The sequence below is a fragment of the Macrotis lagotis genome, chromosome 1 (assembly GCF_037893015.1).
Source record: "Macrotis lagotis isolate mMagLag1 chromosome 1, bilby.v1.9.chrom.fasta, whole genome shotgun sequence".
Taxonomy (NCBI): Eukaryota; Metazoa; Chordata; class Mammalia; order Peramelemorphia; family Peramelidae; genus Macrotis; species Macrotis lagotis.
The window spans coordinates 853,480,876-853,700,573 of NC_133658.1; the positions used below are offsets into that span (position 1 = coordinate 853,480,876).

Consider the following 219,698-nt stretch of genomic DNA (forward strand, 5'->3'; position numbering starts at 1 on the left):
ACTAAGCAACCTAGCCGCCCCACCTTTTTAAATTTCTTGAAGACAATTCAAAGCACACCTTCTGCAAGAGGTCTTTCTTGATTCACCCAGTAGTTAAAGTCCTTCCCTTTCAAAATACTTTCTATTCAAAATATCTGTAATCTAGTTCTATGTAATTAGTTATTTACATGTTATTTCCTTCACTAGAATGTGAGTTTCTTGAGGACTGATCTATTTTTTGCCTTTTTTTAAAAACAGGAGTTTTTTTTTTTTTTACAATTCTTAACAAATGTTTGTTACATTTGAGGTGCTAGTGTGATATATAATAGGAAGTTGGATATTGAAGCTTGGGGCTCAGGGGAAAGATAAAGACTGCAATATGAATTTGGAAATTACCTCGACAGTCATGATGACAAATGAGATCAGCAAGGAAGAAAGTAGAGAAGAGTTGCAATTCAAGCGATCATAAGCTCCTCATCTGGCTATACAACACACCACATGGAGTATGACTGGAATGAGCTCAACTAAGCTTCTCTAACAAATATTGGTGGATCATATGCGAAAGTTAGTGTTGAAGGACTAAGAGTTCCAGGTTCTGGGATGGTGGAATAAGCAATCCCTTGACCCTGTGACAGTAACAGAAGGAAGAAAATGCATCAAAAAAAGAATTGTCAGGACAGTTAGATGGTGCAACGGATAGAGTACTAGCCCTGAAGTCAGAAGGATTCGAGTTCAAATCTAGTCTCAGATACTTGATATTTACTGTGTAACCTTGGACAAGCCACTTAATCCCACTGTCTCACAAAAAATAAAAGGAAATAAAAAAGTATTGTCCACTGAGCCAGGAAGAACAGCTCCCCCAGCAGACTTCACAGTCACTGTGTGTTTGCCAGACAGAAAGATAGCTTTCACCATCATATTCCATAAGGGATGGGGTATACTCTCCCCTCCCTCCTGGAACCAGTGACAGCGAGTCCAGATGTTTGTCTAGGTAAGCCTGAGTCAGCGTGTTAAGTATCAGATTTAACCTTTCTGCTTTGTTATTGCTTTTTAGTTTTTTTTCCCCTTGACTGCGGTTGACTGAACAGTATTCCTTAGATGGATGTATTCTAGCACTGTGAATTCAAGTGCTCAGAGCTTCAGGCAGAGAAGCCTTATCCAAATTCATTCTTTCTGCCAAAAACTACCCACAGGAAGATGAGCCCAAATCCTTCCTTGACTTTGAAGTCAAGTCAAGTGCACGGTGCAAAGCCAAAGTGAAGGTGGAATGACTGCTTTGTGTCGTTTCCCCTTTAAATGTGTATTAAGTATTCATTTTAATTGAAAAATTAACATAGTTAATTGTATTAAATATCAAACTCCCTGGAGACTATGAAAGTATAAAAGGAGCACTAGGTTATTGTTTGAAGTCTTTCTGTCTGCCCTGTTTATATGTCTATTGCATTTCATTTTTTGTTTTTGCGAGGCAGCGGGGTTGGGTGACTCGCCCGAGGCCGCACGGCTAGGCCATTATGAAGTGTCTGAGGTCCTGCTGGCCCCGGGGCCGGCGCGCCATGCCCAGCACGGCGGCCAGCAAAGCCGAAGCAGCGCCGGGCCTCGGAGCCGGGGCCCCGCCGGCCCTGCCACTGCGGACCCAAGCGTCCCCGAGCGCCGGGGCCTCCCCGCGGCCCCGCCGGAAGAGGCCGCCTCGGGGCGCGCGGAGCAGGCGCGGAAGCGGGAGTCCGCGACGCCGTCAGCGGCACGCTCCGCGTGGAGCCCGGGCGTGCGCAGGCGCAGCTCCGCTGAGGCGGGCCAGGGTGGGGCTGGGCGGAAGTCGATCCTTTCCGGTCGGGGCCGGGCGGAAGTCAACCCCTCCCGGCCGGGGCTGGGCGGAAGTCGCGGGGCTCGCTCGCGCTCCCCCGCCAGCCTTCCGGACTCCGGGGAAGGTGTTGGATGTGACACCGCCGGCTCGGCGCGGAGCGGGTTGGGTGCCGGGGTGTCCCGCCGGCCCTCGCTGGGAAGGCGATGCCGCCGGCTTCAGTCGGAAGCGTTTGGGTGTAACACCGCCAGCCCGCGGGGGGCGGAGGCGGCGGGGACGGCTATGGCGGTGACACCGGGCACGCGCGGAGGCGCCGGGTGACGGCCCGGATGTGGGTGTGACTGTTCCCCGGCGGGCGTGCTCGGGGAGGGGTCGCCGGAGGCCGGACGCCGCGGGCCCGTGGGGCGCCCGGGAGAGCCGCAGGCCGCGGGGATGGGGGCCGGGCTGTGGGAAGCGCTGGGCGCGCTGCCGCCCGAGACGCGCATCTTCTGCGCCGTGCTGGCCTTCTCCTGGACCGTCTACCTGTGGGAGACCTTCCTGGCGCAGCGGCAGGTGAGCGGGGCCGCGGGGCGGAGGCCGGGGCGGCCGGGACGGGCCCTCGCTCCCATCCCCCCACGGACCCGGCGCCCCGCGCCCTCCCCTCCCCCGCCGAGTGCTTAGTGAGTGTCTGCATCAGGCGACTTTGGGGACCGGAGCCCGCCCCTGCCAACGGGCCCTCGGTCACCCCCGGCTCTGCCAGCTTTCGGAGCCGGATCCCATCTGGCTCCACTCCATGCCTTGCCTCTTGGTCACGCGGCTTTATGGCATCATCATCCTCGTTCTCCTTTTGGTGGGGCTTCAGGCTCCCCTTCCGGTATTCTGTGAGGTAGTTTAGCGAGGCCCAAATCTGGCCAGGTTGGTTTTCCCAAGAATGATTCTTTCCCCCAAAACAGCAGCGGCCTTTCGGGAGGGTCAGGAATAGCCGGCCCCTTTTGCTGATGAGAAAACTGAGGACAGGAGATTATCCTTGATGTAAGTCAGAAAGCATCTTAGGAACTGCGTGCTGCCTTGCCTTTATCTCTGGGTCTCTAGAAGCAGGATAATCCTGACCAGGGAGCCGTACTCACTTGATCTTTGACCTTGAACTATTAACTTACTTTCTCTGCCCCTCATTTTCTTCATCTATAGAAGACGGATTGTGTGGTCATTGATTTAGCCTTCTTAGATCTAGTCTATCCGCCCCCCCCCTTTTTTTTTTTTAAGATTTTTCAAGGCAAAGGGGTTAAGTGGCTTGCCCAAGGCCACACAGCTTAGGTAATTATGAAGTGTCTGAGGTCACATTTGAACTCAGGTCCTCCTGACTCCAAGGCCGATGCTCTATCCACTGTGCCACTTAGCCACCCCAGATTTGTAGATATCTTTGTTTTGTTTTGTTTTGTTTTGTTTTTTAGGTTTTTGCAAGGCAAATGGGGTTAAGTGGCTTGCCCAAGGCCACACAGCTAGGTCATTATTAAGTGTCTGAGACCGGATTTGAACGGGCAGTGCTTTATCCACTACGCCACCTAGCCACCCCAGATTTGTAGATATCTTAAAATTTGTTGTGACTCAAAAATCTCAAACTCAGCCAGCCAGTTAGGTAAGGCCCTTCTTGAAGTTTTAGTCTGGACCTCACATGACAGCTGTAGGTGGTTCATCAAGACCTTTCAAAATTTTTCCATTCCGATAGTTGTCTGGAACTTATTCCTTGCTGTCTTGAGTCTTTGAGGAACCAGTCACTTTTTTTATTTTTTGACAAGACAGTCCAGGTTAAGTGAGATGTCTAGGATCACACAGTAAGTGTCAAATGTCTTGAGAGTAGATTTAAAACTCAAGTCCTAGGGTCACTGTTGAGCCAGATTGGACTTTAGATTTCAAAACATGAGAAAATCTTTAAACTTCATGCAAGATAACTTAGCATTTTCTTTGAAGGCTTATAAGTATTTCTGCTTTACTTTTTTGGCATATATCTGCCATGTGTCTTTTATCTTAAAAGGAAAAGAATTAGGTACTAAATATAGTATAGTGGAAAGAGCACTAGAATTTGAATCAGTAGATTTAGATTTAATTCCTATGTGACCTTGGCATGTCATATATCCACTCTATTCCACAGATTTCTCAGCTGTAGAATGGAGATAACAGTTCCCACCTTCCTATGTAAGAAAAAAGGGAGATGCTTGTAAAATATTTGGCACATAGTAGGTGATCTATAAGTGTTTATTCCCTTCCCTCTAGAGCTTAGAGATCATTTAGTCTCCTTGTTTGTTTTGTTGTTGTTGTTTTTCAGATGAGGAAATTAAGGTCCAAAGAAGTTAAATAACTTGCCAAAGATCACTTGAGTAATAAGTGGCAAAGTAAGTGTCCACTGCAGCAGGCCAACAATCTATCTTTACACTGTATTCTCTTGACAGCCTATATTAGTAAGGTTCTTTTTCAGAACCTTGTCTCATATGAGATGGTTTTCTCATCAAATATATTTTTTAAGAATAGGTCTTGTGTACATTTATGAAGTCCATATAGGAGTCTTATTAGTTACTGTACAAATCCAAACTGACTTGCATAACCCTAGTGGCAAGTCTGTTCCCCAGCAATGCAGTGATGTACAGGAGATTGGACCACTCTGGCCTGATAGTACATGTACGAACAATTTTTAAGGATGAAAGATTTTCACCAAAAATCTTATTGTGTGCCACATCCTGAGGTCCTGCAGGCTATGTTTAATTAGTATGTCATTCTAGATATAGGTATGTGTTAATTACATTGTATTTGATTAACTTATATATAATAGTATACATAAAATATATAAAGATACTTAATTATATTAATTACTATAGAATCTTAGATTGAAAGTGTTTCAGAGATATTTTTAGTCTTTTTTAATGATAGACATATTTTTCTTGCTATTAGACATGGGTCTGTGAATGACAACTGATTGAGTTCCTAAAATTTCTCCCTTTTTCACATGGTTCTGGATTTATTCATGTGAATTGAGGCCTATATTAATTCTATAAGATCTTATTTTAATTTGATTGTCCCCAAATGCTTTGTCTCTGTTTGTTTCCAGTGGAATGTAAGCCCCTGCCAGACAGGGACCGTTTTACTTTTTGTCCTACTTACACACACAGATGGACCCTGAGGCTCTCTCCTGCACTCCCTTCTCTCTACACATACTTTTCTTGATGATCACATCAGCTCCCTCGGGATAAGTGATTATGTTGATTTAGCTCTCTCTCAGATTTACAAGTCTCATTTCCTATTTTGCCTGCTTGAGATCTCCATCTGAATAACCCATAAGCATCTCAAAACTCATTTTTGTCTGAAACAGAGCTTATTATCTACAACTACCTTTCCTCCAAATTTTATTTTTGTCCAAATTCTTTTAGGTCCTCAGGTTCCCAGTTCTTGAGTCATTGTTACTCATCATCTGGAGTCATCTTCACTCTTCCTCCCCAGTAGCCCAATTATGTCTCTTCTAGCTCCACAATAATTCTCTGGTCTATTACCTAACCTTGGTCTAATGCCTCATCAGCTCTTACCTGACTGTTTTTAAAGCCAACTAATTGCCTCCTTATGCTAATCTTTTCCCAAGTCTCTTCAGCACATTCTCCATGAAGCTGCCAAATTATATTCATTGTCAAGTCAAACCCTGTTAACTCCTTGCTCAAAAAGCTTCATTGGCTTTAGGTAAAAATATAAACTCCTTCCTTTGGCATTTAAAATTCTTTCTAGACTGATTTCATAATATGTCTCCTCTTTATTCTAACTAAATTAGTCAGTCTGCTTTATATACCACATTGAGCATTCCATCTCTCATCTCTATGCCTGTGTTCATAAGGTTGTTTCTGTTTTCCTGGAATTCTCCTGCTTCACTTTCATCTATGGCTTGTATAGTTTCCTTCCACATTCATTTCAAATGCTACTTATGTACATAAAGCCTTTCTTGATCTATCCAATTCATGTTCGACCCTCCCCCCCAACCCTGTTTATATATTATATTAACATATGACCCTGGTAGAATGTCTTTTTGTAAGACAAATGGGGTTAAGTGGCTTGCCCAAGGCCACACAGATAATTATTAAGTATCTGAGGCTGGATTTGAACTTCGGTTCTCCTGACTCCAGGGCCAGTGCTCTATCCAGTGCACCACCTAGCTGCTCCTGACAGTGCCTTATTTCATTTTGTTCACGGATCCCCAAGGCTTAGCACAGGGTCTTGTGCTTAGTAAGTAATTATCCCCAGTACTTTGCATATATTAGTGCTTAATAAATATTTTTGTGAAATTGTGAATTAACATAATATTTAGAGCACATAATCTAGTCCAATCCAAGTATTTATTCTCAGAAAGAGAAATACTCTAATGCTCTAGTCCCTCTTCTCCTATAAGACAGTTTGAGTTAACATTATAGGACTTGTGTCAGTTAAAAACAAAATCCATGATGTTAAAATTTCTATTCTATTTAATAGAATTATAGTTATTTAACCTTTTCCTAACAGTTTTTGACTGTTCCATCCCAGGATTCTCTTTTATCAATACCTCAATCCTTTCTGAATGAATGAAAAGATTCCACCAAAATACAGTTATAAAGCAAAGATCTCTGTTTTTGGTATTTGATATTGTTCTAGAAGTGTTAACAATAGCAGTGTAATGAGAGAAAAGCTTTTTTTTTTTGCTGCTGGGATGATGATTTACTTAAAAATCAGAATCGGTAACAACACTGGTTGAGACAGCTAATAGCTTTAGCAGTCTCAGGCTAAATAAATCTACACAAATCAAAAGCATTTTTGTATAAGAATAATTAAATTTGAGAAGTATCAGTAGAAAGGGAAATCCCATTTAAAATAACTATAAAATGAGTAAAATATTTGTGAGTTAATCTACCAAAGAACACAAAATGCATGCACAAGTTCAGTGACAAAGTTCTCCTTTGAAGATATAATAACTTGGGGGTGGCTAGGTGGCGCAGTGGATAAAGCACCGGCCCTGGAGTCAGGAGTACCTGGGTCTCAGACACTTAATAATTACCTAGCTGTGTGGCCTTGGGCAAGCCACTTAACCCTATTTGCCTTGCAAAAACCTAAAAAAATAATAATAATAACTTTAATAACTGGAGGAATATTTACTGCTCATTACTGAACTACACTAGTATAAGAAAAATGACACTGCTTCCAAAATTAGTTTATGGTTTTGGTCCTATGGTTATACCAGTCAAATTGTCAAAGAGTTACTTTTCAGAACTTGATAAAATAATAACAAAATTTTTGGAGAACAAAAGACATAGAATATCAAGGAAAATAATAAAAAAAAGTTATGTATGAAGGGCAGATAGCATCTCTAGACTTCAAACTATGATACAAGCAGCAGTCATCAAAACTATTTGATAATTTTTAGTGTAGCACACTAGACACAGACTAATGGAATTCAATAATTGTTCAAAAACCTGATGACATAAATTATTTGGGAAAGATCTCCCTGGTTGATAAAAATTGCTGGAAAACCTAGAAGGTAGTCTGGCAGAAATTTGTACTTAGTCCATCATCTTTTCTCATAATTCACAATAAATTCTGAATGGATGTGTGACCTTAATATTTAATGTCATTCCACAAAAGAATAGCAGATCGTATGCTTTTCACAAGGACTGTTAGTAAAGAGGCCATGAGCTCTGACCATGTTCCTCCTTGCTCAAAAATGTTTTCAACATGCCATACTGTGTTCTCATGTAGACTAGATTAAACAGAAACCATTGATTTTACCTAGTCTTACTGTTAAGATATGACTCTTAGGTTTTTTTCAAGGCAATGGGGTTAAGTGGCTTGCCCAAGGCCTCACAGCTAGGTAATTATTAAGTGTCTGAGGCTGGATTTGAACTCAAGTACTCCTGATTCCAGGGCCGGTTCTCTATCCACTACGCCAACTAGCTACCCCTAAAATAAGATTCTTAAAAAGATTATTTTAAATTAAGCAGGTGAACTGAAATTTGAATGCTTATTAAAATATTTTTGTTACTACATTTATTTCAGAGACGTATCTACAGAACCACTACCCATGTACCAAAAGAATTAGGACAAATCATGGATTCAGAAACATTTGAAAAATCTCGACTTTATCAACTGGACAAAAGTACTTTCAGCTTTTGGTCAGGGTTGTATTCAGAAACCGAAGGCACTGTGAGTATTTTTTTATTACTATTATTACTATTATTACTATTATTATTATTATTATTATTATTATCATTATCATTATCATTATCATTATTTCTGATGGGCTGTTAAGTTAAATGACTTGCCCGAGGTCACACAGTTAGTATCAAGTATCTGAGGTCATATCTGAACTCTGAGGTCCTCCTGACTCCAGGACCAGGGCTCTATCTATTGTGCCACTTAGTTGCCCCCTGTGAGTGTTCTTTTAAGAAAAAACAATATCGAATAATTTTAGCCTAATTAGCACATGTTTGATTTCACATTAATATAGTACAAATGCAAATAGGAGTTTACAGATGATAAAATGATTGTTCAGTGCTAGCTCCTGAGCTATTTTGGCTTGTGTTCCCCCAGGACAGTCAGAAACTCTGCATGAATACAGAAATGATTCACCCTTTTAGTCTGCCTTCACATCCTCTCCATATGTGACTTTTTGAAAAATTTCCTGTAACACCTGAAGTCAGTTTGCTAATGATATCGTCTATAATTATTTTTGGTTACTTTTTTTATTTATACGATTGGTTTCACTATCAACGAAAATTTCCAGGCTCTTCATCCTATGTCCCCTAAAATTGTCACTACAGACAAGCAACCTAGCTAGAGAGATTAGAAATGAGGCTTAACAACAACAGCAAATCTAAATAGTACATCATGAGCAAGGAAAACAGAAATGTGATAGTTCAGTGAAAGAAGAGACCTGGAAAATAAAGTGTTTACACTCTTCCTTTGGAATCAGGGCCTGAGTAAAAGAGAGAAATAGAATGGTAATTGTACAATCATCTGTGAGTTGATCTTGAGAGCCTACAAAATTTAAGAAACCAGGGTGTTAAAGTCCCTTGTGGTGAATTTGGGGAAGATTAGAGCAAGTTGCCATGGGACCTAAGCATTGGGAAAGATTGGTCTTTACTGGATATCTGATGTAGGCTTCTATTCCAATCCTGTGGAAGGGAATAACTCTGTCCCCAAACCATATAGAAATGGAAGAAAAGAGAAAGCATATGGAGATTTATAATGGTGTTTAGGAGCTGTGTGGTGAGCCAAGAATACCTGAGAGCCTACCTGAGTAGGCAGTAGAGATACAGGCTGTGACTTTTCTTAGTATTGTGATAGTTCTTTAGATAAATTTTCAGGAGCAAATTCATTAGTTATGATAATTGAAAAGTATAGTCTGGGAGGATATTGACTGTTGGGTGAAAGAGACATTTTCACCTTGCTTGAACTATGGAAATAGACTTCTCACTCATCTTGCTTCAGATCTTTTCCCTAATCCAAATCCATCTTCCACTTAGCTGCCAAGGGGATGTTTCTTTTTTCTGTTCTTAAAAAATGAATAAATAAAACATTATTTTTATAAAGAAAAGAGACTACAAGTATCGGTAATTTTCATCCAATTTTTTTGGCAGTGTTTTAAGTTTTACATTTTTCTCCCTCTTTCCCTTCCTTTCCCTCTCCCCTCCCCTCCCCTCAAGCAATCTAATATGGGCTGTACATGTATAACCATGCTAAACATAGATCCATACTAATCATGTCATGAAAGAAGAATCAAATCGAAAAGGAAAAAACATTAGAGAGAAAAAAAATAACATACTACCTAAGACAACTTTTAAAAATTGAAGATGGTAAACTTTGGTCTGCATTTAAATTCCACAGTTTCTTCTCTAGATGTGGATGGTATTTTCCATCACAAGTCTTTTGTACAAATGCCTTTGATTATTGTGTTGCTGAAATGAACAAGTCCATCATAATTGATCATCACTCAGTGTTGCTGTTAGGTGTGTATTGTTCTTCTGGTTCTACTCACTTCATGTTTCTAAAGCTTAGGCTTGATCACCAATTCCTCTTTTCCCCCCAACCCAATGGCTATGAGCTGGGGGGGGGGGGGGGAATGGCAGCTCCCTATTGCTTTCAAGGTCAGATATAAAATCAAGTTTGACATTTAAAGGTCAATATAATTTGACCTCTTCTTGCCTTTTCAGCCTTCTTGTATACTTGACAATCTAGTGTTTTTTTTTTGTTTTTTTTTTTTAGGTTTTTGCAAGGCAAACAGGGTTAAGTGGCTTGCCCAAGGCCACACAGCTAGGTAATTATTAAGTGTCTGAGACTGGATTTGAACCCAGGTACTCCTGATTCCAGGGCCAGTGCTCTATCCACTGCACCACCTAGCTGCCCCCTTGACAATCTAGTTTTATGGGCCCACTTGTTGTTCCTCTAGTATCTATGGGCTTTTTCCTGGTCCCCATTCCTGGAATGTTCTGCCTTCTACCTCTGCCTTTTGGTTTCACTGAGAACTTATCTTTTCCCCACCTTTTCTGGTCCCCCTCCAGCTGCCTTCCTTTTTCAGGTCTCCTTCTATCTTCTCTGTATATATCTTGTATGTCTCTAATTACTTTTCTTCTTTTCCTCAAGAGACTATATATTACGAGAGTAGGAACTGTCTTTTTGCCTTTCTTTGTGTCATCAGTATGTACCATAATGCAGAGCACTTAGGACATGGTTAACAAATGCTTGTCGACTGATGTGTAAGGTGATACCCCAACAGTGATTCTCCAGCCCTTTTTAAGGTCTCAGTTGGGAGCCTATTGGACAATTTGCTGTGTGGTTCTCCACAGGATACCAGTCTTTGGGAAGCTTTGTGTCTGCTAGGCAGATATGGCACACAAACAACTACAGTACAGAATAAGATATTAAGTATTTGTCAGAGAAGGGAAAGAATGACAGTGAAGGTTTTCTGGAGGAGGGATTCAATAGGCCTAAGAGAGTGGATAAAGGGAAAGAAGCAAGAGTCTATGTTTAGGGACAGTGAGTGATCCTGGCTGGTACACAGAGGGAAGGAGCATCAGTCGAAAGAGTAGGATGGTGGCAGATTGGGGAGACTATTGAATATCAGAGGTGTGTAGCTCTGGATTCTAGGACTTCAGAGTGCACAGGATCTTGGCAGTCGTCCAGTTTCTACTTCCAGACAGATCACCATTATCACATTCCTTGTAATTGGTCATCTAGATTTTACTCTCCAGAGGGAAGGAATTCACTGTCTCCCAAGGGCTACTCTTCCAATTTGGGAGTTTTAATTGTTTGAAGTTTTTCCTTTTATCAAACCTAGTTTTAGCTCTTTGTGACTTTTATCCTTTACTCCTAGTTCTGTCTTCTGGGGCCAAACTGAGGTTTAAACCTTAATCTTTTCACAGGTCACATTTTCAAATATTTGAAGAAAGTCTTTTAGGGATTTCTTTTATCCAGGATAAATATCTCCATAAGCATGATGATCTTTTCTGTCCATCCTCCTGTGTCATGAATTTGAGACCCTTTGCCATTTAGATTATGATCCTCTGTATGCTCTCTAGTTTAGTGCCCAGAACTGAACACAAAATTTTCTATATGGTTTGAACAGGGCTAAGTACATGGCCCTTATTATTCTTGGAGGCTCTGCCTCTCTTAATGCAGCTCTGAATCACGTGAGCTTTTTTTGTTTCCTGTAGCACACAATTTATTCATTGAACTTATAATCCCTAAAATCCTCTTGTCCAAAATCTTTTGGACAAAAGTTGTAATCGTGATTCTCTCATTTTGTTCACATGAAGCCAATTTTCTATACTCAATCATGAGACTTGTTTCTGTTAAATTTCATTTGATTAGTCAACTGAATTTTCTGGTTTACTAAGAAAATTTAATGTCTTTACTATCATGTAGTGTGTTCCTTCCTTGCTTTGTATTGTTTGAAAATTTGATAAGGCTTAGTCATTTATATAAATTATATATGCTACAGAATCAAGCACAGATCCCAGAGTTATTTTGTTATAAATCTCTTAATGTTATATGAAACTATTAATGAACTCTTCTTTGAGTGGCTAATAATTCCAAAACCATCAAACTGTGCTATCATAGAGCTCACAATAATACTGCATATTTTCTTTCTTTGTTTTTTTGGTTTTTGCAAGGCAATGGGATTAAGTGACTTGCCCAAAGTCACAGAGCTAAGTAATTTTAAGTGTCTGAGTCTGAATTTGAACTCAAGTCCTCCTGACTCCAGGGCTGGTGCTCTGTCCACTGTGCCACCTAGCTGTCCCATTCCTGCATATTTTTTTTTTTGGCAAGGCAAATGGGGTTAAGTGGCTTGCCCAAGGCCACACAGCTAGGTAATTAGTGTCTGAGGTCAGATTTGAACTCAGGTACTCCTGACTCCAGGGCTGGTGCTCTATCTACTGGGCCACCTAGCTGCCCCTCTGTTGCTGCATATTTTCTACAAGAATAGCATGAACTATTTTGCCCCAAACTGGATAAACTATAGTTACAATGTTTCCCTGATCTGCCACTTCAAGAAAAGGAAATAAAGTTTTTCTGGCAATACCATGTTTTTGATGAAGCCATGCTTGTGTGTTGTCTTTACTTCCTTTTCTAGATTGGGACAATTGAGAGCCCCTAAAGATTTTTGAATTAATGAAAGATGTGACCAACTTTATATATTAGGAAAATTAATTTGGTATTAGTAATGATTGGTTGATTAGTTGTTGAAAAGAGTAGGACCTGGAAGAGCTGTATGAGGAAACTGAAGTAGCCTTAACCAGTCAGTGGGCCTCAGGGTCTGTCTTGCCCAGACAGGACTGTAGCAGACAGTGGACCTGTAACTAGGGGACAATGCAAGGAGGGAGAGAGAGAGGAAAAGAGAGCAGGCTATTAGAGAGGTGGAAACAATTGATAATATTTTAGAGCACAGCATTGTCTATACTTTAGATTTTTTTCTCCTAACTACATTGCATTTTACTTGCTTACACTGAAACTTATCTGCTATTTTCTGCCTACTCAGATTACCTTAAAAGGTCTCTGCAGTTTATCCCCATATTTCTGGCTTATGTTACCTGGAATGTCATCACTGATCTTGGTACATTTTTACTGTATAATTCCTTTCCCACAAAGTTTCTGAGGGTACTAAGTAAGCCCATTTATTCTTGGAGATGTCTTTTAATCCCCTCTGCTTTGGGTGTATATCTGAGCCAGTGATTGTCAATCACTTAAAAGCCCCTTAGGGACCATAGGAAGTCATAGTAACTGAATACATTTCCCTCCCACTGCTGTTGCTTATGTGGATCTTCATTCCTCTATGTTCTCTTTGGCAAACCTATTTGTCTTTTCTTTCTCCAATGGCATGGTGTTGAAAAACATTCCTGCTTTTGAAAAGTTTGTGCTTTTGTACATGTGTACACACACACAGAGGTCACACACACACAGAGGTCAACTCCCTTGTTCTCTTCTTCCCCACCCCCCCATCCCCACCATGTACGAACTTTATAACTCAAAGACTTACCTACTCCTGGACAAGAAGCCCTCCCTGAGGTGACTTAGCTACTTAGGTTGTACTTTGGACTTCTCCAGTGCAGCAGCTCTTCTAGAACCTTCTACCCTGTGACTGTGGAAACAGCAACTGTGTCTCAACCAAACATTGATGACCACAGTGCATTGTATGCTGAAGGTGCTTACTCTATAGTTTGTGTTTACTATGTCTCTGGTTATCTTGAGAGGAGGAAATGTTTCATGAGGATATCCATTCTCCATTGCACAGTGCAGGCTACTTGGTACTTGGTTAATAGTAAATGCTTGATTGACTGATCTTCATCAAAGATATTTGCTTTGAGGGGCAGCATAGTGGTGTATAAAGCACCGGCCCTGGAATCAGGAGTACCTGGGTTCAAATCCGGTCTCAAACACTTAATAATTACCTAGCTGTGTGGCCTTGGGCAAGCCACTTAACCCCATTTCCCTTACAAAAAGAAAAACCTAAAAAAAAAAAAAGATATTTGCTTTGGTTTTGTTTTTTGCAAGGAAGCAGGATAAGTGACTTGCCTAGGATTACACAGCTAGGTGATTATTAAGTGTCTGAGTCCTCCTAACTCCAGGGCAGTTGCTCTATCCATTGCTACATCTAGCTGTCCCCATCAAATATATTTTGAAACTAAATATGTTGTCCACTGATTTCATGTTAGTTGTTTGCAAATTTACTCTTGATGAATTCAACAGATAGGATTTTTCTCCTTATGGAAGCCAAGTTATTTCTCCATGAATGGTTTATACTATTGTATGATCGTTTCATATGCTTTTTTGTTGTTGTTCATATTCTTTTGAAAAATATAAGATATGTTTTCTTTTACAGATTATTCTTATTTTTGGAGGAATTCCATATCTCTGGAATCTTTCTGGAGAATTTTGTTTGCGTGCTGGATTTGGGCCGGAGTATGAGGTACTTTTTCTTATGTTTAAAAATGTTTTTTCCCCTTTCTTGATCTACAGAAAGATTAATTTGGTGATTAAATCATTCAATATATGTGTATTATTTAGAGTTAGGACCTTACATGGACTGATAATGGCCTGAGGTACATTTTGCCATGAAACAGCTATTTGAATTATCTCTGAGCCATCTCTGTGCAGGGATGTGGGATATCAGCCCAGAGTGGAATGAGAGGACTTCTTGGAGGAAGGAGGCTTTGGGGAGCAAGCACCTCCCCAACACAACCTTGTTGGGATTCAGGAAGCAAAGAGAAATGAATAGTGACTCAAGAAATGACTTGCTTATGGGATGGCAGTAGTCAAATGTCCTCCCATTTTTCTCCATATTTAAACAGCAGAAGTCTTAGGATCATCAGGTCAAAGACCTAAAACTAGAAAAACCCTCAGTAGTCATCTAAGTCAAACCCATGTATTTTACACTTGAGGAAATTGAGGGCCAGAAAGTTAAAAGCCATTTGCCTGAGGTCACTTAGGCAGTAAGTGATTTTGAAATCAGATCCTTCGGCTCCACATCCAGTGCCCTTTCTACCACATCATGCAGCAATCCCTTTGGAAATCCCATATGGGACAGAGGATGCAGTTTCTTACCAGTCTGTTACTTTCAGACGTTAGAACTCATGAACCACTGTACCTTAGAAATTCAAGGACAGGGAGAACAGAAATGATATTGAAATCATAGTTATAATTCTTCAAGCAAATAATTCTGATTTAATTCTAAGTAAAAGAAATACAGAAATTTGTTCATTTGGCATTTCTGTCCATCAAAGCGATTCATAGGCAATATTGTGTAGGTTCAAATTTGAACACGTCTTCCCTGTACCAGGAGAGAGGACAACAACAGAGGAAGAAAGAGGAGAAACTCCTGAGCTAAGTTATTAGGCATTTCAACAGAGATGAAGAAAAGCACCTTAAACTTTATAGAAATTAGTTACATTGTGCACATATGCTTAAGTATACATAGAGGTGAGAAGATTGTGATCCTATTCATGCTTTTAGCAGAATATAATTTATAATGTCATTATTTTATTTTTGAAAAATAAAGAAATGATCCTGAAGAATCTTGTGGACAAGATTTTAGGTTTTGGTTTTGTTTTTGTTTTTATTCTCCCTAAATATAGATATCTTTGGCCACTTTCTAAGAAAGAAAAAGTAGCAATAATTTAACATATGAAGAAGTTTTGAAATATTTGCTCCCTTGCTAATAAATCCAGGCTTTTAATGAGGGAGGCTATTGACAAGAATGTTTCACATTTCTATTTTAAGTAATAACTGATAGAGGTAACATTTGGGGAAGACTGCATTCTCCTCTCAGCAAGGTCATACTGCAGAAACAAAGACTTTTCAAAGCAAGATGGGATATTGGAAATAAGCAAGGTTCATTGATCTTTTTCTTGGATCACTTTTTTAATCAGTTTAATTACTTTTAACCTCTGTTTTTACTACACTAACTTCATTTTACCTATCTAGTGTTGAGGCATGTGGAAACAGACTTTTTTAGTACTGGAAAATATTTATTTTCAAAAGAAAGCATTCTATTTGTGAAGCAAATGAAACATATCTATATATTTCTACATGTATCTGTGTATATATGTGTGTGTGTGTGTGTGTGTGTGTATACATATGTATAGCTGTATCTCAGGGACCAAAATCAAGATTTAAAAATTTTAGCAAGAATTTATTAATCATATATTATGAATTCTCCAGGTACTTTATACATACTCTCTCATTTGATCCCCACATTTTATCCATGTGAGGTAAGAGTTATTATTATCCTGTTGTCATAGATGAGGTAGTTGAGGTAAACATTAGTGAAATAATTTGCCCAGGGTTACTAGTCTGCAACTGGATATGAAATCAGGTCTTTCTGATTCTAGGCCTTTTGCTTTATTCACTAAATCACTCGAATTCTGTGCTGAGGTTTGCAAAACTTACAGCCCTGTATAAATACTAGCTTTTTGTGGGGAATGTGATATCATAGAAAGTGTCATGATACATAATAGGTTTGCAATTAGAACTAAACCCCCAGCCTAGAACTAAACCCTTCTATAGTTTCAGAAAGAGAATTTTTTCTTCTTGAAAGTTAAATTAATCAACTATATTCTTGCCTTTCTTATTTCTTTTTGTCTCTTACATATTCTTTCCCACTGTGGCCTACTCTTGGCCAGTTTCTTTTTTTCCCTCACTCTCTCGGTATAAACATTCCTCAGACTTCCACCCTCTGTCCTGTCCTTTCTGCCTACTCCTTTCACAGTCTCATCCACTTTGTTTTGCTTTAATTGGCTTTAATGTATTACCTCCTATACCTTTTATCTCCAACCTGATCATAAGCCAAGCCTTGTATAAAATTCTAAAGGACAGAGATGAAGAGGGAGGGCATTCTAGGCATTGGAGAGGCTATTACAATGGTCCAAGAGCAAAGAAATGGAGGCTTGAACAAGAGTGAGAGTCTTATGAGCTAATAGAAAGAGGGGGACTGTTGCAGGAGGTATTATAGAAGTAAAATCAGTTGTACTGGGCAACTGATTGGATTTGGAGGCAGAATGTGGAGGAAAAGATGAGTTTGAGGTTTTAATCTCTGGTAACAAGTAGAACCATATACCTTTTGGTAGAAATAGGAAAGTTGGGAAGAAGTTGCTAGCTTAGCAGAGCATAGGAGTTTGAAGTGACAGTGGGACATAGAGGTAGGAATACATAGCAGACAATTTGAAATGAAAGATTAAAGATTAACACTTGGGAGAATTTAAGGCCACATATTTAGATTTGGACCTCTTCTATATATTTTGAACACATGGGAAAGACGAGAGAATGGAGCCTGGGAGGTACCTCATTTAGATAGTAGCAGGAGGAAGATGAACTAGCAAAAGATACCATGACCAGTCAAAAGAGAATAGAGAAGCAAGAGAGGAGAAATTCCCCAGGAAGAGAAGGAAATCAGAAGAGTTGAATAGCAAAGAAAAGTTAAAGGAGAATAGAGATAGAAAAGAGCATGGGATTTAATAATTGAGAGATCACTGATGACCTTAACATAATGGGGCAAGATAAAAAAGCAAAATGGCCAGTGAGGTGGTAGAGGGGTTAAGAATAGATAATTATTTCCCCCTGGGATTTTATTATTGAAAGGGAAGAGAAATATAGAATGTGGTTGGAAGAGATCACAGGGTCTAAGAAAGTCTTTCTAAGATGGGAACCTGTTTTAGATATCAGCAAGACAGCCAGTGGGCAGGAGAGGCTTCAGTTCGGAAGGAAGAAGAAATGATTGGAGGAAGGAGGGGATAGGCTTGAGGACATATGAGGCAAGACAAGGGAAGGGATAGGGTTGAGGACATAAAATAAGAGTTTAACTTGAGATCAAGGAGAAAAAGACCATCTTGTTTTTTGAGGCTTAGGAGAATTGTGATTTTTTTTTTTTTTTTTTTTTTTTTTTTTTTTTTAGAAATAGTCATTGTCTTTTCTTGTCTTTAGATTACTCAGTCCTTGGTGTTCCTCTTTTTGGCCACACTCTTCAGTGCCCTCACTGGCTTACCTTGGAGTCTTTATAACACATTTGTCATAGAAGAAAAGCATGGTTTCAATCAACAGGTATTGTAGAATTCATTGACACAACTTGTGCTGTGCCAGAGTCTCTACTTTTACTTATACATATATCACTTAACTTAGACATATGTCATTTTTTTCTTCTGTTGCTTGAACAATTTGAGTAAAATGCATAGTAGATACAACAAACACTGAGGTTTTCTATTTCTTTTCTGTAAACACTTTCTACATTAATTATTTCAAGTATTCTCAGATCATGAATTTCAAACCACTTCTTTTAAAAGTATTGTGAGGGACCAAAAAAATAAATGAACTAAATTAGAAAAGGAAGCCTGCCCTCTAGATCTAGTCTCATTTGAGTCTTACCATTGGTTAATGAGCCCAGACTGTTCTCATAACACCATAACAAATAAAGAAATGACTTCAAGAAAGAAGGAGTACTTTTAGACATGAATCCCATGGCCTCTTCCTTCCTAATTTTTATAAAGGGTAGTCATTTCTATATAATTATTCCAGTTATTGATATTTACAAAGTAGAGAAAGGAGGTTACTACCTAGTAGGTTACAGGCCTTATCCTCAGCATAAAGCAGTCTCTCCGCATGCTAATGTTTCATATTCTTTTCAGTACTTATTGTTGACATCATTTAAGATTATTTTTAAAGAAGTGCTATTTGCAGAAGTATTATCTTGTGACCAACATTCTTCCCTAAGCTGACTGTCCCTCAGGCAAGGTAGTTCTTTTCTGGGCCAGAATCCTTTCCAGGTTGGTAGGACCTTTCCTGCTATGGCCTTAGAAACTTAAGGGTACCTCAACAATGCAGTGAGCCATTTGAAGTAGGACTTGAGTGGGAGAGTAATTGACAATATTTTAAACAAATAGTGGTATTCAGCTGGTTATTTAAATTAGCAGCTTTCTGTCATTTCTTTTTTTCAGACCTTAGGGTTCTTCATAAAAGATGCTATCAAGAAATTTGTTGTGACTCAGTGTATTTTATTGCCTGTTACTTCACTTCTGCTTTATATCATTAAAATTGGAGGTGACTACTTTTTCATCTATGCGTGGCTGTTCACATTAGTTGTTTCTTTGGTGAGTAAAGTAACTATTTTAATTTTAATTAGTATGAAAGCTACTCTTTTATTTTGAGAGTAATCTTTAATGTGAAGTGTGGTTAACGTTGTCAAATGCTGTACAGTGGTCACCTGGGAAGAAGGGAATTGAGGAAAAAAACTATTTGGATTTTGTAACCAAGAGATCATTGATCACTTCAGGGAAAGCTCTTTTAGTTGAGTGTTGAAAAGAAAAATCAATTTGGACGGGAATTGAGTGGGGAGGTGACATTTTCAAATAGGAGCAAGAATGATCTTTTCAGGCCTTTTGACTGGCCTTCTGTACCTTGAACCTACAAATAGGCTGAGAAGACAGGAGAATCGGAGGCAAAAGCACGGAAGTAATTGGTTTGTATTTCTATAGCCTTGATATGCAGACATATAACCACACAACTACCCCCTTTCCAACCTTATTTCTCTCTTCTATTCTATGTTTCAGTCAAGCTGACTTATTATTTCCCTGATACACCATGAGTTTCCTCCTTGTAGTTCTTAACCATTCTTCAAGTGACAAGTCAGAAAGCTCCTCCATGAAACCTTCTTTCATGCTATGAAAGAGCATTCTCTATCATAATTTTATACTGCAGTGGGACATCTCTCCTACTCCTACTGTTCTATCATTTTTTATAGAGAATCAAAAAACAGTAGAGCTGTGGGAGTGATCTTAGCCATTCTAATCCTAGGTTTTTACTATTTATAAAAATCAGGAGACTTTAGAGGTGTTCTAGGCCAACCCCTTCATTTAGTAGATGAGGAGCCTGCGACACAGAGGGAAAGTGATATGCCCAAGGTCACATTGCTACTAAGTGTCAGAGCTGGATTATTATTATTATTATTTTTTTAGGTTTTTGCAAGGCAGATGGGGTTAAGTGGCTTGCCCAAGGCCACACAGCTAGGTAATTATAAAGTGTCTGAGGTCGGATTTGAACGCAGGTACTCCTGACTCCAGGACTGGTGCTCCATCCACTATGCCACCTAGCCACCACCCCACCACCCCCAGCTGGATTTTTAAGCCTTGATCTTCTGACTCCTGTAGTTGGGCTGTTTTTCATCATTATTGTGTTCCTCATTTCCTACCAGCTTGTCCTTAGGAATTCTGTTGCCTATTTCCCTGCTGCCCCCTCCCCTTCCAGTGCCTGGCAAAGTGAAGTGTATATGAGTTTTGTGTAAATAAAGAAGGGAGTATAGTACAGAAGCATTTTTTTTCTCTATCTCCTCTCTTTCCCCTTTGTTTTCATCCTTTCCTCTAGACATCTGAGAAGCACATCTCATTCATCAGGCTTAGAAACATCTATAGTATCAGAGAAATAGGAAAGATGTTTCTGTGTGTTGATTTTTCTTGAATGATAAACACAGATCACTCATTGTGAGGCTTTACAGAATCAGTGCATTGCTTAAGGTCAGGTTAAATCTGAAAACAGTAGAGGCCCTGAATTAGTTTGAAGAAGGGATACCTGAAGAGCTGCCAAAACTTTAATTAGAGTACCTAGCTAAAAACAGGCAGTGAGCTTCCCTTGAGTAAGATCCTACAGTGTTCAGTGACATATTGGAAATAGGATCTCCAAAGTCCAGCCTGGCCCTGAATAAGTAGACACAGTGCCCTTCAGTTTCTGTTTGGACTATCATTAGGAGAGCATAGTCAGTTTCTAGATGGGCCACATGTACAGACCTCTAACAGAAAATATTTTAAGATCACTGCTAACTCAACTGGACTCTTGTCCTGGATGGCAGCCTGCTGGTTGGCACCCATGGTGGCTTTTTCCCTCTCTGTTTCAGACTGATTTACCTTAGAGGTCAGCCATGACCATACTCTATTATTCTGTTCTGCCCAATGGTAGCTGCCACTGGATCTTAGCTGTTGAGCCCCTCCCAGATTCCAAGCTCTGATGAAACATAAAGCTGTGGGTCTTGGACTTATACAGATGCCAAATCTTAATTGTCACTTATGAACCCAAGTAAACATAATGGGTTCACCAGTAATATAGTATAGTTCAGCTTGGCTGGATTGTGGCCAGCATCCATATTCCCTCTGGGATGAAGCATAAACTACTTTGCTTGGCATTTAAAACCACCTACAGTCTGACTTCCTCCTTTCATTTTGTGTGTTGTCCCCACCCCCCATACTCATCATTGCAATCCTGTTAGATCTTTAACTGGTTCTTGTTTGATCTCAGCATCCTTTATCTCTTGGAATCCCTAGCTTCCTTCAAGTCCCAGCTTGAAGTCTTCTTCAAACCCAATGACATTTATGACCTGAGGAAGAAGAGCACTAGAAGACAGACCAGCAAGGCACATGGCCAGGAAAAATTCACAGTAGAACTTCCTGGACTCCTGGGAAACTGTTCGAGTATTAAAAAACAAAGAACACATGTCCAGGATCATTAATCACTCCACATTCATATTTTATCAGCTGTATCTTAAAGGCTGCTATCTAATCTACAGCATTTAATTGTGAATGTCATGTATGAACTTGGTAGTTTTACATTGCACATATTTTACTTCCTAAACAAAGTTCTATGGAGTTCAGACCCATAGAGTCTTGCACTAGGAAGAAAATGTGTAACCTAGCACCCTGATGAAATAACTGGCTTTTGGACAGAACCTGTTCTGGCTGTTTGGTCTGTAAGGAGGAGTAACATTATTTAATCATTTGTACTTCTCTGTAGTCAAACTGCAGAGAAGGAAAGCTGGGACAGGTGAAATTTCTTCAATTTAGGTGGAAAGATCTGTGATTCAGAATTGAAGAGATCTAGTTTAACAATCTAATGCATATTTATTAGTTCTTATCTTTGGGAAATCTCTTCAACCCCTTGGGGTCTGAAATCCTCATTTGTAAAGTTGGGGGTTGGACCTGATCTCCAAGATGCCTTGTCATTCTGATAATCTATTAATGAAGAGGGAGCTAATGAAGATGAAAATTAGTTGTTAGTACATTATTCTCCAGGAGTTTACAGTTTAATTCTGGGAGGGCCCATGTATGCAAGTTTCTGTGATACATGCAAAGGAGAAAATGAGCCTTGATCTCCCCCTTGAGTATCAGACCTGCAATGTCAGCTGCCTGGTGGATATACAAATATCTCAAATATATATGTTCAAAATAGAACTCATTTCCTAACTCTTTCTAAAATGTTTCATTCTTTCCAACGTCTCTTTTTCTGTTAAAAGCATTGCCATCCTTTCCATTCATAACTTTCAAATCATCTCTGATCTTTTTCTTCCTTACCACCCCCCTCCCTAGACAGTTGTTGGGTTTTATCTAGTTTTATCTCTGTATTGAACCCCTTTTTTCTGTTAAAACAGCCATCACCCTAGTCCCGGCCTTCATCATCTCTTACTTAGACTATTGTGATAGCCTGCTTAGTTTCCTTGGTTCAATTTTTTCCCTTTCTCAAGTCATGTATATATATCCCGCATATAGCTGCCAAAATATTCTTTCATCCCTACATCTCCATCTTCAATTATTCTCCATTGCCTAGCAGGTAAAGCACTTCTCTCTATGGCAGTTAAGATTTCTCTGGAGTCTGATTCCCTCCTACTTTTCCATCCTGATTGCCTACTCACTCTTTGCCAGATCAACTTTCCAGCCAAACTGAATGACTTTTTCCGAAATTTAGCATTCTATCTCTACTTATTTGCCTTTTCATTCACTACTTCCCCTTGTCTAGAATATAACTTCTCCTTATCTCTTCTCCTTCTGAATCAGTTTCCCTTTGGGCTCAATTCAGGTAGCACCTCTTCTGTGAAAACTTTCTCTTATCATTCCACCTATCCCAGGTCTTAGTGTTTTTCCTCCCTCAGATTCCCTTGTCCTTTGCTCATTTTTGTACCTATGATTATTCTTCCTCTACTTCTACTGAAAGCTCTCTGAAAATGGGAACTATTTTTTTTATCTTTATAATTAGAACACTAGGTAGGTAGGCATTTAAAATTCATTCAGCTAAATTTTATAGCACAAATTATAGTGAAAACTTTTGAGGAGGGAATAATTCTTCCAATTTAAGGTCAAAGAGATCACGTAGTGGAAAAGGTTACTCATGAGGTGGACCTTGGAGAAAGGGTGGGGCTTTACTAGATTAGAATGGGAGGGAAACCATTCCAGGCATGGGGGTGAATTTAGTCAAAGCACAGATGGTAGAGAACTGCTAGAGAACTGGACAGCACTAGAGAATGAGAGAATTGTAGGAAGGGAAATTGAAAGAGATGAAGTTGGAGACAGGTTGTGGGAGCTTATGCTTTATTCAGTAGGCAGTGGGGAGACCTGACAGATTTTGGGAAATGAGTTAAGTGATCAGAGTGGTCTATTAGGAAAAGTCCTTAGACCTTGTGAGAAGGTGTTAGTCATTTTTTTTTGTTTTTTTGCAAGGCAGTGGGGTTAAGTGGCTTGCCCAAGGCCACACAGCTAGGTCATTAGTAAGTGTCTGAGGATGGATTTGAACTCAGGTACTCCTGACTCCAGGGCCGGTGCTCTATCCACTATGCCACCTAGCCACCTAGCCTCCCCCTGTGTTAGTCTGGTCAGAGGGACTTTGGCACTTGTACCAAAATCTAGAACCTTGCTGGGAATGGTCATCCTTCAGAAAATGTCTTAGAGGTCCTTCTCACTTTTACTTTTCAGGTGCTTGTCACTATCTATGCTGACTACATCGCCCCTTTGTTTGATAAATTTATTCCTTTGCCTGAGGGAACCCTCAAAGAAGAAATTGAAGTAATGGCCAAGAGTATTGACTTTCCTCTGACTAAGGTGTATGTTGTGGAAGGTAAGGTTATTTACAGAGGGTATGAAGGTCTTAGCTTTGAATTTTATTTTTAAAATTTTAGGATGTGATTGAAGGACTTTTGCCTTTAGAGTTCAGTTCTAAAATTTGGAATCTTGAATTTTCTAAGAATTGAGAGTGCAGCAGAACTCCAGTATTATTAGGAAGTAAGGATAAGATTTCCATTATGGTAATGAAAAATATAATGCAAATGGAATATGATTTAACCTTCAGTATACTCCAGGTTGTACAGTTAGTAATAATTAGCTATGTTCAAATGATTTTCTTCATTAGGGCCCTGTAAAATAGATGGTAGAAGCATTTTTAATTCTCATTTTACAGATGAGAAATTATGCCCTAAATTGGTATTGACACAATTTCTAGTGTTGACATCAAGATTCAAACCTCTCTTTTGACTCTTTAAGAGACATCTTTCTCCTGTGTCACATTCCCTTAATTCCCCAGCAACAGTAAAATATCTCAGTTGATTCTCAAAATAATCCTCAAAATAATCCTCAAAATAATCCTCAAAGATCAAGAATACAAGTAGTTTTCTTATTATAGAAGGTGAAATTAAGGTCTTGAGAAGTTGAAACTTAACGAAGGCTGGACGATGTCTTCAGATAGACAGCATATTTTGTGCCTGTTTCTGCCCACAAATGGAGAGAGTGGAAAGAGAACAGTGACTGCCCTGGAACCTCAGGGGAGCCTCAAGTCACTGAAGTGAGAGAAGGCCTGAAAGCATGAGGGGGAGTGGGGGATGGCTGTCATAGAAACTTAGTGACTGAGCAAGTCACTGTCCTCTGATCACAGAGGGCCCTGTGAGCCCTCAGACTAGGGTCCAGTAATCTTTGTGCCCAGCCTGGTTCCTCCTGCCCCTTCATATATATGATAACACAACCTAGGTGACCTTCCTATTCTTCATATGTGGCAAACAGTCTACTGCTGTGCCTCCCAAGGTTCGATGGAAGTACCTCCTGCAGGAAGCCTTTGCTGATCCCAGTGGTCAGCTGGTCTTTCCCCCAATATCTCACATCTACTTTGTGTGTAGGGTGGAAGAGTGGGTGTGGGGTGGAGTGATGTGGGTGTCTAACATGTATGCAATATACGTGTTAAGTAGATGATAAGCTCCTTACCTGCACACACACACACACACACACACACACACACACACACACACACACAGTTAAAAGACAAACCAAGTCATACTGTGTCCTTTCTTCTGCTGTCTTGCTGAAAGAATGTGGACTTCACATACATGGTGAACATCATATTACATGCTTTCTACTTGGAGAGGAAAGAGCTGCTGGAGGGAGGGAGAAAATTTGGAACTCAAAAGAATCTTTTTAAAAATAGTCACTTGGAAGAAGAATATAGTCTAATGATTTTGAGAGGAATTGAACTACTCACTTCAGTATTCATTTTTTTTTTTTAGGTTTTTTGCAAGGCAGTGAGGTTAAGTGACTTGCCCAAGGCCACACAGCTAGGTAATTATTAAGTGTCTGAGGTCAAATTTGAACTCAGGTTCTCCTGACTCCAAGGCCAGTGCTCTATCCACTGCGCCACCTAGCTGCCCTAGTATTCATTTTTCAACAAATATCTATTGAATTTTTCTATGTTCAACATTGTGAGAGAAACAAAAATATAGGCCATGATTCCAGTCTTCCAGAGGTTTTCAGTCTAATTGAAAAGAAACTAACATGAAAACATGAATAGTTATTTATTGATATGAAACAATCACAAAACAGTATAAGAAAATATGTAGTTATGTGTTAAATTGTAGGAGAGCTATAGGAATTCAGAAAAGGGGAGTGACAGACATTCCTGGTACAACTGGAATGAAAGCTTCTTGGAGAAGGAAAGCCCTGTCTTGAAAAGTGGGCAGGATTGAATGAGAAGGAAATTCCAGCAGAGAGAACGATACAAGTGAAGTCATGGTGGTAGGAATGAGAGTGGTGCTTTTCAGGATCCAGCCATCCTGCTAGCTGTCATTTTAGAGCTCATTCTCTTTTTTGGGACCTAAATCTCTTGATAAGGCCATCTATAGCAGGTCCTTTTAGGTTCTTAACTCTCTGGAGTCTGGCTTTCAACTGAAGCTACTGCTCTACAAAATGCTAATGATCTCTTCTTGACTAATCTTTAACAGGTCTCCATTGGCTGCAAAGGAGAAAGTGAATCTGGTGACTGCACAACTCCCCTCATTTAAATCCAATTCACTTGCAGGACATGGCATCACCTCCCTGATGTCATGGTACACTTAGAGATTGAAAGATTAACAACAAAAACAATTTTAATATCTTTTCATTTCTCATCCTTCTTGACCTTCCTGTAGCTCCTAATACTAACATTTATTCTCATCTCCCTAAGTCTTCCTGTCACTCCTCTCTACTTCCTCTTATTCTTCCTATCTAATAGCTCCTTTTCTATCTCCTTTGATAGTCCTTCACCCAGGGTGATTCTGTTAACTGTGGATGTCCCCCAGCTCTTTAACCTTAGCCCTTTACTATTTCACTTAGTGAGCTCATCCACTTCCATAGATTCAGCTAGCATTTCTATGTAGATGATTCTCAGATTTGTTTGTCCTGCTCAAACCTTTCTTGGGACTGAATTTAAATATCCATCTCTTAATTCTACTGTCATTTGAACTTCTAGTATTGTCTCTCATAAACATCGTAAGCTCATCATGACCAAAACTGAACTCATTATCTTTCCTCCCAAACTCTCCCCTCTTCCTAACTTACCTCTTGCTGTTGAGTTCCCTAGTTGTCATCTTTGACTCCTTATTCTCTCACCTCCCACATCTAGTCAGTTGCCAAATTATGTCATTTGTTCTCTCTCTCTCTCTCTTTTCTCCTCTGACACTGTCACCCTGGTGCAAGTCCTTATCATCTCAGACCCAGCAGCATTTGCCTGTGTATTTGCCTGTCACAAGACTTGGCCCACTCTACTCCATTTCCATTCAGCTTCCTAGCATCCGATTCTGGTTTGTCATCTCCAATCAGCACTACAGGTGCCATATTTTCTCCTGTTTGATTTATAAAATCCTTTATAACCTGGCCCCTGCCTCCCTTTCCAATATTCTCATACCTGGTGACACTTGATCTCTTGGCTTCTTCCTACCCTCCATCTCTTTGAAGTTTTCATTGGCTTTCCCCCCTTCCTGAATTCTCTCCTTCTTTGTCTCATCTCCTCTCTTCCTTCAAATGTCAGCTAAAGTCTTATCTTCTACAAGAAATGCTAGTCCCTTCCTCTGCTCATATTCTCCAATTTATCCTGTTTATAGCTTTTTTGCACAGAGCTGTTTTTGTAGGATTCCCTCAACTCATATTTTCAGCTCCTATACATCAGGAATTGTCTTTAACTCTCTTTAGCTCCCCAGAACAGTGCCTGCCTGGCATATAGTAGGTGCTTAATAAATTTTAGTTGATTGACATAGTAAATGCCTTGAAATTAGAAAGAACTTTAATGTTTGTTGAATTGTTTTGTTTTCATCTCTTCTTTCACATGGTAAAGGTAAAGGCTTCCAGAAAGTAGCCTAGGGGCACCTGGTCAAACTTGGTCAAAGTAGAATACATCCTGCAATACAGTACTGCAGTCTGTACCTACACTTAGGACTTTAAAGGGCCCATGATTTCATTGGTACAACTACTCTTCCACCACAACCCCATAGTCATTGGTTTCTTGACTTGTGGCCTAGAGAATTCATCATTTCATAGTATCTGGTGGTGAACCTTTCGATTGTTTCGCATCATCCCTAGACAAAGAGAGACAAATCCACCATGATGTTTTGTCTGACTGGTAGAGCCTGGCAGAACCTTGTGTGCTCCTTACCTAGTGTCTGAAAATCCAAAGTCATAGAAAATAGCAATCCAGCCCATTTTTTTGTTGTTCAAGGTGGACCTATGGAGAACTCTAGGTGAGGAACTTGCCATTACGAATGTAGGTTCTTAAAGTGTTGCATGAGAAATTGAGAAGTTAAGTGAGTTGAAGTCTTTCTGACCCCAGACTGGCCCTGTGCCTCCAATTAGGACATGATTCAGGAATTTATAGAGCATTCTGTTCACATGTATGTACAAAGTCTTATTTGATCCTCACAGCAACACAGAGGTTAAGCTCTTCTGCCTTGCTTTTTCCCCCTTCAGGTTCCACCCCTTCTGAACTTGGTGTGCCTAGAACTGTTTTTAAAGGACCTGCTCTTGAAGCCTAGGTATCTTTTTCAAATTTGAGTTAGTCAGTGAGTTTCCTCGGTGTCCACATTGATTCCTTTTTGTCCAAATTTACTTACATTAATATCCCTGGATCATCTTATTCAATACTAATGCTCTGAACATGTATCTATAAGCACCTAAGTCAACTGAAATTTCTTAGATTTTTTTGTCTTCTGTGAATTTGGGGGCATTTGTACTACTCTTACATTGCAGGGTGCTGTGTGGTTCCCAGCTTATCAGTTAAATATAGTTAGGGGTTTTTTTACTTTCTTTTTAAAGCACTTAACATCTCATTTGATCCTCTTTGGATCAATAAGTTGCATTCTTGAACTGGGTGTACTGTAGTGGTCTCTGTACTGTGTCTGTTCCTTCAGGGAAGAGGGGAAAAAAAGTTGGTATTCTAAAAAATGGAATTTGCATTTCACAATTAGGGATCAGAAACCAGATCTATCCAGTGATAAAATCACTGAGAAGGGAAGCAAGAGCATTTGTAAAGAATGGTCCAAAGAGTACCTTCTAAAGTCAACTCCTCACCTGCCTCTCCCTTGCATTGTGACTGACCAAGAGCTAGTGGTATAACTTCTGCTCTTCTGTTTCTTCCTCAGTAAAAGGAGTTTAATAATACTTGTATTAATTCTCTCTCTACTGATATCTTTGATTATCACAGGATCAAATGAGATAACAAATCCTTTGATGGAATTGGTCTATTTCTTTGAGGCCTCTATATGTATGTGTGTATACGTGCATACACACACTACACTAATGCTGTAGACAAACAAAACAGCAGTGTTAACAACTTTCCACATTTTTTTTTTTTAGGTTTTTGCAAGGCAAATGGGGTTAAGTGGCTTGCCCAAGGCCACACAGCTAGGTAATTATTGTCTGAGACCAGATTTGAACCCAGGTCTTCCTGACTCCAGGGCCAGTGCTTTATTCACTGTGCCACCTAGCCACCCCCCAGCAGTGTTACAACTTTGACAATTTCTATTGCTTACAAAGCATGAACCAGTTCAGGCACAGACAAAAAATTTTTTTATGATTTTGGTTTTTTTACAAAAATTAATTTCAAAATATTTGAATATCTGTGGGCAGGGATATTTCAGAACTATAGGATTACCTGAGACCAACAATATTATTTTACTAAATAATTGTAGAGTTGAATCTAACAATTTAATTAAAGACAGTATCTTAAAGATGTTTAATACTACTTAATTATCCCTTCATTGAAGAAGTTTCCCTCTGGCCTCAACCTCTGTTGTATGTAGACAAGGCAGCTAGAGGACTCAGTGGACAAAGTTCTGGTCATGGAGTCAAGAAGACCAGAATTCAGATAGGGCCTCAAATACTAGTTATGTGAGACCATGTTTGCCTTAGTTTCCACAACTGTAAAATGAGTATGTTAAGAGCACCTTTCTTGCAGGATTACTGTAAGGAGCAAATGAGATGAGAGTTGAGAGTTGTAGGGTGCCTTGCAGATCTTAAAGTGATGCTATATAAGCATTGATTCCTCTTTGACTAGATTCCTGGGCTGCCTAGAATGATTGCCGTTTATATAACAACTCAGCACAAGTTGTTTATTGGAATCTGCCTCTGTAGCAGAAATGTAAAATCTGATGTTCAAAAAGATGACCTTTTTCCTAGAATCAAAAATGATCACAAATTTTCTCAAAAGTTGTCTAAATTTTATAAAACTAGAGCTTACCATTCTCAGTAACTTCTGTGTTGCTATTTTGAAACATCTAAATATTAATCAGTATGAGTCAAAGAATATTGATTAAAGTCCTAGTGAAAGGACTTTAAGAACCTGATAGATTAACAATTTATTTATCTATTTATTTGCTTTGGTTTTTGCAAGGCAGTGGGTTAAGTGATTTGACCCAGGTCACATAGCCAAGTAATTATTAAGTGTCTGAGACCATATTTGCACTCAGGTCCTCCTGACTCAAGGGCCAGTGCTCTATCTACCTAGCTGTTCCTAAGAAATAATTTATTGAATCAGAGTGTTAGCTTGGTACAGTGCTAAGAATGCTGCTCCTAGTGATGACAAATCCAGACTATTCTGTTCTGTTCTGACTCTAATACTTCCTGTCTTGGGGCCTCCCTGGGCTTCAGTTTTCCCTCTAGAAAATAGAGATAATGACATGTTCACTGCCTCTCTCAGTAAGCCTAAGGATTGTGCTTTGTATACCTAACACAACCATGTGTCTCCTAAGTTGTCACTTCTAAAGATCATTATTTCATCAGAGTAGGTTCCCTCTACTTATGCAGAACACAGCTTCTCTACTATTCTTTGTGATACACTGTGGTCAGAATATTGCAATTTGGGACTGACCATCCAAGGCTGAGGCCCTCTGCTCCTTGCCAGGTATGGCATTCTGCTCTTAGCCTGTCTGCCCAGTCTTCCAGCTTCCTAGAGCCCATGCTCTGCTGGTGAAGTGTCGAGGACTCAAAGGTCACTGCTATGCCAGTGTAACAAGTCAGCATGAGATCTCAGTGGAAGGTTGTCATTATCATTAATAGCAGTAATGTTACATTTAAAGTATGCAATCTTGTCTCCTGTTTTTAATACCAAGGGAAGCAGCTCTGACTGTGGGATCAGGAAAGCCTGTGAATTCAAGACCTACCTCTGAGAGCTTGTGATCCTGACAAGTTTGATACTCTCACTGACCAGTGACACTTTCTTAACAGGCTAATTTCTGCTTTGATGACATTACAAGGTTTCAGCAAAATAAATTACTGCCAAAGGCATTGTTGTGGTATGTTGACAATCATTTTAGGTAGTTGACTGAGATCTTTTAGGTAGAGTACTAGAAAGGTTTTTTTTAATCCATATGACACTGAGTAGAACCAGGCAGTTTTTGGCCTCAAAAATTTAGTTTCTCTCTCCTTTGAACTCTCTCAATAGGATCAAAGCGCTCCTCCCACAGCAATGCTTACTTTTATGGCTTCTTCAAGAACAAGCGAATAGTTTTGTTTGACACCTTGCTGGAAGAGTACTCAATACTGAACAAAGAACCACCAGAGGAGGGCTCCCCAGAAACACCCAAGAATGAAGAGGGGGAAAGTCCAGAAACAAAGGCCAAAGTGAGAGTGAGTTGAACTTTAGCTCTTTTGTCTTCTACCAAAGTATCTACGGCCACTTCTAGTAGCCCCAAGGGTTCTGAGAGAACATTAGACTATCCCTCTTCCTGCCTACTGCTTATAGAATTGTTTCATCCCACTAGTAATGGAACTAGAGTCTTGCTGGGGGGGGGAGGCAGGAATATGATCATCTCATGACATAGCTACAATCCATTATGGTTGGGTTTCAAATAGAGGGTCTGTATTTTGGAGTGATTTCTTTGTCTTAGAATAAAGAAGTATCATTTTCTGGGATAAGGGAATTCTTTTGTTTTAAATGTTATTTTAATTTTCAGTTACATTCAAAGATGGTTTTCAACATTCATCTTTTTGTAATCTTTTTGAGTTCCATATTTTTCTACCTCGCTTTCTTCTCTCCCTCTTTCCCATGATAATGAGTAATCTGATAAAGGTTATATATGTGCAGTCATGTTTAAAGTATTTCCATATTACTCATTTAGTGAAAGAAGAATCAGAATTAAAGGGGGGGAATCCATGAGAAAAAAGGAAAAAACATAAAACAAGTTTTAAAAAGTGAACATAAAATGCTTTGTTCTGCATTCAGACTCCACAGTTTTTTTGTGGAGGGCATTTTCCCTCACAAATCTTTTAAAATTGTTATTGATTGCTGAACTGCAAAGGGAAGCTAAGTCTATTGTTGTTGATTATCAAACAACATTGCTTTTTATCTATGCAATGTTCTCTTGGTTCTGCTTCCTTCACTCATCATTAGTTCATGCAAGTCTTTCCAGGCTTTTTGAGAGTCCACCAGTGTTAGGGAGTATTATGTGTGCGAATGCTGTGAACCTTCATCACCTGGTGTCCTTGAGCACCAGAGCTTTGTTTTACTAAGTGCCATGGGAGTGGGAGTGAACCATGGATTGTGGAGGATATTTAAGCACTTGTATTTTGGTAAAAAAAACAAAAACAAAAAAAACCTGAGATCTTGGAGATCATGGGGTACAGGGAGAACTTGTCTCTCTTGTCTCCTGCCCCTTCAATGTTCACCTGGGGAAAGGTTAAGAGAGTCTCTGGAAAGGTACTCAACACACCAGCTCATGATTTTTTTTTATTTTTTGAAAGGCAGTGGGGTTAAGTGACTTGCCCAAGGTCACAGTCAGGTATTTATTAAGTGTCAGAGACCAGATCTGAACTCAGGTTCTTATGACTCCAGGGCCGGTGCTCTATCCACTGCACCACCTAGCCACCCTTGGCTCATGAATTCTTATAGAATAATCATCTCCATCACATTCATATAACATAATTTCTTCAGTCATTCCCCAATTGATGGACATCCCCTCATTTTCTAGTTCTTTGACACTGTGAAAAGAGCTGCTATAAATATTTTTGTTCATGAGTCTTTTTTTCCAATAAGGGAATTCTATTTATTTATTCATTTGTTTGTTTATTTATTCTTATTTTTGTGCAAATGATGTTTTTTTATACATTACTAAAATATTCTTGTTTAAGAGTAAACATAATACCCCCTCCCCCAAAAAATATAGACCTGCATGAGTAATAAAGTAAAGAGAAAAAAATTAAAATTAAAATAATCATAATCATCATCATCATAAATGATAGGTACAACCAGGTGGTGCAGTGGATGGAGCACCAGCCGTGGAGACAGGAGTACTCGAGCCCAAATCCGGCCCCAGACACCTAACAATCACCCAGCTGTATGACCCCGGGCAAGCCACCCCAACTGCATTGCCCTGCAAAAAACACAAAACAAAAAAGACCCAAAATAAAATAATAATAATAATAGTAGGGGTGGACAGAGCACCAGCCCTGAAGCCAGGAGCACCTGGGTCCAAATTTGGCCTCAGACACCTAACAATCACCAAGCTGTGCAGCCCCAGGCAAGCCACCCAGTCCCATTTGCCCTGCAAACCCTTCCCCCCAATAATAATGATAATAATGATAATAATAATAATAATAATAATAATAAATGTGCTTCAGTCTGTGTTCAGTACCTCCAGCTCTGTCACAGGTAGATCACATTCTTTATAAGTCCCATCACAAAAACTATTTTCTTATTTTTCCACCATTGCCATTGCTGATCTCAACTCCCTCCATTCGTACTTCCCCACTACCATATACTATATTTTTTCTCTCCTTTCACTCTTTCCCTCTTCTTAAATGTGCTGTAGGGTAGCTGAGTGATGCATCAGACAAATCCCTGACCCTGCCCGAGCCCACATACCACCCCTTAGGTCCAGCATCCACCTGGCCCTATGGTCCTGGACAGGCCATCCAATCCCAGCCCCTTGCAAGAAGTTAAAAAAAAAAGTGGTATATGTGAACATTCTCCCCCCACAGTCCATCCTCTGCTCCGTCCCTCATATCTCCCCCTTCTCCCTGTCCCCCTTCTCTCCTTCTTACTTTAGATGTCTATACTGGCATTCTTCAGGGTAACTTTGGTAGAATCATGTTGTCTCCAAAGAAGAGCTTAGACTTACTTTGGCTGACTGTCATGCAGGCCCCTGCCCTTTCATTACCAACCTGTCTTTCTTTTCTTTCTTTTCTTTCTTTTCTTTTTTTCTTTTTTTTTTTAAGAAAGATTTTATTTATTTTGAGTTTTACAATTTTTCCCCTATTCTTGCTTCCCTCCCACCAGCCCCCACAGAAGGCATTCTGTTAGTCTTTACATCATTTCCATAATATACATTGATCCAAATTGAATGTGATGAGAAAGAAATCATATCCTTAAGGAAGAAAAATGAAGTATAAGAGATAACAAAATTACATAATAAAATGTTTTTCCCCCTAAATTGAAGGTAATAGTCTTTGGTCTTTGTTCAAACTCTACAATTCTTTCTCTGGATACACATAGTATTCACCATCACAGATAGCCCAAAATTGTCCCTGTTTGTTGCACTGTTGGAATGAACAAGTCCTTCAAGGTTGATTATCAACCTGTCTTTCTAACATACTTTGTATTATCTCCCTCTATGCATCGCATTTTCTGTCCTCACTAGCAATTAAGGGAGGTAGAGGAAAAATTGGGAGGAGAAATGAGAGCAATGCTGAAAAATCATGAAAACCAAATCAAAAGCTTGGTGAAAGATATACAAAAAAATACTGAAGAAAATAATATGTTAAAAATCAGTTTAGGCCAAATGGAAAAAAGCAAAACAAAAGGAAAATGGGGAGAACATTGCCTTAAAAAGCAACTGGCCAACTGGAAAAGGAGATTAAAAAAACTCTGAAAAAATAACTCCTTCAAATGCAGACTGCAACTGAAGGAAGTTGATGACTTTTGCAAGAAATCCAGAAGAAAGGGCAGCTAGGTGGTGCAGTGCATAGAGCTCTGGCTCTGGAGTCAGGAGTGCCTGAGTTCATATCTGGCCTCAGACACACAATAATTACCTAGCTGTGTGGCCTTGGACAAGCCACTTAACCCCATTTGCCTTGTACACACCTAAAAAAAAAATCAGGAGGAAATAAAATTCTTCCAAAAAAGCCAAAAATTAGAAGAAAATGTGAAATATCTTATTGGAAAAACAGCTGACCTCAAAAACAGATCCAGAAGAAATAATTTTAAAATTATTGGGGTACCTGAATAACATGACCAGGAAAAGAGCCTAGACTTCATTTTTTTAAGAAATAATACAGCAAAATTGCCCTGAGATCCTAGAAGCAGAGAGTAAAATAGAAATTGAGAGAATTCATTGGTCACCTCCTGAAAGAGATCCCAAAAGAAAAACTTCCAGGAATATTATAGCCTAATTCCAAAAGTCCCAAATCAAAGAAAATTCTAAAAGCTGCCAGAAGCAAACAATTCAACTATCAAGGCTCCACAGTCAGAATCACACAGGATCTGGCAGCATCTACATCAAGGACTCCTAGGGAATGGAATATGATATTTCAAAGGCAAAAGATCTTGGTTTACAACTGAGAATCACTTTCCTTTTGAAACAACCAGAGGTGAACAGAAAGTTTGATCTCCAAGTACAGGACTCTGGTGAACCATAGAGGGGGCAGATGAGAAGGACTAACTATGAGGAACTTAATGATATTGAACTGTTTATATTCCTGCATGGGAAGAAGATATTGATAACTCATATGAACTTTCTCATTCATAAGAGCTGTTAGAAGAAGCATATATAGACAGGGCACAGGAAGGAATGGAATTATAATAGTATAATATAGTAAAAAGATGGAGTTATTGTGTGATAAAGGGAAAGTACTGGGAGGAAGGGAAAGGAAATGAAGAAGAAACTAAGAAATTTTACTTAAGAGTCAAGCAAAAGCTTTTTCAATGGAGTGGAACAGGGGAAGGCAGTGAGCCTTCATTCTCATCAAAAATGGCTCAGAGAGGAAATAACATACATACTGAATAGGCTATAGAAATTTACCTTCCCCTAGAGAAAAATGAGAAGAAAGGGATGGGATAAGGAGGACTGGGGGGAGGGAAGGGGGAAATAGGTAATAGAAGAGAAGGAAGATTGTGGGAGAGGGTACTCAGCTACAACACACCTTTGCTCAGGGCCAGGATGAAAGGAGAGAGGGAATAGAATAAATGAGAGTGAGGAGGAATAGAGTGGAGGGAAATAAGGCTAGTAATAGCAACTGTGGGAAAAATATTGAAGCAACTTCTCTGGTGGACTCATGATAAAGAAGGCAACTCACCCCAGAAACAGAGCCATTGGAATCTGAAAACAGACTGAAGTACATTTTTTCTCTCTGTTTCTCACTATTCTTGAGGTTTCTCATCTTCTTGGGTGGGTGGGGGTTATATTTACTTTTTTTTTTTTTTGCAAGGCAAATGGGGTTAAGTGGCTTGCCCAAGGCCACACAGCTAGGTAATTATTAAGTGTCTGAGACCGGATTTGAACCCAGGTACTCCTGACTCCAAGGCTGGTGCTTTATCCTCTATGCCCCTTATGTTTACTCTTATAACAAAATTATTGTAATGATTATATAAAATAAAAATATATTTTAAAAAGTCTTCAGACAAAGAAATAACACCCCCATCCCCTATTGTGTCTTAGGAATACAAAGGGGAAAAAAGCCAGAGCTTATTTTAAGCGTGGTCTGAACTTGGTGAGGTTTTTGGGGTTATATTCATGCTGTTAATTCCAGGAATAATTCCTAAATATAGATTCATAAACTGATTCATCTTCTTATTTTTTACTCAGAATAAGAAACAAGGCTGTAAAAATGAAGAGGTTCTTGCTGTTCTTGGCCATGAACTGGGACACTGGAAGTTAGGCCATACTGTCAAAAATATCATTATCAGTCAGGTGAGTAAGCATTCTGGTTTGTTGAAAAGACATGCTTTTCATCTCTGAGGTACCACCTCATACCTCTCAGACTTGCCAATATGACCAGAAAGGACAATGATCAATATTGGAAGGGATGGGGGGAAATCTGAGATACTAATATATTGTTAGTGGAGGTGTGAACTCATCCCACCTTTCTGGAGAGTAATTTGGAATTGCATCCAAAGGACAACAAAAATGCACATATCCTTTGATCCAGCAATACCACTACTGGGTCTATACCCTGAAGTGATGATGAAAAAGGTTAAAAACATCAGTTGTACAAAAATATTCATAGCAGCCCTTTTTGTGGTAGCAAAGAATTGGAAATTAAGTGAATGTCCATCATTTGAGGAATGGTTAAATAAACTATATGGTGTATGTATGTGACGGAACACCATTGTTCTATTAGAAAGCAGAAGGGATGGGAATTCAGGATAGCCTGGAAGAATTTGCATGAACTGTTGTTTTTTTTTTATTTTTTTTTGTTCTCATTTTGTACAAATGTTTTTTTTACATTAATAAAATATTCTTGTTTACAAGTAAACAAAATACCCCTCCTCCCCCATGAATATAGATAGACTTGCTTGGGCGAAAAAAGTAAAGGGGAGAGAAAAAAAAATAAAATAAAAAAAATAATAGTTGACAATTGTAGGTATGGCCAGGTGGCGCAATGGACGAAGCACCAGCCCTGGAGCCACGAGCACCCGAGCCCATATCCAGCCTCATAAACTCAACAATCACCCAGCCATGTGACATGCAAGCCACCCGATCCCCACTGCCCTGCAAAAACCAAAAAAAGAAAAGAAAAAAAAGACCCAAAATAAAATGAAATAGTAATAATAGTAGGGGTGGTTGGGTGGCAGACAGAGCATTGGCCCTTGAGCCAGGAGCACCTGGGTCCAAATCCAGCCGCAGACACCCAAAGATCACCCTGCTATGTGGCCCCAGGTGGGCCACCCAGCCCCACTTGCCCTGCACCCTCCCCCAAATAATAATAACAAAAAATGTGCTTGAGTCTTTGTTCCAACACCAACAACTCTGTCATGGGTGGATCACATTCTTTATGATAAGTCCATCACAAAAGTTACTTCCATATTTTTCCACCGCTGCCATTGCTGATCGCAACTCCCTCCTTTCACTCTGACTCTGCTGTAGGGTCGTTGACTGGCTCAGCATACAGATCCCTGGTCCTGGGGCCAAGAGGCCCTGAGCCCCCATACCACCCCTTAGGCCCAGCATCCACCTGGCCCTATGGTCCTGGGCAGGCCTTCCAATCCCAGCCCCTTGCAAGAAGTAAGAAAGAAAATGTGTTATATCTGACCACTCTCCCGCCATGGTCCATCCTCTCCTCCTTCATTCACATCCCCACCCCTTCCCCCTGCTCCCCCCTCCTTCTTACTCCAGATGCCTATACCCCATTGAGTATATTTGCTGTTTCCTCTCCTAGCCATCTCTGATGAGAGCAAAGATTCCCTCATTCCCCCTTGCCTCCCCCCTTCCATATCATTGCAATAGCTCATTGTAATAAAAAAAATCTTATGTGAAATATCTTGGACTATTCCCCTTCTCCTTTTTCTTTCTCCCATTCCATTTCCCTTTTTTTCTATTGACTCCATTTTTACACCGCATTTTATCTTCGAATTCAGCTTTCTCCTGTGCTTCAACTATAAAAGCTCTCTCTACCTGCTCTATTAACTGAGAAGGTTCATATGAGTATTATCAATGTCATTTTTCTATGCAGGAATACATGCAGTTCATCCTCATTAAGTCCCTCATATTTCCCCCCTCTCCTACAATCTCCATGCTTCACCTGAGTCCTGTATCTGAAGATCAAACCTTCTGTTCAGCTCTGACCATTCCAAAAGGAACATTTGAAATTCCCCTGGTTCATTGAAAGTCCATCTTTTTCCCTGGAAGAGGACATTCAGCCTTGCTGGGTAGTTCATTCTTGGCTGCATTCTAAGCTCTTTTGCCTTCCAGTATATTGTCTTCCAAGCCCTACAAGCTTCCAATGTAGTTGCTGCTAAGTCCTGTGTGATCCTGACTGCAGCTCCATGATATTTGAACTGTGTCCTTCTGTCTGCTTGTAATATTTTCTCTTTGACTTGGGAGTTCTGGAACTTTGCTATAATATTCCTAGGGGTTGGTTTTTTGGGATCTCTTTCTCTGGGGGATCAGTGGATTCTCTCCATTTCTATTTTGCCCTCTGCTTCTAGAATATCAGGGCAATTTTCCTGTAGTAATTCTTTGAAAATGATGTCAAGGCTCTTTTCCTGATCATGACTTTCAGGTATTGCAATAATTTTTAAATTATCTTTCCTAAGTCTGTTTTCCATATCAGTTGTTTTTTCAATGAGATATTTCACATTTTCTTCTAATTTTTTTTGTTTTGAAGTAATTGATTCCTGATTTCTGGTAAATTCATCAATCTCCCTGAATTCTATTCTTTGTCTGAAGGATTTGTTCTCCTCAGAGAGTTTTCTTATCTCTTTTTCCATCTGGACAATTTTGCTTTTTAAAGCATTCTTCTCCTCAATAACTTTTTGAACTGTTTTGTCCATTTGACCTAAGCTGGTTTTTATTTTCTTCAGCATTTTTTTGGATTTCCTTGACTAAGCTGCTGACTTCATTTTCATGTTTTTCCTGCATCTCTCTCCTTTCCCAGTTTTTCTTCCAACTCCCTCATTTGATTTTCAAAGTCTTTTTTGAACTCTATCATAGCCTGAGCCCAATTTCTGTTTTTCTTGGAGTCTTTAGATGCAGGAGCTTGTGCTTCCTCATCTTCAGACTGAGTATTTTGATCCTTCTTGGGCTCATTTGCAAAATATTTCTCAATGGTCTTCCTCTTGTTTCTCTGCTTGCTCCTTTTCCCAGCCTGGCCCTGGTTTGGGGGTGCTTCCTGAGCTTTTGGGACACTCCCACAAGGGTCTCAGTGTGTGAGGCTCTGTCCTCCCTCCTGGTCTGTGAATGACCATAAGCGCCCCCCTCTGCCACGGAGCTGAGGTAGGGGGGCCCTGTTGTTCTCTGGGGGGGGCCTAGACTGCGATCAGGTTCTGAATGTGGTCAGAGCCCCAGAGTCCTGTTCCAGAGGCAGAGGACAGAGCTGGGCAGTCTCTCTTCACTCCCCTCCCTCAGCTCAATGGGCTCATGCCCTGGGGGCTCCTGCTTACGGGCTCCGCCTGCTTCTGTTTCAGGCTCTGGGCTGCAGAAAGACCAAGCTGCTCCCTGTGTGCCCCGAGGGCTGGGCTCCTCAGGTCCCCCGCTGTTCCCCCACTTTGTGCCTGGTGCTCCCCAGGGTGCAGCTCAGGAGACTCCCCCGCTGCTGTGAGCTGAGACTATCAGTGCCTTGGGGCTGCCTCCGGGAGGCTGAAGTTCTTTCCCTCTGGGGGGCCACCCTGACCCTGGGGAGCAGAGCCTTTCTGCTCTTTTCTAGGTTACCTTGAGTAGGAGAACTGCCTCACTGGGTCCCTCTGTGGGTTCTGTCTCCCGAAAATTTAGTTACAGTCCTTAGCTTATGAGTTTTATGAGAGAGCACCTAAGAAAGGATCCACTCTTGTTGCCATCTTGGCTCTGCCCCCCTCTGCCACCCAGTAGAAGTAAAATAGATACTTTTGCTTTCTTCATAAACAAAGAATCTTTTCCTGGGGAAGACAACCAGGAATCACTGTTCTACCTTTCCAAATTCCTTTTCAGATTACTAGTATTTAGAAGTCATTGACTTCCAAATATCTTGACAAATGCAGCCAATTAAGGGGAAAGAAAACATTGAGGAAGAAAACCAATTTATGAAGTGGGAATATTTTTTTTAATTTTACCTATTTTTCTCCCAACCTCACTTCCCTTCCCCTACACTCCACAAAAGGCAGTCTGATAGTCTTTACGTTGTTTCCATGCTATGCATTGATCAAAATTGAATGTGTTGCCAGAAAAATCATATCCTTAAGGAAAAATAAAACATGAGATAGCAAAATTGTGTAATACATAAGAATTTTCTTTTTAAATTGAAGTTAATAGCCTTTGGTCTTTGTTTAAACTCCACAATTCTTACTTTGGATACAGATGGTATTTCTCCATTGCAGATACCCTAAAATTGTCCCTGATTAATCCATTGATAGAAATGAGCAAGTCCATGTTACTGTTATGGTTTACAATGTTCTTCTGGTTTTGCTCATCTGATTCAGCATCGGTACATGCAGGTCTTTCCAGGGTTCTCTGAATTTCCATCCTTCCTGGTTTCTAATAGAACAGTAGTGTTCCATAACATACCACAATTTGTTTGAACATCCACTCAATTTCCAATTCTTTGCTACCACAAACCGTGCTATGAATATTTTTGTTACAAGTGATGTTTTTATACTTTTTCATGATCTCCTTAGGGTATAGACCCATTAGTGGTACTGCACATTTTTATTGCCCTTTGGACATAATTCCAAATTGCTCTCCAGAAAGGTTGGATGAATTCACAGCTCCACCAACAATGTGCCCCATATTCCCCATATCCCTTCCAGCATTGATCATTGCCCTTTCTGATCATATTTGCCAATCTGAGAGGTATGAGTGGTACCTCAGAGATAATTTAATGGAAATTCTTTTTTTGGCGACTTCTTCTCCCTGTCTCACCCAGACTGTAGTACAGCAGCTACTAATAATGATCAACAGGAAATTTTTAAAGTTTGTTATTTTTTCTTTTCTTCTGACTGACTGATGGATCCCTCTTTGGATAACTTGATAGTACTGTGCTTCTGGGAACAGATTGGTAGTAGAATTAATGCAGTTACCTACTGACTTTATCCTGCTGTAGTTCAGAACTCCAGCCTCATCCTCCCAAGTGGCAAGAAATTGCACACATGTGTTACCACACCTCACTAGCTCTGGAGTGGGAGGGAATTCTTGCTGGGTTTTGAGTTTTCATCCCAAAGCTGTGGTCACAAGTTTTAGTGTTGGAATGTATTTTAGAGATCAACTAGTTTAGACTTTAGGTTACCTAGTTTAATCTGGGATCTAGGATTTTAAAAAATATTTTTAGAATTGTATTTCAATATTTTTGAATTTCTTTGTAATCCTATGTATTTCATTTTATACTTTTTTTTTTGTTGTTGTTGTTGTTGTTGCAAGGCACTGGGGTTAAGTAGCTTGCCCAAGGCCACACAGCTAAATAATTAAGTGTCTGAGGCTGGTTTCATGTACTCTTTACTCCAGGGCCAGTCCTCTATCCATTGCACCATTTTATACATTAAAAAAAAAAACCCACACTATTCTAAGAAAGGCTCCATAAGTTTCATGGGGGCCATGACACAAGTCTGAGAACCCTCAGTCTAATTCATATCTCTGATTTTATCAATTGTGAAGATAGATGCTTAGAGAGCTTGGCCAAGGATACTTCACTTGGCTAAAGTCACAGACCAGGACTTGAATCCAAGTTAACAAATCCATCATTGTTTTAATACTTTTTTCCTATTCTTTGATAAAAGAAGCACATGTGCTATAAATTTACCATACTTTTTTGTATTACTAAATCATCTTGACATCCAGCAGAAGACCAATACAAGCAAATCTTATTTTGTTGCCTTTCACTTTATTTTTTTATATTTGTTTTATTAAATAGGAGGTTTATGGCAGTCCTAGGTCAAACAAATCCACAGGTGCCATTTTTTCAACATGTGCTTGTATTGTTGTCTCCTTCTCACATTTGGTAATTCTTAAAATATTTCCAACTTTTTCATGATTATTTTATTTGTTATGATCTATGTTCAGTGATCTTTTTGTTTTTAGGGTTTTTTTTGAAAGGCAATGGGCTTAAGTTCCTTGCCCAAGGTCATACAGCTAGGTAATTATTAAGTGTCTGAGTCTGGATTTGAACTCATATACTCCTGACTCCAGGGCTGTTGCTCTATCTACTTTGCCACCTAGCTGCCCCCCAGTGATCTTTAATATTACTGCTGTAATTGTTCTGGAACTTCATGAACTCTGCCTATCAATATAAATCAACAGATGTGTATTGTCTGACTGTTTAAACACCCCCCCCAGTCCCCCATCTTACTCCCTGTCTTTGAGCCTCATTCTCACACAACTATATTCAAATTAGATCAGTTAGTAACTGATGACTCAAGTGAAAGGAAGAGCCAATTGTTGTAGTAAACTTCATTATTGTCTTATTTTAAAGAAATTGCCACAGCTATTCCAGCCTTCAGCCACTAATACTCTGATCAGGCAGCAGTCATCAACATTGAGACAGGACTCTCTACCAGTAAAGATTATTATTCACTAAAAGCTTATTTGATTGTCAGCATTATTTAGCAATGAGATTTTTTTAAAATTTCCTTTTATTTTTTAATTGATATTTTCTCTTATTTTTCCAATTACATGCTATAGTTGTTTTTCATCATTTATTCATTTGGAAATTTATAAGTTACAATTCTACCTTCCTCCCTTCCCTCCCTGCATCCTACTGACGGTAAACAGTCTAATAAAAGTTGTACTGTACATTTGTGTTCAATACATTTACATATTTGTTATTTTCTGTCTGAGGAATTAGGACTAAGAGGAAAGAAAGAAAACCATAGGTTAGGAAGGAAAAACATGAGAAGTTTTAGAAAAGGGAACACAGCATACATTCAGATTCTGTGGTTTTGTTTTGTTTTTTCCTCTGGATATAGATGGCATTGTCACTAACAGATCTCAGGATTGTCCTAGCTCTCTGAACTGCTGAGAGGAGCTTCATCCCTCAATGTTGGTCAACTCATAATGTTAGTTGCCCCCCCCCACAGAAGACTATCTGACAATCTCTACATTGTTTCCATGCCATACATGGATGTAAATTGAATGCTATAAAAGTAAACATAAGAATAAACATAGCCCAAGAAGATGGGAAACCTCAAGAATAGAGAAAAAAAATGTAATTCTTTGTTCAGATTTCAGTGGCTCTGTCTCTGGGGTGAGTTGTTTTCTTTATCATAATTCCACCAGAGAAGTTGCTTCTATATTTTTCCCTCAGTTGCTACTACTAGCTGTATCTCCACTCTTTCTCCCCACTCTCATTTATTCTATTCTCTTTCTCCTTTCATCCTGGCCCTGTCCAAAAGTGTGTTGCATCTCCCTCGATCTTCCCTCTCTTTCATCATCTATTCCTCCTTCCCTCCCCCCATTCCTCCTTCCCTCCCCCCATTCCCCCTCATCCTGTCCCTTTCCTCCCATCTTTCTCCAGCACAAGACAGATTTCCTCACTCTATTAAGTCTGTATGTCATTTCCTGCCTGAGCCATTTCTGATGAGAATGAAGGCTCACTCATTCCCCCTTGACTCCCCCCCCCTCCACTCCATTGAAAAAACTTTTTCTTGACTCTTATGTGAAATCTCTCAGGTTCCTCATCTCCTTTTCCTTCCTCCCAGTACTTTCCCCCTTTGCCAATTGACTCCATCCTTTTATCACATTATATTCCACTCCTTCTTATGTCCTATCTATATATGCTCCTTCTAAAAGCTCTTATAAATGAGAAAGTTCATATGAATTATCAATATCTTCTTCCCATGCAGGAATACAAGCAGTTCAACATCATCAAGTTCCTCATAGTTAGTCCCTCTATGGTTCACCAACGTCCTGTACTTGGAGATCAAACTTTTTGTTCAGCTCTGGTCGTCTAGTTAGGAAAGTTTGAAAGTCCCCTGTTTCATTGAAAGTCCATCTTTTCCCCTGAAAGAAGATGTTCAATTTTGCTGGGTAGTAGATTCTCGGTTGTAAACCACGATCTTTAGCCTTCCAGAATATCATATTCCAATCCCTACGAACCCTAAATGTAGATGCTGCCAGATCCTGTATAATCCTGACTATGGAGCCTCTGTAGTTGAATTGTCTGTTTCTGGCATCTTTTTTTCTCTTTGATTTGGGAGTTTTGGAATATGCCTGGAAGTTTTTCTTTTGGGATCCCTTTCAGGGGGTGACCAGTGAATTCTCTCAATTTCTATTTTACCCTCAACTTCTAGGATTATCAGGGCAATTTTGCTCTATTATTTCTTGAAAAATGAAGTCTAGGCTCTTCTCCTGTTTGTGGCTTTCAGATAGCCCAGTAATTTTTAAATTATTTCTTCTGGATCTGTTTTCTATGTCAGTTATTTTTCCAATGAGATATTTGACATTTTCTTCTAATTTTTGGCTTTTTTGGCAGTTTTATTTCTTCCTGCTTTCTTGCAAAGTCATCATTTTCCTTTAGCTTCATTTTGCATTTGAAGGAGTTATTTTCTTCAGAGAACTTTTTTAATCTCCTTTTCCAGCTGGCCAATTCTACTTTTTAAGACATTCTTCTCATTTGCCTTATGTTTTGCTTTTTTTGTCATCAGGCCTAAACTGGATTTTAACATATTATTTTCTTCAGTATTTTTTTTTGTATTTCACCAAGCTTTTGATTTGGTTTTCATGATTTTTCAGCATCGCTTTCATTTCTCCTCCCAATTTTTCCTCCACCTCCCTTAATTGCTTTTCAAAGTCTTTTTTGAGCTCATCCATAGTCTGAGCCCATTTTCTATTTCTTTTGGAGGTTTTGGATAGGGTAGCTTCGATTTAGTTGTCATCTGAGTATGTGTTTTGATCTTCCATGGGTCTAAAGTAATTTCTATGGTCAGATTCTTCTTTTTCTGTTGTTTACTCATTTCCTCAGCCCAAGACTAATTTACAGCACTTCCAAGACTTAGGGATTTTTTTTGGGTGGGGGGGACACCCCACTGGGACCTTCATTCCTCCCAGGTCTTATGCTCTCTAGCCTGTGCTTTGATATGTAGATGGCCCAGAACTTCCTTCTGCCCTGGGCCTATAAGGAGGGATCCAGCTATCTTAGTGTGGAAGCCCAAACTGCAATATGTGAGTGTAGGCAAATAGCAGAGTCCTATCCCAGGGAGAGCAGAGAAATCTCTGCAGACTTCCCTTACAGTCTCTGGGGGTGCAGGCTGCTTTCTCCCAATTCTGCAGATTCTTTGGCTGTGCTCCTCATTCCACACTCACCCTGGTGGAGCAGACTTCTCTCACTGCCCCTTCAAGCTGTTGCTGGTGATTGCTGGGCTGGGCTGGGCCTTGGCTTTTTTCCAACCCCTGGTCCTGGTGAAACACACCTCTCCTGCAGAACTTCTAAGTTATCTTGACTGGGAAAATGTATCACTCAGTCTTTCTGTGGGTTCTGCCCCTCTAAATTTTGGCTAGAGCCATCCTTTGTTTTTTGGGGGTTTGGGAGGTTGGATTTCTTGGGAAGTGCTGCCCTCACGCCGCCATCTTGGCCCTTCCTCCCATAATCACAATAAGATATTTTTAAATTAAGGTAGGCACAGTGTCTAGGGTAGGTTTTTTTTTTTGACAAGATACTATTGTACACTTAATAGAAAGATTTCAGTCTTGTTAACAAATAACTTTTATACCCACCTGGGAAACCAAAAAGATGCTTGTGAGTCACTTTATTGCAATAATTGCTTTATTGTGGTGGCCTGGGACCAAAGTATGTCTCCGTACCTTGAGCATACTCTCATCCTTGTCTTCATTTTACTAGCTACCACATCTGAAGAAAAAAGCAGCACGTATTAAGCATTGACTCATTGTGTCATTCTGCTGGTTACCTTTTCATAACAAATATTTCTTTTCTACACCATTTTTGCCAGTTTTGCCCTTGATCATAGGAAGATTTTAATCCACATCATTTTTTAAAATTTTTTTTTGCTATCTTGTTTTTGTATCTCTTTCTTCCCTTCCTTTCCCACAAAACCATCTTTTTTGACAAAGAATTAAAAGGAAGGGAAAAAGCAGCTCAGTAAAAACTAACCAAACCATCAATCAAGTTCCCTCCTTCTGCAAAAGGAGAGCTGGGTATATTCACATCTTACCTTTGGAATAATTTTTGATCATTTTTACTATAAAATGTTATCAGATTGTTACTGCCCTTTCAATTATATATATATGTATGTATACTACACATATACATACACATAGACTTTTATATGCATGTAAAAATCACAGGGCCAAACAAAATACCCAAATTCTCTCCCTTTCTCTCTCCCTTCTTCTCTTTCTCCATTTCTGTTTCCTCCTCTTCTCCTTTCTGCTCTCATCTTCTTCCTCCTTCCTATCTCCACTGCTCTCTTATTTTCCCTCCTCTGTCTCTATGTTTATGTATATATATAAAATATATATCATAGACGCAGGACACATATATACATTTTGAATACGATATCATATAGACGTCTTTGTATATTTAGAAAGAAGTAGGTAGTTATTCTGCTAACTTGGAGTCTTAAGGAGAGCTGTCCATGATTGTCCAAGTCAAAGACAAATTTGAACCTGAGTCTTCCTAACTCCAAAACCAATTCTCTCTTCACTCTGCCAAGTTGCCTCTCTGGTTTTTACTGATTCTGCTTCATTTTGCATCAATTTTCTTCTAATATTTCCCTGAATTCTTCTGTTCATTATTCATTACAGTGCTGTAGTATTGCATTATATTAATTTGTACCACAATTTGTTTAGTAATTTCTGTTTACTTTATATTTGGATTCCATTAAAACCTGTGCCATTGGGGCGGCTAGGTGGCACAGTGGATAGAGCACTGGCCCTGGAGTCAGGAGTACTTGAGTTCAAATCCTGCCTCCAACACTTAATAATCTAGCCGTGTGGCCTTGGGCAAGCCACTTAACCCCATTGTCTTGCAAAAACCAAAAAATAAGTAAATAAATAAATAAAACCTGTGCCCATAGGCAGCTTCATCCATTTAGTCACAGAAGGGACCCTAGAGAGAATGTAAGCAGGTCATTTGTTATTGGACAAAAAGGCCATTTTTTTTTTTAGGTTTGGTAATATGGGAGGTAATAGAAGAGCATAATATGAAAGAATTGGTAAATGTTGATGAACTAAGTATACATCAAGTGGGATGATAATTCTCTACAAATGAGCTGAGGGCTCTATCAGACAGAAAGTTATCCAAAAAGGAGAGTTGGATTTTGAAAGAAGCAGCAACAGGGCCTATATATCTTCGGAGGGAACCAACAGGCACCAGGGAAAGATGACACCTGCCATTGAGGCCATGAAGTTACTTTTGGACAAGGGTCAGATTTAAAATTTGATTGATACATGTAACTTGGAAGCCAAAAATAGTTAATATGGTCTTAGGCTGAATAGGAGCTAATTTTTTATAAAAAAAAAAATTTGTATGGATGAGTAAGATGGACAACTGTCAATTGGGGGAAAAACTGTATATATCTTTGATAATGGTCTGATATTCAAGAACTATTATTCTCTTATGGATAAGTAGATTTTTTTGTGATAACATATAATGCCATTCTTAAAATCAGAATATGTGGAAGAATTTAAAAATTAAATCCAGGCTGTTGAATGTTGCCTTTTGCTGAGATCATTCCAACTATAACTCGGTATATCTGTCTCTTTTCATTTTAGATGAATTCTTTTCTTTGTTTTTTCTTATTTGCCATATTAATTGGTCGAAAAGAACTCTTTGTTGCTTTTGGTTTTTATGATACTCGGCCTACTCTGATTGGACTAATGATCATCTTCCAGTTTATTTTTTCACCTTACAATGAGGTAAAGTATGGTCTTTTGAATGTGTTCATATAATTAAGTCCTAGACTTCTAGGGCAGTCTTTGAAATACTATCTCATTCCAAGGAAGGCTTGAAAGATCAATATATCTATAATCAACACTAAGTGATAGGATGGGGAAGGATGAGTTTAGTTTGTCAGGTGCACCAGGGCTCTTTTCATCACAAGTGGAGTGGCTAGGCTGTGAGGATAACAGGTTCCCATTTGAAACCAAGTAGTAACTGGATTCTGTGACCAAACTTAAAAAGACAACAGAATGATATTTAAATTTGAGAAAAGACAAAGCGTACCTAGAGATAATTGGATGGTCAAGGACTCAACTGTAGTAGTCAAGAAGGAAACTTCATAATAACTCCCAAACTCTTGGAAAGGGGACAAGGAAATTTTTAGTGACTAGGAGGAATTTGCAGGTGGGCCCTGAGAGGGCGGTCTAAACAGCTTTTTATCTTCTGGGAATAGAAGGAAATCTATCCCCAAGTAAGATCTCAAATCTTAGGAACTGGAGAGGCAGATTGACTGAAGAAGGTCAACCTAGTATTGTGCATGATCTCAGCAGCCAGCCAACTAACCCAAGTCCATTCCCCTTCAGAGAGATCAGTGACCAGCCATCCAGATGGTGAGGAGCAAGACCAACATTCAGACCCAAGACCCCTGGCTTCAAGCCCATTGTTATTTTCACTATACCAAATGACCTTTAATGAGTAGCTTTTAAATAGAAGCAAATTTCAAACCAATATAAGGCAGATGTTCTCATGGAAATGCTCTTGAAGTTGTTGTGATTGCTTTTTTTTTAGTAGAGGTTGGTTGCTCCCCTCATGGGGAAGGTTTTTTCCCTTAGCAGGGAGTTGGGCAAGATGCCCTTAGAGATCCCCTGCATCTTTGCCAGTGTTCTCTGAGGGTATTCTCTGCTTGAAGAAAACGGCAGGGCTAAAATACTCTGCCTTTGGAAGCAGTGGATAACCAGCAGAAAAGGGAAATCAGTTTAGACAGGTCCTTGTTAGAACCTAACTTGCAAGTCTTGTCTGAATGAATTGGGGGACATTCAATGAATACAAATCCTAATGTAACTGACTTCCCAGGAATTTAGTGGAAAGTCACTAAGAGAAATAACATTGGTAGGGTATAAACTACAGGAAGGACAGGGGTTGGGGGGGTAATACTAAATTTGAGGTTCAATTCAAAAAGCATCTAGAATTTGGGGGTAGACAGGAAAGATGGGGTATCTTTCACCAGATTTTCTCAAGCCTGAACACTTCTAACAACACAGACCCCAGTGTTGTAGTATATGCTTTTCATAGAAGTCTGTCACAAAAGTAAAAAATATATTATGGACAGCCTTTTAGTGATGAGCTCTTTATATTGAACTAGGCTGCTCCTCAGAAGGCATACACACAATTTCTATTTATAGCCTCTCCATCCTGAGGGAACCAGCCAAAACTTAGATTCTGCTGGCATAGCATGCAAGAGCCCAGGATTACATTCATAGTGTGATTGAACAGTATTATGGAACCCCTTATTTAATAATGAATGAAATCATTAAGTTTGACAGCCCAATGATAAGGATAATTTAAAAATGTTCAAAGAGATAAAGAATTTCAAAGTTGGCTAAGTTACAAAAGAGGGGTATTTCAGTAGTCTACATAGATTGGTAGAAACAAGACGTGAATATAGGATTCTTGGGTAACCCAAATGACAGCTAGGTAGTCAAATAATCTTAAAAGAGGTATTTTAGTTAGGTGTGAATACCAGGAAAATAAAAGGAAGGATTTTGTCCTCATTAGAGAATGAACTGGTCTGGGTAGAATCATTATCCAGTTGACTGAAACTTACCCTTTAATAGATTTATAGGCTTAGACCTGGAAGACATATTAAAGACCGTGAAGGCCAATCTTTTCTTCTTAATCCTCACACCCCATTTTATAGGTTTAGAAATTGAGGCACAAAGTGGTTGGATGACTTGCCTAGGGTTATACAATTAGTAACTGAATGAAATGGGATCTCAACCCCAACTCTCAAAGTCCAATGCTGACTATACCAAATTTGACTCTGCTTTTGATGAGAATCTCTAAAATGTATTACTTTTTTTACCTTCTTAAAACAATACACTAATTATGTGACCAGGATATTAATATATCCTGAATGTGTTGCCCTCAGATGTCACTAGATTTTGTGTAGTTATATTTGCCCTAGCACATGATGACCTTAAACTGCTGTATTGAGTTTTTATCTGCTGTTTTTTTTGTCTCCACCCTTTCCATTGGGCTGCCAGTACTTCCTCTTCAGTAGCAGTGAAAAACAGTGAATAAGACCTGCCTTTTGAGCATTCTTGACCTTTTGAATTTTCTATTTCTAGTCTGTGAAAAACCTCATAAATGAACTTGATAGAATTATACTGAAAACATAAGTAGACTCTGAGGGAAGGGGCATTTTCATGAATGGATTGCTTGAATTAGAGATGGCACTATTTGTGACATAATTTGAATGATCAGAGAGATTATTTTACTTATTTTCTGGTTCTCAGCTTTGTTTCAAGGCTACCTACCTTGCTCAGAATTTTATAAACCAATCATTATAGTTACCCAAGTATCATTCATAAAAGACAGGAAGCCAATTAAAAAAACAGTGGGACCCTTTGAATATTGTAGTCCAGAAGGAAGACTTGCTGAAAGACTGAATCAGTTTTTTGATTTTTCCTAGAGATTTTAGGATAATTGTCTACCTCAGCTCTTTTGAAATATAAGCCAGAAGTGTCAAATAGTGGTAAATAAAGGGAATGATAAAACTTTGTCTTTTTTTTCACACATATTCCAGAGCTTATGCATCCTAACGAGCAGTGTTTTGATCCCGATATTTGACATCAATCAGTATAATCATTGTTTAGAGCTGGAATGACTTACTCTATGAAAAAATGCTTATCCTTGATTGAAAAGTAAAATATAACGGAAACAGCCCTGGATTTCAAGTCCAACTTAATTTGGATCCCAACCTTGCTGCTTACTACTTCTGGATATTTTATAGGATTTTCTCTGGAAAATGATAGGGTTAAAGATGTTCTTAAATGTATGGGAATGTCTAGGACCAACTCATTAGTTTATAAAGATGCCCAGTAAAATTCCATATCCTTAACTTCACTGATATTTATTCAGGGTTATTTGCCTCATGCCCTAGCCTCATTTTATCACTTCCTTCATAGTCTCAGCTTCATCAAATCTTGGATGAGAACATAAATACTGCCTTTCAGTAACAATTTCTTTCCTTTCTCTTAGGTACTTTCTTTTTGTCTCACAGTACTGAGCCGAAGATTTGAATTTCAAGCAGATGCATTTGCCAAGAAACTTGGGAAGGCTAAAGACTTATACTCAGCCCTGATCAAACTAAACAAAGACAACTTGGGATTTCCTGTATCTGACTGGTTATTTTCCATGTGGCATTATTCCCATCCTCCACTCCTAGAGAGACTTCAAGCTTTGCAGGACTCCAAACAAGACTGAGATGCCCAGGGTCTGTGCTTGAAGACAAGTTTCTGAAAGTTACTATCCTGGCAGCATGTTCTAGCTCTTAATGTTTTTACCTTCTTTTTTTAAGAAAAAAATTAAGTGCAGGTGGGTGTCCCAACATAAATGCATTTAATATTCCATTTTAAAATTGATTAGAATAATCAATTTTTTAAAAAAGGAAAACACTGGATGAGACTTAACACATTGTATATAAAACTATTTTTACTTTACTTCTGATGAAATAATTTACCCCCATCTTATTTGAACAAGATAAAAGTATTCATTTTCATATATGTAATGGAATCTGCCCAATGGGTACTTTGGGCACATCTTTTGGAGTAGGTATCTCTTCCTCTGAAACCTTTCTACAAGGCTGAGACCATTGTCCCCAAATCATTGTACTCATACCAAATTTGAATCTTTAAATAGTTAAAATTGTTCGTGTTCAGTCTGACCAACCAATCAGTGTTTTAAATCATGAGGAATGTACTCATTACAACTGACATTCTGATGAAATATGATTTTAAATATGCTTTTGACTTCTGCCCCTGTATCCATGCTTAGGTGGGCAATTGTAAGACATTTTTTGTTTTTTGTTGTTTCTTCGGGAATTATTCCACAGTATAAAAGACTTGGTGCCATTTCGGCAAAGCCATGTACTTCCTGTGTAATTACATTAGGGAAATCAAAAGTAATTTTCAAAATTTCCTTTAGCTTTTTTGAATATTTAATCCCTTTCTATCTGTGACTTCAGCCAGGCTTTCAATAATTTTGGGGCAGAAGCAGCCATATTATGCAGGCTTCCATGTCAATACAAAGAACAAAATTTGAAGAGGGGAGGACAGATTTGAATTTTTAGATCTCCACCCCTCCCCATGATGACAAGTTTCTTTTTCCACTTAGGTGAAACCATTTGAAATCAGAATAAAACTATAAAAGTATTGCCTGTTTTGAGAAAACCTCCTTTATTTAGATTCCCAACTAATGCTGTGAATCAAGCCTAGCATCTGCTTTGTAATAGTTGTCAATGGTCAAGTTATTTTCATTTCAAAGCAACCCTTCACTAGAGATTTCTTTTGACATTTTGAAAGAAATATGTATGTGACTGCCTAATAATTATGTACAATGCTTGAGGAAGCCCTAAGATTTTGTGTCTGGAGTCATCTCCTTGGTATATCTGCTTTCTGGATATCTGCTCCAAATGGAAATGAAACCAACCTTCAGATTTCTGTCAGTAAAACTTTGCACAGCTGTGGTTTGGGGTGACTTCTTCACATGAAAACATGATCAAAGTCAGTATCTCTGTTGTAATGCATTATTTATTTCCTTAGGCAGAATATGAGTGGGCAGGTTCTACAGTTTTATTCCTCCAGCCTTCCTTCTCCCTTACCTCTTCCTTCTCATTGAGATGGCCTTCCTTTCCGTGCCTTTAAACTCATATTTGAATCCAGTACAATTCAAACATTAAAAATTGCCAATGGAAAGAAATCTGTATACTCTATCTTTAATTTGATGGAAAGGCAAAGGCTCTATGTTTTATCTACTTCCCAGACTCATTCTCCCTACACCAGAGGAGCTGACTGGTGGCATGTGAAGAAGTGACTGCTGTTGGAGGATGGGCAGAAACCCTCTAGGATTTACACCCTTGAGGCTGTCTCTTGTCTCCTGTTCCCTGGCACAGTCTTGTTCTCTAACTTCTTTTTATTCTGTTCTGACTGTACTATATCAGCTTTGATGCAACTTAAGTGATTGTGAGCCTGACTGCTTTCAACATCAAACCTATTAATTTGTGTCTCCACTCAGAACTACTTCTTTGTGCCCTTCTAGAAGTCAAATTAAACTTTGCTTAGATGTTTTGATCACATTATTTCCACTGCTGTCATACAGTGAGAATTGAATTGGTCAAGACTGGTGAAAGGGAGTCTATCAGGTAGGAGAAGTCTAAGCAGTTTAGGGTTGCAGAGTAGGGAATTAAGATAATTTAATTAATTTTTAAGTGCTTACTGTTTAAACATTTACTAAAGCATTATGGTAACTGCTAGGAACAAAAGATTTTTAAGAAGCTTATTTTCTACTGGACAGATATAAATTACATAGAGACAAATATATTACAAGTTAATGTGCAGTAAAAGCAGAAGAGAAATCCAAAGTAGTCTACGAAGACTTGAGAAGAAAGAGAACACATGCACCTAGGATGGGGAAGGGAGAAATGAGAGGAGGCTTCATGAAAAATGTATTCTGTGAGAGCTAAATCTTGGAGAAATAAAAGCTTTCTAAAAGCAAGAAATGAAGATGAATACAATGGTGGAAAGCCTGCCTAGTAGTAGAAGATGACATGTTAAGTTCAGAGAACAGCTTAAGTCATTGGACTGGGCCATAACGTAGACTATGAAGGCAATTTATGTATTCAACCTTGGAGAGAAGCTAGGTTGGAGTCATATTGGTGGGCCTTAAATATCTAAGGAATTCTTATATACTATTGAAGACAAGACTAAAGGGTTTTGAGTTATTCCCATTTCCCATTAGATAATGGAGGATGGAATATGGATAATGATCGCTGCAACTACTATAGTCTGTTTAGTAGAAAGGTAGAAGGGTAAGAGATGTTTTAGAGATGGAATTGACAGGATTTCACAGGTAAATGGGGAGAAGGAAGGAGTCAAAGAGGACTGAGGTTATGAACTTGGGTGAGAGTTCTGGAGGCATGAGTTCTGTTTCAGACATGCTGAGCTTGGGATACTTACGGGGACATCAGTGGAAATGACCAGCATTTGGAGATGAGGAAGTTGAGTTCACAGGATTGAATTGGGGTTGAATAGGTGTTTGGGGGGCTTTTTAAACGCAGGAGCAATGAGACTACCAAAGGTTAGATGTTGAGCAGGGATTATTAACCTGGAATCTTTTGTTTCTAAGGTTAGATTTCAGGCTGTCCTAGAAGTTGGGTGAAGGAGGACAAAAATACAATTTTGTTTTCACTGAACTCAAACTGAAATTTTACATTTCCTTTCATTAGGAATACACATAACATATTTTGGGGAGGGATTCATAGGTTTCACTAGACTTCCAAAAGGATTAATAGCATAAAAATAGAAACAAGCAAAAAAAGTCCAGGACAGAGCTATAGAGAATGCTAGTCCTTAGGGATTCAAATATGGATGATGATTATGGAGAGGAAATGAAGGAGAGTAGCCAGGTAGATGGGGGAGAACCAGAAAAGAGCAATCCCCCCAAACTAACCAGAAATGAAGATTGTAAGACCAACAAAAATCTTCAGTTTGGCAGACATCACTAGCTATGTTTGAGAAAGCATTTTCATTTGAGTAATAGGGTCATGAGCCAGGTTTTAAAGGGTTCAAGGAGTGTGTGGATGGAGAGGAAGCAATTCTAGGAGTTTGTCACGGAAAAGGAGTAATGCTTCCCTGATTGAAGAGATGGCAGGGTCTAGGGCCTGTTGCATTGCATCCAACTGCTCAGAAGTGATTTAAGTTCCATCGTAGGTATTCTACAAAGAGAATTATTTAGATCCACCTTTTCCAGGACCTTGTGACCACACTGATGTGAAGATACATGGTACACCACCTCCAGAAATTTAGAACTGAATGCTCCTACCTTCAACTGCAACAGTACCCCCATAGCTTCCTTCACATCTGCTCAATCGGCTTTGCACCTGCCTCTGGCCCCTCTGACCAGTCCATCCTCTTTCAATTCATTAAGTACATTGCCACTTACTTGATCTTTATAGTCAACTACTTCAGCATAACCATAATTCCCTTTGGTTAGCTCTGTGCCTTGCCCTTAAGAGTTCTCCATCACCTACCACCTGAGTCTATGCTATGCAGCATGGATGTACATAAAATACTTTTTAAGACTTCAGGGAGCTTCTCTTTAAATTACCTTTCATTAGAAAGAAACTTCACTATCTCTCCATTTAATTGTAAAATCCTTGATGGTAAAGACCCATTTTTCCACCTTTGTATGCCAACTGCCTAACTTGGGACCCTATATTGTAATCACTTCAGAAAGTGTTAAATTGAATAGAAAGTAGGGGGTGGCTAGGTGGTGCAATGGATAGAGCACCAGCACTGGAGTCAGGAGTACCCGAGTTCAAATCTGGCCTCAGACACTTAATAATTACCTACCTGTGTGGCCTTGGGCAAGCCACTTAACCCCATTGCCTTGCAAAAAGCTAAAAAAAAAAAAAAACTGAATAGAAAGTAGTAAAGCTACTCATTCAATTCAAAAAATACTTTTTGCAGATCTCACTTCGTGAGGAAATACAGAATTTAAATAACATCCTCAAGGAGCTAATAGTCTAGTAGGGAGCCGCATTGCAAACAGCTATAATAAACAGTATTGAATGTTCAGGGAGAGTTACCCAAGCTCTGTGATTCCTGAAGAGCAGTTATCAAGGGAGTGGGAATCCAGCAAGACTTGCTAGAGGAGCTAATTGTTGAGTTAGGATCCAAAGATGAGGGAGGAAAGGTATTCCAGAAGGAGGAACATGTTTAATAGGTCCAGAGGATTTGGGGAGCTGTGAAGAAGAGCCAGCCAGGAAGACAGGAGTGATTAGAGGTAGAAGAGCAAGATTGTGCCATTTCTCATGCTTGATATCTAGTAGGAAAGTGTAATTACCAATATAAAAAACTGAAAGGAGCAACTAAGCATAATAGAGCACTTGGCCCTTGAGTTAGGAGGACCTGTGTTCAGATTTGGTCTCCAGTACTTACTAGTTGCTAGGCTCTTAACCCTGATTGTCTCAAAAAAGAAATAAAACAGGAAAAATCAAATTGATTTTTTTTTAAGACCTTAGATCTGGCATTCAGGTGATTGTCAGTGATCTTAGTAATTTTACTGATTTAATGTGGGCAGAAAAACTAGATATTGAGGGTAAGTAGTGAGGAAATAAAGGCATTATTTGTGGGCTACATTTAATGGTTGGAATGTTAGCTTGAAAGGTTAGGATTTAGGGAAGGTGCAACTCAGGATGAAGTCAGTATTTAGGGAAAACTCGAAGGCTGATGAGACAGTAATGACTGTTGGAGCAGGGATGTGGAAGAAGGTGGTAGGGAAATGAGATTAGCTTTAGTATGTAGTCGAACTATCTTGTAATGGGAGGAGAGAAATGATAAGGTTTAAGTATGGAGGAAAGAGGTTGAGAAAACTCACATTAAATGTGTATATCACTTCAACTGAGTATTAGCCCTTATGTCTTTATGTCATTAACTTTGCTCATCTCCCCAGCTTCTTTGTCCATAGCTTCATCCAGGGCAAGGTTAATCTCAACTATTTATTTTATTTGGCTCATGATTAAGAGCTTTGGGTCCAGAGTTGCCCACACCAAGCTAGGCAGTTATACCTAGGCTATTCTTACCTGGTTCACTGACCACCTTGTGCTGCTTTCAGTTCACAAGCATTAAGTGCCTCCAATGTGCCAAGCATCATGTTTGGCAGAGACATAAACACAAAAATTGAATGCTCCTTGCTCTCAAAGGATTTATATTTTACCATGGGAGACAAGCCCATGTTTATAAACCTGGAAGCAAATGCAGATGCATCAAATACAAGATAATTTTTGTCTGGAAGAAAATAAGCAGTTTATGGGATCAGAAAAGGTCTCGGTGGAAAGTGTTGTCTGAGCTGAGCTTTGAATGAAATAGGATTCTAGGTTGTGGAGGATAGAAGAATGCACTATAGGCCTAAGGAATAGCTAGTGCAAAGACTTGGGCATGGAAGATACAATATTGTATGTGAAGAATGCTGAGAAAGCCAGTTTAGTGAGAAAGAGCAAGAAGGTTGAACTAAAGAGTATAGGAAGTAGACTTTTGTATAATAAAGTTGTGAAGATAGATTGGAGCCAGATTTTGAGTAGGCTGAGATTTAAACTCATCTGTGGTCCCAAATCCCCTGTTATTTCCAAAATGCCAGTTTATCTACCTAAAGTTAATTCTCGAATATCAAAGCTGAAAGAGAATCTAGTCCAAATTCCTTATTTCGTAGTCGGAAAACTGCAACTTGGGGAGAAAAGTCATGATTTCCCCAAGATCACAACAGGTGAGTGGCAAAACTGGTTCCTAACATAATATGATTGTAATCTTTTAAAAATCCACTTCTAAGGGAGGAAATACCTTGATAAGAGAACTCACTTGACAGGTAATTAGAGAATTGCCCAGACTAGACTAACAAGACTCCTGAAGAACAGTTCATAGATCGCTGCTCTTCTCTCCATCCTAGCATTGTGACCTCACAGTTTTTTTACTTTCTCTTTCTCTACCTCTGCACACATGTAGATAGTATCACCTCTTTGACTTTGTCCCTGAAATCACAATTCTACCTTCTTTTTCATTCACCCTTCTCCACTTTAACTCTTATGCTAAGACTAATTACAGGGGCGGCTAGGTGCTGCAGTGGATAGAGCACTGGCCCTGGAGTCAGGAGTACCTGAGTTCAAATGTGACCTCAGACACTTAATAATTACCTAGCTGTGTGACCTTGGGCAAGCCACTTAACCCCATTTGCCTTGCAAAAACTGAAAAAAAAAAGACTACGGAATCACAGAATTTCAGAGTTGAAAGAGTTGGAGTCATCTAGTTCAACCTGCCCCTTGAAAAGAATTGTGACAGTCACAATGCTGAGTAGCCATCCTTTGCATGAAGACTTCTATGAATGCTACACAAAGAGACCACTCCTGGTTTTGACCTGCTCTGATGGTTAGAAAGGTTTTTTGGTAGAAGTACATAAAGCTGGGGCGGCTAGGTGGCGTAGTGGATAAAGCACCAGCCCTGAAGTCAGGAGTACCTGGGTTCAAATCCGGTCTCAGGCACTTAATAATGACCTAGCTGTGTGGCCTTGGGCAAGCCACTTAACCCCGTTTGCCTTGCAAAAACAAAAACAACAACAACAAAAAGAAGTACATAAAGCCTAAATAGATCTCTTTGCAGTGATGAGCAGCATTCCATTGCTCCTGATTCAGTCTTCTGGGACCAAACAGAATGAGTGGAATTCCTCTTCTGTATGACTACCTTTCATGAACTTAGGACAGTTATCTTGTCCCCTCTGAGTGTTTTCTTCTCTAGGCTAAAGTCCTTCAACCAGTCCACCAATGATGCAAATTCAAGACCCTTCCACCATTCCAGTTCTGAACTTTGTCAATGTTCTACTTAAAGTGAGGTGCTCGTAAATGAACACAGATGTGGTCTGACAGTACAGGGTCTGTTAGCAAGCCTTACACACTTACTGGGTGCTGACCCCTGTCCTAAATACTGGGGCTACAAAGGCAGTCTCTCTCCAGGAGTTCATCCTCCTCCAGGAAGTAACATGTAAACAGCTATGTACGAATGGTAGACAGTAAATAGATAATCAAAAGAATGGTGCAGGGATGAAGAGGGACTGAGGAAAGCTTCCTGTAGAGGGAGAGATTTTAGCTGGAATCTGAAGGTTAGCTAGGGAAGCTAGAAGACGTATATGGATGACACCCAGTTACAGTGCTTATAGGAGATGGCGTGTCTTATTCGAGGGAGAGTAAGGAATTCAGAGTACTTAAGGGGACATCCAATATAGAAGATTGGACAGGACTTGGAGTGCCAAAGAGAGAAAACTTTATATTTGACCGGGGCGGGGAGTCCTAAATAGTCTCTTGCCCCAGCCACCAGGTCTCTGGTCACCATATTTCCAGAAGATGTTTATCCTCTCACTTAACTGAAAAGACAGGTTCTCTGAATGAAGTGAGGTGTTTTATATCTTCAATCTTCCATCAATGGTTCCTTCCTATATATGTAAAAATATTCTCAATTCTAAAAATGCCTTTCCTCAGAATTGCTTTTATTTGCTATTTTTTCCTCAATTACACGTGAAAACAATTTTTAACATTGAGTTATTTTTTTTAACTTGGGAAAGAAGTACATGCACTGATAAAAAGTGAATTCATAGAACCAAGAGGACACTGTACATAGGAAAAGCAACATTGTGTGATGATCAGCTGGTAAACTTAGCTCTTCTTAGTAATACAATGAAGCAAGACAAATCCAAAAGATTCTTTTTTTTTTTTTTTTGGATTTTGCAAGGCAAATGGGGTTAAGTGGCTTGCCCAAGGCCACACAGCTAGGTAATTATTAAGTGTCTGAGACCAGATTTGAACCCAGGTAGTCCTGACTCCAGGGCAGGTGCTTTATCCACTGCTCCACCTAGCTGCCAATCCAAAAGATTCTTGATGGAAAATGCTATCCACCTCCAGAGAAAGAATAATAGAATCTGAATATAAATTGAAGCAGACTATTTTCATTTTTTTAGTGTTTATTTCCTTTTCTTCTGTTCTTTCACAATATGATTAATATGGAAATATATGTTTGCATATATATAATCTACTTCAGATTGCTTGCTGTTTTAGGGGAGTTGAGGGAGGGAGAAAATTTGGAACTCGAAATTTTATATGAAAAAGTGAATCTTAAAAACTATCTCTACATGTAATTGGAAAAAATAAAATAGTATTTAAAAGAAAATATTTGTTTAAAGATTTTTTTATTCCAGATTCCCTCTGTCTCCCTCCCCTCCCCATCTCATTGAAAAAGAAAGCAATTTGATATAGGTTATACATGCCATTCACTGATAACCTCATGAAAAAGTCGTCTTCTGACAGCTCTTCAACCTCACCAGCTACTTTCTTCCTCCACCTTTATGTCCACCATGTCCAGTGATCTTTTTTCAGTCTTACCTTGTCAACCACTCTACCACATTTGATACTATTGACCACCCCATCTACCAGATTCTCTTTCCTTACTTGGCTTTCAAAATACAGAACCATTGAATTTAAACTTTGGAAAGTATCCTTGTAACCTTCTAGCCCTGTACCCCATTCTTTCGGTTTTCTGATTTCTACTCTCTAATGAAATCTAACTTTTCTTTATGTCCCTATCCCCCAATGTCTTTCTTTCCTTTTCCTGTTTTCTTTAATTCTAATTCCTTTTCCTTTTTTTGTTTTTGTTTTTATAAGGCAATGGGGTTAAGTGACTTGCCCAAGGTCACACAGCTAGGTAGTTTTGTCTGAAGTTAGATTTGAACTCAGCTCCTCCTGACTCCAGGGCCAGTGCTTTACCTATGCCTTTTCTTGAATGTCTTTCTCCCTTTTACCTGCTAAGTTACTCTCTCCAAGTCTCACTTTTCTCACTTGTAAAATAGAAACAAAATAATATGTTTTAGTAGTGACTTATTTTGAATATAGATTAAACTAGGTGATTTCTGAGGTATATTTCAACCCTCAGATTCTGTTATAGTAAGTCCTGATGCAGATGAATCAAGTCAGGACCTCAGAAATATAAATGAGAAATTACTTTTGGCAAAATCACATTAAATTTGGTTAATTAAATTTAACAAAATCAAAATACAATATACTGTAGATAATTTCAATTTGTGATTTTTCTGAGTCATTATATAGCCCACAGGAGTGCATTTGACCCAATGCCTAGCAAATGAAGGTGTGTATAAGTGTTCTGTAAAACTTTTAAGTATAAACCTAGAAATATCAGATACTTGTTTTCCCTTTGGTCCAGACCTGTTATTTCATTGATATTGAAAGGAAAAACCTTCCATCAGTTAGGACCAACACCTGCTCTGTAGTTTATAGAGTGGAAAGTTGCTGAGGGCCCTGAGAGGTAAGTGATTTGACTGGCCAGAATTCTACAGCTAGTATGGGTCAGAGGCCAGACTTGAATATAGGCCTTACTGACCATGAAACCAACTCTATCCACTCCTCCACCATACTGCCTATCCCAATATCTAATGCTAATTTATGTTCCTCTTTTAAAGCCCTTTCCTCCAGAAAGCCTTCCCTGACCTGTTCCTGGAAGGTGCTTTCACCTTTCCTCCATTTCCCAGCTAAAATCCTTCTTTTTAGGAAGCTTCTCCTGATTATTCTTCTGTCTAATACCTCCCTTCGGTAGGTCCTACCCAGTTTATATACTGGTTTACCTGTTGCCTTCTCCATTAGATTATGAGGTGTACAAGTCAAGAAAAAAAGTATTTTTCCTCCTTTCTTAAGCTCTTAACAGAGCAGATTGATCCATAGTAGTTGCTTAATAACTCCTTGCTGACTGATGGATCCCTTGGTCAGTAATGCCTTTGCCCCCTGCTCTCAGCACTCTGTGTACCTAAACCATGTTATTGGGACACACACATACACTCAGATAATGTGATCACACTACAAAACAGAATTTGAGACATCCATGGGCTCCGGGTGGTGGGCAGGTTGTGGAGTTTATTGTACAGAATTACGAATAGGCACAGGGATGTGTCAAAAGATGACTTTGCTTTTCCAGGGGCTTGGGGACTCTCCCAAGCCTTAGCACCATCCTCCTCCCTACCCTCCAATTATAGGCTATGCTGCCATGGTCCTCGGTCCTTAGCCCTCTGCTGTCTCATCCCCGTCTGGGAAGGGGAGCTCTGCATCTGGGCAGCTCTGAGCCAGTATTCCCAGCTCTGGATTGGGAAGGAAGGGGTATCATTAAATATTCACACAGAGCTGGTGGGGGGGGGAGGGGGTGGGAAGCCTGAACTCCTGACCTGAGTGTGGACACTTTGATCCCAGAACGTCAGTGAGGAAGAGCAGGGTGACCAGACTGTCCAGTAAAAGGGACCAATATTAGGAACCCCTCTCCCTCCATCCAATGTGTTCAGAGGATGGAGAGTTGAGAGAAGAATGTGTGAAGGAGATGTGTATCTGGTATAGGAGCACAGGGGAGAAGTCTGAAATCCAAGGTAAGAAATAAGCGCTCAAACCTTTTGATCCTGGGGTCTACCTTATTCTTCTACCCCCATATGACTCTTTCATTTAGAATTTCCCAAGATGTTTGATATAGACCACCAGCCAGTTGAACCCCTCGGTCCTCAACTTTAATCGGTGTTCTCTGGGCCAGGGTTCTGGGTATCCATCAAAGGGGATGGGTTGAGCACTGGGCAAGGAAGGCAGGGCCCACCCCGCTGTTGCTCTGGCCTGACTCAGGGCCCCTTGATGGTTCCTGGTTCTGTGAGGCGAGCAGAAGCATAGGCTGAGGCTCCAAGGCAAGCTGCGGGGTCACAGTAGCCTGGGAGCCCCACAGGGCCAGGCAGGCCTGGTCGACCTCCCTCTCCTGGGGCACCCGGTGATCCACGGTCTCCATCTTTGCCATTGATGGCCTGACCTGGCCGTCCAGGAAGTCCTGAATTTAGGGGGAGGAGGAAGAACATTAGGATCCCATCAAATTCCAATTCAATCTGCTATCCTTTGTCCCCAGATTTCTAAGCATTTTTAGGACATGCCATTGCCCAGAGGGGCAAACTGAGACTGTGAACACCACACAAGAGCAGGACCCTTCCCAGGTTATCTGTTTGGCTAAAAGTTTCTCCAGGATTCAACAGGAGTCTCCTGAAATTTTCGTGGGCTGAAGCAGAGGTGGTCATGAAAGAAAAAACTATCTCCCTATTCCTTTAGACCTTCTCCCAATGGCCGTGTTTCCATTGCATTCTATCTATTCCTACCTAAAGCAGAAAGAGAAGCCCGGCATTCTGTTTCACAATCCTTTGCCTTGGTGATAGGGGAAGGGCAAGTGAGGAAAGGGGTACAACCAATGTTTCTCCTCCCATTGACACTTACCTGGGATTCCTGGAGGCCCTGGCTGTCCAGGATGCCCACGACCTTCATCACCTCGTTCTCCTTTCTCTCCACGTTTCCCTGCCAAGAGAAAAGGAAGCTCTCTGAGCTTGGCTTACTTGCTCAAGGACAGTGTGAAAGAACCAGGAAGGAACAAGGCCAAAATCAGGCCCCACAGGAGAGGTTCAGAACCCAGAGCCTGTTCCCTGATAAGATGATCTCTCTCCCTCCCAAACAAGAAGCCCTAAATGAGCCTGGGAGTGAAATTTGGAATGAGAAAGAAAGGAGAGAAGGAAGCTGGGGAGACAGGGATAGGAGAGGTTATGGGGAGCATAGGGGAGACCTCTATCTAGACACCCCAAAGCCCAAGATTGAACTCAGGACATAGCAGGAACCCTCTCCATCCTTCATGCCACTTCTATTACTATTACCATTACCATTACCATTACCATTACCATTACCATTACCATTACCATTACCATTACCATTACCATTACCATCACCATCACCATCACCATCACTATCACTATCACTATCACTATCACTATCACTATTAATTTACTGTTACTATTACTATTACCATTACCATTACCATTACCATTACCATTACTATTACTATTACTATTACTATTACTAATTTGTTGTCATTGCCTCATTTTTTTGATGGTTGTTCAGGTCAATATGGCCCAAGGACAAGGTGCTATACTATTATTCTTTTTTTCCTGTGTATAATATTTTTATTTTTTCCCAGTTACATGTAAAAGCAATTTTTAATGTTGAATTTTTAAACTTTTAAGTTCCAAATTCTCTCCCTTCTATTTCCCCCTCATTAAGAAGGCAAGCAATTTGATATAACTACATATGTAGTCATACAAAACATTTCCATAATACTCTTGTTGTGAAAGACAACATAAACTCCCTTCAATTAAAAAAACACTCAAGAAAAATAAATTTTTTTTAAAAAGTTTCAATTTGTATTCAGACACCATCAATTCTTTCCCTGCAGAATGGATGACATTTTTCATCATAAATCCTTCAGTTTTCTTGGATCATTGAATTGCTAAGAATAGCTAAGTCATTCATAGCTAATCATCTTACAATATTGCTGTTACTTTGTACACATATGCTATTAGTCTGGGTAATCTTACTGTCACTATTCTTTTTAGTTAGCATATATTAAATTCTCACTATAAAATGTGTGTGTATGTTTGTGTGCACTAGGTGATAGGAATATAGATACAGAAGTGAGACAATTCCTGTTCTCAGGAAGCTTAGAGTCTACTGGGGGATAAAACATGCTCACAGATAGCAAATATAGGTCATAAACATGAATAAACTGGGATTTTGTTTGATAGGCATTAACCCAGGGGGAAATCAGGAAAAACTACTTGAATAGCTCCATTTCTTTAGGCCCTAAGATTTACAAAATGCTTCCTCCACCACAACCATGTGAAATGAAGGAGTAAGGCTTATATTCTTATTTTACAAATGAGGAAACTGACACCCTACAAGGACAAATGGCAGTCTCTAAGGGTACCAAGAAAGTTGTTGACTGATTGACTAACTCCAAGTCCAAGACCTTTTCCAAAACATCTGCCCCTCCCTACCTGTGCCCCTTAGAAACCAGTCCAAGCTTCCAATCTCTTTATTCCAATCTCTTCCAATCTCTTCCTTACTTACCCTTGGGTCCTGTGTTGCCAATCTGTCCCACAGCTCCAATGATACCAGGGATACCTCGGGGGCCTGGGTGTCCGTGTGGACCCTGCTTGCCTGGGTACCCAGGAGGGCCTGGGGGGCCTGGAGGACCCATTCCCCCTATGCCACCAAGAGCCTCTCGCTTGGCACTTACTGCCACCTCGGCCAATTGTTCTGGAAAGCAAGGAGAAAAGAAGGGTGGAGAAGCTGGTGCCTGACATGCCTTGGTGTGGGGGATAACTCCAGATATAGATCGTTGCCCCCATTAGAGAAAAAGCTGAAGTCAAGAGAGGAGCAGAGACTGTCAGACAAGGGACCAATCAGATCCTTCTGAAAGGGGTCCAATAGAACCATTGAGGGGGAAGATGATAGGAATACTGTGGGTTTTTTCTTCTTTTTTCTCCTTTAATGTTTTTCTAAATTACATGTAAAAACAATTTTGAAATTATTTTTTTAAATTTTGAATTCCAAATTTCTCTTTCCCTCCCTTCCCATAGGTTGTTGTTATACATGTGTAGTTATGAAAAGCACATTTCCATGTAAGTCATGCTGTGAAAAATAAAATATAGATCAAAAAATCCAAGAAAAATAAAGAAAAGTATGATACAGTTTTTCTCAAGGGCTTCAAGGCTTGATCATCCCAGAATCAAATAAGAAAATACTTGTAAAGTACTTGACTCATTGACAGACACATTGATAAACACTTGTTCCAGGCCCCCTTTCCCTCTCACTCACCCTGCAACATCTTTAGTACTACATCCACAATGTGCTGGTCACTGGCATCCCGGCCCTGGAAACCAAGAACAGATATATGGAAATGAGCTGCCACTGGTTCTGAGGTCCTCCCCAAACTCAACCTCAAAAACCCAGGTAGCCTTTAAAGCCTAGGCTCCTGGAGATCACCGGAACATCCTGCCCCTCCTGCTTCCAGGCCCAGCCATTGAAAGAGCTCCCTCAACCAGTACCCAAAGGAGACCCCAAAGCATTGTCCCTTCCAGAAGTTCTTTACATCTGATTGATCTGATTGGAGGGCTGCAGGGCAGAACAAAGACCTCTTTGCAAAGCTCCCAGACTAGCCATCTCTTCTTTTTCCCATCAGCTACACTCCTTTGGACTGGACTCCACCATCTTCCCCATCCCTTGTCTTTTCCCTCCTTCCCTTTTTCAGTTTCCTTTTTTGTGTGTTGTTTCTCCCCATTAGATTGTAAATTTCTTTTTTTTTCTTTTTTCTTTTTTTTTAGATTTTTGCAAGGCAAATGGGGTTAAGTGGCTTGCCCAAGGCCACACAACTAGATAATTATTAAGTGTTTGAGACCGGATTTGAACCCAGGTACTCCTGACTCCAGGGCCAGTGCTTTATCCACTGCACCACCTAGCCACCCAGATTATAAATTTCTTGAGGTCAGGGACAGGGAACATCTAGTCATGGATGATTTTCTTTGTCATATTTTTATCATTAGAGTTAGTCCCATACCCTGTTTAATAAATATTTTTGACTTACTGACTTCAATTCTTCAAGCTATAGCTCCAACCCATTCCTGGTGTGGACACTATAAAAGTGGAGATGAGCTGGGACACAATTTCTCTCCCAAGATAGGCTTGTAGAATCTAGACCTGTCTCTGCAGTGATCTCAGAGACACACTCTACTTGGCCTCTTCTATCACTCTTTATGTAAGATCTTAGAAGGAATATTAACTTTGACTTGTTTTTCTTCTATTCCAACCCAAAGCTAAGAGGGGAACTTACCGCTACACCTTGCCTTCCAGGCAGACCCGGAATACCCCTTTCTCCAGTGATTCCCCGAGGCCCTGGGGGTCCTGGGTAACCCTGCACTCCAGGGGCTCCTGCATCCCCTGCAGGACCTGGGAAACCTGTCTCTCCACGGATGCCTTGCTGTGATGGGGAAAAGAGAGTGAGGATTGCAGAGGGGAAGAACAACAAAGTCGGAGTAGGCATCCCTCCACCTCTCATTTCCATCTCCAAGACTTAAGGTAAAGAAGGGGGATCGAGAGAGGGACAGAAAGATGGAAATGAAGGGTTGAGAAAATTGAGAAAACTGAGGTCCAGAGGTGAAGTGATTGCTCAAGGTCATCCTTAACTCTGTTTGTGGCCTTGGGCAGGTCATTTTCCTCTCTAAACCTTAATTTCTCATCTGCAAAGTTACAGGGTTGGACTAGAAGTTCTCCAATGCATCTTTCTAGAGTCAAATTCTATATTTGTATGAGGAGAGAGAGAGTCAGAGGATGAACATGAAGTAAGAGTGTGCTAATAAATGTTTAACAACCAGCTTCCTGAAGAAAAATGTACACATAACATACTTTAATTTGCATATTAACATTTTCTCAAGACTTGACAATCAAGAAAATAATGAGTCAAGCTTAGATTTGAAGTGTTTGCCCATTTCTGATGTATAACTCTCAACAAACATTTAACAGTTGACTCTAGTAAGCCATTCTGAGCTGATTCCAGCACATCCCTATATGCAAACAAAGAATAGTGAGCAGAAGAGGAAAGAAAAGAAGAAAAGAGGGCATAAAAGGAAGAGAAAGAAAAGAGGAAAAGAAAGAAACAGAAAGGGAGGGAAGAGGAGCTAGCAGGTTGGACAGAGAGATGGTCTGATGGGCATGCACTCACCTGTCCCTTAGGGCCTGGTTCTCCAGACTCTCCCTAGAGGGAAACAAAAAACGGGAGTCATGGGGACCCACTCCTGTGGTCATTTTCCCAGCAACCCTTGGTCCATCAAAATCCTTCAGGTTAACCCCAAGACTGAGACCTGGGTGTCTGTCTGCCCTTGGGAGATCTCTCAGGGATCAGCTACAAACTCTGACCCACTCACCTTCTCTCCTTTCTCCCCAGGGAGACCTTCCACACCTGGATCACCCTGCAAAGCAAAGACAGAGCAGTAGGAGAGGCGAGTAGAGAGAATTGGTGCCAGCTCCACCCTACTCCCAGCTCTCCCAATGGCACCATTATTCATGAAGTCTTCTCTCTCTCTCTCTCTCTCTCTTTCTCTCTCTCTCTCTCTGTCTCCTGACCTTTTCTATTCTTGGGAGAGTCCTATTTGAAAAAGACAAGTGAACCAGAGGCCTGCCTTGGGGCTGCATGTACTAAGGTACTTACCTTGTTCCTCCTAGTGTCAGCTGGAAATATTGCAGTGAAAGAAGCAAAGAGAAAACCACCCTTCTAGAGGACCCCTCTGAGTCCCATGCTAGGGGCTGGTAAGCTAGCTTCAATCCCTCTTCCTCTTTACTGTTTACAAAACATTTCCTTCATGACAGCCACATGAGGTGAATGGTTCAAAGTCACATAGGGAAAAATTATAAGTAAAATATGAAACTCTCAGGCCAAGGAAGGATTTTCTCCCATTGTATCATACAGTGTTTGTCAGCTGTCATGCTGGCAAATCGGGTACTCAAGACACCCAAAACAGCTCTTGGGGGGGGGGGGAGAGAAATGACTCTAACAGGTGGTAAGAGAAGATGAGGCAAAGGAAATAGAAATGGACTCTTACTACTCATTAACCATGGAGTCCCTGAGAAAAGGCATAGACTGGATGAGATCTCATCCCCAGCCCTTCTGCTACCCCTGCCTCTCCCCTCCTCTGAGCAGGTACTCACACCACTGCCTCTGGAACCGATTTTCCCTGGGAAGCCCTGTTGGAAAAACAAAGTAGGGAAGAGGGTATTCTTTGATCTCTGTGAATCTCCCCAGTCTCCCCAGCTTGGTACCTTTTCAACATTTTCTGAGACTTCTCCAGTCTGCTTTCTTTGCCCCAATTCCCTCCCTGCCCTATCTCTCCTGGCTTCCCCATTGTGTTCCCAATGGTCTTGAATCCATTTCTTACCTTGTTTCCTTTGATGCCTGGTAGACCTTGGGGTCCTGGGATCCCTGGAGGCCCCTGTTCCCCCTTGGCACCCTGAAGGGAGAAGAAACTCAATTAAGGGAATGGGGGAGTCCCAGAGCAGGAGACCATGAGAAATGAGTTGGAGACCCCCAAAGATCAGGTGTGTTCTCCTTCTTTCCTTCTGTTCCTTCCATCCTGGGCTATGTCCCATGACTGGCTGTTCCCCCTCCCATCCCCATCCTCCAGCTCAGGTAGGATTGACACACTTACAATTCTCCCTTGTAGGCCTGGCTGTCCCACAGGCCCTCTCTCGCCTTGGTCACCCTGAAATGATGGAACAGAGAGAGTCATTAAGGGAATCCGAGAAACCCCTGCACCATCCCTACCTCTCTGGCCCCAATCCTAGGAGCAGATGTGGCTAAAATTGGCAAAGGAAACCTGCCTTTATTCTCATAGCAAATAATAGCTGTTGTCTTTGAAACTTCCTGAATTCTTTCTGTATACTATATCACCTGATCCCCAAGACAACTCAGGGAGGTAAACAGCACATATAACTTTTGTGAGAAAACAAACCCAGAGAGGTTAAATGGTTTGCCAGTGGTCATATAGCCACTAAGTTAGATGAGCCTGGACTTAAACCCAGATCCCAAGAGTCTTGCCAAGGCCTGGTCTGCTGGGGAGCCTCACTTCAACAATCTCCCTTGAGACACACAGCAAACCCTCAAGGAGGAAACCCAGGAATTTTACACACCCTCCCAAGGGGAATTTAACCTCTCCCCTCTTACCTTCAGCCCTGGGATGCCCTGAGGGCCAATTTCTCCTCGAGGTCCAGGCTCACCCTGGGGGACAGAGGTGAGACACAGTTAGTACCCCAGGGACTACAGCCCTACCCACAAATCTGGAAGACCCTCTTCTGCCTGATGATGGAATCCCACCTTATAGAATATTGGAGCTGGAAGCACAAATTCCCTTATTCTGCAGATGAGGAAAATAAGGTATATACAGATTAAGTGACTTGCCCAGGATACACAGCAAGTCAATATTTGAGGCAAGATTAAAACTTAGGTCTTCTTGTCTCCAAGGTCAGCATTCTGTTCATCTCCTCTAGAAAGCCCCTCTGGATTATTAGGTAAGGGCAACATATGCCTGGCCCCCTCCAGCCTGGCTCCATAGCTCTTGGAATGAACTTACTCCAAGTTGTGTTTAACCTACACAATAACACTTTGCCATCTTCTTCTGTTTTTAGGTTGTTCATATGTTGATACATATATATCTATATATAGATATATAAATATAGATATAGATAAAAAATGTTAGAAAGGAACCCAGAAATTATCAAATCTAATCCTGTTTTTAATAGAAGAAAGTGGAAAGGAAGGGATTTATTTGATCTAGGTCCCACAGACCATGCATGGCAGAGCTAAGGCTTTAACACAAGCCTTCTAAGCCCCTGGCCCTGGCCCAGCCCTCCCTGGTCGCTAGCATCCTAAGGGCAAGAAGAGACTGGGAGGGTGTGGGATCTCTTCTGTTCAAGTGAAGCCTCTGCTTTTTGGGGGACAATCACAGGAACATTTTCACTCACCGGCTTCCCGGGGGGACCAGACAATCCTGGAAAGCCCCTCTGACCAGGCTCACCCTATGGAAAAACCAACCAAAAACAGCTCAGCTCCAGACTGACTACTACATGCATACCCCTCTCCATTAATTCCAAAGTATCCCCTTAGAAAAGTTTTGGGTAGCCCCATACCTACAAAGCCCTGCTTGCAAATGGGACAGGTCAGACTCCCACTTTGGAATTCCTCAATCCTCCAAACCTTTCCCTTCCATAGCCAGAATGTCCCCAGTTGGAAATCCTCTCACCTTATCTCCTGGTTCCCCTTTGGTTCCTGGCTGACCTGGCAAACCCTGTAAAAAGAAGAGTATGAATGTCCTATTGATAGCATCTAGAGAAACTCCAGGCCATCCCCAGAAGCCCATATACAACTTTGGTGCAACCATCAGAAAGAGGAGAAGCCAGGAGAGCCAGGTCAGAAGCATAGAATCATAGACTGAGAGATAGAAGAGACCCAAGATGAGGAAACTGAGTCTCAGAGAACTTAATTGCCTTGCAAGAAGTAAGTATCCAAGACTCACTACACTAACCTCTACAATACCAGGAATTCTTAACCTCTTTTGTTCCATGGATCCCTTTTGACAGTCTAATGAAATCTATGGGTTCCTTCGCAGAATAATGGTTTTAAGTGCATAAAATGAAATATATAAGATTATAAAGAAAATTGATTATACTGAAATAAACATGGTTTCCTCCATCTAAGTTTATGGATTCTCTGAAATCTATCTACAAACTTTGTGGACCCTGTGTTAAGAACCTTTGAACTCAACCAATTTTATCATTTTTCTGATAAAAAATGCAGATGTCAGGATAAAGAAATATACCTAAATATGGTAAGTAAGTGACTTACCAATGGAGAAAAGTACCCACAGGAGTAAATAACAGAGACAGACAGAGAGAGAGAGAGAGAGAGAGAGAGAGAGAGAGAGACAGACCCTCCCTAGCTAGGACTTCTGTTAGTGGAATTTAGTCACCATTGAGAAGGCCTGTGATAACCAGGAATAAACCTAAATCTTGTAGCTCAAAACTGCTCATTGGAGAAGGAAAGTTTTTCAGGGTCTATCTCACCCCCACAAAACAGTAATTTCATGGTCAGTCAACTATCTGATCTGGGGGAGAAAGGGAGAGGGAACTGGGAAGATCAGGGGAATCACACTGAGTAAGACCTTAAATGACAGACTGAGATTAGGCTTGATCCTGTGGGTCACAGACCTAAGGAAGTTTTCATTTTTATTTTTTCATTGTTTTCATTTTTTTGGGTAAGGGAATGGAGTTAAGTGACTTGTCCAAGGTCATACAGCTAGATAATTATTGTGTCTGAGCACAGATTTGAACTCAGGTCTTCCTGACTCCAGGGCCAGTGCTTTCTTTCTTTGCACCACCTAGCTAACCTCCTCAGGAAGTTATCAAACCAGGGTCTTGCTAAAGATATATGCTTTAGGATTATTTGGGGGTTGAGTGTAAGATGCACTGGGAAGGAGGTAAGGAAACTAGTTGGGAGGTAGTTATAATAGCAGTCTCCAACTGTAAGAAGAGATTAGATTTGTCCTAGGCCGGCAGAACCAAGAGCTGTAGGGTTGGAGGAAGAGTTAAAGGAGGCTTAGGATATAGTAGATGCAGAAAAAAATTGAGTTGAGTGACTAATGATGGTCCAGCCTCCATCTTAGGACTTCCAGAAACAGGGGGCTCACTCTTTCCTAAGGCAGCTATTTCGACTTGGGCACAGTTCTATTGGTTGGGATGCATTTCTTGAGTCAAAATATACTTTCCTATGACTTTCACCTGTTGTTTCTAATTTGTTTTATTAGAATGGTTGGGAGATTCTTGCTCAGATGCCAGTTGGACTAAACACTTTCTAAGGTCCCTTTCCCCTCAATTTTGAGGATCCCAATTTAGAACAAAAGGATGGTGGAGGTCTTCTAGTCCAATTTCCTCATTTTACTCATTCCAGAAAAGGAAGTGACCCACCCATCCATCACACACGATGCAGGGCATGATTTGATCCTCCAACCCAAACTCAAGGTTCTATCCACCCTTCATGCTTCTGACACTCTCTGTGAACCTATGAGGATATCCTCCTGCTCAAGTGTTTTAGATCTGGGAAGATTTTTGGAGCCCAGAATGTTAGAGTTGGGAGGCAACTTTGAAGAAAGAATGTCAAGTCTGGGAAGGAAACCTTGAATGTAAAAATGACAGAATCTGGAAAGGCTGTAGGAGTCAGAGCTCAATTTGACCCTCCCACCCCCACTTTACAGAGGAAAAACTAAGACCCAGAATAAGCATGATTTGAGGTTTGTGCCAGAATGGGACCCTGGCACTGATACTCACAGCCAGTCCTTGGTGACCTGGGTTTCCGGGCCGTCCAGGCTGTCCAGCGCTCCCCTGTAGGATGGAATAGCCGCAGATATTATTCTGTCTATAGCCCCAGACTGAGGGACCTTCCAGGGTGTCATGGGACTGTTTGATATGAATGACCCTGGGCACCCATCACCCCAGCCTCCTGAAGAGGGGGCTGCACCTCCACCAGTGGCTGACCCAGATGCTGCCACATGGGCCACACCTCCCTTACCTTCACTCCAGGAATTCCAGGCGTCCCATCCTTGCCATCGATACCGGGTAGGCCCTATGGAGAAAGGGAAAGACATCAGAGACCTTTTGGTGGTCCAACCCCTCATTTTACAAGTGGGGAAACTGAGGCATAGTGTGGGGAAGGGACTTGCCCAAAAGCTACACAGAGAAGTAGTGACAAAACTAGAACTAGAATGCAGGTCTTCTGATCCCCTCCCCCCATCTGGCTAAACCTGAGTCAGATTTTTGCCCAGCTCTGAGTCAGGATTCACTTGAATCTGATCTCCCTGCCCTGAAATTAAGCCCAGGTAGGTCCCAGGAAACCAGGACCTCCCCCCAATGAAGTACTTACATTCTCTCCCTTAGGTCCCCCACTTCCTTGGGGGCCTCGAACACCTTGACCACCCTGCAAAACCAAACAGGAAAGTAGAGTCATATTGACCCTTCCTTTCCCCCCAACACACCCCCTGGATACTCCCTGGCTGAAGACTAGGTCTGGGGTCACTGACAACCGTGTGTATGCCTCCGCCCCCAGCATAGCTGGTCAGGGAAATGGATAGCTCGAGGGAGACCCCAATAATCTGCAGAGACTCAGACTCTGGATCTGCTTGAAACATTTCTTTGACTTCCCCTCCCCTCTCCCACTTCTCCAACTTCCTAATCCTGTTAGCTCAGCTATGCTTTGATGGCATCTGGGGAAAGGAATGGGGCATGAGTAGTCCTCGACAGGAGGTTGGTCTGGAGCCGTCCGGTCTGGGCCGCCCCATACTGTCAGCAGGGGAGAAGCCCCTGACCTCTCAAGGTCCATTCCAACCTGAGCCTGGTCCTTCTTTAGTCCAGCTTGGGTCGTACCCAAGGGTCAGGCAGGATCCCTACAGACCACAAGTGTACATGTATGTGCCTACTTATGTAAACAACCTCGAAGGACCCACATTATGCATAGCTCTCCATATAGTATGTGCATTGGGCTCCACATAGAATATATGTATACAGTACATATGTAACCACACATGTGAATGTTATATAAAACATGTATCATGTACATACATTTAATCACAATCCATGTATGTATTATATGTGTAAGTGTGGGTAACCACCCACAGAGAATCCAGGTGTGTATAGAGGTCCTTACAGAATGCATGTATATATTTGTGGACATTATTTATAGAGTGCATGTGTGTGCTCATAGGTAATCACCCACACAGAATTCTCGTGTATGCAGCATTCCATACAGAACATTACCTACACATGAGATTCTAGATCTATAACTGGAAGAGATCTCTGAGGCTACCTAGTCCCAACCCCTCATTTTACAGAGGAGGAAATGGAGGTTCATAAGTGACTTATTTCAGTCCCACAGGTCTTGACAAGGGCAGAATTCCCATTACAGGCATCAGGCTTCAGAGCCTGTGCTCTTTGCACATAGAATGCATGTGCGTACTCCATTATCCACAGGTATCCACACGGAACGTGCACAGGTCCAAACACAGTTGCCCCTGTATACACATAGACACCCATGCAGATGACAGTGACTCCCTTCTTATTCTTTGTCAACACACACACACACACACACACACACACACACACACACACACACACACATTTTCTAGATGAAGATGGAGGAGACCCCAATCCGACTCAGATCTCCCTCCCCGCCTTCATGACTCCAACCCCACCAGTTTGGGTTCTCACTGGGGCAAGGGACACACAAAACCATTGACTTACCACATCTCCCTTCTCCCCAGCTCTGCCTGGTGGTCCCCGGGGACCCTCTTCACCCTAGAGACAGAAAAGAGCAAATAGATTTTTTCAGGAGAAAAGACCCAGAATGGGCAGTACCCACCTCAGTTCACTGTAGCATGAAAAACTTGAGCTTGGAAAAAACTCTCACAGTAAAAAAGAGCTTAGTGTTTGTACCATTGAAGTGGGGACACCCAAACAAAATCTTTCCTAGCCAGAGACAGGAGTGAGAAGGGCCAGGGGACAAAGCCCAAGAAGCCGAGGGGTGGACATAGGAAGGACTTACAGGCTTCCCAGCAGCACCAATGGACCCAAGCATCCCTTTGTAGCCTTGAGGACCCTGGAGAAGGGAGGGAAAGTATCACCACCATAATCTGATTAACATCATCAACATGATTATAAAGACCATTGTGAATAATATCATTATCATGGACATTTGATCCTAGATTTAGACCTGGAAACAAACCTTCATTTTACAGACAAGGACACCAAGGCCTAGCTGTGATACGTTAAGCTATGATACATTGCCCCAAGTTCAAATGAGTGATTGAACTGGGATTTGAATCAGGTCCTGTGCCTTCAATCCTAGCATTCTTTCCATTATCAATTATATGGTATGATGATGGTTATGCATATTACTCTTACTATTGGTGTTATTAGCACCACTGCTAACATTAATGATACCAGCAATATTGTCATTAGTGTTTTTATGAAGATGGTCACAGCCATTATTGGTATTATAGACCTTTATCCTTAGTTTTATCGGGGGGGGGGGGTCCCAGGCTTTCAACCAATGCAAATGTGAGATCCTAACTTGTCTATGATCTAGGGAGTTGGAGAAGGGGCATTTCTTAATGCTTTTTTTTTTGTATCAGAACTTAATAAATGCTTGTTATAACTATTTGTCATTCAGTCATTTTCAGTTACATCCAACTCTTTGTGACCCCATTTGGGCTTTTCTTGGAAAAAATACTGGAGTGGTTTACCATTTCCTTTTCCAGCCCATTTTACAGATGAGGAAACTGAAGCAAATAGGGTTAAGTGACTGATCCAGGGACACCCAGCTAATAAGAGTCTGAGGTCAAATTTGAACTCAGGTCTTTCTGGCTCCAGGTCTGACATTCTATTCATTATACCACCTAACTGGCTCATAATGACTAGATTTGATATAATTATTATTGATAGGATCATCTCTCTGCTTTTTGTCATTGGCACAATTCCCTAAGATTATAGACTTTAGAAGAGTTGAGTTGATTAGCAGCCATGGTAGATTCAAGCCAAAGATTCATGTAGATTCAAGCCAAAAAATAATCCCCAACAGATTATTTTCTGTGATATCATCATTATCATTATCTATAATATTGATACTCTGGCATTTTCTAAATTAGACTGGTGGAGCCTCCAAGCTGAATTGGACCACACCAGACCTGAGATTGGGAGCCTGTGTTCTCAATGGTTAATCACTACGTTAATTTAGTTCAATAAACAGTACTAAGTGCTGGGAATAAAAAAAAAAGAAGCAAAAGATGGTCTCAGGGATTTTTGAGGACTCACCATCTCTCCTTTGGATCCATCCATGCCTGGGTAGCCCCTGATGCCCTGGGGGCCCTGTCAAGACAGAAAGATGCAGAGGATGGGTTCAGCATAAGGGTAGTATTTGCTTCCTCCACACTGCCCTGACCCAGCTCATACATCTTTCTGGTCTCATTTCCCAGAAGAAAGACCAGTCCCTGACCTGGGCACAACCCACCCCTGCTCATTGTGTCAAGTCCCAACCAGGTGGGCACCAATGGGCATTGATGAAAGTGAAACTAGTGAAGTGGAAGTAGTGAAAGTTCCCAAGGGTTGATATCCAGAATCATAGTAAGATATTAAGATTTAGTAATGAAAGAACCTTGGGGAATAATCTAGTTCAACTCCTATTTTATGGGCAGGGAAGCTGAGGCTAAGAGCTGTTAAGTGAGTTGCTTAAGGTCATGCAGCAAATCTATGAATATCAAACACAGGGAAAGAACCTAGGCCTCTTTCCTCCCAGGTAGGCAATGATTCTGTGATCTCTAAGCCAAGAGGGTCCCATAGTACCCCAAGGCAGAAGGAAGAGATAAGTAGGAGAGATACATTACCGGGGGACCAGGAATTCCCTGCTCACCGGAGGCACCCACATCTCCTTTGAGACCCTAGAGGATGGAAGCAGATGTCAGGGCCTGACAACCACAGTCTGTCAGTCCAGCAAAAGAAGAGGAAGAGAAACAGATCTCAGGTCCATTCTCAGAAAACTCAGGAAACAGGAGCGAGAAGGGAAAGAACCTCCCATATGGATCCATGCCCCTCACTGGACTCTCTCCCTCATCTGTAGGTTCCCCTCTCTGCCCTTAGCCTGCAGCTCTCTCCATCAACACACTCTCTTCCCCCCCACCCCCAAAGGGATACAGGCAGGGGATGATGACCTAGAGGAACTCTCCTAAACTTACCGGTTTCCCTTGTCTGCCTGGCTCACCCAGGGGTCCCCGACGACCTGGATGTCCCTAAAGGGAGAGGAAAGAAGTTTGAGCTGAATTCTCTAATGCCAGACCTTAACCACACCCCCCCATCCCCAGGCTTCAGACATGACTGAGTTTTTGTCTCCTCTAATACCCACTGAGTCCCAGGTCCTTAAACCCATCTAAGCCCCTTCCGGACTCACCTTCACCCCCTGCAGCCCCTGTGGCCCCTTCACACCAGCTGGGCAGTTGGTTGGACACTGAAATACAAACACAGGGGAAGGACAGTTAATCAAGGCCAGATCCAAATCCTAGCTGGGCACTTGGTTGGCATGGGGAAGAGGGACCAGTCCATAGGCAAGATACGTAGTCCTGCTCTTCCAAAGCCCCTCACTTTTAGTCCCTATTTAGGGGTATTCTTGGCTCCAGGGCTAGCCTGTCCTTCCCCCTCCTTTTCCTGGACACAACCAGCTACCACCCTCTCAGCACAGCCAGACCTTGGCCTCTTCTGGCCAGTTACTGGTTTCCTGACCTCCATGAGGTCCCATCCCTTCTCTCCCCTACCCCCACTCCCCAAGGAAGGTCCTTAATGACTTGGGCAGTTGAACCAATACTAGAACTTACCAGGAAGTCAGCACTGCCTTCAAGGCCCTGGATGGTCCCAGGACGGCCCTGAAAGAGGAATCACAGGTGAGGTCTCAGAAAGCAGGTGGGTCACAGAGCCAGGAAGAGCTTTCCAGGTTTTGAGACAGGTTGGGTTGCTTATAGCCCCCTCCTCTGTCTCTCAGAGATGACTGTGGGATCCCAGACCAAATATCAGTGAGGAGAGAGCTCACCATGAAGGTGCGCGCTTTCAAGTTACCTGTCTTCTACTCCCAGAAAATGCAGCTATGGGAGAGGATCCCTCCACCCCAGGCTTCTGGGGTTCAGGCCTCCTCAGTCTGAGAAGCCCCAACCTTTCACATTGGTGGGTGCATTTTCTTACAGTGTTCCTGATCAATGGCTCAGTCCCTCCTTGGGACAAGGAGCTGAGAAGTGAACCCCACATTCCATCCTGAAGTTCCAAGGAATCAAATCTGAGCCTAAATAGTTCCCAGACTTGGTTCTAAGGACCTCCACCACCCCTAGAAATCCCTATTTCACCACCAAGATGGTCATACAACTAAAATGGCCACTAACCCGACTCTAGGACATGAAGAGTAGGGAAGGGGGCCAACAGGATTGGAAAACACCCAGCCTCCTCCTATGATGGGCTGTGAGAATACATAGGCAGCTATCACATAATCTATGTTCTCCAGTGCATATTTCTCGGTCCCACCCCTCACCTCCCCGAGGGAAACAGAAGAAGGATGCTCACAGGTTTTCCTGGAGGGCCAGGAGGTCCAGATGGTCCTTCAGGTCCAGGGTCCCCCTGAAAAGAGATATTAGTGCCAAGGAAAATAGAGGTCACTCTGGCAGTCCCAGCCTCAACATTTTTGGAAGAGGAGTTCAGATTTGGCAGCAACTGAGAGAAAGCCAGAGCTACAGGAAGACAACCTTCAGTCTAACTCAAGAAAAGAGTTCCCAAACTGTCACTGGGAGACCTTCCAGGGTCATCTTTAAGAGCCTGTGGCTTTTAAATCACAGAATCACAAGGAATCTCAGAGGTAGGAGGCTCTAGCCAAGTTCAACCCCTGCCTGAGCAAAAATGCTGTTTCTAGAATCTCCAAGCAATAGAGCATACAGGTAATGAGAGGGCCCTCCCCACCTCTCATCATCCAACCTACTCTGACCTCTCTGTAGCCTCTCCCCCTCCACTGTCAATGGTCTGTTCTCTCCTTCACAGGGGAACCCCTCATATATTTGAAGAAAAGTATTGCATTCCCTTCCCAGTCTCCCCCACTCCCTCCTGCCCTCCAACTCCCAGTCTTCTCTTCTCTGGGCTAAATATTCTCAATTTCTTGACATCTCTGGTCTTCCTTTCTATACCAGCAAACATAAGACCCTGGAGATAGGGTAGTGTCTCACCTTGGGGCCAGGGATGCCGATCTCTCCCGGGAGCCCAACTGGTCCTGGAGGTCCCTTGGGGGAGAAAAGCAAGAAGTATCAAAGAGGTGGCCCCATTATTCTAGAGTTTAGAGTATCAGAGTTCTAAGAGGCCTTGATATTATTGATTCCAATCCTTCCATTTTATAGAGAAGGAAACTGAGTCCCAGAGAAGACTAGTGACTTATCCAAGATCACAAGGCAGTGGCAAAGTTGGGGTCACATTCTAGTCCTAAGGACCTGTGTCTTCTCTGCCTGCCCTCCCACAAACCCCCTCCCTCCACAAGGAGGTTCTTTCTACGACCTATCCTGTTATCCTCTAGGACTCATGGAAGGAAGGAAATGTTGTTTATTAAACATCTATGTGCTAAATACTTTGCAAATGTCTCCTCTGACCCTCACAGCAGGTATTATTATTCCTATTTTACAGATGAGGAAACTGAGGCAGTAAAAAGTTAAGTGATTTGCCTAGGGTCACACAGCTAGTGAGTATTTGATGTAGGATTTGAATTAGTCTTCCTGACTTCGGGCCCAGCTTTCCACCCACTGCCCTGTCCAAGTGCTTCATGGGAGAGGGTGCTGGGAATCTAAACTCTCTTTCCTAGTTTGAACTTGTAAATTAATTGTCCCCCTCCCCCCTCTTGTTGTCCAAACCAAATGGAAATGAGTTTTTGGGTTATCTACATCTCTAGTCCTTTTGATCAGGATAGACAACTGAGAATTAGCTCACATTCAACCCATCCTGAACCCGACTTAACTCCTGTTATACCCCCTACACACCCCCACCCAAGTCTGAGACAAGCCTGGAAAGTTTCACCTCTGAGTCTGAACTGAGGTTTGCCCTTTGAATAGACCAAGGAAGGGCAGGTGGGTTAGTTCACTCCTTGGTGCCTAGGGAGGCAGGAAGGGGGCTTTATTTTTTCTCCCTATCATCTGACACAATACGAGGCTCAGGGGAGAGCTGATCAAGCTCATCAATGAAATGTTTGGGGTTTGAAGGTCTTCCTTGCCTTCTAATGATGTCAACAGGGCAAGTCAGTGAAAAGTGTTCTATGGGTAGAGAACTATCAGGCAATGTAAACAATGTTCCTGAATTATCCTCTCTTAACAAGGATGGGAATCCCTGTTGGGACAGGGTTTGTCCCCTCTCCAATCCATCTGTCTACCTGACTCATCCTCTATTCACTCCCACCACCCTATCCCACTCCATAACTCTCTCCCTCCTCTAAAACCATGTTAGATTCTAAAGAACCTCTCTTTCCTTTCTTCGCCATACTATCCAACGAAACATCTACAATCAATGATTTCCCTGCTCCTTCCCTCTCACATTCTGCTCATCCCTCAACAACCTGGCTTCAAATCTCATTTTTATTTATTTATTTATTTGCTTGTTTATTTATTTTTGTTTGTTTGTTTGTTTGTTTTTGCAAGGCAATGGGGTTAAGTGGCTTGCCCAAGGCCACACTGCTAGGTAATTATTAAGTGTCTGAGGCTGGATTTGAACTCAGGTACTCCTGACTCCAGGGCCAGTGCTCTATTCACTGCGCCACCTAGCTGCCCCCAAATCTCATTCTTAACATGAACATAATCTCTGAAAAGTTATAGATGATCTGTTAATTCTTTTAGTTATTAAAAGAAACTTTCAATAAAAAATTATTAAAGAACTGAAACAAAATTACACAATTTTTATGATTAAAAACAGACAACAAAACCAAATTAGGTAGCATATTTGACTCTTGTTGGGGCAGTATACTAAGCCTAAAATTTCAATATTTATGTATCTCTATAATGTTTATTTATCTAATTGCTCATACCCTCTTCTTAAATCCTTATTGTCTTGGCCACCCTGGGGCATTTGACACCATTAACTGACTTCTTCATGGGGCTATTGTCTGTCCTCTGGGTTTTGAGTATACTATCTTCTCCTGACTCTCCTCCTACCTATCAGATCACTCTTTTTCAGTTTCCTTTGCCAATTTATTATTCATGATGGGCCAATGATCATGGCTGTGTTTCAGTGTTCTTCCCTATCCCTCTGCTCTCATGGGTTCAATTACATCTCTATGTATGTATGTATGTATGTATTTACCAGGATCAGTGTACTATCCACTGTACCATCTAGCTGCCCCTATCTGTATGCGAATATCTCCCAGATCTAAGGCTTCATTCCCAGTCTCTTCCCTGAACTCCAGTCCCATATCAACTTGACCTTTCATACTAGATATCCCAGAAGCATCTCAAACTCAACATATCCAAAACAGAACTCATTGTCTTCCTTCCACAAACCCATCTGTCTTCTCAACTTCCCTGTAGTGTACACTTGAGGTACCACCATCCTTTCAATCACTCAGGGATTCCAACTCAGTATTACTCCTCACGCTCACTCACCCCCTCTTCATACCCTCTCTTCTCCACACTCACAGCCACTCTCTTAAGATCAGACCTTCAACATTCCTCCCCTAGTCTGATGAAACAGCCTCCAAATAATTCTCTCTGATTCATCCCTCTCTACTCCAATCCATCCTTCACTCAGCAGGCAAAGTATTTTTTTTTTGTATTTGCAAGGCAATGGGGTTAAGTGACTTGCCCAAGTTCACAGAGCTAGGTAATTACTAAGTGTCTGAGGCTGGATTTGAACTCAGGTTGTCCTGACTCCAGGGCGGGTGCTCTATACATTGTGCTACCTAGCTGCTCCCCAAAGTAATTTTTTTTAAAGCCCAAGTCTGTTAAAACATGTCTGGACCCCAAATTAACAAACTCTGCTGTCTCCTATTGCTTCAAGGTTGAAATATAAACCTCTCTATTTATCACTCAGTGGACAGAGTGCTAGACCTGGAGTTCAAAAAGACCTGAGTTCAAATCCAACCTCCAACACTTACTAGTTATGTGACCCTGGGCAAGTCACTCAATCCTGTTTGCCTCAATTTCTTTCTCTACAAAATGAGACAGAGAAGAAAATAGCAAACCACTCCAGAATCTTTGACAAGAAAACCTCAAATAGGGTCAGGAAGAATCAGATAATGCTCCAACAATAAAAGTTTCTGATAATCTCTTTCCATCTTTCAAGTCTTACTCTTTACTCCTTTATCTTCCTCACACTCTAAGAGAGCTGCTAAGGTCTCCCTTCTCAAAATTACAAAATTATATGTATATATATATATATATATATATATATTTAATATATTCTGAATGTTTGTATATATATATTTTAATGTATTATGAATATATGACTTTTCCATTATGATATAAGCTCCTTGAAGGCAAACTGTTTACTTTTATCCTTTTATCTGGTACATTGTGAGGCTTACAAAGTGTTGTTGATACATTGCAGTCTACTCTATCAGGGATGAAGATTGGAGGGAGGAGAAGAGAGATGGTGGGCTGTGAGCCCTTCAGATCGCTATGGAAGACTTGGCTGGGAGAGGGTAATTGCTTCTGTTCTCCCAGTTCCCCTTCTCTATCCACTTTTCTCAGTCTCCCACATGTTGCCCTTCCCCAAGGACTTACCTGAGGTCCTGCAAAGCCAGGGCCCTATGACCAAAAAAAAGAGAGAAAGACTGGGAACCCCTTCCAACCTCCTTGGTGCCCTCCCGCCTCCCAGAACTCCCTCCCTTCAGAGTCCCCTCTTTGAGAGTCCTCTCCCTTAGAACCACCTCCTCCTTAAGGACTCTCTCTCCCCAGAGTTCCTCCCTAGAGGTCCTTAAAAGGTAGGATGACAAATTCAGGCAACTAAAATACTCACTGGTAGACCTGGGGGGCCAGGGAGGCCAGGCTGACCCTAAAAAATAGAGGTATAGAATATTAGTGGCAAAAGGAATCTGAGACGATGTGCATCCTTAGAGCAGACAGCTACCCCACACCCCAAGACCCACCCAAGCTTCACACATGCCCACACCTCTCTGGACCCCAAATCTTGTGCCCCCTCCCCAGTTTCATAACCCCCTCCTAATCCTGAGCAGGTAGACATTGTTTTGCCTAGCCAAAAGAGAACCAATGACTTCATCTTCCATCTTTGGCATCCCCCAGTGCCTGCTCACCTTGACTCCAGGGGTCCCCTGAGGGCCTGGCTCTCCCTTAGCTCCTGTTAAACCCTAGGGGAAAAAGGCAAATGGTCAGTATTTAATAAGGGCCACACTCAGATCCACACTCTGGGTTTCCTATTTCATGGTGACCCTTTCTTATAAGAAAGGGAAGAAATCTAAGAGGGTATCTAACATTTTGAAGACAGTTGGCCAAGATATAGATAGATAGATAGATGACAGATTGCTAACTAGTAATAGATACACATATTTTATTTTATACACACAGATACACACACACACACACACACACACACATACACACACACAAAAACACTTCATCTCATTTAAGCTTTACAACAACCCTGTGAGGGAGGGCAGGAGTTAATTTCCATTTAACAGGTGAGAAGACGGAGGCTCTCAGAGATGATTTACTTTGCTTGAGGCCTCACAATCAGTTGGTGTCGATGGAGGGATTTGAATTGAATTAGCAAAGTGAAGGTACATAGTAGATGTTTAATAAATGATCACTGACTCTGCTTGGGTTATAGCAGTCTCTCCACTGTGCCAATCCCCTCTAGAGAGTAAACTCTGTATGTCTAATTAGGCTGGATATGTGCCACGGGGGATAGATGAGGAGCCATCCTGCTCTTTTTTAAAGCATGGTTATTGTTTAACAGTCTTCAGTGCTTTGGATTAGTCACTTTTTAGCCTCTACAATTTGGTATTTGTTGAGTTCTGACATTGTTTATTCCTGTGTTACCCACTGCTTGAGATTATTTTTTTATTTTATTTTAGCTATTGCTTTGGGTTTGTTGCTGTTCAGTTAGGCGCAACTCCTCTTGACCCCACGGGCCATAGCACACCAATACTGTCCATGGAGTTTTCTGGACAAAGACACTGGGATGGTTGGCCATTTTCTTCTTGTGGATTAAGGCAAGCCCAGGATCATTCAGCTAGTAAGTGTTTGAGGCTGGATTTGAACTTTCTGTCTCCATTGAGTCACCTAACTGCCATTGGTTTGGGTTTCCCTGTCTTAATTGGCTTGATGTAGTGGAGTTTCAGGACCTAGGTTCAAGTCCTGTTTCTGTCAAGTCTCTAAACCTCTCTGGGCCTAACAAAATAAGAAGGAGATGACCACTTGGGTTCCTTCCAGTTCATTATGAGACTATAGGCTGTTCTATTTAGCACGATGGATAGAGTTCTGGATCTGGAGTCTGGAAGACCTGAGTTCAAGTCTTTAACTTTTCTCTGTCTTAATTTCTTCTTCTATAATAATGGAATCTACTTCCCAGGATTGTTGGAAGACTCAGAGGACATAATGTTTATGAAGTACTTCACAAACCTTAAGAAGATATTTAAGTAAATGCTGGCTATTTTGAAACTAGGACTTGATTGGTGAAAATAAAGAATCTCATGAAGTAGTCTTGCTATTTGAAGTTAAGATTTTCCTGCCTAGGAGAAGTATGCAGCTTGGGATTCAATAAGGAGTGGACTCCCCAGGATTCACACTAATAGGGAGGGAATCTCTTTGTCCAGGAGGTGTAGCTCCTTTCCTGTTCCCTCCTCTCTACGCCTCTCCCATGACATTCTTTGTTCTAAGGCTCCTCTCAGCTCTGAAGTTCTCTTTTCTGGGGTGTCTCCCACCCCTGCCATCCTAGGTCCTAAAGCTTCTCTCATCTCTGACATTCTGTGTTCTAAGAAACCTTGCAGCTCAAAAGCTGAGATTTGGAGATAATGGATTTGGAAATGTCTTAGCACTGTGCAGAAATGTAAGGAACTATTATTTTTATTAATAAATTGAGACATACTAATGTGTGCATTAAAAATGATAGAGTCTTCAACGACTTGCATGGAAATTGCTTGTGGGATATTTTTAATCTCTAAATTCCTCCCTCCCTCCCACGGCCCACCTTCTTGCCCCAGAATAGTCTCCCAATGTTCTCCCTCACTGTTAATCAGCATGTGCTGGAACATCTGCCAGCACCCACAGTATTGGACTGAAGGCAGTGCTCTCTCCATCACCACCCCCCCCCCTTAAATTGTAGCCTAGATTGCCATTGTAGCCTCTCAGACTGGCAAGGGACCATAGCATTTTCACCCACCCTGACAAGTGGTCAGTCATCCAGTTTCTACTTGTGATGGGGGGGTAACTTTCTTCTAGGCCATCCATTCTACTTATGGACGACTCTAATTGTAAGGAAATTTTTCCTGATGTTGAGATTATATTGGTCTCTCTATGATTTCTACCCATAGCTCAGGTTCTCCTCTAAGTAGTGCAAAGGAGATGCCTTTTTAAAGACCTGAAGATGATTATTATGGATGACTTCCCCTTTCCCCCACAACTCTATTCTCTTCCCCAGGCTACACAATCCCAACTTCAACTCATCCTTGCATAGTGTGGTCTACAATCCTTACACCATTTTGGTGGTTCTCTTCTAGGGTTGCTCCTGTTTGACAACATCCCTTCTAAAAAGTGGAGTCAGAATGAACGACTGTATACCAGGAGTGGTCTGCCTCAGGCAGAAGGTCACACAGGTATCTCTCTAGTCCTGACTTCTATAGTTCTCCTAATGTGGCCTAAGGTCTTTGGGCTGCTGTATTGTACTGCCAACTCAGCTGCTACTGACTTGACTGGCTGAATAAGTCCTAGTGGAACCTAGTGGAAGGTTCCTAGTGGAACCACCAAACCTAAAACTCAGCAGGAGATATCTTTTGGATTATCTACACTACTGATTCTCATTTCACCCCAAAATGAGACATGACTACATAGGAGGAGTCAGGGCCCACAGTCCAGGTCCCACTTGCCCACTTGGAGAAAACACACCAAGAGGCAGAGATTTGGAAGACTTGTCTGACTGTCCAGTTCCTACTCCAAACACTGAAGTTTTTCTTGTCAGTACTCACATCAATCCCTGGTTTCCCATCTGGCCCATTTGGTCCCGGTTTCCCTGGGTCACCTTTTTGTCCCTAGTGAACAGACAAAGAAAGAAAAAATGGATTCTGGATATTGTAGGAAGCAAACACCTGGAAACTCCAAGGTCTGAGGTGTCAGGGAAGAATGTACTTACTGGGAATCCAGGTTTTCCAGGGGGTCCCTTGTCACCCTACAAGATAAACACATATGAAATTTCCTGGGTGGGCACCTGGGGGTAACTTGACCTGTTTGTGAAACTAGCATTGAGTGAACCCCAGATGCTTTACAGAGCTAAGGAAGAAGCATATTTTTGAATGTGAATCTTGGTTCTGGCCCTTTTTATCTGGGTGGCTGTGGGCCTCAATTGTCTCATGTATGTAAACTGAAGAGAGTGGGTTAGACCAGATTAACATTTAAGGTATCTTTCAACTCTTAATTTATGATTCTATGAGACAGATCTATCATTCAAATATATTCCAATATCATTCAATATCCAGTATCATTCCATTTTACTATATTCAATATCTATTATTATCAAACAACGCCCCCCCCCCCAGGACCTATCCTCCCAATTACAATGTCTACCTGGGTGGAACCAGAGTAATCACAAAAGAATTGGGTTTTGGCTATGTTTAATACCTATGCTGTTCTGATGTAAGAAGATGATGGATTTGGAAATGAGTTATTCAGGTAGCTTGGTAGCTCTCAAGATGGAGAGAGGAACCTGGGACTTTGAGAGAAAACTGAGTTCTGACAAGAAGTTGAGGTCACTAAGAGGTTGAGAGGCTTCTCTTTTGGATAATTTAATCCAATAAACATGACTACTACACATCACACTGGAGTAGGCACTGGGGATACATGGACCAAAAAGAGGAGGAAAAAAACTTGAATCAGTCTATTCTCAATGACCTTACATCATTGGACATCTGTACTGAGCTGTGTCCTGGGGAAAAGTGAAATCTTTTCAGGGAAAATCTGTGACAGAATCCTGGGAAACTGTTTTATCTTTCAGGTCAGGGAGCTGGTCTCAATACTCTGGGGGTCTAGGATTGGGGGGGGGAGGAGGAAAAGGGTCAGGGGCGAATTATCTGAGGTTGAGCAGAAAAGACCCAGAGAGATAAAAAGGGTTTCTGATCTATAATAATCATTCCCATTTTGCTTAGAGATTTATAAGCTCTTTGCTCAGAAAAAAATAGCTCCTGCAATAATTATTAGCTCCATTTTTTAGGGAAGAAAACTGAGGCTCAGAGAGATGGAGGAGCTTCCTTGCAATCATACAACTCCAGGTCAGCATTTCCACCACTCTCGAGTTCCAGGTTCTTTCTTCTCTCCCAGACCTTCCTAGATCCCAGAAGCCACGAAGACTCTGCCTTCTTCCCAGCCTCCTGGAGGGAGCCAGCTCCTGAATGGGCTTGTGTCCTGCATCCAACTCTATAAATAACTCCCATAACCATTCCCACCAACAGCAACCACAGTGGGAGGGGTGGGAGCGGGGAATGTCTGGGAGCCAGGCCATTTCCCTCTCAGTCAACTGGGGACCATGGAAGCAAGACTGCTCTGTCTTGAACTGAGAGAGGAGTGGGTAGCTTCTTGTCAGCCCCAGAACTGATCCTCTAGCCCCATAGTATGTTGCTGAATACAAGGTCCTCCTGTGGAGGCCAAGGAAGGAGGGTACGTGGCATTCCAGAAGTGACTTTATTGGAAAGGTGGCGTGTGGGGAGGGCATTTGTGAGTTACTCCCCCTTCCTTCCTTCCTCTGCTCCCCCCACCTTAACTGGACACTAGAGCTTTGATGAAATCGTAGAGGGTTGTGGTCCAGCCTGACGCCCTCTTCTGGTGGGCTAACCCCCCCCTTCCATAATCCCCAGGGTCCCCCCAGACAAAGTGCCTCTTTGTCCATCTGCCCCGCCTCCTTGCTGCCCCCTCCTCCTTCAACTCCAGCTCCTGCCCAGTCCCAGGTCTCTACTCACATCAAGGCCATCTGAGCCTGGCACTCCCGGAGGGCCTGGGGGACCAGGGGGCCCCGGTTCTCCTGGCGGACCTCTCTGAAAACAAGCACATATGAAAACTAGTCAACTAACAGTCCGGGAAGGGCAGAGGAAGAGTGAGAGGAGCCTTGAGCCCAAGTCAAGCCAGCTCCCACTGTAAACACCTCAGAAGAGAGGGGATCTGGGCAGTCTGCAAGGATTCCTTCCCAGCCCTTGCTTGGGACTTTGGGGCTGAACAACCCTTGTCAGGTAGGTTATAGTGGGGATTCCTTGAAAGCCTCTGAGGTCCCATCCAACTCTCAGGATCTTTAGCCCAGTGTTTCTGGGTGCCTTTCAAAGTCTTGTATATAGGGGGATGCCAGTAAGAAGGTTAAGATGAATGGATCAAAGAGTGACATGGAAACAAAAGACTGAGGAAGGTTGCAAAGATGAAAATCAACAGGATGATTAGGATGAGTCACAGGAGAGAGATGGTAAGATAAAAAGAGGCTAGCTTAGGATGGACTAGAATCACCAAACATCAGTCCTATAAGGATATCATTCAGTTGAGAGGGATTGAACTTGATGATTCCTCCAGACCTTTCCAGCTCTACCCCATTGTCCATACAAATGACAATGCCGATGGTTCAGGGTCACAAAGGCTGAAGGAGCAAGATCTAAGGTCCGGAGGTCCTGATTTCCAGCCTAGAGTTCTCTGAACCTCCCAGAAGGGACAGGCAAATCATAGAATCACAGACTATCTGAGCTGGAAAGGATTAGGGGGACTATCTAATTCAATCTCCTGATGTTATAGAAGAGGAAACTGAGTCTGACAAGTAAACATCTTGTTAGCAAAGAGTAGAGTTGAACCAAGCTCCAAGTTCAGTCTTTTTTTTCACTCTATTAGGTTGAGGGAAGCCTAGAAGGTCCATCCCAGAGAGGTCTCCCAAATAGGTCTGGATAATTTGCTTTTCTTTTCCCTCTCTTCTGAACCCTCTCTTCCAACAACTTTAGAGTTGTCATTTGTGGCTGTTGTAACCTTAACTTGCTCCCCACAAATAACCACGCAAGATGGACCTTGCCCCCTGGCACCATGTGTCTTCCTAAGGACAGACAGACAGACAGACACACACACACACACACACACACACACACACACACACACACACAGAGAAGTCCAAAGGGCCAGAGTGGATAAAAGGACTCTACTATCCATAACTGATTTGTAATTCCAGAATTCCCCATCTTTCCGCACACCTAACATGCTCTGCTCAGCTTGGGCTTGAAATCCTAGGCTTCCATAGTCTGGAAAAGTAAAAAAAAAACCCATCCCCTTGCTTCCAGGAGGCAATGTAAAAACAACCAACCTGGACATGGAGCTAGAAGACCCAGGTTTAGCTCAATCCAGTACCTGCCATTGACTTTCTATGTGATGTCTCTTTCTCTCTCTGGGCTGCAATGTCCCTCTCTATACAATGAAGACTGTGCACTGGATGACGTCTACGTTCTCTTCCTTTTCTAACTATTAAGTCCCATCCTGAGAGGTCATGTAATAGAATGATTAGAAAGCCAGACTTGGAATCAAGAAGACCTAAATTAGAGTCTCGTCTCTGAGGTATACTGATCCTAGGCAAGCTATCAGTGACTTGTGGATCTTCGTTGGTGAAAGGACTTCCCACACCGGGAATTCATTATACTGATGACATCACAGTTCTGGGTCACCAAAAAGAAGCCCCTTCCAGCTGTCTAATCTTTCCCATGTTACTCCACACACATCTCAGGCAAAGTTTTCAAAGCACTTTCCTCACAACTGCTCTGTGAGGTGAGGATAGGTCATTTTAGCTCCAGTTTTCTGATGGAAAAATTAAGGTTCAAAAAGAAGTGACAATTATGCTTGTTAAGCTCCCCACATTCCAGTCATCCTAAAAACCCCGAGATTGAAATTGGCTGTGACTTCTAAACCGGAGCCTCCAGACTCTAGGAGAGAAGAAGGGAGGGTTCCGGAGCAATCCATGAATGGGGGCTATTGTCCTGGCTGTCCCAGCTCTGCCCAGACACCTTTCTTCCAACCACTACACTGTTTGATTCTGGGGGCCCCAGATCTGGGACTCTTTTCCTGGACAAGCATTCCCCCACCCAGGATTGGGCTTGAATTGTGTGTGTTATATCAAGAAATGGGGATACCTTCACCTTTACCCCCAATCCCCAGCTATGAACTATGAGGCTCTTACTCCAATGAGGTTGTCTGTTCAACTGTGAAACATTTGTGGGTTCTCCATATGCCCCACACCTTCCTAACCATATAGTAGCCCCAATTCTGACTGAGAGTTTCTTGGGGGTAGAGAGAATTCGAATCTGAAACCCATAAGAAAGGGAACAAAGGAAACCCTTTTACTCACAGGTAGAAGGGAGCACCTCATAGCCACAAGATTTGATCTCATCCCAAGGAGAAGAATTTCATATTTTCAGTTCAGCTCTAAACCTAGTCCTGGGGTGCTCCAGGAGGAATGGGGAGGGCCCTAAGGACCCAATGTGGGGAGGATCTTTAAAGGAGAGAATCCCCCTCTTTCTTCCAACTTGCAGCCTGCCCTCCCCAAGCCTCAGGACAGGACTGCAGAGATGATGTGTACAAAAAGACCTTCAGAACAGGGCTCCCCAGGTTGAGGATCCCCCCCACCTTCAAAGTACCCGAAAGCTGAGGGGACACTTACAATCTGAGCCAGGGAGAGGCTGAGCACCTGGAAGAGGACAAACAATCGGAGGCTCCAGACCATCCCAGCCATGGTGGGGGGCTTCGGGTTACCCAAAGCGTTCCAGTCCTGTGTTGCCCTTTACTAAGGGGGCGAAGGCAGTGGTGCTCCGATGGGCTGGGGGAAAGAGGCTCACTCACTCCCCTGAACCAGCCCAGGAGGCGGGGCTGGATCCATGAACTTGGAGCAGGAGGGGATTGGCTGAGGTGGGCTCAGTGTCACCTGAGAAGACCTGGATGAAGGGGCTGCTTGTCTGACTGGCAGGGTGGAGTCTTCCTCTATAGGAGCCTAGAAAGCTGGAGAAGGAAGACAACCTCAGATGGAAGGAAACTAGGCTAAGATTAGCCCTAGTTACTTGCTATACAAGTGACAATAAAACAGAAAGAGCTCCTGGTGCCAACCTGGGAGATCCTGCATTTGAATTCCAACTCAAACGGCATAACCGAATGACCTTGGGCAAGTCACTTATTTAATTTCTTAGAACTTCAGTGTTCTGGGTAAGTCACTTAGTCAGTCAATCAATAGATATTTTAAATGCTTACTATTGCTAAACACCAGTGATACAAAGGAAGACAAAAACAGAATCTCAGTGGGAAAGGCAGCAGGGAAAAATTGTATAGACAAGATATATAAAGTAAATGGGAGGTAATCTCAGAGGGAAGAAGTTGGGAAAACCATGAAAAACCTGTTGAAGAAGGTAGGATTTGAGTTGTCTTGAAAGAGGCCAGGGAAGACAGTTATTGGAGACAAGGAGAACATTGCAAGAACATTCCAATATGGGGAATTCTTGAATCAGGAAATAAAGAGTCCTACGTGAAGAATAAGGCCAGTAGTGTTAGACTATAGAGGACTCAGAAGCTGTTCAAGTGTAAAACTTAAAAGAAAAGAGGGAACCTTGTTGTGAATGGCTTAAAAAGTCAGAGCATTTTATATTTGGAGGTAATAGGGAACCATTGGGGTTTATTGAGGGGAGGAGGTACCGTGGCTTTAGGAAGATCAATTTGACAGCTGAAGGGAGGTTGGATTGGGGTAGAGAGACTTGAAATAGGGAGACCAACCAAAAAACAATTATAATGATCCAGAAATGAAGTACTAGGTTGATAGCAATTCCAGGGGAGAGATTTTTGGAAGCTAGAAACAGCAGAGCCTGACAATTGTCACATATGGGGGGTAGGAGGGTATATGAGAATGTGAAGTGGTGGATGACAATGAGGTTTTGGAATAGTGGTGCCCTTTGAGAGTAGTTAAGAAGAAAAGAAGACTTGATTGGGAAAAGGGATAGAATCATTTGTAAAATCAGGAGACTGGATTTTAGGACTTCTGAGCTCCTTTCCAACTCCATTATCAATGGTCTGTTGACCTAAATTGGGAGAGCAGGCCAGACTGAGGGGTCTGAAAGTCTAGTTTTTTCCTGTTACCTAAACTTGCTGGATAAACTTGGGCTTCTCTCAACCTCAGTTTCCCAACATTGTAAAATAAGATAATCAAATCAGAAGATTTCTTAGTTCCTTCCTCCCACAACCAGAATTGTAGACTGATTGTTTGACTGGGGGTGGGGGCTGGGAGGGGGTTACTACCTGCTCTGAGGTGATGGATTGATGCAGCCTTAATTGCTGTGGGTTTTGGAGGCAGAATGGGCAGAGGGATAGTTGTTTGACTTTGGCTACTGTTCATCCATAGCTGGACCTGAAACCTATCCACCACCTCCACAGCCCCAGACCAGGGCTATCTGAGGTTTCAAAGTAAAGCAGGCAAGGAGTTAGGAGAGTAATTCCTGAGGAAGAGTTCAGGAAGAGTTCTGTCTTATAGAAGCCTGAGATGATAGTAGGTGGTGCAGTAGATAGAATCAGTAAAACCTGAGTTCAAATTCTACATTTGACTCATACTAGCAATAGGCAAGTCATTTTACCTTTCTCTCAGTCTCAGTTTTCTCATTCATAAAATGGGAATAAAAATAGTCTAACCTCCCAGAATTATGAGGATCAAAATGAGAATGCAAGAGTAAAATATTTTGCAAATGTTAGAGCACTATATAAATGTTAGCTATTATTATTAAGTATTTTGAGAATAGGGACAAGCTTCACTTGTATTTGTATCTCCTGTGCCTATCAAGGACTCGACATATAGTAGGCACTTAATAACTGCTTGTGGATATTCATTAACCAGAATTAGGCAGGAGAATAATTTACACAATAACTGAGATAATATAACTGAAAGTAGCATTGGAAGATGGTAGAACTATGCAGTGACTAATTTGGATTCTTCCGTGCCTTGGCTTTAAAACACGGGTTTCCTTCTCTCAGCAGAGAGGTGGTGGTCCACAGGGGTGAAATGAGGTTTATGTTGTCAGATACAGCCACTGTATTGTTTTATTTTGCTTAAATATACTTCCTTCTTATAAAAGATAGCTCTTTTTGAGTGGGTTATTATTGGGAAGAGATAGTGATGTAGACATAAAGCATCAACAAAATGTTGTACAACAGAAAGAACAATAGAATTGGGAATCAGAGAACCTGGGTTCAAATCCCAGTTGTCATTTACACAATTGTCTTCATTGGATTCTACTTTCTGGAGCTCAGTTTCCTTATCTGTAAAATCAGGAGGCTAAATTGTATGACTTTCCAGTTCCTTCGGTTCTTGAGCTACGCATTGTAAACACTAGGGAGCACTAGTGAGTAAAACACGCTGAGCTGTCAATCCTCCTTTGAGCCAGAGACCAGTCTGAGAATACCTAGAAATTCTATTCTTCCCTTCTTTTGCAAAGGTGGAACTTCCTTACCGACTCATACCCTCTCCCTTCTAGGAGGCATGGCTTTCTTTTCAAACTCAGGACCCTAGCTCAGAATGCTTATTTCTTTGTTTCTTTGTTTTCTTTTTTAGATGTCTGCTCCCTACTAGTCCGCCAGTATCAATTTTTTTTTTGCCAGATGTGCAAAATACAACACTGATTTTCTCACTTCCCCACCGCCATCCCCATATTGTAAAACGTGGCTTAAACTCCAAGCCCAACTCATTTGACAAAATGTCTCTTCTGCCAAAGAACTCTCTTGTTCTCATCTACAAAACTTAAAAACAAAAGTTTCCTCAGAACGACAATTCTACTCTCTTGTTCTTGGGAATTTTGAACTGGGGAAGAATTTTCCTCCTGGCATTGTAATATTATTCTTTTCAAGGGGCAACATAACATATATTCTCTCTTGTTTCCAAAAGGATTATAACTTAAAAGAAATCACTCTTCCTACTTCATTTTGAAACACTAGATTATGAAATTCATCACATCAATTTTTTTGGGGGGAGTGATTTATAAAATTTATTGACATATTTTTTATTTATAATCTGGTCCTTTTCAAATTCATACCCACCCTTTTACCATTGGGAAGTTCCCTTTAACACAAAGATATATGCATCCATCCATATATACATATACATATTTCATAAATAAACAGTTCAACAAAACCTGTCAAAATAATTGCATCTGGAAGAATGTACAATTTTTTGCCTCTGTATACTACAATTTCTCTACCAAATGGTGGGAACTATATTTGAGTATTTATTTTCTAGACTAGGGCTAGGATTTTTCAATAGAATATTCAATATTTATTTAAAATGAACATAGATAATTTGGATTTGGATTTTATCACATTTACCCAATTAAGAAACAATTAAGAGATAAAATAAACATTTAGAACTGTTTCTGACCATAATAGAGTAAATATTGCCCCAAGAAAGAATTTTTGTCTATCCCTGATTTTTGTAGTTTGTTGTTGACCTTTGTACTCCCTAAGGTCATTTTTTTCCTTTTACTTGAAATCTCCTCCCTGAGTCCATGCCTTCCTACTTTTCTAGGTGTCAGTTCCCCCAAAGAACTCTAATTCCTCTTCTCCTGGGATAGGATACCTTGTCTTTCAAAACACCAAATCCCTGCAAAGCACATCTATGTTTAGAAATTCAAACCTATATTCTATTCTTTTTATAAAAAAATTTTACATGTAAAGACAATTTTTAGCAAGTTTTTAAAAATTTTGCATTCCAAATTTTTCCCCTCCTGGTACAATCATGTAAAACATCTCCATAATAATCATATTGTGAAAGAAGAAATGGGCCAAAATAAAAAGAACACAGCAAAGTAAAGAGTGTAAAAATAGCATGCTTAGATCTGCATTCAGACTTCTTCAATTCTTTCTCTGGATACAGAGAGCATTTTTTCATCATGAACCTTTGGAATTGTCTTGGATCATTGTATTACTGAGAATAGCTAAATCATTCACAACTGGTCATCACATGGTGTTGTTGGTTCTGGAGTCAATAGAATATAGATTATCTCTCTTTCCCATAGTACTTCCCCATTGTACTATGTACAATGATCTCCTGATTATGCTCATTTCACTTTCTATCAGTTCATGTCTTTCCAAGTTTTTACTACTTATAATTTCTTATAGCACAATAATATTCCATTACAATCATATACCATAAATTGTTAGCTATTCTCCAGTTTATAAGCATTTCCTCAATTTCCAATTTTTTGCCACCACAAAAAGAGCTGCTATAAATATTTTTGTACAAGTGGGTCCTTCTCTTACCTACCCTTTAATTTATTTGGAATACAGATCTAAGATTGGTATCGCTGGATTAAAGAGTATGCAAAATTTGATTGCCATTTGAGCAGAGTTCCAAATTACTCTCCAGCATAGTTAGATCAATTCACAACTCCAATAGCAGTGCACAAGTGTCCCAATTCTCCGACATCCTCTCCAATATTTATTATTTTTCTTTTTTGTCATATTGGCCAATTTGAGAGGTGTGAGGTAGTACCTCAGAGTTGTTTTAATATAATTTTCTCTAATTAATAGTGATTTAGTGCATTTTTTCATATGACTATAGGTAGCTTTGGTTTCTTTTTCTGAAAACTGCCTATTCATAGTCTTTGATCATTTATCATTTGGGGAGTACCTTACATTCTTATAAATTTGACCCAGTTCTCTATATATTTTAGAAATTTGGGGGGCCTTTATCAGAGACAATTGCTATAAAAATTGTTTCCCAATTTTCTGCTTTCCTTCTAATCTTGGTTGCATTGGTTTTGTTTGTGTGAAAACTTTTTAATTTAATATAATCAAAATTATTCATTTTTTATCTTGTAATGCTCTCTATTGCTTGTCTGGTGATTAATTCTTCCCTTGATATTTTGTTCTAAGGACCTTCCCAGTCCAGACATTTTGTGAATCTATGATTCTATTAATGGAAGTTGAACAAAGTGAAAAACAAGTCAAATTCCTGCCACATAATATCTCTCAAGGAAAGAGTACAGGATGTGATACTGGGACCAATCTTATCCCTTCCATCTTGGTTGCCATTGTGAGATATTCATAGAACCCAGAATCTACCACCTCCTTCTTTTGCCATTCTGCTAATATGCTACCAAATTTCATTTCAGAACTGTTTGATGCCAGGTTTTCGAGGCAGGATTTCAATCCAAAAGCAGTTTTGTTATCAGGGAAAAGAAAATTGGTTCTGGAGTCAATAGAATATAGATTATCTCTCTTTCCCATAGGATATTCATCAACCATACTCCTAGCACTGAAATAAGACTTCTTTTTCCCCCCTTGTTCTCATCTACAAAACTTAAAAACAAAAGTTTCTTCAAAGAGACAATTCTACTCCCCTCCACCATTTTCTCATAAACTTTCTTTTTCCTTTTTCATTTTATTGCTAACCTTTGACTTGATTAAGATTCATCATATAGGCTTCTGTATCTTCCCCCTCCCTTCTCTCCTTTCAATTCACCTATAGGCAGGATGTTGTGAGGTTTAGTTTATGATGTTTCAGGCCTGTTTCTCCACCAACACTTTTTTCTTTTTTAGTTTTTGCAAGGCAAATGGGGTTTAAGTGGCTTGCCAAAGGCCACATAGCTAGGTAATTATTAAGTGTCTGAGGTTGGATTTGAACTCAGATACTCCTGACTCCAGGGCCGGTGATCTATCCACTGTGCCACCTAGCTGGCCCCTCAACCACCTAGCCACGCCCTCCACCATCACTTCTAGTTGCCTTCTTTCATCCTTGTCTCTTTGTATACTTTTAGAAAAAATATCTGATGTACTTTTGTTATTTTATTGTTCTCTAGGAACACTGTATTTTTTCCGTTTTTTTAATATAAATATTTTATTTGTTTTCCAATTATATACAATAGTAGTTTCTACCAATTATTTTTTGCAAGGTTTTGAGTTGTACGATTTTTCAATTTTTCCCTCTCCCTCCCTCCCCCAACAGAAGGCAATTTAATAGACTTTACATTTGTTTCCATGATATGCACATATCAAAATTGAATGTGATGAAAGAGAAAAATGTATCCTTAAGGAAGAAAAAACATTAGAGATCGCAAAATTGGTTAATACATAAGATAACTTTTTTAAAAATTGAAGATAATAAACTTTGGTCTTTGTTTAAACTCCATAGTTCTTTCTCTGGATACATATGGTCTTTTCCATCACAGCTCCCCTAAAATTGTGGGAACACTATTTGTTGATCTTTCTTGTATTTCTATGTCTGAGATTTCTGAGATGCAAATAATTTGTTCAGGTCTGATTTTCTTTCTAGAAATACTTCAAATACTTTTTTTCTTCTGAATATCCAACTTTTTTCTTTAATAGTAAGAATTGGGTTTGCAGGGTACAACATATTATTGTACATTGGGTTGTAGCTTTAGCTATTTTGCTCTTCCAAATACATTATTCCATTCTTTTTTTCAGTTTCAGATTGGTGCAAAATGTTTGTATGTAATTAGAATTTCCTTTCCTTTATATTTGAAACTTTTTTCCTTGGTCACTTTCAAAACCTTTTTGTCATTGGAATTGTTTAACCACAATGTCTCTTGGGAATTTTCAGCATAAGGTTTTTATCTGGAAATGATCTGGGGGTTCATTTGATTAGCATTTTGTTTCAGTGTTAAAAAAACTTCTGGGCAGGTGGCAGCTAGGTGACAGTGGATAGAGCACTGGCATTGGAGTCAGGACAAACTGAGTTCAAATCTGGTCTCAGACATTTAATAATTGCCTAGCTGTGTGAACTTGGGCAAGTTATTCTTAACTCCATTGCCTTAAAATAAATAAGAAATTAAAAACTTCTAGGCAGGCAGTTTCTTATCTGTGTCATTGCTTCCATTATGATATTCAAGGTTTGTTTATTTGTTTTTTAACTTATTGTGTTCTTCTAAGAGACTTACTTATGATGTGTCTAGACCTATCTTCCAGATCAGTATGTTTGCTTGGTTTGCATGGATATCATGTTTTATTTGAACATTACTGCTTTCTGAGTTTTTTTCTTCCAGTTTGTTTTTAACTTCAGTAGTCTCTCTTTTGTTTCTTTGGTGAGACTTGCTGAAATTGCTATAATTTTAAGTATATTTCTCATCTTGGAGAGATTGCAGAAGTTGTGAAGATCAGAGAAAATGTCTAGTTTTCCTTATTATGGTTATGTGATCAAGAAGTCTCCATAAACATGCAGTTGGAGCTGTGAAAGAACCTTAGAACTCAGAATGTTAAAGTTGGTAGGGACGTTAGAACACAGAATAGCAAATGGGAGGAAATTTAGAGCCTAGAACGTCAGAGTTGGTAAAGATCTTAGAACACAAAATGTCAGAACATAGAATATAGGAGTCAGAAGAGGCTCACAATATAGAAACATTTAGTTGTGTCATTGTATTCTTAGTACCTAGTGAAGGGGATCCCAATTAATGAACCCCTTCCCCAACTTTCAGATCTGCTCTGAATGTCCTTATCAAAACCAGGAAGTCTACCTATGCCTTAATTACTGACTCTGCCAAATGTGTCCCAGCCCTCTGCTGCCTCTGCTTTTGTCTCCTGGTTGCCAGTTATCAGAGTCCACTGCCCCAGCTTTGTTTGAGGCTCTCCTTGCCCTTTTACCTTTTATGTGAGACTTAATTACCTATTATTAGCACCTGGGGTCGTCTTTGATATTCAAAAAGCCTTCTTAACAAGCACATTTATAACTTAATTATGAGTTCTTCCCCTTCTAACTCCCTTGGTGGTGTCAACTTCTAATATCCAGACCCACTTCAAACAGACATAATTATTTATCTGAGATCATTTTTTTCTCTTCTACTCTGCCTATATAAAGGACAATGTGTCAGATCCCTCTTGCTGGGGTGTCACTCTCAGTCCACCACCCTCAAAGTACCTATTAAAATGTTTACTTGCCTAGGAGAGAGTATGTGCCTTTTGAATTCTTTCTCAGACATCCTACACTGAAGCCCAATATTTTGGGGGTACAAGCCAACTGTGTGTTGACTCAACTTTCTTTCCAAGTTAGCTACAAACTGTTCCTGCTTAGAGAATCACTCTAATTTGTTGACATTAACTCTTCTGATAATCATTTTGCTTGGGGGTCGCTACTTTCATTGAATGCAAATATTTAGCTTGGAGAAGATAAGTCTATGCACCACATATTGCCTCTATCACTCTCACATCCTGTCTGTGTCTTCTCTTTATAATCTCATAGTCTATTAGATACCCATGTTTGCTTTGAGAATACATCCAGGAAGTTTTGTTGAGTTTAGGTAAACAGAAGACAATGTTTGTGATGAGAAGGTCATGAGATGCATGTAGTAGGTGACCATTGCTGTTGTAGTTTCCAACTTCATTCCCTGCCATGTCTGGTAATCTGAACCTTCTCTAGGATTAAAGTCATCCAGAATTACAAACTTGTCCTCTTTTGGCACATTGATGATAAGGGTCTCCAGATCTTCATAAATTTGTCTTTGACTTCATCAGGGTTCAATAAGGTAGGAGAACAGGCACTGATGATGGTGGCATGATGTTTTCCTTCAACGAGCAATCTCTTTATCATAAGCCTGTTGTTTACTCCTTTTTGGTAGGCATTCAAGCTTGTGGACTAGGTAAGTGCTGAGGAAAGACTACTACCTTTTCTATAAGGGCTGCTGAGTCTTTTTCAAGGCTGATTTTGACCTTTGGTGTCCATCACTACCCTGGAACTCCTAAGGAAATATCCATTAAAGCTTATGGTACATGAATGTAAAGGGATATTTTTTTTGTATCATAATAAATGATGAAAAGATCTTTCTTTGTCTTCTCAGCAAGTACCCCAGTGCCTGTACATAGTAGGCTCTTAAATAATTATGACCAGTGAGCAAAGTAATCAGAATTTAAAAAGATTTATATTTTAACAATATGATAGAGATAACTTTGAAATGCTTAGGAATTCTGATCAGTGCAGACACCAGCAAGCACTCTATCTACCTCCTGATAGACAAGATTATTTCAAAATTCAAAAAGGGTTTTATTATTTTAAAAACTGTCAATGCTAGAATTTTTTTTAATAGTTAATCAAAAAGAGGTTTATTTAGATTTAACTTAGTAAGGATATATTTGTAGTACTTAGCCAGGACAGACAAAAACATCCTCATCTCCAAATGGAAATTCATCTTGATAAGAAGCAAGATGTAGTTACATTGGGCATCCATCAAATCTGAAGGGCACTGACGCTGGGTAGTTGGGACCTTTGATGCCAGACCTGAAGTCACCAGGGTGCTGCATCAAGGGATTTGAGCCTCAGCCCATTCCTGGACCCATCAAGTCCTGGCTCTGTCTCCTTATTGAGAAAATCTAGCCTAATCCATATGTGTATGAGGGAAGGGAAACCTGGTAGATGTTGATCCTATCATAGAAGGGAGTATTTACATCAATTAAATAACAGATTCAATGTAAAATTATAGTCCATATTACATTGACTATATTTTCTAAAACAAAATTTGGAGTATATCGAACAAAGAAACTCAGCTTACTTGCCTGTCAAATGAGGGCCTTTCTAGACCTAGATCTATAATCCTGTTATTCATTTTGCAAAGACTAAAAACAAACACATAATTAATTTTTTAAATTGGAAATTAATTGGAAAATATGGGACTTAAGGTCAGTTTATTTGTAATAAAATGTAGTCACAGTTTTCTTTCTAGGACAATTTTCTTTTTTTTCTTTTATTTTCTTTTATTTTTTAAATTTTTATTAAAGATATTATTTGAGTTTTACAATTTTCCCCCACTCTTGCTTCCCTCCCCCCACCCCCACCCCACAGATAGCACTTAGGACAATTTTCTTTACACAAAAAGAAAAAAAAAAGAATCTTGGAGAAGTCCTACCACATAACTGTGTAATTTCTAGGGACTGAATTTTTGAAAACCATTGGCTTACTACCCAGACAATTTGATAATTTTTTTCCACTTAATGTATTTATCTTTATTCTGAACTTAGAAGATTAAAAAGGGCATTTCAGGAGACATATTAAAAAGAAAAAGATTGTCTATGAACATGCAAATTTCTATTATATATATTGCTCGTGATTTAAAAATATACAATAAATTTAATATGTAACTGGCAAAGCTGTTTAACTTGTCTGTCTCTGTCCTATTCTCTTATGCAAATTATTTTGAAAGGTATTTCAATGATCTTTTTTCTTTCTTTTCTTTTTCTATTCTTTTTTTGGAGGACTATTTCCTTTTCATGCTGCCCTTGAGAAAAAAATAAAAAAACCCAATCTTTTGTAACAAATATGCATAGACAAGCAAAACAGATTCCCATTTTCTATCCAAAAATGTATGCCCTTTGCCTCCCTGTCAGAATTCTTCATCACTATCCTTTTGCCCAGACAACTGAAACTAGTTCTGTCAAAAGAGATGCCTGATTAAAGTATTCCAATAGCTTTAAAATTATAAATTATAGGTCAAAACAGATTCCCCTAGGTACGACTTTGAGTGAAGGGAGAAGTCAGAAAGGAGAGTTAATAAAGGGTTATCACTGAGTTTGTTAACATAGGAATTTATTTGCTAAAATTTGGAATAGAGGACTGTATTCACATCTGCCTCTCTTGTTTGGACACTGTAACTTTTGTTACTCTACCACTAGTCTGGCATATACATTTTTTTTTCTTAGGTCTCTTGCAAGGCAAATGGGGTTAAGTGGCTTGCCCAAGGCCACACAGCTAGGTAATTATTAAGTGTCTGAGGCCGAATTTGAACCCAGGCACTCCTGACTCCAGGGCTGGTGCTTTATACACTGCACCACCTAGCCACCCCCTCATTGATTCTTTTTTTTTTTTAAATATTTAATATTTATTCTCATTTTGTACAAATAATGCTTTTTTATACATTAATAAAATATTCTTGTTTAAGAGTAAACAAAATACCCCCTCCCCCCAAAAATAGACTCGCTTGAGTAATAAAGTAAAGGGGAGAGAAAAAAATTAAAATAAAAAAAACAATAGTAATAATTGTAGGTATGGCCAGGTGGCGCAATGGATGGAGCACCAACCCTGGAGCCAGGAGCACCTGAGCCCACATCTAGCCCCATACACCCAACAATCACCCAGCCGTGTGACATGCAAGCCATCCCAACCCCACTGCCCTGCAAAAACCAAAAGAAAAAGAAAAAAAGACCCAAAATAAAATAAAATAGTAATAATAGTAGGGGTGGCTGGGTGACGGACAGAGTATTGGCCCTTGGGCCAGGAGCACCCAGGTCCAAATCTGGCCTCAGACACCCAAAGATCACCCAGCTGTGCGACCCCAGGCAGGCCACCCAGCCCCATTTTCCCTGCAGCCCCCCAAAAAAGTAATAATAATAAAAAATTCTCTTCAGTCTTTGTTCCAACACCAACAACTCTGTCGTGGGGGGGATCACATTCTTTATGACAAGTCCATTGCAAAAGTTACTTCCATATTTTTCCACCATTGCCATTGCTTATTGCAACTCCCTCCTTTCATATTTCTCCACTACCATGTACTATATTTTCTCTCTCCTTTCACTTTGACTCTGCTGCAGGGTATCTGAGCGGCGCAGCAGACATATCCCTGGTCCCCATACCACCCCTTAGGCCCAGCATCCACCTGGCCCCATGGTCCCGGACAGGCCATCCAATCCCAGCCCCTTGCAAGAAGTAAAAAAGAAAATGTGTTATATCTGACCATTCTCCCCCCATGGTCCATCCTCTCCTCCATCACTCACATCCCCCCCCTTCCCCCTGTCACCCCACTCACTCCAGATGTTTATACCCCATTGAGTATATATGCTGTTTCCTCTCCTAGCCACCTCCGACGAGAGCAAAGATTCCCTCATTGCCCCTTGTCTTCCCCCCTTCCATATCATTGCAATAGCTCATTGTAATAAAGCAATGCTAGAATTTTATTTTGCTTGACAAAACTATTATGTGGGTGAATCTAAGTAAGGTTTAGAAATTGGTCTCCATGAGATTCCAGAAGCACCTTGGAGCTTGTATCCCTGTAAGCATTGCTAACAGTTCCAGAGTGCCAGAAACTCTGTGTCATCATAGAGCACAGAGGAGTAAGCCACTCTTGCCTTCCTATCTAATCTCTATTAGGGGTCAGGGTAGAGAAGTGGGGGAACATGCACTGTGTTCACACATACACATATTCAAATGTGCACAAATACATATCCCTTTTCCCATGACCTTAGAGAATTGAGAAGAACTGTGGGAGAAAATTAGAGGGAGACAAACAGTTGAATTTATTTCTTTTTCACTTTTCTGCCTATATAGAGCAAGTGACCTGAGTCTTATTTAGATGGCTGGTGGAGAAGTACCTAGAGGGAGTGTTATATAATTATATTTATAATATAAATACAGCGTGATTTGGGGAAATGAGGGCAACAGAGGTTGGGGGAATCAGAAAAGACTATGTAGAAGGTCATGCTTTATCTAGTCTTGAAAAAAGAAAGGGATATTATGAATAGGATGAGGAGGGAATAAATGAGAGAAGGCAGAGCAAAGGCATGGAGATGGTACATTCTCTCTCATGAAGAGAGAAGGTCAGGGTGACTGAACCATAGCATAGGAAAAGGGAATAAAATGAAGAGATCTGCCGGAGCCAGATTGTGCAGAATTTTAAAAGCCAAAGAGAGAACTTCATATTTGATTCTAGAGGTAGGTGGTTGGTTGGTTGTTGTCCTTCATACTCAAAGAGGATCAAAATGACATCACTATGTTGTGGTCAAGATACAGTGTGTCTGTGACTAATCAGACCAAAAAGCGCTTGGAAGGCTCTGCCACAGGTTGGGCATGAATAGTCCGTGTGTACATTTAGAGTAAAAATGTCTGTAAATTTACATCTCATATTTCTTTTGAGCTACTGAAATTCTGCTTTACTCATAGATGCAGCCATGCTGTGTTGGCAGTCTGCTAGAGCCTCCCATGTCTCAAAATTGATTTCCTAAGTTCTTCAAAGTGACCTTGAAAATGTCCTTTATCGCTTCTTCTGACCTATATACTTGTGTCAGTTTTCTTTAAAAAGTCTTTTAGGTAAATCTAAGTTTGTTATTCTGTTCAAACAATATGATGAACAAGACCATCAGAGTTGCATTCTCTGCAGTAGAGTTTGAATGCTTGGCAGTTGAGCTCAAGAAAGGACTTCAGCGTCTGGTGTCTTACCCTGCCTTATCTGATCTTCAGAATCTTTCCAAGACAATTCAAATCATTTGACTCTGTTTTCTGGCATGACACTGTTATATTCTCCAGGTTTCACAAGCATACAACAATGAGGTCAGCACATCGGCTCTGTAGACCTTTAGTTTGGTAGATAACCTAATACTTCTTTTCTATGTTTTCCTTTAGAGTCTTCTAAATACTGAGCTAGCTCTGGCAATGTGTGCTTTAACCTCATCATCATCTAGGTGGACATCCCTAAAGAGTATACTGCCAAGGTAAGTTAATGATTTATTTATTAATGATTTATTCACAGTCTTCCAATTTCTCTGATCGCTGTAACCAATAATTCCATGTATGGATTTGGTGGTACTGGTTGGTGAAAAATCTGTATTCTTGGTATTAATTGTTAGGTCAAAATCAGTGACTGTTTCCTATCTTTCACTACTGATGACAGTGTCCACATGGATGAGAACACAGGGCCATATAAGTTATCGGTGTGAATGGGGGCAGTCCTGAGAGGAGTCACCAGGGGGGAGCCGTGAGTCAAGAATAGGCTCCTGCACTCTGATGGGCTCTAGGAATGAAGGATAGGGTCAGGACCGATAGGTGGAACCATCACAAGGCAGGAGGGATTTAAGCTTGACATTAGGAACTCAGTGTATGGGCTGATGGAGGGAATAGCTTGCTCCATGGCACCTCCTTCCTCCTGTGGGCTCATGTGCCTTTGGGTGGGGGGATGTAGGCTCTCCTGGTCTCAGTTCTTTTCATCCCTGGGCCCCCAATTCTAGTATGATGGAAACCCTTATGGAAGTAGAGTCCAAAGACCCCTCTGAATCTGAACTCTGCATCGCTATAGAGAGAATTTCTCTCTCTAAATTTCATTTTCTTCTCCTATAAGTGAAATAAAGATTTCCCCAATTCCCTTCCAGCTTCAATCTTCTGAACTCTGGAAAGGTTTCTAGATTTAGAATAATCAAAGGGCCTGGTCTTCAAGCCCTTGCTGTGCTATATACTACCTATGTGACCTTGGTCAATTCACTTCAGCAAGCTGGGATTTAATCCAAAAACTAGGTGGTTAGAGAATCTTGACTGTCCAGATGACATTTAAGGTCTCTTCCTGCTTTAAATCAAAATCAGTGATCTTGTACAAAACCACAAGCAGCCTTTGCAACAGACCTCACTTGACTTTTAAGCCAGTCTTGCCCTTGGTCACTTCATCCCTGCTGCCTATTCATTTCATGAAGTATTGTTTTTTTAATATTTTATTTTTTCTAATTACATGTAAAGATAATTTTTAATATTCAATTTTTGTAATATTTTGAGTCCAAAATTTTTCTTCCTTCCTCTCTTTTCTCCCCCTTCCCAGTCAATCATCAGATTGTACATAGGTTGTACATGACCTGTCATGTCAAATGTATTTTCATTTTAGTCATATTGTGAAAGAAGAATCAAACCAAAAGGAAAAACCACAAAAAAATGAAAATGAAAATAGTATTCTTTTTAAATTTATCATTTATTTATATTCAACTTTCATTTTAAAGAATTGAGTTCTAAATCTGTCCTTTTCTCTTGCCCCTCTACCACTCACTGAGAAAGCAAACAATGTGATAAAAATTAAACATGAAATCATGCAAAACATATTTTCATAATATTCTTATTACCACAAAAAGGAAGAAAAAGAAAGAAAACCAGAAAATTATATTTCAATCTACACTTGGGGTTCATCAGTTCTCTCTCTGGAGGTAGATAATATTTTTCATGTTGAGTCCTTTGGAACTGTCATGGATCAATGTACTGATCACTGCAGCTGTCTTTCATAGTTGACCATTGTTACAAGGATGCTGTTACTGTGTGCAGTGTTCCCCTGGTTCTGATAACTTTACTTTGCAACTGTTAATGTAAGTCTTCCCAGGTTTTCCTGAAACTATACTGGTCAGAATCCCTGATTGATAACTCTCCCCTCAGTTTCCAATTCTTTGCCACCACAAAAGGAGTTACCAAAAGTATTTTTACACATATGAGTTCTTTATCTTTTTCTCTGATCTCTTTGGGATACAGAGCTTATTAGTGAGTCAGAGGGTATGCATAACCCTTTGGGCATCATTCCAAAATGTTCTTCATGGACCATTCTGAGTCACTTTGCTGAACCACTTCAGTTTGGGTCCCAGATATTCAGTTTTCTGTCTGATTTCCTACTTCTCTCTTCCTCTTAGGTCTTTGTGTCTCTGGGCCTTATTTCTAAATCTAATGCCTAATCTTACAATGCCCCAGGCATTTATGCTACTTTCTGACCCATCCAGCCAGGCAACTTCTCCTTGTACTAATTCCCCTGTCTTGTGACTTGGAATCCTGCCCTGAGTCCCTCAGCTCTGACAGACTAACTTTTCCCTTATCTTTCAGCAACTTGAGCCTCTAAGTCACATCCTGTCTGTTCCAGGCAATGCCACTGCCCACAGCCCCATCCCTCCTTTCTCTCTTCCTGTTTCTCTTTTTGTATTGCCTTCCCGCATTAGAATGTCAGTTTTTCAGGACAATGATTGTCTCCTGATATTCCTATTGTCAGCACTTAGCACTATACCTTGTAAGAAGATAGCATTTAATAAATATTCTAGGGTGGCTAGGTGGCACAGTGGATAAAGCACCAGCCCTGGAGTCAGGAGTAGCTGGGTTCAAATCTGGTCTCAGAGACTTAATAATTACCTAGCCATGTGGCCTTGGGCAAGCCACTTAACCCCATTGCCTTGCAAAAACCTAAAAAAAAAAAATAATAAATAAATACTGTATCCATTTTTCTTTTATACCTCTACTTACCTAGATCCTTGACAGCCTCAGACTCAACCCTCCAATGTTACTTTTCTGGTCCATTGGACCTCCTGTCTCTCCACACTCAGAGCTCCTAAACTCCAAGCCTAGCCAGCATTTTCCAAACCTGTCTCATCCAGGTCTTTCTTTTCAGTCTGAACTCCTTGAACCTTGAAACTGGCCCATTTTCAGAATCTGTTTCTTGCTTGAATCACTCTCCCTATTAATAATGATGACCAGGATATTGATGTCCTTTTACTTTGACCTCATTTTTTACCTCACCTGCTCTGTCCGTAGCTTCAAAGTGTTTTTTGATCCTCCTCATGCCATGATTTCTTTTACTATGGAAATAGGCAGCATGGCAGAGAGGAAAGAGTTTTGGAGCCTAAGGCCTGGGTTTAAATTCTGGCTAATTCCTATGAAGTTTGTCCTTCATTCTTGAAGAAGACCTTGGTTTCAGGGAGGTGATGCCATGGCATGCATGTGAATTGAATTTGTGTGAGGGGGGACTGTGCTGTTATAAGTCTCCCTTTCTCTTCCAGAATCATCTGGGTTCAGTTGACCAGATATGAATCAGCATGACTGGAGATAACCCTGGATGCGAGACAATCAGAGTAAGATGACTTACCCAAGGTCATATAACTAGTGAGTGGTAAGTGTCTGAGTTCACCTAACTGCCACAATCCACTAATATACTAACCAATGGCTAATATATAAGAAATGGCCATTAAAGTATTTGCCACCTAGACCTTGACAGAGTTGAGGTTAGTAGAGACTTAGTTTCTTAGTTAGTAGTAGAGACTTTGGTTTCCTCTTTCATAAAATGAGAGAATTGGACATGATACCCTTTGGCTCTAAATCCTGAAGTCTTACATATCCATTTAAAGATAACAGTCTTTTTCTTGCAACAACCTGGTGAAATTGAGAAACAAGTGTTGTTATCTGAACTTTATAGATAAGAAACTTAACCTAGGGGATTTGTCTCGTTTCTCATAGTAATACAATGAGGTCATTCTTAGTGGGAATAATTATTACTGGATATGGCCTTCTGAATTTTAATTCACACCATCCACAATTATAGTTATATAAAATATGGGGCAGCTAAGTGGTGTTGTGGATAGAGCACTGGCTTTGGAGTCAGGAGGATGAGAGTTTGAATCCTGCCTCAGATACTTGCCACTTCCTATTTGTGTGACCTTGGGCAAGTCACTTAATCTTGATTGCCTCATATCCAGAGCCATCTCCAGTCATCCTGATTCATATCTGACCACTGGATCCAGATGGTTCTGGAGGAGAAAGTGAAGCTGGTGATTTAGCACAGCATCTTTCGAATTCAAATCTGATTTATGTGTGTGTCGTGGCATCACCTCCCTGATGTTGGTGGTCTTCAAGACCAAAGAACAAATATCATTATATAAAATATGATTATTAGTTCTAGTCCCTTGGAAATATGCTGCACAAATCTGAATGATGATCACTTCAGGGATTCACTAGTTTCACTAATCCAGACTCCTAATCTGTGGCTCATGTGAATCTCTTAGTTCCAAGGTCCTTTCCCTACTGCCTCTTGCCCATCTAAGATGCTAAACTCCTCAAAGTCCCAAATACCCAGCTGTACCCTGGCCCCAGGCTCCTCCTCTCTAATTTGTTCTGTCTTGACCCAAGCCCTGCCTCTCACTATGGATGAGCATTAGAGCTATGCACCAGGAGGACTCATGAAATCTCTTCCTCAGACATGATTAAAATTAGGATGAAGTGTTTTCTCTGTCTATGAGGCTTAAAGGCTGGGGACTAGACAAGATGACCTCTGTTTTGAATGGATTTTTTTTTTATTTTAAGGCAGTGGGGTTAAGTGATTTGCCCAAGGTCACATAACTAGGCAATTATTAAGTGTCTGAGGCCGGATTTGAACTCAAGTTCAACTGACTCCATCCACTGCACCACTAGCTGCTCCTGATAACCTCTGTTTTCATGAAGTGTTTGTTAGGAAAAGAATTTCCTCAGAGGCTGGGGACTGGATAAGATCTCCTCATGCAGTGTTTGTTAGGAAGATAATTTCTGCCAGACATTTTTGACCTTTAAACAAGATCGTCCCTCTCATATGGGGACTGGGGGTAGTGCAGATCTTATTCCTATCAATGGAATAGAGATTCTGAGCTGTTTAACTCTAGACTAGAGCGTGACAGTTTATGTTGGAAGTGTCACGCTGGGATGAACCTTCCTGGTTGACTTTCTCACTGCATACATTACTGAGACCTGAAGAAGTTCTCCCTCCTCTCTCTGGGGGTGAGAGCCTATTATCATCTCCTCCCTCATCCAATTCTGAAACACTCTTGTTACCTCAATGACAGAGAGGTGGCATGGCACCTCTGGTAAGGAATTAGAAACCTTCTCAATGCAGAAAACCTGTAGTCATACAATGGGAAGCTGGAAGAGTCTAAATAAGGGTTTTAAAAACCCTGACTTACTCCCTCAGGGTGGTGGGTCCGATGGAGGGTGGACAGCATCTTAAGAGCAGGGATGTGATGATGATTCAGAAAGTTTCTGGCAGCAATAGGAGGTCAAAGAAATGCCAGAATCAGGAGGGCCCTTAGAGCATAGAGTAGGAGATCAGGGAGGGGCCTTAGAATATAGAATGCCAAATCTGGGAAGGACCTTAGAACACAGACTGTCAGGGCTGGGAGGGATCTTAGAACACAGGTTGTTTGACCTAGAAGAGACTTCATAACAAAATGTCATAACTGGGAGGAACCTTAGAACACAGACAGAATTGGTAGGGACCCTTGAACACAGAATAAAAGATAGGGAAGTGACTTTAAAATACAGAATGCCATAGCTGGGAGAGATCTCAGGATATAACACACACACACACACACACACACACACAATCAGACATGAAAGAGACTTTTGAACACAGAGATAAGGGCATAGACTATGAAAATTGGAAGGTACTCTATAATGTTAAAACAAAGACTCTTAGCCAGAGACTTTAGCACATAGAAGGTGATACTTAGAAGCCATCTTCACTATAGACTGTGAGAGTTGGAGGGGACCCTAGAACAGAAAACATTAGAACTAGCAAGGACTTTAAACACAAAGAGCCAGATCCAATCCTACATATAGATGGCAAAGTGGATAGAGCACTGGTCTTGGAATCAGGAGTCTGGGAATTTGAATCCAGCCTCAGACACCTACTAGCTGTGTGGCTTTGGGCAAGTTATTTAACCCTGATTGCCTCACATCAGGGCCATCGCCAGTCCTCCTGATTCATATCTGGCCATGGGACCCAGATGGCAATGGAGGAGAAAGTGAGACTGGTGACCCAGCACATGCCCCTCACTCAAATCCAATTCATGTGCTATTGTCATGGCATCACTTCCCTGATGTTGTGGTCTTCTTTGAAAAGGAAGGACAAGGGCGGCTATGTGGCGTAGTGGATAAAGCACTGGCCCTGGAGTCAGGAGTACCTGGGTTCAAATCCGATCTCAGACACTTAATAATTACCTAGCCGTGTGGCCTTGGGCAAGCCACTTAACCCCGTTTGCCTTGCAAAAAATAAAACCAAAAACAAAACAAAAAAACCTAAAAAAAAAACCTAAGAAAAGGAAGGACAAACATTATATTAATCCAACCCTTTCAATTTATAGAAGAGATAAGATTTGCTCAAGATGATAGAGACAATGGAAGATTTAGGGAGCAAAACGTAGATTTCCTGACCTCTAGTCCAGGATGCTTTCCACCAAAACCAGTTGGAGATCTAAAGGCAGGCAACCAGGAAAGTCAAAGAGATCTGGCGGTTTGTACTGGGGCTGGAATACCAGAGAAGTCCTATTATCCTGGGGAGGGCTAGAATTAGGTAAACAGACAGGATACCAGTTTTAGAGGATCTAGAGTACCAGCCAGCAAACTAAAGTGAGGATACAGACACAAAGGGGAATGAAAAAGAGGCCCAATTATTATGGTCAACCTAATTCTTGAAGTAAATTTCTCCTAGGGGTCATTTAGAAAGAGAGTCCAAAGAGGTCTAAAGACCTCAAAAGAGCCTGACCCTCTCTTGGTGAAGTCAGGGTCCCCCAGGTTTGATTGAACCTTATCTATGGACAGGAGTCTTGAGTTGTGATCAACAATTAATCAACAATCTAACAAACAATCAAAAAATCAAAACAAAAAAAAATCAAGTCATTCTGAACTTTTTCATTATTGTCTATACATTTTTTGTTTCTTTTTTTTTTACCTTTTGCAAGGCAATGGGGTTAAGTGACTTGCCTAAGGTCACCCAGCTAAGTAATTATTAAGTGTCTAAGGCTGAATTTGAACTCAGGTCCTCCTGACTCCAGGGCCAGTGCTCTATCCACTGTACTGAAAGATCCCTTAATGGAGAACAAAAAGGCACAGGGCTTCAGGCTCAAAGGGATCAGCAGCGGTTAGATATGCTGACATTGAGCTGCTGATGGACATATATGGGAAGATGTCCAACAGGGTACTGGAAAGGGAACCTGGAAGGAAGGGAAGGTCATGGCTGAAGAAATAGATGTGGGTGTCATCTTTATTGGGGTGAGATGTGAAGATGTGAGATAGGATGAAATTAATGAGAGAGCAAACATTTCCATATATAAAGTAAAAGATAAATAGATATTTGTTAATCTCTATTATGTACAATATTTTAAATTATGTATTAAATTCAGCATTCAAAGCTGATCTGTTTGTCTTTATTTCACTCTGAACTATATTTTATTAAATATTTTATTAATTTATTTTTCTAACTATATGCATTGGTAGTTTTCAACAATCATTTTTTGCAAGGTTTTTGAGTTCCATATTTTTTTCCTTCTCTCTCTTCCTTCTTCCCTCTGATGGAAAGCAATCTAATATAGGCTATACATGTATAACCATGCTAAACACAAATACATATTAATCATGTTGTAAAAGAAAAATCAAACAGTAAAAAAATTAAGTCAGTCTGAACTTTTTTCTGTTATTGTCTGTACATTTTTTTTTGTTTTTTGCTTTTTGCAAGGCAATGGGGTTAAGTGACTTGCCCAAGGCCACCCAGCTGGGTAATTATTAAGTGTCTGAGGCTGAATTTGAACTCAGGTCCTCCTGACTCCAGGGCTGGTGCTCTATCCACTGCACTGTCTGTACATTTCTGAAAATTTTATGACCCTCTTTTATATCCTTTTTTCATGTTTTTTTTTGGTGGGGAGGAGGCAGGGTGAATAATCCTATTGTATAACTTCCCCTTTTGCTCTCCAACAAAAAAAAAGGAAAAAACACAATCCTTGTAAACAAATAAACCTAGTCAACAAAACAAATCCACACACTTATGGCTCTTTTACTTTTAAAATGTTATAAAGTTTGTTCTTATGTGGTTTTCATTTCTCATTATATCTACCCTTCCCCTTTTACTTAAAGTGAAAAATCAAGTTCCACAAACTACCCAACACATCAACCCAATCCAATTCAACAGCATGTGCTCTTCTATACCCATAGTTCCCCATCTCTGCAAAGAAGGGAGGGAAAGGTATTTTTCTTATCAATGAGTTAAGGGGCAGCTAAATGTCTCAGTGGATAGAGCACTGACCCTGAAGTCAGGAGGACCTGAGTTCAAATCTGGCCTCAGACATTTAATAATTACTTAGCTGTGTGTTCTTGGGCAAGCCACTTAACCCCATTGCCTTGCCAGTAAATAAAAGAGTTAAGCTTGGTCATTATAATTATCTTGTACAATACTTCTATTTCATTTATGGTTCTTTCCATGGACATTGTTGTCATTATGCCTATTATTTTCACCTCCTTCACTTTGTATCAGTTCATATAAGGCTTTTCATGCTTCTCTATGGATTCTCCGTATTCATTCATTCTTTCTTTCTTTTTTTTTTTTGCAAGGCAGTGGAATCAAATGACTTGCCCAAAGTCACACAGCTAGGTAATAGTCATTGTTTCTTAAAGAGCACTAACTACATTATAGCTATACACCACAATTTCTGTTACCCATTTCTCAATGATCAGTTATCATATCTTTTCTATTCTGTTGATTTAACTTTTATAAGTTTATCTCATCTATAAAATTAGGAGGGAGGTGTTGAACCAGAAGATTTCTAAACTCTAAATCTTTGGTCTGATTGTGTGATGATTTGTTCCGTGTTGTCAAAGAAGATAGAACTAGGAGTGATGGGTGGAAGTTATAATAAGGGAACCTCACACAAAACAGTCTTTTTCCTCCATTGCCTCCCAAGCCAAATGGGGAAGTTTATTCCCCTTTACTATGGGAGGCACGAGTCACTCAGGTTTCCAATTCCAGAGTCATCCTTGGCTTCTCACTCTTCCAAATCCTATATCTTCAGTGACTTGACGAGTCTGCCCAATTCTCTTCCACATTTTTCACATGTCTTCCTCTGTCCACTCCTCTGGACACCATCCTGTTTACTTTTCACCAAGACTACTGAAATAGCCTCTATATTGAAATATGGCCCATATCCCTCACATAATTATACTAGCAATGATCAAGGAAGAGCACCAGACTGAACTGTGATCATGAAATCCCAAGAAAAACTGTATTGGGTGCTTTTTTTCTAGTCAAGGTTGGCACAGGGAGACAGATAAGAAGCTTAAAGACACTGGTCAAGGGGTTCATCCAGGAAGGACTGTGCAAACACCTTCCATTATGAATCAGACCTGGGAATTAGAGCTTTATACTTGAGTCAGGAAAGGCTAGCTAGGAGTAAGTCTGAAGTTCTTTGACACTGAACCAGGGGAACCCTTCTAAACCTTGGCAACTAGGAGTGAGCCTGCAGCTGTGCTGTTCTGGCTCAGAACTAGGGTTGTGGAAACTTCTGGCGGACCAGGGCTAGGGAGTCTACATCTGTGCACATGGTAGGGGATTTGGACCAAGGGCAGCTATATTGTTTTGTCTCATGGGTCTTAGAGACTTCTAGCACCTGACCCGGGGCTGATTTGCAGCTGTCCACTGGAGTTATGACTAGAAATAAATGTGAAGCTTTGTTTCCAAGGCCCCAAACTGAGGTTGAAAGACTGCAAAACTCAGTCTGGGAAGTCAGTGATTAGATAGCATCCTTGATGAGGATGTGTTGAAAATTTGCAGCTTGCTGATTTGAGCTTCACCTGAGGTCCTTGAAGAACATGATAGAAACCCAGAGGAAGCCGTGAGAGTAAGTATCCTAGATAATATCTCAGATCAGGACCAAACAAAATATAACCATTCCCTCTAGAAGTGTATAGAAATTCATCTTTATACAAATTTTTATTTCAAGAAGGAAGGTTAAGAAATGAGTTCAATGGGGTAGCTAGGTAGCACAGTGGATAGAGCACAGACCCTAGAGTCAGGAGAACTCAGTTCAAATGTTGCCTCACATACTTAATACTTAATTAGCTGTGTGACCCTGGGTTAATCCCTCAACTCCAATGCCTTGCAACGCCCCCCCCCCCAAAAAGAACTGTTTTAAAAAAAGAAAATGATAACAAGAAATATTATGGTTCTTGGGATGCTGAAGAAAGGAATCCAGAAAAAAAATAAAAGTAGATTATGATTCATTTAAATATTGAATACCACAAAGTGGTCAGATCCTTCAAATTTGCACTCCATATTTTCATTGTGCTAGAGTCAATGATCAAATTTATGCAATTATAATTTTGAATGGTACATATTCAAAAACATATTCACTTCATGGACTCATTATTTACATTATCCATTTTAATTGGGGTGCTTGCTTTGGCAGCACATATATTAAAATTGGAAAGAGACAGAGAAGATTAGCATGGCCCTTGAGCAAGTATGGCATGCAAATTCGTGAAGTAGTTTGTGTTGTAATTCTACAATATTGACAAGCAATGACATAATCAAAACCACAATTTGGTCACAAGATCAAACATAATTCCTGGGAGAAATGAAAATAAGGGTTAAAAAAATCATATCAGTTGAAATGAGAGTTCTATAGGAAAGACTTGGAAGGAGATTAAAAATGGAAGGAGATTAAAAACTGAAAATGTGAATCCACCAGACATAATTTCATGAGATAACAAGAAATAGTAGAATCAAAGTGGTATCCTAGAGTATAGATCAGACTACTCATTCCTCTACTCAATAAACTCTAATGATTCTATATTACTTCCAGAATTCAGTACTAACTTCTCTATTTGTGGGAATCTCCACAGCCTGGCCCCAGTCTGCTTTACTAACTTTATTGTACAAGTTCTGCTCTGAAACCATAGCAGATTCAGCTAAACAGACCTCATTACAGTTCCTCCTTTATCTCATTCCCTATGCTGTCTTTATTCTTTTGCATACATATTTGGAAATTTTTCCTTCCTCAGCTCTACCACTTAGAATTTCAAAACTCACTTCAAACACCACCTTCCCCATGAGGCTTTTTTGGAGTCTCCACCCCTTTCTCCCACCCCACCCCCACCCCCACCCCCAGCTGCTCATCCCTTCCCATCAACTCAGTCCATGTCTGACTTTTCATGACCCCATTTGGGCTTTTCTTGGCAAAAATACTGAAAGGGTTTGCCATTTCCTTCTCTAATTCATTTTATAGATGAGAAAACTAAGGTAAACAGGGTCAAGTGACTTGGCCAGAATCAGACAGCTAGTAAGTATCTGAGGCAGGATTGAACTCAGGTCTTCCTGATTCCAGTTCTGGTATTCTATCCACAGCACTACCTACCTAGCTTCCTCAAATCACTTTATATCTGTTTGGTACTTTGTATACACTTGGGCTAACACAAGTCTTCTATAGAAGGTCAGAGATTTTTTCATTTATGGTTTTGTATCTCCTGTGTTTGCCACAGAACAGTTCCTTAAGCAATCAATCAATCATTAAATAAACAATTCCTAAGCTACCATGTACCAGACTCTGGTAAATGCATATTGATTGATAAGGCTTGAAGGAAGGACAAATACCATGATAACCAAAGTCATCCTAAAAAAATGAGGTTCCTTTAGAAGTTAAATGACATCTCCCTCCAAGAGTCATCAAGCAAAAGTTAGATGGCCATATGTCAAAAGGAACAGCAGGGAAGGGATTCTTAATCAGGTGCAGATTGGACAAGGCAGTCTCTGAGATCCCTTCCATGTTACAGATTTTGCGACTCAGTGAGTTATAAGGGATATTAAGCTCAGTCATTGAAGGAAGTTTGGGGGACTAACTAGTTATAGGCAGGCAAGTATTGGTTGGAGTCAGAATGTCTAGTTCCATTTCCTAGTTCCCCTCTTCAACCCTTGACTATTTAATCCAGAGATGACTGAAAGGAAACATCCTGTCTTTGTATTTCTTCAGGGTTGTTATAGGAAAAAACAAAAGTGTCTTTCCTCTATTATTCCCATTTATCCTGTATAGAACTTGTTGTGTGTATATTTGTTTGCATGTTGTCTTCTTAGTTAGGTTGTAAGCTCCTTGAGGGTAGGGACTATCTTTTGCCTCTCTTTGTAATCCCAGGATTGTGTCTAATGATTGTCAAAGAGAAATCTAAAACTGTTCATTGACTGTTCTATTTAGAATAGGTTTTATTTATTCATTTGTTTGTTTGCTTATTTATTCATTTATTTTGCAAGGCTACACAGCTAGGTAATTATGAAGTGTCTGAGATCACATTTGAACTCAGATCCTCCTGACTCCAGGGCCAGTGCTCTACCCACTGCGGCCACCTAGCTGCCCCTAAATTAGGTTATATTTAAAGCAAAGCTATAGTAAGAAAGGTTAGAGTTCCACTATACACAAAAGTTGTCCTGATTACTTTCTCTGTCATGGTCCCAGGTACTTTTTCCCCTCTTCTAAGATGATTAGTTTCCTTTTATACTATACATTGTCTTCCTCCATTAGAATTGTAAACTCCTGGAGGACAGAAGCTGTCTCTTTCTGCTTATAGCTGTGTCTCCAGGGCTTAGCAGAAAGGAAGCGCTAAATATAATTGCTCGTTGACTTGTCTTGATTTTCTTCTACGTGTGAACTAAGCCGCCTTTGGCAGGTGAGGCCCCATCCCTGGTGATGATGTTTTTTGTTCCTCAAGAAGACCCCGACATCAAGGAGATGGTGCCATGATAAGCAAGTGATTGCATTCAGAAGAGGGAGCGCTGGGCCGGGTCACCAGCCTCACTTGCTCCTCTGGAGCTGTCTGGGTCCAGCGGCCAGTTATGAATTTGGATGGCTGGAAATGGTCCTCCGTGTGAGGCAATCAGGGTTAACTGACTTACCCAAGGTGTCTGAGGCTAGATTTGAACTCAGGTCTCCTGGCTCCAGGGCTAGTGTTTTTTTTTAATTCTGCCACCTCCAGCAGAGTTGCAGGCGCAGTTTCAGAGAGGGAAGAACCTTTGGTCCATTCGGGACAATGCCCTTGTTTTGCGGGTGAGGAAACTGAGCGCAGAGACGTTCACGGAACTTGGGGAATGTTTATCGCAGCAGGAGGAGGGAGCAGAGCTGGGGTGTTAACCTGGACCCCTCGGTTCCGAACCGCTGCTCGTCTCTAGGGGACTGTGCTGCCTCTCGTCTGGAACGGTCGTACGAGTGTAGATAGGAAAGGATTTGGCATCTCATGTCGTCCATGCGAGACGACATGGGAGCGCCGCGGCTCCTCCGGGTCTGGAAGGTGGGTCCTACGTTCTCTTTTCCCCGTCTTGCTGATTTCTCGCAGGAGACGTGAGGAAGACGCTGCTCACACCCCGGGCCGCCTTTGCCGCAGCCCAGGCTCTCTAAGGGGGTTCGTGTGCACCGAGGCGTCCCTGCATCTCCGCCTCCAGGCTCGGGCGCAGAAGCGGCTCTCGTCTCTGGCCCGCTAGAGAAGGGGTGGGTGGGGAGGCAGCCAGCAACGACTATGCTGGGCACGTCTGAGGGTGCAGACAGACGGCGGGCCGTCCCTGCCCTCAAGCAGCTTCCGTGCACAGCGGGGTGATTAGTGCCAGCGCTCCCCGAGCGCCCCGGGGCCAACTCTCTAAGACCCTCGTCTCCGCTTGTGCCCTCCTAGCTCCATTCATTCTTTTCCAAAGCCACGGGCGTGGCCTCGCGCTGCCACGCCCCCACGCGGCCCAGACGCGCCGGGGATTGGCTCCTCTGCGACCCGTCCACGCCCACCGCCTGTGACGCGCCGTGACGCGCGGCGGCGGGGCCGGGCGTGGGCGGGACTATTCGAACCTCGGGGCGGGGCTGGAGCACTCGGCCGGGAGCCCGGGCGGCGGGCGCGCAGGCGCGACGCGGAGCGGAGGGCGGGGCGCGAAGTGAGTGGAAGGGGAGGGGGGGAAGGAAGGAGGGAGGAAGAAGAGCCGGAAGTGGGCGGCGGGGGCCGCAGCTGCCAGGGAAACCGGGAGCGGAGCGGCGGCGGCGGCGGCGGCCGGGCTGGCGGGCGCGCGCTGAGGGCGGCAGGCGCGGCGGGAGCCGGCCCGCGGACGCCGACGTTCGCCTCCCCGCCCTGCCGCTCCCCTCGGCCGCCGCGGGGCCACCGGCCTCACCGCCCGGCGGGCGCGCGCGGCCTCCCTTGCCGGCGCCGCCAGGGGGCGCCCGCCCCAGGGGCTCGGGGGCAGCCTCGGGGGCGCCCGCACCCCGCTCCCCCGGCCTCGGGGCGCGCGGGCGGCCGCGGGGAGCTGGTCTCCCCCCCGGGCCGGGGGCGCGCGGCCATGACGGGCAAGTCGGTGAGGGACGTGGACCGCTACCAGGCCGTGCTGGCCAGCCTGCTGCTGGAGGAGGAGAACAAGTTCTGCGCCGACTGCCAGGCCAAAGGTGAGCCGGCCGGCCGGGGGCATGGGCGGACCCGGGCGGGGCGGCCGGCCCGGGCGCTGCCACCTCCGGCAGCGCGGCTGCAGCGGGAGATGGGGGCAGAACTCCAAATAAAGGCGGCCCGTAAGGACAAAAAATGGAGCGGAACAGGAGCAAACGTAAATGATGAATGAGAATTTTGGAGGAAAAACTCGATTTGAGTGGCGGATGGGAATAGAAATGAGGGCGTTTGGTGTAGAAAATGCGCAGCGACTTGGGTGACTTGGCACACGAGGCCGCCAGGGCTTGGGGTGGAGAGTTTTCGGTTCCTCTTCTTGGCTGAATACTTGAAAAACACAGGAGGTGTGGAAAATACCTGAATGAGGTGGGGGGAGGCCGCACTGCTGTCCTGAGTGCATTTCGCTGAAAGTGGGCCCAGGGGCCCCGCAAGACGGGCTGTGCTTATGGACAGCCTTTGCAGCGGATGCAGCAGCTGCATAGAGATGCCTTTCAGTGTGAGCAGAAACCTGGGACCTGGTGTGAGCAGAAACCTGGGACCTGGTGTGAGGAGAAACCTGGGACTTCAATGTGAGGAGAAACCTGGGACCTCAATGTGAGGAGAAACCTGGGACTTCAATGTGAGGAGAAACCTGGGACCTCAATGTGAGCAGAAACCAGGGACCTGGTGTGAGGAGAAACTAGGGACCTGGTGTGAGGAGAAACCAGGGACCTCAATGTGAGCAGAAACCAGGGACCTGGTGTGAGGAGAAACCAGGGACCTCAATGTGAGCAGAAACCAGGGACCTGGTGTGAGGAGAAACCAGGGACCTCAATGTGAGCAGAAACCAGGGACCTGGTGTGAGGAGAAACCAGGGACCTGGTGTGAGGAGAAACCAGGGACCTGGTGTGAGCAGAAACCAGGGACCTCAGTGTGAGGAGAAACCAGGGACCTCAGTGTGAGGAGAAACCAGGGACCTCAGTGTGAGGAGAAACCAGGGACCTGGTGTGAGCAGAAACCAGGGACCTGGTGTGAGGAGAAACCAGGGACCTCAATGTGAGCAGAAACCAGGGACCTGGTGTGAGCAGAAACCAGGGACCTGGTGTGAGCAGAAACCAGGGACCTGGTGTGAGGAGAAACCAGGGACCTCCATGTGAGGAGAAACCTGGGACCTCCATGTGAGCAGAAACCAGGGACCTGGTGTGAGGAGAAACCAGGGACCTGGTGTGAGCAGAAACAAGGGACCTCAATGTGAGCAGAAACCAGGGACCTGGTGTGAGGAGAAACCAGGGACCTCAATGTGAGCAGAAACCAGGGACCTGGTGTGAGGAGAAACCAGGGACCTCAATGTGAGCAGAAACCAGGGACCTGGTGTGAGGAGAAACCAGGGACCTGGTGTGAGCAGAAACCAGGGACCTGGTGTGAGGAGAAACCAGGGACCTGGTGTGAGCAGAAACCAGGGACCTGGTGTGAGGAGAAACCAGGGACCTGGTGTGAGGAGAAACCGGGGACCTGGTGTGAGGAGAAACCGGGGACCTCCATGTGAGGAGAAACCGGGGACCTCCATGTGAGCAGAAACCGGGGACCTCAATGTGAAGAGAAACCGGGGACCTCAATGTGAGGAGAAACCGGGGACCTCAATGTGAGGAGAAACCGGGGACCTCAAGGTGATGAGAAACAAGGGACCTCAGTGTGAGGAGAAACCAGGGACCTGGTGTGAGGAGAAACCAGGGACCTGGTGTGAGGAGAAACCAGGGACCTCAATGTGAGGAGAAACCAGGGACTTGGTGTGAGGAGAAACCAGGGACCTGGTGTGAGGAGAAACCAGGGACCTGGTGTGAGCAGAAACCAGGGACCTGGTGTGAGGAGAAACCGGGGACCTCCATGTGAGGAGAAACCGGGGACCTCCATGTGAGCAGAAACCGGGGACCTCAATGTGAGGAGAAACCGGGGACCTCAATGTGAGGAGAAACCGGGGACCTCAATGTGAGGAGAAACCGGGGACCTCAATGTGAGGAGAAACCGGGGACCTCAATGTGAGGAGAAACCGGGGACCTCAATGTGATGAGAAACAAGGGACCTCAGTGTGAGGAGAAACCAGGGACCTGGTGTGAGGAGAAACCAGGGACCTGGTGTGAGGAGAAACCAGGGACCTCAATGTGAGGAGAAACCAGGGACCTGGTGTGAGGAGAAACCAGGGACCTCCATGTGAGGAGAAACCGGGGACCTCCATGTGAGCAGAAACCGGGGACCTCAATGTGAGGAGAAACCGGGGACCTCAATGTGAGGAGAAACCGGGGACCTCAATGTGAGGAGAAACCGGGGACCTCAATGTGAGGAGAAACCGGGGACCTCAATGTGAGGAGAAACCGGGGACCTCAATGTGAGGAGAAACAAGGGACCTCAGTGTGAGGAGAAACCAGGGACCTGGTGTGAGGAGAAACCAGGGACCTCAATGTGAGGAGAAACCAGGGACTTGGTGTGAGGAGAAACCAGGGACCTGGTGTGAGGAGAAACCAGGGACCTGGTGTGAGCAGAAACCAGGGACCTGGTGTGAGGAGAAACCAGGGACCTCCATGTGAGGAGAAACCGGGGACCTCCATGTGAGCAGAAACCGGGGACCTCAATGTGAGGAGAAACCGGGGACCTCAATGTGAGGAGAAACCGGGGACCTCAATGTGAGGAGAAACCGGGGACCTCAATGTGAGGAGAAACCGGGGACCTCAATGTGAGGAGAAACCGGGGACCTCAATGTGATGAGAAACAAGGGACCTCAGTGTGAGGAGAAACCAGGGACCTGGTGTGAGGAGAAACCAGGGACCTCAATGTGAGGAGAAACCAGGGACCTGGTGTGAGGAGAAACCAGGGACCTCAATGTGAGGAGAAACCAGGGACCTGGTGTGAGGAGAAACCAGGGACCTCAATGTGAGGAGAAACCAGGGACCTGATGTGAGGAGAAACCAGGGACCTCAATGTGAGGAGAAACCAGGGACCTGGTGTGAGGAGAAACCAGGGACCTTGGTGTGAGCAGAAACCAGGCACCTTGGTGTGAGGAGAAACCAGGGACCTGGTGTGAGGAGAAACCAGGGACCTCGGTGTGAGGAGAAACCAGGTACCTCAATGTGAGGAGAAACCAGGGACCTCGGTGTGAGGAGAAACCAGGGACCTCGGTGTGAGGAGAAACCAGGGACCTCGGTGTGAGGAGAAACCAGGTACCTCAATGTGAGGAGAAACCAGGGACCTCGGTGTGAGGAGAAACCAGGGACCTCAATGTGAGGAGAAACCAGGGACCTTGGTGTGAGGAGAAACCAGGGACCTGGTGTGAGGAGAAACCAGGGACCTCAATGTGAGGAGAAACCAGGGACCTCAATGTGAGGAGAAACCAGGGACCTCGGTGTGAGGAGAAACCAGGGACCTCGGTGTGAGGAGAAACCAGGGACCTGGTGTGAGGAGAAACCAGGGACCTGGTGTGAGGAGAAACCAGGGACCTCAATGTGAGCAGAAACCAGGGACCTGGTGTGAGGAGAAACCAGGGACCTCAGTGTGAGGAGAAACCAGGGACCTGGTGTGAGGAGAAACCAGGGACCTCAATGTGAGGAGAAACCAGGGACCTGGTGTGAGGAGAAACCAGGGACCTCAATGCTTTTTTAGCTGGAAAGGAGGGAGGCAGAGGTTGTGTGAAATAAACAGTGCTTTTTGTTTGTGTGTGAATGGGGTGGGGAGAGAGATGGTATTTGTTTTTCTTGCCTCTCATATTAAGAGTAAGAATCATTAAGTCTTGGTGGACTCTGGCTCAGTGGAAAGGAAAGAAACTAGACTTTATTTGAAAAAGTGTTTGGGATTAATTTATTAAAGTGGTGGTTCTTGTTGATGAGTTTCTTCTCTCTGTTAGAATTTCCTTGCAGCTAGGGGGAGGTGTCTTGGCTTTTCTCAGTTCCCTATTCTGAATTCTAAATCCGGTGGGACCACCCACCGGAAGGACTATGGCTGGGATGAAGGAATCACTTCCATGATAAGACTCATTTATCATCATAGCATCACATAGCCAGAGCTGAAAGGGACATCAGGGACCATTTTTTTTTTTAGAAGAAGCAGAGTCCAGGAGCTGCCTGATGAATAGTCCAAGGTCATACTAGTACTCAGCATCAGAGGTGAATCTTGAACCCAGGTCCCCTTGACACTAAAGCTATTGTTCTTAACCACTCTACCCTACTTCCTCCTAGCCCTCTCAAAGCTGGTGACTACCTTGGGCTCACCATCTGGGTCTGTTTCCTCCAAAATGGAGGTACTGGACCAGCTGCTCTCTAAGGGTCTGAATCTTTTGATTCTCTCCTAAGCTGAGGTCAGGTTGTAAAGAGTTTTACCAAGCTTTCCAGATTGATGACACATTACTACTTTACTGAGCTCAGGCTTCAGCCTCAGTGGTGGTGTTTTGCTGTTCCCTGATCAGCTTGGTACCTTTCCCTGGGCTGTTCCCTGGTCTGAGATATTCTCCCCTCTTCCTTCATCTCTTGAGCCCCTTACTCACTTTTCCTGATTTCCGCTCTTGTTAGTTGCCCTTCTTCCTGTCATTGTATATTTTCTAGATCTTCTGTGAACATATTGTATTCCTCTTCACAGAATGTAAGCTCTTTAATGGCAGCAAACGTCTCATTTTTGTTATTGTGTTTCTATGTTTCCTAACACAGTAACAGGAGTGCAGTTTTTTAATAGTTATTGTTGTCTCTAACAAGAGGTCGTCCAGCTTAAGTAATAGTAATGATGATGATGATAGCTAGCATTTATATAGCTATTAACCATGTGACAGGCATTGTGCTACACAAATTTTTGATCTTCATTTCAATGAAATCATTTGATCCTTAATAACCCTGTGAGGTAGGTGCTATTATGATTCCTGTTTTATAGTTGAGGAAACTGAGGCAAATAGAGGTCAAGTGACTTGCCCAGGGTTACACATGTACTGTCCTCTGCACCACCTAACTTGAAGCCTTCCCACAACAGGGAGCTCACTACCTTTACAGACATTCCATTTTTGTACCCCTTTTTGCTAGGTTGAGTGATAACTTTCTCACACTACCTCTGTAGTTGATTTTTGTAGTGGAGAACTAATCTGTCCTCTCCAGATCAGTCCCTTAAATACTGCAAAACAACAATCATTTCCCCCTGTGTCTCTCTCTCTTATGGTACAAGAGCAAGAGTTCTTAAGCTTTTTTTGTGCCATGGATCCCTTTGACAGTTTGAAGCTTATGCATATCTTTTCAGATTATTGTTTGTAAATAATGGAAGGGAGTGCTAAGTTTCAGTTAGAGTCAGTATTTTTTCTTCATCTAAATTCATGGATGCTATGACTTTTATGAACTTCAGGTTAAGAACCCATATGTGAAGTTTTATTCACTGCTCTTATTCTTCTTTAAAAAAAAATAAATCGGGGTGGCTAGGTGGCACAGTGGATAGAGAACCGGCCCTGGAGTCAGGAGTCCCTGAGTTCAAATGCTGCCTCAGACACTTAATAATTACCTAGCTGTGTGGCCTTTGGGCAAGCCACTCAACCCCATTGCCTTGAAAAATCTAAAAAAAAAAAAACCCCATAAAACAATATAAATCTCTCTATAGGTTCTTGTTATAGTAAAGCTACAGATCAGCTCCTGAAACTTTAGTTATTTAATTCTTTGCTGGCTAAAAAAAATTCACTTAATATTGTGGCTCATGAAACCTGTGGTTCCTAGAAAGGGCAGTTTTCATACTTTGGCAGTGCAGGATACAGCTGATATGTACTTTTGAAGGGAAGGAGTTACTGCCAGCTTTGATCAGTTAATAATATTTATTGAATCCTCAATTATCTAACCTGTGAGTTATAGGTTTAGGCCTCCTTTCCATAGTTTTCCCTTTTCCATTTTTGTGTTTCTCTACCACATAGTAGAACAGAGGCAGGAAAAGGATACCTTCATTAGCAGTTTTGGTTACTTATTATGTAGGTCTGGTAAAATGTTTAGTAGAAGTGGAGTTTTATAACTCTTGGACTGAAATAAAGGTGTTTTAGCTAATTTCCTTTGTGATCATAAATAATTAAGAATTTCTTTTTTTTGTAATTAATAGTATTTTTTCCAATTACATGTAAAGATAGTTTTCAGTGGTCATTTTTGTAAAATTTTATACCTTCCTCCCTTCTCTCCCCCCCCTCTTCAAGACAGCAAGCAATCTGATATAGGTTATACAAGCACAGATAATTAAGAATTTCACAGCATCTGGTAAATGATTGGAAATGAGGGCATTTGGACTGGGGTGGGGGGAGTTGAGTAGCCCTTAAACACAAATGGATAGGGAGTTTTTTTTTTGTGTTGCTCTAAAATTTTTCTTCACCATAGATAGATCCCTGTTTCATTTTTGTCCTTTGATTCTGGAATGTTGTCTATTTATATGGCCCCTTAGAAATTTGACCCCAAATACACAAATCACAGAATCAGTGGAATGGAATGATTTGCCCTTCCAGAGTTAGCTGTTTACTTGGGCTTGGGGTGATTTACCACAGGATCCATTAGATTTCCTGCTACTCAATGCTGCTGTAGTTATTCTTCAGTGGGAATGGAACTAGTCCTAAATCCTTGCTAAGACCTAAAGATATTTTCCTCCAAACCCGTAAACCAATGGTCCCTCTTGGGAGTTTATTACAGTAGAAGTAATTTGGGACAGAGGACATATGTTGATCTATGATGGCAGCATGAGTTGGTGGAAATAATACTGGATTTGAATCAGAGGATCTGGATTCTATTCTCTTCCAGCTCTTCTACTTACTACTTGTAAGTTAAAGAGAGAATTGAACTAGATGACCTCTAAGGTCCCTTCTAGCTCTAAATCTATACTCATATTAATCTGAAGGAAATCTAAAATTTGTCCCAGCCATTCCATTTTCTATACTCTTTCCTAAGCTTCTAGTAGTTGATGGAGAATTGGATAGCTGTAATATCAGAGTCTCCTAATGTTAGAAAAGACAGGTTGGTAAGTTAGTCCTTGTTATTAAAAAAGAAGATTAATGCTTATTAGCAATTTAATAACATTGTTCTTTTTGGCATGGACTGGTAAGAAAACCAAAAAAAATATGTAATATTGACCAAACCTTGGTTCTTGGCTATGGATTGAATCCTCAAGATGTTTCATTCATCTTAGTTTTGAAAATGCATTCTCCTCCTCCTCCCTTTCAAAATTAAAGTATTCTCTCTGGTGATAGGGAACCTGGGCTACCATGACTCACCCTATAAATCCTTAGGCTTTGTAGCTAAAACTATTTCCTGTGTATGGTGATTCTAACAGTTCTGCAGATGTGCTTTCTCTGAACCTATGTGACTGATTTCTGGATGTTTCTTTTTCTCCCAAGCTAATTGAAAAATGCTAATGAAAAATATTTTGTCACCTTAATGGCAGATTGCATTAGTGGGTTACTGCTCATCCAAACAACACTTCAGTAAAAAGTGACATTCTCTTTTAAGATCTATTTCTAGAGAAAGACCAACTGGTACAAAGTATGTTCATCCTGGGGACCATGAAGTACACGTTGTAATGGCAGAACATTCTGGTCCCCCGCAGGTCTCCATTTTGACCATGTCCAATATGGATCTAAAAAGTTTGGCATGCTCTGCTCTTAGGATCATGGATTTTAGGGTTGAAAAGGAATCCTTGAGGTTACCGAGTTCAACATCTCATTTTAGAGATTAAATTGAGCCCTAGAGGAGAAATCTTAGCTAGTCTCAGAATTGGAGTTTGAGCTCAGCGCCCCCCTCCCCTTTCAAGTTCAGTACTGTTTCCACTATATCTGCAACCTCATTAAAGAATCATCATCTTTTAGTTGCCCTATCACTGGATATATTTTACATCAAACAAATGCTTGTAAAAATATTTATTAACCATGAAGGGTTCTCTATGTGAAGCATCATGTAAACTGTTATGTTGTTTTTCTGCTTGAGATCAGCTGATGACTTCCTGTTATATATTAACTTACAGCAATAAGCTTCTACACGCAACCATGAAGATTGTAGCTGTATCTGGAGGTGATGAAAATCATTCTTTGACTCCAGATACCACAGAGAGCTTTACTTCCTTCCTGGCTTTCAGCTCCTTCTATGTGCCAGAGACTGCTCATAGTTGCTCAATTTGTGCTGCCCTTTACAGTAATTTTCTGAGGTTTTGCAGCTAATGATTACTTCACTGTAACAATTATGGTTGAAGATGACACAGTTTTACATAAAGTAATTTTATCAGGATTCCCATTAGATGACTGTCTCACTGTCACAGGGCTAAACTTATTCCCTGGGAGATACCCTTGCTTTTTCCTTTTTGCTTGTCCTTTCAGACTTCAGTATGTGGCAAAGTAGATGGTATACTTGAATGTGACCAGACTCGAGCTGGTGTGTTCAACCTGTGGCCCTGAGGGACCATTCTAGCCGGTGGGTTTTATATTTATTGGTTATGGGTTACCTTGTATTCATGAATAGGTATTGAGTTCTGTATGCTGCTCTTGACAGTTTTTGTTGAGTATTGTGGTCCAGGTTGGACCCCCTGGAAGCAAGGTTATTTTATCTTTTTGTGTTATGAGTCCTTTTGGTCCAGAGAAGCCTAGGGAGCTCTTCTCAGATAAAGTTTTTAAATATATAAAGTAGAGTATATAGCATTTAAAAAAAAACCCAGTTATTAAAATGCAGTTATCAAATTAAAAAAAATGAGTTAATGGATCCCTGGCCTAAAGTTAATGGATCCCAGACCTAAGACCTCTTGATTCAGGGTACACTGAGTCATTGATTGAAAGACTGAGAATTGATAATATAAGAATGAAATCCCCAATGGACAGTGGACTTAATTTGTGGTATTTAGGTCTGTACTTCAGGCTTCTTGCTTATAAGAGAGTATGTCACATTTCAGAAATCAAAAACTGGATGCCCTGTAGATGTCTTTTTTTTTTTTAAGGCTTTTGGAAGGCAAACGGGGTTAAGTGGCTTGCCCAAGGCCTCACAGCTAGGTAATTATTAAGTGTCTGAGACCAGATTTGAACCCAGGTACTCCTGACTCCAGGGCTGGTCCTTTATCCACTGCCCCCGCCCCCATATGTCTTAAACTCAATACAAATGTTCAAAACAGAATTCATTATCTTGCTCCCTAAACCCCATCTCCCGCCTCTCAGTCCCTCTGGCTTTCAACCTAGCAGTCACCTGGGTTCCTTACTATCTCTTATTCCCTCAATATCCAAGCTGTTGCCAAGACCTGTTTTCACCTTTGCAGCATCTCTTGAATACTTCCCTTTCTTTCCTCTGATAGTGCTACCACTGTAGTGCAGGTCCTGAATTATTGAAGTAGCCTGAAGGTGGGTCTACCTGCTTCAAATTTCTCCCCACTCCAGTCCATCCTCCATTCAGTCACTAAAGTGATTTTCCTAAAATGCAAGTCAAATCTCCCTCACCCTCAACCCCCCCCCCCCCCACACACACACTTCAGTGGTTCCTATCACCTCCAGGAGCAAATGTCTTTCTAGTGTTCTTACTCCCAGATTCATATTCTGGTGATGCTGGCCTCCTGGCTTTGGGTCAGATTCCATTCCTCATCCTCAGAGCTCCCTGTGTAGAAGGACTCTATGAAATGTCTGTGTGTGTTTGTGTGTGTGTACGTGTACGTGTACTGGACTCTGAACAAACCTATGTTACTATGGCTGAAATCTGAAATGCTCTCCTCCTCTGCTGACTACTGACTGTCCTGGCTTTGTTTAATTTCCAATTAAAATCCCATTTTCTGTAGGAAGTCTTCCCCAACCCTCTTTAAGTCAAATCCCTTTGCTCTGTGAATGCTTTCCTATTTATCCTGTATAAAACTTTCTTGTAAAAGGTTTGTTTACATGCTGTCTCCCTCATTAGATTGTAACTCTTTAAGGGTAAGGACTGTCTTTTCTTTTTGTAACTTCAGCTCTTAGCACAGTGCCTGGTCCATAGTAGTTTCTTAATAAATGTTTATTGTTTGACATTGGAGGCTTTCCTGCTTCTGAAGGGGTAATTAGAATGAACTGACCTTCATGGGTGCTTTATAAACGAGAACTAGGGCACCAATAAGTTCTCTGTGTGGGTATGAAGAAATAACAGTTGTAGATATATAAAAGACACCTACTAAGAATTAAATTATTTTTATCTGCCTTTATTTTTTTATCTGCCTTTTTTTAAAAGCAAAATACCAATCAGTCACTACTTTGGCTCTGTGCAGTGGAGGGGTTAAGACTCATATATGTATATAAAATGCTCTATTTGCAAATTCTGGATTGTACCAGTTCCCCCCAAATCATAGTGTTTACTCTTGACCTTGTTGAAAAGAGGATTAGAGGTGAATCATTTCTGGTTTGTCTTTCAAACAAGACTAGCATTCCATGATCATCCAGGTCATGTCTCCCTGCACTTCTGAGTTATTGACATTCTGATGAGTAGGTGGCAGTACTCTTGGGCCTAGTGACCCATACTTTGTTTTGCCACATGAGTCATTATCATCTGTTTCCATTCTTCTACTTGCAGACCAATTTAAAATTAATGCAGTCATATGATTACAGATTATACTACCCTACTAACTGGTATCTGTTAATTTAATGTATTTCACTTTATGTATTCCATTAGATTGAACTACTGTAGGACAAAGTCTGTTTTATTTGCCTCCTTTTGTATCTGAAACACTTAGGACAGGGCTTACTGCAGAGTAGTTGCTTAAATGTTTATTGGTTGATTAATTACATTGATAAGGTGGCATTTTGTTGTAACCGAGAAGTGGACCAGGTATAGAATGACTTATGGAATTAGGTCAGATTCCATTCCTCATCCTCAGAGCTCCCTATGTAGAAGGACTATGAAACATGGGTGTGTGTGTGTGTGTGTGTGTGTGTGTGTGTGTGTGTGTGTGTACACTGGACTCTGAAGCACATATGAGCTGACATTCTATGACTTTTTTTCCTCTTTAAATCTTCTCTCATTTCTTTTAGGTTTTTGCAAAGCAATGGGGTTAAGTAGCTTGCCCAAGGCCACACAGCTAGGTAATTATTAAGTGTCTGAGGCTGGATTTGAACTCAGGTACTCCTGACTCCAGGGCCGGTGCATTATCCACTGTGCCACCTAGCCGCCCTCTTCTCTCATTTCTTATGGGGAGACAGCTTCTTAGGATATTTGGACAACTCCTTGACTCTTTGGAAATTGAGAATTTTATATTTAACTAAGTCAATTTCAGAGTAGATTCTAAGGGTTTTCTAAAAGTCCAAGTATGTTTCGTTGTCCTCACTCTCTTTCCCTTTTATACCCCCCCCCTTTGCCAACTTCAGTTTTGCCCCCATCTCCCCCCTTCTTTCCTCACTCCCTCTTCCTCTTCACCCCCCCCCCCCCCATCCTCCATGCCCAAGAGTAAAGGGTTTAGGACAAGAAATAAGATCTCACAGGCTCATTGCAGTCAATGGGTACTGCTTTTCATGTTTGTGAAAGACCTTTTCTATTGTTAAGACAATCATTTGCCCTGGGAAGCAACTTAATAGTTGTGGCATAGCTTGTTGATCACAATGTCTCACCAGATAGATCCACACATGCATCATGTCACAGTAACTGGGAGTCTTTTCTCAGAATAGCCGGTATCATGGTAGTTACTTAGAAAGCTAGTCCTCACCCTGTCAATTCTTAGAATCCTGTGAATATGACATAAATATACCCATCTCACTGAAATCTCCAAGAAGGCATGAAACAGCTACACGTTTTGGTCCCCAGTAAGAGGGCCATCAAGACTGCCAGCTGGGAAATGCAGTTGAGTGTGTGGTATGAGCAGAGGAAGTCAGAATCTGTTCAGGGAAATCATCGTGGGCACAAATTTGTTTTTGTACCTTAGCAGGAAATCACAATGTGGACATGCTGTCTTTTCATTGTCCTTTTGATCAAAATATACTCTAGAATCTTAAAACTGAAAAGGGGCTTTGTTAACCTAGTCCAATCCCTTTATTTTAGAAATGGGGAAGATGCAGACTTAGAGTCACCTATGCTGTAACTTGCCCAATGTCACATGATTAATCACTTAGCAGAGCTAGGATTTGTACTCAGGTTTTTCTGCTTCTCTTTTGTTGCTCTTCCACTTCATCTACCAGTCAGTGTTATCTTGTTATCTCTCTTATGACTACAAGTAGATAGATATTAGAAAATACAGCTGAAAGCTGTCTTGATCTAATTTAAAAAATAAAAACACTAAACTGTACTGCCATACTAAATCTTTAATGAACTTTGATTCTGTGGGGCAGGCCTAACGCTCACTTTCAGTATCATTTTGTTTTTCCTTCAGAACATTATGTGGTGTATATTTAACACCTAAGACTATCTTCTTTTCAGTGTCTTTAGGCCACCGGCAGTTGGGTCTTTGCTGCATTTGGTATATTGGTGGAGCCTGGGCAACAAAAGTTAGGGAAGGTCTTTTTACTGCTCCACACTTTTTCTGCCTTATTAGCATAAGAACTTGGACCCTTATTTGTCTGTCACAACTTTGAACACGAAGAAAGGACTTTACTTTTAGTGTCATTTCCTTAAATCAGCTTCTCCTTGGTAGCAGGTAGTTAAGACTTCTGGAGTTTAACTAAGGATGTAATTTTTGTTTTATTTTAGAGCAGAGAAACCTTGCGTCAGAGTTCCCTCCCGTTCCCCCTCTCATCATACAGCTTGTTAGGTACTCTATTTCTGCCAAACAGAAAAGTTCTGTATTTGTGAAGCACATTGTTTTATAGTTGTAATGTACAGCTACCATGTTTGACTCTCTTCCCTTTCCCAAACTTTTTCCCTCCCTCCCCCACTCTTTTGGACCCTGTATTTTCCCACAGGCATCGTGGATGTCCGTCCATTGATGGCTGTACTGCTGATTTCCTCCACAGTGGAGCGCCCAGCGATGAGCCAAGTCCACCCTCGGCTGGGGCCACTCATCAGTGTAAGGTTATCCTGGTGGTTGTCTCCCTAATTGTCCAGACACCCTCTTGTATGTAGCTGAAACTTGTCCTAAGTTCTGATACATTCCCAGCCCCCCTTTTGATGTATTGCTACTTAGTTATTCTATTGTTTGCCTCAAAAATTAACTTTTTAGCAATCTTCAATCAGAACAGTTTTTTGACTAAAGTCATATTTCCTCTCTGCCTACCAACTTTCCTCTCTTGTTCTTTAGTTGGGTTTTAGTTGCACAAGGAGCCACTGACTTAGAGATTGCTCAATTTCACAAGCTTATTTTGAAAGCACTTTTCCATAAATTACCAGTTATATTTAACATAAGAGTTTTAATAAGAAATTTCTTAGTTTCAAAGAAGAGGCTTCCGCGAAAGCCCAGGGTCAGAATGGGAAACTGGTTTGCTGCTGCCTTCTTTTCACCATAGGTAGCCAAGAAAACAAATGTTGTGTCTTTCATTTAATGCTGTACATCTGGACTGGTCAAAATGTGACCTGCAGTATGATTGTTATACAGCCCCCTGTGGGTTTACTCAATGCTTTAGAAAACGAAGCCAAGCTACCACAGAGTTCTCACTAATGTGGCAAATCAAAATATATTGTCCTTTGTTTTAATAAAAACTTTTAAAAGTAAGATTGGACAGCCCCTGCTGTCCATAAAGCTCTGGCTTCATTGCTAAGGCAGAATGGAGAGAGTCCTGCCTTGTTAGGCTAGACCTCACAACTATGGTCAGTGAGCCCTTTTCAACCAGAAGACCTGAGAAAGTGGAACAATTCTACCCCATCCCACCCCACTACACCCCATGATTTTGTTGGTGTTGGTTGAGAGAATGCAAAGTTCCGTGACCCAAAGCTTGCCTCTCTTAGTGGAAGTTTACATATTAAAATCTACCACATTTTCTAGCTTCAATGCTTATATGTTTTGGCAGCAGCCCTACTTAGCCCAGAACTGAAGTGCAGAGGCAATCATTTTCTTTGCTTGCTGTAGGAGTTTTAACTTCATCTTTCCTTCCTCTTTCTTCGATGTGTTTGTACTTGGAATTCTAGAATCTTTCTCTAAATTGAACGATGAAAGGAAACGATCTAAGAGCAGATGTGTGTGTTTATTTTTAATTCTTTAAAAAGCATAATTATAATAACCAATATTCCATATGTGACATAATTAAATCTTATTCTGCACTATGAAGTTTAGGTGATTTCTCCATATGCACACTTTTTTTTTTAACTCTCCAGAGCCATCAGAAACCCTCAGAATAAGAGCTAATGGCAGACATCACAGGTGGGTGACACCTGATTTGAGAAAATAAGAGTTATAAAGTAAAAGACCAAGTGTATTCTCGTTGATGTGGAAAAATACTTCAGAGTGCCTGTTTGGTCTACAGTTTAGTTTTCTCTCTTAGAAGATGGAAATAAGACACAGTAGGTGATTGTGTCTGGTGATTAGAGGAGATCTGATGGGAATTGTAAGTGAAAAGAAGGTCAGCCATGCAACAGTGATGTTGGATAAAGGTCTCTGGCTCAGTGTAGGGGTCCAGCTCAAACTTAGATGATGACTAGATAGAGGAATCCAAAGAGGTATGAGAGAGCCAGAGAGATCTAGCAGATTTTGTCAAAGAGTGATTGCTTTCATGTTTGGGTTAAGTGTTGAAATCAGGAAAGGCTTCTTGGAAAAGTTGACACTTGAGCAGAGACTTGAAAGGAGGATTTCAGCAAGTGGGAGGAGGGCAGTCTATGGATGGAGGAGAAGGACTACTTGTGTGAATTCCAAGAGATTGGTCATAACTGGAATTAGTCTGGAATGTAACCTTCATAAACAGAAGTGTGTAAAAAGTTTAAAAGGTAGGAGAGAGACATTGTGTAGAGGCTTAAATTTGATCCTGTTGCCAGTAGTGAGGCACAGAAGACTTTGTACCTTTAGCCTGTGTATTAAAGAAGAGAATTTCAGGGGCAGCTAGGTGGTGCAGTGGATAGAACACCCTCCCTGGAGTCAGGTGGATCCGAGTTCAAATTTGGCCTTAGACACATAATACTTAACTTAGCTGTATGACTTGGCTGGTCACAATCCCATTGCCTTGCAAAAAAAAAAAGAATTTCAGTAAGTGTATGAAAACCAGGGGTCTGGAAGTTCTGTTAGACTTTGCTGTAGTCCAGTTAAGAGGTAATGAAGGAATAGGGGAGGGGAGGTGGGGAGGAAGAGTGGAGAAAGAAATAGATGCCAGAGAGATGGTTGGAAGTGAAGGTTACTTGAGTAGCTATAGTAACAGGAGGAGTCTCATTAGGTCTTATAATCTGAGTACTGAAGAAGCTTCTGAACAGAACAATGTCTTAAATCAGTATAAGTACAATATAAAAATTTAGTGTACGTGCTGTTTAATTGAAGAAAAAATGAGGGCTAGGTGGTACAGTGGATAGAGCACTGGACCTGGAGTCAGGAGTACCGGAGTTCAAATACGGCCTCAGACACTTAATAATTACCTGGCTGTGTGGCCTTGGGTAAGCCATTGCCTTGCAAAAAAAAAGCGATAGTTAATTATCATCATTTATACTGCCCCCAGTGCTGCCTAAGTGATTTGGGATTCCTGAAGGTCTCCCAGTAAAATTATCTAAAACACTATAAACATTGTTACTTTTAAACTTCTCAGTTGTTTTTAGGTTGTACAGGCCTGACCAAATATTCTTACAAATTCAAAGGGAGCATTCCTCTCCAGTGAACCTCAACCCAAAGAAATAGGGGAGAACCATAACCTTGCACAAACCTTGGCCTTTGTTCCAGGGAGACTTGTATTGCTGTGTGGACAAATTTAACTTCAAATCGATGAATTTTAGTATAACAACTGGAATCTCCTAGTGTGTTGCTGGTTAGGGAACAGCATTTGGTCACAGAGGATCAAGCATTGGCAATAAAGATCAGTCATCAAGATGTTCCCATATTTTTATTTGATCGTAGGATTTTAGAATTGGAAAGGACTTTATATTTCATTGGGGTTAGTTCTAGCTAAAAAAAGTTTTCTTGATTCTTTTTGTTTATATATGTCATTTCAAAAAACATCCCTTTTCCCATCCCTTCCCCAGTGAACCTTTCTTCCTTTAAAAAAAAAAAAAGCTACGTAAACCCAAGGGACATGACCACTGCTACTGACTTGTCCTTGGTCTCCCACCTTGTCTTTGAAAGGAGGAAATTAACTTTCCTCTGTTCTTTGTTATAAATTGTTTATTTTTGTTATTTTAATTTGCATTATTCTAACTTTACTAACAACTCATACTATTTTTTTCTGGTTTCTCAAATTTCTCATTCACCATTTTTTTAGGGTGTAATAACATTCCATCATATTCATGTACCATACTTTGTTTAGTCGTTCTCTAGTTGAAAGCATTCATTTTGTTTCTAGTTCTTTGCTATCACGAAAAGTCCTATTACATTTTTTTCCTTTTTTCCCCCTGCTATTACATTTTGATATATATATATGAGACTTTTCTTTTTTACCTTTGATCTTCTTTGGGTTTGTGACTAGCAATAGAGTGTCTGGGGTCAAAGTATATGGACATTTTAGTCATTATAAAAGCATAATTCTAAATTGTTTTCCAGACTGCTTGAAAAATTTTGTAGTTCCAAAATAGTGTATTAGTGTGCCTGCTTTCCCATTGCCCCTCCAACACTGATAATTTCCATCTTGTGTTATACTTGCCAATTTGCTGGTGAAGGCAAAAAATGTCAGTTGTATCAGTTTGCATTTTTCTTATTAATTACTTGATTCCTTTTTTTATGTTATTAATAGTTTTCATATCTTTGAAGAACTATTTGTTCATATTCATTGACGAGTTATTTATTGAAACAGTAGCCCAAAGTTTTATATATTTTAATTTCTTATATAATTTGACTAGTTATCAGAACTATTTGATTCAATGTCTTTTGTTTTTTGGGCTATTGGCCCCTATGCTCCATCCCCCCTCCCCCCTACACATAGCCCTTAATTTGATTTTCCCTTGTAACAAAGAAAAACATGTAGGCAACATTAACAGCATAGAGCCTGAGCCTAATAATGTATACCACCGGTCACATCTGGAGTACCTGATCTTTTTATAAAGTGGAGGGAATTCACTGGGACTGAAATTTAGTTCTCATTTTATAGACAAAGTGATGAAGAACCAACCACAGTCATATAGGTTGTTAGGAGCAAAACCAGGGTTTCAGCCTAATTTTTTTTAATTCCACTTTCTTTGCTCTTTCAATTTAACTTTTTATGTCTATGATTAGATGATGTTTTTTTTTTAATAGGCTTCTGTCACTTCTAGGAGTCTATTGGAATAGGTCTACCTTCAAGCCATTGCTAGAACACATCCAGCATTGGCTCTTGACTTTTTCATTGCTTTCTTGTGTAACAGTGGACAAGTCACTTCATATTTCTTGTTCTTGTTTTTTTAAAGAAGGAAAAATGGCTTTTCCTTACCTGTGAGTAGTGTTCCAGAAGTATTGTTTTATATTTCATTCTTGTATAAAAAGAGGCCATCCTGATGACAGGTGAGGCCATGGTGAAGTGATTGTTAATGAGTTGTCCCCAGCAGCTTAACTATCTCTTCAGATGTTATCAGAACCCACAAGACAATACTTAGAGGAGGAATTTCCCCAAAATTCTTCATTTATTTCTGTCATCTGTAACTCAGAATATTCCAAGACCATGTACAAGAAGTAGTTATGTATGGAAATGCCAAGAAAAATGTCACTTTCCTGATCCATTCAATAGCGCTATTCTTTTTTTTTGCAAGGCAATGGGGTTAAATGGCTTGCCCAAGGCCACACAGCTAAGTAATTATTAAGTGTTTGAGGCTGGATTTGAACTCAGGTACTCCTGACTCCAGGGCTGGTGCTCCGTCCTCTGTGTCATCTAGCTGCCCCCTCCACTATGCCATCTAGCTGCCCCCTCAATAGAGCTATTCTTGGCTTTTCCATCTGTTCTTCTCATGTTTATCAGTACCAGAAAAAGGAATACATACATGACTACATTAGTTTTTCCAATGAACAATAAGGTTTTTACTTGCTATTCATAATTGAACCCATGCTTGAATTGAATGAGCCCTTATTTGGAATTATGCTAAGAAAGGAACTAAAATATTCATACCCTTTGACCCAGATATCCTTCTTTACACAGATTCTAAGGAGGTCAAAGATAGAAAGATCCCATAATTACCAAAATATTTATGACATTAATTTTGTTGTAGTAAAAAGCAACAAATAAGTTTAGGTGCCCATTGATTGGGGAATGGTCAAATTGTGGTACATAAATGTAATGGAATATTTAGTAAGAAGTAATAAATAAGAAAACTGCTGTAATATCTTTTAGATGACTTTGAGCCCTTTTCCTTTTCTCCCCCTTCATCTGGAATTGTCTTCTTTGTATCCTAATACTAATACATCTGTATGGACCAAAATTGAGTTATCCTTTGGCAAAACTCACGATTGGTGCTCCTTCCTTTTGGCTTTTGTACTAAGGTAAATAATGCCCTTCATTTATTTCCCTTCAATTTGGCCCTTCTTTATTTTCACAGTGTGACTTTGATGATAATTTTCTCTCTCAGGTTAGATTGTCATCCTCTTTGGGGCAGAAGCCAAATGACATATTCATTAATAGACATTTATTAAGTGCTATGTACCAGACACTGTGCTACATACTAGAGATATAAATAGCAAACAAGAAAGACATTCCTTGCTCCTAAGGAGCTTACAGTCTAATGGAGGAAGACATCACTCAAAAGGAAGCTGAAAAGGGTGAGGGAGGAGGACGGAGGTATGAAGTCAGAGGAGTCTCAGAATTGAACATCTCTCTTGCATGCTCAATCCGAGCTGAACTCTTTCCTTAAATGGAGCTTTTGAGAACATGACCCTGCCTTTCTATTAGAGAGGTAAAGATAACATTGGGCTAGAGTATTAAATAGGCTGAGGATATCTTAAGGTCATCCCAATAAAGAACTTTCTGGGGCCTGGTGGAAAAAATTGAGAAGTCCCCTCCAAAAGTAGTTTTTACCCCCATAGCACAATGAGTAATTGTTGATTGTAATTGTCTTCCATTAGCTTACTGAGATGTTATAGTTATTGTTAAATTAAGTAGCTGGAAGATGGGATAGATGGTTATGTCAGTCATTTGAGGACTCTGCTTCCCTGCAGCTTTTATTATTTCTTTAGAGGAGCCACTGCTACCATCTTCGGTGGCATCTCAGACCCTGGATAGCTCCACCATTTCCCAGAAGCTTTTGCAGTCTGGTACTTGCCTCCATCCCTATAGTCTTCTCTTGATAGGCGACTTTCTTTTGGAACCTCCATTTTGATGAGATATGTAAGACTACAGTGTTTATTCCTTCTCTCCTCTCTCAACTCTGCTCTTTACCCATTAGCCTTCACTGTTTCTCCGCAGTCTTCTTGCCTTGAAACATGTCTCAGTCCCTGTGGTCTTCTCACCCTGGAAGATTGCTTCATCCTTCAGACCCCTATTTTAATTGGTGAGATGCTCTTGGGACCTCCATTTTGAGGAGGTGCTCAAGTCATGGAAACTTATTCCTTTTCCTGACTTTGCCTTGCCCCTAAGTGGCTCCCCTCCTCCAGATCTCAGCTTCTCTTCTGCCCCTTTTATGTGCTTGTCTTCCCGCATTAGAATGGAAACTCACAAGGATACAGACTATTTATTTTTGACTTTTGCATGGCAGTGAGGTTAAGTGGCTTGCCCAAGGTCACACACAGCTAAGTAAGTATTAAGTGTCTGAGGTCTAATTTGAACTCAGGTCCTCCTGACTCCAGGGCTGGTGCTCTATCTACTGCGCCACCTAGCTGCTTCCCAGACAATATTTGTATTTCCAGCTCTTAGCAAAGTTTGTGGCTTAAAAGTAAGGGATTAATAAATGCCTGCTGATTTGACTTGATTTTTAAAATTGAACTACTGCCATTAATCCTTAAAACTGTAGTTTCAGCTAATCATTGATGTATGTATTTAGAGACAAGATTAATCAACAATTACTCATTGTGCCGTGGGGGATAAAAACTACTTTTAGAGGGGACTTCTCAGTTTTTTCCACCAGGCCCCTAGTGCTGAGGCAGGAGAAGTAACTTCCCATCCCACTTCATGCCCCTGGTGGAGAATGAAGGATGATTCCTCAGAGTCCTTGGCAGGTTTCAGTGGAGAGAGGGTGGGGAGGGGACAAGGTAGCTAAAACACAGTGGCAAAGCAAGCAGAGTGATATAGGGCTGGCATAGAGGTTTATCATCAGTCAGTAGTAGGAGCTCTGGGAGAGAAAGCAGGGTGGCCCAGGAGAAAGAGTACCAGGCCTGGAGTTCATTCACATCTTGTCTCAGATAATATGACTGTCTGCATGACTCTGGGCAAGTCATATACCCTTTATCAGGCCCAGTGTCCTCAGTAGAATAATAATGATGATTGTCTTTGCCATTTAGAGAAGCATTTCCATTTTGCCCTTCAAAGATACAGTCCCTCTGATATTTACTCAGACTATCTCAGGGGTCAGTTGGACTTCACCCTTATACAAATAACTTGTCAGATTTTCTAGGCTAATCTCAGAGTTCAAAGTATTTGGGCAAAGTAGATCAAACATTTTGTTCGTCTTTTTTTTTTTTTGCCCATTCCTTTTTTTCCTATATAGTTCCCAGTTCCCATCTACATTGAATGTCAAGAGATGTTGTAATGATGATAATATTAACAGCTAACATCTATATAATGCTTATTATGTTTATCTTGTATTGTACTAAGTGCTTTATAATTGTCATTTGATCCTCACTACAACCCTCAGAGGTCAGTGCTGTTTTCATTCTCATCTTACAGATGAGGCAAGTAGAGATTGTGTGACTTGCCCAGGGTCACCTAGCTAGTAAATGACTAAGATCAGATTTGAACTCAGGCCTTCTGGACTCCAACCCCAGGCCTACTAACTCAGAATGGGGATGAGGATCAATTGAGATAGCACTTACATGGTACTTTATACTATACTAACTCACTCTTCTGCACTTGCTCTGAAATCTGTCTTAGCTATTTTTGGGGGCACTCAGGTCTAGTGACTTGTCCTGGTCAGCATTTGTCACATGGAACTCCAGCCTCAGGCTTCTTGCCTTCGAGGCCAGCTCTTTAGCTTATATATGATGATCGTAATACTTCCTACTTCTGATGTGTCTGGCACAAAGCGGATACTATAGAAATGTTCACTGTTGTTTGTTAATCTAGGTAACAAAGGCTTTAGGATGGCAGATCTAATACTGCACTACAGACCAAATTCTTATTACAACTCCCCCTCCCCCCAAATCACCCCATTTTACACATGAGGGTGCTGAAGCCCAGAGACTTACCCAGCCCATGGTAAAAGCCAGGCTTCTTCCTTTGTGTCATGTGGCCTCTGCTTAGGATAGGGACCCAGGCCTGATATATATATAGGCATGAATGAATGAAGAGTCCTGAATTTAGAGTTAGAGAACTTGCTACTTTTGCTCCTCATTTTGCTTCTTATGCAATCAATCAGTAGCAAATCACTTCTTCTTTCTGGACTCTAGTTTTGTCTTTTGATACAAAATAAATTGACAGTTAGAATGAAGTGGGGGAGGGGGAAGGAAGTGTTCTTGGAAGTGTTCTCGGTGTCCATGAATTAGCCACTCTTTCAGTGTCCCTTGCAGCTCAGAATCAGGAAGAGAGAAAAGTGAAATGAAAAAACCTCCAGAGTTTCAAACATGGGACACCTAGTGCATGTTATTTCTTACAGGAATGTTGGGGCACTATACAGATGTTAGGATTTAGAGATTCACTGTCTACCTTGAGGAAGTAGTTTAAAGTTTAAAGAAAATTAAGAAGATTGCCAAATGAGAGAGGCTAGAGAGGAGAGAAAAGCACAACTGTGGAAAGAATTTGGGGCAACATTTATTTTATAGAGGCAGGGAATTTGCAAAGGACGTAAAATGGAGTGGTGAGAAGGCAGGACAGCTAGTTGAGTAGTTTGCCTTTGCTGAAGTTTTTTCTCTGCACAGGTTACCCTTGATGACAGGTTTCCTGACATCGAAACCTCCCTAGGGATACAGTAGCTCAGGGTATGAAGTCATTTGAGGGAACTTAACTTGGACCTTAATTCTTTTCATTGAGACTTGCAAGATGCGGTTCCTATACCTTGAATTTTACCTGGATGTCTCTGACTCTGCTCTTTGCTTGGTTCCATGCCCAACCTGCTCCTGGCACCTCAGCACGCCCACCTCTGAACTAGATCTGTCCTGTGCCAGAGTACTGGGCTTTAAATATATACATTAAAGTGGGTGTTTTCCCCTCAAAAGGGCAAATCTGTACTTAGACTTTGCTTCCTTGAGCAGAAGGAGTAACTTGATGACTAAGAGTTGACCCCAGTCAGCTGTGGTAAACCATGCTGAATTTTTGTTTCAGTTTTCAGCCCTATTGTGCTGTTTGCCTTTAGTCTTGGTTTGTTTGACCTATACCTATGATACATTTAAACTGCTTTTGATACTTCAGTTGTTTATTGCCATTTGGAACCATGCCTGATTTATTAAAGAAGATGAAGAGTTTTAGATTCTGAAGGTTTTGCCAGGGGACTTTGCCCTGGGAGGTGCTCAAGTTCAAATTTTGCCAAGATATGAAAGAGAGGGATGCACTTTCTAGAAACAGATGAGAGGCCAGCTGTTTTTAGCTGGGCTACTGGATCTTTAACCTGATCCTCTTCCTCCTCTGCTCCCTTTTTTTACCCATGGACTTAGCTGGGAGGTAGCATCTGGGCAGAACATACTGGGTATTGAATTTTCTAAGAGCATCATGAGCATCAAGAAAGCACATTGGATAGGAAATTAGGAGACCTGAGTGTGAATCTTGTTCCTGCTACTGGTTTTTGCCATGTGATGTTGGTTCACAGTTCCTTCTCTGTAGCTCACATTTATATGGTGTTTTGTGGTTTACAAAGAACTTTACTCAAATAAGATAATTTAATTTAAAAAATAACCCTAGGAGGAAGCATACATATAAACATTATTATGCCTATTTTGCAAATAGGACAATTGAGACTCAGAGAGGTAGAGTTAACGCAGCTGTTGAATGGAAGGATAGTATTAGATGCTCAGGCCCCTCTCTTTTGGTTCCAATGTTTTTATGATTAAATTGTCATCTGTAAGAGAAGAAGCCTTTCATGGAGAACTATGTTATGTCACCAGCTCCCCTACCTTGGAGTTCAATTTGTAAGATCTTTAAGATTAAATACCCTGAGGGGCAGCTAGGTGGCGCAGTGGATAAAGCACCGACCCTGGAGTCAGGGGTCCCTGGGTTCAAATCCGGTCTCAGACACTTAGTAATTGTCTAGCCGTGTGGCCTTGGACAAGTCACTTAACCCCATTGCCTTGAAAAATTTTAAAAACAAAACAAGACCAAAAAAAAGATTAAATACCCTAAGGAGAGACAGCAGTGGGATTTAAACAAGCCACAAGTCTGATCCCTGACCTTGGAGTTTACAGACTAAGGGGTAGTAATGATTGTCCTTCATTCTTTTTTTTTTTTTAGGGTTTTTTTTTTTTTTTGCAAGGCAAATAGGGTTAAGTGGCTTGCCCAAGGCCACACGGCTAGGTAATTATTAAGTGTCTGAGACCGGATTTGAAAACAGGGACCCCTGACTCCAGGGCTGGTGCTTTATCCACTACGCCACCTAGCTGCCCCCTGATTGAAGATCACAGAGCTAGGACTCTACTCCAGGTGCTTTTACTCCAAAAATCCAGCACTCTTACCACACTGTCCCAAGATGTTTTTTGTTCTGGAAGAAGACCATAACATCAGGGAGGTGATGCTATGATAACCACTTGAATTGGATTTGAGTGAGGTGAGCTGTGCTAAGTCATCAGCCTCATTTTCTCCTCCAGAGCCATCTGGGTCCAGTGGCTAGATATGAATCAGGATGACTGGAGATAACCCTGGATTCAAGGCAGTCAGGGTTAAGTGACATGTCCAAGATCACACAGCTAGTAACTTCCAAGTGAGGCTGCTTTCAAACTCCTGTCCTTCTGACTCGAAGGCCAGTGCTCTATCAATTGCATCACCTAGGGGTAGGCTGAGGATAAGACCTGCCCAAATTTGCCTGCCTGTTGTTAAATCAAGGCAACTGAGCAAATCAGCAGAGTAAAACTAGTTCAAGGTAGCTCCTGTATAGAGCTTTAAATCCCCACTTTTATACCTTTTCCCTTTTTTTTAGTTCCGTCTCATTCCTCCCTCCCTACTGATCAACATTTTTAGCAGTAAACCTTCATTGCATCTACTAAATGCTGCTGCATCTGAAGAAAATTTAGATGATTCCCAGTCAGGGTTTTTCTCAAATTTCACCTGCCACACTTTGAAGTCATTCTTACTGTTCCCATTTGGTACATTCCACACACCCCTATCCCCACAACTCACCAACTTTTAGTTCTAGTTCAAACACAGTTATTGAGCAAAAACTCATATACTAATGGAGAAGAAAGGAACCAGTGGTAGAGAATATCTTGAAAGCTACAGGGCTGACGATTTTTGCCACCAGTTAGTCCACAAGCATTTACTCTTAAGGACTGTTCCTTGAATAACACACTCCATTTTTCTCCTCTTCTATACAAGTGACCTTCCTGGCCTTCCTCTTAAGTTTCAGTAAAAATGCCACCTTGTATGGAAGCCTTGTTCTACCCCTTTGAATTCCAGAACCTTCCCTCTTAGGAATTCCCTCTTGGGTAGAACTTGCTTTGGGTCTATTTACATGTTGACTCTTCCATTCCACTGTAAGCCCCTGGAGGGCAGGCACAGTCTTTGACTCCTTTTGGCATGCTCTGCTGTTGGCACAGTGGAGGTATGTGTTTATTGATTGGCTGATTAAAGGCTTGGTATTTGCCAGGTTGTGTCCTAAGTTTAGAAAGACAAAGAAAAGTTAAGACTCAGGCTGGGCCTTTAGGAGCTCCAGTTTGTTGTTTGTCCTGAACTTCCAGTGGTGATGCCTATATAGCTTGGTTCTAATGGGAGAGGCAGCAGTCAGATAGTGGCAGAGGAAGTGGGAGGTCCTCTCAGCTGAGGGTGGTGGAGAATGAACACGAGTCATCCAACATCCAACGTCAAGCACCCCTGGGTGTGGGATATGTTGTTAGACTCCCAGGATACAGAGCTCCACATGAAACAGTCTGAGGGATAGTAGTGGATGGTAGAGAAAGCTGGGAATGCCCACCAGACCATCTGCACTTTGGAAATATACTTGATCCAAGCAGAAATTGAGATCATGACCTTCCAGGATCACACATGACCTGGAGATCAAGGGGTTCAATTTAGGGAGGCAGCAAGAAGGCTGGTCTTGGAGTCAGGAAGATCTGAGTTCAAATTCAGCCTCAGAAATGTGCTAGATTTGTGACCTTGAACAGGTTGCTTTACTTCTACCTGCCTCAATTTCCTCCTCTATAAAATAGGGATGATAATAGCATCTGCCTTCCAAGGTTGTTGTGAGACTTAGACAATATGTGTAAGGCACTTAGGCGAAGTTGGTGCTTTGTAAAGGCAAGTTAGTATCATTCTTAGTGTCATTAACTCCAACCCACCAGCCTAGTCTCCCTAAATAGGTCATAAGTTGTAGAAAAGTCCTGTGGAATTTAATTTTATAATTTGTGCAATCAATTAACAACATCTTGGGCAGCTAGATGGAGCAATGAATGGATAGGTGGTGGTGAAGTCAGGAGGACCCGAGTTCAAATCCATATCAAGCAAATACTAGTTGTATGACTTTGGACAAGTCACTCAACCTTGATTGCCTCACATCCAGGACTATCTTCAGACGTCCTGATTCATATTTGGCCACTTGTCCCAGATGACTCCAGAGTGATGACTTAAGATGGTCCCATTCAAATCCAATTTACATGCTTGCGATGGCATCACCTCCCTAATGCTATGGTCTTCTTCCAGAACAAAAAACACCTTGGGACAGTGTGGTAAGAGTGCTGGATTTTTGGAGTAAGAGCACCTGGAGTAGAATCCTAGCTCTGTTATTTATTGCCTTCATAATCTTGGCCAAACACCCTTTCAAGTCCTCAGTTTCCTTCTTTGCAAAATGATGGGCTTAGACTATAGATGATCTTTGAGATCTCTTCAGCTCTAAATCTTACTATCCTTTCTGCCTGTTAATGGCTTTGGTGTTTGTAATCAAGGTCATCCTCTTCCCCATACTCCTGAATGCAAAATGTCCTTGTAGTGTCTGCAGGATTGTGGGTTGTAATGATGGGGGTCTCGGCTAGGAGAGACTTGAACTATGGCAGCGTTTCCTCTGTTCCCCATTCCTCCTCCCTCTTAGGATGCTTGGTGAGGCCTAGTCCCATTCAAACACTTGAGTCAGTGTTAGCACTGATCTCTTAGTCCTGGCAGGCACATTCACCCTATTCCAGCTGGGCCTTTGCTGGAGTAATTGCCTGCAGGGAGCCTTCAAACTAAACAATTGTTTGCAATGAGAGAGCTTCACTATTCAGCCCCTAATGAAATAATCTCCTTCCTGCCCCCATGAAAGCAGCCATTTTTTGTTTCCTCCCGCCCCTTTTGAGAAAGACCATGTCCCATCGGCCAATTTTCTGCTTATTCATGAATGCCTTAAGCAGAATCTTTGTAAGAGGAAGTTGACTAGAGCCAAAATACCACAAGCTGACCCAGGGACAAGGAAAGTTAAGAGTACATTCCTTCCTTCCCTCCCCCATCCATGTGCATGATATTTAAATATGGGAACTCCCGATGCATGACTTCCTAGCTGGTAGGTAATACAATGTAAAATCCACAAGAGGAGAAAACTGGTTTTTGGCTTTTTTTTTTTTTTTAGCAGATGCACTGTGTAGGAGACTTATTCAGTATGGAAAATTTATTTAATCTTTCAGTGACTCCCTTTTTCCTTCTGAAGTCTGCTACTGAGGTCTGTTTGTTTAGCCTTATTGTACACACACACACACACACACACACACACACACACACACACACAAATTTCATGTAGCTTACATTCAAGCCAAATTGGACTATGCATCCATGTCTTTCCTCTCTTTCTCCCAGGCTCATAATGGACTCATCATCCTTCTACCCATCTCCTGCTGGAAGAATCTTTTCCTTCAAGGCTTAACTTCAGTTCCATTTCTTCCATTATAGCCTTTCCTTACACTCTTCACCACACAGGTGAAAAAGGATCCCTCTCAGATTTCTCTTGGCACTTTGCCTGACCTTCCTCATTTCCTTATTTCCTACCTATGTATGAATTATTTCCCCTTCCACCTCATTCAATTGTAAGTTTATTGAAGGCAGGGGTGATAATTTTTCATCTTTATATTCTCAGTGCTTTATCATAACACCTTTTGAATAAAAGATGCTTAATTTTTAATTTACAAGCAACAACAAACCTGCTAGGTATTGGGAAGAATATAAAAATGAATAAGTAGTAGGAGAGATATAAGGGAGAATATAATAAATGCTATGAGAGGTGCAAACATTTGTAATTGGCTGAGGGGTTTAAGAGAACTCTCCTTGGAGGGGGTGGCATTTGAAATGGATTTTGAAGTATGGATGGTATTTCAATAGGCACTAGTCATGTCAGTGGGGGTAGGAAGGGAATGCGTTCCAGGTGCTATGTGTTACAGTACTGAGAAAGGAAGACACGGAGCATATTTGGAAAGTGCAAATTATATGGTTTGAATGGGAGACACAACAGATAGATCTTGGAGTATCTTGAATCCCAGACAGAACTTTTAATTGGTAGGCAACAAAAATTGGCTTTTCATATTGCCTGATCTAATCATGCCTTTGGTAGGTTGCCTTCTTTAGAGGATGTGGGGGAAAATACAAATTTAAAGTTCCAGCTCTGGAAAAATCCAGCCCTGAGCTAGTTTACTAGCTTTTCTTTTTGGAAGAAAGTCATTTTCATTTTCATTTTCATTTTGACTCCAGGGCTTTCATCTTTCAAAGCCTTCTCAGTTCACTGATTGCCACCCTAAGGTGCTGATTTCCCCTGATCTTGGGGATGCCATGAATATGGTTGACTACTTGGGTTTAGAGCTCTGCTGTACTCCATTCTCATTACCTTATTTCCTTTTTCCTCTGCCACTACCAGTTAACTTATAGGGCAAAGAAAATCATTCAGATTCAGAAATATTACATTATGGCATCACCATTTGAAATGTATCTTCTCAATCTTAGACGGAATGACATCTAATTTAAGTTGCTCAGGTATAGCCTGGCTTAGCTGCTAGCCCTCTTATGAAAGTGGGTGAATGTGAAAGGGAACACTGTTGTTTCAAAAAGCTGCCCTAGGGTTATCTAGATGGCACAGTGAATAGAATACTGGCCCTGGAGTCAAGAGGATTCGAGTTCAGATGTGGCCTCAGACACTTAATTTCCTAGCTGTGTGGCCTTGGGCAAGTCACTTAACCCCATTGCCTTGCAAAAAGGAAAAAAAAGCAAAACCCTGGTCAAACCCAGTCTGGAGTTTTGTATCCAATTCTCTGTGCCATATTTTAGAAATCATTAAAAAAAATGTCCAAAGGACATGGGGACCATGCCATAGAAGGATTGTCTAAGCATTCTAGAAAGATTTGGGAGGTGGGCTGATTAAGAGAGTGGGACAGGCTTTCTGTACTTGAGGCTTTGGCATATACTTGTATTACTTGGCATATACTTACACATGGAATTATTTTTCTGCTATTTCCCCTTGAAATGCTAACTTCTTTTGAGTCGGGATTATTTCATTCTGTATAGATTGATTCTTCTTGGTGCCTTGCACTGTGACTGGAACTTAGTGGGTCTTTAATTAATGCTAGTTGAATGATGGAAATGTATGGAGAGAAATTGCTGGAAAGAGATTTGAGCTTGATCAACCCATGAGAGCTGTCCAGAAGTGAAAGGTGCAGGGCTCGCCCCAAAGCCCTTCTGAAGTGCTAGTTGACTGAAGGGGGCTGCTAATGGTAATCATCGAGGGGGTACTGGAAGAGTAGTCTCCATCAGCTTGTCCAGCCCAAGGCCCCAAAAGGTTATGTTTGAAGAGAGCATTCTTGCTTGTATCTGGGTTAGAGTAGATAGTCTCCAAATATCCTCTCCAGGTTTTAAGATCATATGGTTCTTTGTGGTTTAGGAGGAACCAAGAATTAAACTGGGAATCTAGGGCTTGCAGTTTTTATCTTGATTGTACTAAATGTTGCTAGTGGACTGTAAGACATGATGACATCTTCACTGTCTGGAAGGATTCCTCTTTCTAAGCTGCACCTGCCCCCCCCCCCCAAGATTGCTAACAAGAGAAACTGAGTAAAATAGTACAAGCCTTATGATAGATCTCAGTAAATACTTCTTGGTTGACTTGGTAATAGTACACATGGCCTTGTTATCAGAAATACCACCTAAGGGGATACTAATTAGCTTTGTCTTTTAGCAGAGAGAGGAGGGAGATAACCTAAGTTATATTATCTCATCTAATAGTAGCTTCTTTTGGACCTGTCATATACAAGGGAAGCTACATTTGTGTTGAACAGTCTTTACTGAAAGTAAATTGCCCCTCCCCCAACCACTAGGCTGGCTTAATGATTTTGTAGTTGTTTAGATTTTATTTTTAATAAATTCTAATTAAATGGCACTGTGAAGGCAGAAACAAGCCAATAATATTAGACATTTAGAATTGAGTGACTTGGTTATCTATTAAATGCTGACCAGACACATAGGAGTCACTGTAAATGAGATGACTCTTAAATGTTTGATGGCTCTTAGGAAAGTTATTGTTTCAAGCCCGGGAAGGAGCTGTGTACAACTTTGATTCCTATCCCTATATACCAAGCTTAAATTAGAAGGTTTTTGTCCCCGAGCATTTCCTGAATCTGTGTCCTGGAACTCTTACTAGTTCTTTTTCAACTTGCTTTCTAGAAGTTTTGTCCAGTCTTTCATTTTTCAATCCTTTTCTAATCCTACCTCTCTCTGTTTGATCATAGTCATTCTGTTCTTTACAATTGTTATGCTCTGTAAGGTTCTCTTTATTTCATAGATCACACTCTGCTTCATTGTACAGTATGACTTGGCTTATACATTTTATTTCTTGAAAACATTAAGTATCATAGTTTCTAAGTTAAGTTTCACAGATTTTCCCCCTAATACCTATGCTTATGGCTGGGTACTATTCCAGGGCTTCCAAAATTAAGTGCTGAGGAGTCAAGGACTGTCTTTTCCTGGAATAGAAACCTGGTTGAAGAATAATGTCTTGCCCATGACTCTATTTCCATCATACACAATTAATAGTTAATATGAGAACAGAAGGAAAACATTTATTTATTCTCTGAGAATAAGTAGGTCCAGTGGGTAGAAGTTATAGGACAGTGGACATACATCAGATCAATATGAAGGAGAAGCTTCCCCATAATTAGTTCTGTACAACTGAAATCAGCTGTCTGCTGAGGTAGTGCAACATTAGTTGGAAGTGGAATTAGTGCAACTGTTGAGTTTATTCCTGTATTCATGGAATTTCACAGAGAACCCTGTAATTGGCAGAATCTCAGAATTGGGAAGGACTATGGTAGCTATTTCATCTAAACCATATATCTGAGTAAGAATCCTACCTGATAAACCAAACCCAGTGAGTGGTCAGTTAGCCTCCAATTTGAAGAACTCTTGAGACTAATGAGATACTAACTAGCACTGAAAGTAGCCCATTCTCTATTTGGACAGCTCTAATTGTCAGAAAGACAAAAGGAAACACAGACAAGTAGAATGACTTTGAAGGTCACATGTTGAATTTATGGAGATTCACAGTTTAAGCCTTGTTTTCACATTCCTCTTTTGGTCTGCTTGTCCATGGAAATGCTCATTTTATTTGGTGTTTGTTAAATTCAGAATAAAGAAAGTTCTTCCTTTTATTTGGTTGACTTTTTCTCTATGCTCCTCTTTTGCCCTTCTCCCCAGGTTCTTCTAGGTCTGTCAGACTTGTCTTCTACATTGAAACAGAAAAGGTTTTTATATATGAATGGGCCTTTCTTGAAGATAACTTATATTCTTTGAGTCTAATGTACTTTTGGCACTGAATTAATTTGCTTTTCTTTCCTAAGGATTCTAAAATCTTAGCTGGTGTTTTGTCTATTGAGTAATTTGGTTCCAATCTCATTTTAATTTCGGTCCAGTCTTGCAAGGTGGATGGAAATAGTGTTCTTGCAGAGTTCTCTGTGAGTGATGGAGTATTGAGCAAGCTTGTCTTTTGACCTCATGGTTCCTTAAAATATTTGCAGAAGTACAAGGTTCTTGTTTACCATTATTTTGGAAAAAGAGAACTGAGTGAACCGGCCTTCCATGCACATGGGAAAATGTCTGCAATCCCACAGACCAGAAATACATGTCCATCTTTCCCAGAAGGCCCTGTTATAGCTATGCAAGCCAGTGCCCCCAGGGGTGTTGAAAGGTTATGGAGATGAAGACATTAAAATACACACCATGTGTGAAGAGAAAGCGGGGGAGGGGAAGGGGAAAGGGAAAGGGGAGAAGGAGAGGAAGAGAGGGAGGGAGGGGGAGAGATGTACACACGCATGCACCTCTTTTTTCCTGCCTTAGGCTTCTGAATGAACTGCATCCTTATGGACCAGTATTTTCAATATGATTTCAATTTTGGTCAGCACCTTCTGGCTCACTGTAAATTGGTTATCTGATTTCTTTTGTTTGTTGCAGCATAAATTCTAAGTGAACATCTATTTGGTAGATTACAAAATTAGTTTTCTTTGCTATCACCATGTGCCTTTCTCTTCTGAAAGTGGTGTTAAGGTGGGGGGGGACAAAGGCTGAAAGAGGGATCATTTCAGTTGTATTTTAGTTAACTAAGATTTTATTGTAGAGAAAGATATCTTCATATAGATATCTATCTGTGTGTGTGTTGTATGTGTGTGTATCCATATCCATGATGATAGAACATAGGATCTGAGCATCCAAAGAACCCTGAGAGATTGGTGTTTTTTAATCCAAAGTTTGGTTCAGATCAGTAAAAAAATTCAATTATGTTTTGGGAATCACTTTGCCTTTGTAGCCTCTGCACTGCATTTGTGGGAATAGGGATTGCAAAACCTCAGAGAAGGGAGTGAGGGGCAGAGACAGTTCTTTTAAGTATGAGCTAAGGAGTGACATTTAAGTTTGGTCACAAGATTAGATGCCTCTTCTCTCTTCTTTGAAGGTGTAGGATATAGTGCACAATATATGTTAGTTAATTTTTCTGTTTTTTTCCTCTTTTTTTATTCTTTGTAAGGCATTAGTCTCTTGGATAGAGTTTAGGGAAATATGTCTGAAAATGTAGGTGATGTAAATCCACAAGGTAAATTATTAAAAATTTATTTAAAAGTAAAAAAAGGACTTAAAATATGGGGACTTTTATTTTAATTACTGTGGAGCAATAAAAATTTGCCATAGTTTATAGCTAAGAAAAACACTAATCATGTCAAACACCTGTTTGTACTGATGAAGCCCAGAGAGGAAAATGGAACTTTCCCAAGGTCATATACTCAGGGTCTGCCTCTTAGTAATCATATGACCTTGAGCAAGTCCCTTTACCCTTTCCGAGCCCTCTCTGGTTCCTAATTTGTAAAATGAGTAAATCAGATAGTTCTACGGTCCCTTCCAGTACTCCTCTGGGATGTCTCAGATTTGCTTATAATAACAACTCATTCAATGATCAGAATTTATTAAAATATTTTTCTTTAGATTCTGCTTCTAGGAGAAATGAGAATATGATTAAAAAGCAAAACTAACTTTGGTATAAGGGGTTAATGCTTGGTACAGCTACTGACACATGGTAAATCTGCCAAATACCTGGTATCAGAAGACTTGAGCTCAAATTCCCTGCCACTTATTGCCTGTGTGACTGTGGTAGGGTGAATAACGTCTCTGGGCCTCATTTTCATCAAATATAAATGGTGTTGGACTAAATGACTTCTAAGCTTAACCCTTAAAGCCCTAAATCTATGATCCCATAATTTTCATTTTAAACATAAGTTACCCCTCTCTCCTGGGGCTGTACATTGTGCATTTTGCCATGTATTATCCAACTGCACCTGTTCTTTTAAGCAGTGAGGGCTGATGAAAAAGATTAATGTCATGGGAAAAACATTGGGCTTAAAGCTGAAAGACTTGGTAGTGGTGGTGGTGGTGGTGGTGGTGGTGGTGGTATTCCAATGCCAGCTTTGCCAGTTACTACAACTGTGACATTGGGCAAGTCATTTTCCTTCTTTGTACCTCTGTGTCCTCATCTATAAAATGGGAGAATGGGACTAAATTCTGTGACCCATCTCTAAATCCTATGGTCCATCAATGCCATGATATTCAAAATGAAGGTTTTAGGATCCTAACAAAACAAAACCTCAGTTATAAAGAAGGATTTAGTTACTTTTGTTTTACTAAGACAAGAAATTGCATGAGTATGCCTAAGAAAGATTTTCACCAACCTCTATTAAAAGGTAGGGACCTTTTGGTTACTTTTATGTTTTTTTTTAAGGTTTTTTTGCAAGGCAATGGGGTTAAGTGGCTTGCCCAAGGCCACACAGCTAGGTAATTATTAAGTGTCCGAGGTCGGATTCGAACTCAGGTACTCCTGACTCCAGGGCCGGTGCTCTATCCACTGCGCCACCTAGCTGTCGTTAACCAAAGCAGTAGTCCCTGAGCACTTTAGTTAGTTGAGGTTTTACTTTAATGCTTTTCTTCCCCAAAGCTAATTTTAGCTTATTTCTGTGAATATTGTACATCTCAACAGTTCTGAGGCAAGTCAGGGGAGAAAGAGATAGAGATAGAGACCATCTCCAATCACATGACTCCCCACAGAAACAACCTCATAGGGGTAGCTAGGTGGCGCAGTGGATAGAGCACCGGCCCTGGAGTCAGGAGGACCTGAGTTCGAATCCGACCTCGGACACTTAATAATTACCTAGCTGTGTGGCCTTGGGCAAGCCACTTAACCCCATTGCCTTGCAATAAACCCTAAAAAACAAAAACCAAACCAAACCAAAAAAAACAGCTTCATAAATGATAGTTATGTTCCCAGTCTAGTCCATCAAGTAACAACTCAAATTTGCACAATGTTTGTCAGTTTGCAAAGTGATTTCCTTAGGACGACTTTGGGAATGTACAGAGTTTATGTCATTTTATTTAATCGTTACAGTGAGCATGTGTAGTTGGGAATATAAATATCTCCATTTTACAGAGGAAGAAACAGGCCCAGAAAGGGGAAGTGAGTTTTCTAGGGTTTCACTATTGTCCCCCCCCCATAGAGAGGAGAAAAAGGAGCAAAAGTTAGTGTTTTATGTATCTGTTTCTTGTATGTTAATAATATTTTAAGAGAGATGATATAAATTTTTTTTTTTAGGTTTTTGCAAGGCAAATGGGGTTAAGTGGATTGCCCAAGGCCACACAGCTAGGTAATTATTAAGTGTCCAAGACCGGATTCGAACCCAGGTACTCCTGACTCCAGGGCTGGTGCTTTATCCACTGTGCCACCTAGCCGCCTCGAGATGATATAAAATTTAAAAAGTCACTTAACCCCATTGCCTTAAATAAATATAATTTTTTTAAAAAGAGATATGATGATGTTTGTGTTTTGTTCTCAAAGAAGATAACATCAGGGAGGTGATGCCATGACAAACACATGAATTGGGATTTTAGTGAGGCAGAGCTATGCTAAGTCACCAGCATCCATTTCTCTTTCAGACCTCAAATTCAATCTCAGACACTTGCTAACTGGGTCACCATGGGTAAGATATTTAACTGCTGTCTCAATTTTCTCATCTTTAAAATGGGGATAATAACTTATGAAAGTTGGTGTGAGGACCAGAAGAGATCATCTCACTAAAACTCAATGCTTGGCTCAGAAGAGGTGCTGAATATAAATACTTCCTTTCTTCTGCTTAATAGTTTATTTATGTGGTTCATTTCTCTTCTTTTGTAAAAGCTTCCCACATCTTGAGGCAGCTGCCTCCTCCTTTGTGCCTTAGTATTTCTAGTTGTCTTTAGGTTGTACTCTCCTTCATTGTGTACCTCCTCTTTGTCTGATTCACCTAATTAAGAAACCTTCTGGCATTTGCAGAATCCACACACTTTTCCTTGGGGCTCAGGAAGTCACCTTACATCCTAAACTTTCTTGGGTTTTGTAAATAAGGTATAGAGAAGGAGGGCACTATAGCTAAGTGAGAACTTGTAAAGAATACATAACAAAAAAGAAAACTGCTTAAAATCCTATGACATAAAATATCCAATATTTTCCATAATACCTTTATCTTTTCTTGTGAACCTTATAAGGCAAACTTCTATCTAATATTCTATCTAATGACTATTTTTTTCCTCAAGAGGAACTAAATTGACTTGTCTTCAAGAATTTTAGTCATTTTACTTCCATATCTCTCTGCTTATTTCCATTATCTCAGAAAAAGGCAGTTGTAAGGAAAAGGGGAAAGTTGATACCTTTGGCATCTAGTAGGATTTCCTAGACTAATATTAGTTTAAAAAGGAACTTGTAGCAAATGTTCTTTGCTTAATGGGGTGTGAGAGGAGAAAGAATCAAAACTCCTTGAGTCTGTTTGAGCATCTCTAGATATACTTAGCCATGACACTCCAGGACAGTGCAATCTGCCCACCTACTTGGCCTAGCCTAGTCACAACCCACCCAATCTGCTCACCTATCTCTTTAGTTGAAGAAAACATAGATATCTGTTCAGAACATGGAATCTAGGGGTTGGAAATGACTTCAAAGGATATTTTGTCCATCCTCTTGCCCATTGCACAAAATACGTCAATTGCATCCCTGAGAAATGGTCAGTTATATGACTGCAAGGCCCCAATTGAAAACCTTTCTGGCTTAAATAAGATAAAAGTCACCTCCAAAGCATGACAAAGCAGTAGCAAAAGACTGTCCTGAAAATAATAGTAATGTTTGATGAATGAATGAATAGCAAACCTTGTGTGTAGGGTACTACCCTAAAGGAATTATAGTTTACCACTGCTCTAAATGGTATAAAGTTATATAGATGAACACGAGGTTGGGGTGGGGAGGTTTTGGTTGGTTTCTCATTGGAGTCATTATTGATATTTCAGGGCTGACTGACATGCCGTTCATGTTTTTGCATCCAGCTTTGCTTTTCATGTTGGGGACAGGAATTGCTAACCATGTGTACTCAAGGATTCAGTGCTTCTGACTTTTTATGTGAAATGTGGTCTTTTGACTGTTTGTGAAACCTAAATTTTACAGCTCCTAAGTGAGAATAGCAGTGTGAAAACAGCACATAGTTCTCCAAGAATTCTCTTTTGCTCTAACCCAGGTGTTGCTTGCCTGTGTACTGTGTGCTCTTTTCTCCTCACAATGCTTGTAATTTGGAGTGTGTGAGCCATTGAGAAAGTTCTTATGGACTTATTTCAAGTAGTTGGGTATTTTGGTAAAGCCATAGATGTGTCTATAAACAGATTTTGAGTATGACTGTTATTTGGTGTCATGAAGGGTATAGGAGACTTTGCAGTGAATGAAACTTGGAATGAAATGGGGCTTTGAATTTCCCTTCTGCCACTTCTTAACTATGAGGATCATGGAGGTCACCTGCTCCTACTCTCATTTTGACAGAGAAATTGCATCTCTGGAGATTTGGGGCCTTGCCCAAAATAACACACAGTAATAAGTAGCAGAGCCTACATTAGAACTTGTCTTCTGATTTCACCTTCTGAGACTCAGTTTCTTAGGGGACAGAGTTGCCCTACATGATCTTAAATCTTGTTTCCAACTCTGACATCTATGGTTCAATACCTTGTGGTTCTATATTAATTATGTTGAGACTTCAGGTAGAATGAGTCCCATCTAGGGGTTGTAAGGAGGACTTGAAGACTCTGCTTTTTGGGGACATCTGATAGACAACCTACCACCTAAAAGTACTATTTCTATAAAGGAGATTCTCATTTATTACAGACTTGAGTTTAAACACTGCAATTAAAAACTGCAAAGTTTCTCTTTTGCTGCTTCAAGCACAAGACCTATTTTTTTGCGGGGAGAGATAGTATCAGACAATGGGCTGTGGAAAATCACTCAGTGTCTCTTCTTTCTTTGGTCCATTTCCTCAATATAATACCATTTTACTATGTACCTATATTACCCTTGTGGAGTGTGGTGAAGTGGGAAATGAACATGTGCATTTCCTATAGTTTCTCTGGCCAAAGTCTACTGTTTTAAATCTTTGTGATTTTTCAGAGAGGAAGTAGCTAGTAATTCAGGGCATTTAAGAGGTATCACTTTAATCCACTGCTGGGGAATGAGGGGAATGACTGTATTACAAGTTTCTGTGTGCAGTCTATGTCTGAGAATCTTAATGTGTTCAAGGAGGATTGTGAATTATATGGCAGCTTCCAATCTAATTTGTTTCTGTAGCTTAGCCAGGCAGGGACACCAACCCAAGTGGAAGGCAGCCTTATTAAGGGTAGCTCTTGTAACATGTTTTTAGACCTTTTTGGGGAAGGATAAAAAAGACTAAATAAAAACCTGAGTTTCATTATGGGCTTTGGTCTACTGTTGCATATCTTTTGTTCAGTCATTTCAGTCATGTCTGACCCTTTGTGACCCCATTTGGAATTTTCTTGGTAAAGGTATTGGAGTGGTTTGCCATTTCCTTCTATAAGCTCATTTTATGGATGAGGAAACTGAGGTAAAATAGAGTTAAGTGATTTACTGAGAGTCACACAGCTAGTAAGAGTTTGAACCTAGATTTTTAACTTGGGAAGATGAATATCCTAACTCCAGACCTAGCTTTCTATCTACTGTGCCACCTAGCTGTCAAAAAATGCCTCTTACTGGTAGGAAAACTGAGATCTGGGTTTTTTTTAACAATTAATTGTAAAGCCCCTTAAGGTGGGAATTTGGTAACCAGGTAGCAGCTATCAGATTCAGAAAGATAGGTTGAATAGACGATGACTTTTACTTTGCTGTCCTTCTCTCTTGGTCTTTGCCTTCTCATTTAATTAAAGGAGTACAGCCTGTGAGTTTGGGTTCTGACATTGTCAAATAATAGGAAAAAGAAAGCCTCTTTAGTGCTCCTCTGGTAGTCTGAGGCAACTAATAAAAGGTATACTCCATTGAACTCTGGTCTTTATTGTAGTGGGAACATGGAAGTTTTATGGTGTTCTTCTCTTTGGAATCCCCTCTCTATGAATGAATAAATAACCAGCCCTTTCCCTGACCCTCTTCCTAGGACCACGATGGGCCTCCTGGAACCTTGGTGTATTCATCTGTATCCGATGTGCAGGAATTCACAGGAACCTCGGTGTGCACATTTCCAGAGTGAAGTCAGTCAACCTAGACCAGTGGACACAAGAGCAGATTCAGGTAATGGACACAGGTTCCAGTTAGCACAGCTACCACAAACATGAAAACTGGTAAACATTCTTTCCCAGGAGGGTGGGTTGCTAAAGATGTTAAGTGAACCCAGAGACCAGAAAGCAGCCCTTCATTTGGGAACACTCCCTGTTGGAGGCAATAAAGAAACTAAGTTGTTATTAGTGTTGTGCTGTCCTAGATAAGATAGGAGATGGTTGTCAAGAATTACAGTGGCCAAAAAGTATGCCATCTGGTGATGAGACTTTCCAAGCTTAGCCAAACTGGTCTTTAGCCAGTGAACCTAGTCTCTTGCTGGTCTCAATTTTCTCTGTAAAATGAGGAACCTGAACTAGATTGTCTCTAAGGTCCCTTCTAGTTCTAAAGACCTCTCTGACTTTCTCCCTAGTCTCTTGGGATAATTTGGGCAACTGCATCAGTGCCAAAGCTAGGGGCTACACCTTATACTTTTTTCTGGCTTTCTCTCCATGGATAAACAATATGTTTTTTGACTGTTAAATACTTATGTAAAGCTTCATATATTTACAAAGACCATTTTCATTAGGCAGTTGCCTGTTTTTTCCCTGCAGACCAGCTGCTTCTCTTCCTGGGAAGTGATCCAGAGTCCTAGAGTGACAGTATACCTTGCTGCTACACTCTAGCCACAGAGCTGGGACTTTAACTATAGACTTCCTTTAAACCCTACTTCCCCAGAGGTGTGTAACAACTGTTTTCCATCTCCTTTTGGTCTGAAGTGTCAGTACCTTAGCACCAAAGAGGTGGTTTTTTCAGGCTAAGTGTTTCTATAGACTATTACTGATATAGAATTCCAGTCTCATCTTTTCCTAGGGACACTACAATGTATAGAGATAGCTGCTTTTTTAACTGGACTCCTCAGTGAGATAGAAACCCTATTAAATGTCATCCCTTCTGAGGAACATTAAGTTTTAGTGTTCTCTTTGAATTGCAGTGCATGCAAGAGATGGGTAATGGGAAAGCCAACCGACTGTATGAGACCTACCTACCTGAAAACTTCCGGCGACCTCAGACAGACCCGTATCCTTTCTGACCTGGAACTCCCTGCACTGTGGAGGCTGGTGATTCAGCATTACTGTATAGGACCAGAAACATTGAATTTGGAACAGCTATATAGGGATCATTCAAGGCAATTAAAACTCGACACAGACCTCCCTCCCTGAAATCAGAAGGTTCACATGTCTACTAAGGGAAGAACTCTATCCAGGTGTTCATGTCTAATCCAAATTATTCTAGTCAGAATTGTAGTGGGTTCAGTGTGAATTCTCCCACATGGAATCATTTCTGACCTTTGATAAATTTATAAGACCATAAAAAGAAAAATTAGTTTGCTAATTTCTATTTCTATCCATACAGTCCAAAATGCTTTTATATGCAATCATTTTAGCTCATCCGTTCCACCCTATCTATGACAAAATTAGAACTTTTGGCTAGTTTACTTGTCTGGGGGGCGGGGTTGGAGGCAGTGGAGAGCACTGAGTATTATAAAACAGAGCATATGCTGTATTTACCACTTGCTCTTAAAGAATACTTTAGATTTTTCCTTCTTCCTTTAGCCAGCAAACCTAGTCTCCTACTGGTCTCAGTATTCTCTTTGTGTGGGGGAGCCATCTACCAACTCAGATTCCACCTCTAGTCTGCCTTGATTTTATAAGTTGGTAGAGCAGAGACAATGCAGTCCCTGTAGCCATCACTCTGAATATGAGTCTCTCTCTCTCACTAACCCAGGAGGCTGTGTTGTACAGACCTAGAGTTCAAAGTTTTTTTGGTGTGAGTGGACCTGCCAGGGGTTGTGCTTCAGTGGCACTGCCTTCAAGAGCTTTTTACATGATAAAGCATCAGACTCAGGCTTTAATGGAGGCAAATTTCAATGGCAGACTATTTACTGTAGCTATTCAAAAGAATCATGGAAAATGAGATGCCAATAGATTTGAATGGATGGTGGGCAAAGGATGGGAAGTTTGTTCCAAGAAGCTGAGCATGAGATACCACAAGGAAATGTGGGGAAACCAGGTAGAGAGAAAGTCTCCTTTGAGAATGAAGAGGGAATGAGAACTTGTTCGGAAAAGGAAAAACAAGAAAGTGACTCATTGATATTGTTTGTTTTTACATCTACTTTTCTCAGTTCTAGTAGTCTTTTTAAACTAGAGTTGACCATCCTTGTTTACTTCAGCCTTAATCAACTGCTTGCAGGGCTGTAGAAGGATTTATCAGAGATAAATATGAGAAGAAGAAGTACATGGACCGAAGCCTGGACATCAATGCATTTAGGGTTAGTTTTATGTCTTTTATGTAAATGAGGTAAACCAAAAAAAGAACCTGGAAATCACCCTGCAAGGGACTTACAAACCACCAGTAAACATCCTTTTAATTATGTCAGAAGGAGGAAGGAAGTGAAGTAGAGAAATGTGGGGCCACTCGATTTTGGTGCAAGGACCAGTGTTCTGGAACTAGAAAGAGACTGAATACTTTAACTTGGTCTATACCAAGGATGATGATTGGGGAAATCCCACTCTCACCCTGGACCCTGGCAAGTACAAATGACTAGATCAAAGAATGATAGACATAAGACAAATTGTTCTTCAAATGAATAAGACAAGTCAACACATACCAGTCTTGTGCCAAAAACTGTGCTGGGGTGAAGTGACCATATTGGACTTGAAGGTCACACCCTTTGGGACAGGAAAGACTAGTGGGTAGAATGCCATTCATGTGCAGTGAGTGCTGTCTTAGTCATTCCTTGGAGGGTCACCCTGTGGCATACATATTGGAAAATACCTGGAGCTGGGTGCTAAACCACTCCCCAAGCACACTCTTGTCCAACTATTATGGAAATATATTTAAACAAGATTTTCTGTAGTAAAGCACTTTGTCTCTCTCTCTCTCTCTCTCTCCCCCCCCTCCCCCTCCCTCCCTGTAAAGCAAGAACCATATGCTCCCAACTGTAGGAGAATTATGCCTTCAGCTCCATGTGGCTGGACTCACTCCTTGAATATAAGCCCTGCCATCTCTTATGACTTTCTCTCTCTCTCTCTCTCTCTCTCTCTCTCTCTCTCTCTCTCTCTCTCTAGCATTCTCACCTAGATATTTGTTATTCAGCCTGTCCTCAAGAAGCTTATTGCCTTTCTAGGAAAAAGTTTAAACTGTGAACTTTGCAGCCTTGTAAAATAAAAGTCCTGGGCTTTCCCAAAAAACAAAACAAAATAAAAAACCTGTGCTAGGGATCTAAAGAAAAGTAAAAAAGCCAGTTTTTACATCAAATTTCATGAGAAAGACAACATATCACCAATTATATACTGACAAGATACATACAGGACAGAGGGAAGGCAGCTGTGAGGGGGATTAGGAAGGGTTTCTTTTAGAAGGCAGGACTTTAGCTGAGAATTGAAGGAGCTGGGAAATATATACGTGAAGGGAGAGAGTTCCAGGTGTGCAGGACAACCAGTGAAAAGGCCCAGTTAGGAGAGGGAAAGTGTTACTCAAAGAATAGCAAGGAGATTCAAGGAAGTTAGGTCCTTAGATCAAGTCAGCATAATAGAGTTAGATAAACTACTAAGAAGGGATGGTAAATAAATGTATTTTGTTCCCCTGTTGCCCTAAGAATGAGCCTGTTATTACAAAAGGCCATTACGCCATGTATGATGATTGCCAAAATTGCCCCTGTGGCAGAGGAGAGTTTTAAAGGGGGATCTGGGACCTATTAGATGATAGTCTTATTTCCAAATCCAGAAAGCTTATCAGATCTGTAATAATCATTCAGGTCACTAAATACTTAAAGCCTATTGGTGAGAAGACAGGATGGTTTCACTAAGGGCAAAATCTACCTCAGTAATCACTTAGGACTTTTTGAGAGGATAAATATGTGCTGATGGGGAAGTACCAGTATTTAACCTTTTTTTAAGCCTTTAACAAAGGTTACATACTTTGAAGACTCTCTTTTAAAAAATTGAGTCTAGGGGCAGCTAGGTGGCGCAGTGGATAAAGCACCGGCCCTGGAGTCAGGAGGACCTGAGTTCAAATTCGCCCTCAGACACTTAATAATTACCTAGCTGTGTGGCCTTGGGCAAGCCATTTAACCCCATTTGCCTTGCAAAAAAAAAAAAAAAAAATTGAGTCTTCCTTGCCCTTTCATTAACCAACTCAGAAACAGGATATCAGACATAGTGATAGAAACTTCTATAGATAAAAAGGGTAAGGTTCTTCAGAGATCAAAACAGGTACCAACATTATCTAACAGTCAGCGCAGTTCAACAGACTAACAGCTCAGTGTATTCAAGGAATTGCATAAGGTGACAAAGATGGAAAAATTAAATAGCTCCTGCTCTCAAAGAGTTCACATCTAATTGGAGGCATACACCCTACTCAAAAATAAATATGATAAAGGGTGGCTTGGTAGCTCAGTGGATAGAGCACTGGCCCTGGAGTCAGGAGGACCTGCGTTCAAATCCGCCCTCAGACAATAATTACCTAGCTGTGTGGCCTTGGGCAAGCCATTTAACCCCATTTGCCTTGCAACCCCCCCCAAAAAAAACCCCTAAAAATAAATGATACAAAAAAAATGTGCTAGCAGGAAAAAAGAGACAGGCAAAATGTTCTGAGAAATTTGAGAAAGGAAAGACCCCTTTCTCTTGAAGGGGAAGAAATGCTTCATAGAGACAGTGGCAGTACATGAGTTCGTATGTGGAGGAAAAAAAGAACTATAACCAGCTATAGAGGAAGAAGGAATGTCGTGGGACCCACTTAACATTCAATCCAATGCAGTTCAAGAAACTGCATATGCAAAAGTGTGAAAAATAGGAAGGAACAGGACAAGAATTGGGGAAGGGAAAGGAAAAGAATTCCTTTTTCCATAAACTGTATAGAGCAGAATCATGAGAGAGAGAGGCAAAGTGGGTTCCTCAGAAATTTCAGGAATTGTAAGTTTTATAGACAAAGGGAGTAAATCTTATTTCATTGGTCTGATGATCTCTTGTGAGGAAACCCAGGCTGCTAATAATGGTCAGCATCTTCTTTGTGGGCATTAAGAGATTTAGTGACATGTCCATTGTGTTCCAACTAGTTCTGATTTCAGTAGTGACACCAACCCCTGTGACAGGTAGTAAAAAGTTAAACCAATGGCAATGTAAGACCCTAGAATCTTACTAGCTTATGTTGAATGAAAAGGATAGTAAAAGCTGAGTTTGCATGGAGGTGATTTTTTTGGGGAAAGAACCCCAAGTATACCCATAGGTTGTTGTATTCAGAGTCATGAGTAATGGCTCTGACAGTCTTTGCGTATTGTTTCCTGACTATATCTACTCATAAGCTATCTCTAAGAAGTTGCTGGGAGTAAAACAGTTGTTCTACCCATTGTGAATCAAAATGCAATTGGGGGCAGCTAGGTGGCGTAGAGGATAAAGCACTGGCCCTGGAGTCAGGAGTACCTGGGTTCAACTCCGGTCTCAGACACTTAATAATTACCTGGCTGTGTGGCCTTGGGCAAGCCACTTAACCCCATTTGCCTTGCAAAAAAACCTAAAAAAAATGCAATTAGGTATGAACTAGATAAATCTGGAAAGGAAAGTAATTAAATAGGACCTTTTAACTTAAATTTTTATCTAACTATATATATATATATATATATATATATATATATATATATATATATATATATATGTGTGTGTGTGTATACATCTGGAATAATGTCCCTTTTTTCTGGTCACTATACAACAGTGTTATGGAACTAAAAGATCACTGACTTTTGAAATCTCAAAGGTCTAGAGTTGAATCTAGGGAGCTCTTCAGTTCACTATCTCTGTGACTCTGAGCAAGTCACTTTCCTTCACTGGGGCTCGGTTTCTCCATCTCTAAAATGAAGGTTAGGTTGGAAGATTTTTAAGTCACTTACAGCTCTAAAAATCATATCCTAAGTCTTTATGAGGGAAAAGGGGAGCAGGGAAGCTAGATGACGCAGTGAACAGAACACTAACTCTGGAGTCAGGAGGACCTGAGTTCAAATCCAGCCTCAGACACTTCATAATTACCTAGCTGTGTGGCCTTGGGCAAGCCACTTAACCCCATTGTCTTGCAAAAAAAAAAAAGAGGGAAAAAAGGGGACAGTTATACAAAGACAGAATAAAAACCTTAATTATCTTTAATCTGAAAAAAATAACAGTAGGCTCAGGTGAAATGTGGTCACAGACTATCCAGAGGTGGCAGAGGTCTCAGAGGCTGTCTAATCCAACCTGTTATCAGAGCACATGTATAAAATCATCCATCATTCTTCTTCATCCAGTCCAGGAAGGTTAGATGGAGGAAGGAGATGCCTTGGAAGAGATCCTACTCTAACACATATGGAGTAGTAACCTTGTTTCCCCAAGAGATGGTGTAGGTGAGAATAGATTTGTTTTTTTTTTTTTAACTCATAGAAGACAAAGCCATTATGATAACTCACATTTTTATGGTTCCTTGAGACTTCCATGGCCTTGCCTTATAATGACTCTTGGAATCAGGCAATAGAAATCTTTCCATCCCATTTTGCACTTGTGAAAAGTGATGCTTCTGAGGGCACAGTATTGATTTAAGTATTGGAGCCAGTATTTGAACTCAAGTCTCTGGACTCCAAGTTGAATTCTCTTTTGACTACACGATGCCACCACTCATTTTAGGTTACTAAGGTAACATCATCTATCTGTGGGTGTGCCTCATGTTTCTGTCATATGAGCTATATTTTGGTGTCTCTGGGGCAAAATGCTTGACAGGATGTGCTGCAGCTCTGAGCTATATAGCATCTGTATAAAATTGTGGGGCCTTGGAGCATCTCTATTAAAACTTGAGTTTTTAATGCTTGAACTTGTCAGACAATGAAGTGGTTCAAATCAGTATGTGTCCTTATGTGTTCTGCTTTGTTAAATCCTTCCCAGAAAGAAAAAGATGACAAATGGAAAAAGAGCAGTGAGCCAGTTCAAGAAAAGAAAGTGGAGCCTGTCATTTTTGAGAAAGTCAAAATGGTGAGTGGGGTGGGAGAGCTTTCTCAGGACCCTTGGCCTCCCTTTTCTGTTCAGTCCTAGGTGGTTCTACTATGTCAGGTGTTTCTTGGAACCAAGTGGGAACTTGAAGCTCCATAAAACAAAAGGCATTCCATGCCTGGCCATGTGACTAGAATGTAACCATCAGTGTTGGGTGAAAATACTTTCCAAACCCTCAGGTACTTGACCAACCCCGCTTCCTTGCACTTTCCATCATCCTTTCCTGACATCTTATTTTCTCATGTTTTCTTCCAAACTTCTCCTTCCTCTCTTGGCTTTTCTGGGCTTAGAAATTAGCTGTCTTGGTTTTCAATGTATCTCCAATGGTACTGGAAAGTCTTTCCATTTTCTTTAGTATGGCCAGACCAACAAAGTTTTGTTACTTTAGCTTTACTTTTGTGGCTATCAGTCTGGTTGCTTGCCTCTTTCTTTTGACAATGTTGAATGTTACTTTTTATTATCTCCTGTCAATATCTCTGAATAATACTAACATTTGCCAAGAGCATTTGTTATTTTTTTAGAATAATAGTAACTTTGATTCAAGATCATTTGTTATTTTTTAGGGAAATATTTATTTTCATATTGCCGTGGTTAGTAAAAGTTAAGGGAGAGATTAGCAGCAACAGTGGCCCTATGAGAGGATAAGCAATAAAGAAAGGTATAGGAGCATGAGAGTTTATCTAGGGAATTATACTCCCCAGGAGCAAGCTGTCCTACCAAAGGAAGACAAGAACATTTGTTATTTTTTTAAGAGTTCTTTGAAAAATCAGCTGGTAGGGCAGCTAGGTGGCATAGTGAATAAAGCACCAGCCCTGGAGTCAGGAGGATCTGAGTTCAAATGTGGCCTCAGACACTTAATAATTACCTAGCTGTGTGATCTTGGGCAAGTCATTTAACCCCATTGCCTTGAAAAACAAACAAAAAAAAGAAAAATAAACTTCATTTCTTTAATAATATTATATTTTTCTGTTTAGCCTCAGAAGAAGGAAGATCTCCAGCTACCTCGAAAAAGCTCCCCCAAAGCAATTGAGCCTGTAATGGACTTGTTGGGACTTGGTAAGGGTTATGCTTTCCAGTTCTTTCCTGGTTTAAAAAGGTCTGCTTTAATTGCTTCTTTGGAGGGCAGCTGGTAACCAAATGCTAGAGTTTTCTGCCACACTTTAACTCATCTCAGGTGTATTCAGTACCTACATTCCCTGTGCTGGTGGGGGGGGGATACAAAGATCAAGATAGCACAGACCCTTTTGTCAAGGAGCTTGCAAAATCCAAGGAAAAATACCACATACACGGGCGGCTAGGTGGCACAGTGGATAGAGCACCGGCCCTGGAGTCAGGAGGACCTGAGTTCAATTTCTGGCCTCAGACACTTAATAATTGCCTAGCTGTGGCCTTGAGCAAGCCACTTAACCCCATTGCCTTGCAAAAACCTAAAAAAAAAAAAAATACCACCTAACAAATAAGAAAAATGAGAAGTGCAAAGATAAACTTCAAGAAAGTGGCATTTAGAAACATGAAGAAGGAGCCCCCACTGATAAATCTTTGACAAGCTCTGTTGCCCTTCCCTATCTTCTTACCCTAGGAGATAGGAGTGGGGTGGGTGTGTTTGTGTGTGTGTGCACGTAAGTATGAATGTTACCCAAGCTAGTCCTCTTCTGAGGATTCAAGGTTTCACTAAAAACAACAATTAACTCCCTTATAGCACCTGGGCTATGGGACAGGCTTATGCTTAACCTCATCTTACTTCACAGACCTATTTGGTGATGACTTTGGGCTTTGTTTAGCTCCACACAGATGCAGATCATAAGCCTTCTGCCCCTTGGGAATTGTTGGGAGAAAAGGAATCACCTGGTGACCAACTCTAATTATTCTGTGTACCTTAGTAACATTAACCCTTGGGTCACAGGTGCACGTTCTTTGTTAGGCCTTTCCAGGTTGGATGATCTAGCAAGGACTTTTGTTCAACTTCAACTTCCAAGAATCCAGAGTCATCTTCCAACAGTGATGAAGCATCACAGGAAAATGTCAATAGGAATGTAGCCTCTGATGTAACATCAAAAATAAGTGGTCAGTGTTAGCATGTGCTTATGTTTTTGTGATTTCTTCTCACTCTTTCCAGATGCTCCTGTGGCCTCCTTCAGCATCACAAGCAGCAAGACCAGTAACACCCTAGAAAAAGATCTAGATCTCTTGGCCTCAGTTCCATCATCTTCTCTCTCGGACTCCAGAAAAGTGAGATTTGGGAATCTGGTTAGGCATGAAGCAAGTGTTAGGAGAGAAGAGTATTTAAAACTTTGTTAAAACATCAAGTCTCTGGATTGACCTTACCTGATCGGTTATCTCTTCTGTGTCCTCTCATCCATCAATGGCTTCTTGATTTTATTTGTCTCTTTTATGGAAAGAATGGGCTTCTCATTAAGTTTGTGTAAAGCTCTAAAGACTGACTGGGTTAGCATTCCTTTTCTGTGATCATCTTCTTGGGGGGGGGGTGAGAAAAACCATCCTGAGTAGTTCATCAAGCCAATGGCTTCAGGTTTATAAATAGTTTTTTAAAAAATTGATTTCATGGGGCAGCTAGGTGGTGCAGTGGATAAAGCACCGGCCCTGGAGTCAGGAGTACCTGGGTTCAAATCCAGTCTCAGACACTTAATAACTACCTAGCTGTGTGGCCTTGGGCAAGTCACTTAACCCCATTTGCCTTGCAAAAACCTAAAAAAAAAATTGACTTTATCTCTGGAAACTTGAGTTTTAAGCTATGAGGTATTATATAGCAAATATCATTGCTGATATTTAGGATGGGAAGGTAGTATTCCTCTCCCCCTGAGTCTCCTCACTCTTCCTTCCCTCTTCGCTCTAAGGTTGTAGGATCCATGCCAACTGCAGGGAATGCCAGTTCTGTGCCTGAAAATCTGAACCTGTTTCCTGAACCAGGGAGCAAAGCAGAAGAATCAGGCAAGAAGCAGCTATCTAAAGACTCCATCCTCTCACTTTATGGATCACAAACTCCTCAGATGCCTGCTCAAGGTATATTTCCTTGGGAAGGGAACTTCTTGAGCATTTTCATTGTTAAGGAATAATTTAGCATTTGGAAGGATACTTTCTGGTGGCACAGACTTAGGTACTTCCGTATATCCTATCTTGTTCTTGTTTGAACCCTTCCTGAGAAGCCACAGTGTCAGAAAGCAGATGGCAATTTAACAGCTGCCATTCTTCTAAAATAGTGCAATAAAAGATAGGGATCAGTCATGGGCCAGAGCCAGCCAGATAGGAGAAAGGAGCTGAGGTGCCGGGTTTGTCTTTAGAAAGGAGGTAACCATTAAAAGATGTAGTCATAAGTCTGGATGGACTGTTAAGGACGGGGCTTTTGACTAGAGTATCCCAGTTTCTTATATTGAGACAGACATTCATTCAGACCAATCTGGGCATTAAAGTCTTTGGGGAAAGATTCATAGCAAGCCTCTTACACTGGGGAGTATTTAGATATCAAGGCAAACTAAAAGTGATATTTTTAGCCAGGCTGGCTCTGCCTCCATGGACATGAGACCCATCAAAGAGTCCTACAGATTAAGATACAGCTTTGTGCTCCTTGAGAACCTTGTTAGTCTCTTTCAGACCTTTTCCCAAGTGTATCCACACATAGGTCTCAATCACTGCCTTCTCATTCCTGCTCCCTAAGAACAGATATTGTCATTTTTCACCTTATATAGTAACTTCTGCACGTTTTTTTGTCTAGACCTCTGATTTCATCTGGGTAGAGGAACTCTCATTATGGAAATATTTTCCATTAGTGTCAGTCAGCAACTTGATCTGTATAACTTGTCTCCTGGGCCCTAAGGGATTTTATCCAAAGGTCTTATAGGCAATATATGGTGGAGATATGTCTTGAATCCTTTTCCATCCTGATTCCAGAGTCAGAGGACCCAAAGTCAGATCTTCTTTCCATTCTTCACCCAGAATGTGCCCATTAGCAAGGCTCTTCCTTTCTCTGGGTCTCTGTTTCTTCATTTGTGAAAAAAAGTGTTGGACTGGTGATCTCTAAGGTCTCTCCCAATTTGTATATTCCCTGGTCCTGACATTTTTACAAACATTGACCAAAGGGGAAGCTAAGTGGCACAGTGGATAGAGTCCTGGCCTTGGAGACAGGAGGACCTGAGTTCAAATCCAGTTTCAGACACTTAATAATTGCCTAGCTATGTGACCTTGGGCAAGTCACTTAACCCTATTACTTTAAATAAATGAAATTTAAAAAAAAACACTAACCAAAGATTGATATAAATAGTGGGGGTTGCTCAGGATGTGAGCCCTGGATAGGGTGCAAGGGAAGAACTTCCTTCATGAGGATGAAAGGTTTCTTGGAGGAGGTGAGTTCTGAGTAGATTTATGAAGTAGAGGAGGAAAAGGTCCCCACAGGAAGGCAGTCCTGAGGGAGCTTAGGAGGAAGCAGCCAGCAGCATTGGTTTTTTGAAAACTAATCATCCCTTTCCTAAGCCTCAGTTCATTTATTTGTAAAATGGGGTTAGTAATTCTTACATTGCTGACCACCTTGTCACTGAGTTAAATGCTATATGTCTAAGTGTCATAGAAAGGAGAACTGGTGTTAACCTGATGTTAGTCATCATTTAAAGGAGCTCAGGGTAATTAGGGCTGGTATCTGGACACCTGAGCCTGAGGAATAGCTCTCATATAATGTCATGAGGGCATGTGTAGTGCCTCAGATCTCACAGGGTTGTTATGGCTGCTGCAATGATCCAAGAACAGTCTTAGAGAAGAGAATCTGTGTCAGGCTGTCTTGAGGATGCTACTGAGAAGACCGAATGGGATTAGCTTGCTTCTAGTCCCACTCCTTAGCTTCCTAATAAATGTGCGTATGCTCTCTTGGCAGCGATGTTCATGGCTCCAGCTCAGATGGCCTACCCTGCAGCCTACCCCAGCTTTCCTGGTGTCCCCCCTACTGGTACCATGATGGGGGGGATGATGCCCCCACCAGTGGGCATGCTGACCCAACCTGCAGCTGCTGGAATGGTGGCCCCTGTAGCCATTCCCCCAGGCTATGTAGGTGGTGTGCAGGCCACGGTGATGGGTGTCCCCAATGGCATGATGGCTGCCCAGCAGGCTGGCTATGTCACAGGCATGGCAGCTATGCCCCAGACAATGTACGGCATCCCACCAGCACAGCAACTGCAATGGAACTTGGCTCAGGTGAGACATGTCTTCTGGGTAGACTGTCACTCCATTGAATTCCTCCTCCTTTTACTGTTCTCTTCCTCTGACTGGAGGAATTCTTTCTAGGCTCTTTTTAGAAGGTTTGCAGACTCATAAGGTAAGTTCTTTGTTCCCTTTCTGCTCTTAATCTAGGATCCTGAGTTAGACAAACCTGGAGGAGGGAGGAGATCAACATCCCTTCAAGTACTGAAAGGCTACCATGGGAAACCATCTGCTTAGCTTCAGACAGGAAGTTGCAGACAGGCAGATCTCAGCTTATATTTAAGGAAAAACTTTTTTTTTACCAGTGAGAACTGTCCAGCAGTGGTCTGGATAGCCTCAGAACTAGAAAGCACTTGAGGTTAGATGAGGCTAGGTAACCACTTGTCAGGGAAATGCAGAGGTGTTTCCTCTTTGGGTCTATTTTGGACTAGGGACCATTTGAGCTCAGTTCCTTCTAACTCTTAAAGAGTTTATGATCTTAAAAGAACAAAATTGGGTATTTAATTTTTTATTAGAAATATAACAGCATTCAAGAAATGTCAGTAGAGTGTTTAGAAAATCAAATATCGATGTAGTCTTTTATATTTAATTCCATTCTGTAATTAATTCTATTCTGTAACTCCCTGAGCCATGTTTCTTTGTCTCTGAGTTAAATTTAGAAGTTCGTGAACCCAAAAGTTCAGTTTCTCTACAAAGCACTTTAATTCAAAGAAAACTATTATCTCTGTGCCTCAAGCTGTCTACTTGTGACAATTAGAAGAAATTATCCTTGAAGAGTGCAGGTGGATGCTTGGGAGTCAGCTCTTTCGTTATCTTTGCAACTGACTGCACTTGAGGAAAATTTGGTCTGTTATCATTGTGGCCATAGCTAGCCATGCAGGTGGACACTCCCAGTGAGTTACAAGATGGAAGGAGGGGTTGTTGCTAGCCCTGAACTCCAGTTTTTTATCCAATCATATTTATTTGCACCTGTGATGCTTCCTGGTTTTTGTTCTGTTGTACTTCCCAAAACTGTATGAAAGCTAATAATTCCTACTTAATGAGATTTTTGACTTACTAAGGAGTTGAGAGACCCATTTTATTGGTAATTGCTAGCCTCACCAATAAATAGGATATACTTGGAACTTTGTGCCTCAGTTCACCTTAATTTGAATTGCAACAGTTTGAAATTAAATCCTGTTTTTTTATAGCAGACATTACTATGTCACAATTTAATTAACCATTCTCTAAAATATATTGGTCATTTCTAATTTCTTGCAACTATAAATACTGTAAAGAATTTTTGAACAGATAAGTCTTTTCTAACAGACCACAAGATGAATTAGGCACAGGAAAGATTGGGTGTATGTATCTTTCTTTTATAATTTCCTGCCTATTTCTGTTGCCTAACACCAATCTTCCCCGATGAAAGGCAAAAATGTTTCTTTTCCACCAAGAATCAGTGCCTTAGATTCCCTTTCTACCAGAGGGCAAAGGCTGTACAGCCAGAGATCTAATGGAAAGGGCACTAGACTTGGGAGACAGAATACTTTGGAGACTCTCCTACTGGCTGTCCTTTTTTTTGACCTTGACTTTCTCTTCTAAAATGAGGGTGTTGGGATAGAAGGTCCTATTTAGTTTTGATATCCTATGATTCTATAAACCTTTGTCTCATCACCTGAATTCAGCCTTTTTCTTCTGTCTGGTTCTGTGCTTTCTTTATGATTTTTTCTTCATTGGTGAAAGTCATTTGAGTAGCCTGCTTTAAGCTTTCAAAGCTAGTTTCTTTTTGGGTTTCTCCTCATGCCCCCAAATAGGTCAGATAGCCAGTTTTTTTCAGTGTCTTAAGTGACAATACCCTAGCCTGGCTCTCAACTTCTCCAGAACTTACTCAGAGAACTCTTCTTGCGGTCCTGTTAATTTTCTCTAGTATGCTCTTTTAAAGGATATTAGGTGTACTCTACCTCCCTTGAAGCATTCTGATTTTTTCCTTCCCCATTGCCTATTCTAAATGGCCTGATGCTAGTCCCTGGTGTACATAGACTCTACAAGTAGACATCTGGCCTACAGCAGCACAAAGTACCGGAAAAGACACAGACTGGGCTGGAGTTGTTGTTCTTCATAATAAAGTACTAGTAACTGTCTTAATTTAAAACCATCTTTGGTTAATGGTTTCAGAGAAGGGACTTACCAAGGAAGTGTCTTCAGATGCTTACATGCTGATCATAGCCAACAAACTCTGACTTTCTGAGTCACAGGCACCTTGGCAGTCATCTTCCCTATAAAACTTGTCATCTTAGGATGTGATGGGATCAATATCTGAAAGACACCCACTGCACTGAAAAAACATTACCCAGTTCAGCTCTGGGCTTGAGTGAGGAGGCTCATTCCCTTTGCTTAGTGTCCCCAAGCTGTTCCCTTAGCCTTTCTGAGCCTTAGCTTCTTTGTCTGTAAAAATCACAGAATCTGAGTTGATCTTAGAGACTGGCAAGACTAAATTACAACTGAATGAAATTTTCTTCTACATCTTAATCAACAAGAGTAATCCAGTCTTTGCTTGAAGACCTCCATGAGCAGAGCACTATTTCTTGAGGCAAACTAGGATAACCTAAATTAACCTCTGGAATCAAGCAGAACAAAAATGCTCTAGCTTTCACAGGAAAGTTCATTATGTACTTGAATATCTTGTTTTCCTCAGGCTAGGCATTCCCAGTTTCTTCATCTACAACAACTCAAGGGCTTCCTAGTTCTGAGGCCAGTCCAGACCATTGCTGGACAAGACCCATTTTCTTCATCTACCTCATGTGGCACAGAAATTCATGCCCTTTACTTTCTAGGTTTCCCTCCTCTGACTCTTCTCCAACATGTCAATGTCCTTCCTAAAACGTAGTGACCAGGACTGAACACTGTCACCTGAAGACTAGTGCAGGTGACAGTTTAAGAACTGACAAACTTCCAATTCATTGAACTAGGTACAATGCCCCTTTTTAATGCACCTTGAGATTGTTTTCTGTTTTTACCTACCATATCACATTGTTGACTTGTAGTTGACCAAAACCAGATCTTCTTCAGATTGCTATCCTGTTGTGCCTGCCTTCTCCATCTTATATTTGGGAAATTGATTTATTTCAACCCAAGTATGAGATTTGCTTTTTTTATTTGATTTCATCTTATTATATTTAGTCCAGTGTTCAGACCTGTTGAAATCTTTTTGAATCCTGATGGGGTGATTAGTTATGCCTCCTAGTTTTGTGTTATCAAATTTCCAGATGTATGCTGTGCCTTTATCCTAGTCATTGATAATATTGTATAGAATAAAGTCAAACAGATCATTTGGTCATTCTTTTGGAGTTCTTTAAAAGCTGTCATCAGATTATTAATAATTCTGTGGGGCATTTAGCCATTTCTAAGTCCACCTAATTGGATTGTCTTCTTTCCCACTTCTTTCTATCTTTTCTATGAAAGGAACACACACAACTTGGTAAAATGCTTTGACAAAATTTAGGTAAGTCATATCCCCATAATTTTTCTGATTTAATTGTCAAAAAAGAAAATAAAGTTAGTTTGATTTGCCCTATTTTTGTTTTTAATTTTTCCTTTTTTAATGAACATTCATCTTTTCTTTTTATCATCTCCCTTACCTCCCCAACCAAAAGAAAGCAAAACTTTTTTAACAAATATGCATAGTCAAGAAATCAAATTCCCCCATTGGCCATGTCCAAGTATTCAAGTCTTATGAATTTTTAATCTATAACTTCACTGTTAGGAGGTGAGTACCATGCTACATCATTGGTCTTCTGGAATCATAGTTGGTCATTGTATTGATGAGAGTTCATAAAGTCTTTCAAAGTTATTTGTCTTTACATTGTTGTCTTTGTATAAGTGATTCTTTTGGTACTGATTACTTCATTTTGCCTCAGTTGTGAGTTTAGTCAAATTTCTATGACCCATTTTTAGTATGCTTTTGTCTGCATTCAGATTCCATAGCCTTCTCTGGATGTGGAGGCATTTTCCATCACAGGCCCTCTAAAGATGTTTATTCTTTGTTCTCAAAAAAGATAATGACATCAGAGAGGTGATGCCATGACATACACATGAGTTGTATTTGCGTGGGGGGGAGGGTTGTGCTAAATCACTTCCTCCTCCAGAGCCATCTGGGTCCAGTGACCAGTTATGGATCAGGACTTGACTGTAAGAGAATACCAAAGTGGAGAGAGTCTTCTGTTTGCAGATGATTATGCCTTCAATGCAGCCTCTGAAACCGAGATGCAACAAAGTATGGATCAGTGCTCTGCTGCTTGTGCTAATTTTGGTCTAGCAATTAACACACAAGAAAACCCAGGTGCACCACACCATTCATATGTGGAACAATCGAGTATAACAAATGGAGAAGTTCTGCATACTGGGAACAGATTCACTTACCTTTGGCAGTATTCTTTCCAAGGAGGCACACATTGACAATGAGGTTGACATAAACATTGCCAGATCTAGTTCAGTACTTGGGAGGCTCCAAAAAAAAAGTAGGGGAGAGAAAAGATATTAGACGGACTACCAAACTGAAGGTCTACAGAGCCTGGACAGTCTACCAGTGCCATGTCAGGAAATGGAATTGCTTTCATTTAAATTGTCTTAGGAAGATTCTGAAGATCACTTGGCAGAAGATAGCAGATACTGATGTCTTTTCTGGAGGTTAAACTACTCAGCATTCCAACATTACAGAAGCATGCAACTACAATGGACTGGTCATGTTGTTAGAATGCCAGAAATATGCTTGCCAAAAAAACTTTTATGGAGAACTCACCCAGGGCAAGTGCTCACAAGGGATCAGAGGAAGCAATATCTGGACACCTTGAAGATCCCAAGAACTTTAGAATTGATTGTGCAACATGGGTAACACTGGCAGAGGACCACCCAGTATGTCATGCCCTCAGCAGAGAGGGTGCTGCACTCTATGAGGAAGGCAGAATTGAAGGAGCTCAAAGAAAAGGTGACATCTGTATGTTTAGAGTACCCAGCACAGGTGTTCACATGGACTATTTATGCCTAACCTGTGGTAGAGCATTCCAAGCTCATATGTGTCTGAGCAGCCACAGTCAGACAACACTGTAAATTATCTCTTAACATAGCTATGTCATTTTGGTCTTCAAAAATGAAGGACAAGAACCAACCAATCATGACCCATTTTTTGATGAAGGTATGCTGGCTCTTTGTGGCCACTAGTAAATGTTCATTGACCATTATTTTAATAACATGTTTTAGAATTTTGCCAGGAATCAAAGCAAAGCTTGTTGGTCATATAGTTTGCAAGCTTTAGTGTGTCTTCCCTCTTTTTTGGAAATTGAGATATTTGCCCTTCAGTCTTTCATACTGTTCCAGATAACTTAACAATCACTACTGTACTACTATATAGTTTGTGTCTAGGTCGTGCCTGAAACTTCTCAACAAAGCCTAGTCCTTTCTTAAAATATCCCTTTAACTGTCTTGGGATATATCAGCCTCCTGTTAGCCACTTTGAAAACAGAGGCAAATGGAAATTTGCTCTCCCAAAGTCTAGAATGCATTTCCCCTCTATCACAAGTTCTAAGTTGATTTGTTCATTTTCCAGTGTCCCATCTTTTCTATCCCAGGACCTTGTTGAGAATCAGTCTCAGAACAGCAGTTTTCTTTGTTGGTTTCTTAGACTTGTTAAAGGAGGAATTATTATTGAAGTAGTTCAGGACATTTTTTTACTCTGCTTTTTGGAAGAGAGAGTATGCTGCAGTGGATGCCTGAATAATTGAAGTCTCCCATCACAAGCCTTTGTGCTAGGCTTGTGGTTTTTCCCAAACTCTCCATTATTTCCTTTTACCCAGGTAGTTACTAGTATGGTCCTGTAAACTGTATCATTTCTGCTTTTGTCTGTTCTTGATCTCAACACACTTCCCACCTTTTCTTCCCTGGATTTCCTTATATAATCTTCTGATCCCATTTTTTTTTTGCCAGTCCTTTGACTATTTCTGTGTCACTGATACCTATGAAGTCAAATTTGTTTCTTTATTAGGGTTTCTACTTCTTGTTATTCTCTGCTTTGCAAAGTATGATTGACTTCTTTCTTGGATGTAGTCTCTTGTGAACTTCTGGATTTCCTCTGCTGTGATTGTTATTATTCTCTTGGTAGATGTACAAAGGTAGTTATCTTCCTGCCTCTTGTATTTAAAAGTCCTTGATTTGTGAGCCTCTAAGCTAGATTTTTAACCAGTCCTTGTTAGGTCCATTCAATTCCATACTAGGAATCTGTCATTCCCATATGAAATGAGAAATCTAAATTCTCCTTTCACATGCCATTCTTCTTAACCACTTCTTTGTTCTCCAAGACTGTTTTTCTCTTCTGAATCCCTTGAAGAAGCGATGAAAACACCATCTGTGTCCCAAGATCTTCCATTTCTTGCCAGAGATTTCCTAATCTTTAAGAATGCTTTCTAGGTCCCTTCCAATAGTTTAATTTTGCATATATAAATCATCAGAAATAATTGTCATTTAGTTGTCATCTATAGTATCTCCTCTATCTAATTTATAGGATTTCTATGATAGTTCACTTTGTTATCAAAACAAGTTTCAGCATTCAAGAATCTCTATAATTTTTGTGGAGGCACTCACCTCACAGTTTGTCCATAAACAAAATGTCTGAATATTGTTGTGGTGCTGTCATCCACGGCCAGATTGGTGGTGACCTGTTGCCTCCTCATTCAACTAAGCATGTCCTCAGATGACAGACATGTCCATCACTGAATCAGTGTTCAGAGCCTTTCCCGTGGGTGTAGGAGCTGCCCCAGTGGGTACTCCATTGGGTACTTCATCATCTTTGAGAACTGCTCATTTCACATGATCATTCCATGGTTCACAAAGTGTTTTTTCATATAACCCTGTGTGGTAAGTAGTATAGTTTCCCCATTATACTGATGAGGATCTGGAATCTTGGTAAGTATAAGTAGTCTTAAAGCCCTGGCTATGCCACTTGTCTCATCCGACAAAATTGGTTTCCTAGCTTCATGCTGTAGTTAAAATTTTTTCCCTTAGATCCAATACCAGAAGCAGATTCCCTTAGCATAAAGCTAGGGACCCCATTCTTTGCATGAATTGACTCATCTGTGGTCCTTACCATCAAGACTTGAAAACTTCCTCCTTCTCTCTTTTCCAGATGACTCAGCAGATGGCTGGAATGAACTTCTATGGCACCAATGGCATGATGAGCTACGGACAGTCGATGGGCGGTGGGAATGGCCAGGCAGCCAATCAGACGCTCAGTACTCAGATGTGGAAATAAAAGTGGAGCCCCTGCATTACCACTTTTTTTCCCCAAAACCTCCCTCCTCTTCCCCTCTCTCTGCTTCCCTCTCTACCTCTTCATGTTTTGTTTGGAAACTGCTCTAGGAGACATACAGGGTTTGGCTTCCCACCCAGCCTGATCACTTTCTCCTCCCCCTCCTAAACCTCACTCCCCACACCACACACCCTGCCCCCAGATTAAACCCTGCTTTCTGCTGGCCATGCCCCACACAGCCCTCAGCACTTTGGGATACAACCCTTCCCTTGGAAGCAGCAGAGTGCACTTGAGCACCACAGGACTATACGTACCCAGAGCCCTTTTCCTTACAGGAGAGAAGGTAGCATCTGCCTCCATAACTTCTGAGAGAGGTCTGTGGTCACTATTGGGTAACCAAGGGAGAGGGTTAGAGGCCCCTCCGTATCACCCATCTGTCTTTTTTTTTTTTAAGGTTGCTTTGGGTGGGGGGTGGGAGGGTGGAATGCTGGGTAGAAAAGGGGATTGTAATCAAACTCCAATCATGGTTCTTGTGAAGGGGGATTAGTTATCAGGCTCAGGCTGAGCCAGAGCCCCTCCAAGGGAGGGAGAGCCAATGGATCATTCTGCTCTTTTGCAAGCATCCTCTGTGGCTGGAGTCCATGTCATGAACCCCAAGTCACTGAGGCCTGGAGGCAGGCCTCATGCTCACATGGAGAGAATGGGAAGCTTGCCCTTCTTATGAATGGCTTTTTATTATTTTCCCATCCAAACTGGGATGGTGGTGGTTAAAAAACAAAATAAAGTTTTAGATTAACAAACTAACAAGAAATAATTTATCAGCAGCTCAAAGATATTGCCAGTTTTTTTCTTAGTTTTAAAAATGTGTTGTCTGCCATCCTAATCAATGCCTCCCCTCCTTCCTCTTCCCTCCTCCTGCAGTCCTGTTTGTTCTGGGCTTGCCCTGGCACTTCTGTTTCTTGCATATGTTATACTGGCATGAGAGAGAGACCCCAGGCAGCTTTCCTGTCAATCACCATTCACCTCACTAGAAAATCAAAACAATTTTGCTTAAGAGATTTCATTTGCGTGAACCAAAATTTTCAGTTGACTTTCTCCTGTGTATATGTAAATTCCTTAATAAATATTGCAGTGAGATGCTGTGCGTTTGATCATGTGTGTGTGTGTGTGTGTGTGTGTGTGTGTGTGTGTGTGTGTCTGAGAGATAAAAAGGTCCTAGAGTAGAGGGCACTCTAGACCAATATAGGCTTTGGACAACTGGCTCCTATGCAGTGCCTGCCTTCTTGGGGAGATATCTCCATTTCCCTTGTATCCAGTGCCTTTAGGATGCTTGAAAGGCTATCTTGACATCCAAAGTTTGGGATAGAAAAGTGAGGTCCCCATGGATTGCAAATCAAATTCAGAACTCTTGGCACACACACTCATGTAAACAACTGGGCCTCACACAATCAGAAAGGAACCACATCAGGAGTACCTGGGGGCTTCAGTTCCCTCCACCCCAATACTAAATCATTGACCAGGCATCAACTGGCTCCTGCTTGGAGCCGTCTCTCAAAAGCCAAGCTGTTAGGGGTCATGGTGGATCCAAAAGAAATTGTATCAGTTGATCCTAACCTTTGTTCTCTTGACCTTGAAGTGGGTATTTTCTGTGGGTAAATTTGGGAGTCCAAAAAGTTGATTAGTTGTGCGCCTTGGGCAACTCACTTCTCCAAGCCTCTGATTGCTTATAACCTGTTTGTCCTTGTTTCCATGAATTGAATCTGAGTGAGGGGGTGCTGTGCTAAGTCACCAACTTCACTTTCTCCTCCAGAGCCATCTGGGTCCAGTGGCCAACCGTGAATCACAACTGAAGATAGCCCTGGATGTGAGGTGATTCAGGGTTAAGTGATTCAAGGTCACACAGCTAATAAGTGTCAAGTCCCATCCTCCTGACTTCAAGGACACTGCTCTATCCACTGTGCCACCTAGCTGTCCCAACCTTATAGTGATGACTACCTGCATGCTACCTTCTGTGAAGGGTCTTGTAAATTATCAAGAATGGTATTAAGGGAAGCCATTTGGGGGAATGGTTTTCCTTAGAAATGTGGGAAGGCTGAAAGTCCAAAAGGCATTGTTCTGTCAGAGGGGCTGAGACATCTTTCTGGGGTTTCAGGAAAGGATCCTACATTTCAATGTAAAACTAGAAGAGACCTTCAAGGCCAGTGAGACCAATTCATTTACAGAAGCATTTTACACTTAAGCCCTTAAGTGATTTGTCAGGGTCATGAAGATAGTATGTCTTGGACTCCAAATCTAGGGCATTCTCCATCCTGCCATCATGAGCTGAAGCCTAGGACCATGGAAAGAGAATTTGGTGTCACAGGCCCTTGATTTGAATCCCAACTACTATTCTTATCCCCTGTCACTTTAGGTAAGGTCTCTGGGCCCCCCTTTTCCTTATCTCTAAAAGGAGAATATTGAACTTCACCTCTAAGGTCCCTTCCAATTTTCAGTCCTAAGACCCTGGATTTCAGAGCTGGAAAGGACCTCAGAAATTACCTCATCCAATACATTCTTTCATAGGAGAAACCAACTCAGAGTGGCACTTTTTGCCTCTTGGGTGAGGCTTCAGAACCACTTTACCTCATCCACAGCTGCTGCATGTTCTCCCTATTTGACAGGACAGTTCCATTCAAAGGAAGTATCCAACAAACCAGTTTTCAGACTTGACTTTAATCATCCATACTTGCTGCCCAAATACTGTACATGCAGGGAGAAGCCGTGAAAAGAATTTTCTCCTCGGGGAAATTGGCAAGAATATTGTACAAAAGAGCATGCACCCCTTCCCGGCCCTCAGCCTGCTGCACACAACCACAAAAATACACGTGTTCAAAAGGACCCCTCCCATACCCCCTCCCCCCCCCCACAGGACACATTACAGACACGGCTCTAAAATGCCTTTTGCTTTTTATCTATTATTACACTTGGTTAGTCCCTACAAGTCCCTCCTCAGCTTTGGGGATTTTTTAAAATTTAGCTCCACACTTTTTCCAGAATTGATCATTTCAACTCTGCTTTTTGTAAATCAACAATTAGTTGAATTCCACTCTGAGAGCAATGTCTCCCAATTATTTTTCAGCCCCAGAGCCCTTGGGGGCTTGAATTAGTGAGGGAACCGAGGAGTACTTGTCCGAGTGTCTGGAATACCCCCGACTTGAAACCAATGTAGGGAAATTTGGGAGCAAATTGAGGCAAATGAACCCATTTTCACATCAATATATTGCCATGTACAATGTCATTTTACATCATTGATGAGAACTTGTTATATCATTCATCTTGAGAACCATCTAAGCTTAGGTTCAGAGGTCAATCAAGGTCACAATTTTTTTTCGGCCACTAATTCCAAGTCATTGAAAGATTGTCAGTTGAAGGGGGCACTCAGTCCATGAGGAATCCTCAAAGAATATGGTTATGAGAATTAACGTACTTTTATTTATAGTATATTTGAGAGGCAGTGTAGCTTGGTGGTTAAAGGTTCAGCTGACTTAAGAGCCAGGGAAACGGGTTTCTAGCTGTGTGAACCTAGGCAAGTCACCACCTTCCAATACCTTCCCACCAGGTATTCCCAACATTGGTGAAGTTCCAGGTCTGGACATATTCTAGAGATTCATCTGAAGACCACAAGGTGATGCTGTAGCCAAAAAAACCCCAACTCATGAACGTCATAGAAGGGCTGCCAAAGCCTTCAGTGAAGAGGGATCCTTGCCTAAACACCCTAGTGAAATTATACATCTATAAAGGATGTTTTCAAGTAACAATTATCACCAGTATGATAATCTTCAGGGAACCCTGTTCACACTCCATAGAACATCACAGTTCTATACAACCTGTTTAGGCAAATGCTAATTTGGTGGGGTTGGGAAGTGTGTCTTGGCAGAGGAGAAAATGATTTTAACAAGAACAATGCAAAACCTTGCTGAGGTGATTGTCAAGGGCTGATCTTTTCCCTTCTTCCTCACCTTCAGGGTGTTTGGAATTGTAGCATTTTTGTGGAAGGTTCCAGGGAAGCAAGAATTGTGGGGAGACCAGCACCAGGATGGTCACTGAACCCTGGCAGGGGCAACATTAGGACACATTAGCACCTTGAGACTTAGTTTAAAGATACCCTTTATCTGTTGTCCTGGTGGGATAAGAAAAGGGGAGAGAAGATAGTTCTCTCAAAAAAAGGGGGTGGAAAATTCAGTGAAAATGTTTGGTTTTCTCCTCAAAACCATATCTGGGCACAGGTGTTATTAGCTGATTTCTCTGGTATATGGTAACCTGGGGTTAGGCTGGACAGCTTCTAATCCTGGGGGGACAGCATCCTCACAGCTTTTCATTCTGTGTAACAGACCCTTCGAGATCTTGTCTTCACTGGGAAGAAAGAACCCTTTCTACTTCATCTACTTTGACATCCCCACCCTGTTTGACAAAGAAACTAATGCCTAGAGAAGGTTGGAAACGTGCTTTGGGTTACACACACACTCTCCCAGAGCCAGTTAGTGGCGATTTGAACCCTTGCCTCTTTATGCTCACCCCAATGCCTCTCCTCTAATTCTAGCTTGGGACTGGTTGTTTCTCAAGGCTGCTGCTACATGAACAGCTCTCCTTGCCTTGTGTTTTACCCTACTAGCATTTTAAATTCCAACTTAGAAAACTTCCACATGATGACATGCTCATTTTTTTTCAGGGGCAAGGAATGGGCTATCATGCCTCCTGCATTTGGAGGTCTTCTGGCGGGGGTGGGGGGGAGACTGAAGCTGAGCTCCTGGGTTTCCCTGATGTGTGTGGCAGTGTGAAGTGCCAGGCTGGGGGGAGGGGACATTATGGGGAGGGGACGGATTTTTCTTTGCTACACAGAAAGATTGAGCCCTTTTAAAGAAAACAAGGCCACCAAGCATCAAAAGTGCTCATGTTCGCGAGGCATCAGGGCGATTCAACAAGAGCAGCTCTCTCCAAAGGGAGCCAAGTTGCTCTCTTTGGCATCGCAAACATCACTCGGAGACTTTCCGTCTCTCTGACAGAGCAACCCTTTCCCAGCAGGACCTGGGCCTTTCAGTCAGCATCCAGGCCTCAGGAAGAAGCCCCTGCGGGAAGTGAAGCAGTTATTATAGAACATCACAGACATATTTTCAGATGCAGCACATGATTCTTCTTTGCAGAATTTTTTTTTTTTTGCTTTTTTCCATTCTCTATGAAATGGAAACATACAGGAATGAAAGGGAAGGGGTGTTGCAGAGAGCGAGAGAGGCCAACATCAGTGGATGTTCCCATCTTCTTTCAGACTACGGAACATTGCTGAGGCACATAGCACTGTCTCCTTCCATATATGCCAAGGAGGGGCAGGAAAAGATCTGGGGACCTTTCCTTCTGGTCCCAGGCCTTAGACAACACTACAAAGGGCTCTTGCATCTGCTTCGTCACCTCCCTCCAAAGTCTGAGAGGCCTGCTGAGTTCTCTGCCCAATGTTGACCCACCGACAGCCACCAGGCATCCATGCCGACGGGCAGTCACTGGTGTTCTCCTTCCCCAGGCGATGCCCTCTTTCCCTCCCTTGATACTAGACATGAACAGGATGACAGACACAATGAAACAGCACAGTTTAAGCTATGCTGCCATCTTTGCTTATAAAATTGTGAGGTATCCTAATAGCCAGAGCCTTGGTGGGAGTGGACCAATGGGTCTTGCCAATCACCGGAATAGTGAGTGGTGAGATGGAGCAGACCCCCGCTTTATGACAGGGCTCCCAGCATTGCTTCTCAGGTATGATTGTGCTACATCTCATTTCCAAAGGAATCTGCTTGGAAGTGATGTGCTGCCTTCAGAACATCGCATCTGCTTCCTCTGGATAGCAAGCACCAAGATTTGCTTGCTGGGATTTTCCTGGAGCATCAGTCAAGTTCATCAGCCCAAGTGAATCCAGGATGAATGAACCAAGTGGTTTCCATTCCATGGAGGGCCCAGTTTCCAGGCCTCATCCCTGGGAAATGCCAGCATTCCCCGGGATGTGGGCCAGATGCCAAGAGATGATTAGTACTTGAGATTCTCCAAGTTGAAATGGAGGGTGGGATGGAGAGGGTAAGGGTCTCAACCACACTCCCAAGGGAAAATCTGCCCTCCTCTCCTTTCCAGGCAAGATCATTTTGTGGAGTTACTTCAAGGGAAGCCTGCTTTCCCCTCAGAAGGGAATTTTCTTCTCCCTTCTCCAAAGTCCTCCCTATTTTTATAGCTATTCCTCTTCACCCTACAAAAGACCCATGGGATCCCGAAAAATCAGAATGGGGTCTCAAGTTTTTGATGGGAGGATGCTGCCTTGACAAAGAAGAAATGGGGCATCAAACTCCTTAGCTAATTAAGATGAACTTAACTTCCGTTGGCCACCCTTGTAAGCAGGCCACCTCTGGTCTTAGCTCTATTGGACCTTAAAATTACCCAGCACTATCTACTGCAGGGTAAAGGGAGCACCCCTTAGGCATGTGCCTGTCCCCCAGCCCTTGTGGGGGTGTTCCTGCCTCCTTCCAGGCCTGGATTCTGACTAAATCTAGACCAAGAGATATCCATGCATAGATCCTGGGATGAGCTCCCTTCTCTTGGGACGACATTGGCCGATCAACTCGCAACCACACCATGAAAGGAGCAGAGGCAATGAAACAATTGGCTCACTTGCCACCCCTTGCCGAAAGAGGCCAGCTTCCTTAAGGAAGACCTTTAGGCCCAGCTGGAGCCCAGCACGCTGAATGTCTGACCCCTAGACACAAAAGTCAGGGGGGTTGTCTCTACCATCGTCACTGGGAAGACTGAGGAAACTGCCCCAGTTGGTACCTGCTACAAAGTTTAGAACTCCCACATTGATGCTACAATATCCACAAGCAATAGATGCCTTTACAGACTATCTACACATCACATAGGTATACACACAGTGTGGAATGACCTCATGTGCAGATGGTTGATATACAAATGGGATTCCAAGAAAAAGGGGTTGTTTCCCTTTCCTCAGAGGATGATCCGTAGGTGAGAAGGTATGCCACCTCTTGGAGGGCCTTTGATCCAGGCAGGGCTGGCTAAAGGCCAGTTTTCAAGTGACAGTGGAGCAAGGCCCCCTCCCAGGCCCCTTCCCAGCCCTCTTGAATAATGGCTCTGAATGTGAACATGGGCTTCTGAGGGCCCTAGCCTGTGACCACACTGTCCTAGGAACCTCAGCTCCGTGTGATCACCCCCTCCTTCCCAGGCCCAGCTCAGCCCCCACCAAGCTGGTCCAGAGACCTCCTCTAGAGCGTTTTTGACTGGTGACCTAGACTTCATTTTAGAAGCAGATGATCTCAAAGTTCCTTTCTAGATATACATCATATGACTTCCATTGACAAGCAACCCACGACCTCTTGGGGAAGTCTGTTCCAATTGAAAGCAACTAATTCATAGCCTTAGAACTAGCAGAAGCATGGCCTGGTAGAGTGGTTAGAGGGGCTGATTCTAAGGCCAAGGTGACTTGGGTATGATCTCTATCCCTCTCTCATTGAAGCCTATCTCCTATCACTTTCACTAGTTCTAGCTCTGTCCTTTGGGATCAAGCAGGATATGGGTCTAATTCTACCTTTCAGAGAGAGCTCCCTTCCCCTAAGTCTTCTCCAAATGAAATTGCTCTAGTTCCTTCTCTCAGTCCTTGGATCTAATTTTGTGCCTCCTCTCCATCCTGGTCACTCTCCTCTTGGGTTCCCCAGGCAACCTGCATCCTTCCTCAAATGTAGACCTGCCCTTATCCATTGCCAGGTTGACACTTCCCAAGGGGTGACTGCCCTGAAGGTAACCATGCCAGAGGTACCCAAAGACCACCAAAGTCATCAACTGGCATCCATACCCCAATTGACCCTGGTGATGACTGACTATGACTATGCCACCCCAAATTGACCACAGGGCCTTGGGAGAATCCAGAAAGGATCATGAGAACTTGGGCCATTTACTTAACCATTTAATACTGACCAGATCTGGGATGACAACTAGCTTTGCAAGAGGACCCTTAATTTATCTTTGACATGGGACAAAAAACCACCATCCAGCCCCTTCCCCAACTCAAGAAACAATGAGTCTCTCAGTTGGTGGGGTGGGGGGAAGATAGCCTCTCCTACTCAGCTGGAGAAGATGACAGGGTATGGGTGATTTTGTCCTTACAGTGAGCTCCCAATTTTTTTTCAGACTGGCAAAGTTCTAGGATTGTCTGGAGCAATCCCTGTTCTCTGTCCTCATCACCTGCAGTTGTGCACTGCATACACACATACAACACGCTTACACTGCCAGCACATCTGGTCAGAGTCAAGTATCACAGACATCAACTATTCCTGATGATTCTCGGGCCTATCCAGGTCAAGGAAAATGATCCTCTTTGGAGGATATTGCTGGGCCCCGCTTTGGGAAAAGTTTGGCCCAAAGTACAAAGCCTTCCTCTGACACTGTCCTCAACTCCATTTTACTGAGTAACATTGTCCCTTCACTTACTGATGAAGATAGACCTGACTTGTCTTCCTGAAACATGAAAGGAAAACTTCCTGGAACAAACCATCAAAACTCCAGACCAAAAGGAAGGTGACCAGCTCCTGTCACCCCTAGTTTGGATGTTGAGAACACATCCCTGGGTCTATCATAGGAGTCTGTCAATCAGAGATATGCTCAGCCTCCAGCCCAGAGAAAGCCTTGCAAGGACTTCTCAAGAGAAGAGAAGGTCCTGGTGGCCAAAGAGAAAATATAGCAAAGACTAGATCCAGGAGGCAGCAGACCACCAAACAGGGATCCTACAAGACCCAGCACAGAGGCAGCTATTCCTAGGATCCAAGCAGAACTGACAGTTACTACATTCAAGTATGTCACTTGTTCCAGACCATCTTTCTGGGGGTAGAGTAAGTTAGGAAGGTGTCTCAGGCTGGATGGTGTCCAAAGGGTACAAGGGCTTCTCAAGGGTACCATGATTTAGCCATATTTTTAACCTCAAGGGGAGGATACATTTCCTCTGCTTTATCCTTCACTCAGAGCCACAAATGCCATCCACCAATTCAGACAGGCCCTTCTTCCTGGGCAAGTTCTGACCAGAATCTGTTATGGAATAGCCGGTGGTCAAGAGACAAGGACTTGGGGAACGACGCATATTGCTTGATAAAGAATTGGTGGTCTTGGTAGTCCCAAGGCTCCAGGGTGAGAATGGAGCTACTTCACTTCCAGGAGAAGAGCTGAAGATCCCCTTCCCTGAGGGGACCCTCAGAGACAAGAGGTACAAATGTGGGAGATGCTCAGGCACAAAAGATGAGGGAATAAGTTAGATGGGGGCCTCCTTGGGCTTTGCTTGATCTTTGGTGGAAACTCTTCCAAACCCAGAGTCTAGTGTCAGAAGCAACCTGAGTCCCCCACAGAGCCTTGGTGAGGTAAAGGGTGACCTCCCCCCATACTGCCATGGTGGGGCACAGGGTGGGGGGTAGTCTTCTGAGGGGCAGCTCCAAATCGGCAGCAGGACGTCCCTTTTCTGATGGGCTCCAGGCCATTCTTGGAGCATCCATCCTCTGACTGCCAGCCAGGGCCCCAGGGGGCCAGTCTCCTCCTGAGTTGAGAGGGCTGGGGTGGGGGAGGCTGAGGTTGCAGCCAGGAAGGATGCTTGACATCTCCTAGCAGCTACTTGGGAATGGAAGATGTCCCACATGCAAGGAGGGTGCAGGATGAATCCAGGACCGTCTAGGAGTCCCAGGAGCTCCTAGCTTCCTAAGTAGGCACTCCAGGCCCCTTTCTCTTCCCTTGGAAGCCTTGCCCCGGGCCCAGGCTACTTCAAGCTACAAAATGCATTGGATGAGGTGCCGGTGCTGAGGAAATATGCTTAAAGAGGGAGGGTGCCCTCCATGGGCTGAGTCTCCTGGGTTGGGGAGAACTCCCCCAGCCAGGCTTGCAGCAAGGGTGAGGTCTGCCTGGGGCAGGCTACATCAGGCGCTACATTCCCCAAATGGGAGGGGAGGGCCAACAGTGCCAAAGAGGGGTCGTTTGGTCAGATCTTTTCCTAGAAGGAAAAGCAGGTAGGAAAACAGCACAGTGGAAGGGAAACTGAGGATTCTCGCATGACAGGCAACAGAGTCGGACAGACAGAAGGATGGTGGGATGTTTACCCTCCTCAGAGACCCTCAGGAAAGACGAGACAAGCACATCTAGCTCCCTGGCCAAGCGAGGACATGAGGGGCTGGATATGCAGGAGATGGCCCCGGTTTCTTTAAGTCTGGACATACACACACACACACACATATATATATATATATATATATATATATATATATATATATATATATACAAGGACTGGATATGTACACACACACACACACACACACACACACAGACACACAGAGAAATGTAAAAAGACACAAGTCGATGGACAGTTATACCAAAACATATACACAGATACATACATGTACATGGATTGTGTATACACATAAATACCAGAAATGTAAACACACACACACATACACACATACACACACACACACACACACACACACACACACACCCGGGAGTCTCCTGCCTGCTGAGATGGCCCAGAGAACACACTCTGCAGGCCAGTAGAGCATGAGGACGTTGTCCTGGGAAGAGATGGCGAGATGCTATATACAGTGAACCACCTGAGTGAGGGTGAGGAGGCTGACCCCCATCCATCCCCACACACACACCTCCCAGCCCACCATTGCTGACCTCGCCTTCCCGAGATCCAGCTCCCCAACTTCCTAGGAACAGGAGGGGCTGGTAGAGCTCTCAAGGGAAGATTGGGAGAGACGCCGTGTGAGGGGCCCCAAGGTGGAGTCGGCCACCGAAGATGTGGGGAAGAGTTTGTACCAGCCAGTGACCACGTTGCTCAAGTCCAGCTCTTCCAACACAATCTGGGCCATTCCCATGAAACACTTGTGGTCCATGCGCCCATAGTCTCCCCACACAATCACCTGCAAGGGGGAAAGGAGGAAGGAGCTGAAAGTTGAGTTGCCCCCCATCTTTTTCATTGGAAATATTCTGGTCTCTTCCCTGAATGTTTTCAAATACATGCAAGTCCTTCCTTTCTTAAAAACCTCTCACTAGGTAGGACAACACTCAAGGGGACCGTTCAGACCTATTTCTTCTCTTCCTGGTCTCAGCCAAACTCTTCAAAAGGGCCATCAATGGCCACCTCCATTTCCTGTTCTCACATTCCCTTCTTTGCCCTTCACCATCTGGCTTCCAACCTCAGCATTCACCTGAAACTGATTTCTCCAAAGTTATCATTGACTCCTTTTCTGGATAATTAATTTATTAATTATGCTAACTAATAATAATTGATGGTCAGTGCTTTCTCTTGATAACCAAAGACAAAACCATGAAGAATCTGAAAGTCTTAATGTACTTTTGGAAAAGTGGGGTGTAAAATCTCTCATTGGTGGACATGTTATTGAGGATCACTGACTTGTCAAGTCCGTTGTCTTCTTTTCAGTCCTCTTCTTTCTCAACCTTCTCCCTTCTGAGTTTATGTTGCTCTGTCTTGGTTCTATTCCTAGCTGCATGAACGCCCCCTTCTCAGACTGCTTCACTGGATTCCCATCTATCCTCTCCTCCATGGCTCTGGCCTGGTTTCTTTTCTTTTTTTTTTTTTTTATCTTTTTATGTCTCACTTTCTGCACTGGGGCCAACACCACTCATCTTGACCTTTGTCTTGTCACTGGACTTTGATGATACTGCAAGAGATTGTGAGGCTGATGACCATGAAGCTCTGCCTCCCTTAAATGCAATTCAAGTTCAAATCAAGACATCATGCTGTGATGTCACTGGTCCTCTTGGAAAACTAAGATGAAGTTCAAACAACTGTCTCCCTTGGTGATTTCACCAGTTTTCACCAATTCAATTATCTTTCTACTGATACCACCCAGATCTAAGTATCTAGTCCTAGCCTCTCTCTCCATGACCAGTTGCACGTTGGATATTTCACACTGGCTATCTCACAGACATCTCAAACTCAACTTTTCCAAAATGGAAGTCATCAGACAATCCCTCAAACCTATTTCTCTGACCAACTTTCATTCCTATTGAGGAACCATTGCCAATTTTCAGTCCTCCAGGTTTGCAGCCTCATTATCTGATCTATTGGCAAGTCTTGTCCCATGGTGGCTACGAGGTGGTGCAGTGAATGGACACTGGAATCAGGAGGACCTGAGTTCAAATTGGACTTCAGATACTTGACACTCACCTGTGTGACCCTGAGAAAGTCACTTAACTCTGACTGCCTCCCAAACAAAAATCTTGTCCTTTCTGCCTCCGTGTCACCTCCTGTCTCTTGTCTCTCCATCTTTTCCCTGACTTGATCTCCATCAGTAACTCTTGCCTAGACTCTTCAATGGGTTTTAAAAATTGTTTCTTTTGCCCCAAGTTTTTCCTCACTCCAATCCATTCTCCACTCAATTGCTAAAGTTATAGATTTTACTATGTTACTTTCTTGCTCAACAAAATCCCAGGTTCCCTAGCATTCCCAGGTTCTAATAGGAAGTTCTTGTTTGGCAGATAAAGGTTTCCATAACCTGGCCTTATTGGCTTGCTTGTGTTCTTTGCATCTCTGTGTCTTTGCCCGGGTGGCAAGGTAAAGAAGGCAAGTATTTTTTTTTAATTTAGGTTTTTGCAAGGCAATGGGGTTAAGTGCCTTGTCCAAGGCCACACAGCCAGATAATTATTAAGTGTCTGAGGTTGGATTTGAACTCAGGGACTCCTGACTCCAAGGCCGGTGTTCTATCCACTGCACCACCTAGCTGCCCAAGATGGCAAGTCTTTCTAGACTCAGTTCAAGTCTGCCCTTTGGCAGGAGGCCTGGGCCAGTCCCCACAACTTCTAGTGCCTCTCCCTCTGGGATCACCTTCCATCTGCTCTATGTATATATCTCATCTATACCTAATTGTTTTCATGATTGTTTTCCCCATTAAAATGTGAGGTCCTGGAGGGTCTTCCTTTACAACCCATACCCTCTACACAGTGCTTTCTTCAATCAAGTTCATTTCCTTCTCTCATTTTACAGAGGAGGAAACTGAGGTAGATGGGGTGAAGTGACTTGCCTAGGGTCACCCAGCTAGGAAGGCTCTGTGGCTGGATTTAAACTCAGGAAGATGAATCTTCTGGACTCCAAGCCCTTGTTTGTTGACAAATCAAACTCGAGGCTATCTCTGCTGTATCTCTCAAATTCATCCTCTTCTCCACTGACATAACCACCATCCAAGCTCATGCTCTTGTCATCTCTCACCTGAGTAATTGCAGGTTTTTGTCTTTATATATCCAATACTTGGTTCATGGATAGGATTACAGGATTTAGGTCTGGAAAGGGTCTTAGCATTGAGTTTTTAACTTGGGGGGTCCATGAACTAGGTTTAAAAAACTTTTTTGATAGCTATATTTCAATATAATTAGTTACATTTGTGATCCTATGGATTTTATTTTATGTATTTTCATAGTCTTCAAAGCCCCAAGGGGTCTAAGGTTTTGGAGATGAGGAAACTAAAGTCACACATGGAATGTAAGTAGAAGACTTGGGATCTACCTGTCACTGTATGTGTTTCTGCCAGGTCCCATGGATGATGAGCAAACTCAGTCCCTTGTGATATGGTCCCACCCTGGGACATTGCAGTTGACCCTCTCCCTGTATTGTCCCCCTTCTTTTTGCCCTATCCTCTCCCTAACCTCACCCACTAGCTTGGAACCCAAGCAGAATCTAGTCACAGGCCAAAGCTTCACTGAACCAAATCAGCTTCCCAGGGCTTCTGGAACTCCTAGAAACCAATTCAGGGGGACCTTTGCCTTCTGCCCCAGGACTTAAACTTCCCTTGATCTCTAATCCCAATGGATTTGAGTCAGTGAACTTTGACTTGCTCAAGAAACCTACCTACCCCAATCCTCCCTTGTCCTCCTCCAGCTCAGTCAATGACTGCCCTTAACCCTAAAAGCCTTTGCCTCCCCCCTCTCCTCCCCATTCCTCCCAGCTCCTCCCTAGATCATCAAGGTGCAAGTCTGGAATTTATATGCGAGGGAAAACAGAATCCATAGACTGGACAATGAAACAGGGAACAGGGTAGAAAGGAAGAGAGCACTGGAGTCAGAGGGACCTAAGTTTGTCAAATCTGGCCTCAGACACTTATTAATTGTATGACCTTGGGCAAGTCACTTAACCCTGATAGCCTTGCATCCAGGGCCATCTCCAGTTGTCCTGATTCATTTCATATCTGGTCACTGGACCCAGATGGTTCTGGTTAAAAAAAGTGAGGTTGGTGACTTAGCACAGCATCCCCCTCACTCAAATCTAATTCAGGTGCTTGTCATAGCACCTGAAGGTCACTGTCCTCAAGGTCACTGTCTTCTTCAAGAAGGAAGTAAAGAGGCAGCTAGGCGGCACAGTGGATAGAGCACCAGCCCTGGAGTTAGGAGGACCTTAGTTCAAATCTGACCTCAGTCACTTAATAATTACCTAGCTGTGTGATTGGGCAAGCCACTTAACCCCACGGCCTACAAAAACAAAAAAGAAGGAAGTACAAACATCAGTACTCTACCTTGTAGCCAGGGGTTCAAAGAAAGGCAGAAGACAGTCCCTGTCCTGAAGGCACTTACATTTTAATGGAGAAGACAAAGTGTAAATAATTAGAGCATTTCCTTATAAACTTGAAAGCTCCATGGAAATGGGAGCCATTAATTACTACTACTACTACCACTACTACCACTACTACTACTACTACTACTACTACTACTACTACTACTACTACTACTACTACCATTATTTAAGTCAAGTCCAATCCACTCCACATATGAAGACTCCCTCTGGTCCCCTCTGGATGGCTCCTATACTTTCTGTCCTACTCTTTGACTAAAGTTGCCCTTGTTTGCTCCAGATGCTCCCCCCACTCCGTGCTGGCAAGCCTGCTCCTGGGCCTCATCTGTAAAATATGACTGTGGGGGCACCCTAGTGCCCAGAGTGCCAGCCTGGAAGGTTCATCTTCCTGAGTTCAAATCTAGTCCCAGACACTTACCAGCTGGGTGACCCGGTGCCAGTCACTCAACCCTGTGCGACTCAGTTTCCTCAAATGACAAACGAGCTAGAGGAGGAAATGGCAAGCCACCCCAGTATCTCCGCCAAGAAAACCCAAGTGGGGTCACAGAGAGCTTTTCACAGCTGAGAAATGACTCAAGACACTCATCTGGTTCCTCGCCCAGCTTCCACCACTGAGCTAGATAGGAAGCTTCCACAGGTTGTCCCAGACTGCAGGAACACTTGCTAGCTAAGCCCCCATCCTACCACCAAGGAAAACACAGATACAAGGACAAAATAACTCACCTGCACACTTAGTTCCCTCACAGTTCATGCCAAATGATCCCAAGTCTGAGACTGAGGATTTCCAGCCCATTCCCAAGACTGCCTTCTTGCCTTAACTCTTTGCTGTCTCTAGGTTCACCAATTAAAAAAAAAAAAGAACATATTTTTTCCTATTGCCCCCAGGGGACCCTGAGCTTGACTTCAGGCCCTCTGGGCTGCCCTGGACCAGACTCAGGGCAGCTGACCCTCACCCACTGACCCATTTTCCTCTGTAGCAATCAATTCTTTACCTTATAAAGCTATTAACACAGTCATTAAGTCTATAGCTATAACATTTATATATTTATATGTTGTTGTTCAGCCATTTTTCAGTTGTATCTGACTCTTCAGGACCCCATTTGGAGTTTTCTTGGCAAGGTACACCGGAATGGTTCACCATTTCCTTCTCCAGCTCATTTTTTTTTTAGATTTTTTTTTCAAGGCAATAGGTTTAAGTGGCTTGCCCAAGGCCCCACAGCTAGGTAATTATTAAGTGTCTGAGAATGGATTTGAACCCAGGTACTTCTGACTCCAAGGCCACTGCGCCACCTAGCTGCCCCTCTCCAGCTCATTTTAAAGATAAGGAAACTGAAACAAACAGGACTACAAGACTCGCCCAGCGTCACCCAGTGTCTGAGGGCAGATTTGCACTCCGGTCTTCCTGACTCTAGGTCATTGTACCTACTCAGTTCAATTTAGTTCAGCTCTATTCAGTTCATTTCATTTCTTATTCTTGGGCAAATCAATAGATTTGTTTCCTTATATTCCAATAGATAGTTTCCTTAACTGTAAAATGAAAAAAAAGTTGAACTAGATGATCTTTAAGGTGGTTTCCAGTTCAAAATCCTAGAATCCCATGAATCCAACACACCTTTATTAAGAGTCCCTGGAGCAGGGGCAGCTAGGTGGCACAGTGGATAAAGCACTGGCCCTGGAGTCAGGAGTACCTGGTTTCAAAATAGGTCTCAGACACTTAATAATGACCTAGCTGTGTGGCCTTGGGCAAGCCACTTAACCCCATTTGCCTTGCAAAAAAAATAAGAGTCCCTGGAGGTAGGCTTTTATGTCATAACATCACCTTCCTATAGATCTATGGATCTTTGATTCACAGGAACCTAGAACCTCTGAATTGGGGGAGGACTCAGAAATCATCTCATCCAATTTGTATCAGAACAAAATTCCTCTCTACAACAAGCAGTTATCCAGTTTTTGCTTAGAGACCTCCACTGAGGGGCATACCCTATTTCCCAAGGCAGCCCACTCCATTTGGGACCAGCTCAAATTGTTAGAATCAAGATTGCCTACCCTCAGTCTGAAAGCAATTTCCCTACCCTGCATCCTAAGTTCTCTGGCCCCATAAAGCCTCCTATGTCCTGCCACCACATACCACCACCAACTTCTCTTTCCTGAGTCCTCCCCAGTAGGAGGGCTGTGACAAGAAAACATTTCCACCAGTTACCTACCTGTGGAGGTCTTCTGTTAGTGAGCCATCTAGCACCTGCCCAGCCACCCTACCCTTTTCCACTCCCCCCTCCCAAGAAAAACTTAGGGCCCCTTCCCACTGAACCCCCGACTTTATTCAGAACCCTCTGCTCCAAAGAAGCTCACCTGCAACACCTTTCCCTGGGGACCCTCATCGAATAGCAAAGCCTGATGATACAGGGGATCACATGTCTTCTTGGCCATTCTTGTCTTCTTTTTGGCCAAGCAGGCCCCATTCTCCAACAGGTAAACCTTGATGTAGGTGGCTGGAGGAAGGAGAGGGTGGTATGTCAAGTATGGAAGGCATGGTGGAAGGCAGGCTAGGACATCATAGATTTCCAGATTCTTCAGATCCCTAGAAGGTTGCCATCTCCACCATTTTTGTATACCTGTTCCTGACAAGTGGTTATCCACCCTCTACCTGAAGACCATCTGTCACAGGGAACCTACTCTTCCCACTCCTTCCCTATTCTTTTGGAAAGTTTCTATCAGTAAGATTTTCTTCCATCCAATCTGAAATCAGTCTCCATGAAATTTCCACTCTTTGACCTCTGGGACAAAATAGAACAAGCCTCATTAACCCTCTGAATACTTCAAGTTGGTGGTCCTGTGTCCTTCTCTCTTCCCAAGGTTAAACCCCCATTTCGTCCAACCAGTGGCAAAATATCAAGTTCTCTACCCTCCAGGCTCCTTACTCTGGACTCTCTCCATCTTATCTGTGTCCTTAAAACACAGCAAGCAGAATTACCCACATTATTGTGTAGCAGAACGGTCCCTGCTCTAGGCCTAGACTCTGGATCTCTCAATATAACCCGAGATTGCACTCTTACTTTCGGCTGCTACCCCATCCTATGACTCAATGAACTTGCAGTCCAGTCCACTGAAATCCTCAGCTCTTTTTGCAGGAAAAGCATCTAATCATCTATTGGGAAAGTTGCTAGTTTTCAGTAGATTTGTAATGGTTTTACCATGATCTTTAATAAGTTTCATTCTTTAGATCCTCTTTGAAGCCAACATTCAATTATTAATGACTCTTGTAGTCTAGTCTGATACCTGCCCACCGTCCAGCCCAGACTCCAGCGTGATCCCCCCACTCCATCCTATGGTAGCCTCACCTGGGAGGGTCTTAGAGCCCAGTTTGGGGGTAAGGCCTCGGGCCTCGATCACTTCCACTTCCAGCTGACCACTCCGGTCCATCATCGCAATATGAACATCCCCTGGACACAAAGGAGGAGAAAAGTGAGGTGCCTTGTGCTGGCCACAGTCACAAAGGGAGCGGGAACTCAGCTCTCATATTTCTTTATTAAGGGAGGTTGATCCCCCCCACTACTCCTGCCAACGGCAGAAAAATCTACCTAACAGATAAATCCAAGGGGTAGAGGCTGAGAAATTTCCTGTGTTACAGTGAATTAAATTATCCAGTTTGTGGAAGGTTTGACACATGCCTCAGTCACTAGAACCTTGACCTTTGATGACTTAGCAAGAACTGTAGCTTCAGAAGGGGGGGACCAGGGTTAGATTTTGGGAAGCACGTCCTAGTGATGTGTATACATGCCACCTACTTATCTTCCACACCCCTATCCCACTCCCACCCCCCCATCTCCCAACATTGGCGAGTTGCTGGGAAACAGGTCTCCAGACCTTCTCTAGATCATGCAGTTGCCTTGTGGACCCCAGCCCTCTTTCCAGTTGCCTTTTCTATGTTGTTCCCCTCTCTTAGAATGAGGGTAGTCTACTTTGCTTGAATCCCTAAGAGTTTAGCACAGGGTCTGACTCTCCCCCACCCCCCTTTCTCTCTCTCTCTCTCTCTCTCTCTCTCTCTCTCTCTCTCTCTCTCTAACACACACACTGGCTCTCTCCCTCCTCCATATCTCTCTTTCTTACATAAGAAGAAGCCTGAGGAAGGAATTGGCCCTTGCCCCACCCCATCACCACAGGAGACTCACCCATCGGGGGTGTTCCCAATGTCTGTCTCCCCACAATCTGGGCTGGCCCCAGGCCATCCAGGAAGTCACTGAATTGGCTCTCAGCCCCCAGTCTGGCAGTGGGGAAGATGAACCTGTGAGCAACAAGATAAAAAGAAACCAAAGGACACAAGATCAAGATTAGGCTGCTCTGGGGATGTGGGGACACGGGGACTGGATGCCGAGGGCTTCCATTCCCTGAGCTTTTAGTTCACTCTCTGCAGAGTGGTGGTGGTGGGGGGAGGAAATGTTGAGCCAGAAGACCTGTGTTCCAGTGCTGCCTCTGCTTGTTACTGTCTATTTGAACTTGACCAGATCAACCCCCTTGTTCTGAGTCTCAGTTTTCAGCACTATAAAATGGGGATAATCTACTGGCAATATCCATCTCTCGGGACTCGTTGAGGACAGGCTTTGTTAATGGTAAGTCTTGCTTGCACAAGACCCTGTACTCAAGGTACCCACCCTCTTGTAGAGTCTTCAGCCTAATGGGAAAGACCAGGTGGGGGACAGGCTAGGCCATGGCCTGCTAGGCCACCTCAGTTTACTGATGGACCCTAGGATGCAAAGCCCTTAGAACAAGGTAAAGTGCTATAGAAATATGAGGTGGCAGGAGGAAGAGGAGAAAGAAGAGTAATTTAAACCTGTCCTCTAGGGATAATAAAACCACTTCTGAAAAGTGCTTTGAAATCATTAGAAGACAGACCATCCGTAATAAGAGAAATATTCCTCCAAGCAGAGTAACAGTGGGGAGAGAATAAAGAGTGGAAGCACAGAGTGAGAAGGAATCTTAGAGGTCATAGAGAACCACCCTCTTATTTTGCAGATGAGGAAACTGAGGCCAGCGAGCTTCCCCGTTAGGCTCCTTGAAGGCAAGGTCTGTCTTTTGTTTCTTTTTAGTTTCCCCAACACTTAGCCCATAGCAGATGTTTAATAAATGCATAATTGATTGATTGATTAGAGACTTGACCAGGATGAAACAGATAGCAAACATCAGAGATAGAATTTCAGCCCTGGTCCTGTGTGTTTAGAACCACTGCTTTTTCCACTATACCACATTGTTGCAGAATCCTAAAACATCAGAGCTGGAAGGGACTTCTTTTCCACTCCCTTCATTTCACAGAGGAGGAAACTGAGGTTCAAAGAGGAAGAGGGGCTTCCCTAAGGCCTCAGCATAAATTAGCATCAGGACTAGAACAAAAGTCTCTTGGCTCCCTGGCAAGGACTTTCTCAGATCTTTGTCATCCTTAAGTTCTGACCCAAATCCCAGACTCCAGGCCTCTATTTTTTGACTCTCACCACTACTCTGTACTTAGTGCTTCTTGAGGGTAGGAGTCTCTTCCCCTACTAACTGTATGGAGGTTAGGGGAGGGAAGGAAGGAGAATCAGAGAACCACAGAATGAATGCCAGGACACCAGAAGACACCTCCCCACTTTACAGATGGAACAACTGAGACTTGAGGGAGAACTTTTTTTTTTAGTTTTTTTGGTTTTTTTTTTTTTTTTTTTTGCAAGGCAATGGGGTTAAGTGGCTTGCCCAAGGCCACACAGCTAGGTAATTATCAAGTGTCTGGGGTTGGATTTGAACTCAGGTACTCCTGACTCCAGGGCAATGCTCTATGCACTGCGCCACCTAGCCACCCCAAGGAAGAACTATCTAATGTCTCTTTCAATCTGATATGCTTTGACTTTTGAGGTGACAACTAAGATTCTTACAAAGGAGGGTCCCCGAGCCCACCCCATACCCAGGTAATATGGGGGAGCAGGCAGGGACGCACGTGCCATCGGAGCTGTTGCTGTTGGTGCTGCCATCAGTGGATTCTCGACTCCCTTGACGGGTGACCCTGCTTCTCATCTCCACAGCAATGCCAGTCTCTGTGCTCCGTCTGATGTTGCTTGGTAGTTTCTTAGTTCCACCTTCTAATACACAGAGAGAGAACTCAAGCATCAGTCACACAAGGGTGGAAGGAGAGAAGACTGGCATGGATTTCCTGGAAGGGAGGGGGGAACCATAATCACTGGGGGGCCCCAGTGATTCCTGATTGCCCCTTTAGACTGAGGAGCTCAGGATCCTTGCAGCTGAGGGGAGAAGGAAGGAAGCCTTCAAAGCCTCCATGGCTTTTCCCTGATCCCTTTTTGGGAGCAAGGAAGGAGGCTACCTGGAGAGGGGAGGACCTTAACCCCCATTTGGGAGGGGACTAGAGTACAACAGGAAAATTCCCTACATACACAGAGATCTACCAATTTAGGACCTCAATCCTTAAATCCATGGGCTTAGACATCCCTCCCCCTGTAAAGATCAAGGAATATCACACATCCCAGAATTTGCCAACACTCATTACCACCTCCTACACCCCACCCCAAGCTTTTGTTCCTTTGACCAAAACTGCCTAATATGAGTTTCTAGAAGTCAAACTCTCAAGAAACAAAAGTGTATGAATAGTCCCACCCCAGTTTCCCCTTTATCCACCCCAATACTACATTTGAGGTCATTAGTGCCAGACCATTACCCCACTGCCACCTGCTATTGACACAAATCCCAATATTTCACCTGAGTCTGAGATCATTTACAGACTGTTCCCCATGCTCTATATCACACTGTTTGCCTGTTGCTCTTATTATCTCAGACCAAAACACTATCCTGTCATCATCTTAGAGCTCAACACTTTGGGACCAACACGCTTCTCTGTGTGGCTATATCATAAAAACCATCACCCTTAGATCAAGTACCTTCTGCCTGACACTATCCCAAACTTATATCCCCAGATTTAAAATTTTTTTTTCCCCAGATCTCTACTTCCTTCTCAACCTGATACCATCATTAAAGCTATTACCCTCCCTCAACCAACTTTCCTTTTTCCTGACTAACACTATTACAGATCCCTGGCTGGGCAATTTAGGGGCAAGTCATTCACTTTTGGAGCAGCTAGGTGCTGCAGTCGATAATTACTGAGTGCAAGTTTGGCCTCAGACACTTGACTGTGTGATACTGGGAAAATCACTTAATCCTGTTTGCTTCAGTTTTGCCATTTGTAAAAATTGCAGACAGAGAAGATTGATTACATGATCTCTAAGATCTCTTTTCGGGTTTAAAATGCTATGTTATTTTATCCAATGCTATCATGGACTCCAAACTACAGAAACACAGAATCTCAAAGTTGGAATAATAACCGGTATTTGTTGAAAATATATAAAAATTTTCAAAGTTCACAAAGCAACTTATTATTTCATCACCTATTTGATACAATAACCTGGGAGAAAGATATTCACATCTCCTTTTACAGATAAATTGAGTCTCAGAAACAGAAAAGTGATTGCCCCGGGTCTCACAACTATCTTGAATGTGAGATGGGATTTAAAACTGGATTTTTTTAAACCCTATGTTAAACTATGTCCAGCCTTCTTTCTACTAGGTCCCATTTAAGATTTCTTAGAAAGGACCTTAGAGGCAACTGAATCAATCCCTTTTCAGGATCCTAAACAAATGATCATCCAATGTCCATTTAAAAACTTTAGTGATGGATAATTTGCTACTTTTTGAGACATTTCATTCCACTTTTGGACAGCTCTGATTTATATGAAGGTCTTCTCTCCATTGGGTTTAAATTTGTTTTACTATTCATGTTTCTCTACCCTCATCTCTATTCCTATGCCCACTCAAGCCCCACTACCTTCTAGTTCTTTCTGCTCTCTGGGGCCAAGAAGAACAAACCTAATCCCTCTTTCCAATGAAAGATATTTAAATTCTAGAAACCAGTAATCATAAACCTCCTGTTCCCTTCCCAATTTCTGTTCTACAGATTAACCATCCCCAGTTCTTTCACACCATGATCTCAAAAGGCCCTTTGCTATCCTGGTTGCCTTCCTCTGGATACTGTGATCAATGTCCTTATAAAATTAGTGCCCAATAGTCTAGATGCAGGTTGATGAGAGTAGAGAATGATGGGTTCTCCACAGTTTTTAAAGCAGTCTTAGATTATACTTGCTTTTTTAGCTGCTATAGCCCACTACTGATTTATATTGAGTTGGCAGTTCACCAAAATCCCTCAGATCTAATGTCTATCCAAGTCTGCCCTCCATCTTGTACTTGTGAAATTTATTTTTGAATCAAAGTGTAAGATTTGTATATTTATGGTTATTGAATTTAATTAAATTGGATTTGGTCCAATGTTTTAGTCTGTCAAGATCTGACCATTGTCCATTATGTTGTCTAACCTTCTTAGCTTTGTGTCACAAATTTGATATGTCACCTTAAGTCTTTAAGTCTGATAAAAATGTTAAACAGCCCAGGACTACATTCAGATTCCTTGGTTAGTTGGAGATTCACTTCCAGTGAATCCTTTCCAGTCTAGGAGCTACCAAAATGAGACTCTTTAAGCACAAGCCTGACCATGTCACCCCTCTCCTTGAGAAGCTCCAGTGGTTCCTCCTTTCTACTAGGATAAACACACATTCTTCGGTTTGGCTTTTGGAGCCCTTCACAACAGGTGTCCAGCCTACTTTTCCAGGCTTACTGATATATCATTGCCTTTCACCCCTTCTATATTTCCAGACAAACTGAGTATATATGCCTCATGTACAATATTCCATCTCCTTTCATGGTTGATCCCCAGTGCCTTGAATGTTCTCTCTCTTCACCTTCAATGCCTAAGCTCAGCTCCTTACCTCCCACATAACACCTTTCCTGATCTTCCCTCGCCCCACCCAGTCTCAAAATTACTTTGTACTCCCTTTTATGTATGTAAATTGTTTTCTCCAGTCTTAGAGGGCTTGAAATCTTCCTTCTTTCCTCTTTTTCTTCCTTCCTTCCTTCTGTTTTCTTCCTTTCTTCCCTCCTTCCTTCCTTCTTTCTTTTCTTCCTCTTTTCTGCTTCCCTTTCCTCCTTTTCTTTCCTTCTTTATCTTTTTCTTCCTTCCTTTTCTTCCTTTCCCTCTTTTTCTTCCTTCTTTTTCTTTTTCTTCTGTCCTTCCTTTTCTCTCTGTTGTATCCCCACTGCCTAGCAAAAGGTCAGACACACACTAGGTGCTTCTAAAACTCGATTAAAACTGACGGTCGGTTCCCTCCTTCATGGGTCGGGCCCCAAGCTCTTTGAATCTAACGTCCAGCCCACGTTTTTCCATCGTGTCCTAAAATACAGATAGACGAAATCTTCCAAGTAAACTCTATCTTACGATCGCTCGTTCACCTGCCAAATTAAGACATCCTGCTGTACCACTCATCCTCCGACCCGCATTCCTCTCTGCCTGTTACCACCACCCGACCCAGAAAGGTTTGGGGAGGAGGAGGGATGAAGGGGGTGTAGGGGGGTCTTATTCAGCCCCCTCCTCTGGGACAACAGGACTAGGGGGAGGGGTCTCAGGTGACAGGCTGTGGAGAGGAAACGCGAAGGGGGAGGGATGACTCCCCTTAAGGCAGCATCTCCCTCCCTTCCCCTCTCCGCCTCCTGCTGTTGCCATGGAAACCTCCTCCGCATTGCAGAGACGCCCCCACTCCTCCACAGTCCCCCCCGGCTGCCACCGAGGGGAGGGGGGACTTTAGGGGGAAGAGATGGGCTTGGTCGGACCCATTGGCTGTTGCTGGGAGCGGGGGGTGAGGATGGAAGAAAATTAACTACATGCCCACCAATCGGGGAGGGAGGGAGGGAGGGGGGGACCCAAAGGGAGGGTGCTTACCGGGGGGCGTGGCCCACCAGGGGACGGTCCCCAGAACAGACAGAAGCCTGGGTGGGGTTCAAAGGGGTTCAGCCCCTTGGTGTGCTGGGGGTGGCCGCACAAGACTTGTGGGGTGGGCCGCCGCTAGCCTGAGACACAAGTGGTGGCTGCCATGGTAACCCCCTTCCTTCATCCCTCTCTCCCCTCCCCCGGGATGGAGCCGTTAATGTCGTTTTTCCTTTCAGAAGGAGGAGATGGGGTGAGGGTGGGGGTGGGGGGAGAGAAGAGAGCTCTGGGCCTGGGCTGTCAGCCTGCTCCCCCAACGGAAATACCCAAGGAGAGTCCCACACATCCTCCCAAGTCACCCAAGCTCACAGGTGCTTGCCCACAGCAGTGGCACAAGATGTAGTGTGTGACACTCGAACACAGTGACACACAACAGCAGTATAGTAATCACACACACACACACACAAAGACGCAAAAGTTCTTTCTAAATACAGTCACACAACATAAGCATAGCTGTTCAGGGGCAACACAACCACACAGGCAGTGCCATAGATAGAGCTGCCCAGTAGCAGCTCTACAGATGCCAATAGTCACACAGCAGTTGGTCAAAATAATAAAACTTGTAAATATTAAGACATAAATAACCCATAGGATTTGGAGCTGGAAGGACTTTAAACATAATTTAGAATTCTGTGAGAAAACCAAAAGGAAGTGATTTACCTAAGGTCGCATAGCTAATAAATGACTGTGGCGGAATTTGAACCTAGGTCCTCTGACTCCAATCTGTTTCTATCATGTCACACAATCACAGTCACACTAATAACTGAGTCCTTTGGGGTTGCCCAGTTTCACAAATAAGTTCTCCCTGACAGAGGTAGAGTCATCAGGATTAGTGAGAAACTGGGGAAAGGATTTTGAGCTGAGAATAAGGCTGGGCTGGGGGAACTGCAAACTGCTGAAAGTTATGAGGATGTAGGTGGAGAATAAGGGTGCTTTAGCCAGGACTGCTCAGTCTCCAGGCCTCCAAGGTCACTTCCAGTTGACACTGTAAAAACAGCAGCCAGAAATGGATGAACAAGAGGAAGAATGCCCCACTGCCCACTGCCCACTGCCCACTGCCACAAAATAGGATAGTAAGTAAAAGAGTAGGATGGGTATTTCCTTGACCTGGGAAAGATTTCAACTCAGGATGTTTTAGGTACCTTTTTGGAGGTTTTCTCCCTTCTCTCATATTCCCATTTCCCTTCTCCCTCCTCTTCAAAATATTTTTAACAGGGTGTGGAATAGGTTTGTTTAGTAATTTCCCTATCTGAATTTGGGGTATTTGTGTTTGTGTGTGTGTGTGTGTGTGTGTGTGTGTGTGTGTGTGTGTGTATGTGTGTGTACATCAGAGAATATCAGTCAAAATTGGAAGTGATTTTGGAGTTCAACATCTTATTTTACAAATGGAGAAACTGAGGCCTAGAGAGGGTAAGAGCAGTGATACAGAGCATTTTTGTTTCACAAAGTAATTTTGAGAATGGATAGGGGAGAGAGGCCCTGAGCTCAGGCCTGCTAGTTGCAAGCACAGCATTCTTTCTGTTGTATAATGCTGCTTCCCATTTTGGGATCCATAGTCCCCTGTCGAGGGCAGAAGTGACCAGCCAGGTCCCATGTTTCCTATCAGAACGGGATCCGGGGTAAAGGAAGGAGGGATGCTGTCCCAGGTGCTGAAGTAAGAGTGCCAGAGCTAGAAAAATCTAAGAGATCCTGTAATCCCACCTTGCTGCATATAGGAATGTTTTCTATATGACCCTAAGCAAGTGTTCAGCCCCAGGGAGTCCAATATAGTTAAAGTCTATTCATTCCCTTTTGGAGACCTCTAATTATTAGGAAGGTTCTTCCTTAAACTGGGATGAAATCTTTTCTTTTTCCAATTTCTAGTCCTGCTTTCTAGAACCAAGCATAACCTCTTTGACATATAACACCCTTCAAATACTTGAAGACAATGATCATATTCTGCCCTTCCTTTAGACTAAACATCTTCAACTTCAAATGTGGTCTCTAGGTCCCTGGCTCTTCTCTAGATTCTGTACAGCTTGTCAGTTTACTTGTTAAAATGTGTCTCCGGAACTGAGCACAATATATCAGATATGTTCTGACTGAAAGACAGGGCATCTAGACCATCCCCTTCCTCTCTTGAGTCTGTCCTTTCCTTTGGATTAACCATATTTCTCAAACCTGAGGAAGAGAAAAAAGTCCCTCGACCTCCCATTGATATCTATGGGCCTCTAGCTTTTTCTTCCCTTCCCAGAAGCTGAGTTCCAGGTGCCTGGATATGTGACATCACAGGATTTCAAACTGAGGTCTGATCACAGTTATCCTGCCTTTTGGAGGTCTTATGGGCCTGCTCCCAGTTCATTCTACCCACTCTGGTATTGAGTCAAGTAATGTTATGGGCATTGCTCTCTTTGGATGGCACTGCTGCCCACCACCACACCCCTGCCCTCAATGATTCAACCTGACTCCTGTGGTTCAAACCCCTTCCTAACTTTGAAAGCTTCCTAACTTTTTTTTTAGTTTTTGCAAGGTAGGTAATAGGGTTAAGTGGCTTGCCCAAGGCCACACAGATGGGTAATAAGTGTCTGAGGCCAGATTTGAATTAAATTACTCCTGCCTCCAGGGCCAGTGCTCTATCTACTGTGCCACCTAGCAGCCCTGAAAGCTTCCTAACTTTGAAAATCTAAACTCCTTAAAATGTGGTAATGTGGTACAAACTCCAACTTTATCCAACTTAGATCCCAGCTTCCTCAACATCCAATTTGCGACCTCCTTAACTCCTAACAAACTCCATTCCTCACCCTAACTTTATCTAACCCCAAATCCCCCAAACGTCATTTTTTCCAACCTTCAGCATCTCATATTTCAGTTCCTACACTCACAGTCATGCTCCCTTACTCTTTGATCCCCCACCCCCAAACACACAACCTTACATTCTGAGACCCCAGACAACATTCCCTGGCCTCACCTCAGCCTAGCCCTATCATTCTCATGACCACAATATCTTTGAGAAAGCATGAAGAGATAAACCATTCTGAGAAGCCAAGCTTATAAATCCCCTGTTCCATAGAAGGGAAGATGCAATCCTAGTGAGACTGGTTCCCCTCCTTCCCTCACAGGATATATTTTCAGGGAGATGGGAAGGAGTTTTCCAACAGCCACCTGGAGCTTTGGGGAGCATTTCCTTGGAATCTCTAGATTCCTTTCCTCTTATCTTTTCCCCTCCCCCCCAGCTCCTGGCAGCCTATTTTGAGGTTGGCTGGGGGAGTTGTTACTGTTCTTAGCAAAAATAAGCAAGAAGAGGTTTTAAAACAAAACCAGCTGGTGTCTGGGGTGTCACAAACCTGCAGCAAACAGGGGAAGGCAGTGATTTTGAGTGTGATGGGTGTGTGTGTGTGTGTGTGTGTGTGTGTGTGTGTGTGAGTGTGTGAGAGAGAGAGAGAGAGAGAGAGAGAGAGAGAGAGAGAGAGAGAGAGAGAGAAGAAGGAAGAAAGGAAGGGAGGAATTGTATGTGGGGGGAGGGTGTCTGTGATGGTTTCCTGGGTGACTGTGTACGTGGATTGCTTTATGTTGCTACATGTGACTAAGATATATGTATGACAGATGCAGGAGATAGGGCCTCCTGGACACAAAACTAGCAACCAGTGTACAAATTTCAGTTTTTCCATTCACTCATTGATTGCATAGCCTTGTAGACAACCCATTCCCTATCTCTGGATTTCATTTTCCTTCTCTATTGAATGAAAGGGTTAGAATTAGTTGGTGTCTAAGGATATCTAGAACTGATCTGTGTGAATGTCTATGATTTGTGTATCTGCTCAAGACAGAAGCAGAACAAATTTAATCTCTCTTCCGTGGCAGTCTCTCAGATACCTGAAGACAGTGACCACATTCCCCTCCTAAGCTTTAATCTTCTCCAGGATAAATATGCCTGGTTTTTCAAACTTTTCCACCTATCATATAGATTCCAGTTCCCTTCCCATCCTAGTCAGTTTTTTCCTGTACTCTCTCTAGCCTATCAATGTCATCCTTAAATGTAGTGTCCAGGCCTGAACACTATATATACTCCTTGATGCTTGATCAGACCGGAAGACAGTGGAGCTAGATCATCCTCCTTCCTCCAGCCCCCTTTCATGCAGCCAAAGATCGTGCTAGCTGTTTAGGCTGCTATGACTCTACCATTCTACCACTAAGACCCTAGACCTTTTTTCTTACAAATGACTGCCTAGCCCAATCTTCCCTATTCCCACATTTATGTATGTGTATGTTTTATACCCAAAGTAAATGACTTGAAATTTATGTTTATTAAAAGTCATCTTTTGGGGGCGGCTAGGTGGCATAGTGGATAAAGCACCGGCCCTGGAGTCAGGAGTACCTGGGTTCAAATCCAATCTCAGACATTTAATAATTATCTAGCTGTGTGGCCTTGGGCAAGCCACTTAACCCCATTTGCCTAAAAAAAAAAGTCATTTTTTTGAAAATTACCCCATCATTCTACCTTTTTGAGAGTATTTGTGACTGATTCTACAGTGTGTTTGTTACTGTCCCTCCAAGTTTCATGTCATCTGCCAATTTGATGAGCAAGTCACCTATTTATCCAAGAAAGTGACAAAAATATTTAATACAATAGGACCAAGAATAGAGCTCTGGAGCATATTGCTAAGTCTCTCTTTAGGATGTCATTTTTCCATTATCTACCAATCTCAGGTTCAGTTCCAAGTTGTAGTTCTAATATAGACTCATCAGGACATATAAGAAACTTTGTCAAGTAGTTTGCCTAATCACTCAACTGGAAAACCTTTATTAAGTACTTTATCTGTGCCAGGTATTGAGCTTGGCACTTAAGTCCAAGGGTACTACATTTATATCTTTTCCCAGATCTACCATCTAGTTACTCTGTCAAAAAAGGAAATAAATTTAGTCTAGCATGGCTTGTTCTGAATGAATCCACAATGATTGTGATTATGGCTTTCCTTTCTAAATACTCAAAATCATCCCTTTAATAATACAGTCTATGCTGTTTGAGTACTACTACTACTACTACTACTACTACTACTACTACTACTACAACTATTACTACTACTAACAATACTGTTAATGGCTATCAATTATTTTGCATTTTAAGATTACAAATTATTTTACATATTCTCTTTTGATAATCATAATGAACCCATGAGATAGCTTAAAAGAATTTTATCCTCAGGTTCCATCTTCTTTCCTCTTTTGAAAGTTAGAATATTGCATATATTCAAAGAGATTCCTCTCCCATTCTCCCCAGTCTCTCAAGAAATCCTAGTGGTGGTTCAGCAACCACACCTACCAGCACAGAAAGGCACAGCTCTTGTGGGTCTGGTGACTAGAACTCATTGAGAACAGCTAGAGTTGTTTGAACCTCTGTTCACATACCCTGAAGTTTAACTCTGTTAAGTATCTTTGGCTCTTTTGTCCAATCTAAAGATCATTTTCCTCAATATAAAAAGACATGTGTGAGTGGTTTCAGTTCATTGATCTACCTCACTTTTAGTGCCCAAGTCTAACCATATCACCATCACATCTTCCCTCACTAAACTTGGTTGTCCTCCCTATTTCTTCCAGGAACAAATATGAACTCCTCTGGTTGATATTTAAAGCCTTCCCAAGCTGGCCCCAAACCATCTTTCCAGCCTTGTTTACATGGCTCTTTCATTTGCTTCACTGACTAGCTAAATTGGCCTTCCGGATATTCTTTACACATTGTACTTCATTTCCCATCACTGAGTCCTCTGTCATTAGCTAACCCCAGTGCTTGAAATGTACTGCCTCCCCCTCCCCCTTCTTAGAATTCCCGATTTCCTCCCAGATTCAGCTCTATGAAACTTTTCAAAATTCCTCCAGGTACTAGTTCCCTCCCTTCCAAAATCTCCTTGTAGCTGTATATGCTTATATATAAATAGTCTCTCACAACAGCATACAACCTCCTTGAGGGCAAGGGCTGTTTTCATTTTTGTCTTCATATACCCAATACCTAGAAGAATGTCTGATATACAGGAGGCATTTAATAATCTTTTGATTTTTGATTGGTTGATAGATTGAAGACCTATGCATGAGTGTAGACAAGGTTTTGTCTCTGGATAGCATATCTATATCTGACTGCCTTTGGGTGACCTCTTAGACAATACTTATGTTTTTGTCCCTGTGAGATTGCAAGTTGTGTGACTATGAGACTCTGTGACTTTATATATAGGACAGAATGAGTTTCCTACCAAAAAGCTTGTTGGCATGTCAGAGATGAATTCTCTCCTCTCTCTCTCTCTCTCTCTCTCTCTCTCTCTCTCTCTCTCTCTCTCTCTCTCTCTCTCTCTCTCTCTCTCTCACACACACACACACACACACACACGCACACACGCTTCTTGTTTTCTCTAGGCCTGGTCACTATTGGCTCTCAGCTGCCCCAAGGGTCTTACCCATTGTTCACCATGCCCTTACCTGGCTGGGGTAGTTGTAGGGAGCTCCGGCTTCTCTGGGTCAAGCCCACGATGGCTGCCATCTTGGCCCCCAAACTGCTGCGGCGCTTCTTGGCAGTGCTGGCCCCAGCTGTGCCCCCGGCCTGTTCCCCACCACCACCACCAAACACCTCACCGCTGATGCTGGAGCTGCGAACCACATTCCGTGAGGACGCTGCTGGGCCTGTGCCTGGTTCCCCATCAAACATGGTCTTGAAGGTGTTGGGCCCACAGGCAGCACTGGGGACAGGAAGGAGAGGGACCACTTGTCACCAAAGCCCTGCCCCCAGGTCCAATTCCAGTCTTATCCTGAGTCTCTGACTACAGCTATAATAGAAGAACTGGGCCCAGGGTAGGGACAGTATGTACTTGCTATCTAGGGAGCTGGCAGTGGCTCCATCTGGGACCCTGGGGACCAAAAAAACCAGACAATCTATCTCCTCCTTATACCAGAGACTATATTTCTTGCTCTAGAGCAAGACTGTATTTCCCTTAATTCAGGGGCTCCCTGAGCACAGGATCACATGTTACCCCTGAGAACAAGGGCTCCTTTAAAGCATTACCATGCCTCCTTGTCCTGGGTTAGGGAGAGAGAGGAACACTAAAGATAAGGCTGTAAGTCCCTTCGACTGCAGGACCAAGCATTGCCTTTGCAAATCCCCATCTCCCAAACCAAAGTCAAGCTAGAAGGAACAAAAACCAGAGGTAGGCTGATCAGTGGCCACCACCTCCAGGAAGTGCCAAGAGCAGGTAAGGCAATGGAATTCCATTTAGCCAACTTGGTGGCTCATTTTTCTTCCCCCTTGTGAATAATTGACAGCCTTCATCTTCTCATTGGGCAGATCCTCTGACTTCTAGGAAAGTTAAACTGCCAGCTTGGTCCACTTGGTGCTACTTGGTCACCTCATAATCCCTGCATCCTACAGATCAGGCAACATCAAAATGTGCCCGAGGAACCGGACCTATCTGGGGAGGTTTGGGGGGATGAGGGTAGTGGTGACCCAGTCTCCTAGTGTCCAGTACTTTTAGTCCACAGGAAATTCCTGTGGGTGAGAACTAGAAGGATGCTTAGAGACTCTAGATTTAGAGTTAGAAGGGACCTTAAAGGATATTTAGACAATCCTTCCCTTTTTACAGATGAGGAAACCGAGGCTCAGAGAAGTTGTTCCTTGTCCAAGGTCACAGAGGTAGTAGGTGGAAGGGAATTTGAATCAAGGTCCTCTATCTCTTTCCACTATACTATTTCATAGATGAGGAAACTGCATGCAGAGAGGGACAGGGCGGCAGGGGGCCACTAAACTAATACCTAATTACATGATTGGAGCTACTTATGTTTTATCAGTCCTTATTACGGTGCCTGGAATGAACAGGCACTTTATAAATACTTATTGACTTGATTCCTACCATGTTGCCTTCTTTTCTTCCCTATTTACTTGATATTCAGGTGCAACCCTGGGCACTCAGGGGCTTACCCTCCCAGAAAAAGAGCTCCCAAGCAGCTTCTCTTCCCTAAGAGGCATGTCTCCACTCCCTCAGTACTCTTTCTAGCCCTTCCAAAACCCTGTTTTTTTTTTTCCCAAAACCATTCTCCTGGATCCTAGGTGAGGAATAGGCTGGAGAGGCATACCTGAGTCAGAACTACAAAAGATAATAGACTGTCATAGCAGGAAAGAATTTTAGAACTTTGAACACAGAATATTAAAGCTAGCAGGAATCCTTGAACTTAGGATGTTTAAAAATGAAAAGTAGAATGTTAAAGCTGAAAGGAACCTTAGAACAAGGGATTTAGAATATCTGAGTTAGATGGTACATTAAAACACATGATTTTGGGATTGAAAAGGGCATGAATATAGACCTCATTGGAGAAAGTCATCTTTGAACATAGAACACAGAATGACAGAGGTAGAGGGGACCTTGGAACACAGAGCATGGAACAACACAGCATTTATGAATTTAAAACATAGAACACAATGTCAGAGAAGGAAGAGGATGTATACAGGATGTTCAAACAGAACATATAATACAAGCTAAAATTGGCCTGAGGATACAGAATTTTAGAACATAGATTGTCAGAACTGGAAGTCATTTTAGACTGGCATATCTATTGCTCATATTTTATTGGTGAAGACAGAGATAGGGATCTAGAGATCAAGAACCAAAATAAATACACTCATTATCTAATAAGTGGATTTGACAACCCATTTTTTTCCTTCTTTCTGTCTCAGTCAGATGGGAACCCACCACTTCCAAGGGAAGTAAAATCCCCTACAAGTTTCCCCTGCCTTCTTTAGGTACCTGGTTAAAAAAGCTCATATTCTAAATCTTACTACTATGAAGGCATTATCTCATATCTACTTTTGCTGTTCCTTCTGAGAAAGTCCTTAGACTATTAGAGTAGGAATGATTGGCTCCTCATATCATGTTCTCAAAAACCAAGGCCCACAGGGTCTCCAACCTCCCATCCAGTATTCCATTATCTGCTCAACCAGCAGTCCAAAGACTTAATACTGAGAGATTTGGATATGTATTCAAAGACCTGGCATAGACCCATTTGCTCTCTATGTATTCATCCTTCATCATTGCCCAGTAGGACAGTTCCCCTTAGCCTTGGCCCCAGCCCCAGCCAATGGGGGGGGGGAGCGGCTCTTTACAGGTCCGTATTTGTCAAGTAAATCCATCTGTCCATCTTTACTGGTCAACCAGCTCTTCCAATAAACCAGCAGGGAAGCCTGTTCCCTAGGCTGAACTCATACTCTGATACAAGCCTAAAGGGCTTGAGAACAGAATGTCAGAGATGGAAGCAGATCTTGGATATTATCAAATCTCATCCCTACTCTCCTATTCTTATAAATGAAAATAACAAGGCTCAGAGTTAGTAAGGGACTGGCATGAAGTCACAGAGAATCCAGGCTGAGCCACAACAATCTGAGGGAGGTTGAGTTTTGTATTCTCAGTCCCATTTCACAATGGATCTACAAGAATTCCAGAGTAATCAAGAGAATTATCTCCCAACATGACAAGAGGTCATTTCCTAGTATAGCAGTACCTCCTCTCTTACCATCAAAAGGTCAGAGGCATCAACTTCATTGATATCGCTCTCCCCACTTGCACACCCTGAGCTTCTCTGGATTTTCTCTTTCAATCCAAAGAACTGAGAACAAGGGTTTTGCAAGTAGTAGGTGTCCAATAAATGTCTGTCTGTAATTTATGTGCACTTTTCCCCTATTGTCCAAGGACTACTGGCTAGGTATGATCCCTGATCTTTCTCAGTGTAAGGGGAGATGAGGCAAAGTTCTACTCAGTTGGGAAGTCTCTTATCTAATTGTAAGTGTGACCCATCCCCTTCCCATGAAAAGCAACAAAAAAACTTAAACTCACCAAACTGAAAAATGTGGGTGCGGTCTTTGGCATCCCCAATGGAATCAGCGCTGCCACCGCTGCTGCCGGGGGGCCCCTCTGAGGAGCTTGTTCTCCTGGAGCATTGGAACTGAGCCTCTGATTTACCAGCCAAGTCTACTCAACAGTTACCCCAAAGTAATCAGGATGGGTTCCCTGGGGGAGATGGCATCAGAGAAGGTTGAGAATGAGGAAGGGCCCTCCAGGGCTGCCTGCTGCCAAGAGCCCCGCCCCATCTGTGTCTCATTCAGGGACCAGAGGACCTGGCCCCCCCCCCCCCCCTCCGCACGGCTTGGAAGAAGACCGGTTGAGAAGAACCCGAAGAGGAGGATGAAATCCTGGGTTTCTCTGCCTGACGTTAGGCCTGGTAGCTATGCTGGTAGGAGCAGACATGGGTCCCAGGCCTGAGAGGCTACACCAATGGACTCCTTGCTCTGACCCTAGTTCACCATCAGTAACAACTCCTTCCTGCCTGGGCTCCTCCCAAGGCTAGAGGCTGGGATTGGGGGGTCATTATAGCCTCACAGGTGTGTCCAGGGAGCAGACAATTCATCAACAGTCACAAGAACCCAGTGACATGAAGACAAACGCACACACTGGACAGAGTGGGACACACACACACACACACACACAGAACCCAAGCAGATGTACAGAGTACACACCCTGGGAGACCCAGAGATGGCCAAGGAGCAGAGCAAGGTGCTGGAGCACGTGTCTGCCCTGGTTTGGAGGGGCTCGGCTCCCCAGAGTCCAGGCCAAGAGCTCCCCAAGCAGAAGCACACACAGCAGGACGCAAGCTCACACCCACACCCACAGAGGGCTAGACCCACAGGGAGATGCTAGGGGAGAGGTGGCCATAGAGGCATGCATGCAAACACACGGGAAGAGATACCCAGAGACAAGTCAAGAGGCACTCCAGAATGCAAGTACACACACACACACACACACACACACACACACACACACACACACACACGGCTGCCGGCATTGGGGCGTCTTACCGGCAACTGCAGAGTCGGAGGGTGAGGCAGAGCTCTGAGCCGTGTGCGTCTCTCTCTCTCTCTCTCTCTCTCTCTCTCTCTCTCTCTCTCTCTCTCTCTCCCTCCCTCCCTCCCTCTCTCTCTTCCACACACAGACATACACACACGTATGCCTGCAAGCACACACACACACACACACACACCGAGCCTAGTCTGGCGGCAGGAGGGGGGACCACAAAGGAGGAGCATCGGAAGGTTTCCGGAGGGAGGGGGCGGGGGCGGGAGCAGATCTCATCTCCATGGCAACCATGCTGACCCAATTCTCTAGCCCGACCCGGGGAAAGGTTGAAGGGGGGGAAAGGGGCGCGACCCAAGTTGGATTTGGGGTTTCTTCAGATCCCATTCTCTCCTCTTTTCATGGGCCACAGGTTGGGACAGAGACTCAAACTGGGACAGCTGAAAAGACCCTTAGCGATCAGCTATTATCATATACCCTCCAACCTTTTCACAAAAGAGGAAACTGAGGTCCCAAAGAGGGGCAGTGACTTGACTAAGATCATAGAATCTAACACGGAATCTATAGACATTCAACAAACAGATATTAAATACTACGTGCAAAGCATTTTGTTATGTAAAAATGAAACAAACCCTGCCCCAAAGGAATTTACCTTATTGATCTAGTCCAGCTACCTCCCATTTTACAGAAGAGTAAACTGAGGTGCACTGAGATGAAGAAACTTGACCAAAGTCACACAGCCAGACAGATACCAACTCAATCAGGAATTAATTTAGTAGAGCCCAGAAACTGGAAGGCTGAACTACAAAGCTTTCTGGCAGAGCTGGACAGGCAAGGCGGGGCACAGCATTCAGCCAGCCCAATACCAATTTCCTGAACCGGAAGTCACAGACCTGGCATCTCCCATCCCCACTGTCAAAAGACTGCTTATTTCCTCCTCTGTTTCCCTCAAATTCTCAGACTTCAGGACTGATCTCTTCTTTGGGTATTTCCAGGCTAGGATGCAGAAGGATATGGCTGAATGGAGGGGCTACAGCTTGGGATATGTCTATTCTCTTTAACAAATAGTTGCTTACTATAGGCAGTCCCATGAATTTATAGCTGTGGAATAAATTCATTTTAGCCAACATAGGCTCTCTTCCTACTTTTTTTGTAGTACACAAGTCTCACAGGGGGCATCAAACAAATACCTATACCACAAATTACTATCTAAGAGCATTAGAGTATAACAAAATTAAATAGTACTACATGATATCCAAGGAGGATGTGAATTCCCCAAGTCATGATAAGGCTTCCTGGAGGAGGTGGCATTTGAATTAAGCTTTAAAGAATGAATGAATTCAATATAGGGAGGACACATTTCAGGCATAAAGAAAAAATGGGAACAAAAAATTGAAAGTAGGGTGGCATGAGGTTGTAAAACAACTTAAGTGACATGGAAAGAGACTTGAACTTTATTAGCCATTTGATTATTGTGGAAAAGAAAGGTGACATGAAGGTTCCTATTGGGGATGCTGTGGAGGACTTTGTAGGGACAATGATCGGAGCATGGCATGGTGAGCAGAGGATTGTATTTGGGGTTCAAAGGGCCTGGGTTTGAATCTGGACTCTAAACACTAGTAGCTAGTATTATTGTAGTACATTAAATATGATCTCTCCAATAATGCTGTGAGGTAAATGCTATTAATATCTCCATTTTACAGATTAGGAAACTGAGGCACAGAGAGATTAAATGATTCACCCAGAGTTACCAGTAACAAAATCACAATCTCCTGGTGCCCCCACTTCCCCCACTTATAAAATAAGGGAATTGAATCAGATAGTTTTTTTTTTTACCATTTTTTCCAGCTCTAAATATGCACTGTGAATTTTTTGTCAAGTTCAGGGTGTTCTAGAGGGTCCCTGCAATTCTTTCTAACTCTGAAATTTTCTTATTCTAATCACCAGGAAGATAAGAACGTATTACAGAAGAGACAGAAAGGAAATGGTAAAACTGGGAAACTATTGAATAGTGCAGGTGGGTGGTAGTGAGGGTTTGAATCAAACTGGTGGTAGTGAGACTCAAGAAGACAGCTTTTATGGCTCTTAGGAAGTTTTAAAACTCTGATGATTGATTGGACATAAGAGGTGAGAAGCAGGAAAAAGTAAAAAATAACCTCAAGGTTAGAAACAAGAGAGTTCGGGTAGATAGTAGAGCCACAGCCAGAAATAGTGGTGCCAGAAGAAGAAATAAGTTTATAGAAAAAGCGTAAGTTTAGTATGAACATGTTGAGATTGAGGAATAGGACAAGACATCCAGGTGGATGTGAAGAGGTCAGAGTTGCAGCTGGATATTTGCATAAAAGTTTTTATTTTTACATAATCAAGATTTGGGGCTAATTTTCATGAACCATGAAAGTGAATGAGACTGCTCAGTCTCATACACACACACACACACACACACACCACACATCCAGCCATATACACATGGGGAGAGAGAGAGTGCAAAGTCTTTGTGGACTACTTAAATTTAAGGTGTGGGAGTTAAAAGGAGTTAGTTTAATAGGGAAAGATTGGTCACAGATACACAGATATAGGAAGACAAGGAGAGCCCTGCCCTCCTCCTTAATAATAGGGAGAAGAACACATTGCTCTTTATCCCATAACAATTGGACCTTGGTTGGAGTCAAAGGAAATGGCATTGGGAGTAGGCGACTTTTTGGTCAAATTGAGTCCTTTGAGTGTTGCCCCAGGAAGAGATTTGAGAGAGGGTAAGTGGATTAAGATAGCAGGCCAAGTGACCAGGGGTTTAGGATAGTGTTACTGCTTCCAATTCCACATGACTCAAAGCCAGGGTAAAGGGCAGTATAATATTTTAGAGTCCTAAGCTGGGAGTCATGGCTCTGTTGACTTGCAGTTTGACCTTGGGTATGTAAATCTGTTTTCCTTATGTATAAAATGAGGGAGAGACGAGTTTGATGTTTTCTAAGGTTTCTCCCAGCTCTGGCACTCTACATTTTGTGTTCTAACATGCTGTGATTTCCCCCTGCTTTAAGGGGACCAATGAAAATGGAAGAGTTTTCTTTGCAGTTCAGGGATCAAGGATGAGCTTAATGAGGGGGAATAGGGACCCCTGAGTTGGATCGGGGAGGGGACAAGAACTGAAGGGTTCAGTGAAACTTTAGGGATTTGTTGGGGGATGGAAAGAGAGGATACATCAGTGGCTCTGGGGACCTGGAATCTAGGCAGCACCACGGACAGCGGTCGCCAAGCAGGCTGGCAGGCAGTAGGAAGAAGAACAGGCAGGGGGTCCCTGGAGCTTCCCAGCAGGCCCTAGGCCCTGCCCCCCTCCCCTTGCCCACAAGGCAAGTGATCACAGCTTGCAGTCTCATCAATATTTCAAAAAGTAACTTTCTTCAGGGGCAGAGCCGGCTACAACCCTCTTTCCCCCTCCCCCACTACCCTGGCAGTTTCTCTGCTGAAAGGAGGGAAGGAAGCTATCTCAGCTTCCCAGCCTAGATATCATAGATAGTTGCAGGATGTTTGAGTTGGAAGGGCTCTCAGAGGTTATCTAGTCCAATCCCTTCTGAGGTTCAGGTGGAAGACTTGGTTTGCACAATATCACACCACTAACTTCAGACCCCAGACTTCCAGTCCAGTGTTCTTCCCATTAGTTAAGTTAGCACTCTCCAGAGACAACAGCAGCAAAGATTGGAGATTGAACTGGGGAAGAGAAAGTCCCAGATTGGGACCCCCAAGGGTATGGTGGGAAAAGATGCTTTGAGAAGTCTAAGTCAGAGACTATGCATTATCTAGAAGAGAATGCTGGGGTGCCCAGAGGTGAAGTTACATGCCCTAAGTCATCCATTGGGTCTGTAGATGGCAAATCTTGGACTGGAACCCATCTCCTTACTCCTTGTCAAGGGTTCTATTTTTCACATGGTTCTTCTGCCTCCTTTCTCTCAAGGAATTGGAAGAGGAAACTTGAGATTAGGAAACTGAGAAAGGTTCTTCTTCCGCAATGTTTTTTCCTGATATTTCTTTACCCTTCCCCTCCTTTTCATTATTTTCAAGGCTCAACTGGAACTGCACTTCCTCCAGGAAGCCCTCCTTGACTACTATAATAGCTCATTGTAAACCCTCCCTCCATTTGCCACCACCAAATTATTATAATAACTTCCATTTATATGATCTCCACAGTCCTGACATATAGGCTTCTTCTTTTTTTTTTTTAGGTTTTTGCAAGGCAAATGGGGTTAAGTGGCTTGCCCAAGGCCACACAGCTAGGTAATTATTGAGTGTCTGAGACCAGATTTGAACCCAGGTACTCCTGACTCCAGGACTGGTGCTTTATCCACTGTGCCACCTAGCCATCCCTAGGCTTCTTTTTCAAATGAGAATACTCCCCAAAAGCAAGATCTGAGTCTTTATCAATTTGTCTATGGATCAGAGGGGGGGCCTCAGTGAAAGCTAGACAAAGAGAAATTAGTCCTGAGTTTAGCCAGAGTAGATTGACTGAAGCCGAAGTGAGCTGGGAAGTATAGGGGGCTAAGCCACTCTCCATGGTTAGAGCTCTGGGGTCTGGGGTCTGGAAGAACTGACTAGAGTGCAAACTTAGCCATAGACACTTCTAGCTCATAAACCCTGGCATGGCATGTGTGTGACCTGATCTTTATAATCCAATTCATAGAATCACAGAAAGTCAGAGCTACAAAGGGTCTAAGGAGTCAATTCCACTTAAGAAGTGGAATTCACTTGGCCTCTGCTTGCCTCAGTTTCCTCAACTGTAATTATTATTATTAGGCAACAAAAGTAATGGGAAAATCTTAAACCCCAAATATTTCTTGAACCATCCCATCTGATCTTGAGAAGCATTCCACAATGCTTTCTTCAGGGCTGAATTCCTTGGGATTCTGGTTGGGCTGCAAGTGGAAGAATTCAAGGAGGGAAAACACTGGTGAAGCTGGCTAAAAAATTTTCCTTAATTGTAAACATAAGGCGATAATTTTGCAAATCCTGTGAGTCTGATGATGATGAGCTATGGAAAACTTCTCTCCAAGTACTCCTGAACCAATCTAGGTGCCGCCTGACCTTCCTCCATGGATTCAGGTCAGCCAGACCTCTCTGGGGTTAAATTTGCCACTCCTCCTGAATCTCCAAGCTTCACCAATTGGGCTATAACTGAGTTTGCCCTGAGAGAGAATCTGGATAGGGAAGGAAGCCTTAGGGAATCGGCCCCCTTTGTGTGGCCCCTGTGTAAACAAGGCTGCTCCCAGGGGCTCCAGTTGCTCTCCATCTTTACCTAAGGAGAGCTGTTAGAGGGAGGAGAGACTAGAGGAAGGAGACTGGGAATACCAGACCATAGCTCCTTAGGGAAGAGCGAAGGACCTAACTCTGGGACTTCATCATCATCATAATCCCTGGCATGGCATGTGTATGACCCGATCCTTACAGACAAACTCATAGAATCACAGAAAATTGGAACCAGGAAGGTTCTTAGCAATCAATTTCAGTTAAGAAACATTCAACATCTCTTATGTGCAAGGTGCTGAGGATTGGATGCATGGAGGCAAAAATGGAAACCATCCCTGCCCTCAAGGAGCTTACATTCTACTGGAAAATAAAACATAGAATATCAGAGCAGGGAGGGCCAAAATATAGAAGACCTATAGAAGGTCCTTGGAAATCATTGAATACTACCCACTCATTTTACAGATGGGGAAATTGAGGTTCATAGAGGGGAAGAGTCTGGCCCACATTCTCACAGAGAGTCCATAGCAGAGTAAGGATTCCAACCCCAATCTGATTCACAATTCAGGGCTTTGGTCATTACTTTGAAAGCTGAGGACAACAAAGCTCTTTCTTGTTTAGCCTTCCATTCCCTGCTTACAACAGAAAAGGATAGAAGGGAGAGATGGGGAGAGAGATACAGAGACAGACAAAGAGAGACAGACAGAAGAGGGACAGAGAGACAGAGAGACAGAAAGGAGAGAAAGCGAGAGTGATAGTAAGAGTGAGAGAGAGACAGACAGACAGACAAACAGACAGACAAAGACAGAAGGACTGATGGAGGGGGGGAGAGAAAGAGACAGAATGACAGAGAGACAGAGACAGATAGACAGGGGGATGGAGGGAGGGAGAAAGAAAATGAGCTGATTAGCTCTCTTTGAGAGATGGGGAAACTGAGGCCACAGTAGTGAGATGAGAGAACCTGCAATCTTGGAGAAAGGGGAGGCAGAGGATTGAAGGGGACATTCAGACTAGGCTGAGATGAGAGCACTCACATGGTGCTAATGAAATAAAACCACCAGTACCCCCCCCTTCCCCACCCCACCCCTCCCAAGGGACCCTCTTGGCTCCAGCTGATGCAATGCTCAGGCTGGCTAATTGTTTTTGTCTCCCTCCTTAAAGGGCCCACGGTCTTCAACAATGATATCCCTATTATTTGTCTTCTTCCCACTGCACCATCTCCCATATACTCTTACCTTCCCAGACAAGATGGGAGGAAACTTCCATCTCACTCCAAAAGGTGACAGCAAATACCCAGGTCTGTGGTCTTTCTCCTAATTCTGATGTTCTGTGTTCTATGTTCTACCATAGTTCTTTATGGTTCTGATCTTTTTTGTAAACCTTAAAATCTATATAATACAAATTATTTTATTACTATTATTTTACAAGGGAAGGCCTCTATACCCCTATTATTTCCTTCCCTTGGGCTATGGTGTTCACAGTGATTCTGAAGGCAGGACTCAGGATTGAGTTCTCCCAGATTGCAGATTACCCCTCTACCACAGGAGCCCATAACCTTGGAGTTCACTGAGAAGTTTTTAGGGAGTTGTGAAATTGTGAAAAAATTTCATCTTTGTTTTCTCTGTTTTCCTTTTTATTTTTATTAAATTTTATAAAATTTCTTCAATTATTTAAAATATTATTATGAGAAGGGGTCATAATCTTTTTTATTGCTTGTTTTGCAAGGCAATGGAGTAAAGTGACTTGCCCAAGGTCACACAGCTAGGTCATTATTAAGTGTCTGAGGTCAAATTTGAACTCAGGTCCTCCTGATTTCAGGGCTGGTGCTCTATCCACTCTATCCACAAAGGAGCCCCTAGTCTTCACCAGATCGCCCAAGGGGTCCAGGATGCAAAAAATGTGAAGAGCTTCTGCTCCAGCAGGATGCTAGTGGGGCTGGACCCAACTTTGCTGCAGAATGGGACGTAGAGGCCCTCCAACAGCCACACCCACCCTTAGATGTCTGGGAGCAGCCAGCCTGTGACTCCTGGGGAGGGGGGGGGTTGTGATTCTTCGTAGGGAATAGGGAGAGCTAGGGTCTGAGGGTCTTGATGTGGATATTTAAGAGTTCCCATGGCCAGTTAGGGAAGGGATTAAATGTGCTCCCACAGGAAATAGGCAGAGGATGCAAGGAGGAAGATTTTGGCTCATTGTAATGAAAAGCTTCCAATAATCAGGACTAATGAGAAGTGGAATGTGCTGCCTAGGGGGACAGTGAAACACCAGTCCCTGGAAGTCTTCAAGCAGAAGGCTTTGGCTCATTTCTCTCTTGGTTGAGCTTTGGATTCTAAGGACTTTGCCACCATGTCCTCTTGTGGATAGCTTTGCCCTGTCCCATGTCCTACCTCCTTTAGGATGTGAACTCTTAGAAGGCAAAGACTATTGTTTCTTTTGGCTTGTGTTTGTATCCCCAGCACTTGGCCAATGTTTATTGCCTGACTGTTTAATGACTACTAGTCATACTCAGTTTCAGGGTTCTAAAGAAAGCACTTTGCTATCATTGAAGCTCTATATAAATGGGAATTGTTATTGTTATTCATTGTAATAGAGGTATGGGCTGAACTGGGCTCTTTGGGAAGATTTTCCCAAACTCCAGATTCTGTGATGCTTTAAGACTGGCTGCCCTTTCCCCTCACTAGAGGCCACTTGGAAGGTCCAGGGAAGGCTGTCTCCATACCAGGGCTCCCCCATCCAC

General features: G+C 42.0%; 4 protein-coding genes and 1 non-coding gene across 12 annotated transcripts; 3 read left to right on the top strand and 2 right to left on the bottom strand.

Moving 5' to 3' along the window:
* Positions 1-2,119: 2,119 nt before the first annotated feature.
* On the top strand, positions 2,120-52,591 carry ZMPSTE24 (zinc metallopeptidase STE24). Of its 3 annotated transcripts, none has more exons than XM_074217639.1 (10): positions 2,120-2,329; positions 7,811-7,957; positions 14,133-14,219; positions 17,729-17,845; positions 18,736-18,888; positions 23,524-23,665; positions 30,776-30,960; positions 36,132-36,236; positions 47,676-47,819; positions 51,103-52,591. In XM_074217639.1, the coding sequence occupies exons 1-10, from the start codon at positions 2,210-2,212 to the stop codon at positions 51,325-51,327; spliced, it is 1,425 nt and encodes a 474-aa protein (XP_074073740.1). In that variant the 5' UTR covers positions 2,120-2,209; the 3' UTR covers positions 51,328-52,591. The 3 variants fall into 3 exon arrangements, with proteins under 3 accessions (XP_074073740.1, XP_074073742.1, XP_074073741.1); XM_074217641.1 differs by lacking the exon at positions 2,120-2,329 and adding an exon at positions 2,663-2,788; XM_074217640.1 differs by lacking the exon at positions 2,120-2,329 and adding an exon at positions 4,087-4,146.
* Positions 52,592-62,213: 9,622 nt separating this feature from the next.
* On the bottom strand, positions 62,214-90,601 carry COL9A2 (collagen type IX alpha 2 chain). Its single transcript, XM_074191185.1, has 32 exons — positions 90,530-90,601; positions 87,822-87,896; positions 86,006-86,041; positions 85,842-85,904; positions 82,953-83,006; positions 82,658-82,693; positions 82,423-82,446; positions 78,898-78,951; positions 78,248-78,301; positions 77,515-77,562; positions 77,094-77,150; positions 76,882-76,935; positions 76,534-76,587; positions 75,965-76,018; positions 74,697-74,750; positions 74,396-74,449; positions 73,023-73,076; positions 72,672-72,725; positions 72,431-72,484; positions 70,351-70,395; positions 70,073-70,126; positions 69,276-69,329; positions 68,761-68,814; positions 68,491-68,562; positions 68,264-68,299; positions 67,483-67,527; positions 67,281-67,313; positions 66,393-66,539; positions 65,381-65,435; positions 64,631-64,819; positions 62,954-63,031; positions 62,214-62,519 (listed from the first exon to the last, which is right to left on the bottom strand). Exons 1-32 carry the CDS (start codon positions 90,599-90,601, stop codon positions 62,320-62,322), a joined length of 2,067 nt encoding a protein of 688 aa, XP_074047286.1. The 3' UTR covers positions 62,214-62,319.
* A 23,956-nt stretch (positions 90,602-114,557) lies between these two features.
* Positions 114,558-114,664, top strand: LOC141510468 (U6 spliceosomal RNA). Its single transcript, XR_012474953.1, has one exon. It is a non-coding gene; the product is annotated as a U6 spliceosomal RNA (small nuclear RNA).
* A 3,316-nt stretch (positions 114,665-117,980) lies between these two features.
* SMAP2 (small ArfGAP2) lies at positions 117,981-176,366 on the top strand. 3 transcript variants are annotated; one of them, XM_074217644.1, is made up of 10 exons: positions 117,981-118,064; positions 156,704-156,837; positions 157,796-157,881; positions 159,055-159,133; positions 163,764-163,850; positions 164,843-164,924; positions 165,985-166,097; positions 166,724-166,889; positions 168,748-169,064; positions 176,227-176,366. In XM_074217644.1, the coding sequence occupies exons 3-10, from the start codon at positions 157,799-157,801 to the stop codon at positions 176,350-176,352; spliced, it is 1,053 nt and encodes a 350-aa protein (XP_074073745.1). In that variant the 5' UTR covers positions 117,981-118,064; positions 156,704-156,837; positions 157,796-157,798; the 3' UTR covers positions 176,353-176,366. The 3 variants fall into 3 exon arrangements, with proteins under 3 accessions (XP_074073745.1, XP_074073744.1, XP_074073743.1); XM_074217642.1 differs by lacking the exon at positions 117,981-118,064 and adding an exon at positions 118,359-118,563; XM_074217643.1 differs by lacking the exons at positions 117,981-118,064; positions 163,764-163,850 and adding an exon at positions 118,357-118,563.
* A 2,890-nt stretch (positions 176,367-179,256) lies between these two features.
* Positions 179,257-201,044, bottom strand: RIMS3 (regulating synaptic membrane exocytosis 3). Of its 4 annotated transcripts, XM_074217647.1 has the most exons (7): positions 200,838-201,044; positions 198,992-200,350; positions 196,944-197,085; positions 195,151-195,263; positions 194,320-194,421; positions 193,331-193,470; positions 179,257-187,319 (listed from the first exon to the last, which is right to left on the bottom strand). In XM_074217647.1, exons 3-7 carry the CDS (start codon positions 197,018-197,020, stop codon positions 187,107-187,109), a joined length of 645 nt encoding a protein of 214 aa, XP_074073748.1. In that variant the 5' UTR covers positions 197,021-197,085; positions 198,992-200,350; positions 200,838-201,044; the 3' UTR covers positions 179,257-187,106. The 4 variants fall into 4 exon arrangements, with proteins under 4 accessions (XP_074073748.1, XP_074073747.1, XP_074073746.1 ...); XM_074217646.1 differs by lacking the exon at positions 198,992-200,350 and having other exon boundaries at positions 200,838-201,043; XM_074217645.1 differs by lacking the exons at positions 198,992-200,350; positions 200,838-201,044 and adding an exon at positions 200,351-200,557.
* Positions 201,045-219,698: the final 18,654 nt, after the last annotated feature.

Bases quoted from the DNA above. Each gene is read 5' to 3' on its own strand.
- ZMPSTE24 (XM_074217639.1), top strand. From the start codon at position 2,210: ATGGGGGCCGGGCTGTGGGAAGCGCTGGGCGCGCTGCCGCCCGAGACG. The intron at 7,958-14,132 runs GTGAGTATTTTT...TTTCTTTTACAG, and splicing joins ATTCAGAAACCGAAGGCACT to ATTATTCTTATTTTTGGAGG. The intron at 30,961-36,131 runs GTGAGTTGAACT...TTTTTTACTCAG, and splicing joins AAACAAAGGCCAAAGTGAGA to AATAAGAAACAAGGCTGTAA.
- COL9A2 (XM_074191185.1), bottom strand. From the start codon at position 90,601: ATGGCTGGGATGGTCTGGAGCCTCCGATTGTTTGTCCTCTTCCAGGTG. The intron at 72,726-73,022 runs GTAAGTACTTCA...CTTTCTCCATAG, and splicing joins GGGGACCTAAGGGAGAGAAT to GGCCTACCCGGTATCGATGG. The intron at 68,815-69,275 runs GTAAGAGGGGAG...CCATCATTTCAG, and splicing joins AGGGCATCCCAGGGCTGAAG to GGTGACCAAGGCGAGAGAGG.
- SMAP2 (XM_074217642.1), top strand. From the start codon at position 118,461: ATGACGGGCAAGTCGGTGAGGGACGTGGACCGCTACCAGGCCGTGCTG. The intron at 118,564-156,703 runs GTGAGCCGGCCG...CCCTCTTCCTAG, and splicing joins CGCCGACTGCCAGGCCAAAG to GACCACGATGGGCCTCCTGG. The intron at 157,882-159,054 runs GTATCCTTTCTG...AACTGCTTGCAG, and splicing joins CGGCGACCTCAGACAGACCC to GGCTGTAGAAGGATTTATCA.
- RIMS3 (XM_074217645.1), bottom strand. From the start codon at position 200,384: ATGAGTGGTACAGCAGGATGTCTTAATTTGGCAG. The intron at 197,086-200,350 runs GTGAACGAGCGA...TCTGTGTATTAG, and splicing joins AGGATGTCTTAATTTGGCAG to AAGGTGGAACTAAGAAACTA. The intron at 193,471-194,319 runs GTGAGGCTACCA...TCCTTCCTCCAG, and splicing joins GGGCTCTAAGACCCTCCCAG to CCACCTACATCAAGGTTTAC.